Source organism: Strongylocentrotus purpuratus, unplaced genomic scaffold (assembly GCF_000002235.5).
Source record: "Strongylocentrotus purpuratus isolate Spur 01 unplaced genomic scaffold, Spur_5.0 spur5_scaffold_10, whole genome shotgun sequence".
NCBI classification, from domain to species: Eukaryota; Metazoa; Echinodermata; class Echinoidea; order Camarodonta; family Strongylocentrotidae; genus Strongylocentrotus; species Strongylocentrotus purpuratus.
Genome location: NW_022145595.1, coordinates 6,574,826 through 6,863,183, shown reverse-complemented (window position 1 = coordinate 6,863,183; position 288,358 = coordinate 6,574,826). Strand labels below are relative to the sequence as shown.

The window sequence follows — 288,358 nt, the reverse complement described above, 5'->3', positions numbered from 1 at the left end:
CTTTTTCTCTCATCTCTTTGGACTCCTGAAAAATTATTCCGAATTTAAGGGGGGTACATCGAGCATTTTTCCTGATTTAGGGGGGTCTCCAAGGTAGGAAAAGCTTGGGAAAAGCCCGCGATAGGGGGGTTCGGAATGTTGGGAGTCCTCAGATAGGGGGTGCTTTCAAAAAGAGGGAACAAGCATACGCGTACCCTAAATAACACTGAGTGGGGGGCGGGCGGGTCAAAAAGGCATTAAACGTATACAAGGGAACATCGTTGAAGAGTTAAATAACCTGTTTAAAACAATGTTTACGAATGGTGATTAGCAGACGACAGATATTGCCACCACCAGGACCACGTAATATAGGTCATTGTCCATGTGTTCATTGAATGTGAAGTAATCCAAATGTCCTTGATTACGTCAAATAAGTTGCCATATTTTTGTAATATTGATTTTTGCGTGAATATCTCTTGTTTGCCTTAGAATACTAATGGCAGAGAAGTGGATGTTGTAATAACTATCGCATTCTGGTGGATATACAAAATGTTAGTCTTACAGAACTTTTAAGTATGATTTTAATGAAAAGCATTTCAGAGTAAAGCACGTATTTGAAAGAGAAAAAACACACAGACTACTCGTAAATCAGGAGCTTTAAAAAAAAACACAGACAAAAGTTTAGATTGTTAAAAATACCTTAAATGGTTAGTAGCAAAATATTGTATAGGAAGTAAAATATGTGTTTTGTATTGATAACATATTGATAACATCGTGCTTAATTTTATTGCTTCTCATAACTTTATGTTGATGCTCGAATGGAAATTAGACATTTCAACTGAGGCACACACACACACACACAATCATTCTCTTTCCAAGTGTGAACTTGAATACCAATGTGGTTACCATGATAAAATCACACTTGAGTATAGGATGATTGCCAATATCACGCAGTTTGTGCATCCTATGAATATAAATGGGTTTTCCCACAGAGCGTATAAACATGCACCTTTTAATTCAAAGTTTTCAATTCAAAGTTTATTCAACACTCTTCATAAAAACATTTAAAACATACAAATACAGAATGGAGTTATAAAACAACAAGAAAGTGATAAAAAATACAATGGCAATTTATAAGAGCAATAATTACATTATTTGAACTTATTGGCGGTGTTCATTTCTGTTTTTGAAACTTATTTAGGCTTTCAGTGGTGTAAATATAATATTGGAGTTCCACTTTAATTGGTAGAATCCTGGATAAAAGAGCAAGACGTTTTATTTGCTTTCATTACTTTAATTTTCATCCCCTCTTTCTCCTCTGTTATTCCATTATTTCTTTCCATTTCTTTCATTCTCTTCCTCTTTCTCTGTCATCAATTAAAGGACTCTTCCAGTGTCAATCAACAATACCATGTGTATAAAACAAAATAGTGTACATGTTATTATAGGCTAGGCTTTTAGCGTATACATTTATTTTATTATATTCTAATTTTTCTTTTAGAAAAACAAGAGTAAAATAATGAAAAATGAACTTTGAGACATGAGTATAGGGTAATTTACAAAACTGTCTACAAAACAGTATAAAGATCATGTGTGTGTATCGAAATAGTCGCGCCATTTCACCCATAAGAATTGACTTTCTTTTTCGCCAAAAACATAAAGCAACTGCAATTTCCACCGCACTGCGGTTATCAGAACCTCCTCCTAAATGTTTTTTTTAACCGAATAATTTTTGTTGGTGAAAGAACGATAGAAAGAAGATGGTTGTCCCCAAACTAGGTCGCTTATGCGCACACGCAATTTCTGAGATGTAATCTTCTTACAAACATATCAACTGGTTTGTCATGTTTTTTAACATGTACTTTAGCAAGATATTGATCTACATTTGCCACTCTCCACCCATGGGTTAAATGGGTACCCGGTAGGATGCTACAGCCAATGTAGTATGCTTAGCAATTTGAGCCTAGTAGTAGTAGCTCTTGCTGAAATGCTCCCCAGGAAGTGGAGAAAGTGCATACATTGTGTGCGGGCAAGCCAATGACCGGGGGTAATAAATGTAAAGCGCTTAAAAATGTGGACTTGTCGATGTATTAAGCGCTATATAAGCGGAAATATTATTATAATTATAAAAGAAAATAATAATAATATTAACTGGATGACCAGGAAAGCGGAAAAGCTTAGTTACAATGGGGTCCTACTTACAAAGTCAGTATTATTTATTTCTATTAAAAATCATGTTATATAAACATAAGCAAAATAAACTTTAAAATACATTTTAAATAACGACACAAGAGAAATATCACTTGTATATAAATATCGCAGAAGTAAATCAATATTTGAGTTCAATTATCAAGTTATACATATATTATCATATCACTTGCATCTTTTGAATGCGTTTCAAGTGGAAGTGAAATATCACAAATAATATAGCAACAATTTCTGTCATACTAAAGTCTTTAATCTTGAATTTACACCTGTAGTATATCGCAAACGTGATTATTCTTTGATTTTGCAGTACCGATCATTTGTTAAAATATCAAAGAGAAAACAAGTACAGAATGAAAAAAGCATATGCATTTTAAAACTTGTTTATAACACAATTTCGATAGAGGGAAATTTTCATGTTATTGGATAATGACAACTGTATTTAGGCAATTAAAATCTATCGATAGAATCTTCCCGTTCGGTTATTTATCACATAATAAACATAAGAATATGAAACATAGGCCCCTGTTATAGATCTGATGCAGAGAGGTATACACACTACAAATAATGGTAATGTAGAGTGTGAGCTGGATTACAGTGATACTTTGATAAAATACAACTTCTTGTCACAAGCAAACGCGAGCATGTCTGGTGAGAGTGAAACCAAGTAACACCAATTACGACAAACCGTCATATTAAGTGCATTGAACTCAACTTTCTCCTTCAGGTTCAGACCATCAAGGTCATAGAGCCTGATCACCACGTTACCATTCTTACAATCAAAGCTCGCTACATAAACCCTGTCCTGCTCATCCAGGGCAGCAAACAGGTAGACACCGAATGGAGCTTGTAGAGACTTACCAGCATTACCATCCCTGTCATAGACCGTCACCACGCTTGGATTGGTGTTACATGAACTCGTGACGATCAAACCCGACCTGGTGGCAGACATCTGCATCGTCTCGTTGTGTGTTGTTGGAACAGTGTCTTTGAGAGTGGATCCAGTCGGGTCATAAATATAGACTTGCTTCTCATTGGTAGCGATAAGGATTTCATCTGATGGACTTCTGTTTAGTCCCAGAAAGCCACTGCTGTTCACGCGGATGGTTGATTTCGTGGAGCCATTGGGTGAATACATGTGTGCTTGGTTGTTACCCGGCCAAATGCATAACGACCTGTCTTGTTGAAATACAAGATCAAGACACTTCATTTTACTTAGTATGTTTGTACACTGGTACTTGTAACCAGCTGAATCAATTACATCTATACTATGTTTATCACCATATCCGATAGCCACACTGTAATCAGAGTACTGGGTCATTCCATACATCATTCCTCGTAGGTCTACACACTGAATGACCTGCAACTTGGGATCTGATTCTGAGATACGCCCGAGTTCAAGACGAGTACCATCTGCAGGCCTAAACCACTTCTCCTGTGCTTTCTTCGTAATGTCTGCTGCAGAAGTGTGATCAGTAGCCTCCTTCAGTATCGCATCCAGCTCCTCACAGAGCAAGGGATGAGCAGACAGACTATCTGTTTCAAGACGACCCAGTCTGTCATTAGCTACCAGTGTTATTGAACTACAAATACTATTGATCCTCTGTTGATCCTTGGTTTTTAAGACGTAGAGGTCGTCCTCGAAACTCCGCTTTACTGCATTGATTTGCTCGATGAGATTTCGATGATTTTCTTCAAGCTCTTTAGCCTTGATGCTGTAGGCTTGACTGATATCGTCCAGAACTTTCTGCACAGCAGTGTATACTTCATGGCGTTGTACTTCCACAAATTGAATGTTCTTCTCCAGTTCTGATTTCTTAGTGGCACATCGCTGGACAAGGTCATTCACCTTAACAAAAGAAATAACAGAGAAGTGAAAAAGAACATTTAGCTATGAAATGTAGCCACGTTTACTAACAGTGGCGGATCCCCCACCCCCCCCCCCCCCTTGAGAAAAAAATCATGTAAAAACATGTGATTTTTACCTTTTTGGGGGGTTGGCCCCTAGACTTTGACACTAGACTTACAATTTGAATTTTTAAATTATTCTTTTTAACATCAGTAAGTTAAAAAAAATGTATTTTACTGCTATTTAGGTGTCATCAATTGTCACTAAAGTACCGATTTTGAGTGAAATTAGTTGAGTTTTGTACAGTGGTGTTTGAAATGTTGAGAATCAAAAGCACAGCTTTTACTACACAGCCAGGAGAGTGATGCTCCTATGTGTGCCTCTGCCCCACCCCCCCCCCCCCCTTTCCGGCGCCTACGGTACCTTAAATGAAACCACGTTTACCTTAAGCCGTAACTCCTGCTCGAAGTCAGCCTGATTCTTGATTTTGTGATTTTGATGACCAACGATCACGCACTTGAAACAGACGTGGATCTTACAATCCTCACAAAACATCTCTTTGTTCTCTTGTTTGTGGGTGAAGCACTTCTTGGATAGATGACCAATGCCGACCTTCCCGTTGATGATATCCTGTATGGATACAATCTCATGGGCCTTAAACATCAAAGACAAACTCCGATGACAGGTTAGACACTGCTCACACAAATAACTGTTGCAGGTTTTGCAGAATGACACAGCCTCCCTTTGACTTATGCAAGCAGTGCATTTTGGACGCATCTCAAGGACAGCATTCATCCCTCTACATTCGACGTGGTAATCGTCTACGAGTCCGTTGACAGTCACATTGGGGAGGAAATCATCGACACGGTTCGCCGACAACTTGGTGATCTCTCTGCAGAGAGGACAGATCATGTGATCGCGATCCTGATGGGACAGGTCATAGTTCCTGAGACACTTCCGACAGAAGGTGTGTCCGCATGAAGTCAGGATGGTTGCCTCGTCGAAGATATCCAGACATAGCGGACACGTCAGGTTGTGTGAAGAGCTTGGAGCTTTATCTTCTGTAGCCTTCTCAGCCATTGTTACAAATATCAGCTTTCTGGCAAATTACAAACACGAGCTCATTGTTCGCATACATCCAGTGTCCAATAAAATAAAGTGTGATCAGCTAATGTACGAACTACGAAGTCGGTTCATGCAAGCTCAAACAATATGCAGTGACGTATATAATATAGATCTAGATCTATAGTAAATTGAACCAATATCATGAATCCCAGTTCTGATGTTGGTTGATAATATGCCTCGAAAGAGATGCGCCTATCTTTGATCAAAAGTTTTCATTCTCTATTCAAGTGTGTATAAAAAGGAGGCTGCAATGGTTAACTCACGCGCGCGCTAGATTGTCTGTTCATATAATGCAGTTTGTGCATCCTATGAATAAAAATGGGTTTTCCCCTTTTCCCACAGAGAGCGCGCGTAGCACCTTTGAACTGGCGGTATTAGTATTCATTATTTTTGTCTATAGAGGGCGGCTAATTTATGCTATTAGTGGTGGATATAATATATTGGAGATCCACTTTAGCAGAATCGTGGATGATAAAGCCAGACGTTTTATTTGCCATGCTACGTACACCAGTGGCGGTTCCAGGGGGGGGGGGGGGGGGGGGGGGGGGGGGGGGGCCGGGGGCCCGGCCCCCCTTTGAGAAAATCATGTAAAAACACGTGATTTTTTTACCTTTTTGGGGGGGTTGGCCCCAGGCGCTCGAGGGGGGGGGGGGGGTGTGCAAATTTTTAAATTTTTGAGGACCAAAAAAAAAATGTGCTCACCCCCACTGAACGACTTTTCGGCCTGCGCGATTTTCACATTTTCGGTCGGGAGCAACAAAAAAAAAAAGTTGGGCCCCCTCCCCTAAGAAATCCTGGATCCGCGCCTGACGTACACCCCCTTCAACTCTCTGCTTATTAGCTTTTTCGAACATAGCCAGAGCTAGAGACTGACAAAACTAGGCTCCGCTCAATTAAGGCTTTAGGAGTTGAGATAATGTGTCAAATTAGAATCTGCGGCCCCCCCCCCCCCCCCCACTCATGTTCCCAACATCTCCGGTAAAGGGGTACTTTTCACGCAACAAAAATTCCGGCTCGTAATACTTAAGAAAAACGGTACGGGAACGATAGCCTTCTAGGAAACGCTCGTTTAAAGTAAACTGTTATATTAATTTTAATAATAATAGTATTAATAATAATAATAGTAATAATAATGATAATAGTAATAATAATGATAATGATAATAATGACAATAATAAAAACAACCATAATGAATTTGATGATGATAATTACAACAATGATAATACTAATAATAACTACCTATAAAGCATTTTATTGGAGTAGCGTGTCGTCATGATTTACGATTTACCTCTAAAGCAACCAAGATTCATCGGGAAAGCCCGCGCATATAGTATTACATCAAATTGTCCGTGGCGACGGAATATTTTACATTATTCCTTTTTATTTTTTTCAGAAATCTATATTCAAAATGTTGTTAGTTTGTTATTTTATACAAAAATATATACAATTAAAGTAAAAACAAGCATTTTACCCGCCCCCCCCCCCCCACTCAGTGTTATTTAGGGTACGCATATGCTTGTTCCCTCTTTTTGAAAGCACCCCCTATCTATATTTCCGAACCCCCTTTCGCGGGCTTTTCCTGCCTTGGAAACCCCCCTAAATCATGAAAAATGCTCAATGTACCCCCTGAATTCGAAACAATTTCTCAGGAGTCCAAAGAGATGAGAGAAAAAAGGAAAAACACCCCCTTTTTAAAGAAATCTCCGGGTGAAAAGCAAATACACCCCTTTTTTTACAATTCTCGGGCCGGACTTTGTCGCACGAAAAGTACCCCTTTACCGGACATTTTGGTAACACGTATGGGGTCTGTTTGTTCTCGGAGATGGGGGGGGGGGGGCCGGGGCGTTTTATTGTGATAGTAAACCATTTCTATCCCTATATGTACTTGTCGTCGTTCACTGCCACCGACTGTTCTTTATTCGTACGTCTTGGCGACAAACGCCCCCGTCAAACTCTTGGTGAATTCGTGGGGAACGATGGATTCATAGGGTAATTAAGTCACACGCACTCAAAGATGAGATATTCATAACGACAAGAATCTGTAACTTCTAGTCATAAATTATGGCACACTATATATGTTTATGAAATCTAACCAAGAAACAAGAGTTGATCATTTTGGTTCATTTATTTGACTACGGAAAAATATATATCAGTAGGCCTAAAGTATTGCATGAAATGATTGTTTATTTTATAATTATTCATTCATTTATTTAATAATTTTCTTTTGGGCAGGTGGGGGCTGGGGGCGGGGGTAGAGCTATTCCTCCCCCTATATAGTTAACATAGGAAACGTGCAATATGTGGGCCCTACATTTTTCTGGATTCTCTGATCCAAATCAATAATACTCGCCAGTATTCTCACAAAAAAATGTCAGTGAGTAATGATTTTAAGGGTCGTCCTCGGTTAAACTATTGATAATGTCTCTGTAAAGATAAGAGTAGCGCACCAGAAAAAGAAGATCAATATATCTCGCTCATTATCAAGGTCCCTTGTACTGTACAGAAGCCAAGGACCACACAGTTAATGATTCGCTAATAATGCAGGAACCCCACTACCCGAATATCGTCATGATTCGGGCAGCACGGCGCCTGATTATGACCTTTTTTATATGCTTTTGTATCGAAATGAAATTTAAACTACAATAAAGTGTTTTGTCTCCCTCGTTTACTTCATCCTCGCAAAATTGATAAATGAGGACGATTCCTGGCAACGAGATGACCGCGTATATAATTTTGCTCTTATATAGTGTATATTGATGACTAAATAACATTTTGCAATTTTTTTGCTGGCTTGCTTCGCTCGCTCGTATATTTGGGATATGAATGATATATTTTTGGGCAAGAGGCCTTTTTACAGGAAAAAGTGCCAGTACATCTTTGTGTACAAAGGATGGAAAAGAAATCCTCTTTGATGAATTCGGGATTTGGGTGATGCAAAACTTTTTAACTCCTAAAAGGGTGCCGTGACTAAAAAAAAGAGTTGAATAACGCAGTTCTAGTAGACTAAAGACTGGTGCCCCCCCCCCCCCCCCTCTAAATGACTAAGCCCATTCTACGCCACTGAATGACATCAATATGTAGTCTTCGAACGAAAATGGTAACTTTATTTTTGAAATTAAGTGCTCATTTTATTCTAATTCTAACATATTCAATGCCTGAATTCACCATGCACGATTACTTCATTAACCTTTTACATGATTTTTTCATTAATACCAGACATATTTCAATTTATATACACATGTATACAAATAATAGAAACACAACTAGAATGCATTAGATTATCACCTCAACAATATTGCACACTACAAACTATTGAAATAAATGCTTAATATTCAACATGTTATATTTCTCTGATGCTAAACCCGATTCTTTATACATGGTCGCGCAAAAAGAACCCTAGATCTGTAATTTTAACGACATCGTTGAATCGAATTGCTTTTACCCAAAATTTATGACTTTTGGTGCGATGTTAATCGGAAAAGAATTTTGAACCCACTAAAACAAAACCAAATGACATATTGTGTCAAAGCTGAAATTGCAGATCTCAGGTGTAGCATTTTGGGGGGCCACCGTGTATAGGATAAAAAAGTTGATTTCTTCTTTCAAAGATAATGTTTAGTGCTGGTCATGTGATGACGTTCCGAGAGAAATCGTCTAGAATCTATTAGAAAGTTGTCGCGTAGTCAAGTGGTTTAATCAATTGAATTGAAATGCAAAGGTCCTGGGTTCAAACCCCAGCATGGCACTGATGTCCTTGAGCAGGGCAATTATCTACTTATCTACATTGCCCGATCCTCACCACTCTGGTTTTAATTGGGTACCCGGTAGGATGCGAATGTCATTGTGATTGGATTTGCACTCCCTTAAAAAGGCGACTAGCTGGAATGCCCCCTAGGGAGAGGAGAATGTGTGCTTAATGTGCAGAAGAGCAGTTGAGTCCAGAGACCGGGGTAACAATAATATTGTAAGTGCTTTAGTCAATGAATGGGCGAGAAACCAGTATTATTATTTATGAAAGTAGATTGTATACGACAGTAATGTTTAGGCCAGGGTTTTGGATTCATCAAATTGATGAGAAATAAACATAATCCTGATCAAAATCACATACAGAGAAACACACTACACACAAAAATTGGTATAACAATGGACTATTCATTAATGTGTTAGAAGATAGAAACTTAATCCCACACGAAAGAAAAAATATATTTCAGAAAAATCTATTCCCTAAAGTCAATAAAAGAAATGCCAACTAAGATCTCAATACTTTAAATGGCCTTCACACAAATATAAATGTATAAATGTCTAAAATATATGATTTAAATAATAAAACAAAGAGTTCTTGCAAGTTTCATGCTTTGTAATTTCCAACTTTTTATTAGTGATCAAGTACATCAAACCTGCTTTAGTATCACCTGTATAGAAAGACAACCTGTCTACAAAGACCACTTTTTTTGTTCTCCTTGAATGTATGTGGTATCTCATTAAAGCCTGTCAGTAATAATGGAACTGTACATAAAGACCACCTGCCCATAACGACCACTTTTTGTGTTTCCCGCCTTAAGCAGTCTTTTTATACAGGTTTCGCTGTACACAAATTTTCATAAGATCTCTCCATTCTTCAAGTGAAGAACAGACATGGAACTCACAAGAATCCTTCTGTCTAGAACACAGGTATATATATGCATAACTAACTATAAGAAGAAGAAGAAGAAAAAGAAGGAAAAATAGAGGCCCAATAATCTTGCAAAGTACAATATTCTAAAATGATGTTGGAAATGTATTAATTAAAAATGTATATTTAACTTTTATTTAGCCAAGGGGGTTTGCTTGGTTTAAGATTTTACTAACACACAAACAATGCTCACTTTTCAAAAGCCATTGCCTGTACTACTTAAATCACATTTCTCATAGCACAAACTGTTTTCTACAAAAGTTGAAGGAAATAATCTCCCTTTCAAATGATACCAACACAAATCTTAAAATACACATAATTAATAGCCTTATCTTATAAGAAATAAACTGCTATTGAAACAAGCAAAAAGAAATGCACTTTACCGGAAAGACAAATTCAGTGAAAAGGGATGAACTTGTGCAACGTGTTATTACATGTTACTTTAATAAGGTTTTAAAGAGATCCTCTTTCTCTCTCCATATTTCAGAGCATTAAATAGATGAAATGACTGTATTGTCACACAACATCGACATACATTAACAATACCAGTATCCCTCTTCTCTTGATTAGAATACTGAAATGTTTTTGCACATTGCATTTGTATTGATGACAAACATACACAGAATAACAGAATATAACAAGCTTAACACAAACACTAAACTGCCTGAATATCTACCAAAAGAAAATCATAAAATTAAGTTCATCCATGATTCTTGTACAATGTAATTCAAAAGAAAGCACACACACGTCTAACTCCACTTCGATTGCATGTGGAACGAAAGTAACACAGAGATCCGGCAAATGAAGAGATCATGAAAGTGGCAAGACATTAATCTACATTTGCCAGTCCATACCCAGGAGTAAAATGGGGACCTTATAGTCGGTTTATAATAGCCTCTGGTATTTGTCCCCTTTCATTGTTTATTGGAATGCTAATAGGATCATTTACATTTCAAAATAGATGACTATTTGTAAATGCATTGATGAAAGATAGGGAAAATTAATTATATTCAAGGTACATGTAACTAGATAAAATTAAGTGGCATGAAAAGAGGCATCCATTACCAGGTGGCATACATGTAGCTAGTGATGTTGCTGAATTAGTATACAAATATACACTGCCTTGAGAGGTTCTGGTTAAAACTATGTGCAAGAGGTGACTCCAATAGTACTACTTGCTGAGGGGCACAGCCCCGAAGCAAATGGTACTTTTGGAGTCACCGAGGCCCATAGTTTAACCAGTACCTCGAATAGAAGGCATGGTATATTTGTTTTATATCCTGCATCAAAAATTTATTTTTAAAAAAATTATTTTAAAAAAAAATTGAATTTAGAACAAAAAAAAATGACAATTTTTATCTAAAAAGATTTAAAATATTTTATTTTCATTAAATTAAGATTTGAAGAAAAAAATTGATTCAATTAAAAAAAAAAAAAATCACTCATTTTTTTTTAAACTCCCGAATAGTAAACCAAAATAGTACTCTCATATAGTACTTTCTAAAAATAGGTCAAATATTTGGGTTATGTGATGAGCTCTCAACCAATCAAAAGCCAACAAATTTTTGATGCAGGATATAATAAAAGATATAATAAAAGATATAATATGTATGTGACATGTATTTGAATGAAAGTGTCGGTAATATTAACATAATCGAGGGAGTGAGCTTATTTACCAGTTCCATATTCTTAAAGGTAAAGACCGGTAGCAATAAAATTGCAATTCAGGGGTTTTGGGTGCACAATCTCCATTCAATATTGTTTAAATATTACCTTCAGAGGTTTAGATGGCAATACTTCAACCTAAATTTGCAAAAAAGCAGAAATATATGCCCAAATGTTCAATGTTGAAGTGCATTGATCGTAATATCTATCCAGGCCGGATCTATATAGTTTACCTTAGGCGGTTTCCCGGCAACATTTGTATCATCACGTCAAAACATATTCTTTCACATGATTGGTAATAAGAACTTCCATTTCATTTTTTGAGAGGAGGGCGTTTCCAAAACTGGTCTATACCTTTAAGATGTGATTCTAACTCTATGTGACAGAATTATGCAGTTTCCCTTCCAGATGTGTGTTTTCATACCAGCACACTTTGCTAAGATACACTCTTGCATCTACTGAAATCAAGTGCAGTACATCTACTTTATATAGCTAAAATGGAGGCATCCTCAGTGTCGGCTGACCGTAACGTTGAACGTCCTGATGTCCATTGGATTGAGTGTCACATTGAAGTCTGGGGCTGTCGCAGGGATGGGTTTGAAAGCTGGAAAGTTAAACAGACGCAAATATCAATACATGGGACCATTCAGATAGAATACATGCGTTTGGTAGTACAGTCAAACCTGCTTTAGTGACCACCCGTCTACAAAAACCACATTTTTTGTTTCCCTTGAAAATGGTTACTCATTGAAACATGTACAATAGGCACCTGTCTACAAAGACCACCTGCCTATGAAGACTACTGTTCTTGTCTCCCTTGGGTGGTCTTTATAGACAGGTTTCTCTGTACTCCCATGGTCCTCTTCATCTTTAACACTACCGGTCAACACTTTCACTATTTTCACCTTTATGCTTTTCACATGAATATCAGAATAATCTTTTTTTTTTCAAATTAAATTACACATTACTCATAAATCAGGATTCATTTATAAATCTATATGTACCATGCTTTCAGAAGAAGAAAAAAAATTGCATAATATGCACTAGTTTACGTACATTGTACATGTAAAGTTAACTAGTAAATACAATTTTCCACTAACTTTCCATCTAAACACACATGATTGTAATAATGATAATAAATTGTATTTATAAAGCGCTTAATACAATGTTTCTAAAGCGTTAAACAAAACAAGTTACAGCGTAAAGTAAACATACAACAATAATAGTACATACATGTAATTCTAATAATAAAAACTACAGATAATAAGCAACTTACTTTAAACAAAACTGCCCTATAAATAACTATTATACAAGAGATTCTTCAAGGTTTCCTTAAACGACTCTACGGATGGGGATTAGCAGATACTAATTGGTTAAATATTCTATAATTTAGGGGCTGCAACAGCAAAAGCATGATCAGCGTAACGGGTATTGATTCGGACACCAGTGGCTTATTGGAAATTAGCATGTGTAGTTGACCGTAATGAACGTGATGGAACAATACGTTTGAGAAGGTCGTTTAAATATGATGGAGGATACGGTACTCAAGTTTAATTTTGAATATTATCAAAAGAATCTTAAACTGAATGTGAATTAAAACAAGTAGCTAACGAAGAGATCTAAGAACAGGAGTTTGGGTGATGAATATGCTGAAGTGGAGAAATGGTGGATTTCGGTTAGCCAGAGTACAATTTGTTACAATAATCTAAATGATAGTCACGGTTGACTATGGTACTGTTAACGAACCTTGTGGGGTTGTGGTGGAACTGCCCTCAATTTTCCACTGAAGACGATCGACACTCTTCAAGACCTGGTTGGCTGATAGGGATAGCTCCTCGACATCAGATATTCCAAAGGGTTTGAACAGATCCTGCATCAAGAATGAATTCATAGAGCATGAGACAACTGGTCATATTCGTCCTGCTCCACAACACTGTGTTAGAGGAACTCGGCCTAGCAGACGGTTGTTACCATTAAAATGCCTGTAACTTCAAAAAGAGACGTGCTCTATAGACCAAAATACTAGATAGGCTAAAGATGAATGGTAATTGACCTGGTGTTAAAAGACCCTGGTTTATATACATTTACATGTATTAATGAATTTACATGAGCCAACTTACTGACTAGTTGAGAAAAGTTTAGAAATTGTGGTTATGGGCCGGTACTCAGGTGGTATGGGTTTGGAATAATTTTTGAAGGTCTATGGCGGAGGATAGGGATCAGGGGGTTCGGAGCAGATACAAGCAATCTATGTGCTAGGATATCCTCTTTTGTGTTACAGTGTATTTCTCTTGATTCAACAGCTCTATATGACTAGTAAGTATGGGGGTTTGTCCAGGAATTGAACCTGGGACCTTTCTTACCCCAAACCAGAATCATACATGTCAGAAATATGAGTATTTTACTCACTTTTTCAGCTGAGATACGTTAGTTAGCCAACTACAGTATTCAGTTGATGCTTTTGTCTACATATTTTATCCTACGTTTGAAACAGCTCCCTAGCACAATTTTTGTGCAGGCCTTGATTGGTAGGCATTAGGTTATCATATGCAGTCAACACAAGTTGAGCACCATTACAATAGTGCACATTTAATGCGATGTGTTCAATTGCGCATTATTTTGGATTGATCATGTGACGTCACAATGCTTGTCAGTCAGTGTTTTGCCTCAAAGCCATCTTGCTAAAGTAAAATGCATGGATGTAATCTGAGTACGAGTTCAGACATTTTACCTTACCATGACAAATGCTGGATAAAATGCTGGCTTAATCCCTGTACTGGATGGAATCTGTCCCCAGGACTCACCAGTCCGGATAATCCAGATATCATCTGTTTAGGGCCAGAAGGTAGTTAACTCAAATACTTCAACAAACATTTAACACCCTTCTGGCTCTGAACAGACGATGTGACCTATGACCTTATTCTTACCCTAAGAGAAACTGTGACAGGCTTGGAGAAAGCTTTGTCGTCTCCGACCTCAAACTGATGCTCTAGCCTTAGGAGGAGGATGTTTGGTTTGAGCTGCTCTAGCGTCAGAAGGTGAACATTGGCTGGAAGAGCTTGACTGATGAAAGACGACTGCAGATAAATCAAGAATAAATGATCAACATTTTTTTTTAAAGATAAACAATTGTTAGCAGTTAATTCTTTAAAGCCCAACTGTCCTACTTGTAGCTACTTGCTCCCTCTATATAGAAAACAATGCCTAATCCTTTTTTTCTTATGTTAATTGAGAGCTGAGTTGATGAGATAGCCAGCTGTCATTGACCACGCTGTGTGGTCTAATCCCTCCTGGCCAAACTAGTACAGCTGGCCTTTAATAGGTTAATTACTGAAAGGTTCAGATATAAAAAAATAATGTATAGATATCTCTTTCCCCCCAAAAATAGGCAAATTTGTACTTTGCAGTCAAGAAAAACTCAGTCCATGCTTTTTTTCTTTTTTAATAGAGATATGGCTTTTGATATAAAAATGTAGAAATAAAAAAATTTGATCTGAATATTAATCACAATTATAATGAGGAAATGAGTATTTGAAGAAGAAAATGGCACGCCTATTCATTGTGATGATAGAGGGAAATAGATAGGAGGAATTGCAAAGAATAGAAGAAGAAAATAATGGGAAAAAAGGACAGCAAGTAATAAAGATGGATTGAGAGAAGAGTGAGATAAGAGTGAGAGAAAGGAGGAGACTTACAGATACTGGAGACTGGTTTCCCATTGCCGTGGAGACATAGAAATATGGCTTCATGTAGATTTCCTCCCCAAGTATACGCTGGATGTAGGCAGCTTTCTTGGGCGTCGCCAAGGAAACGGTATGGGTTCCTCGGACCATGAGCCCGTCACCAAACTGGCCAGTCTCGTTCAGAGGTTCACCGACGCCCCGATTGTCATCCTTAAGAATCCTACGATGAATCTGAAATGAAAGACAGTATGGGATATTTAAAAAGTTATGATTCATTAAAACAAAATTCTGGTCAAGCAACAACAAAAAAAGCACTGTAAAACAGAGATATTCACTCCGTGCAAACTCTAAATTGGCCCATACATGTGTACACTTTTTGACAAGTGAATAATGCTTCCAAAGCAAAATAAAATTGAGTTGATGACCAGTTAAAAAAATGCATGAAGAGAAAAAATAAATAATAATAACAATATTATACATGTATTGTACTGGTTGTTGCTGGAAAAAATAATACTTTACAGAAATAATAATGAATGATAAATATTCAGCACTATGGAATACCCAGTTAATAAAAGATTTGACATTTCTTCATAATTTTTCCATCGTCGTTGGATGATTTTCGCCAGGACAAACCAATACTTATATGCTAGATGATCAAAATACTTAAATGCTAGATAATCAACCTTTTCTGATTGATTCCACAACGTTTCTTTCACAATACAATTGCATGACCATGCAGAACTCAACTTTATCTTTAACATTTTAATGATGAAAACTGACTCTGTTAAACATTTTTCACTCACCATAATTTCAACCGAGCCATTGCTGAGACTGCTTCCCCCCTGTGATCTGTCCGTCATGACTGTAAACTGAGACATGGTATCCTAGAAAAAAAACATTAAAACAAAATCAATAAAAAAAAACTGATTTAACCTTTTCAACAGTAATGGATTTATATTTAGGGCTGGATTGATCACACATTATTCTTCAAATTAGCAACAATTATATTTTTCCTTTTATTGCTACATTGCTCAAATAATATTTGATATTTCTGATAAAAAATATATATGGGCGAGAATGTTGTTGAAAATTAAAAAAAATTACCAGTTTTGATATATAGAAAAACAATGACTTTGAATCTCTCAACATGTTGCCATTTTAAGGATTATAAAACTTATTTTCCTTTTCAAAATTCCTAGCGCCAAACGCAGTATAGTCATGAAACAAAAATGGATGCTGTGTGTGCAGAAATTTGTGCCCTTTCTACCCATGCATGTGGCATATTTTTTAGGGATCTGAATCAACGTATTGAGCCAATTAACCACAAATTGGAGAATGATCGTCGCAAAAGGGTTAAAGATGATAGAGAAGGTCGAGTTCTAGTTGGTAAAGATGAAAAATAATTTGTGCTCTCTTATTATTTCTATGTTATTATGGAATAAATATCATAGAAGGAATGTACCCTGACAAGGGTTGCTTTTTAAATGCCCTCACATTTGAAATATGACGAGAAAAAAATTTGAATTATTTCATAGATCTACTATGAGTTTAGGAAGCATGAAATTTGTTGCTCGTTAAAGGGGCTGTATCATGATGAGACTACTTGTCTTTCCAGTGGCCTGACTCGGGGCCAATCAGGTATATTCGACTACGGAGGACGCGAACGCAGTATTCATGTTTGTGTTACATACACAAAACCGAAGCATGAGGAGAATTTTGGTCTGTTTCGCGCCCTTTCGCGAATGCTAGCGTGCGCTGACCCAATTAATCAAGTCCATTCGTTTACGTGCAGTTGTCCAAAAGGAGTGGTAGATGGCGTTGACCAGTATATACATGCTACAGCCCCTTTAAAATCTTGCTTATATCACGAACAATGAAAAGGGAAGATTAAAATGTTAAAAATAAGAGACACAAACAGCCAAATACTTGTATTGACAAAGATCTCCATTAGAAAAAACATTTGTCTAAATATACTCTCACAATTTAAAACTTAGGAGGTAGCAGATCATTTGGTACTTACATTGATGATGATCCGACTGTTAATTGGATAGTAGTTGCCTGCAACTGGTTCGCTGTTGACATATGGATAGTCTTCCCGTTGATACAGACTTTACACACACACACAAAGAAAAGAATTGGATGAAAATTAAATAACATGAATACCACATTTTGAAGTAGCTACACACATACTGGCACAATACAATGTTTAATGATTTAATTTCAATGTACATGTTATTCCTACACTAGATAGTACGTTTGGGCATTCAAAAACATACTGAGAAATAAAGCTATTTCAAACACATTTTACCTCGAACTTATACACCTAATGTGTATACAGTTTGGGTCTGTTTGATGATTAATGGTTTGGTTTTGTTTGTTTAACATGACTGATAAGAAAGCATGTGCGTGCAAGTACTTAAGCAACTATGGGACCAAGGGCTTTAAGTCCTCTCCAAGGGACTTGGTAATGAAGATTAATGCCTTATCAAAGGGCACTCGCCTATCAACTTTATTTTGAACCCAGGACCTCCCAGTTACAAGGCCATGGCTCTACCACTAAGGCCTGCTCAATTGTCGTCTGAATAAAGGGTAGGTGTTATCTAAAGACTTTCTAAGTGTAACATTTTTTACAAACCAGTCACATAGTAACCTCAAAGTGATTCAAATGATGATAGTACTGATGAAAGTAATGAAAGTAATGATGATGATGATTGCTCGATGCCTATGGTATGAACTCCCTGCATTTCTAAGAAATAGCATTTCACTTGACTTCTTCCAAAAACATCTGAAAACATAATTCTACCATTCTTCTTATTTTGTTGATTGACTAATGGGACAGCGCTAAGTAAATCCAATGATTATTATTATTATCATGATAAACATAAAAGCTGGTGAACTTACACTCTTTTCATCATCTGTCTACCATTGGAGTCCGTGTAGAACGTCTGACCCGACTGTATATTGGTGTCAAATCGTGTTATGATCTCCTTGCCCAAACCATCACTAAGATGAAGAAAAGGAGGAGGTGGAGAATGAAAAATGGTAGAAATGGAAAGTAAAATGGAAAAGAAAGAAAAGGAAAAACAAGAGAGAGAGAGAGAGAGAGAGAGGGGGGGGGGGACAGAGAAAAAGAGAGAAAGAGGGAGAGAGAGAGGGGGAAGAGGGAGAGAAAGAGAGAGTGTGAGAGAGAGAAAGAAATACAAAGTGAAAGAGAGAGAGAGAGAAAGAGAAAATGACAAATTTCAAAATAAATATTACGTATTTTGCGTTCTGGACATGTCCTTCTTGTGCCACTTCGTTTGCGCTAAACTAAAAAACTAGACATACAAATCATACTAGAAATATTCTCAATGTCATCATCATTGACAACTTAATTTATATCCTGCACTTATATTGCATCAGACATCTAGTCACCTCCATAGACAATGGATGATATGATAATGATGTTGAGTGTTTCTTGTATTGTGCCAGTGCCTGCATCTGCTGGGCAGATCTCTATGTTTCACGAATTCAAAGTTCTTGGTGAGGATTTCAAATAATTTAGTTTAAATGATTTTTTGTTGGCATTATTATTCTCGAGATGATGTCGTAGTTGGGATTTATTACTCTATTAACCCACTGGCAACAGGAACCCGGTTGTCCCCGTGCAAGTCTACATGAATAATAAAAAGTCAGTAGTAAGTGGGTTTAGTTAACATCTACTTCATCTAGGTCGAAGTGGCCAATGTAGATGTCTAGATCTAGGTCATTAGTGCTATGACAGGGATTTGAACCCGGTACCTCATTATCAATAGATCGGTCACTTAACCACGAGACCAAAACACCTCTACTTACCCAATAGGGATAGGGCCAACCGTCCATGTGAACTCTGCTGCACTTTGACCTTTGTATAGTCTGACCACCTGGCTCAACCAAGGTGTGAACTGCTGTTGAACCTCTTGTACTACATCACCCTGAGAAAAAAAAAGGAGGATACAAATTATTTTTTTGTGTTCATCTTGCCTTGTTTTCATTCATTTCTAGGATGTGTTAAGTAATTTCTTCAACCAATAGGCCATTTTCGTTATTGTAACGTAACCAAATGTATGTGTATGCCTTTGTGAAGCACCTCATACAAATCATTTTGTTTACCTGTTACAAATAAATTTATCTCAATAAATCCAGATTTACTATTATTATTATCATTATTATTATCACCTTTATACTATTATCTAATAGTGGAAGCCAGGCGAAAAAGAGGCAGACCTGCTATATCCTGGTTGAAAGACATCCACACATGGACAGGGAAAAAGCTGTCAGAGGCACCAAGAGCGACAGCAGACAAGAGAAGGATGGCATAAACTTGTGATGGTCACAGCAGCGCAGCTAGCGCTACCCGACTGAAAGAAGAAGACTGTTATTACCTTGACCACTTTAACCAGCACCGACGTCCCATCAAACAGAGGATATGGGACCGATTTGTTAGGTCGGAAGATGTAGGCCCCCGAGCCTTGTATCGAGACGTTGTTCCCTGTGCTGGATTCGTACCAGTAGAAAGACTGGGTCATAATGTTGCTGATGTTCGACCCCAAGTTGGTCATTGATTTCAAGAGGCCGGTGATTCCATCAAAGCTCAGACTCAGGATCTAGAAAATAGATAATTCAGGTAATATTTATTTTTTTAAAGAATTTATCATTATAATTTTTTTCAATCATTTGAATTATAAAAAATAATGATGTGACAAAAAAATGTTGGTGTTTGATGTCAATTTGGTTTTTGATTTCAAGAGCCTGTCTTTCCAGCAAAGCTCAGGATCATGAACTAAATGAATAAAGATTGAAGCATTTCTCATTGTTCATTTGCTGAGAATGCTAATGTTAGACCCTAAGGTGGTCATTGATCTCAAAACACCAGTGTTTCCATCAAACCTGAGACTCAGAAACTAAATGGTATAAAATTGTAACAATTGTCATTGTTACTTCAAACTTCCTGAAACTCTCATCGGACATCAAATGATCAGTGTCAAGAATTAGAAAATTATTGTTGAAAAGAAAAAAATCTCGCACTTTGAATAGATTCATTAAATTTGTTTGAAGTATTTGTAAAAAATGTTAAACTTTAAATGGCCAGTGTTCCCATCTAATTCTTTATCATAAACTACAAATACGATCGACAAAAAAGTTACAAATTCTTTTCAATAATGTAAATTCCTACAAAAATGTTTTGATCATTTCCTTAATTTCTCTATATTTAATCAAAGTAATTTTATCTACCCCATTGAAATGTAGATCTTTTTGTCAAAATCTAATTACGGTAGGGTTTATAATCAAAGTATTGTATGGCTCAGTCATCAGGTGGTCATGACTAAGGCGTACAAAAAAAAGATGTTGTATCTTGAAATCTACGGTCGGCTTTTAAAACAAGTTTTTTTAACCGTTTTTTAGGAAAAAAATGTATTAAAGTATATTAAATATCAGCCCAAAAAGGGAGTAAAGTCTCGACAGACCGACCCATGTTTTGGCACCTAAAGGGTAATACATCTTTTGTTAGGCCTCATAGCCACGCTATCCTTGAAACAGGGTGTCACTCACCTCATTGGATATTATCACATCTCCATCTACCCTATTGATAGTTGTGGCTGGACGGCTGTGACGAATCGCCCCGAGACGGGATATCATATCTGGGAGGGAATAGATGGTAATGGATTGTCATGACAAAAATAATGTTTTGTTTTCTGAAAGCCATGTTATGAACAAATTTCAATTTAATAACACAGAGTTAATGCCCTTCTGGCTCTAAAAACTACTATCAGTAATGCATTTACAATATAGCTGTATCTATTATTTCATATTGAGTCCAAACATACTCCTAAGTTATTGGAAATATTTTTGAGACCTAGAATTCCATGTTTAGTTCCCCCTTCCGCATGTCATCATCATCATTTATTAACTCATATCCTGCCATAAGGCCGGATGCACGCTACCGTTATAGTGCTTTGTACACGCTATCGATTGGCTGCTTAATTCATGCGATCGAGCCTCAGCTTAGCTGCTTTATGCATGCATGCTTGCATTCGTAATAGCATTCATTGTTCATGATCATTGTACTGTGCCGAGTGCTTCTCAAGCGCTATTATTCGCACCATCAGATTATCTCAAAATACACTTGGCACAGGGGGGATTTGTGGCTTGGCACAATGGGGATTAGCCCTGTGGCACTGGGCTGTATTCATTATGGCAGGAAAAGAGTAAAAGTCAGAAGAAAATGCAATAGCAATTAATTACAAACAAACACAACCAAATACCAAATCCTCTTACTCATTGAAGGTGCAGTGACTTGGTATGTGGTGTATCCCATTGGCGGTATGGTTGCCATGAAGATGAGTTCCTTAGTAGCGCTCCCTCTATCCCTCCTCACGCTCTTAGTGCTTGCCGTCACATCTTGAATCTAAACAATAATCAAAACGAAGAATATGAGAAACATCCCTTCACTAAATATGCCTTATTTCCCTCCTCACGCTCTTGCTTGCCGTCACATCTTGAATCTAAACAATAATCAAAACGAAAAATATGAGAAACATCCCTTCACCAAATATTCCTTATTTCCCTCCTCACGCTCTAAGTGCTTGCTGTCACATCTTGAATCTAAACAATAATCAAAACGAAGAATATGAGAAACATCCCTTCACTAAATATGCCTTATTTCCCTCCTCACGCTCTTGCTTGCCGTCACATCTTGAATCTAAACAATAATCAAAGCAAAAAATATGAAAAACATCCCTTCACTATTAATATTCCTTATTTCCCTCCTCACGCTCTTAGTGGCTGGTGTCACATCTTGAATCTAAACAATAATCAAAACAAAAAATATGAAAAACATCCCTTCACTGAATAGTCCTTTTATCCCTTCTCACGCTCTTAGTGCTTGCCGTCACATCTAGAATCTTAACAATAATCAAAACAAAAAATATGAGAAACATCCCTTCACTAAATATTCCTTATTCCCGGGTTTACAACTGGCATTTTCTGGGCCAGTGAATACAGATCAGTGTTCCCGCAGGAATTTGAGAATCGAATTCCACAACTTTCCTTGACTGTTCATGACCGAGTTTCCATGACCAGATAAGTACCTTTTTGGTATGGGTTGCGGCATCCAAGCAGTGTACGGATACCACGCAGTGACAAACATTATCTCATCTTTGTGATGGTCTTAGCCTCCCTTCACAATATCCATGACTTTCTATCACTTTGGGAGATTTTAAGAATCGTTTTTAATGACTTTCCAGAAGAATCTTTTTTACCATGACTTTTCCGCTTTTTTCCATAAACCATGGAAACCCTGAATTATTCATTACTTCTCTCCATAGTTTAAGCTCAAATCAGAACAAGACCTTGAATCTTGAATCTTGAACAAGAAATCGTTGTGTGATTACCTGACTGGAGACCGTTGTTCCATTAGGGCCCATGACGGTGTAAGTAGCCTGGTTGACTGGAAGTCTGATCGGTGACGTCACAGAGCGTGCGATAGGGTTGTACACCACTACCGTGAACTAATGCCAAAGTCATTGGGAAAATATAAAAAACATAATATTTATGACTTGGGTACTATTCACAGAGATAAATCTCATGATAATGTTCAACAAAATGGGAATTCCATATTAAAGAAATGCAATGAATCTAGTGGGTAAAATACATTTATCTCGCCAGAAAAATTCCGCAGAAGCTGTATTCTGAACTCATATAATTTTCAAACTAATTGGGAAAAACCAAATCTGGTCCGTAATGGGGTTTTGGATTAACTACATGTAGTTTCTCTTTAAAGGTACTATGTCCCATTTGCAGGCCCAAAAAATGAAAAGGTTAAATTCCAACAGCATTTGATAGTAAATGCTAATTGAGAACTTCTCTAAAAAAAGGGGGCTTGAAAACGTTTTCAAGTGGGAAAATAACGACCATTAGTTGTTGAATCGACTTAAGAGCTATAGAGCCAGTAAGTAATAGTCTGATTTTCAGACCATTGTACCGAATGGTCGTACATTTTATGCTGCGCAAAGATTTAATCAGTTAAATTTTGGCAATTTTTCCAAGAAGTGCGTTATTGATGTAGACAAATGCTCATGTACCCTTTACAGCTCATTTTATGTATGTTATTACCAAAGAAGAAAAAAGCCAGTCAGTCACTCAATAGTGTCTGACAGTGAAGTCTAGCAAGTTAACGGGTTTCCTTGCATAATTTGAATATAAGAACACTGCTAACGTTTAAATTTCACAGATAGGACATACATGACATATTCATAATTCCTGCAAAGTTCTACAGAATTTGATGTTGGCTGCAAAAGGAACATAGTATCTTTAAAAGGACATTCTTACCAAATCCATTTCCTTGTGTATCACCTAAAAAACTGATAATGATGCACATTATGTTCAGTTGGAATATAAATTTCAATTCATGTGTCAATATAATTAGCAACTATAAATATAAGGATAATAATAACAAATCCTGTTCCTTCATGTTGATGTTGTTAGTTTAGTTTTTAAGGTTCTTGTTACAAGATTTATAATATTTATGTCTAAAGAACTGAAAACTAATAATGATCCACATTATGTTCAGTTTGTATATAAATTTCATTTATTGTATATAAATTTCATTTCATGTGTCAATATAATTAGCAACTATAAAAGTATGGATAATAATAACAAATCCTATTCCTTCATGTTGCTGTTTTTAGTTTAGTTTTTAAGGTTCTTGTCACAAGATTTATAATATTTATGTCTAAAGAACTGAAAACTAATAATGATCCAGAGCTGCCAACATTTGATTTGGGTAATCAGGGAGATTTCTGAGAGAGCAGCATCGAACGACTTCATTGTTGGCGGGAACCAAGAATGGCCTTTTAGTGCCCCTGGTGGGGGGGGGGGGGCAGGGGGCAGGCCCCCAAAAGCTCTTGGTTTTAAGCCTCTTTGAAACCCTTTTAGAACACATTTTTTCAATGATTTCTCAAAATGGAAGGCTTTGATATGGCACATTTTATTTGCATACAATTGATAACATATGAACTTCACATCATATTTCAGACTATGAACTCCTGTTACCTCTATTGTGAAATGGGGGATGTACTTGTGGAAGGCAAGGACTGGGGTGTGCTTGAGGGTTTTCCTTGAAGTGACTGGTAGGTTGCTTGCTTGAGTTTGCTAAGGAGGTCCTTGCTATACTCCCTTTGGTAGCATGGGACATCTGTGTTGGCAATTTTCTCTGTTAGGAGTGCTTGAAGTGTTTTCAAATTCATTGATCCCCTGAAATCAGTTTTGTTCTTCCTAACAATGCTAAAAACTCTTTCACATGAAGCATTGGAATGTGGTATCACAAGCAAAGATTTCATCACTTTGCTCAGAAGTGTGTATTTCTTTGAGCCATTGCCATCCTCCATCTTTGAAATTGCAGACCATTTCTTGTCTATTCTCAAGTTTTTGTTCAGGATCTCTGGTTCCCCTGAAAAGTCTTCAACCTGGTATTGTAGTATTCGCCTTTCGTAGATTTCCCAACACAAGGCCATTCCAAGTGGTAGTCATCTTTATATTTCTGATAATATTTCGACTTCGACATTGTCCTGGATGATATTTTAATACTCAAACAGAGAGCAAAATACAGCCTTGTTTTGGACAAAGTTGACTTACGCCTTCGGAAGATGCAAGTTATATCGATGCGTTCCCAACGGCAAAGGAGATCAGAAAAAAAAAGTCGGCTTCAAAATCCACTCTGCAGTAACACTGCCATGTTGGTATCAAATGATAATCCACTTAAAAATCACATCGCAAAAGTCCCCAAATCAATCCAAAAACTGATGTTGAAATGTGCAGTTTTTTGGGCCGATCGCAGCAGACAAAGTCTGCTTGTTGTATCAGTGCAACTTCTGGCTGCTCTGACGCGACCGATCGGAAACCGGCACCAACGTACCGGGACGCTACGGGGGCCGGCGAGGAAGCCGCCCGGCAGAGCAAGCAGGCGAATTGCTATCACACAAACACCACTCACATTATCACATGTTCCCAATGGTTTGTTAGATTAGCCCGCCAGTCGTTCGGCGTAACTCTCATTTATTACGCTGTTAAATAAAGTACGATATCACGGTAAATTTATATTCGACGACTGGATAACAGGAAAATTCATATTACAGAATTGCCGTGTGTTTGTATACGTACGTACGAACTCAACATGCTAGTCTTGTGAAACAGTCGTTTATGAAAATAATACAACTTAAAATCTGGAAATCCGGGAGATTTTTGCATGGGGTCGGGAAAACGGGATATTGGGTCAAAATCCGGGAGTCTCCCGCAGGATCCGGGAGACTTGGCAGCTCTGATGATCCACATTATGTTCAGTTTGTATATAAATTTCATTTCATGTGTCAATATAATAAGCAACTATAAAAATATGGATAATAATAACGAATCCTTGAAGACTTACGGAATTCTGGGTTTCGGAGGTTGGGCAGATGCTGATGTTGGCGTAGTTACAATGATCAGACGTAGTAGCATCCATCTTGAAACCAGTTTTCTGAGAAATATCGCTTGAGATGGCTTCGCTGATCAACGCCTGTACCAAGTAAAGAAAAATAACTGAATAATAATAATAATAATAATAATATATTTATAGAGCGCAGAAACTATCCAACATTAAGTATATGATGTACTGCGCAACAAGAGCTCCTGATATGCTTAGATTTACAGTTAATTAAAAATATGTGCTTTCAGTTTTGACTTAAAGATATTTACAGATGGTGATTTCCTGACTTCAAATGACAAGTTATTCCAGAGTTTTGGGGCTGCACAAGCAAATGCTCGATCACCTAGCGCTATTTTGTTTTGATAGATGGGATCTGCAGCAACAAATTATCTCAGGAACATCGGTTGACTTACATAGTAAATGTCAACAACTGTTTCAAGATTCAAGATGCAGGATTCAAGATATTTTATTTAACCATAACCATAAAAACATACAAACAATAATACAAAATACAGTATGGAATATGGAAAGGACCAAAATATGAAAGAATGCTTGTGAGGAATAGCCTCAAAAGTAGTGCTAAAATAAGCACTGATCCTTTTATTTAATTTATAAACATTTGGTTATGCTGAGGAAAGCACAGAACTTTTCCCTTATTTCACAAATGTTAACGCTTTGTTTAGTAAAATACATAGCCCTCGCATAATCGTATGCTTTCGTAAATACCTTATGTTTATTCAGATATCCTAATTTATATACCCATTACACAACTATTAATTGGGCCTTACATAATACATGCTTTGTTTTTTAGTAGATCCCCTACTTTATTTAGCTTTTTCAATGTATTTATCATACTTATGATTGTATCTTTTGTCATAAATATTGCCATGTACATTATGTTCCTATATTGTATGCTTAGTTATAATTATTACCATTAACATTATGTTCAATTATGTTATTTTCGATAAAGTGGAATTAAATAAACTTGAAACTTGAAAATAACCCTGTGATCATCATAAAAAAAATTGTGATCAACACTCCAACCATTCTCACCTGGCATTGAACCCGTCCCATGGAGAGCCTTTTGGCATAATCATCTGCAACATGCTGCTTCTCTGTACCACTGGAAATACAATAGAAATCAAATGCAAGATTTACACTTCTGTATATTAAGGGGGGGGGTGGATCTGTTTTTGGAGCTTAACCCATTACCTACATGTATGGGAACTGGATGGTCCCTGTATGAAGGCAATGGGAATTGGAGAATTCAGTAGTCAACGGTTTAACAAATGTAGAGTGAAGGAAACTGCTGCTTTTTAGAAAATGAAACCCATAGGCCCGAATCACAAAAGTAGGTTTAAGTTTAAACCATGGTTTAAATCCTCAATTACATAACCCATGGTTTGAAATTAGCGAAAATTAAGGGTACCTTGCCTTGCGCGCGTCTAATATTGGACCTCTGACTGTGTCGCACTTATTTTGCGCTAATTTTAGACCATGGGTTTTAAATTTAAACCTCCTTTTTTTTTATTTGGGCCATAGAAAATTAATAATCATGTTCCTGTATTACAATATATTCTGGATGCCTGCACAAACAAACTTTATTGAAAATGGGTGAGATATGATTGCTATAATGTAAACCTCACAAGTTCGTAATCATGTTAAAAACTCTTTTCATGTTCAAAATCAATGTATAAATACAATTCTATATAATTATTTATTATACTGGTAAGTTTTTCTTGTTTGTTCTACACCTTCTATCTGTATTTTCATGCTTTCAAAAAAACAAGTTTATTACACCGTCATTGTTTTTTAAACTATGGATCCTGTTACTATAAAATACAAATAAATCCATAAAGTGATTGCGGTGTTCTACTCACGTTACGGCATCATGATGCTGGGCAATAGCCATAGCCTCTCCTGGTTTAAGAGAATCGATCACAAAATCAAATTACAGCTATTCAGAATTTCAAAGAACAAACCCTATTAAAGCAGCAATATAATTCCTCACCAACCCCCTTCCTCTGATACCAGTTAGAATTGATCAGAGGGCCTAAAAATCACCTAGAATGAGGTATTTTGTACACAAAAGCCTAAAGTATGGTCTGAAAATAACTCACCAGGCCTGAATTCAGGCTATTGCCTGAAAACTGGCACCCCTCCCCTCCCCTCCCTCTCTCCATCCAGCAGAAAAAAGTCAAAGAGAAGGTTCAGTACTGGTAAAAGTGAAAGATACTTCTTGAGATTAACTCACTCTTTCCGTTCCCCTTTTGCAGAATCTCACAGTACTCATAGAAATGTCCTCACAAAAGGATTAACCTTCATTCAAATAGGACTAGAAATAAACTACATGTACACCATATTCTGATGCAAGATGTTTGTGCAGTCCCCAATACTACTCTCTGTGTGTAGTACTTTTAAGTGTTTGTGATTTTCGTCTAAATCTAGCCACTTTCTAAACTTTGGAGGATTCCACAGTGTAGTCTAACAGCACAAAAGCTGTTCCTATTTTATACTACATGACCAATCACTCAGAAGGACTTCTTGAAAGTTTCTTGCACAACAATATTGCGTGACCACCAAGCAATACAAGCATTAAGCCAAATTTTCAATAGACGAAAACTAAAAAATGATAGTCGTCACATTTGTATAGCGCCTATTACTACATTTCTAAACGCTTTACATTGTAATTGCTACCTACGTTTCTAAGCTCTTAACATTGAAACTGTTATCAACCCGGTCATTTGATTCAATTGCTAATCTTGGTTATTGGTGGTTACTTTACCAGACTCCTAAGAAAGCATAAATACTTGTAAGTAAGCAACCAGACGGCGACGGCTTTAGGTCCTCTCCGAGGGACCTGGTAATGAGGATTAATGCCTTACCACAGGGCACTAGCGCATCGACTTGGTTTCGAACCCGGGTCACTGGATTACGAGACCACTGCTCTACCAACTGAGACATGAATATTGATAGTGCACACGCTCTGCTCCCTGGGGATTAAAAATAAAGATCTTTGTTGTGTTTGTTTTCTTCTACTTACTCAGTCTTTCTGACGATGCTTTGGTAGTCTTGAGACACTCTAACTGCTTGCACACCTGAGTGGAAGAAAGATCAGAAACATAGACAAGTTTAGAAAAATAACAAAACAAAACTTCTTGAAGAAAAAAGAAATTGTTAAAATATGTTTTATAAGCAGTTTGTTTGTTTGTTTTACTTGACTGCTAAGAAAGCATGTGTCTACTTTTAAGTAAGCAACCAGGGGACCGACGTCTTTAAGTCTTCTCCAAGGGGCTTGCTAATGAGGATTAATGCCTGCCTTACCAAAGGGCACTAGCGCATCGACTTGGTTTCAAACCCGGGTATCTCCTTCAATCAACCAAAACTTTACAATAAATTAAAATTGCAATTAATTTTATATTACAGATAGGTACAATGCATGGTAAGATACGATTCATTGCAGCAAGAATTGAGATAGGATAGATTTTTGCGATTGAATGTTAGTCAAATTTGTGACAGGTATTCGAGAGGCCATGAAGACAATACACTTGAAAGATACATATACAAAAACTTGAATTGTTTGTGTCATGATGTCATGATGTTGTCATTGAAGTTCCATCCATATTTATATGGTATTGATAGAATCTGTATTTGAATAATATCAAATGGCCGAGAGTGGGATAGAAGGATATATTCCAAGAGCTAATTAGCAATTTTCATGAGTCAGAACAACGACTGAAATAATGTCAAAATGAGGGGATATAGCATTGTATCTCACAAAAGAAAAGTCTTTCAATATTATATGATCGCGCAAATATCCATTGTCTTAGCCTCTGCGTATTTAAATATGTATTCTCTTATTATGGGTACACGCACCCCAAACCATGAGATATGGAGAATTATTATAAGGCTTTCAAGTAGTACAATAAATCAGTGTACCGGTATTCAATATCTTTAGCACAGTACTCGGATGACAAGTGACCAATATTGTTTTCTTTTGCTCAGTCATCGGGTAACTTCAACTATCGATTTCGATATCACACACACAAAAAAAGCCATATTCATTGTGGTATTAAAGTCAAAATTTGTTATTTCGATAGTCAGCCTTATATAGATAATAATATTAATAGCTTTGTTTTTGTGTGAAACATTATTGGACTTGTCTCCGACTAGTTTAATATTGTCATAGCTCAAGCAACGTATTCTTGTAACACACTCAAAGCCATCCAATATTATATAAATACCGGTACTGCACGGTCATCCAGGTATTTTTTCACAAACCATGAGATACGGTTTTAAATTTGCACGGTCATCCAGGTACTTTTTCAAAAAGCATAAGACTCACTGATTGTGCTGGTTGGCTCAAAACCCTTCATACAAATAACATTTTCCATTCTTAGTACCTGGAGGATATTGTTCGACTCCCTCACGTATCCTTTGATCGACGGGCGGCTCACGAAATACCCGCTCCAAAAGTTATGCGGGGCATCACCATACGGCATGAAATCCTCTTTCTTAGTAGTCCAAGTCTTGTTTGCCGCATTCAGGTTGGAGACATAGCAGGACGGAGTGGAGTAGAGAAGGTGGATGCCTGACTCCTCCTCCTGATTGAGAAAGAAGAAAAAAAAGATTACGAAAGATTAAAATTTTGATAATGGATATTACTTATAAGTAACGTCAAATAACAGATAACGTAACGCAAGCCAAAAAACAATGTGCGCATGCGCGAACCAGAATTGCAATTTTGCACGTAACAATAGGCACCAACTGACGTAAGGGTTGCCCTATGTAACACAAATGGCTTTACAAAATGACCTGTTTCGCATCTTGGTCAGCTTCATGACTACCCTTTTAGCACTGGTATAGATTAATCTTGCACTGGAAACGGTTAAATAATCTTGAAGCCTTTGGTATATCTGGTATTCAGACACCTACCCCCTGGACATCCACCCCCCCCCCCCCCCCCCCCCCCCCCCCGGGATAACCACCCCCAATCAACTACCCCCTACGACGAACTACCCCCTAGGGCAACCACCCTCTAAGACGACTACCCCCTGGGACAACTACCCCCTAGGATAGTTGTCTAGGGGGTAGTTGTCCTAGGGTAACTTGTCTGGGGGTAGTTGTCTGGGGGGTAGTTGTCCTAGGGGGGAGTTGTCCTATGGGGTAGTTGTCTTGGGTTAGTTGTCCGGCTTCCGGGGGTAGTTGTCTAGGGGTGGTTAACCGGGGGTGGATGTCCAGGGGGAAGGTGTCCTAGAACCGGTATATCTATCCCATGATAACTATAATGTGGCACAGCTCACCTTCGCATTGACATATTTGATGAGCTTGTCAAGGTTCTTATACCAAGCGTTAGCATTCTCATACTGGAAGTCCGAGCCCATGGTCATGATGATGTTATCCGTCTGGAAGAACGCTGCCTGCAAGTACAAAATAAACATGATTATTTTAAAGATAAAGTTGAGTTCTGGTAAAAAAAAGGAAAATTAATTCTCACAGAATAAAACGAAACTTACACCGAATGATCAAGATTACAAATAAATGTCATTTGCCAAACAATTTTGGTAGAAAATGTGTACTGGCTGAGTAATGAGCATAGAAAGATAAGAAAATCAAGGTTAGTAGCACCATTTGTGTAGTTCCATATACATCTTTCTGTGTACAGTGCTTGTTACTTTACCAAGACTGGGCCAAATTTATTACATGTATGATTTTGATGACTCCAATACCTTGCAGTACACACCAATACTTACATGCTACATGATCAACTTTTTCTGATCCATTCCACACATTTTCTTTCACAATGCAATCGCATTACCAGAAATCAACTTTATCCTTAATTTCTGATCACCACCCTTAAATGGTCTCAACTGCAATGCACTCTATTATGACTTTATATTGTATACTGTAATTTAAAAAAAAATCTAACTCAGCTCCATGATACCTAGCCATCCTTCATCCTTAAAATATTCAAATTCTTTTAGTAGTTGCTGACATTGTTTAGACAGCATTCAGTTGCACAGCGCCCTCTAGAGGAACTTCATGATATGTTCAATGTTTGATTGTATACGTGTGTTCTCCTTTTATTTAGGGGGGGGGGGGAGCCAAGGGGAGACATAAACCATTTTCTCTTTGAATTTAATTGAATTGAATTTAATTGAATTGAATTGATTTTATTGTCAAGTTGTTGCTCACTGGTACAGGTGTATTTTACAAACAATGTACACAATTATACAAATTATAAAATATAATAACAACATAACATCCATAACGTTACATCCAACAATACGAGCGACGTCTAACATCCAGGCACCTCATAATTCAAATATAAATAGGGAACACGGAAATAGTCTGCATCAGATAAGCATGATAAGTACAATGTGATTTCTTACCTAGGAAATGGAGAGAAGAGATACAATAGTACAATGTCTACAATACTTGCCCTCGTTTTACCCTACTTTTGTAAATATGAATCAAATCCGGCACAAATGAACGTCTAAAGCGCTCCCGCCTAGTGCGGGGAACGCAGAGGCAAATTCCTGATCGGTTTACATTATAATTATGGAACAACGGATGTGTTGGGTCTTTCATAATACGTGTTTAATACCTTCAGCAATGTGCGATCAACATATATATTTTCTAAACTGGGCATTCTAAACCGATGATGCGCTGAGCAATTTTCCTTATTCTTTCAGTTTTCTTATTGCATCTTTCTATCTTTAGCTACCTTTTTATTTAAATCACATGCATTAGAAAAAGGTTTTTGGTTAATAGTTATTTAGCGTTCATGTGACTCACAGTACAAACCGTATTGTTGTTTTGCATTTCACTGTTTTCTTGATTTTGTCTTTGTCTTTGTCTTAATAATAATAATTATGATAGATGATGTAATGTCCACAGAGTTGGACGATGAATGAAAAGAATATTTAAATCTCTATTAAAAAAACAGAGAGTACAAAATAAATGTACAGAGAACAAGAACATTAGAAACTACAAGGTTAAACAAAAATAATTCTCAAAGAAAATATGAGAAAGAAAAAAAAGCAAACTCAAAAAGATTCATATGCTCACCTGGTCTTTTGCATACTTTGTGAATTTTGCTACACGCTCATCCACATTGTAGTCAAAGAGTGTTGGATCATCCTGCAATACAACAAAGTAATGTATGATTAACCCTTTCAGAGCAGGATCTATTAAATCGATCACATGTTGTTCTTCAAATTGGCAACAATAACGTTTTTTCTCTTTTGCTACATTGTTCTAATAAATCATATTATTAACCGTATCAGACATCTGAGCAGGGCAATTTTTAAATGTTATTGCCCTCAAGGTTTGATGGATAAGTCAACAAAATTACAATAAGTTAGTCCGCGCAGAAAAGTCAATGGGATTTTGTGTGTAATTTGGCGGGCAATATAGGTTATACAGTAAACCAATGCGCAAATATTTTAGCCCGCTCAGAACAGTCAATGGGATTTGTGTGTAATTTGGCGGGCAATATAGGTTATACAGTAAGTCAATGGACAAATATTTTAGCCCGCTCTGAAAGTCAATGGCAAAATGCGTGTTAAACTAGTGAGCAATAATATAGTGCCAGTTGTAATTTACATCGCGCATCAGCTATTGCAATTTACATCGCGCATCGTGTATAAGAAAATGCGCACTTTGCGCGAACTCCATTGTGACGTAACAATCACACCCTAGGCAAACTGTTTGCAGTGTATCGAAAATCTGTCAAACACTGGATGAACAGTGCTGGTTAGACAATGTTTTTGCAACTTCTAATGCTAGGAAACCCTGTGTAGCCTACATAATTTAAGAGTATAAGATAGTAAGAGTTTCTTGTTTGCTCTAGATGTCTGATGTGGTTAATAATAGTAATATTGACTGCCTAATTCAGGGCAATACGACTTGTCATATATCACCCTCACCTTCGGTTCGGGCGATATATGTCGTATTGCCCAGAAGGCAGTCAATATTACTTAAATATTTCTAAAAATGTCTGTTTATGAAGGAGTGTTATTAACAACGTTAAAAAAGTTGGAAAAAATGCCAGTTTTTATCCAAAAAAATGATTTTGAACCTCTCCACGTGTGGCCAATTTATAGATTTTAAAGCTTAATTTCCTTTTTTCAATTCCTGGCATCAAACGGAATATGGTCATTCAAGAATATTGCATGCAATTTTTTGCTGTTTCTACTCCTGTTTCCCTTCGCCATTCTTCCCTCTTTCTCTCCCTCTCTCTCCCTTCTTTAGATTCACTTCCTCTTTCTCTCCCTCAAGGCCTCAACCATCCCTTTTCCTTTTTTTGTTCTTTCATGCTTTCCTTTCTATTCTCTCCCTTCTCCTGTCTTTCTCTCTCTTTTTCTTCTTTTCCATCTCTCCATCTCCTTCACCTGTATTGGAGGATCATTGCATCCCCTGTCATAGCAGAAACCCGGCGGGGGACCATATCCATTATAGAGGGCGCCGAAGAAAAGATCAGCCGGGCTACCCAGGTTCTCGTTGGTATGCCAAACTTGTTCCATCGTCTTCGTGTTCAGGCGGTGCAGCTTATCATTGTAGCCTAGCCTTCCGAAGAAGAACCCATCGAATCCCATCTACCATGAATACAAACACAAAGATAAACAGCACAGGTTAAATGTCAAAGGTCACGACACACAAATCTACCTGTATGGGAGGGTCGTTGCAGGTCTGGTCGAAACAGAAGCCTGTCGGCGGACCATAGTGGGCATAGAGGGCGCCAAAGAAAAGATCGGACACGCTTCCGATGCTTGGGTTACTTTGCCAGATTTCCTCCATCCTCTTTGTGTTCAGACGGTGGAGTTTGTCATTGTAGCCAAGTCTCGCAAAAAAGAATCCATCAAAGCCCATCTGATGATGTTAATGGTTTTGGTGAAATGAAGCAAAGAAATGGAAAGCAAATAGGAAAGATGTACCCCCGATCTCTCACTTCTTTTTTGGCATTGTCTACTCTTTGTATTTTGACCGTGTTCTCCTATCTTTGTCATGTTAAATACTGTTTTGTCCCGTTCTTGTTTCTGTTGTCATCTCCTCTTTTCCCTTATTTTGTAGTTCCTTTTGTAGTTACAAATCTGTTAATTTGATTAATCATTATTCCTAAGTATGATTTGAGGGGTCCAGGATTGTACAAGCATTTCTTTGTAGTGGACCCCTCTGTTTTCAAACTGTATTCCTAAATATTTGTAAATGTTTAGTTGGAAACATAACTAAATTCAATTGAAAATTAAATTGAATCGAAGAGCGCCTTTTGCATGATTGCTTAAATGGAAACCATTGGAATAAGGTAGTACAATACCATTTTAACTGTGAGGTTTTAGAATCACCAAAATGAGAAAAAACTTGACTGCAAACAGGAAGGTGTATATAGAACTAGACACACTTGTTTAAAGAATTGATTTCTATATAAAATTATTCAATATCCTCGATTTAAAGAAGCGACAGATGATACAGAATAGCATTTGGATATGTGTGGGGAAATAAGCATGGATTGAGCTTGGCAAGCAGGACATGATGAGGGAAAGAGTGGCTATATTTTGATGGGAAAGTGATTCTTATAAGCATATGCATGAAAGCAGGAAAGTCGATGAAGCAAATAAAAGTAGTGGGAAGCAAATTTGTAAGCTGCCCTTATACTACATGTGTGTAAAGCGAATCAGGAAGCAAATCGGGAAGCACGTTGTAACTGCAAAGAAAAGATGCTCTACCTAATACTCTGTAAATTGGATTGAATTAGACTGAAAACAAATGCAACAAAATGGATTATAATGGCTCAAAATATTAATTTCTCTCAAAAACACCTGCAAAGGAATTAATATGTACATTCATACATTGTATATCCCCCAATGATACTTGTATATCAATCAAGCATGAGCATACAAAACTATTCATGAATTAAAGAGCTACCAGTAGAAGAAGAAAAAGTTCCTTGTAAAATTGCATCATTTATATTGAATAAAAAACAACGATTGTACCCCAATTGTCCTCAATCAGTAATAACTGTGTAAGCTACTGAAATCATGGCATGTGATTGGCTGAGAGCAAGTTTGTTAATATAGAAATTTAGCATTTGTTATTGATAACAAATTTTATGAAACATTTTTGATTTTTTTTTTTTTTTTGCCACCACCACTACCAGTCGTGTACCCTCTAAACATACAGGTACATGACGCCCCCTTGTCTATGCCAGAGTGACCTAGGTTGAGTTTATCAACTGAGAAGCATACGGCGTAACGTAACTCGCTGGGCTGGTAAGAAGGCATCATAGAAAGGACAGGGCCAGCGTGAGTTGGAACTGTGGGCCGATCGTGGTTTAATTTGAAATAATTTTTTTTTTTTTTTTTTTTTTTGTTGTTGTAGACTATGAATAATATTATATTAAAATGAAATTGGAAAAGGAAAGAATTTTTTTTTTTTTTTACCAAGACATTAAAAGAAAGAGATGCGATGAAATTGACAACAATAGTCAAATTTGACTAATAGCCATTATAATACTAAACGAACAACAAGAACTCCGTCGCCGAAAACGCATGCAATTTTACTTCGAGTTGCAGTTGAAGGGGCCGATTTAATAATCATAATAACAGTAAACAATGCTGTTTTAAAAACCAAAGATGGCAGAATAATCCATTTTCCTCCAAGTCCAAACAGAAATCTGGACATTTGGTCCCAGTTTCTGAGGGGTGAGTTTGACCGTTCTTGAGTTGGGAAACATTTTTACGACAACACCATGCCAGCGGCCGCCGCTCTCTCTGGCACGGGTAACCGTTGGCCAGGGAATTTTTTTTTTTTTTTTTTTTTTGCGGCCGAATATTCAAGTAAGAGAAATCGTACTCGAGTAGTTGTCAACCATGCGGGTACTCGAGCATTCGACTACTCGTCGCAGCCCTAGTATTTATACTTCCTAAGTCAAATTTCCCCCAAGTTGAATACATTTTTCGGACAAAACAATGCAAAACATGTCTTACTTCCTAAGTAAAAGTTTGCATTAGTTGAAGTATTTCTTGCAGTCCCAAAAAAAATGTACTCATGCAGAGCAAACTGCATGACCCATACTGCATCAGGAATACAATATTCATGTTTTGAGGCTCACCTGGGCAAAGAGGGAGGCCTGTTCCCTTGAGTGGCCGAAGGGGTCGATGTGCCACGCCACCCTCGGAATGCCACATTTTCCAAAGGTGTTGACGAGGAATCTTAGACCCATAGACATCTGATCTATGATGGCGTTGTAATGTGTGCAGGCTTCGTCATTCATACTCCACCCTCCATTGATGAACTCGAGCCGACCTGAGAATGAGAGGGGAGTAAAGGTCACATACAGTTTTGGTTGGACCTTCAAAGGTTTTCCTTAGGTTTCTTTGATTTGATTTGATGATAAATAGTAAGATACTAGCATTACTCAAGTGGAATATCAAACAACTAAGAGGTAGAAAATAACTTAGATACCATCCTTGGACGTAATTCTGATAACTGCAACCTGCACTACACACATGTAAAACCTATTTGTGCACTACATTACATCAGGGATCATTCCGTTTTACTTAGAGGAAAGGCCTACCATCATTGACAAACTGCTTGACCTGAAACTGCGTCTTCTCATCCTGTTGATGCCACCATCTCTCGAAAAATGCCGACTCGACATAGATGAATCGCCTCCCAGGGTCCTTTGCGAGTGCGGAGATGACCGAGTCCAGGATGTACTGCACTCCTGCATGCTGAATGCTGTTATTGGCTGTAGGGAAGATGTGACTGTTGTTACTGCTATCATCATCATCATCATCATCATCATCATCATCATTAATTTCATATGCAGTAGTGGTAATAGTTAAGCAGTAGTAGAAGTTATAGCAGTAGTAGTGGTAGTGGTAGTGGTACTTGTAGTAGTAGTAGAAGTAGTAGTAGTAGTAGTAGTTGTAGTAGTAGTAGTAGTAGTAGTAGTATTAGTAGTAGTAGTAGTAGTAGTAGTAGTAGTAGTAGTAGTAGTAGAAGAAGTAGTAGTAGTAGTAGTAGTAGTAGTAGTACACGTAGTAGTATTTTATTCATCATTTTTTTAAATTATAATCATTAACAATATGATTAGAATTATTGATCTTATTTTCTGCAAAGCTAAAATCAACAGTAAATACAAAACAACAATAGAGATTGAAGAAAAGTGACATGGTTTATACCAAAAAATATAAAGGTTAACAATTAAATAACTATAACTTGAAGACGGTGAAACTGAATACCGGTACAGTTAACTCTGCAGAAGATACGCCCACTCGCATCCTCATCAAATCTGTTGGGACCACAAACAAATAAAACGAAAATTGCAAAATTTGAATTAGGAAATACAACTAAGACATATTTTGCATAGTTTGGTTAAAAAAAACAGATTTGACTCAGGGAAATTTTGACTTGTGCGACTTCCAAGTTATACAAGGTTAACAATCTACAGTAGCAAAGTTTTTAGGGTTCCACAATGTAATCCCTTAAAAGGAATAAGAGCCCTGAAAAAGGCTGGTAAGCTCTGCTAAGAAGAGGTCTTGGTTCAAGATCTGCATGCTCGAACCGTCTTCAGTAGAATAAGACTGCTTTCTGAAGAGGGTCAGAGCTTGCGGATAATAATAATAATCTGGATTTTATAAAGCGCTTAATACCGAATACCGTCTCTAAGCGCTTTACGGATTCTATTACCCCGGTCATCGGATTCATTAACGCACAATATGCTCCATAACCATTCGCTGGGGAGTATTCCTACCATATGCTTACCAAGAGGGCATAGGCAATTACTAACACAAATGCTTTCGTCATCCTATAACGGGTCTGCATTTCTCTCTTGGGTATTGAGTGGCAAATGAAGTTTAATGCCTTGCCAAAGGAAATTAGTGCCGTGTCGGGATAAGTGCGTCAAATGCCAAAGAGCTCTTAGGAGAGCTTATCATCCATTTTCATGGCACCTTCACCGAATTACATGGTGGAATCCTTAAAATTTTATCTGCATAACAATACTTTGGTTCCTAAAACGGTTCCCCAGGTATGGCACAAGGCCAGAATTTTATTGGACGGAGGTAAACAATTTCTGCCAAGAATAGGTGTTAATGTAAATATAATTTGTGAAATAGTAGACCCACTTACCTCCATAGAAATATTCATCTACGGTCTTGAGCCATCCCACATCATCATGAGTGTGTGGGACTAGATGAACATTCACTCGGTTTGGCTTAGTTGGGTTGCATGACTGAAAATAAATGCAGATGGTTAACTCATTAGACATGAAATATAAAGCATTCTACCTTTACTTTAGAAACAAGACACAGTGGTTATGTTACCCTAACGGTCCTACAAGTAGGTTTAGGATTCAAGTTTAAAGGGAGTGTAGCATGAAGAGACTAAGAGTCTTTCCAGTGGCCTGACTCAAGGCCAATCGCGTATAATACCACTACGACAGACGCAACCACAGTATTTGTGTGCAACATAGGCGAAAATGAAGCGTGAGGAGAACTTGGTCTGTTTTGCAAACGCTAGCGAGCGCTGACCGTGAATCAAATCCATTTGTTTACGTGCTGTTGCCCAAAAGAAGTCGTAGATGGCGTTCACCAGTATTTGCCACGCTACACCCTCTTTAAGTTACCCTGTGCCACACAAATAATCACTTTGTGCCACATTTTACGCATAAAGGGATAATTATGTATACCAAAGGCTTCAAGATAAAGATTCTAGCCCTTTGATTGGTCAAAACTACAGGAACAAAAATTTGCTACTGACTGCTGGGCAGTATAGCAAAAAATATTGACTGCATGGGCATAGTTCTCCTTGCGTGTACAATTCAAGGACGCATTTGGACAGGCATTTGGACAGGCGTATTTTGTTTAAATATTTTTGTATAGAATAGACGCAGGAATGCGGTATATAAAACAAATATTGACTGCTTATTTGGGGGGTCACATTTAAAAGTGTAGCACTTTGATGATCTTGAGACTGCACTATACCCCTCAACTTTATCTCGGGTCACATTAAAGTTAAGAGATCACCGTGGGCAATAGTTTTAATCGTACCCCTCAAAGCAGTCAATATTTGTATACTAAATCACTTTCCAAAACAAGGAAGTTGAGACCGATTCTCAATCTATGTTTTGGCTTGATGTTATATAGGTTACATTTATATCTACTTTCAGTGGCGCCAGTCTTTAGTCTTTAATCTGGAGCGCCAGGAGTGTCAAGTCTGACAGACATGAGCACTATACAAGAACCCACTATTATTATTATTATTAGATCAGCATTTTCTTTCAACCTTTCTTTTAGTCCAGCACCCAAGCGAGGATTTGATTGTGGAGTGAAAAGAAGGGAAACCATAAACCCTTCAACTTCCTCCACCTGCATTAGGTACCACCATTAAAGGGACTTGGTAACATTGTTCAGATGAGAGAAAATGGTGCTAAGGTAGTGACTTCAATGCTAGATGTACAATTAAAGATAATCTGAAAGTCTGATTGAAAACCATTATTAATGATAAAAAAATTGGGGAAAACTGATCTGATCTATTCCTTACTTCTCACAACTAGACAATTTAATTACATTTTAGGCGAATGTAAATCGTCACAAAGCAATGAATTGGCTCTATATATCATTCCAGACAATAAGTGTTGAAATATGTTTAAAAGCCTGTCTTATGCCTTATTTTCATGGAAAACGGTTGAGAAAATTCAAATATGGTTGGGAGAATTTACTGTTAGAGGGTGTCTCACTATAAAACTATAAATATCTTTGTGGTTTGAGAATTTTGTCAGGATTTTGTTCATGTTAGAGGGTTAGTACGAATACAATGAGTTACATTTTATACAAAAATTATGCAGTTTTTTCATCAAACTTCAACAATGTATTATACAAGTCACTTTAACAACCTCTGAAGCATGAAGTTTGGCAATAATAATCTTGGAGAGATTGAAAAGTGAAAGTGCCATCTTTTAGATCTTTAACCAAATGGCAACAACAACAACCAAAGCTGTCAATCATACATAGGGACACTTATTTTCTGTTTAAAAAAATGACCTTCTCCGTTTCAGAAAATCTGGAATTCCGTGAAATTTCGTTTTGCCACTGATGACCACTCAAAAACATAGACGGGACTGGATAAACTTGATGCAAAATACTAGTGAAAATATACGAGAAATGATCAAATGTTTAGATTTACCAACTTCAAATTCGAACTTAGACAAGCAGACTAAAGTTAGCGAAATGTGTCGGAACACGACATATTCCTGACGGAACGATACAGATACAGATACAGGCTGAGTAGTACCGACGTCGGCGAAAACATTTCAGTCTTGGCTATCATGTCAGCGATTAATCGATTTTAGGCGCACATGCCAGCCCCTTTTTCGAACTGTACAACAGCGTGTGTACAATCTCGCCGCACTTAGCGCCCGCTGCAGTCGTTTGTGTGCCTAGTGTTACGTTTACGTAATACTAGGCGCCTAGCTGGCATAATAGCATTGATTCGCTGCTATTTGTACCATGTTTTGTGTCACCATCTCTATCGGTCCAGCAAAACAAAATGGCAGCGCCCTGTCTCCTAAGAATCTGATGAATATCGCTAAATATTCAGAGTTATTAACCATGATTTTAGGCCCAATATTTTTTCACTGCATAACAAATCACAAAATAGTGTAAGTTTTACAATTTTCTTCTTGAAAAATGAAAAGTTTTGAGGTGAAAGGGGTTTTCCGTGACTTTCCATTCGAATTTTTGTTTCCGTTTCAAATGGTCATTTCCGTGAATTCCGTCCGTTTTCAGTGATCGTGGAAAATCAGTGTCCCTACATAAAAAAAATCAGTTGGAGGAGTCTTTCATATATTAATCATACATGTAGTCATACCACTCCAGCAAAGCATTGAGTCAATGCTAATGCATATTGACCTCTACTGCTCACGACTTGACAGTAGACTCACGACTTGAATTTTTTAATTATGCTAAGAGGCAGCAATGGCTAACATGAATAGTCAATAGTCAATACACACAGATGCACACAATAAATATGATGTGGCTGATCGGCAAGTTTGACAGTAGACTCACAACTTGAATTTTTTAATTATCTTTCTAACATCGCGTCGGTTAGTTGAAAAAAATTGTATTTTACCGCTATTTACGTGTCACCAATTGTCACTTAAGTACCGATTTTTAGTGAAATCAGTTGAGTTTTGTACAGACTACAGTGGTGTTGGAAATGTTGAGAATCAATAGAACAGGTTTTAATACACAGCCAGGATAGTAACGCAGCTATGTGCAAGTCATACCGTGTGAAATTGAAGATGAAAATAAAAGGGAAAAAAATTAAAAATCAAATTTTCATCTCCACACTCATTCTCTCTCTGTCTCTCTCTCTCTCTCTCTCTCTCTTTCTCTCTCGCTATTATATCATCCTGATTAATTTTTCTCTTTCCTTCCCTTTAGATATACTATGAGAAATATGATCAGTCTGCTTGATAAATGTTTTAATTTCAAAGTATTTATTCGCAGAATATTAAAAGAAAAGACTCTTCATTTTACAAACATAGTTATTATCATGTGGGGCCACATAAAGCAATAATAATTTAAACCATGTCCATTTCTTCCCAATTAAACACATTGTATCTCACATAAATACAGTTAATAAATAACTTTACCTGATATCCACACTTTGCTAAAGATGAACCAACTGAAAGGGACAAAATAGCAGCTAAAAACACGGTTCCATAAGCCATGATCAGGATCAGGATTTCTGCGTGTATGCAGGCGTAGGCCTAGGGAAGAGTTCTCGTATAAGTCATGTGACATGCATGAGACAGTCATGTGATGAGGATGCGAGTGGGCGTGTCTATTGTTGAACTCGAATCCAACGAACTTTCACTGTCTTTTTCTCTTCTCTCTCCAAGAGGGGGCGCTCTTTGGGGAGGGGGGGGGGGGGGGCAGAGCCATTTATACACATAATATATGTGTATAGATTGCTCGGGGGGGGGGGGTAAGTACTACAAAGGAAAAGTGCCCCCTGTTACTTCCCCTTTTTTCTTTCTTATACCTAATAGCTGCTCGTTCCACCTCTGATAAGTGCTCCCTTTACCGCTGATAATGCCCCCCCCCCAATTCAAATCTTAATGGAGCCCCTTTTACTTTGAAAAGTACCCCTTTTCCTTTGTACAAATGTCCTTTTCCCTTCTGATAACTGCCCCTTTTCCATTCTGATAACTGACCCTTTTTCACCTCTGACAAATGCCCCTTTTATTGTAACACGTACCCTCTTTTCTTTTTTACTAAGTGACCCTTTTCCTTGTGATAAGTGCCCCGAATCTGTATTTCTTTAATTAAGGGTCCTTTCTCCATCTCAAAAATGCATCTTTCCGCTTTCGATACATACCCTTTAAAAATCTGATAGATGTCCATTTTCCTTAACAATAAGTGTCTCTTTTCTATTTTAAGTGCCCATTTTCATCTCAGTGCCAAATGTTTAGGTACGAGAAGTTTCCCTGTTTAATTCTGATATGTGCTCCTTTCGCCTCATATAAAATCGTCTTTTCAAATCTGACTTTGACAAGTGGTCGTTAAACTTTGACAAGTGTCCCTTTTCCTTTGTGATAAATGCCCCTTGCCTTTCTGATTAGGGCTCTCATCTCTGATGAGTGCCCCCTCTTTACCTTTGATTAATTCCCCTATTATTTAGAGACATGACCCCGTTTACTTTTAAGTGACCTTTTCCTTCTGATTTGTGCCCCTTTTCTATTTTAATAAGAGCCTCTTCCCCCTTTCACCTCTGATTAATGCCTCTTTTATTTTGACATATGACCCCGTTTCCCTTTTTTTTAATGAATACCCTTTTCCCGTCTGATTAGTGCCATTTCCTTTTTTTTTATAAGAACCCCTTTCCCTTTTCATGAATGCCCCTTTGACTTCTAATAAAAATTAATGTCCCTAATAAAATCTGATAGATGCCCCTTTTTACCACTGATAACTGCCTTTTTACTTTGACACAGTCCCCTTCTTTTTTTTAAATAAGTACCTGTTTTCCTTGTGATAAGTGCCTCTTTTTTTTCTTAAGAGCCCCTTTCCTTTCCCACAACTGCCCCTAATCATTTTTAGTAAGTGCCCCTTTAAATTTTGACACTTGAACATCGTTTCCTTTCTAATGAATACCTGTTTTCCTTTTGGTAAGTGCTTATTTTCATGTTTTATAAGAGCCCCTTCCCCTTTTCATTTGTGGTGAGTCCCCCTTTTCAAGTGCGAGAAGTGCCCCTTTTCACCTCTTATAAGTTCCCTTTTTTACTTTGACACTTGCCTATTTTCCTTTCTTACGAGCGTCCTTTTCTATTCTGATAAGTGTCCCCTTTTCATTTCTCCAAAAAGTGCCCATAATTTTATTTTTTTAATTTTTTAATCCCCCCCCCCCAAAAGAGATAAATATATAAATAAATCGCTCGCTACTCTCGCACCTATTTATAGTTGATATTATTATGTTACTTATTAAATGTATTTTTAGTCTTTCACAATTAGATTGTGCTTAAAACCCCATCAGGATTGCGTTTTTTCTCTTTAAAATATATAATTTTTCGCACTGCGACCTCACAAATCTTAAGATTTTGTTCGCTCGCAAATAAATATTCGGACCATCACACACAGGCGCGTACACAGGGGGGGGGGGGTGTTTTGGGGGTTAAACCCCCCCCCCCCCTTTGGTAATTTTTTGTGAGTAAACCCCCCCCCCCTAAATTTCTCTAAACCCCCCCCCCCCCTTTTGTTTTTTGTTTTTTTTTTGTTTTTTTTTTTGTTTTTTTACTCTTGAGTCCATGTGAATAATTTCTCAATGAAAGAGAGCAAGGTTATTCCAGGCTCAAGTGATAAGATCCCCAATTGTTCTTCTATACTGTAAAATTCAAATATCTTATTACATGACGTATAAAAATCGTAATTTTCAAAAGCTTTACAAGTCGCTTGCATATTTGAGGGTAGGAGTCATTCCCACGTCAAATCATTCAACGAGTAAAACTATTGGTAACATTCTTTGACCTGTTGATTATTTATAAAATTAGTTGAAAGTAAATCCAGCTTTCTCTCTTTAAAATCCACAACTGCTTTTATTGAAGGTGATAAAGGACATTCGTGAAATATGTCCTTTACAACATATTTATTCTTCCGGATGATATGACCTTTCACTGGTTAGTTTTCTGGTATAATGATTATAGAAAGACGGTGTAATAATAAGGGAGCGCCAATAGTGGAAATGAGGTCTACACAAGAACCCAATATTGTTATTATTTGGTTTGATTGATTTGATTTGATGTTTACTTATTTCATAGACATCAACATATTTACATTTAAAATAATCTTATAACTTTAGATATTATGATCAGAGGCGGCGCTCTGTGTGAGGGGAGGGAGGGTATAGTACCCCAAAGTGTCCCTTTTCCTTTGTAAAAACTGCCCCTTCCCCTTCTAACAAGGGCCCCTTTTCCTTTGTAATAAGCGTCTTTTTTCCATTCTAATAAGTGCCATATTTCATCTCTGGTAAGTGCCTCTTTTCAATCTGAGAGGTACACGTTTCATTTTGACAAGTACCTCTTTTTCTTTGCAAAAATTGCCCCCTTCCCCTTCTGATAATTGCTCCTTTTCTTCTTTGATGAGTGCGCCTGTTCACCTCTGATAAGTACCCCTTTTATTGCAGACACGTGCCCGTTTCCGTTCTAAAAAGTGCCCCTTTTCCTTTTCATAAATAATTACCGATAATTACCACTGTCAAAATTTGACAGGTGCCACTTTTCCTTTATAATAAGTGCCCCTTTTCCATCCTCATAAGTGCCCCTTTTCATCTCTGGTGAGTGCCCCTTCTCAGGTGCGAGTAATTCCCCTTTTCATTTCTGATTTGCCTTTTTTAAAACTTTAAATCGTACCCCTTTTCCTTTTTTACATGAGCCCCTTCCACTTTTCAAATGCCCTTTTTTACATATGATAAATGCCCCTTTTAATATCTGATAGGTGCCTTTTCCTTTCTCACAGGTGCCTTTTTTCATCTCTGAAGAGTGTCCCTTTTCAGGTGCAAGAAATGACCCCTTTTCACCTCTGACAATTGCCCTTTTCACTTTGACACATGCACCTTTTCTTTTCTAATAACTGTCCTTTTTCCTTCTGATAAGTGCCTACTTTTACTTTCTCCATAACATGTACCCCTAATTCAAAGCGACTTAGAGCCCCTTTTTTATAATTTTCCCTAGAGCTCCCTCGCGTTTATAGTTGTTATAATTATCTTACTTATAAAAGAACTGTTCAGTCTTTCTTCATTACATTGTGCTAGAAACTAATCAGGATTTGTTTTTGTCCTCTTTATAAGATGTAATTTTTCGCACTGCGACCTCACAAATCTGCTCGCTCGTTACATTCGCTCGAAAATTGATATTAAGACCATCACACCCAACTGCATAGTATGTTGCTTAAACAGTATCTTGTACCTCCCTGGCAGTGTAATTACGATCATGACGATGTAGGGGTATATACCAATGTCTAAAAACGGTGTATGTTCATTTTGAGGTTTCCCTTTGGAGGCGCCCCTTTTTCCAGAAAGTGCCCTTTGATTCCCCCCCCCTACTTTGGATGACGCTCTGTCGCTCCTGTGTATGATAATGACATAGTTTATACAGAAAAGAGGTCGTCTTAAGCATAAACTTAATGAAGGGACGTCCTTTCGAAAATGGAAGTAAGAATACATACAATACGACGCAATGCATGATAATTAGGTTAGGAAGAAAGAAAGATAGATAAAGACCATAGGAAGCGAAGGGACAGAGAGGAGCAGGATGGGAGAGAAAGTTGCATTCATGACAGTATCGGGAAGAGTATACATAAATATCATTCAAGTCAAGTTGTGCATGTATTTATAGTCACCTTTTGACAACTACTATTTATTAGCAATTAAGTTTCATTAATATTAATTCCTTCTTTTTTTCTAGGCTGAAATGTTTTCCTAATGTGTAACTTACACTGGATCGCACTAAAGCAAAGTAAATAAAAAATATGCAGAAAGCATAGTTATGCATGTGTTGAGGCGAAAATAATAAAATAAATATTACCATGAATTTTCGTCTTCATTTGCACCATAATACATAGGTGCGCTGTACTTGTACGCAGGTCATAACAATATTATAATTTCATAGTAGGTTCAATGCATTTTAATTGACACTGGGGGGGGGGGGATATCAAATTTTGAAATCCGTAATTCAAACTATTTTCAACGAATCAAGAATCAGTCTATGATTTTTCACTTTTTTGGGGCATGATAAGTACGTTTATTATAATTATGATGTCATTAAAGTAATTTAAATCAAGTGTTATCAACATTATTAGCCTCTTTAACTTTGAGTTTACCCTGCTTTATGAATAGAGCAAATATTGATGTTGAATATAATAATTGAACCAACACCTCCTCCCCTCACTCCCTCCACCCGACCCCCCCCCCCCCTCCCGAGATGCTGTATGTGAGTATGTGAGCAGTGACGGACTCATGACAAACATTCGACGCATCACGGAAAAAATATATAATAGCCCCGCCATCCATAAATTTTATTTCGATAGGAAAATGTCGGTAATCTTCTGCTTATACCTTATCAGTTATTATTGAATGCCGTTAATCGTTTTACATGGTGCCTCTTTACATAGGTTTTTATATCTGTGTTGAGCAAATTCCTTGTTTGATGTTCTCTTTTTTTTGTTGCTTCCATCTTACTATCGTAATTAATTATTAGACCGTTGTTAAATGACTCGTCCAAAGGGCAGTGTGCGTAAAGGTTATTGATGAGAAATTTGCGCGTGGGTGCGTTTGCACTAAGGGGAGTGGCATGATTACGTTTTACCGGTGTAAACGTTCGTCACCTCTAAGAAGGAAAAAAAAAACTTTTATGCTTCATGAAATCATTTGATTTCGCTAAGTTAGAGGATCAAAATATTTCTATACCTTTACCGGTGTAAACGTTTGTCACCTCTAAGAAGAAATAAAAACAAATGCTCATTATGTTTCATGAAATCATTTGATTTCGCTAAGTTAGAGGATCAAAATATTTCTATACCTTTACCGGTGTAAACGTTCGTCACCTCTAAGAAGAAAAACAAAATACTCATTATGTTTCATGAAATCACTTGATTTCGCTAAGTTAAAGGATGGAAATATGGCTGTACCTTTAGAAAAACACTTTTTCATACGGTAGAATTAGATAGAAGCAGAAGAAAGACAAGAGAAGAAAGAAAGAAAGAATTATAAGAGAAAATATCAAAAACGAGTGGATGAGCTGAGAATGTTGAATAAAGACTATAGCATTGAATTTTTTAAAGAGTTGCATTGATATTTGTATTATTTGGAAACTTCTTTTTCCTGGCATAAGCTTAATGACGATAGATACAATATGAAACAAACGTGAATTGTTTAGTTGTTATCTCTTTTCTTTTAATAACTGTTAAGAATCAAAATATAAAAACATTATAAAGCACACTTAACATTTGAAATGGTGTGAATAAAAGCAAATGGCCTATACAACAGAAAATGAGACATAGGGTCAAATAAAAAGAATAAGAGATGGTGAAAGAATAAATAATAATGATGTTTTTTAAAGATTAATGTCATACTTTATGTATGATTTTTGTGTGTAGTTTGTTGAAAAAGAAGAAAAAAAATCACTACAGATCGCACTCCATTGTTTGGGCTGCAACTAAAATAGTAACAATTGTTAACATATCATATAACCTTTATTGATACATATCATCTTCTGATTAGAATTGAAAAAGATGACAACGTTCATTATAAAAGAAGGAACTGCCCTGGAAGAAAAACACACCAAGTTATCATGAGCAAAACGAAGCGAAACTGGCCTAAATCCCTATCAGAAACAGGCGATGATAAGTAACTGTTTTCTGATATGTATCTGTTTGCTTCGAGATATGATTTCTCTCATGATTAGGGTAGTGTATTTGGCCCTTGGCCGTGAGTTGAGTGTTTATATAGTGCTGGATACATGATTGTTCGAGGCTCGAAAACGCCCACAAGAGAAACGCACTTTTAAACATGGTTTAAGCACAGTATTATAATATAAATTATTGTAGAGTCCATTTAGTTTAGGTGAAGTTGTATAGGCCTGTATTTCATTCAAAATCCAAGAAAATCAAAGCGAGATAAAATCGTAAAGGACTATCATGTACTTATCAGAAACATACAAACAAACATACAAACAAACAAAAGAAACAACCAAGGGTAACTTCAATACAATGTTAATAAATTTTCAAATGACTTGAACATTTTTTGCAAACATTTAAATATAAGAACTCGAGTTTGCTTTGATTTATAAAAGGATATGACTGTTTAAGCAATGTATTTGAAAGGGGTCGGTTGGGTTAATTACAGGTTCACAAAGGCATATGTTTTTGTTTTGTCTAGATGTCTTCACGTTTACGACTAAAAGGAGAATTGCTGTATTTTGTTTTTATTTGTAAGTTCGATTTTCATGTAATTGTCTGGACCCCAAGGAAGAACATATTTGTCACACTAACAAAGCTGAGTGTGCTATCCAGCCATTCACTATATTCTCGATTTTGTATGGACTTTTCTATTTTGTTGTTCTGTTTTTTTATATTGCGATTTAGAAAATAAATACTTTACCATACCCAAACAAAACAAGCAAATAAACAATAATAACTGTCTAAGGTTGAAAGAAGCGTAACCTATAATATGTTATGATTATCCCCCAACCCAAATTCTCTAAATTGCAGTGTTGTTGTTGTCATTATTATTAATATTATTGTTGTTGTTGTTGCATCATTATCAAAATTGTTGATGATATTGTTGTTGATATATTTTACCACAGAATTCTACTATTGTGAAAATATCCTGCATGAAGGAGTTAAGTGAACTAGATCACTGTGACCCTCGGGTTCATCCTCCCCGTATAACTGATTGGTGATGTGTAAGTAGACCAGTTCATTTTAAAGGCATCGTTTAACAAATTTTAAATCCGAGATGCATGGACCTAAGTGCTATCGGTGTCTGTGCTATGATGTAATATTGAAGCCCTAAACAAATTGCGCTTCAAAATGATCATGAAATGCCTCAAAAGAGTAAAAATCTTGAAGTGACCGATTATACTATACTCATTTTCATTTGAGATTTCGATTTCCAATCATAAATATCTTGATAATCAGAAAGGCGATTAGCTTGTAAAAGTCATGGTATTCCTGACTTACCTGAAGGTTTATAATTATGATTGCAGCATGAGCTAAATCCAGGATTTTGTTTAGAATATCAGGCAAAAATACCCAACCCCTTTAAGCCTTCGTGTCTTTTTCAACCGTGGAATGTAACCATACTGATGTAGGTTACAGATAAGGAAGAGTCTCATAGAATCTAGACAAGTCTTGGGCAAGCTAAAGACAAATATACAAATATTTTTGTATTCAAACTAAATAATGCACTTAACTGTACTCTGATGGTTGTAGGACGAGAAATACTCTCTGTTGAAATTTCAAAATCACTACGTTCATTTGACAACATTTTATCAGCGCTAAAAGTTTATTATGAAAAGGAAAAAAAAACATATATATATCAAACGAATCTCAAAGAAAAGGATCCATTACAGAATGGCTCCAATTTATTTAAAAAAATACATTTTGAGGGTGTTGCAAGTGTGACAACATGGAAATGATCACACAACTTCACTCTGTATTTGGTAATATCATATGATATTGAAATATCCTTTTTGTCTTTTTTGTATTTCTCTGCCCCATAGTTTTGGGCCGTGGTGATCATGGTCACTGTGTAGCCATTATACATGAATATGATTTGTTTGAATATATCGTCGCTGTTTTCACGAAGTGACGGTAGTGAAAAAAAATTGCATTCACTTTGCGTTACGATTTTCCTCACTACCGTCACTTCGTGAAAACAAGGACGATATATATATGTATATCAATAAAGAACCCGATGGAAGGTGAAAAAATGAAATAAATAAATGTTGTAATTTTATATCAATTACGGATGAATGGTCTCAAATGAATTTGTTGAATATTCTACAGGTTCTAGAGAGAACAATCACACATAGATCATGTTGATTAACCATTCCATTCTTTGATTATTTTTTTGGTTGAATTATTGGATGTAATATGTCATATATTTCAATATTTCTGACAAAAATTGGAATAAGTACAACATTTATGAGTTTCTGTGCTCTCGTACCGCCCCTCCCCCCCCCCCCCCAAAAAAAAAATACTAAACACTTTATATAGGTTCAAATTGATTGACACTTACACCAAACAAGACCTTTATAAACAAACAAAACACAAGAACTGCAAAATATCGCGTTCTATACAGCTAAGATCAATGATTAATCAGAGGTAATATGGCCAGGGTATTATCTCCGAGTATTACTGAGTAATATCAGCAAATCAACACCAGGTAAATCATTGATGATATCTAAGGGCAATTTATCATCAAACGAGTGTCTAGCTTAATCAGTTATCTCTCTGTTTTGTTATCAATGTCTACATTTTTATCTTTGAACAAAATATTGTTTTCATATTTTTAGTAGGTTATCGGGGCCATAGTACTAGCGTGTTTTTGTATTTTGCTGCATTTGTATAGGGCAGATTATGGGTGAAGCAAACATGCCTTTGAATCTATTTTTATATGTATTTGGTGATAATGTCACCAACCTATATCATTCGAAAGTCGAAACCGGATTAGAGCTTCCAATTTGATGAGAATGATAAAAGGGCTTTAACAATCTAAGCCGCCGTTGAGAAAATTTTGACGATCATTAGTTTTCAAATGAAATATTAATAATAATAATATTATTGGATTCTTATATAGCGCACGTATCGACCTTGCAAGGTCCTCAAGGCGCTCCAACATTACCCGGCTATGCTAGGCTGCCGATTTCGACGCTCACAGCATTTTAAGGAATTCCTTCCTACCGGTACCCATTTAACACCTGGGTGGAGAGTGGCAAATGTAGATCAATGTCTTGCCAAAGGATAACAATAATTGTATACATTTTGCATAAAGTATTGTTATGATAATATTTAGAAACTTATCCTTTCTCATTCTATATGCATTGTACAGGAGTGGAAACTTGTGTAATCCACTCCCAAAGGAGTAATTCAAGCTATTACGTTGGAGTGGATTCAGCTCTAAAGAGGAATGTATTCCTAATAATCCTAAGAGTGGATTTGAATACCTCTGCATTAACAAAAGAGTACGCATTTTTCTGCAATAGCAAAAATGTATAAAGTTTTGATAAATTAATTCTCCTGCCACACATGTTGGCTATCACACTGAATTTCAGAACACTACCAATTCAAAAAAGGAATTGATATTGTAGAAACCTTTAAGTTTGGCTCGCAGTGACAACAAACGCCGTTTACCGCCTAAAGATAGCTCAAAATATGAACAAATATATATAAATGAAAAATATATATATAAAAAAAACCCTCACAAACAAGAATAAACATTAAGTCAAGGCACGGTGGATAGAGCCCCAGTGGTCTAAGCGGTTAACCTCTGTGAAGTAAGTCAACATATTTAAATGGTTTAAAGTCAATTTATCGTTTAAAAAGCGGCTTCAGTTTAGACTTTGCTTCTTTAAATTGGTTTATCATAGCCCTGTTACAGTAGTAAGCTTGCTTTTAAAGTAACCGCTCAATATCAAACAGAGCCGATACTATACTTAAGCTATGTTTTATATTAAAAAGCAACACAACATAGTGGCATTTAAACACAAGGTGAATCACAAAGGCGGCAGCCTAACAATAGCTATGGTTTTATGAAGTTCCTTTAGACTATCTTGGTTGAAGTGTGCTACAAAACAACTGAATGGCTTATAAGCCTATACAATGCTTTGAGCAAGCTACACATTAACTACGTGCGAAACATGCACATTGATATTCGGTAACAAGCATCGTACATGTCATCTATTCAGACCTAGAAGGGCTTTATCTATGTGTATAAGTATATGAGTTATGCCCTTCTCTTCTGGCTTCAAAAAGCCGATGTATTCATCATTGTGTGGAACTATGTTGGACCGGGATGTTGGACAGGCTAGGCAAACAAGGTTATGAGTTATTAGTTTAGATTCGGTTGTTTCTTCCAAGGATTAATGTCTTTGGATAATTGATTGGGTCTTAAATACTTTAATTACAGAATGAAAGCAACCACATGTTTTGTTAAAGTGAACTATTCATTACAAGTTGCCGACCGCTATGTCTACTGTTTAAACTTTATACAAGATCAAAGATGAACACTTGTTTTTTGTGTGTAAGACTTCTTTTCATATCTTGTTAACTTGCTCGGCTTCATATAGTTTACATATTGCTCTCTGTAAAATCTTATTTTACTTTTATCAACATTTTTCATCAAGCTACTTTAAAACCGGAATCTGAACTTAGAGCAATAGAACGTGATAGTCATTAAAATTAAATTCAGGGGATGTGGATATTTTCCTCTTTGTTTGTGTTTATTTAATTTACAGTAACAAAAATGAGTAAACCAATACCAAAGAAAACAAGAACACTAAGTACAATAGTGAATACAATGACAAAATAAAAGAGACCAGCAACTAATGCCTGTGTATTACCGAAATAAATCGAGTTTCTGCAGAAGGCTCTCCTCATTAGCTGATGGTCTATACATAAATATGCATAAATTAATTACAATTATTCAATATCAAGAAGACACAAAAGACAAATGACAAGATCATAAATATAAAATAAGTATGTATTGTATATAAAACAATATATATATATATATATATATATATTATATGTATATGCCTTACAATGGGCAAAAAATGTGCCCTTAAATAGATACCTATTTCTGGCAAATCGAGTAAAAACATCGACTAAAAATCTACGAAGTTGTACCGTAATTCAGCGAAATTTACCGGATGTTAAGTTAGTCGTAGGTTCCTCTTTTTTCGTGAGCTTTCTTGCTCTTTAAAACAAAATGAAATACAATTTTTTTTTTTTTTTATAAATCTGCGAACATTTCATTGCGTACAAAAACATGTTAAAGTGAAGTAACCCTACTGGGGATCCCTGTCTGATTATATGCAAATGAATTGCAACTATTCCCTCTCATCTACAACTGAAAACAGTATAAATCACGTGTAATGATGTAATTTTATCCTAGATTGTCTTCCAAAACTTTTATACAGATAGTTAAATTACAATGATCACAAAACCAGTACATACAATCTACTAATGCATTTTTGCATGAACCAAAAACCAAAAGCGAATGAAAAGACTTTTAAGAAAAGGTTTGGAAAGGAGAAAAAATATTTGTGAACTCTTTCATTCATTTTAATATGTAAATGAGGAAAACTATCAAAGAAAATAAATGCCCTTGAAAGAATAGCTCTTCTAATGTCCTGGCATTCGAAATGTGACAAGAAATAGCTGAAGTGTTGATAACTTTCTACTCACAATGCTCGTTACTTTGAGCTAAACCTCGATTTCTCATCATTTTGATGATTCCAAAGCCTCAACCTTTTCCAATCACTTCGAAAGAATTTTGTTCACAATTCATAAATCTATCTTTAACGGTTCCTAATATAATACCTTTGGTAATATATTGGATTGATGTTCGTAGTAAAGTAGGCGAACAGTATACGTGTTCAAATAAAAGATTATGGGGTTAATTCCTACTAATTGCTGTTTATGAGGAGATTTTATGGTTAAAATTGGAATTTGACCCCATACTATACACGCGGCAAAGCTTACACATGTGCAATTTCGAAATAGAGTATAGCTAGGCCTATCGAGTCGCAATAAACTATACCAAATAAGTTGCATATACTTATGAGCTTATTATGGGCGTATTATGATATAAATACTGTGCAATATGATTCCGAAATAATGATTCCAACTTTAGTTGACTTTAGTTGGGGTTGTTCCATTTGAACATAATAATTCTTTTTTTAATGCTTGCGAGTTGGGTGTATACAGTTTTTTTTTGTCAATACTTTTATAGATGAAATGCATTCCAGAATCGTTCTATCTGTATTACAATGCAAAGAATGATTTCAGAATGACTCTGTCACATATACAGAGCTACATGTAGCCTATAGAAATAGAAAGCATGAAGGAGAGGGAGAGAGAGAGAGGGAGAGAGAGAGAGGGAGAGACAGAGACAGAAAGAGAAAGAGTAACCAAAATACTTACAGACAGACATGACTTTTGAATAAAATGTTATAACATGAAAGAAGGCTTGAGTCTGGGGACTGAATGAAGAGGAAAATACCCCAAAGTTGTAAACAAAATGAATTAAACAAAATAGTTTTAAAATCTGTTGCAAATAGAATTCGATATAATAATGTAACGATTGTGCATGCAGGGTTAAATCAGTCAAAATAGTCAGACATATCTTCCTTCTACATAGTATTCACGAGGCATCACTAGAAGAAGAAAAAAAGAGGAGGAAATTCGCGCCAAATGATAGAGTCCGATGAAATATATAACGTGGCTGGGAGATAATACAAAGAATGGAATAAACAGGGTTATCTTATCGCCAGTGCTTAAACATGGGTGGATCCGAAAAACAAAATAACATTTAAATATTAACAGAATCTAAAGATAGCGCGGCGTCTCCCTTTTTTTTTTCTTCCTCGTGCCACGCTAGGTGTACCTGGAGTGTAAAGTGAAAAACCTGGAGGTGATTCTAAAAAAAATTGCACAAACTTTTCAAGCTTTGAAATTAAAAGGTAATTAGGAAAGGCCAAGGAAAAGCCAACGTACTTTCTTTTTTGAATGATTATTCCTTAACGATTCTATGTTCATTATTTTGTTTGTGAAGGTCAAAAGCCGGATACAATTTGGCTTTTGTGAGATGTTGGTGCGTAATTGGACGAAACCGAGAGAGGGAAGAGAAGAAAAATGATGTTTGTCACTTACAGCCGTCTACAGGCACAACGGAATTAAAACGACATTATAACTACATAACTGAAATTAACAGGGAATTAACATTCTAATTTAATATCAAATTTACAAAAAACATTCTATTATATAGTATCAAGATGGGGGATGTTAAAGAAGTACAGAGATTGTTTAAGAGGAAGTAAATATAAATAACAGTTAACAAGGTGAATATGTATAGCACTGCTTGAAGTTTCTTTTTTATTAAGCTTTTGACAAAAACAAACGTTTTCTCTCCCCCCCCCCCATCATATCCCAATTTAGAATGCAGTGTTAATTTTGTAGACAATCAACTGATCTACCAACGGAACTGCATTAGGAAAATGAAAAATCGTTATTAATTTATATAGTTCCCATCAACGAAGTCGTACATTAATTTATAAATGCATCCCTGGAACATCATCACCACCATGACAATCAACAACACTGTACCACAACAACTATATCCTCCCCTTTACACCACTGACCCCACCCCTTAGCCGTTTTTCTTTAATAAAAAATATATAATTAGTCATACTCATTGGACTGTACTGAAATAATCCCTACGTCACATACAAAAATCATTAACTAGAAACATTAGGAACATTTCCATCGTGTATTAAAGAGAAACAAATTCCCTTAAGAAACAACATGTTTTAAGATGTCGGCGTCAAATATTAGACCACCACCTCTTAACTAGTTGTCGAGTAACTTATATCATGTTTGCGTTGAAGCAATGAACAACGTGGCGGCGAGGGATCAAAGTACGCTAACGAGGATTTGTTTCTTTGCTCACATCGGCTCGTGATGCGCTTTGCAATGGGTGTTTGTGACGCTCTGGTAGGCAGAGGGGTGTGGTGGAGGGGTATTTATGAACCAGCCACCACCGTCAAGGAGTCATTGGTAGAAGGCGCATCACCGAGTGCGGACGTGCATAGAGAGCCTGCTGATCGCGGCGCCTCATTTGGGATTGGAGTTCTGATGCTGGTGTTGGTGGTGGTGGCTTCGGCAGTACTTGGTAGTGGTGGTAATACGAGATGCAAACTACTCATCCCTGCGTCTTGCGATTCGAATTTTGATAGGGTTTCCCAAATCTCTTCAATCGTCTCTCGGATCTGAGAACACGAACATCGCACTCCAGTGACCATTGTTACAGCACATCTCCTGCAAGTTTCGAATGTAAGTTTTTGTTTTCCTTTTAACTAATTCATATATTTAATTGGCATGACACCAAAAGTCTTATAATAATTTCATTTAACACTTCGTTCATTCATTCATATTCATGGATGTTTGACCAAAACGGGAATTAAATCGAGATCGAAAAAGTACTACTTAATATCTACTCCGGTTATGCATAGTCCAAGCCTGCATGACTTCAAAAAAAAATATGAGTTAACTTCAATACGACTCCACATTTTACTTTTCATTTGAGATCAATTACATGCATCGACATTACGATAGCCTATGCTTAAGGAAATTGGACTGCTAAAGTTATACTTGTTTACGCCTTTTCTTATAAATGAATGTAGATAATTAACGTAGCCTATGTAGAGAAGTATTTTTTCTACAGTGCTTGATATATTCATCTATTCATCTATTGGTATTAGTGAGTATAATATACAAATGCATTCTCAATTGCGATTCAATAAGATGTTCTAATTTTTGCTTCTAAAACGTATTGATAGGCATGATAGGGATGTAATATAGTAGATCTTTGGTGTGCTATAATGTAATCTTCTTTCTATGCGGTTATAATACTCTGCACTTGTGATACAGACTTTAGATCCTGTATCTTAAACTATAATCAATAACCATATTTTGTGACACATTTATGTTTCGGCGACGCTTATGAGGGCCATTCATCTACTCGTAAAGCGATTCTCAGTTTCGAAACAAGCTTTGATACAAACAACTCCAAATCGTTCATCATAATTATCCAACACTTTCTTCTCGTGTGTTAGTGTCTTTGTAAGAATCTTTTTTCTTTCTTTCTTGGCTTAGTTTTAATGTCCATCACCTTTCAGAATGCACCATTAATGCTCTCATAGAATTTCAACCTTCTTCTCCTCCACCTCATCGTCTCCCTTTGATCTTCTTCTTTTACTCATTTCCCTTTTTTTCAATTTTCTTGTCGTCCATCCCTTGCTTCTATCCTTCTATTCCTTATCTACTCTTCTTTCTCCCTCTTCTTCGTCTCCTTCTCCTCCACCACCTTATTCTTATTTCGTTTCCCCTTCTTCTCCTTCTTCTTTTCCTTCCTCTTGTATGCGTCTTTCAATTTCCTTTCTTCTCTATCACAATTATCCTCCACAGCTTCCTGTTTGTTCATTTGTTCTCCATTTCTTCCTCCATTGAGTATCCTCCCATTTCAGTTCTTCTGTCAATCCCGACAAAAGCTCTAATCCATGCCACGTGGGCATCATTCTATTTTCCCCTTCTCATCCACTACTTCTTATCTCTCTTACATAGCGTGGTCTATCGAATATTAACTCATTGGGAATATTGAAACGAACAGATAAATTGGCGCGAAGTTGAAGAGATAAGAAAATTTACAATGCCTTGATTAGATTATTCTGTGCGAAGTCCATCGATTGTGTTTGGCCCTTTAAGGTGGTTGTGTATGCTTAAGTGATATGGAATCAGTCAAGTGTCGATTAAAGTTAGAAGAATTCCTAAAGAGCACGAGACTTTTTTTCTGTCTTCATATGATTTAAACGAGCCTCTCAATCGTTGAGATAACGTGATAAGAAACACGCAAATAATGTTGCGACTGCTGAGCACAATGACACGCCAAAATCTTAATTCTTGAGAACATGTATGCTACGATTTACCAAGTGGATGAACAAAGACACTTTTTAAATTCTAATTTAAATTTCCAACAGACTCATGTCATTTAATTATTATGAATTAAGTTATCTATTTTCATATGCAAGGTATTTGATGTAAAACTTATAATAATCTGGCTTTTTTTTTTTAGATGGTGGTAATTTCATTAAAATATTTTACTAATTTCCACACAGAAATGCATATGAACTGCATATCTTTTAAAACTATTTTTCTTTTCTAGGAAAAAAGAGAATAGCGTATAGGATTTGGGTCTGTAGCAATTTAAGAGAAAAGAACAATGATTCACACAACATGTTTCCTTTCGCATATTAATCTTACTTTAATATTCCTTGTTCAAGATTGTGTCATCAACTATGACTACCTAACTATAGCGCATCTTGTAAACGGCGTTACATAATAGCCCATCAATAAACTCTATTTGCTCTTGGTTCATTGTCCAACTTGTATTGCACGGTTTTTACAATGAGATTTAAACGCGTTACAAACTAGGGGTCTACACTCGACAAATGGCACGATCATAAAACAAAATTGTATTGACTTAAACACCAGAGGAAAAAAAGGTTACAGTTACTCATCTTAATAAGACTGAAGTGGGTACCTCAAGCTTTAATGACCCTAGGTAAATGTTTGGCGGAATTTTTTATAGCGTTCAGAGTTCGGGACCTTGTGCCCTCCGTCACTAATAATCTTGTATGCATTGACCTGGTGATTCATTTGATTTGGAGGGGTTCAAGAACCACCCCTTCTCTATTTTGGCAAAACCATAATAACCTCTTTCTGCCAGTCTGTCTCGGAGATGTTAAAACAAAATATACAATGGATTGGAACGCGATTGAAGTGATATCAAAACATCCAAACATCCGACCAAACAATTAGTCATTTGGCGATCGCCATCAAACATGACCAATTTGTTTTTCTATTGTTAAGTTTTGCCGCGTGCAGCGAATCTTAGGTCAACGCGTAGGTGTTCCAGCAAAAGTCCGGCTTAGTCATGTTAGTTTTTCGATTATAATCTCATCATTATTTTGTAAAGAACTTTAGTTAAAAATCAATGCTAAATTGAAGAAAAGAAGTCAAATTGTCGAAAATTTACTCGACCATTGGTATCTTTAAAATATGTTTGCCTATATCCTCGTTGTTTCATTGTTTATTCTTTTTTTCTTCAGTTTTTTCTTTCAGTTAATCAAGATAATTAACATTATTATTGCTTATCTATTCCTTTGCCTTATGCTTGTTCTCTTTTCCCCTTTCTACTTTTCTCACTCACTCTTCTTATTCTTCTCCATTTTCCTCCTTTGATTTCTTTCTTCCGTTTTTTCTTCTTTCATTGTCTTCGAAAAAGACAACCACTATCATTTGTTTAAACACACACTCCATTTTGCATTATATAATTTCGGCATTTATTATCTGAACACATTTATGGAACACATTTTCAGTTTCTACCTCATAAGAGATTCCTTATAATTTGATGCAACGATTTAGAATTAATGGAGATGTTAAAGATTAATAGTTAAGATAATTATAGCCTCACTAGCTTTTCCAACAGTCCTACCAAATTAGATCCATAGCGCTGTTGTTAGTTAAAATGGACGAATGTCCCAAAATAGGAATTTAGAGTAAAATCCAATGACGCAAGGCAAATATTTGCTTCCATCTCGTGTATCTCCACCCTTTTTGAAAATGATAAGCCCCCTTTAGGGAACAAATATAAGACTTATGAGTAATGGACAGATATTAACTGCTCGATATGAAATTCATAGTCTCTATTAGTTAATTTCAAACCAGTACGGGTTTCGTGAAATTGTGTAATACGTAACTTATTGAGATATTTTCCCATCTCCGCCTGACACGCTAGGTATGCTTTAACTACTATTAAAAACATTGGCCAGATTATATCCTATATGCTTTTCATGCCTTCCCGTATATGGCGAGGTAGTTAATATTATATCTGCCCTTGTCCATATCAAAGATGGTGCTAAGCTTCGTTCATTCATTCTACTGTTACAATATTCTTTAGAAATGTTAGGCCACTTATATATTCAATGATGAATTTCTCTATAAGTAATATATTTTCTCTCCATTTGCCACAAATATTATAAATTGACGATGAATATTGCCCCCTCTCTCTTTCTTTTTCTCTCACTAACTCAACCTCTCTTTCTTTATTTATTTTATTTTCACTACCAGATTTGACAGCTGCAATGTGTTGATGGAGCACTATACTATAATCCTCAAATGACTACATGGTCCGAAGATAGAAGAGAAGTAATTGACGTAAGAACTGGTGGCAAATTACATCAGAGCTGATGCAGACGACATAATTGAAATCGATACAGATATCGATAAAGCAATTTTTCGCCACGAGGTAGCATATTCTCCACTTTTTACCCCGTATTAACAATGTGGCTGATGAGGAATCTTATGAACCATCAGCCTCGCTGTCAATACGAGGTAAGGAGTGACAACCAACCAATCAACGACCAGGACTCAATTTGCTCAGCCAATCAGCTACCAAAGATGAAATTTGGTCTCCATGGTGACCAGTGACATCGTAGTAGCGCTGTAAAAGTTAGTTGACGTCACCGTAGGCACCTAACTTCTTACAATTTAAAGAGCAGTTCACTGATATTTGATCAGCTTTAAAAAATATTACGAAACCAAAATAAATCAGTCAGTTAGTATAAAGCTTTATCTTAAACATACAATTATGTATCATAGAATGAAAAATTGATGTGCTTCTGTAAACGATTTACTGAAATAATTGTACCGTCTCTACTCACTTATAGATCAAAATACCTTCAGTTAATGAATTTGAAATACTTACATGTTGAAAATCTATGAAACAAATAAATTGGCTAAAATTATATTACTTCTCAGTGCAGTGTATATTGTAAACATTTTCTTTTGGTACGGCGAGAATAAAGTGAATCAGCTGTATGTCAATATGAAGAAGCAGGCAAAATATTATACAGTGTGTGTGGGCGTGTGCGTGTGTGTGTGTGTGGGTGTGTGTGTGTGTGTGTGTGTGTGAGAGAGAGAGAGAGAGAGAGAGAGAGAGATGGAGAGAGAGAGAACAAGGAGGAGGAGGAGAGAATAACAACACAATGAGATAGAGAGAAAGGGCATGATAGAGACAGCAAATGAGAGATAGATAGGCATATAGAGAGAGACAGAGAGACAGAGAGAGAGAGACAGAGAGAATGTTGGAGAGAAGGAGAAAGTTGTAGGTGGAGGATATACATGTAGAGAAAGAAAATCTGGAGAGAGGTAGAGGAGAGTGAGAGAGAGAGGGGGAGGCAGATGGAAGGAGAATGTTAAGATGAGGGGGGGGGGGTCAATAGAAGAATATGAAATATGATGAGCAACCACAAAGGTTGGGGAAAAAAAGGAAATTTGGAAGAAAAATAACCAAAAGATAATTTTTTGGGGATCACAATGAATATGTGGCGGGATGAGTAATACATTGCTAACAATGGGGGGGGGGGGGGGGGGGGAGGGGGTTAATATTACCTACAAGTGCATTATCATGGTTGCATTCGCAAAGTTAATTAGAACAGTATAGAACATGTAAATTATTGGAATGCTTGGTGATCATGCGGAAGATGTAATAAGATAACAAATTAATAAGAAATAGAGAGAGAGAGAGAGAGAGAGAGAGATTTCTGAAAGGAAAAAAAACACACCACAACTCGCAACCCACCCCGTGATAAAAGCATATTCAAGATCCAGCTGTGAAACAAGTACTTCATTCTTTAAAAAATGGGAAATCATTACTTATTCATATTTGACTAAAAATATTGAAAAGCTCAATGAATTCATTATTTTGGAATTCTAAAATGTACCCCCTCTTACATCCTATTCCCCTCGTGCCTGTTTCAAGACAAAATTAGATGGCGCTGTTTCACTCTAATGATTTAAGGGGACATCTGATGAATATTCATGTTTCACGATGATTGTTTAGGCCCTTTTCGTAATGTAATCAAATATAATACACAAATCTAAAGAAAAATTGATTCACATGTTATAAATAATTTTATTTCAATAGTCAGAATGTGAATTGTACACATTATCTATTGCTTGTAGGTAAGTCAAACATTATGGCTTGTCCTACCTAACTAACAAAAAAAAAAACAACAACAACAACAAATCTTTTCCGTCGGGATGGGTGTCAGACAGCCCCTAACAGTTGGGGGGGGGGGGTCAAATATCCCCTTAAGCCCCATGAACGTTATTGAGTCAAGAGAATATGGCTGTACATTAAAAAAATATAAAAAACTGCCGAAATCGCACGCTCATTATTTAAAAAATGAAATGTTTCTGAATTACGGTCATTTCTGCTAAAGTTTATTATACATTATTATATTAATAAGTGAAATAAAATAAGAGGGGAATGAATATGGAATAGCTGGAAATCGAGAACTTGTGTTTAGAACGTCAAGAACAGTATATAACAAATAATAGAAAGAACAAGCATATTTGAAAAAGTAGATTTTAGTAAGAAAACCGAGAGTTGAGAGACAGAGGAGGATCCAAAGGGGCACATGGGGATGTCCAACCACCACCACCACCAGCAACAACAAAAACGACTACAACAAAATAATTTGTTTCAGGTGCCTGCCTCTAGGTCTCCGTTCCGGTCGAACCCTCTCAAAGTTCTCTACGAGCGCGAACAATGAAATAAATCCCAAAAGAAAATAATAGAGCTGTACAAAATATATTGATCGAAACGAAGGGGCTTGTACGTGCATATCTCGTCATTGATCAAACACCTTTTCGCAGTCATGCTGACAAATGCATGAAACATTAGCAGACGAAAAGAGCTCACTCACGTCATAGGGTCTTTTTCTGTTTCACCATTCATTATTACATCATAGCATTATATCGCTATTATCACCGCTCCGTGGGACGTTATGTTCACAATTTCGTCAAGTGTTCAACTGTATAGCTTACAGAAGTGCTATGACTTTGTTGAAATGCAACGTCATTGTGTGTTTTGCATTTGTATTTGCAGACTGGGTATCTCATGAACAATCGCACGTATTTTGCAGATCTAAAGTTCGGTTTCGTTTCCTGTGTTTTAACGTGCTTATCGTATATAGTTCAATTTGCAGCCGCTGAATTTGGAATACGCATACAAGATATATTGATGAGAAGAGGTAAGTGTAATGTGCATGTTTGTATGTGGTTAAAGTTATCGAATTACACCCAATCGCTAATCTCAATTGAATCAACATGATATAGATCTATATAATTATGATAATCATATTTACATTTAATATTTCTGGTTAGACTCACTGGACTACGACCGACCCTACTACCCCGCTAGGGCTATCCCTCTTGGAGTTCGGACCACTATCTTTTGAATTACCACTCGGACAATTAATAGTGAAGACCTTCACACATAATATTCCTGGATAGTGTGTGTGTGTGTGGGGGGGGGGGGGCTGTCATTGGACCATGTGGACGGGATAATTGTCCTTTGGGTGAATGGTCTGTCGGATAACAGCCCTATAACGGGCCTATAACGTAGTTGTAATAATAATTGTTGTTGTTTTTTGTTGATTTTCGTGACAATCAGTCGATTTTTTACTTAGAAGTTGCCATAAAAGGGTACTATCATTATTTTGAACATCATTTTGAATATAATAACAAAATTAATATCGTTATGTTTCATTTAAAAAAACAAGGAATCTGGATTGTGAGGAAGGGAAGGAGACAGTGTCACTTATCTATATATCACATGGTATTTTCGAATAAACCAGGTGCATTTTTGTCCAGGTCATCATGGAGTGGATCGTACAATCCGATACAAGCTTATGGCTCATGACAGGTGCCATCGCATTGGTGGTCATGTGGTTTGTGAAGGGTTTAATGTCTCGACCCAAGAACCTTCCACCAGGGCCAGTGGGGCTGCCATTCCTGGGAGTAGCGTGGGAAATGATGAGGTAAGTCTTCACTTCAACTCCTATACCTCATCCTTTATTTGCTATGCCTAGGCTATCAGTCATATGAATGACTATCCAGTTATCTGCCTACATGTAGTATGTATCTTCCTATCTACCTCATTATCAGTCAATGTCTATGGATATACAATTTATCTGAATGGATTTCTATCTGTCTATCTATCTACCTACCCATCTTACGCGTATACGACTCTCTACGTGGACTTTCAACAATCATATATTATCAACTTATTTATGATATTCATATATTCAGGTGTCTAGAAATCAACATATTAAATCATTGTATTTGTTTCCAGCTAAGATATACCAATCTATTTCTATTTATTTCATTAACCAATCATTCTACCAATCATCTATTTTTCAACGCCAAAACAGGGCTAAACCCGACCCCCTCGCTCTGTACTCGTCCTGGGCGGACCAGTATGGCGACGTCGTGTCCTTCAAGGTAGGCCCCATGACCTTTGTGCTCCTGAACTCTTACGAGGTCATTGTGGAAGCCTTCAGCCACCCCGACCTCAACAACCGACCCAAGAGCCAGATGGTAGAAGAGGCTCTCGGACTTGCTAATAATGGTATTTACTCAACACATTTCTTTGATGTTTGGAAGAGACAACAATTTTCTGGTAATCAAAGGAAACCTCACCCCAAATAATAACTATAGGTAAATTGAAAAATGAGATGTATTCCTGCCCCTTGATGTGCAATATTACTTATGAAAATGTACAAGAGATATTAAATGACGAAATTCCTGGCACGATGTGATGCCTTTTAGCATGACACGGGCGCAGCCATTTTCTTGAAAATGTGACGTACCAGGCGATGTTGTACCAGGCGCGTAGCAAGGGGGGCGGTGGGGGCGGTCGCCCCCCCCCCGCCCCCCCCCCAAAAAAAAAGAAGAGAGAAGTGAACGAAAAGGGTAAGAGTACGTAGGAAGAAAAAGGAGCAGACAAAGAAACTTTTTTGAAAACTCAGATAATGATTAATAGTCGGGAACGGTACAACGAATCGTCTTCTTTCTCTTATAATTTAATAAAACGTCAAATCTTCCGCGCTTCGCGTGGGCTGGTGGAAACTGAGTTCAGACAAGGATTAAGAGTTGAGAACGGTACAACGAATCGTCTTCATTCTCCATATATAATAAACGACCGTTCACAAAGTACGTCACGTTATCAAGAAAATGGCGATGCCCATGCCGTGCTGAGAAATTGTACATTATTCTTGCTCTATGCCTTTCTCATACACTTTGGTGGGGAATCGTGTAGATTAATGGGCAAGAATATAATAAATTTCTCAGAATAAGTAATGTTATTGCTAGGGGTGAGGTTTCCTTTAAGGTTATTAAAAAGAAAGAAAGAATTAAAAAAAAATAAGGGAAGAAAATTTAGAAATAGACAAAAGATACATGAATAAAAAATGCTTCTCCTATATTTTCTAATTTTCATTCTTCATCCTTCGTTTATTTTGTCCTCCGATCCAAGCTAACTTTCCATTATTAAAACAATGTTAAGACCAGGGGAAAAAACAGCAATCAAATCAAACTATATAATGGTGAGATATTCTTAAAAAGCAATCTACGTCCTATATTTGTGGAACAGGTGGCCAAAAGGCCGGGACTCAAACACCATTTTGTTTTTCTATTACCAAATCAAATTCCCTTTAGGGGTCATACTTGCCAACGGAAAGGTATGGGAGGAGCAGCGAAAGTTCGCCCATTCTGTCTTCCGCAGTCTCGGAGTTGGCAAGAAGAGCTATGAGGACACCGTGGCAACCGAGATGGACCAACTCAGGGCAGCCATAGAGGAGAAGGAGGGGTCTTCGTTTGATCCAAACCTCCTCTTCGGACAAGCCGTTGCAAACATCGTCTGTTCCGTTGCCTTCGGAACGCAATATAAATACTCTGATGTCGAATTCAGACAGGTAAGTTGTTTTTTGTTGGATAATATCGGGCTTTTTTTTTTCTTCATTTTTTAATTTTTAATTCAATGATATATTTATTAGAAAGTACGTCTCGCAGCCTAGGCTTAATTGTTTTGTTTTTCACAAATAAAAACAAAATGCATATAACAATACAAAGGGAAAACAATGATACACGATTTTGCATGGCAATGTGATCCCTAATTAACATGATTAAATATAATCCAATTGTATATATTTTTCTGTCGGAAGGAGAAGAAAGAAGAAAAAGCAAACGTAGAAGTAATTTTGTCCCGTACGTTACAAAACGCATCTCAGATTTTGGTACCTAATGCTAAGTTCACACCGACGCCGAATTGATGGCGCATTAAATCGGCGAGCAAAGCGGCGGCAAAGCGTAACAAAGCTTAATTAAAGCGTAAAGACCGTAATAGAGCGTGAGAAAGCTTTGAGCAATTCGGGACATTCGGCAAGAGCGCCAACAAATTTTAAACTGTTTAAAAATTTGAGGCGATCTGTCACGAATTGCGTAAAGCGGGGAGAGCGTATTAAAGCTTATCAAAGCGTCACAAAGCTTATCAAAGTTTTGCTCAAAGCGTAGGAAAGCTTAACAGAGTTTAAATTTTTGGCGCTCTTGCCGAACGTCCCGAATTGCTCAAAGCTTTCTCACGCTCTATTACGGTCTTTACCCTTTAATTAAGCTTTGTTACGCTTTGCCGCCGCTTTGCTCGCCGATTTAATGCGCCATCAATTCGGCGTCGGTGTGAACTTAGCATAACATCTCAGGAGATCGTGAGATTTTTTGAAAAAATGACGCCGAATTGATCGCCGATTTAAAGCGCGACATTCGGCGTCGGTGTGAACTAGGCATAATAGCCACATGCATTGGACTTGTCCTGCTACCGTTCATGCAGTCTGATTAGAAGTAGCCAACCTGCCTCACCCCTGCCTAGATAACGGGGATAATTTCAAAGGGATTTGTAGTGCAGGGTTATTATCCTGATGGATAGTTTTCCTGTTAAGTAGTCGCCATAGTTTGTAATTGTCTGGTCAGTAGTCGTCCTGATACGATTTCTTTGTCATTGTGCATTTTCATACTCGGGTTCAGATTTTGAATCTTATATGAATGGACAACATCAATCTATTGATGATGCTTTATTTATACTTCGCTTCAGATTTTGAATCTCATGAATGACAACATGGAGTTATCGAGCGGCGGAGGGGCACTTCTATTCCTCCCACTGCCCGGGATATCTAAGATTCCTTTTGGGGCGCCGAAAAAGATGGTCAAGAACATGAAGGAGGTTAACAAGTTTCTCCTGAATCAGATTGAAAGCCACGAGAAATGTCTGGACCTGGACCATCCCAGGGACTTCATCGACCTCTATCTCAAGAAGATGGCCGAAACAAAGGTAAGTGCAAACCAGCTCACTGTTTTGTTCCATCAGGTACAATGTATTCCCGTCTTCAGGTTACAAGAACCTTCTTGAATAATCAAGATAATGACGTGGATCCTAATCAAATGATTGGTTGAGAGCGTACACGTGACCAGGCATTTTTTTGCCTAACACGTAGTTTTGATAATGACCGGTCATTATCAAATGCTAATGACCGGTCATTAGTAAACTCATGTCAAAAAACATAATCTTATAAAACAATTAATACACATCATTAATGCCCTCACTGCTGTGTATTATTTGTATACTAATTCCAAAAGGGTCGGGTGACACATTTGTGAAATACACCCCTCTTATCACCAAAGTGTTGGGTCCAGTTTACCCGGCACTTTCTGTTTAAAAAAAAACCTACTGCATATTATCTACGAAAACTCGCGTCTCGCGACCAGGGGCGTAGACAACGGGGGGGGGGGGGGGATGAGGGGGATGCATCCCCCCCACCTCACAAGGTGGGGGGATGGCATGTACAATCATCCCCCCCAGGTTTTGGGGAATGATATTTGCTTACTTAATAAGTCATAATGATGATAATAATAGTAATAATAATAATGATAACAATTATAATATTAATAATAATAATAATTATGATGATGATAATAATAATCCTCATCATTATTGTAATTGTGTTTATTGTTATTAGCCGCATTCACACGGTAAAAGCCAATTCAGACGGTAAAAAAAAGAAAATCTTACAAGTATTTTGTGGTTATCTTGTGGTTTGGAAACCACAAGATAACCACAAGATTAAACAGGCGCTGATCTACGGGGGTGGGTTTAGGGGGTTTAAAACCCCCCCCCCCCCTTGGGCGCCCCCCCCCCCCCAAAAAAAAAGGAAACAAAAAGAAAAAAAAAAAAAAAAGAAAAAAGAACGCACGCTGGAGAGAAACCCTTTCAAGTGCAAATATTGTGAGAAGATATTCAACTCATCTGGTAACTTAACCAAACACATGATAACTCTGGATATAACTGTGTATTTAACTGTTACTTGATTTAAAAAGACGTTATCATGCACTGCTTTGTATGGTCTCCATTGTGTTAATAGATGCCAGGAAAACATCACTTACGGGGTTCAAATAAACACCCCAAAAAAAATCGGCTCGCCGCTTCGCGGCTCGTGGACGATGCTCTGCATCGTCATTATTTTGGTCAACCCCCCCCCTTAGCAAAAAGCTAGATCCGCCCCTGAGTCATCCCCCCAGGTGTACGAACCTGTCTACGCCACTGCTCGCGACCCGACACTTTTTTTATACGAGCTAAGTAAGTGTGCAACACAAATGGCAGGTGAAAGAGTTGCATGGCGTGCTCTCGTGAAGACCACAGCAGCGCTTTACAGCGCCACTTGAAGTTGATGATGATGAAGTAAGGTAATCTGTCAAACATTTACGTAACTTTCCTTCCAGGTTTTGGAGACATCCTCCTACTCGAAGATTAACCTGAACTCGGCTATAGGTGATCTCCTCTTCGCGGGAACTGAAACGACCACCACCACTCTCAAGTGGTGCATCCTCTACATGATGGCGCATCCCGAGATGCAGTCACGTGTTCAGAGAGAGCTTGATCACGTGGTAGGCAGAGAGAGACTTCCGAGGCTGGACGATCGGAACGACCTTCCCTACACGAATGCAGTCCTGATAGAGGTTAGTTTAACACTTTTGGACACGGTTAAAAAGTATGCCAAAATTGATAAAGGATGTCTCTACAACCCGTAAAGCAACTTGTATAGAGTAATGAGTCGAGGAACTATGCAATGATGGATTGTGATCATATTCCAAGTAGTTACTGGGATAGACTCAGAATAACTAGTGAGGTTATGCGTTTTACTGTATAATTTTTGTATTTTTATTACAACAAACATGAATTCAGCACATGCTAGATAACGAGAGTTACCAAATACTTTGAATATCTTTGCCCGCGTTAGCTTTTCGGTTCAATCGGCCGACTCTTCCTAGAGCGGCACTACATTCACAAACCGACCGGACCTCAAGGCAAATGACTGAACAGTTTGGCCTTCTTGGATAAAACTACCTCTTATCCTTCATAGTCGCCTCAAAATTCGCCTTTATCAATCCCAATGAAAAGGCATTTGATAGCGTTGTTTTCTTCCCCGATCAGGTTCAGCGTAAGGGAGCCGTAGCAGCATTGGGTGTGCCCCACGTAGCGGCTGAAGACACCTCGTTCAGAGGCCACACTATACCAAAGGGCGCCACCATTTTGTCCAACATCTGGAAGGTGCTGAACAGCGAGGAGCTCTGGAAAGATTCTGATGCCTTTAAACCTGACAGGTTTCTGACCGAAGACGGCAAGCTGATTAAGAGGGAAGAACTTATATTTTTCAGTGTCGGTAAGTCCTGAGTTATGCAAGGTTGATATCGGCTCACCTAGTTTGTACTCTGAGTCATCTATACAGAAAGTTTGGCAAATGTGATTTTGGTGGGCAGCATCACTAATTAGACCCGTAAACTGTCGCTTTTCTAACAAAACAAACTAAGTTTCCTCACTGAAAAGTATCTTGCCACAATCTGTGTACCTACTCTCCCTGTACGTTTTAGGTAATCGTCTAGCGCCCTCTTTTCTGGGGCTGATACTTGGTGGTTATTCAACGGGGGAAAATTAGTTTCGTTCATCTATATGCATCTTCAGAAAGGTTAAAGGGATACAAAGCACATCGGCACGGCATGACTGCACCAATGCTACACCTCTGGTCGGTGAACAAAACAAAATTGGATTAACAACTAAAGATTTACAGTAATTTATTCTTATCATGTTTGTTTTGTTTTTCAATTTACAACAAAAATGTTTTTCTGTCTGTAGGTCGTCGAGTGTGTTTAGGAGAGCAGCTAGCTCGGATGGAAACTTTCCTCGGGTTTACGAGTCTCCTTCATAGATTCACCTTCAAGAAACCAGACAACTCACCACCATTGTCGTTTGAGGGCGTCTTAGGTATCACGAGAAATACCATGCCTTACTTGACATGCGCACTGAGTAGGGACTAACAATGTCGTGATTTTTATTTTTAAAAATACTACTGACAAAGAAAAAACAAACGACCAAACAAAATAAAACACGACTTTATGATTGTTCATATACTGGCTTATTATTTTACTATCCTCGTGTGACACTTTCACCAATATTGTTTTTAAATTATTCTATTTTATTCAAGTAAGACGATCGCAAAGAATTTCATATTGGATCAGCTCAAGGCAACTTCAAAACTATATTTCAAGTTCAAGTTCAAGTTCAAGCTTAAGTTCATGTGTATTATCTCCATTAGGCATGTAATACAATTTAACAGAATTTTTAACATGTGATATAAAGTACATAACATGAACAATTTTAAGGAACAAGGTTTGGCGTTCAACAATAAGGGATAGAGCAATTACATCGATCTGGCGCTGCTCAGTGGCTGCCGGGCTCACGATCAATTGGGCAAAAAGAATTTCCGTTTCGGTTTAATAAAATTTGGAGTGGGCTTTAAAAGATTACTCTTATTATTATTATAAAATTATATTATGCATATTCTAGTGAGATAGAAAGACGAGGAGACCTATATAAACCATGCTCGGAGTACGTAACATTGTCATTATAATGTTTACTCAACTCAAATCTGACGCACAAGGCTATTGAAAATTGGCTCTGGTTGATTTCTCGAAAGTCATTGCGATCGTGTAAAGTGAAGAAATCGAGAATTGTGCTTATAAATATCAAGTAGCGCGACCTGGGAAGAAAATGAGGATGACAAGTTCACGAGTGTCAAACAACTCTTGTAGGAGGATACAGTTAGTCTGCGTGTAAAAACCCTGGTCAGTCGTACTAGGTAACAGAGCGTCTGAACGGGAAGACTATCCAGACTGTTCAATCTTCTGCACTGATAGGCTCTGTGCTATAGCTGCTCCTGACAAATTCAGAGACTGACAGAGTTGGACTCATCACAAGACTCCATGTAATTGTGTTTAAGTGTCTAATTAGAGTCTGTGCCTGCAGACTAGGCAGGGGTCGTGGTAATGACCTCTGTGATCCCACACGCGTCAGGTGGTATACAGCGATGATTCATTGTTAAAAAATGTGTGAGGATAAAATGGTAACGGGTCTGCAGCTCGGTGAGGAACATAGCGGTGTGGCAGCGGTTCTGGTCCGACGTCCTGTGGACAAAAACGCAAGCAATAAACGACCCTCATGCTTTTTTTCTTCTAAAGTAGTATTAGGTCTAGTAGTGGTGATTATTTTACCTGACTGCTAACAAAGCATAAATGCTTGTTATTGTAAGCAACCAGAGGACCGACGGCTTTAGGTCCTCTCCAAGAGACCTGGTAATGAGGATTGTAAGCTTGTAATGTTCTACTTAGGTCAATACAAATCAAATAAGCCGTTTATCATAACACAATGGCGAAGATACAGAATAAAGAGAAGACCCTGGAAATAACATAGTTTAAATAAAGATCTAGGGAATGCATCCAGTGTTTACAGTTTTGAAAACGGTATGGACAAGTACTGAGATGGTGTTCAGTAGTAAATCCTGTGTACTCATTGTGGCCTAATACGGATCGCTCACCGGACACAAGAAAACCGGTCTTCTCTTTGTCCATCTTTATCTCCTTGAGGTTCTATCTGATTCCTTCAGAGTTTTTTCTTGTTCTTATTCTTGTTCTGTATAGTCAGATGGCTTAAGATACAAGTTCCTGGAGTATACGGGCTTGATTGACAAAATTTGTCGACAAGAAGGGGGGGGGGAAAGATAATTTAAAATACAGTAATATAAATGTTGTCATTCTATACAGGTAGTGGCGAAAGCAAGTTGTAATTAAATTTATGAGATAATAGTCCTTTGAAAACGTTTCTTTTTGTAAGCTTGTAAGTTTGCTCTTGAAAGTGTGGTGCATGTGTGTTTGTGTATTTCCGTCTTTCTTTCCGTCTCTGTTATTTAAATTTCTCTCTGTCTTTATCTGTATGTCTCTCCAGCCTTCCACTATATCAATGACTATGCGATGACGACACAATGCTGATTCATAACAATCCTTGGATGCCTCGATCATTTCTCTGAAAGTCAGTCCATTTTCCGCGGCCCCCCCCCCCCACACACACACACGCCCCTTTTACTTATCGTATAGTTTCAGTCCAATTAGAGCTTGTTATTTTAGATTTTCCGATATGATTTTTATTACTTTGACTCCAATGAAGATAAGTACTTCTTTTCACATAATCGGAGACATGAAGAAAAGAAGAAAAAAAAACATCCCTATCATCGCATCCAACTTTTACCCTTAACCCCTCCCCTTATTTTCGCTGCACCACTGACTAACAATACCAGTCATTGAAGGCCGGTATAGGAAATGAGTCATAGAGGAGCATCCTTTTGTCTACCGCCGATATAACCTTATTCTGACCTACTTTCTTTCTCTCTCTCTCTCTCTCTCTCTCTCTCTCTCTCTCTTCTATCGTTATATAAACCTCAAAAGATGACATGAAGAGATACTAAACCAACATCACTCGGCATTCACTAGTTTTTAAAGGGAAAGTCTACCCTGATATCAAGATGGTTTTAATAAAAGAAAACAGAAAGAAAGAGCGAAATTAGTGACAGTTTGAGCAATAACTGATTAAAATAGGAAGGTAACCGGTTATAAATGTTGTGAAGGAAACAGTGTGGAATCGATCAGAACAAGTTGATCATGTTGCATTGATGTGTACTGCAAGGTTCTGGAATCATCCAAATGATAAGAAATTTGGCCCAGTCTTGGTAAAAGTAACAAGCACTGTACACAAAAAGATGTATATCGGACTACACAAACATGTGGCATAAACAAATGAGCTGTCACGTGTTGTATTTAGAATATGAAGGCATTTAAGGAGCCCTGCGTTTCAGGGAACATTTTTTCCTCTGATGTACAAATTATTTTACACCTCATCAGAACTTAAATATACGTTTTTGTTAGTACAGGGCAAGATACGACACAGAGTTGCCAATTTGTGTTTGATTTATCACACTTTCAAAAACTCATAACTTTCTTATTTTTAATCGTTTTCTTCTTCAAACTTACACAGACTGACCTGTTTCTCTCATTCTCTACCTCTATGAAAACCAACTTTATATCAGGATAGCCTTCCCTTTTAATGATTATACAATCAATTCATCGTAAAACATATCGGAATGTGATCTTACTGTAATTGTTTTGTAATTGTTTTGTTCTTTAAACATTTTGTGTTTGAATACGTATTTTGAATGTGCTATGTATTGAGAGAGACAACATAATATTTTAAGTTGCAACCATCACCTTCTACATTATGACACTGTATCTATCCATCACCTTCCATTTGTAAGGTTTTACCTTCATAATGACTCACCACAACAAAAATCCATGGTTTTAATGATTATAGTGATACGAGAAAAACCGGTAAAAGATAGAGAGAGATTTTGACCAGGATGACCGCTAAACAGAAGTCAAGGTATCATTTTGCAAAGTTCAGAGCGTTTACACGCAATGGATTTGTATACACAGGGGGGTTTTTTTCACAAAGATCTTAAATCTACCTAACCTCTAAGTTGGACTTAAACATTACAGAGAGCAATTTGTAGCCTAAAATAAAACATATTCAAAAGCAAAAATTTAATTATTTTAGACTTTCATAAATTCCACATCAAGAACATGAAATATCCGTGATAATATAAATATGAATGATTTTAATCAACATTTTTATGCCTTTTAAAATAACTTTTACGAATTTTTTTCAAAGATGATAACGGCATTCCATAATTGTTAAGTGCAGCTTAGAGTTAAGTTCGACTTAGGACCTTTGTGAAACACCCCCCAGGACTTTCACCCTAGCTACATGTAAAATGAAAATTAAAGGTAGGAGGAAGCGAAATGATCGAAGAAAATACATGTACAATCAAAATGATTTCCCTGATCAAAACTATTTAAATTCATTTAGCGAAGAAGAACATTTGTGTAAAAATTATGAAACATTACGGGTAAAGGGTATTTTCTTCCGCAACATACAAATCAAATTACATTTCAGTAATACAACATATACAAAATATAACAAATATGAACGTATATATAATATGATGTTAATAAATGTTTACAATAAAACAACATGTAACTGATAACACACTACTAAGAAGTATACATGTAGGGGAGGAGGGAATAGTAAGATAATAACTAGAGAGAGGAAAAAAGAATTATCCCCAAAAATAACCTCACATTAAGACAAGAGAGAAACTTCATGAGTCAGAAAAGGGACATTGAATTGACTTTTTATGGTCACACTAATCTTGCTGATGCAACTAAAAAAGTATACATTTTAATGTTTTTTAAAAGTGAGACGTTATTTCCGTATTCAATACTTAGCTCAACTTAAACTTAACAACTTAAAATAGTAATTGTTAAAACTAAGCAATGGCTGAAAGAAAAGTCGTAATCACTGAAATAAACATTAATGTAAAGTTCATGCTGCTGTAACTCTTTAGTACCCTGATTTCTCATGATGAGTCATTAAGCAAGAGTTTGCTTGATTTAGAACACTAGTCACGCTATAATATCTTCCTTGTTTCTAGATTTCATGAGAGGGCACGATCTTCATGTTAACTACGTCACTTAAAGGTATCGTTTAACAATGTTAAATCTGAGATGCAAGGCCCTACGTGTTATCAGTGACTGTGATTATGGTGTAAAAGTGAAGCCCTAACAAAATTGCGCTTCAAAATGATTATGAAGTGCCTCAAAAAAGTACAACATCTTTAAGTGACCGGTTTTACCATACTCATTTTCCCCAATAGACTAGTGTTATACAAAATCGTTAGGAATACAGTTTTTGACATTTCGATTTCCAATCATAAATATCTTAATAATCAGACAGGCGATCGGCTTGTAAAAGTCATGGGGTTCCTGACTGACCTAAAGGTTTATCATTATGATTACAGCATGAGCTAAATCAAGGATTTTGTTTTAGAATCTGAGACAAAGATACCCAATCCCTTTAACAAATGTTGAATTGCTTCTGTTCATCGACCACAATCCATCACATCCTTCCAAATGCTATTGCACATTCTGAAAATAGCTGGTAATGATGATCACAATAAAAGGAAATATACCAACAGTTTATACCATTGTATACAGATAACAATGAGGGAATGGGTTTTAATAATGGGTTGTACACTAAGGGAAACCATGCTTGAAAAATTAAAAGAGGGTGATAAGAGAGATCATTTGATATTTTGGTTTGGTTTTATGGTTTTGTTTTACCTGACAGCTACAAAAGCATGCATATGCTGCTGGATGAACAACCATGGAGAAAAAAATGGAGAATGAAACAGAGAGATAGAGAGACGGAGAGGGGAGGGATGGGGAGATGGAGCTGGAGGGGAGGGACATAGACACACATAGAGAGACAAAGAGACGGAGAGAGCGACAGAGAAAGAGAGAGAAAGTGATGTGAACAAAAAAGAGTGGGAGAGAGAGAGAGAAATAGTTGGAAAAGAGAGAGAGAGAGAGGGGGAGAGAAAGAAAGAGAGAGAGGAGACAGAAAAAGGAAGGGCAAAGGAAATATAAATGGAGAGAGAGAATGTGTATTGGGGGGGGGGGGGGATGTACCGTTACCAACAAGGTGTAGTTTCATCTAAACTCTCCCATTCAATCAAGATCGATATATAAAAGTCACTTTTGAAAAACAGATCCTGATTGGTTGAAATTAGGAGATCATTCGTAACTTTCGACCAATCGCGACACTCGAGGCCCATAAAAGGCGATGAATCCATTAAACGAACACATTAATGTTTCGAATCTCGTCACGTGTACCATCAATATTATGACATGCATGAAGCAAATCTGCCATAATCAAATGTTATTTACGTTGGGCTCTTGAATTGCAGTAATGATTAATAAAGTTATTATAAGACCTCGGTGAAGACCGTTGAAGTGTTTTTCTACTTCTAAAAAAGGCGCACCAGTACGTGACACCGTTTTTTGTTGTTCTTGTTGTTTTATAAGAGTATGAATATTTTCGAGTTTCAGTCTTTCATATTCAACTCTTGTCAAGTGCCTTGTACATTACTAGAAACCAGGGAGATGGGAGGGAACCATGCTTGAAAATGATAAAAGAGGAGATCATTTGATATTTTAGTTTGGTTTGATGGTTTTGTTTTACCTGACAGCTAGAAAAGCATATGCTTCTGGATGAACAACCATGTGACCGATGGCTTTAATTAGTCCTCTCCGAGTGTCTTGGTAATGAGGATTACTGTCTTACCAAAGGGCACTAGCACATCGACTTGGTTTCGAACCCAGGACCTCCCGGTTGCAAGTCACGTGTCTATTAAAGGGATAGTTGAGTTCTGTTGCAGAGGGCGCTACACAAAATAATTTTTGTGTGAGATAATGAAAAACTGAGTGTCAAATTTGAAAGAACATAATATTTAAATGACAAAATCATCTTTGTTTGATCATAATCGGTTCAGAGACGGCTGAAATATAACAATTTCTAATAATTGTGTACCACCACAAATATTAGTTATTTTGAAAAATTTGAAAAAAGCGTTGGAAAAAACGAAATAACACCTTTGTACGTTGTTTTTCAGCAAAATTGAATGCCGATGTTGTTGTTTTTTTGTTGCATTTTCTTGTTGCTTATATTACGCACAACCAACCGGCCCATGTATTGTTATTTTTAATTAATAATTAATTAACGGTCACCGTGTTTTTTTTTTAAGTGGCGCTAAATTGGAATGCTCGTATTGGCTAAATTTCACACATTTTGGGGTCTAAAATTACCTTCATAGCAATTTTAGGTTCTAAAAGGGCACTAGAAAATAAGAATAAGAGCAATAACCATGCACTTTGAAGGCATTTGCGGTCTGAAAACAGAACTACCCCTTTAATATCAACATACATAGCACCACAGTCATCAGACTTCTTCCGGAATAAATAGCTGAGTCATTCATAATTATGTTAAATCACTTCACTTTAACACCGTAAAAGGAATCAAGTATGTAAGTTTTAAAAAAAAAGTTATTAATAATGTTCTCACGAACTCGGTTATAGTATTACAAAGATGAAACCGACATATGTAATCTATCTCAAGAATCACTCTCAATTTCTAATAAAGCACTGATAAACGCTTACATGTTGTTTTTAAGTACCTTTGCATAACCTGATATTTATACCTTTTTTTTTACACGCAATACCTAATAAGGCATTGGTAAACGCTTACGGGTTGTTTATAAGTACCTTTGCATATTAACCTGATTTTTTATTTTTTTTTCAATGATATTTTGTATCATTGAAATTTCTATAATACTTCAATTGTCTCTTATTTTTCCTTTCTTTTTTGGTTATCTCTAAATATACCATCTTGGTTTCGAATTTCATGCTTATTAGTATATTGTTTCCAAAAGATTAATTTCCTTGTAATCATATTTTTGAAAAGCATTTATTATTTTGTCTACTTCATCCGTTTCGAAAGAGACGGTAGATAATGGAAATGAGTATTTCCTCTAATCTATATCTAAATGAACACACGCAATTCCTAATAAGGCATTGATAAACGCTTACGGGTTGCCCATAATTACATCTGCATCACCTGATTGAGACATTTTACTTTTTGTTTCCAATGATATTTGTATCATAGACATTTCTGTGATTTTTCATTTACCTCTTATTTTCCCCCTTTTTTCCATCTCTAAATATACCATCTTGGTTTCGGTCTTCCTGTTTATAAGTTTATTGTTTTCAAAATATTTATTTCCTTGTGATCATATTTTTAGAAAAGCAATTAATATTTTGTCTACTTCACTCAACCTCCGTTTCATAAGAGACAGTAGATAATGAAAACGAGTATTCAATAAGTAATTCCACTTGACTTTTTGCGATTCCACTTAGGAAGACAATTCATCATAATTCTGAAAATACCAGTTAAACCATTTTTAATATGACATCGACATGGTTATTATTTTACCTGACTGCTAAGAAAGCATACATGCTTGTTAGTAAGCAACCAGACGGCCGACGGCTTTAGGTCCTCACCGAGGGACCTGGTGATAAGGATTAATGCCTTACCAAAGGGCACTAGCGCACCGACTTTGTTTTGAACCCGGGTCACCAGATTACGAGACCACTGCTCCATCGACTGAGCTATTGCGCCTCATATATGTTTTGAAATAAAATCAACTTAATAAAAACAAAGCATCACAAACCGCTGTTTGCTTAATTTAATTCCTAAAAGGAATCCGTGAGCAAAAATTAAAAAGGTTGAAAAACGCTGCATTATAATTTATAATTATGTAAAGTGAAGAAATAATTATTACTTTATGTATATGATTATGTTCTATTTTGAAAACGCAGAAATAAAAACAAACAAACAAACAAATATCTATAAAGTAAAAGTGCTTTGCATTTTAATTGGCTATTAAGGAACACTATACGATTTATTCCACAATTACCCGTATTTTTGGCTGCATAGAAACTGCTGATCTCAAAAGGAAATAATTTTCTGCTACTTTTAATGTCTCTTGAAAATATAGATACTAGTGTATTTTCTCGTGATTCAATAGTAGTGCGTCTATTAAAATACAAAGTGAATTAAATAAGTCACCTTAAAATATGTATAATTATCATTGGTTTTCAAGTAACCAATTCGTTTTGTATTGATATATATATATGTATATATATATCCCTCACTCTGTGCCCTTCTCTCTCGCTCTCTCTCTCTCTTTCCCCCCCCTCTCTCTCTGTCTTTCCCTCCCCCTCTCTCCCTCTTTGTCACATTATTTAAAATGAGAGAATTCATAGTTGTTTACATCTTCTCTACCCCATGGCATCCAGGGAGGGTACTATATTCCAGTTTTCGGGCACACAAAGATTCGTTTTTTTTTTCAACAGTGGAATGCTAGAAGTCCAATATATATAGTTCGTTGAAGCCCGATTGTGCTTTATGTACTTTTACGATAAGTAACGATACTAAATCAAGGCAATAAGTGTAGGCCCATTTTGTTTAGAACTTGCCCATAGGTTTTTTTTTCTTCAAAACAAATATTTAGATTTGTGTGCGATTAAAGGAAAATTAAAATAGTAGAAAAAAGTTCAACTTTTCACTTTACAATCATAATCCACAGTCCTTTTTTCGCTGAGCAGCTCCCCACCCCCCTCCCCCCATCCGCACCCCTCCCTCTTATCCGCGGGGAATCAAATAAGACGGTAATATTTGATCCGCTGTCAAGCGCCGAGACTCGTCGAAGCTCAAACCCATTGCAATATGACCTTGGTTCGAAGTTAATACCAGGTCATAATTTTGTCATCATAATCCAGAATCATCCTGAGATTTGGTTGTCTGGCAATAGTTCAGCCATGCGTACTTGCGCGCACACTCTATCAGTCACTCTGAGGTTGGCGTGACTTACTCCCTACTTTCGTCACTATTTGCAAATGATTTATAATTACATCCAACATTTGCTGACAACATTATGTTTTCACAGCCTGCGTGCCTCAGGGAGCAGTCACCGAAATCCGTGCGAAGTACATCCAGGTAGGATAACTATACAGGTGTACATTGTGCTTGCGTCTGTTCGGGTACACGGGGCATTGCAACGGAGGGCTTATTTGAGAGCGCACACACAACGGTATAAACTTTCATCCAGTGGTATTCATTTACATTGGTGCTTTGGCGCGCATAGGACCCGTCGTCTGCGGCATACATTTTGGAATACTTCACGATCGTGAGAAAAATTCATCACCGTCTGACTCGGTGGATCTACGAACCCGGTGTAGAAAAACACGAGACTTGAGCCGTGTTTTGACTAGCTTTGACACGAGAACCATGGATATTAACAGGTTCGTGCTGTGTTGTATAGTAGTGGCCTGTAGCAGTCTGTGTCAGCTGACTTATGGAGGTGTTCTACCGGGGGAGCTCCAGGGTGATGGTGGTGTGGATGTGGGGCATCTAGATGGTGTTCCTGGAGCTGGTAGGATGATTTTGGGGAGGTATGCCAGAGCACCAGGCCCAGGAATTCAGACGTCGAAATGCAGCGGAGGACTGGACTTGTATTTTGTCTTGGACAAGTAAGTTTTAAACTTCGGACTTCTGGTATCTTATTTCTCTGTAATCTTCTGAAAATGATTTTATTTAGTTACAAACCAAACATTATTTTGTATTGAATTTTCCCTTATTCATTTCTATTGCTATTTAACTTTATATAATTCCTGTATATTTTGTAGACATGTTTCCATTTTGTGTGTGTTCTGTGTTTTCTATATTCTGTATCTTATATGTGTTTTTATGGATTTGAATTGAAACTTGAAACTTGAAGATCTAAATGTTTACCAGGGAAAACTACAAGAGTAATCGGTTTAGGAAGAGACCCTATAACGTCCCTTTAGATAGGCTCTACGATTACGGATGAAAGGAAATAGTCAAGTCAATCTAGCAATATTTAGGAGGCAACATAACCCACCACTATACTTGCAAAATAATTTATTCCACTGCAATGCATTTCAGTAAGCTCCCCTAAACAACATATTAAAAGTCTTAAGAAATCAAAGTATGGGAAATTCTGAAAAAGTACACAACATCGCTAAAAAATTGCATCCAGGTACCCGACTAACATGATTCAGGTATTGAAACCAATGTGATCGGTTACTGAACACGATGAACACATTTTTAGATTGATGATATAAACAGCAATTGCATAACGTGCGTATTATGCAAATTAGTGCGCGATATAATGGACAATTAAGGAGATATTAAATTTCCCCATGAAATGGTACTTGGAGAATAAAAACTAGGTAATTTGACTATTACGTGTTTAGACTGATATGATCGGGGTAATTATAGATGATGTACATATTTCCAGATTATTATCATACATTTGATTTGCATATTATGTAAATTAGACTCCACCTAAGGGAAATTTAGGGAATAAGTCATATTTTCCTGATAAAAGTGTATGTAGGTAACCAAATCAAAATTAATTAAAAGTTAACACTAATGTTTCTAGGGTCCCATAACGTGATGCTCACATTCTGAAACTAATATCCTGAATTTGATTAGCATGATATGCTAATCAATGGTAATCAGTGACCCCTATAAGGAAATTGTTAAATTTGTCAATGTATTCAAAGGCGCCTTTAATTGCCGTTCCATACATAAAGAAGTATCCAGATATCTGCTTGAAATGGTTTTAGTATTAATAAAACCATTATTTTCGTTCAAGGTCGTTGTAATGCACAAATTGAAAATATTATACCATTGGTGGAATTTCCTTGATTTGCATAATATGCAAATTTCTATCTCCGATAATAACAGATAATCAATATTGAAACCGCAAAATTAGTATTGATTTGATTTGATTTAATTTGATTTATTGCTTTCTGCATTTTGCATACAATGATAATTAGTAACAACATGAACATTTTGTATTTCCTTTGAATTCTAGTATTTTCATAAATGATTGTTTTTATTAACGAGCTAATAAAGTCACATACTCTACAAAAGACATTGATAATTTCAATCGGATTATATTATTTATCACATTTTCACTTCCCATGAAAACTTGTATTTTCTTTAACTCTAATATTTTCATAAATGATTGTTTCATATCAAGGAGAACATGAAGTCACATACTCTACAAAAGACATTAATAATGTCAATCGGATTATATCATATTATACAACATTTTCACTTTCCATTAAACTTACATTTTCTTTGAGCTCTAATATTTCCATATATAATTCTGTTAATCAAAGAGAAATGAAGAGAAATTGATAATGTCAATCGGATTATATTATTTACAACAGTTTCACTTACCATGAAAACTTGTATTTCTTTGAGCTCTAGTATTTCCATATATGATTCTGTTAATCAAAGAGAAATAAGAAAATGTAATAATGTCAATCGGATTATATTATTATCATATTTTACTTACCATGAAACTTTCACTTTCTTGAGGTCTAGTATTTCCATAAAAGTAGTGATTTTTTTATCAACGAGTAAATAAAGTCGAGGTAATGAGGTAATAATGTCAATCAGATTAGATTATTTACATCATTGTAACTTACCAAGAAATTTTCACTTTCTTTGAGCTCTAGTATTTCCAGAAAAGATTCTGTTAAACAAAGAGAAATGAAGAGAATTTTATAATGTCAATCGGATTACATTAACAGTTTTACTTACCATGAACTTGCATTTCCTTTAAGCTCTAGTATTTCCAGAAATGATTGTATATCAAAGAGTAAATAAATTCATCATTCAAAAGAAATTGATAATGTCAATCGGATTATATTATTACAACAGTTTCACATACTATGAAAACTTGTATTTTCTTTGAGCTCAGTATTTCCATAAATGATTGTTTTTATCAAAGATGAAATGAATTCGCATACTCTGCAAAAGGCATCAATAATGTCAATCGTATTATATTATTTATAACATTATTCACTGACCATAAAAATTTGCATTTCCTTTCGTTGTTGGAGCTGATAAGCATTATGTAAATTAAATCAGAATAATAATCTCAAAATGTTACTTTGCTTTAATAGAAACCTATATAATCTAATTAAATTTGGCTACCTAGCGGAGAGTATGACTTATTCCCAGAATTTTCCTTTATAGGTAGAGGCTAATTTGCATAATATTTAAATTGAATGTATAATATGGAAATATATAATGTAGCTATGACTATCACGGACCTTGTTATTGTGATGGCAATGATTTCGATAATTATCATGATAGCGATAGTAGTTTTGATAAAGAGTTTAATAGAGGCTTATATCATTTTATATGATTATGATTCTGATAAAGTATCATTAAAATGCAGGAACTATAAAGTGATGACTGATGAGTTTTGAAGTAGAGATTAGAGATTAGAACAGTTGGCAAAGGAATCAGTTTTTGGACTAAAGTGTTTATTCTAGTGGTCTCCCCTTGAAAGTCCCTACCACAAACCTGCAGAAATTTACATTTTCTTCCAGTAAATTCCAAAAAGGAGAAGATCAGTGAAAACCTGGCATCCCTTTAAGGGCTCATCTTGTCGCAACATTACACCGAATTAAATCAAGCGTGCCCGTTTCCGTCTTGAAATGACGTTACTTTAATAAATCATATTTGGCATTAATGAGATATCCATGCCGAACCCAGACGACATAATATCGTATCGCTCATCTACCTGATTGATATTCATGATTTCGCGCGCTAATGATTAGCATAAAATTTCACAACACACACATTTTTGACACGGCATCTCCGTATTTAGATAAAGTATCCGAAATAGCGTTTCCATTTGCGGTTTGAATGAATGAATCTGGTAATGAATCACAATCCCTTCGGGGTTTTTGAAGCTTCACAATTGACTGACGGATGCTATTAAAGGTATATTTAGAGAGCTGTAAAGTTCAACTACAATTTTGCCTCTTACATTCGAGCAGTTTATAAATCCATTGACTTATCTTCTATTTTGTAGGCATTTTGTATAAGGAGTCTTCAAGGTCCAACCATACTTATGCTCCTATCACTGTTTTTATTTTAGCTGTCAACAATTGAGTGTCAAATACAGTTCATGAGATATCGGAAGTTTCGAAATCCATTGGCTTATCGACCATTATATAGGCTCATTAGACAAGTCAGAATTCTCTTTGAAAAGGGAGACAAATTTATAGAAATCTTGTTGGTCAAAGCTTTGAGGTGCTCTTTTCAAGGTGACTTACGCTACCTGGTTCTTAATCCATGGACCCAACGGATGCTTAATCTGATGTAGGCCTATATGTGGTAATGCAGATTAGTAATAGGGCCTCTTAGCGGTCCAGTTCGAGGTACATGTAATTTAGAATCTTCGGACTTCTTTGGCATGATTGGAATATATTGCAATGAAATATAGCCCGTTATAGTTTTAACTGAAAAAATCTGCTCTTATCAAGTAGCACAAGGAGCCCATAAATACAGCCGGCTTACAATTTGAGGTACTTTATCTATTTTGTCGGACATTTGGTCCTCGTAAAGCCTTCAAGTTCAATTAAGTTTCATGCATAATCTTGATAAATAGAGCCCGTGGTTTCAACTTGAACTTCTGCTCTTTTATTCAAGTAGCCCAAGAAGTACCTGATGGGCTTATAATTTTAGGCACTGCATTTCAACGAGTACATGATACTTCTGAATCTTAATTTAAATTACTATTTGATTTACTTACTTACTTCTTACAAATCAATCGACTTACTACCACTGGTCCGATTTTGCCAGCTCTATATATTTTACCTAACATGAGCTGTCGTCAGTATTACAGTAATTTTATTAGTTGATTATAATAATGTTTTTATATTCAAGCAGTCCACAATATTTCTGAAGCTTCACAATCAGTTTGTTTTATTAAAGACTGCCAGTTCCTGCATTTAATTAGGATTAGCAAACTTCACTTTAATGAGCTGTCATCATTATAGCAGTATTGGGGTAGTTTGTAAGGTTAAGGAGGATATTGGTAAGGTCAAATTGTGTTCGTGATATATTACAGTGTATAGGGAAGTGGTAAAGAAGATTATGTAAACGGACCTTTCCGGAGAAGAGTGATAAATCCACAATCTACAATCACGGAGGGTTGTTGAACAGATAGGAAACACGGCAATGCCAGCGGCGAAGGTGAATGTTCAAACATGGCATGCTTTGCACCTGTATGATAAGAGTGACGGTCTTCTCTTTTTATGAGTCATATTAAAAGTACTACGTCCCATTTGCAGGTCAAAAAAATGAAAAGGTATATTCCAACGGCATTTGAAAGACGATACTAATTTAGAACTTCTCTCAAAACGAAAGGGTTTGAAAATGACTTTTTGTGGGAAAAATAACGACCATTAGTTGTCAATGTTATTAAAGAGGCCTTTTCTTTTTGAAGTAAAGATCGACGCTCAAAATAGTGGAATCCATTCTCAAAGGCGTAATTCAGACCACTATACTTTGGAGTTTATTCCACGAAATTTTGGTGTGGATTCAACTCCAAAATAAAGTGATTTCATTATACGCCTCCTAAAGGAGTGGATTTACACTCAAGGCATTAGGCTCGAGTATATTTTATCATTATCCTTACCTTATGAAGGTTTCTTATTCAGTTATTTAAGTATAAAATATTCTCTCTTCTTCTGTCTCCCTTAGTATAGTCAAATTATGAATGATTTGTTACATAAAAATGACATTTGGTATAAGCAAACTGAAATGCTAGTTGAGGTCATTACAATTCTTTTAACTTGTTTGTATAATATTTATTTTATTTATGTTTCATTTCCAATAAGCTAAATTACTACTTATCAGACAGCTCCGAGCTCATTTACTTCCTAAAATGTACCACCTAAATGGTCGTAAATTGCAGGTTTTTGTCAGGATTATTGAAGAAGTTTAGCTATTTATACACCAAGGAACAAATTTTTAAAAATGCCATCACCTGTGAGATATACTTTTAAGGCTTTAACGGGGAATTCGAAACCCCAAGTAATATTCAAGTAGATGTTTCAGCCTATCTTTTGTGTTAATTCTTTTGTATCGATTTTTTTTAGAATGAGTCTTCCTTTTTGATATTACAGCATTGTCACTTAAAAGCAATATTACGCCTACCGGTTGCTTTCATTTCTATGGCAAATGCTGCTAAATGCAATTACATTTTAAATAACAATGCATAACTAGATTAGAAGTGTGTAATAAGAAAAGTACAGTTGATTTGAAAATTGGGCGATCAAGTAAATCAAATGTTTTTGATAACGAAGAATTATGTGGCCTCATCGAAAGCAAGAATACATGTAGGCCGATTTTCAACTTCTGCTCTTATCTCGAACTGATAAAGGCCAACACATAACTTAATTTGATTTTCAAATATAGTTGTTTTTTATTAAATTAATTTGATGACCGGGGATTGTGTGAAAGGGTCGCTAAATATGATATAGATTAAACTAATTTAAATGGAATAAACTACTAAATGAGAAGTGTTTTCTGTCATACCGGAATATTCTATATTCGGACAATTATTTTAATTGAATACAGTTTCAACGGATTAGTGATGTAATATCTTTCCGGTTTAGTTGAGGCCTTCATTTCTATCTTTCTCATTTCAATTCCTATACCTGTTATATCAATCACTAATTATCCAAGTATTAGATAAATTTGTAATGCTTTTATCCTACCATCATTATCAAAAGGGGGAATAATTATAGAAGTAGTGGTAGAAGTAGTAGTAGTAGTAGTAGTAGTAGTAGTAGTAGTAGTAGCAGTAGTAGAGTGATCGTCACTGTACTTTTCTTGCTGTTGCTTCAATTAACCTACTTTTTGACTAACAAAGAAGTGTATTTTACAAGATATAATGTCGTGAGTTACTAAAACCCTCATTTTATTATCCTAATCTCTCTCACATAACAAAAAATCGAATGTCCTTTACACCCCGCCCCCAAAGGTCTCTCCAATACCATTTTCGTCATTAATGTACATGTGTGTAAAGAGACACTTATGGAGAAGAGAAAACTGCAGTATACAAGACAACCTGTCGTAGCACACAATCTCTATTGGGTTATTTTACAAGTCCCAACAGAAATATCAGCTCAAAAGACAATATGAATGGACTCCCACTGATACCAAAACACTGCAACCCAATTCACGAAATAAGTACACGTTCTCTGTATCATGTCTAGGAATCTGATTTTTTTTCCCCCCTTATGATTTCAACGTTCTAACCTATATGGGAAATATTTTTTAAGGAAAAAAAAAATTGGATCTGGTCTTGGTTACGGTTTTGGCTCCAACATAAGCAATGGACGACCCAATGTCATCCACCAGCTGTATCCATGGCAACCGAGATGTCTTGTTGTTTTCGCAGAGGTGAATGATGGGGGAAGAGGATATGATGTTTCACGGGAGACTTGTTTTTTTTATGTGGTTTCATGTGTAGTCCCACATTAAGAGATTGGAGTTTTGTCTAACAATATTAATCGGATCACACGATCTTGTTGTTGATTGGTTTTTTTTTTTGTTGTTATTCCTGTTTAATATTAAAAAAAATAAAAAGGAAAGAAGCCCTTCAGAATAGGGGGTATTATTTTCGTTTTCGGCCAAAGTCTTATTCGCCTGGACCGTGCATAGTCGTCTTTTGAGTATACAAGGGTCGGTACGTCCTTATATACATGAGGCAGAGCCACCCCCCCCCCCACCCCCTACACACTCAAACTCGGAAATGGTAGCTAATTATACGTAGCAACTTAATCTCTATATAGTTATCATCGATGAGCATTGAAAATTGATTTTGCTATTTCATGCCGGATACGCCACTGTACAGTTTTATTTCCCCAGACTGACCTGGAAAAGGCTGGAATAATCCTAAAATTTGCGCGCAGTGTGGTTCCCCATATTCGTAGTTTAGCAGCAGTCTGTCGCTGAGTCACGGAACATGAAAATCTAATTATTATGAACCCGGTACGTCACAGAGGCGATGCCGCATAGTAAGAACTAAGAGGGGCATTTCTATTCCCGTATAGTTATGACATTGATTTTGATATATTGCCACTTAAATTTCATAATACTATCAGACCTGTCTCTTACAGCCACCCAAGGGAAACACAAAATATGGCTACCGTAGACAGCTGCCAAGTACTTTGCACCTATACAGTGCGTCCCAGAAATAACGAAACCGAGAATTATAGATGTTTTATCATAACTTAATCACAATTATGATTAATAAATGACACATTTGCAAAGCTTAGATCCTCCTCGAAGGGGAGGCTAAATAAAAGCCTTATATAATAACACAAGTATATTCTTGGGAACAAAATGTCTCAGTTCAAACAAAATACCTACTTTATTTTGTATGCATTTGTTTAATGTCTGAATATGTTCTGCCCATGAAAGGTGACAATCAAATCCAATTCCTACAAATGATGCAACGGATACCTCTTTAATATCTGATCTTGATATTCTCACAAAATCTTTTTTGTCTAATCTACCTTTGGATTTCATAATTATAGCTAGTTTCTTTGGGTTAATTGTGACTTCATTTACATTACACCATTCCTGCACCTTCATTTAAAGATAAAGGTGAGTTCTGGTAATGAAAAAATGAATTATCACATAATCAAACGAAACTTACACTGATGTTCAAGATTACAAATAAATGTAATTTGCCAAACAATTTTGGTAGATAAATGTAAACTGGCTGAGTAATGAGCATATACAGATTAGGAAATCAAGGTTAGTAGCCCTGACACCATTTTGTGTAGTCCCATATACATTTTCTGTGTACAGTGCTTGTTACTTTACCAAGACTGGGCCAAATTTATTATGATTTTGATGACTCCAGAACATTGCAGTACACACCAATACTTGCATCTCACATGGTCAACTTTTTCTGATCCATTCCACATCTTTTCGTTCACAATGCAATCGGATGACCAGAACTCACCGTTATCTTTAATTATCACTTACAATTTCTAAATCCATTTCTTTTTGTCTAGTATCAAAAGTATGAAATAGATTCGAGTCATCAGCAAATAATCTGAAATTGAAATTTTTTGTGGAGTTAGGTAAGTCATTTATATATAGTAAAATTAATGTTGGTCCAAGAACGGAGCCTTGAGGGACACCACATGTTATATTTCCACAGGAAAAACGCTCTCGAGTTTTCGGGGTTATCCTGTTTCTAACGATAGGCTTTCTGTGTGAGTGACTTCATGGTTAAGCATAACATACTTTAATAAAAAGTAAATGTAAGCTCCAACTCCATCACCCCTTGTGCCACCTGTTCTACAATTTACCTCATGGACATAATCAGTCAAACTTAAAATACCTTTATTTGAAACACTTCACACTTCTGATAAGGCAATGAAATAAAATTTTGTCTTTAATGTATCTTAGACAGGTTTCACTGTATAGTTACACTTTCGTGTTTATATTATTTCATCTTTAGAAGCAGGATGTTTTATTTGTGCGGGAGTTCGGATTTCCCCTCCATTCATTTTCATTACCCATTTTCGAACCAAATTTTAGACAATTGTTATTTTCAGTTTCGTAGTAATATAGAAACGATACCGATGAGTAATAATGATAACGAAGTTACAATGCAAGTAATAGATATTATATAGTTTACCTTGGCAACATCATTGGTTTTAATGACTATGATTGTGCCACATTGTGTACGTGAAAGCAAATACAATATTCTTCGGAATAAAATAGATTTGATTTCGTTAAAGGTCATACAAAGTTTGGGGAAATTTGAAAATGACCGGATAGCGATTCTTTAAAATGTTGATATATTTGGATGCCCCTGAGGATGTATTAGAAGCACTAAAAAAATTGGCCCCTAAAACACTTCTGCTTTCGAGAAAAAAAATTGAATATAAAGTTTGATAAATTTTAAATAGCTTTTACGGCCATCCAATGGTAGCTGCGACCATGAAAATCTGAGAATATGCATTTGTGATATATAATTTCCAAACGGGAATAGCAAATCGGTCGATTTTAGTCAAGAAACATTGTTTTCAAGCTAAATTAATATCTTGACCTTGAGAGGAAGCTATGCAACAAAAAGATTCTATTATTTACAATTTCATAACTTTAGACCCAATTTTAACCGCGACAGTGATCACTGAATATTGTTGGATCGCATCTTCCAATATGTTCTTTTGAACCACATTCATGACCCCATACCAAAACTTTGTATTACCTTTAAGGGCAATCCAACCCTTGTAATAAGTTTATTTGTATGAATTTAAAGCAGACAAATAACAGAAACATAATGGAAAAAGTTTGAAAGTTATTAAAGTTATGAATGTTTGAAATATGAGATCACTAAGTCTAGTATGCGAATCTCAAATTGGTAGTTTGGTCAGTGGATTGTGACGTAGGCCGTGGAAAACTCTCCCATTTGCCGTGTACAAAAATGTCACTAAAATGACTTCCGTTTTTTCTCGTAAGTACCTTCTTCCTTGGGGCAATACTCAACATAAATTATAGATAACATATAAGTATAGGACCTTTAAAAAGAATAAACCCTCCTGAGCCATGGATTTTTGAAAATTTTAAATTTAGTCATTATATGTTGGAAAAGATGGGAAAAGTAGTAGTCCGGCATGACATCACATTAACATTACCGCTTCAGCCAATTTGAAGTGCCCATACGTATAGTGATTACAACTTTCTTAGTCAGATTTCATTAAAACATGCATCAGTTTGATTATCTGATTGTTCTGCTTTCTTTTAGAGTGGTTGTCTAATTATTTGGGTGGGATTTCCCTTTAAAATGTGAGCAGTGGAATCTCCCTTCAATGCAGTTATATTTTTAGATACATCATTTCAAGTCTACCGTTTTTGACAACTTTAATTAAAATCTTGTGTTTTATTTTCATTATTTTTTGCTATTTTTTGTTCAAGTATTCTAATACTACATCCCTTATTATACCTTAGTTCCAATTCATATCTTTGTATTTGTCTTCATTTGATCATATTTTGTGAGCCACTTCTCATCTTCTATTCAACTTCCTGTTCTTGCATGCCCATTAATTTCATGATTTTTTTCATTTTCCGTCACTAATGGATGAATGATTTTGCAGATAACAATTTCTAAAGAAAGAGAATTTGCCAAAAGCATAATTGCCAGGTGCGTCTATGTTATTTAATTTTGTAACAAAATAGGGAAATCCCAAAGTCATTTCGTGCCCTCATTTCTCTCACGAGCTACCTAAACATTTAGTGGCGATGCCTTTCCACTTCTGTCCATATTCTTTTGTGGGAATGAGTTGGTAATGTTGACATAACTTCGATCCGCTTCGGGGCCTCCTCGTGATGAAATTTCGACAAAATAATTGTGACAGAAGGGGAGGAAATAGATGTTCCCCTAACATAATACAGTGGGACAATATGAATCACTCATGTGTTTTTAATGGAACAAGTGTCTTGCGGTAAACATGAGGGGGTTCTGTTTTCATAGTCATGATTTTGCAACTCTCTTGGGCCTTTCATTTCGGTGTATTTAAAGAGAAGGTTGATTTCTGGGAACAGGTGAAAAATAATTTGTGAGCGTTATCATTCCATTCAGCACATGTGGAAGAACATCAGATAAGACATGTCCCCTAAAAAGCATGGCTCTTTAAATGCCTTCATATTCTGTCATAATAGTCATGTAACATCGTAAAACTCCGGGGTAGGATTTTTACGCCACGTGTTCGAGTAGTCCCACGTACCTCTTTCTGTGTACAGTGTTTGTAACTTTACCAAGACTTGGCCTAATTTCTTATCATTTTGATGATTCCAGAACCTTGCAATACACACAAATTCTTATCAGGGGCGGATCTAGCTTTTTGCTAAGGGGGGGGGGTTTGACCAAAATAATGACGATGCGGAGCATCGTCCACGAGCCGCGAAGCGGCGAGCCGATTTTTTGGGGGTGTTTATTTGAACCCCGTAAGTGATGTTTTCCTGGCATCTATTAACACAATGGAGACCATAAAAAGCAGTGCATGATAACGTCTTTTTAAATCAAGTAACAGTTAAATACACAGTTATATCCAGAGTTATCATGTGTTTGGTTAAGTTACCAGATGAGTTGAATATCTTCTCACAATATTTGCACTTTAAAGGGTTTCTATCCAGCGTGCGTTCTTTTTTCTTTTCTTTTTTTTTTTTTTTTTTTTTTTTTTTTTTTTTTTTGGGGGGGGGGCGCCCAAGGGGGGGGGGGGGTTTAAACCCCCTAAACCCCCCCCCCCCCCCCCGTAGATCCGCGCCTGCTTATGTGCTAGATGATCAACCTTTTCTGGTCGATTCCACACCGTTTCTTTCACAATGCAATCGCATAACCAGATCTCACCTTCATCTTTAATGCGTCATTGAAACCCCCTTTTATCAACGGAATAGAAATAATAACACCAGTATTATGGTTTTGATTCTTGCTCGAAATAAATCGATGGAGTTTTATGAGTACATGATCTTTTATTTCGGAGAGTTGAACCCAAATAGGCTTGTCCCTCTTGTCCTTTTGTCCTTTTGTTGTTGTTCATTCTCAATAGTAAGTCGTACAAGGAGGCTAGGGGGGGGGGGCGTTTGGGGTTAATTTGAAATATAACAAAATACGGATTAGTTATCTTTATGTTAATGATCCATATGTGAAACAGTTATTTCGAATCTAAAAACATTTCCTAATTATCCTAATATATATTATTGCAAAAATTTGGCAACTATAAAAAAAAAAAAACATGTTTAAAAAATGCTACAGGAATCAAGATAATATAATTTTTGTTAAACCTCAAAGTGAGAGGGAGGGGAGTTAGCAAGAAAAGAAAAATGATCATGTCTTCACTCGAAACAGGTTCACAAAGGTGACGTCGTATAGCATGTAGCACTAAAATACAAATTAGGCCACCAATAGGAGAGAGAAGGGGGGGGGGGGGTCATATCATTTTGTTCACGTTGTCTTCCCCTCCCCTCCCCGCCGTTTGAGTATGGTTGGCTATCGCCTTCAAAACGCGTGCCAAGACCGTACGCGTGCCTGTCAGAGCGTACGCGTGGTTCTGACAGACCGTACGCGTGGGTCCATCATAACGTACGCGTGGTTCTGACAGAACGTACGCATGGTCATTTACCATTATACTATGGAAAGCCGTTGGTGACTTTATTCACGTGCCCCAGACGTATGGAACGCGGCACACGTCTGCTAAATTGACCAATCACCGCCTGTTATTTAGCAGGCGCGTGCAAGGTGCGATAGCACACGCCTGTTACTTTGCCAGACGGATGCGCAGAACGCTCGTAAATTGATTTTTAAGGCAACCAATCAAGTCCGCTGTTACAAAGCTGCTCAGCTCGATCAGTACGGACGGGGCCTGTTCGCTATTACAAAACTGCTCAGGTCAGTACATATTGGATGGGGGACACACCCACGGCCAGGCACGGAGCTAGGGGGAGGGCCGAAGGGGTCTCCCCCTCCCCCGCCAAAAAGAGAGAGAGCTAGAGAGAGAAGGAACAGAAGGAAGGGGAAAGAGGAGAAAAGAGGGGGAAAAAGAGATCGGCGGGGGGGGGGGGGCGACTGAGGGCCTTGCCTCCGAGGCTGTTGTTTCCCCCTCCCCCCCCCCCCTCCCCCCCCCCCCCCATCCCCCCAAATATAGAGAAGGAAGGAAAGGGAAATTAAAAAAAGGAGAAGAGGAGTCAAAGGGAAGGGGGAAAAGGAATAAGAAAAGTAATGAAGGAGGATATCAGTTACGATTTTCTCGCCAACAATTTGTTGATCCTCAGGGGGGGGGGGGGGGGACAAAAAAAAAGAGAGTAGGAAGGGAAAAGGAAAGAGGAGAGCTAAAGGGAACAAAAAAGGGAAAGAAGAAAAGAAACGGGTGAAAAGAAAGGGAGGGGGGTCAGATGCAATTAATCCAGCCAACAACATGTGGTACGTGTAGGGGTGAAAGGCCTTTGCCTCCCCCAGCAAACTTTAAAAAGAGAGAAGGAAGGAAGGGGAAGGGAGAGAGATGAGAAAGGAAAGAAAAAAAAAGAGTAAGAAGAAAGGTAGGGGAGATCAGTTGCGATTTTTCCCGCAATCAAGGTGTGGATCGGGGGCGAAAGGCCCTTGTCTCCCCCTCCCCCCGCAGCAAAAGATAGAGAGAGAGAGAGAGAAAGAAAGAAGGGAGGGAGGGAATGGGAAAGAGGAGAGAAAGGGGAAGAAAATAATGAGAAAGAGGAAAAGAAAAGGGGGAAAAGATATGGTTTTGCGCACATCTCGCCTCCCCCAAACGTGACCATGCGCCAGATACGCCACTATACACCACTGGCGTACTAATTCGAAAGGGGCAGCCTCCCCCTTAAGTGGTTCATTTCTAATTCGATTTCAGGGATTTACAAATGTTGTAAAATGACATTATTTTTTAGTAAATTATACTGTTTTATGAGTTTGTTGGAAAATGACGAATTCCGAAAGTTACAGTCAGGCGAGAAATATGCTTATTTTGAGGTCTGCACGTCAAGGCTCGCGGAACATAAATTGGTGCGGAGTCTAGGGGCGGAGCCCCGGACGATCAGGGGCAATGGGCATTCATTACGTTCAGATAAGAATATTTTGATACCTTATTAATGACAAGGGTAGGTCACTAATTGGCGTGGGGTCCAGGGGCTGAGCGCCAGGAAACTCAGGGGATATCGGGGCATTCATTACGTTCAGATGAGCATATTTTGATACCCCGGAAACTCAGGGATTTTTAGGCATTTATAACGGTCAGATAAGCATTCAGGGGCACGCCTTAGGGCCCTCTGGTGGGGTCAAGAGGGTGAAGCCTCCGAAATTTCATTTAATTACGGTCAGTTGATCATATTTTGAGACTTCATTATTTGGTGACACTGGCAGGTCACAATTTATTTTCTTACTTTCTCCCTACTTCTCTTGAATATACTTTTTCAAAATAGTGGGGGGACCAATGCCCCCGAGCCCCGCTTTGCCGCGAGCCTTGACATGTAGACCTCTAAATAAACATACTTCTCGCCTGACTGTAACTTTGGGAATTCGTCATTTTCCAACAAACTCATAAAATAGTGTAATTTACTAAACATTATGTCATTTCACAACATTTGTAAATCACTGAAATCGAATTAGAAATAAACCTCGTTTTATTCTTATTTGGGGGAATACGCCAGTAGTGTCCAGTGGCGTATATGGCGCTTGGTCTCGCTTGGGGGGGGGGGGGGGAGCGCAAAAGCATATCTTTTCCCCCTTTTCTTTTCTTATTCCTCTTTATTTTATTTCACTTTCTTTCCTCTTTCCCTTCCCCGACCTTCCTTCTCTCTCTCTCTCTCTCTCTCTCTCTTTTTTTGCTGAGGGGGGAAGAGGAGGCAAGGGCCTTTCGGCCCCGCGATCAACACGTCGTTGGCTGGATTAATTGCAAGTGATCTCCCCTCCTTTTCACCCTTTTCTTTTCTTCTTCCTCTTTTTTTCTCTCCTCTCCTCTGATCCTTTCCCTCATCCTCTCTTTTTTTTTTGGGCGAAGGGGGGCTGGAGGGGAATGCAAGTCCTTTCCCCCCTCCCCGATCCCCTTCTTTTACCTCTTTTTTATCTTCTTTTTCTTCTTTCTTTCCTTTCTCTCCTCTTTCCCTTATTTTCCTTCATCTCTCTCTCTTTTTTTGTCGGGGGGGGGGGTGGGGCAAGGCCCCTCGCCCCTCCCACGTCTGGTAGCACACACTTTAGCAGTCATGCAGTCATGTAAAACAAACACTTGCAAACTATTATTTTGTTTTAATCTGAGAATGTATACTATTATCTAGATCTGTTAAGAATAAATCATTGTCAAAATCATTTCATAAACTGGGGTAAATAGACCACCTTTATGACCAACATCGTATTATTATAATTTGATTGCAGGGACCTCAGGGAGAACAGCATAAATACTGATGAGGCTACCCTGGGTAAACAAGACAGTATTATTATTATTATTATTATTATTATTATTATTATTATTATTATTGTTATTATTATTATTATTATAATATTATTATTATTATTATTATTATTATTATTACACATATCTTAAACATTCAAATATTAAAAACAAACAAAGAACAGAAGTATAAAGAAGAAAAAACATAATACAAAATGTACAAATGAAGATACTACCATCCACAATAACTGATGATGGGGGGTGCCCCCCCCCCCCATCATCAGTTATTGTTTCCAATCAGCGTTAAACAAAAACGTAGAGTTATGTAAATATATTTAAGCGTACGTAATATATAAACACTATCAATTATTTCAAATATTATAGAACTCAAACAGTAAATCATATTGGGATTGCATTACCCCTTTGTACGCTACATGAACCGAAAACCTTCAAGGCCCGAGAGTGTTCAAGCCCCCCCCCCCCCCCCCCCCCCCCCCCCCCCCCCCCCCCCCCCCCCCCCCCCCCTCTCCGAGCAGTAACTAGGCTTGTAGTCCGGTCAGCTCCGTTTGGTATCCTGAGGTTTTGAGAATTTCGATGTCATGGACAAATGAAAATCTTGAATTTTCATTGGCTAAAATTGTATAGTTTCTGGGTGCCTGGAGATGGGAGGTCCATAACTTCTAATAAAAGCTACGTTCACATATGCCTTCCGGTCACAAAATCGTATCTTATTTAGCTAAAAATCTTGAAAATCTAACTTCCTTACTTATTTGGAAAATATATCGTGCAATATTGTATATTTACGAAAAGATTGAATGTGGTATAACCTAAAGGCTAAATCCACTTCAAAATAATTCGCTTTCAATAGATGCAGAAAAACAAGAGGAAGCAGAGCAACAACAAAAAGAGTAAAATCGGATAACTAATAAGGAAGTCATGATTTTTTTTAAATATGAAAAACTATGGAACAATGGAAATCACTACACAAATTGCCAATTCGGTTATCAGTTTGTGACGCCATTGCCTCACTATTTATCAATTGCTTTATATATTTTTATCCCATTAATTTCCCTCTTTATCCCAAAAACTTGATTTCCCCATGCATTTGCCAAGGTTGTATGATTTGTATCGTATTGCGGGCATGAAATTTCACAAGATCTTTTATAAACTTTGAAGAATTGAAACTATTATCAGAATATTGTATATTCATAATTATTGACTTTTATATAAATAAATTTGCAGAATTCACATTTTTCATGATTTAACTGAAAACAATTACTCTATATTAGATTATTAGTGCATCCACACAAAAACATATTATTATCAATATGACTTTGTTGCTGGTGTTAGGAGATGAGATTCTCAGGGGGAAAGTGAGAAATATATATTACCAAAAGAAAGAAAACAATAAGAGGATAGCGAGGCAATGACGTCAGGCGCGGATCCAGGGGGGCCGAATGGTCCTTGCCCCCCCCCCCCCGCAAAAAAAGAGAGAGAGAGAGAGAGAAGGAAAAGAAGGGAAAGAGGAGAGAAAGGGAAAGACAAAAAAAGAGAAAGAAGAAAGGTAGGGGAGATCAATTTTTCCCGCCAACAAGGTGTAACGGGGGGGGGGGGCACTGGTGTACTGATAGGGGGCGGGGGCGGCTTGGGGGAAATACAATTCAAACGTGGTTCATTTCTAATTCCATAACGGTGGTTTACAAATAATGCTAAAATGACATAATTTTTCCGAGATTTGTCCTCACTTTTTAATAAATTACCTATATTTTTGTATGCGTTTGTTGGAAAATGACAAATTCCTAAATTTACAGCCAGGCAAGTAATATGCTTCTTGAGGTGCCTACATGTCAAGGCGCGCGGAACGGCGGGGATCGAGAGCCTCGAGCCCCCCCCCCCTTCCCCTCCTACACACACTTAACAAAAAAGTATGTTAAAGAGAAATAGAAAGAAAGAGAGCAAGAAAGAAAGAATGGTTAACTGCCAGTGGCACAAAATAATGAGGTATCAAAATATGCTCATCTGACCGTGATTAAATGCCTATAAAACCCCTAAGCTTTCGGGGGCTCTGCCCCATGGATTCCACCTAGGGCCCTAAGGTGGGCCCTTAGATGCTCATCTGACGGTGATTTATTGCCTTAAACCCCTGAGCTTCCGGGGCCGGGGTGGGGCAGTTGGGGCGGTCCTCCCTTAAACGCTGGCCCTACCCCCCAAAAAAAAAAAAAAATAAGAGAGAGGAGAGAAAAGGAAGAGGACGTAGGAAGAAAAAGGAGCAGACAAAGAAGATTTTTGAAGGATTAAAATAAGAGTCGAGAACGGTACAACGAATCGTCTTCTTTCTATAATGATTTAATGAAACGTAAAAGCTTCCACGCTTCGCGCAGGAGGGGGGGGGGGACTGAATTTAGACGAGGATTAAGAGACGAGAACGGTACAACGAATCGTCTTCTTTCTCTAATAATTTATTGAAACGTCAAAGCTTCCGCGCTCCGTGGAGGAGGGAGTAGGAAGCTCGCCCATCCCTGTACCCACCCCCTATTACGTCACTGCTGGTCACCATTACGTACCAATATTTGGCTCGCATGATTTCAAATTTGGCCCCCCCCCCCTAAGAAATCCTGGATCCGCGCCTGAATGACGTCACAGACTCATGAGTGAGTTGCCAGTTTGTCTTGTGATTTTCAAAGTTTTTCATGTCATTAAAAATTCAAAACTTTCTTATTAGTTATCCGATTTTGCAAACGTTTAGTTTGATTGGTTTGTTATTAATTTTGAAGTGGACTTGCCCTTTAAGTCCATACAACCCCCTCTCTGTCGATTCCTTCCTTTGCTGTGGGTTAGGGACATGATACATCAGCTCCTAGATGGCAACGCTGTTACACTCCACCGCCCCCTCCCCCGTGAAAACACACACAGGCTACGCCATCTATGAACTACTTGAACGAAAATTTTCGGTAATAGACCAGTTCACGGTTAGCACATTACTGCAATGACCCCGAATATCCACAGATCTTCAAAACATGAAGAGGTCCCATTTTGTACATTTTGAAATAATCACTCCTACAGCGATGGAGGTGCTACATAAATAGCCTTTGTTTCACCTTTTCAAAGAATACTTCCACCTGTGTATCATGGAGTGCATAATTGAATAATGATTACATAACTTTCATGAGCACGTTTCCAGTATTTCGTCTCCGTGTATTTCACAATTTGTTCTGCAATGACCTTTATCTGCTCATGCGCAGACTGCAACCGTGAACTGGCTTATATGTACTTGCACTACGTGGTCAGACTGATGGGGGGGGGGGGGTTGGCCCGGGATGATGGTTCGCGTTTAAGGGTCGCTATTCATAACATGGGTTGAGGGTCGCTTCATAAACAATTAAATGAAAATTAAATTAGAAATAAACAAAATGATAATAAGAAAGCGAAATAATGGATAGGGAACACCCCACGGCTGTGGCGTAGGCGCAGGGGGGGGGGGTGGGGTCGCCACATGGCCCCGAATATTTGTAGAAAACATTTATTGAAAACGTACGTTTCTGAACAAATAAAGAAAAAAGGCGTGCCCCAATAATGTACGCGACCCATCATCCAGCCCCTGCCCCCCCCCAAAAAAAAAAAATCATTACGACCACGCTGCACCATTTGGTTCACCCTCCCCGCAGTATTCCCTTGGTACGAGTAAACAGCGGGGGCTAGGGTACGTCGCCGCCCCCATAAATTAAAAAAAAAGAAAAGAAAATGCAATAAATTATCAATAATTCATTGCATTTGGCCCCGACCCCTAACATAACAAAATTCTCTACGTGGGCATGCCTTGAACTATAATGCATGGTCCTACAGAGTTCCTATTTAACTAACATCTTCATTATTATAAGAACAGTTTCATTATCAGATCGAATAAACACTTACATACAGATAATGTTATATATGTTTTGTTCTTATACACATCATATTCATACCTAATATGGTAATCAGGGGCGTCGCTAGACCTTTTTCAGTGGGGGGGGGGGGGGGGGGTGTAGAGGCAAACGATTACCGACAAAACTAGCCACCAATTACCGACAAAATTAAATTTCCAATATCTACAAATTTAACCCTATAAACCCGGGGCCGAAGGCTAAATTGTTTTTCCTATGGACTATCTATAGTACTTGCGTATGCGCAAATGGTCATTTTCCACGACGACACAAATATACGAATTATTTCGTCAACTTAGTCAGCATTCATAGCTATATATTTTAATGCAGGCGCGGAGCTAGGATCTTATGTTAGGGAGGGGTGGTAGTGAGCAAGCGAATCACTTAAAGAGCGCGGGGGTGTGGGTGATAGGCCTCCCCCGCGAAGCGCGGAAGCTTAGACGTTTCCTTCAAAGAAGACGATTTATTGTACCGTTCTCGACTGTTAATCCTTGTCTGAATTCAGTTTCTCCCCCTCCCGCGCAAAGCGCGGGAGCTTTGACATTTCATTAAATGATGAGAAAAAGCAGACGATTCGGTGTACTGTTCTCGACTCTTAATCCTTATCTGAATTCAGTTCTCCCCCTCCCGCGCGAAGCTCTGAAGATTTGGCGTTTCATTAAATTATTAGAGAAAGTAGACGATTCATTGTACCGTTTTCGACTCTTAATAAGCCCTAATTGTCTGAATTCAGTTTCCTCCTGCGCGAAGCGCGGAAGCTTTATTTATTTATTTATTCAGTTTTATTTAAAAACAGGGTAGTCTTTTCAGTGCCAGAGGCCTGCTTTACAAAAGAGCCCTGTACATACAAAGATTTACAAAAAAATAGAATACATTGTAAAAAAAAACAAAGACATTATATAAACAAGATACCATAAGAGAGCTAAAACAACTTAAAAACTAGATCAAAATTAACATAAGGCCTGAACTATTAAACATTAAGATATTATTGATACAATACAAAATACAAATACAAATACACATGCCATAAATAAATAACAGACATAAAATCAAAAGGGTATACTACTACAGACTACACAACTACAAACAAACAAAACAAACAAAACTAACTGTAATAAGTCATAATATAACATTAGGTACCAGTGCATGCATTAAAGTGGAGGGAGTGATTTAATTTGTTTTTTGAACATTTGGAGTGAAGTTGCCGTGCGAATATGAGTTGGTAGATTGTTATAGATGCTTGGAGCGATGAAAGAAAAAGATCGTTTTTTAAATTCAGTCTTGGGTTTTGGGATAAATAAGGGATTCAAGGTAGAATGACGAGTAACATAGTAAACTGGACGTTTACAAGCAAAAGGTTCTAAATAATAAGGGGCTAGATTATTGAGTATTTTGTAGACGAAAATGCAGTAGTGGTAATTGATTCTATTTTCAACACTTTGCCATTGAAGAGTGCTTAAAAGGATGTCTTTTGGGGTTAGATGTCTGCATTAAGGACTAATCTTGCATACCTGTTCTGCGTCCTCTGTAATTTGAGTAAATCTTTCTTTTTGCACTTGCCCCAAACAACTGAACAGATCTATATGTGGAAGAATGAGGGAGTAATAAAGATGTTTCAGTAGGCTTTGGTTTAAATAACTCTTAATCCTTCTAGTGCATGCAATAGCCCGATTAATCTTATTAGTCACATTCAATATGTGTGGTGTCCAACTTTGACGTTTCATTAAGTTATGAGAAAAAGCAGACGATTCGGTGTACTGTTCTCGACTCTTAATCCTTATCTGAATTCAGTTCTCCCCCTCCCGCGCAAAGCGCGGAAGTTTTGACGTTTCATTAAATTATTAGAGAAAGTAGACGATTCATTGTACCGTTTTCGACTCTTAATAAGCCCTAATTGTCTGAATTCAGTTCCCCCCTTTAGCGCTCTTACCTCCCCTCTTTCTCCTCTCTTTCATCCCCCGTTTCTTTTCTTTCCCTTTTACTCTTTTTTCTTCTTTTTTTCCTTTTCTTTCTTTTCTTTTCTTTCCTCTCCTCCCTCTTTTCTTTTTTCTCTTCCTTTCTTCTCTTTTCTTTCCTTTCTTTCCTTTCTTTTCCTTTCTTTCTTTTCTTTCCTTTCTTTTTTTCTTTTCTTTCCCTTTCCCTCTCTTTTTTCCCGACGGCAGCGCAATTTTCCCGACAATATCCTGACGCACCCTACACCCCCCCCCATCCTTTGGAGACGCCCTGATGGTGATTCGTTATACCCTAACTCTAAATTAGACCTTTATTGTACCTAGGCAATCTCATCTAAACGCGCTAATCTATTATCCTCTCAGATTTAGAAATAATAATACTAACATAGAAATATGTTGTATTCCTCCAGCACACAACACATACATAATCTCAGGTGTAAATATCGTTTTTAGGAAAACGAGCTTATCAATCAATACTGCAATCTGCAATCTGCATGTGATTCACCTATAATTATTGCACTATTATTATGCTTCGACTACCCATATGACATATAACATAGAAATATAAAGGAATAATCATAAACTATATACAAGACAAGAAATATAGACTAAAGAATATTGATTGTCTCTAAGAAATGTGATAACTTCCACTTATGCAATATACAGCAATACATGTTGTATTATAAGCCAATCAACATCCAAACATCAACCCTTAAATACAATTAGGCCTATGGAATAATTATGAGCAGGTTTATTCGATTGAAAACTACCAAATAATAATGGTCAGACAATCCCTTGTGCCAAGCAAATGCAAACTCTTCACAGTGTTTCCAACTTCTAATCTGAGCTCTTAAGCAAACATGCCTCTTATCACTAATCCCCCTGTCCTAGCCCAATGGAGAGTACGTGTTGCTCAACAACACAACATGAACGAGAATATTGGGGAAGAAAGGAAGAGAAAGAGAGAGTGTGTGTGTTCCCCTACCACGAGTGAGGTTGACCTCTGTACAGAGTGACCCAAGAGAGATAAGGGAGAGATGGAAGAGGGGGAGAGATCTACTCTGTTGTTCCAACACTATGTATCTACACTGGATCATACACTTTATCACAATGGCACTGTTGCATATATATCACCTAATTTGCAATTAGAGTAGGTTCTGAATGATAGATTGTAAATCTGGAATCTACCATTCATGATATTAGACTTACCTTTTCTTTATCAACCCTAAACTAGCTTTATAGTATTTACAAACTCCAATACTAGGTGGAGGATAAACGTTCATATAGCAGTTCGGTACCTCGTTTATAATTTGACATACTATTCTTTGCATCAGAAAGTTCCAACCTCAATGGAAGTACTCTTACAATGTATATTTCTTTTCTGACATAGAAATCAAAGTCAATACTTTTAAGAACGGTAAGAGTACCACGTGCGTCGATCACCACGTGCCCGGTACATTTTTGCTTGTCTGCGCTACATGCACTCACCGTACACACACACACACACACACATTAAACTCCATATTAAACAAGGTATCTGATTGGTCGATTAATTCCAGACGCATGCGCAGTAAACAGCATCCGTCTGGAAAAAGGCACACGTGTGCTAATAAAGTAACAGGCGTGTGCTATCGCACCTTGCACGCGCCTGTTAAATAACAGGCGGTGATTGGTCACTTTAGCAGACGTGTGCCGCGTTCCATACGTCTGGGGCACGTGAATAAAGTCACCAACGGCTTTCCATATTATACTTCTATGTAATTCTTAACGTACGCATGGTATTGTCATAACGTACGCGTGGTATTGTCATAACGTACGCGTGGTATTGTCATAACGTACGCGTGGGTCCCGACAAAATGTGTAACTCCAAGACGGAACCACGCGTACGTTATGACAGAACCACGCGTACGTTATGACAATACCACGCGTACGTTATGACAATACCACGCGTACGTTATGACAATACCACGCGTACGTTATGACAGAACCACGCGTACGTAATCAGCTGTGTGTATTTACTGTATACTAGACAGTCGTATAACCAATGAGAAAGCTTGTTGTATTGTGTGGATAAAGCTGAATTTCCGCCGTTCTTTTATTTGCCGGTCGAGCATGCTTTCCCGTTTACAAAGGCGGGGGCAAAGGGACGTTAATGGGATAAAAGGGAGGGGATAAAATGGTATAAAAGGAGGGGTCGGGGGCGTTCATGGGATATAAAGGAGTGTACATTACGGGGTTTTATTAATTATGAACATGGGGCAGGATCGTTTGAGGGTGGTTATAGGTTAGTGTAGGGGTGGGGGCTGTTGGGGGTGAGGGGGTTCAGGGGAAATAAAGGAGTATACATTATACCTATTTCGTTTTAAGGTTTTTAAAAATAATTGTAAAACGGCAGAGAGGAGGGGGAGGGGGCCGAGGAGGGGCCGGGGAGGGGGAAGGGCGTTAATGGGTTTTAAGGAGTTTTATTAATCATGGACAGTGGGTAGGATTGTTCGAGGGTGCATGATGAAAAGGGGTTGGGCTTAGTGATGTGGCCTGGATGGTTAGGGGCTAGTATAGGGAGGTGGGGGTTGTTCGAGCGCCCGCGGGGGGGGGGGGGGTTCAGGGGAAATAAAGGAGTACATATCATACCTCCTTCGTCTTAAGGGTTTTAAAATTAATTGTAAAATGGCAGAAAGGATTGTTTGAGGGTGATGAGAAGAGGGAGGGCATGTAGCCTGGATGATCAGAGGCTACCGGTGGGCGGGGGGGGGGGGCTGAGAGGGGCGTTAATGGGATATAAATGAGTGTATATTACCTACTTCGTTTAAAGGGATTTTCTTAATTTGTAATCGAGGGCAGGATTGTTTGAGGTTGATAAGAGGGAGTTGGGCAGATTCGTGTAGCGTTTATGGTTAGGGGCTAGTGTAGGGGGTGGGCGGTGGGGGGGGGGGGGGGGACGTGGAAATAAAGAAGTTTATATTACCTTAGTCTTTCCAAGGGGTTTTACTAATTTTGAAAAGTGGTTAGGATTGTTTTAGGATGATGGGAAGGGGGAGGGCATAGTCATGTAGCCGCGATGATTTGGGGCTAGGGGGGGGGGGGGGGTAGGCGGGGTGGGGGTGTTTATGGGATATAAGGGAGTGTGATACTGGGATACTAGGAGGGTTTCGGGGAGGGGCGTTAATCGGATATAAAATAGTGGGAGGGGCCAAGGAGGGGGAAGGGTGCCGGAGAGGGGCGTTAATTGGCTATAAAAAGGGTATATTACCTTCGTCTTTCTTAGGGGTTTTTATTAATCAGTGGATAGGATCAGTTTAGGGTGATGGGAAAGGAGAGGGCATAGTCATGTAGCCTCGATGGCTTGGGGCTAGCGGGGGATGGCGGGACGGGGATGACGTTTATTGGAAATAAGGGAGTGGCATACTGGGTTACTATAGGAGGGGTGCCGGGGAGGGGCGGTAATCGGATATCAAGGAGTGGGAGGGGGCCGGGGAGGGGAGGGGGGGGGGGGAGATTGCCGGAGAGGGGCTTTAATTGGTAATAATAAAGGAGTGTATATTACCTTCGTCTTTCTCAGGGTTTTTATTAATATTGAATAGTGGATAAATTATGATCAATTTAGGGTGATGGGAAGGGGGAGGGCATAGTCTTGTAGCCGCGATGGCTTGGGGCTAGCGGGGAGGGGGGCTAATGGGATGTAAAGGAGTGGGAGGGGGCCGAGAAGGGGCCGGGGAGGGGGAAGGGCGTTAATGGGTTTTAAAGGAGTGTATATTACTTACTTTGTTTAAAGTAGTTTATTAATTATGGACAGTGGGTAGGATTGTTTGAGGGTGCATGATGAAAAGGAGTTGGGCTTAGTGATGTGGCCTGGAAGGTTAGGGGCTAGTATAGGGAGGTGGGGGTTGTTCGAGCGCGCGGGGGGGGGGGGGGGGGTTCAGGGGAAATAAAGGAGTATATATTATAATTGTAAAATGACAGAAAGGATTGTTTAAGGGTGATGAGAAGAGGGCATGGCCATGAAGCCTGGATGATCAGAGGCTACGGGGGGGGGGGGGCTGAGAGGGGCGTTAATTGAAAAAAATTGCATTCACTTTGCGTTACGATTTTCCTCACTACCGTCACTTCGTGAAAACAAGGACGATATTACCTACTTCGTTTAAAGGGATTTTCTTAATTTTGAATCGAGGGCAGGATTGTTTGAGGTTGATAAGAGGGAGTTGGGCAGATTCGTGTAGCGTTTATGGTTAGGGGGGGGGGTGGGTAGGGGTAGGGTGGTGGGGGGATGTGGAAATAAATAAGTATTATCTTACCTTAGTCTTTCCAAGGGGTTTTACTAATTTTGAAAAGTGTTTAGGATTGTTTTGGGATGATGGGAAGGGGGAGGCATAGTCATGTAGCCGCGATGGTTTGGGGCTAGCGGGGGAGGGGGCGGGCGGAGAGGGCGTTTATGGGATATAAGGGAGTAGGATAATGGGATACTAGGAGGGGTGCCGGGAGGGGCGTTAATAGGATATAAAGGAGCGTATAATACGTACTTTAAAGAGGTTTTATTAATTATGAACAGCGGATAGGATTGTTTGAGGGTGGTGGAAAGGAGTTGGGCTTAGTGATGTGGCCTGGTTGGTTAGAGGCTAGTGTAGGGAGGTGGGGGTTGTTTGATGGGGGGGGGGGTTCAGGGGAGATAAGGAGCATATATATTATAGCTACCTCGTTTTAAGGGGTTTTGCAGATTATGAACAGTGAATATAAGATTGTTTGAGAGTGATGAGAAGGAGGGCGGGCATAATCATTAAGCCTGGATGGTTTGGGGCTAGCCGGGGGGGGGGGGGAGGCGCTTTAATGGGATATAAGGGAGTGGGACAAAATTGGATAATAGGAGTGGTTGCAGGGTATTAATGGGATATAAAGGAGCGGGATATAAAACAAAGGCGCTTCCGGGGGGCAGGGGGGCATAGTGCCCCCACACTTTTTCAACTACCTCAAAAGTGCCCCTTGAACTTTGTAAGAAGTGCCTCTTTTACTTTGACAAGTGCCCTTATTAATTTGTTAAAGTGCCCCCTCCCCTTCCCACCTTTGATATTTAGCTTGACACGTACCCCTTTTCCTTCGACAAGTTTCCATTTTCCTTTGCACTAAGTGTCCACTTTCCATTCTCATAAGTACCCTTTTTAATCTCTAGTAAGTGCCCCTTTTAAGGTACGAGAAGCGCCCATTTTCACTTTTGATAAGCGCCCCCTTCACCTCTGATAATTGCCCTATTAAAATATAAGAGGTGCCCATATTACTTTGACAAGTGCCCCTTTTCCTTTGTAAGAAGTGCCCCTTCCCCCTTTTAATAACTATCCCTTTTTAACTCGGATAAGCGCACCTTATATTTTCGCATGTGCTCCCTTTCCTTTCTAATAAGTACCCATTTTCCTTATGATAAGTGCCCCCATTTAAAAAGGAGCCCCTTCCCCTTCTCATAAATGCCTCTTTTCACCTATGGAAATAGTCTCTTTTCATTCTCATACTCGTGCTCTTTTCATCTCTAATAACAGCCCCTTTTATTTTGACACGTGCCCCTCGTCCTTCCTAATAAATATTCTTTTTTCCTTCTCATTAGTGCCCCTTCCACTTTTCATAAAAGCCCCCTTTCACCTCCAATAATTGCCCCAATTAACATCTGATCGGTGCCTCATTTCTTTCAACAAATGCACATTTCCCTTTTTAGGGGTGCCCCTTTTTCATTCTCATAAGTGCCTCGTTTCATGTAAGGTCAGGGCTCCTTTTCAGATGCGATAATTAGTGCCCCTTTTCACCTCTGATAATTACCCTTTAACAATGATACGTGCCCCTTTTCCTTTCTTAAAAAGAACCTATCCCTTTTCATAAATGTCCCTTTTCACATCTGATAAATGCCCTTATCAAAACCTTATGGTTGCCTCTTTTCCTTCGACATTATTATTTCCCATTCTTAAAAGTGCCTTTTTATCCCTGGTGAGTGCCTCTTTTTAAGGTGTAGGAAGTGCCCCATTTTCACGTCTGATAATCAACCTTTGTAGTTTGACACGTGCTCCTTTCCCTTTCTAATAAGTGTCTTAATCCTTTTCGATAAGACTAGTGTCCCCTTTTCCTCTCATCATTAAACATGCCCCTAATTTCAAGCGATTAAGAGCAATATCCTCGAATTTATATATTTTATAATTATGTTACTTATCAAAGGTCTTTTCAGTCTTCTGTTATGAGAATGTGCTTATAACCCCATCAGGATTGGGTTTTTCTTCTTTATAAGATGTAATTTTTCGCACTGCGACCTCACAACTTTTAATTTTTCCTCGCTCGCAAATGAATTTTCAGGCCATCACACGCAACTGCAAGGCATAGTGCTTAAGCAATATCTTAATATATCTTAAGGTAACGATGTTTAAATAGAAACAAATATTAAAATCATCCCTGACAATGTAATTACATTATAGGGCTATATACCAATGTCTAAAAAATTGTATATTTTCGCTTTGAGATTTTCCTTTGTAGGTGCCCCTTTTTTCTCCAGAGAGTGCCCTTTTTTGTTGGTGCCCCCCCCCACTTTGGAAGTCGCTCCGCCGCCTCTGGATATAAAGGAGGGGGAGGGGGTCGTAGAGGGGGATTCGGGGAGGGACGCTAATGTTTTGTTATATTTACATTTTTCTAGGGGGATAAAGATTGGGAATACTAAATATGTGAATAAAACTATACACTTTCATAAACATTTCGGGTTTTGGTTCGTTCAGCCGTCTTCAAAGAAAAAAAAATGGAATGATAGAAGGCGCACAAATTCAATCTATATTATTGGTAGGTTTTCTTTTAAATTCAAGTTTTGACACTTCTTACTTTCCAATTTTTACTTTACTGACGATTCTCGTTTATCAGATACTGATAACGAAAACGATGATGATCGGGTATTATTGAAATGTTACTCATATTGATAGCCTTGGAGATAACAAAGAATGAATGTAAGGACGCTTGAAGAGGGTAATCATGGAGTAGCTGAAATTATCTGAAGCACCATGGCGATCTATAGAAATCAATTTTTGCAACATACAACGGATGTTCGATAAGTTCCGACACGCGCCTTTAGGGATGAAGTTAATTTGAAGAGAGGAAACCCAAAAGTCATTTGGCGGACGGTATCTGAATTTCAACGAGAAAATCACATTTCTAGAAAGTTGAGCCATTTCATATGACTCCTCAATCAGGAAAAATGAGCAAGGAATGACAAAATTCTGAATGACAAAGTTCTGTTTGTTTAAAATAGTGCTTGCATTTCCATAATTTTATCAAACGAATTCGTTTTCACTGGCTGCCTGCAGTAGCAACAAGCAGAATTGAAAAAGACTTAACTCCATTTCGTTGACAATGAGCCATAGACGAAAGACTTCAGAGAGATTAAGTGATAATTGATACAAGGTGCTAGCATAGACTTGTTTGCGTTTATTCACACTTTTCCAGAGAGTCCAAATCATGCACATAGAAAACGAGTGAAAGTTAATCTAAACATCATACAGCAGTAATGAGGATGGGGGAGAGAGACATTTGCTCGGATTTGTCTCATCAAGTTGACCACAAACTGGCTTCATCGGGCAGGTAGTTCCATTATTAACTATGACACATTGAGGGGAGAGGTACTTTACATGTACTCTAGGGACACACATTATTTTTGTTGTGCACTAGACATATTTCTTTGATTTACTTATTGAATGAAACTATAAAAACAAAATGAAATTCGCGTTCTGGCAATTGGAGTACAAAGACTAATAACAGGTGAATGAAATGATTCAACACTGCAAACACTTGGGAAGGAAGCCTCCATAAATTTAAAGAGATTTAGTTGATAAACGAATCCGCATATGGACGTTTAGTGGCGCAGAAAGCAGTAGATTCTTTAAAAACAACACGAACTCATTTAGCAGAATGTCGGTACGTAAATGAAATTTGGCGCGGTTGGAAAATGCACCTTTCCACCCTGCGACCAGGGGCGTCGCTAAAGGAGGGGGGAGGGGTGGGGGGAAGTGCGACACCCCACCTTTCAGGATATTGTCGGTAAAATTGCGCTGCTGTCGGGACAACATGAGAAAAGGGGGAGGGAAAAAATGAGAGGGAAAGGGAAAGAAAAGATAAAAAGAGAAGGAAAAGAAAGAAGAGGAAGGAAAGAGAAGAGAAGAGAGAAAGAGAAAAAAAGAAAAAGAGGAAGGAGAGGAAAGAAAGAGAAACAAGAAAAGAAAGGAAAGGGGAAAAGGAAAAAAAGAAGAAAAGAAAAAAGAGAAAAAGGAAACAAAGGAAACGGGGGGGGGGGGTGAAAGAGAGGAGATAGAGAGATGGGGTAAGAGCCTGAAAGAAGACGAGTGGGAGTAAGACAGAGAGAGGAGGATGTTCGATGGAGTCGCCACGTCGAGTGAGCAAGACAAATATGCATAGATAATTATGTTGCTGTGTCGGGTCCGCTGTGTAGGTATTCTTGCTCGATCCCCGTGTACTATATATCAATGCAGAAGTTTGAAGTCGGTGAGGTGTATTATTATGGTCAGCTGGCAATTTTTTTCCCCAACGGACTGTGAAATTTTATCGGACAAAGAAATATTATTTTTTTGAAATTCAGACAATGATTAAGAGTCGGTACAACGAATCATCTTCTTTCTCTAATAATTTAATGAAACTTGAAAGCTTTCGCACCGGAGGGGGGGGGGGGTAAACCGAATTTAGACAAGGATTAGGAGTTGAAAACAGTACAAGGAATCTTCTTCTTTCTGTAATGATTTAATGAAACGTCAAAGCTTCTGCGCTTCGCGCGAGAGGGGGAAACTGAATTCAGACAAGGATTAAGAGTCGACAACAATACAAACGAATCGTCTGCTTTCTCTAATAATTTAATTGGCTAGTTTTGTCGGTAATCGTAGGCCTCTACACCCCCCCCCCCTCCCCCAACAACGAAAAAGTGCACTTATGAGAAGGAAAATGGCACTAATTATGTGATAAGGCGCACGTGTCAAAAAAGGGCACTTGTCAGAGATGGAAAGGGGCGTTTATTAAAGAATTAAAGGGGGCACCTCTAATATTTGAATAAGGGCATGCACTCATCGGAGATGTAAAGGGGCACTTATAAGAAAAAAAAACAAATCTCACGCACAAATTATACAAAAGCGGTAAGTAATTCCCAGGTTGGTTTAAGAAAGTCCTGACATACTTTTGAACGTTGTTACTTGTACGCCCAATTGTAAAGCGATCGTCGGCACTTTGTTTCAGTCATATAGACCTAAAACACGAATTAGGGCTAGTTATGACCAGAAAACGACCCAAATCTCGGAGAATGGCTAGCTGAACCTATTGTAAAGCGATCATCGGCACTTTGTTTCAGTCATATAGACCTAAAACACGAATTAGGGCTAGTTATGACCAGAAAACGACCCAAATCTCGGAGAATGGCTAACTGAACCTGAGGGCCCTGGGTCCACTTCGAACTCGTGTTTCTGGCCAGGCTTCTGGGCCGTCGCCCCCCTGTATCTGCACCTGGATAGAGCTATTATTAGTATGTTGTAGGCTATTTCGGGGTTTGAATGACTTTTTTTTCTCTCTATGACATAATTATATGACTAATATGCCGGGTTAATATGCCGGGCTAATATGCCGTTAAAATTGAAATTGGTTTCTTTATGTATTTCCTGCAATGAATAGGGGATGTATGGAAATTCAGGATTTCTTAGGGGGTGGCGCCCAAATTTAAAATTATGCGAGCCAAATATTGGTACGTAATGGTGACACCGGCATTGGCGAAATAAGCAAAAAAGTTTGGGGGGGGGGTAGACAAAGAAAAATCACCCCACTCTTTCATGCAGGCCCCGCTGAACGTTTCTCTAAGTAGGTGAGGTGGTATTTACGATCAGGTAGAGCGTGGCGTAAATTTGCGTGGGGTCTAGGGGCGAAGCCCCGGCGGGGGTCAAGGGGTGGAGCCCCCAGAAACTCAGGGGGTATAGGCATTTAGATACGGTCAGATGAGCATATTTTGATACCTTATTTGTGACACTGCCAGCTGGACACAAATTGGTGTGGGGTCCAGGGGACGGAGCCCCCAGAAGCTCACGGGTTTTATACATTAAATTACCGTCAGTTGAGCATATTTTGATATCTTATTTGTGACACCGTCAGGTCACGAATTGGCGTGGGGTCAAGGGGGCGGAGCCTCTAGAAGCTCAGGGGTTCTAAGCATTTTATAACGGTCAGACACGCATGCAGGGGCCGCCTTAGTGCCCATGACAGGGTCGAGAGGTGGAGCCCCGGAAGCTTAGGGGTGTTATGCATGTAATTACGGTCAGATGAGCATATTTTGATACCTTATTTGCGACACTGGCAGGTCACTAATTGGTGTGGTGCCAGGGGGCGGAGCCCACAAGAGCTAAGGGGTTTTAGGCATTTAATTACCGTCAAATGAGCATCCATGTGCCCGCCTTAGGGCCCTAGGTGGAATCCAGGGGACAGAGCCCCCGGAAGCTTAGGGGTTTTATGCATTTAATCACGGTCAGATGAGCAAATGTTTTCATCCCATTTTTTTGTGACAAAGGCAGGTCACTATTCTTTCTTTCTTTCTTTAGGAATTCGCCATTTTCCACAAACGCATACAAAAGTATAATAAAGATTAAGGAAAATTTCCGGGAAATAATGTTATTTCAGCAACATTTGTAAATCACCGGGAGCGAATTAGAATAAACCACGTTTAATTAATATTTGGGAGGCATCTGTCCCCCCCCCCTCCCTCCAATAAGCCCACCCCCGATCTACACCTAGTTGGCGGGGGAAATCGCAACTGACCTCCCCCTACCTTTCTTCTTTCTCTCTTTTTTTTTTCAGTTTCAAGTTTTATTTCTGCATTTTCCATAAAAAATAACAAAAATAACAATGAATACATTTTAGCAATATAATGATAAGTAATATAAGTAGTAATTCACAAACAAATAAATATAAATAATCAATAGTACAATTAATCGTATTTGAAAAGAAAGAAAAGGGGGAGAATGCAGAAGACCGATATCGTAAGCAGAGCTTGAAATGGTACCGGCCTTACAAAAGGAGGAGAGGAGACAGGAAGAAAGAGCGGGTGAAGAGAGTGCTGTGCAAAATGAAGAGTGCACTGCGCGAGCTCCTCAATCTATCAAATAATTTCCTTTTTATATACAAATAAACAATGAATATTTATATTAAAACAAAGTACATGTAGTATATTATGACCAGATATATTTTGTTTCCCTTTTTCTCCAAATTTCCTTTCCATTCCCTTCCTTCCCTCTGTTTTAGGCTTGATGGGGAGGCAAGGGCCTTTCGTCCCCCCCCCCCCCGATCCACACGTTGTTGGCGGGATTAATCGCAACCGTTCTCCCTCCTTTTCACCCTTTTCTTTTCTTCTTCCTCTTTTTAGTGCTCCCTTTTAGCTCTCCTCTTTCCTTTTCCCTTCCCCCCTTTTTTGGGCGGGGTTGGGAGGGGGGGGGAGCAAGGGCCTTTTGGCCCCCGAACTACAACTTGTTGACGGGAAAATTGATAACTGTATATCCCGCTTCTTTTCTTTCTTCTTCCGATTTTTTTTCTTTTTTCTTTCCATTTTTTTTTTGATGGGAGGAGGGGGGGGGGGGAGGGTAACAGCTGGGAGGCAAGGCCCTTTCGCCCCCCGATCTCCTTCTTCCCCCTTTTCTTTTCTTCTTCCTCTTCTTTCTTTCAATTTCCCTTCTTTTCCTTCTCTCTCTCTCTCTCTTTTTTTTGCGTGGGGGGGGGGGGGGGGTAGGGTGGGGGTAAAGAGCACTAAGTTGTTGTTTTTTCATGAGAAAAAAAGGGGGAAGCACTTAATTTGTTGTTTTTGAAGGTAAAATTGTGGTTACCATCTCACCCCCCTTTTTTGACCAGGGGTGGGGAACCGTCTTTTTTTAACACTTTTTTTTTTGCCAGGGGGCCGCACCTGCCCTTCACTAAGCCCACAACCATCGCGGCTACATGACAATACCCAACTCTCATTACCCTCTATTCATAATCAACGAAACCCTCAAAAAAGTAGCTAATATACAGTGCTTGTATCCCTTTACCCCCCCCCCCCCCCCTTCCCCTCTCCACCAAACCAAACCATCACGTCTACATCACTATGCCCGCCCCCTTCTCATCTACCTCAAACAACCCTACCCACTGTTCATAATTAATAAAACCCCTTAAAACGAAGTAGGTATTAATATACACTCCTTTATATCTGATTAATGCTCCTCCCCGGCACCCCCTACCCCTGCCCCTCCACCTCCTTTATATCCCAGTATTTCTTAATATCAACGCCTTTATATCGATCCCATAACGCCCCTCCCCGGCACCCGGCCTCTCATTATCTCATTATATATCCCACTCTTTTATATCCCATTAACGCCCCCTCCCCGGCGCCACCCCCCCCCCCCCCCCCCCGCTCGCCCCTGACCAACCAGGCTACCTTCTCATCACCCTTAAACAATCCTGCCCACTGGCAATAATTAATGTTAAAAAAATCTTGAAACGAAGTCGGTATAATTAGAAACCCCTTCGTAATCAACGCCCCTCTCCGCCCCCCCCCCCCTCACGCTAGCCCCTGACTAACCAGGGTACATGCCCACCCCTTCTCATCACCTTCAAACAATAATTCCTACCCACTGTTCATAATTGATAAAAACCCTTTAAACGAGGTAGTTATTATAAACCCCTTCATATCACATTAATCAGCGCCCCTCCCACCACCCCCCCCCCCCTTCGCCCATCCCGATAACCCCTAACCATCCGGTCAAAATGCTTAGCCATTATCCTCTCATATTTGAAGAAATATAATATAAATCTGAGAGGATAATAGACATGTTGTATCCTTCAAGCACACAGCATAATTATACGTATTCTCCGGCGTTATTTCGTTTTCGGAAAACGAGCTTATCAATATCAATCAATACTACCATCGATCTGCATGATTCACCTATTAATGCACCACTATTATGCTTAGACTACCCATGACATGTAAAAAGATAAGAATAATCATGAACTATATACAAGACCAGAAATATAGAATAAAGAATATTGATCTTGAAATACAAATACAATTATGGGATAATTATGAGCAGGTTTATTCTATTGAAACTAGTAAATAATGATGTTCAGACAATCCCTTATGCCTGGCAAATGCAAACTCTTCAGTGTTTCCAACTTCCAATCTGAGCTCTTAAGCAAACATGATACCACTAATCCCCCTGTCCTAGAGTGTAACAGCTCAACAACACAGAATGAACGAGAATACTGGGGGAAGGAAGGGAGAGAGAGAAAGAGAGTGAGATAGGGAGAGAGAGTGTGTGTGTGTGTGTGTTCCCCTACCAAAAGGGAGGGTTGACCTCTGAGTAACCCAATAGAGATAAGGGAGAGATGGGAGAGCTAGGGGAGAGATCTACTACACATAGCATACAGTGCATGTATTATACGCTGTTGTTTCAACGCTATGTATCTGCACTGGACCATAGGCCTACACATTAACACAACGGCACTGTTGCATAGTATATATATTCACCTAATTTGCAATTAAGAGTAAGTTGTGAAAGATAGATTGTAAATCAGGTAACTAACTATACCATATTATATTTCCCTTTTCCCTCCCTCTTCTCATCACCCTCAAACACAGGGAACACTCGGGCCTGTGCCACGAATATAACGAGAAATTTGATTGGCCATTCCAATATCTGTGTTTAAAGTTACACAACCACGCGTACGTTATGACAGAACCACGCGTACGTTTCGATTCAACCACGCGTACGCTATGACAGAACCACGCGTACGCTATGACAGAACCACGCGTACGTTATGACGGAACCACGCGTACGTTATGACTATATTATGCACACTTAATAACAATACCACGCGTGCGTAATGACAGAACCACGCGTACGTTATGACAATACCACGCGTACGTTATGACAATACCACGCGTACGTTATGACAATACCATGCGTACGTTAAGAATTACATAGAAGTATAATGGTAAATGACCATGCGTACGTTCTGTCAGAACCACGCGTACGTTATGATGGACCCACGCGTACGGTCTGTCAGACCCACGCGTACGCTCTGACATGCACGCGTACGGTCTTGGCACACGTTATGAAGGCGATAGCCAACCATATTTGAGAGGCACTTTCATTCGTACCCTCCCTGGGGCTTATGGAAAGCCGTTGGTGACTTTATTCACGTGCCCCAGACGTATGGAACGCGGCACACGTCTGCTAAATTGACCAATCACCGCCTGTTATTTAGCAGGCGCGTGCAAGGTGCGATAGCACACGCCTGTTACTTTGCCAGACGGATGCGCAGAACGCTCGTAAATTGAATTTTAAGACAACCAATCAAGTCCGCTGTTACAAAGCTGCTCAGCTCAGTACGTACTGTTCGCTATTACAAAACTGCTCAGGTCAGTACATATTGGATGGGGGAAATACCCACGGCCAGGCACGGATCCAGGGGGGCCGAAGGGGTCTCCCCCCCCCCTCTCCCCCGCCAAAAAAGAGAGAGAGCTAGAGAAAGAAGGAACAGAAGTGAAGGGGAAAGAGGAGAGAAAGGAAAGAAAGAAGAGGAAAGAAAAGAGGGGGGGAAGAGATCAGCGGGGGGGGGGGGGCGACTGAGGGCCTTGCCTCCGAGGCTGTTGCCCCCCTCCCCTCTCCCCCCAAAAAGAGAGAAGGAAGGAAAGGGAAATAAAAAAGAGAAGAGGAGTCAAAGGAAAGGGGGGGGGGGAAGGAATAAGAAAAGTAATGAAGGAGGATTATCAGTTACGATTTTCTCGCCAACAATTTGTTTATCCTTAGGGGGGGGGGGGACAAAAAAAGAGAGTAGGAAGGGAAAAGGACAGAGGAGAGCTAAAGGGAACAAAAAAAGGAAAAAAGAAAAGAAACAGGTGAAAAGAAAGGGAGGGGGGTCAGATGCAATTAATCCAGCCAACAACATGTGGTTCGGGTAGGGGGTGAAAGGCCTTTGCCTCCCCCCAGCAAACTTTAAAAAGAGAGAAGGAAGGGAAGGGGAAGGGAAAGAGATGAGAAAGGGAAAGAAAAAAAAAGAGGAAGAAGAAAGGTAGGGGAGATCAGTTGCGATTTTTCCCGCCATCAAGGTGTGGATCGGGGGCGAAAGGCCCTTGTCTCCCCCTCCCCCCTCAGCAAGAAAGAGAGAGAGAGAGAGAGAGAGAAAGAACGAAGGGAAGGAGGGAATGGGAAAGAGGAGAGAAAGGGAAAGAAAATAAAGAGTAAGAGGAAAAGAAAAGGGGGAAAAGATAATTATGGTTTCGCGCTCATCTCGCCTCCCCCAAACGAGACCAAGCGCCAGATACGCCACTAGACACCACTGGCGTACTAATTCGAAGGGGGCAGACTCCACCTAAAGTGGTTCATTTTTAATTCGATTTCAGTGATTTACAAATGTCGTAAAATGACATGATTTTTTAGTAAATTATACTAGTGTTTTATGAGTTTGTTGGAAAATGACGAATTCCGAAAGTTACAGTCAGGCGAGAAATATGCTTATTTTGAGGTCTGCAAGTCAAGGCTCGCGGAACATAAATTGGTGTGGAGTCTAGGGGCGGAGCCCCCGGAAGTTCAGGGGCAATGGGCATTCATTACGTTCAGATGAGCATATTTTGATACCTTATTAATGACACGGGTAGGACACTAATTGGCGTGGGGTCCAGGGGCTGAGCCCCCGAGGAAACTCAGGGGCTATCGGGGCATTCATTACGTTCAGATGAGCATATTTTGATACCCCGGAAACTCAGGGATTTTTAGACATTTTATAACTGTCAGATAAGCATTCAGGGGCACGCCTTAGGGCCCTAGGTGGGGTCAAGAGGGTGAAGCCTCCGAAATTTCATTTAATTACGGTCAGTTGATCATATTTTAAGACTTCATTATTTTGTGACACTGGCAGGTCACAATTTATTTTTCTTACTTCTCCCCACTTCTCTTGAATAAACTTTTTCAAAATAGATGGGGGACCCATGCCCCCGAGCCCCGCTGTGCCGCGAGCCTTTACATGTAGACCTCTAAATAAGCATACTTCTCGCCTGACAGTAACTTTGGGAATTCGTCATTTTCCAACAAACAGTAACTAGCAGTAACTAGGCTTGTAGTCCGGTCAGCTCCGTTTGGTATCCTGAGGTTTTGAGAATTCCAGTGTCATGGACAAACGAAAATCTTGAAAATTGTCATTGGCTTAAATTGTATAGTTTCTGGGTGCCTGGAGATGGTAGGTCCATAAGTTCTAATAAAAGCTTCGTTCACATATGCCTTCCGGTCACAAAACCTTATTATCTTATTTAGCTCAAAATCTTGGAAATCTAACTTCCTTACTTATTTGGAAAATAAATCGTGCAATATTGTATATTTACGAAAAGCTTGAATGTGGTATAACCTAAAGGGTAAATCCACTTCAAAATAATTCGCTTTCAATAGATGTAGAAAAACAAGAGGAGCAGAGCAGAAAAAATGAGTAAAATCGGATAACTAATAAGGAAGTTATGATTTTTTTTTTTAATATGAAAAACTATGGAACAATGGAAAGCACTACACAAATTGCCAATTTGGTTATCAGTTTGTGACGCCATTGCCTCACTATTTATCAATTGCTTTATATATTTTTATCCCATTAATTTCCCTCTTTTGACTTGATTTCCCCATGCCTTTGCCCAGGTTATATGATTTGTATCGTTTTGCGGGCATGACATTTCACAAGATTTTTTATAAACTTTGAAAAATTGAAACTATTTTCAGAATATTGTATATTCATAATTATTGACTTTCATATAAATAATTTTTCAGAATTCACATTTTTCATGATTTAACTGAAAACAATTACTCTACATTAGATTATTAGTGCATCCACACAAAAACATATTATTGTCAATATGACTTGGATGCTGGTGTTAGGAGATGAGATTCTCAGGGGGAAAGTGAGAAATGTATATTACCAATAGAAAGAAAACAATAAGAGGATAACGAGGCAATGACGTCAGGAGCGGATCCAGGGGGGTCGAGCGGTCCTTGCCCCCCCCCCCCCCCCCCGCAGAGAGAGAGAGAGAGAGAAGGAAAAGAAGGGAAAGAGGAGAGAAAGGGAAAGAAAGAAGAGGAAGAAGAAAAGAAAAGGGGGAGGAAGAGATCGGGGTTGAAAGGGCCTTGCCTCCCAGGCTGTTCCCCCTCCCCCCCCCCAAAAAAAAGAGAGAGATAGAGAGAAGGAAGGAAAAGGGAAAGAGGAGAGCTAAAAGGGAACAAAAAAGAGGAAGAAGAAAATAAAAGGGTGAAAAGAAGGGAAGTTGCTGTTAATCCCGCCAACAGCGTGCGGAGCGGAATGGGGGCCGAAAGACCCTCGCCCCCCCCCCCCCCCGGTCAACCTATAAGAGAGAAAAGGAAGGGAAGGGAAAGGTAAAGAGGAGAGAAAGTGAAAGAGAAAAAAAGAGAAAGAAGAAAGGTAGGGGAGATCAGTTGCGATTTTTTCCCGCCAACAAGGTGGAACGGAGGGGGGGGGGGGCTCTGGTGTACTGATAGGGAGGCGGGGGCGGCTTGGGGGAAATAAAATTCAAACGTGGTTTATTTCTAATTCCATAACGGTGGTTTACAAATAATGTTAAAATGACATAATTTTTCCGAGATTTGTCCTCATTTTTTAGTAAATTACCTATATTTTTGTATGCGTATGTTGGAAAATGACAAATTCCTAAATTTACAGCCAGGCAAGAAATATGCTTCTTGAGGTGCCTACATGTCAGGGCGCGCGGAACGGCGGGGATCGGGAGCCTCGAACCCCCCCCCCCCCCCACACACACACACACACACACAATTAACAAAAAAGTATATTAAAGAGAAATAGAAAGAAAGAGAGCAAGAAAGAAATAATGGTTAACTGCCAGTGGCACAAAATAATGAGGTATCAAAATATGCTCATCTGACCGTGATTAAATGCCTATAAAACCCCTAAGCTTTCGGGGGCTTTGCCCCCTGGATTCCACCTAGGGCCCTAAGGCGGGCCCTTAGATGCTCATCTGACGGTGATTCATTGCCTTAAACCCCTTAGCTTCCGGGGCCGGGGTGGGGCAGTGGGGGCGGTCCTCCCTTAAACGCTGGCCCCAAAAAACAAAAACAAAATAAGAGAGAGGAGAGCAAAGGAAGAGGACATAGGAAGAAAAAGGAGCAGACAAAGAAGATTTTCGAAGGATTAAAATCAGATTCGAGAACGGTACACCGAATCGTCTTCTTTCTATAATGATTTAAAGGTACTATGTCCCTTTTGCAGCCAACCTCAAATTCTGTAGAACTTTGCAGGAATTATGAATATGTCATGTATGTCCTATCTGTGAAATTTAATGTTAGCAGTGTCCTCATATTTAAATTATGCAAGGAAACCTGATTACTTGCTGGACTTCACTGTCAGACACTATTGAGTGACTGACTGGCTTTTTTCCTCTTTGGTAATAACATACATGAAAAGAGTTGTGAAGGGTACATGAGCATTTGTCTACATCAATAACCCACTTCTTTAGATGGCCAAGATTAAACTGATTGAATGTTTGCGCAGCATAAAACGTATGACCATTCGGTACAATTGTCTGAAAATCAAGACTATTACTTTTGGGCTCTATAGCCCTAAAGTCGATTTGACAACTAATAGTCGTTATTTTCCCACTTAAAGACATTTTCAAGCCCCACCTTATTTAGGGAAGTTCTAAATTAGTATTATCTTTCAAATGCAATTGGAATTTAACTTTTTCATTTTTTTGGCCTGCAAATGGGACATAGTACCTTTAATAAAATGTAAAAGCTTCCGCGCTTCGCGCAGGAGGAGGGGGGGGGGGCTGAATTTAGACGAGGATTAAGAGACGGTACAACGAATCGTCTTCTATCTCTAATAATTTATTGAAACGTAAAAGCTTCCGCGCTTCATGGAGGAGGGAGGGGGAAGCTCGCCCGTCCTTGTACCCACCCCCCATTACGTCACTGCTGGTCACCATTACGTACCAATATTTGGGTCGCATGATTTCAAATTTGGGCCCCCCCCCCTAAGAAATCCTGGATCCGCGCCTGAATGACGTCACAGACTCATGAGTGAGTTGCCAATTTGTCTTGTGATTTTAAAAGTTTTTCGTGTCATTAAAAATCCAAACCTTTGAGGTTGAGGGTCGCTTTTCATAAACAATTAAATTAAAATTAAATTAGAAATAAACAAAATGATAATAAGAAAGCGAAATAATGAATAGGGAACGTCCCACGGCTGTGGCGTAGGCGCAGGGGGGGGGGGGGGGGGAAGGGGTCGCCATATGGCCTCGATTATTTGTAGAAAACATTTATTGAAAACGTACAATTCTGAACAAATAAAGAAAAAAGTCGTGCCCCAATAAAGTACGCGACCCATCATCCTGCCCCTGCCCCCCCCCCAAAAAAAAAATCATTACGACCACGCTACGCCATTCGGTCTACCCTCCCCGCAGTATTCCCTTGGTACGGTACGAGTAAACAGCGGGGGCTAGGGTACGTCGCCGCCCCCAGAAATAAAAAAAAACGCAAAGAAAATGCATTAAATTATCAATAATTCATTGCATTTGGCCCCGACCCCTAACATAACAAAATTCTCTATGTGGGCATGCCTTGAACCATAATGCATGGTCCTACAGAGTTCCTATTAACTAACATCTACATTATTATAAGAGCAGTTTCATTATCAAATCGAATAAACACTTACATACAGATAATGTTATATATGTTTTGTTCTTATACACATCATATTTATACCTAATATGGTGATCAGGGGCGTCGTTAGACCTTTTTCAGTGGGGGGGGGGGGGGTGTAGAGGCCAACGATTACCGACAAAACTAGCCACCAATTACCGACAAAATTAAATTTCCAATATCTACAAATTTAACCCTATAAACCCGGGGCCGAAGGCTAAATTGTTTTTCCTATGGACTATCTATTGTACTTGCATATGCGCAAATGGTCATTTTCCACGACGACACAAATATACGAATTATTTCGTCAACTTAGTCAGCATTCATAGCTATCGCGGAGCTAGGATCTTATTTTAGGGAGGGGCGGAAGCTTAGACGTTTCCTTAAATTATTAGGAAAAGAAGACGATTTATTGTACCGCTCTCGACTGTTAATCCTTGTCTGAATTCAGTTTCTTCCCCTACCGCGCAAAGCGCGGAAGCTTTGACGTTTCATTAAATGATGAGAAAAAGCAGACGATTCGGTGTACTGTTCTCGACTCTTAATCCTTATCTGAATTCAGTTCTCCCCCTCCCGCGCGAAGTTCTGAAGATTTGACGTTTCATTTAATTATTAGAGAAAGAAGACGATTCGTTGTACCGTTTTCGACTCTTATTAAGCCCTATTCATCTGAATTCAGTTTTCCCCTCTCGCGCGAAGCGCGAAAGCTTTGACGATTCCTTAAATTATTAGACGATTCGTTGTACCGTTTTCGACTCTTATTAAGCCCTATTCATCTAAATGAAGTTTTCCCCTTCCGCGCGAAGGGCGGAATTTTTCGGCGTTTCATCACAGTATAGAGAAAGGAAGACGATTCGTCGTACCGTTGTTGACTCTTAAACCTTGTTTGAATTCAGTTTCCCCGAAAATTTCAAACCTCTGATTTCTTTAGCTGATATTATAGGAAAGTGAAAATACAAGTATAGTAGTACATATCTCACCGACTTCAAACTTCTGCATTGATATAGTACACGAGGATCGAGCAAAAATACCGACACAGCTGACCTGACACAGCAACATATTTACCCGTGTCTTTCTTACTCCCTCGACAAGACGACTCCACCCAACAACCCCCTTCTCTTTTACTCCCACTCCTCCTCTCTCAGGCTCTTACCTCCCCTCTTTCTCCTCTCTTTCATCCCCCGTTTGTTTTCTTTCCCTTTTACTCTTTTTTCTTCTTTTTTTCCTTTTCTTTCTTTTCTTTTCTTTCCTCCCCAATAAACAAAACACCAAAAAGTAACCTCTTTTGGGAGTGTATTTTAAGTGATTTTTAAGTATAGTGCCTTTTGAACTAGATGTAAACGTTATCGACACGTGCCTTCATTTAAACAAAAAAGGTACTCTTGTTCACGTTTTCATCTAACCGAAAAACCACCAGTTTATCACGCGACTGGAGTAACGTGATTCCACTTACCTCTGTAAATCAAGTGTTTATGACCAAATAACCACTTGACCAAGCAACGAGTTTTTTGTCAGTTAACCGATGGTGGCAATAAATACGTAATTATTTGGTCTTGTAAGCACCTTTATTGATTGGTTTCACAGGTTATCCAAGGTTGATGGTAATAATCACGTTACTTACACCGGCTAATCGTCTTATTGTTCTGTCCGTGAATCTCTGGTTATATTCAACTAGTAATTCTGAGGTGTCTTACACACCTCTTTAAAAGGTTTCAAAGTTACCATAAATTTCTTGGTTATGATCACGTGGCTCAAGCTGATTACTAATCTAAGCTGTGAAAACGTGATATGTAGGTGTGAAAATTAGTAATTATTAAGTGTCTTAAAACACCTATTTAAATGGTAGTCAAAGTTGCCAACAGTTCCGCGGTGATGATCTCGTGACTCAAACGGAATATTACTCTAAGCTGTGAATCCGTGATATTTAGGTGTGAAAAATTAGTAATTATTATGTGTCTTAAAACACCTATTTAAATGGTAGTCAAAGTTGCCAGCAGTTCCGCGGTGATGATCTCGTGACTCAAACGGAATATTACTCTAAGCAGGGCATACGTGACTTTTAGGTGTGAAAAATTAGTCATGATTAGGTGTCTTAAAACACCTATTTAAATCGTAGTCAAATTGCCAGCAGATCCGCGGTGATGATCGCGTGACTCAAACGGATTATTAAAATAAGCTGGGTATTCCGTGTTTTCCATGTGTGAAAATGAGTTATTCTTGGGTGTCTTGATGGTTTCACAATTACCATTTAAGTTCCGTGGTGATAATCCCGTGACTGTTGGCATATTTCTATTTTCACCAGTTGATAACTGACTGTTGGCATATTTTCATTGCACCAGTTGATAACTGGAGTGTGCATATTTCCAGTTGCACCAGTTGATGACTGAGCGTTGGCATATTTCGAGTTGACCCAGCTGACACCAATTCATTTGCATATTGAATATGGGGTGCGTGCAGATCTATGTTTTTTAAACAATTTATCTGAATTTACAGCATATTTCTTAATTACTGATGATTTAGTTATATGTAATTCATTTCGAAAATACTACAAAAATAAATTACCAGTTATTAGGACATTTCGCTACTTCGTATAAATAGTTAAACATGAATAAGGGAAACATTAACTGTGAACTAAAATAATTTCAATAAAGTACAAGTATACGAAATTTTTTCGATTAATTCAATTATGTAAGTCTACTTATTACCAATGCCTTACATTGGAAATACAGACGTACCAGTATTGAAGTGTTGTTGCTGTTCAATTGGTTGGAAGTTTTACCAAATGGTTCTAATGGCTCAGCTAGACCAGTTGAATTATAAATGGCCTGGATCAACTGGATCATTTAGCCCATTTCAATTTCCAGGGTTACCAGTTGGCATTAAATGGTTCATCAACTGGACCAGTTGCAACTAGCTTTCTCTTCTGGGATGTTTGCACCCCCCACCCAACCCCCTCTAATCCCAAACTGCTTCCGGCGCGCCTGGACGTAATTATGGAAGATCCAAGACACGATGTTCAGAAACGGGATGAGAACGTCATTATTTTGGTTCATTTATTGTGTAACATTTGCGTAATTATTGGGTTGAACGCGGGTTACAGTAACATACTTCCTCTTCGACGTAAATTTCACGTGAATGAAGAACATGATTCATCTCAAGTCAGCCTCGTAATATTCACGTGAATTTCACGCAGATATTTTGACTAAAACTATCACTAACGCTTCACGTGTTTCTGTGACGCGATAATTTCGTGTATGAAGATGTAATTTCATAACCAAACAAACACGGGAGTATTAGGTTTACAAACCATGGTCTCCAAGGTAGAGATAATCACGTTATTATAATGGTGATATTGCAGTGACAATTGCGTGATTTAGTGTACGTGTGTTTCAAGTTACCTAATGCAATAAACGTATTAACACATTTACGTAAATGTCCGGTGTTTGAAGAACGTAACTCTCCTCAAGTCGATACCTTGATATTGACGTGATTTTCACGTGATTTTGTTTATTGGGTCTCCTCCCTCTTTTTCTCTTTTCTCTTTCTTTCTTCTCTTTTCTTTCCTTTATTTTTCTTTCTTTCCTTTCTTTTCCTTTCTTTCTTTTCACTGATGGTGATTCGTTATACCCTAACTTTAAATTAGACCTTCATTGTACCTAGGCAATCTCATCTAAACGTGCTAATCTATTATCCTCTCAGATTTAGAAATAATAATACTAACATAGAAATATGTTGTATTCCTCCAGCACACAACACATACATAATCTCAGGTGTAAATATCGTTTTAGGAAAACGAACTTATCAATCAATACTGCAATCTGCATGTGATTCACCTATAATTATTGCACTATTATTATGCTTCGACTACCCATATGACATATAACATAGAAATATAAAGGAATAATCATAAACTTTATACAAGACAAGAAATATAGACTAAAGAATATTAAATTGATTGTCTCTAAGAAATGTGATAACTTCCACTTATGCAATATACAGCAATACATGTTGTATTATAAGCCAATCAACATCCAAACATCAACCCTTAAATATAATTAGGCCTATGGGATAAATATGAGCAGGTTTATTCGATTGAAAACTACCAAATAATAATGGTCAGACAATCCCTTGTGCCAAGCAAATGCAAACTCTTCACAGTGTTTCCAACTTCTAATCTGATAAGCAAACATGCCTCCTATCACTAATCCCCCTGTCCTAGCCCAATGGAGAGTGTTGCTCAACAACACAACATTAATGAGAATACTGGGGGAGAAAGGGAGAGAAAGAGAGAGTGTGTGGGTTCCCCTACCACGAGTGAGGTTGACCTCTGTACAGAGTGACCCAAGAGAGATAAAGGAGAGATGGAAGAGGGGGAGAGATCTTGTTCCAACACTATGTATCTACACTGGATCATACACATTATCACAATGGCACTGTTGCATAGTATATCACCTAATTTGCAATTAAAGTAGGTTCTGAATGATAGACTGTAAATCTGGAAACTACCATTCATGATATTAGACTTACCTTTTCTTTATCAACCCTAGACTAGCTTTATAGTATTTAGAAACTCCAATACTAGGTGGAGGATAAACGTTAATCATATAGCAGTTCGTTACCTCGTTTATAATTTGACATACTATTCTTTGCATCAGAAGGTTCCAACCTCATTGGAAGTACTCTTACAATTTATACTTCTTTTCTGACATAGAAATCAAAGTCAATACTTTTAAGAACGGTAAGAGTACCACGTGCGTCGATCACCACGTGCAAGGCACATTTTTGCTTGTCTGCGCTGCATGCACTCACCGTACACACACATTAAACTCCATATTAAACAAGATATCTGATTGGTCAATCAATTCCAGACGCATGCGCAGTAAACAGCACCCGTCTGGAAAAAGGCACACGTGTGCTAATAAAGTAACAGGCGTGTGCTATCGCACCTTGCACGCGCCTGCTAAATAACAGGCGGTGATTGGTCAATTTAGCAGACGTGTGCCGCGTTCCATACGTCTGGGGCACGTGAATAAAGTCACCAACGGCTTTCCATAGGGGCTAGGCCACGGTGTTCATGGATGGTACCCGAACCGTATGTATAAGAATAGACCTTGCCTGACTCGCCTCGCGTCATTTCCAACGTGTGGCTCATACTGACTAACATTCAATACTGTGATTTTCTCTTGTGCACCCTTGGTACAGACATCGAGAGGGGCACCGGTATCAAGGGTGGGGACACTTATCTTACTCTACTGAGACTCATGAAAGCTTCGAGGGGAACACCGACATTAAAGGAAGGGGGCACTTGTTTTACTCTAATGACGCATGAAGCTTTTAATTAATTCATTGGAAATAAGCTAATCATTACGAGCTTTTATGGGTCATCTTGTCAAGGTATACGAGAGAGAGAGAGAGAGAGAGAGAGAGAGAGAGAGAGAGAGGGGGGGGAGGGGAAGGGGGGAGGAGCTCTATCGCTCGTATATTTCATGATGTAAATTTACTCGACGAGTAAAATCAATCAATGCCTGAATGAAATGCAAATTATCAAGGACATTAATTATGGAGAGAATGTAGGACAGGCCTTCTCAACTGGCGGCGCGCGCGCCACTTGTGGCGCTTGCGGTTAGTCGGAGTGGCGCGCGACTGTTGCAACAACAAAACAAAAAACAGAAAAAAAGAGAATATATTTTAGAATTAAATACTCAGCTAAATCAAGAAGTTGCAGTCGAATTCGAGCCCTAAATGCCTGTTTTATTAACAAAAAGGAAGAAAGGGGGAATTTATCGTTTTTTACCATTTTATACGAATCTAAAAGGTCTGAACAACAATTAGCTTACGATGAGATATTTCAACATTGCCAATATCTGGAAACCTCTCGTTTTTGTTTGTTTAATTTCACTTTATTTTGACATTTCCCGTGTTTATTGGACACAAAAAAAACTACATATAAATATACCTCCAGTGTAATTGTACTCAGGAATTTTACTATATACATTTTACTATATTACTATTTTTACTATATATATATATATATATATATATATATATATATATATAATCATACAAATGTGTATTCACAAAATAACATTGAGGAAGGAAAGAAATAAATAATATTAAAATTAACGTTGCTTAATGACTGAAGATTCAAAGATGGACTTGTATTGAAGCACTGTGGGCGGGTGGGAGCACTGTGGTATATTGGTGAAGGCTCTTAACTCTCAAACGAGAGGTCCTGGGTTCGACGCTCGCCCTGGCATTACACCCTTGAACAAAATCGTTTTACCACTATTGGTCCCTTTCGGCCCAGGTGTATTGAATGGGTACCAAGGCAATGTCGGGATGACTTAAAGTGCAGTGTCCTCTGTGAGAGAAGCATTAATACTGATGAGGTTACCTTGGGTAAATAAGATCATAATATTATTATGTTTATGGTTTATGTCAAAAATCAAAGAAATTTGATGTATGAATGACAGGATAGCTAAATACGGCTGTAGTTCATGATAAAGGGACTTGATGCTGACCTATAGGCCGCTAAGGATATGTTACTTTGGGGTTTCGAACTCGAGACCTTCCGTTTCCCAAACTGGTGCCTGTGGTCATCCTCAATTACATATATAGGGGAAGATTAATGAAGGAAGCGATAAAGAGTCAATATCCGATTGAAACTGAATCACCGGTCGATTACTTCAAAGTAATTGAATACATTAGAATTTTAAAGTATTTTGGTGGTCATGGTTGCGAAGGTTTAGTTCTGGGAAAGATGAAACATGATTGATGAGCCTTTTTATTCTTTAAAGGTATAGAACAGTTCTGGTCATGCGTTTGCATTGTGAAAGAAACGTTGTGGAATCGATCAGAAAAGGTTGATCATCTAGCATATAAGTATTGGTGTGTACTGCAAGGTTCCGGAATCATCAAAATGATAAGAAATTTGGCCTTGTCTTGGTTAAGTTATACAAGCACTGTACACAGAAAGATGTACGGCCTATATGGGACTACCCTATATCTATCCAGTCCGGATAGATATAATAATTTACCAAATATATCAATTAGTAGGTGGTTTCCCGGCAAAATTTGTATCATCACGTATTAGTCAAAACATCTTCTTTCACATGATGGGTATAAGAGAAACAGAGGAAAGTGTCAGTATTTCTGTCTACCTTTTGAAACTTTAGAGTTGTGATCATGCTTAAGGGGAAATACCACCAAATCAATACGTTTTATCTAGCTAAACAACGCGGCAAAATGTGTCCAATTCTACCTTTACGATATAGACAGACTGTCTCGCAAAGCGTAAAGCACGGGATGTCAGATGACTTGTCTTCAGTTGGTGCGATGAGCAAACTTCCTTCCCACAGCTCTTCCACAACTTCCGGTATCAAGAGGGGATTGATGAAGTGGGGGGGGGGGGGGGGGGGGTGTATCTTGTCTTTATGTATTTCACGTTCGAAGTGCTCAAATAGATATAGCTCATTAAACGATTCAACTCGTTGGCGGTATTGAGGGAAATGCATGGGACATTGGCCCCTTCGATGTGTGCCAAACACTCACCAAAACAAGTTCACACCCTCTTCCCGTTTTCTCTTGTGTTTGTATAGTTAGAGATTTAGTAGACATTAAATAATGTCTGAGAAAATATAAGAGCCTTTTTTTTTGTTTCTGTTGGAATATTTCTTTTGTGTATTATATATTTTTTCTTGGTTTGCTTGTTTTATTTAAAGTTTTCTATAGAGATTTCTGAGACTTGGACCCCTCCCCGCCCCCACTTAACGAATAATCTATGTTGCTGCCCCCGATTTAACCGCACCTAGAGACTGTTTGACTTGGGGGACAGTATTTCTTCGTATGTACAAGCCCAGTTATAATTTAGCCCAACTTAACGACAGCTTTAAATCGAAAATCGAAACGAAATTACTTAATTAATATCTAAACAAAAGCATGATAATGAGGTAGGGATAAACATTTACGACAAATTTCATGTAACTTTATGATATTATTTGTAATATTTATGATTGGTTTTGTTTATTCTCTCACAAGAAGTTATAGATATTGATTAGTTTCGCACGCAATGATCATGGATGACGAAGATAATAATTATGTCCTCAACACATAAGTTATGTATCCACTGCCATAAAATTTATCATTTCCTGGGAAGTTTGACCTACTTTCTTCTGAATCAGAACATCTGTGTCGAATTTTATATTTTGATGGGAATTAATTTTCGGGTAAAGCTGACTCGAAATAGCCTTCATGGTGATATTGTCAAAAAATACCACAGTAATTATGATCGATGGCGTAGCGTGGGCAAGCTATGGAGGGGGCAGCGCTGGTATCCTGGGTAGGGGGCACCTAATATATGAGGTGGATAAAATGCATGATAACTACACCATGGAGGGAGGGGAGGCTGTAGGAGAGAGTTTTTATCTCATTCATTTCAATTGTCTTTCCCTCTCCCTTTTTCTTTCAGTATAGCTGCTTTTCCTCCCCTTTCCTCCTGTGTTTAAAGGGGTGCGCGTGCTCTTTGGGCTGTGTGATTGGGAGGTTCATGCCTTCACATGTCTCCCGTAGCAACGCCATTGGTTATGTTGCGGTCAATGAAAATATTGATAATACAATATAACATTTAGCACTAATGATATTGTTAATTGTGCCTAAGCTAACTATCACACATGAATGTAATTATTTCAAAAGTTGAAGATAATTTTATCCCGACCATAATAAAAACAATCTACACCTGGGTGGAGAGTGGTAAATGTGGTGTAGTGTCTTGCCATATTTCGTGGTAAAGTTCGATGTTTTCAAGATATTAATAATCTTGAATGAGATTGATTAATACAAACAAGGTGGGTAGAATAGTACATGTGCTCTATCATTTCTAGACAAATGAAGACATTTTGAAACCACAGAAGTGTGACTGCCTTATCTCATGCCTTCACCACCGTACAATCCTTTCCTTCCTCATGGCTGGTTAAGTTTAAACCTCAGCCTGGGTGCAGGGCACAGACAACAATGTAATGAAAGTACATTGTTGAGTTAACACCTTAATTGCCAAAGTACCCGTATCACAAGTTCACAATGACTATAGCCGCCTGGACAGTTACCCAGGACAATTACCCCGGTAAACTATGCTGCTACCTCTTGAGTCTTGACAATAATCTTAACTCTTACTGACAACTACTAAGAAGTTAATTGAATGGGGCTGTAGTTGTCCGGAGAGTAGTAATTGTCCTAGGGGGGTATAGTTGTCCTGGAGAGGAAAAATTCGGGAGATAGTTGTCCGGAATGATATAATAGGTTAAAGGTATTACAAAGTTTTGGGAAATTTTGAAAAATGGGTGGATAGTGATTCTTAAATTGTTGATATATTTGGATGCCCCTGTGGATGTTTTAAAAGCACTAGAAATTTTAGTCCCTAAAACACTTTTGCTTTCGAGAAAAATTGAATATAAAGATTTACCGGTGCTCCCGGTAAATTTTGATAAATTTCAAATAGCTCCTACGGCCGTGCAATGGTAGCTGCGACCATGAAAATCTCAGAATATGTAGTTGTGGTATATAATTTCCGAACGGGAATAGCTATTCGGCCGATTTTAGTCAAGAAACATTGTTTTACAGCTTAATTAATATCTTGACCTTGAGAGGGAGCTATACAACATAAAGTGTTTATTATTTACAATTTCATAACTTTAGAGTCGATTTCGATCGCGACAACGATCGATGAATATTGTAGGATCGCAATATGTTCATTTGAATCGAATTCACGACCCCATACCAAAACTTTGTATTACCTTTAAGGGGGCATTTGTTCAAGGAGGTAATTTTCTGAAGGGAGTTTTCAAGTGTCCTTAGCTTAGGAGTATGATCGAGTAGATAGTTTGGAGTAGTCCTGATATTTAAAATACCACTTGTTCGGCTATCAGTGGGACACCGGTGTATTCCTTCCTTGGGTATAAGTTTATTTGTAAAGTAATTGAGATTAAGAAAGAAAAGATGCATCAGATGATGGGAATTGATATAAGTAACACTCAAAAAATCTACCATACTGGGCATGGTGGCTCAGTGGTTAGAGCGCCCGCCTCATGAACAGGAGGTCGCGGGTCGAACCCCGGCCGAGTTAAACCAAAGACTTATAACAATGGGACCTTCTGCCTTCTAGCTAGGCGCTCAGCATATTAGATTGCAGAAGAGTAGTAATAACATATTATGTTATGCAGGGCCCGCTGGAGGAGCAGTTTCATAACTGAAGTGGCTACCCTGGGTAAATAAAACGTTATTATTATTATTATTATTATGTATTATTTTAAGATATCCACAACATGGATGATAAACCAAGACTCCAACCGAGGAATAATAAAAATATCATAAAAGTGTGACCCTAAGATGACCCGACAGAATCTGCCTTATTTCCAACAAAAATACCGATTATAGACATAGACAATGATGGTATCTGGTAAGGCAAGGTTGCCTAATAGACATGTCTGGAATTAGGGGAGCGATATTTTTGGCGCCAATGGAAGTGCGATTAAGTCTGTTCTCATGGCAACAATTCAATCATAATCCACGAATAACAATTTATTCGGATATTGTGTATAAAGTTATTAGACAGAAAAAAGACTTATGTGTCGGATACAGTGCATTGCTTGGATAAAATCTATTATTATATTGATAGCTATTGACTTTTATGCCATATGTCATGTATTCAACGCCTCGCCTTCAATTTACTTCATTACATACCGTGCTTTGAAATTTTCCTCCCCATGATACATCTCTTCTATAGTTCTATATTCTATTACCATCACAAGCCATGTCGATCTGGGACCCGTTTCACAATGCTTTTTTTCAATGACAATTGACAAATATCAGTGACAAATCTACTGATAACCAATAAGAAGCAAGGATTTCAGTAGCTTATAACAACAACTGTCATTTGTCAAGTTGATGACAAGTTTTGTGAACCCCCCCCCCCCTTGTCTCCGTTCATCCAATGACAGAGTTATACATGTATGTCAGCTCCCCGGTTTTTTAGGAACCGACTCTCAAAATCATTGAAAGATTGTAAAGCTGAAGATAACTTTAAAAGAAATCTAATTACAAGTGCTTTCTCCAAATATGCTTTGTTCTGTTTTATTTTAAACACCTCCAGAATATTTTTGTCATTACATTATTAAAGGCTCGTTCAGAAATGACGCAAAACACCGTCCCAAAAACATATCCGCCTCTGTAATCCTAACAAGAAAACGCGTGTGCCTGCTCAAATTATTTACATTGAAAAAGGAGACATAATAACTGTTTTGCTTGTTCATTTTAATTCTTGTCGCTTATAATGACGCATGTTATTTTGAATTCAGAGCCAGGATACCGAAACATACCTCAACATGCTCAAAGCGGCAATTTCTGCTTGAATTTGTTTCATGGTCGCCAGAAGCGATATAACACATGTTTTTTAATTTCCTGCAACTTGTGTATGTAATCCGGCGACAATTTTCCATTCTGAAATCATCGCCAAGACAAAAATAGAGATTTTAAATATATATATATATATTGTGGTGATGACGGGTAATATCATGTTGTCCCGACTTCGTCCCTGATGATGCTACATTGGTGATAAGTTAGCCATGAAGTGTCATCTGCAATTCGACGATGTATCTGTGTGCCTTTTTTCTTAGTGTAAATGCATGGGTTATTGCCAGGTGATGAAGGAAACGTGTGTTCTTTAAAGTTTACACGAGTAGATGGCGTAGGACCGGTTTTACAAATTCATTTTCAAATTTTATTGATTATAATGCAAACACATAGGACCTTTCTCTTCGTCATGATAACACAAATCGAAATTATGGTGTAGCAAAGATAATTCGTGTAAATGACAGAATTACGATAATTGGCGATGACACAAATTAACGTACTTTCACATGTCTCTCGGGAATATAATACAGAGAGGATAACAAATTACTCTTCTCGTAGTTCTTTTTACAATCTTCAATTGCAGCGGGGATAAAAAAAAATAAAAAAATCGATGATTATTTGCACGTTGTGTATCAAAGGGATCCGGTAACTTTGTCTCAGATTCTGAAACAAAATCCTGGATTAAGCTCATGCTGCAATCATAATTATAAACATTTAGGTCAGTCAGGAACAACATGACTTTTACAAGCTGATCGCCTGTCTGATTATAAAGATATTTTCATAAAACTACAGTCTATTGGGGAAAACGAGTATGGTAAAACCGGTCACTCAAAGATTTTTATTTTTTTGAGGCACTTCTTGATCATTTTGAAGCGCAATTTTTTAGGGCTTCAATATTACACCGTAATTATGACAGACACTGAGAACACGTAGGGCCGTGTATCTAAGATTTAACATTGTTAAACGATGCCTTGAATAACAAAACTGATCCCGTGCGAGAATCTTTTGGGGACATCCGAAGATTTTGAAATACCATTTGACCAATTTAAGCTGAAATCAGTCAGCGGTATGTTTTTTTTTTTTAATAAATAAAAATGGAAATGGAAAAAAAACAACGAGGAAACACCCGAAATCTATTCTGTGCGATGATCTCATTTCTTGACTCTAAAGCATGGAGGTTACAATGACCTTAATCACGTGACCCTAATGACCTCTCTCACGAGTTGGACCCTGGACCGGAAACCCGCTGTGAGGTAAACCCGAAAGTTGGAAAAAATACAAAGTGGTAGCAATGGCGGATACACGAGTCCGTGACGCGAGGGGGGGGGGGGGGGGGGGGCACATTTTTAAAGAATCTCTGACAAGCACGCCCAAAAAATGTTATCATTTTTAAGGGGCATTTTGGGGGGAAGATCATCAAAGAATTGTTTAAAAACCCATGCAGGACATGGAACTTTCGCGTTTCGTAAAATAGAGAATTTCAAGGCAAGAAGTTTTCGCAAACTTTTCGCAATAATTTAGTTTTTAGTCAGGTGACATTTATTTCGCCGCATATCGATTTTCGCAAACCACTCTCGAAATTTGTGAACATTGCCATGCATGATCGCGAAAGTGTCTCTTTTTACAAACAGTGGTAAACCTACACACTATTTTGTTTCTCTTTTTTGATATCTTTCCACGAAAATTGAACAGGTATTTCATCTCCGAATTTGCAGTATCCGGATGCTTTTAATCAGACATTTTAAACGAACTAAAAACTAATCTGTTGCGAAAAGGAAAATCTCTTAACCCGCCTGGCCCCTTTGTGTCTTAAATAATCCCTACGTCTAAAATTCGCAACCAGAAATACAAACGTCTCAAAGTACTGCAGTTTTTGAAGATGTGTGATTCATAGTCACACATCTAAATATCATCAATATTTCGTCGCTTAATTCAACGGGATTACCTCTTAAACGAACTGTCATCATCCCATTACGACTGTGTCTGGCTTGTGTGTAATGCTTTCGCGAAGTAGGCTGTATGAATCACATCGGGAAACGGGGGGTTTCTACGGTTGCTGATTTAGCGATTGGCGATGTACGCCGATCCTAAAAATATCCTTGGATTAAATTTTGACGTCATCGTGATCTTTCGAGTGATGAATTTTGTCTGATGAAGGATTAAATGTATTTAAAGGATATTCAAAATCGCCCCCTATTTTTGTCGAGCCCCCTTCTTGTACCCCCTTTGGCTATATTTCACTTTCCTTTTTCTTTTTTGCTATTAACTCTTCAGTATAACGGCATATTTACAGGGGGACCAGTGCCCCCTTTCAAATGGCGCAAAGGAATGGGAAAAGAGAAAGAATGAGAGGGGGAGGGACGGGAAAAACAGATGAAAGGACCCCCCCCCCCCCTTCCGCAACCCTTCCCTATCAATCAGTGACACTCTTAATTCGCCTTTCTTTCAAAATCCACCCCATCCCTCCCGATGTTATTGTGCCTCATTGTTTAAGTGACTGCATGCTACGCCATCTCAGGTGAAATTCTTTATACTATCAGTTTATTCAAGTGTTTCATTTTTCATTTTTCAAGTTCATTTCTTTTTTTATTCCACAATTTTTTCTTCACATGCATAATAAAATTCCTTTCTAGTGCACTCTTTTATAATAAACTGAAAGAAGACACATAGCTTGGTCTAAATGATATAATCTAGTAAAGCATACAAGTCGATTACAACATAATGAGTTTGTTTATGCTTTTTATAGTTCGTCGTATGAAGTAAAGTGGAGGAATGTTGTTCTGAGTACACCCAGTAAATAAATAATCTACAGACAGGAAAGAATGAAGAATATAAGAAGGGAGAAAGAAGGAATTAATGAAAGAAAGGGGGAAAGAAAACGAAGGAATGGTTAGAAGAAATGTAGAACATTAGCAGACAAACAAACATCGTCACTTTTTTTCTCCAAAGTGTTTTCCAGTAGAGGTGTCGTGGTCGAGTGTGTACGTGGCCGGACTGTCGATCATAAGGTCCGCGGTTCGAGTCACGCCTCGGCACTAATGTCCTTTGGCGAGACATTGATCTGCATTTGCCACACTCCTGCCAGGTGAATTAAATGGGGACTGGTAGGAATTTATTCCTTGAAACGCAGATCGCGTGACAGCTGCTCTGCTAAAGCCAGGGTAATTATGCTGCATCGCTATAGTCGAGCGCTTAGAGACTTCTGATAAAGTGTTATATTAGCAATTATTATAATTTCTAATAAACTGTTTGTTTTCTTCATTTCTTTTATCTCAGATCAGGAAGTGTCTCACATATCCACTTCCAGCAGCAGACTGTCAACTTTACTGCATTGCTACTCAGCAGATTCACGAGGTAATGATGTCAAAATTAATTTGAACCTGGGGGGGGGGGGGGGGGGTGTTTCACAAAGATCCCAAGTAGAACTTAAAGATAAACTCCAGTACTGGTAAAAAAAAAAAAAAAAATTAATTCTCACAGAATCAAACGAAACTTAAACTGAATGTTCAAGATTACAAATAAATGACATGTGCCAAACAATTTTGGAAGAAAATGTATACTGGCTGAGTAATGAGCATAGAAAGACAAGGAAATCAAGGTAGTACCAGCCCCGACACCATGTGTGTTGTCCCATATATAGCTTTCTATGTGAGTGCTTGTTACTTTACCAAGATTCGGTCAAATTTATTATGATTTTGATGACTCCAGAACCTTGCAGTGCACACCAGTACTTACATGCTACATGATCAACTGTTTCTGATCCTTTCCACACCTTTTCTTTCACAATGCAATCGCATTACCGGTACTAAAGTTTATCTTTAACTCTCAGTTGGACTTTTAAAATATGGAGAGCCATTTGTAGCCTTGGATTGGAATATATTCAAAAGCAGACATTCAAGTATTTTAGACTTTTCATAAATTCCACATCAAGAACATGAAATCTCCTAGATACATTGTCGCTCATATAGTTGGAATATTTTTGTTTTACCCCAATTTATGGAATTATTTTGACAATGACTTAATCCTAATAGATCTAGATAATAGTATATATTCTCAGATTTTATTGAATAATAATTTGCCAGTGTTTGTTTTGCGTGACTTCCAAAGCATGTGTATGCTACTATGCTTATCAGCTAGGGGACCTACGCCCTTAAGTCATAAATAACAGTAATGAGGATTAATGCCCCACAAAAGGGCACTAATATAGCACATCGACACGGTTTTGATCATGGGGCCTCACAGTTACGAGGCCATTGCTTGGCCACTGAACCGTGACTGTACGCAGCAGGGGCTTGGGTAGGGGGCAGTTCCCACAAATAAAAGAAAAAAAAGAAAATGCAATACATTTTCAATAATTCATTGAATTTCCCCCGGTCCCCAACAGAAAAAAAAATCTTCTGTGGCATTATGCATTATCCGATTGTGCAATAATGTTGTTATCTATTTCTTTCCATTGCAGCTCCAAAGTACGTGCTTCTTTCATCACTTTTTCAACGTTTGCTGAAGTCGTCACAAGGCTTACAAGTGACAGGTTAGTAAAACCTCGTACAATCATACTGACAAGTGACAAGTCAGTGAAGGTCTTAGGTCGGGAGAAAGGCCTGGTAGAGGGTGCTATAACTCCCACATAAATTGTTAGAAATATCCCCATCCGAAGTAAAATCACTTTCTCTCTCTCTCTCCCTCTCTCGCTCTCTCTCCCCTCTCTCTCTCTCTCTCTCTCTCTCTCTCTCTCTCTCTCTTTCTGTCACTCTTTCAGTGATTTTGGAGACATTATTTATGACCAAGGTGTTTTAAAGTTTTATAATTGACGCCATCTACGTGCAGTTTTCTTTAAAAGTTTTATTATGTGCTTAATTCAAATATATTTTTTACACAATCCAAACATATTAATATTTGCATTTTCCTCCCTTTCGCTCTCTCACTCCTCCCTTTCTCTGCCTCCCCCTATTTCTCCCTACCCCTTTCTGTCTCTTCTCTCGCACTGATTATTGCTTTATCATCATGATCATGTGTTATTTGTTCTCTTTCTTTGTTATATATTTATTACCCAGTGCTGCTCTCACCAAGGGGATTCAACGCCTTCGTGCTGTGGTGCCGGATGGAAATACACATCTACATTATGGCATTGAGAAGGCCAAGACACAAATCATGTCATCAGGTACGTTACCATGGTTACAAGATGCGGATCGGTACCATCTTGTACATGTAACTCTTTCTATTCAAAGCAATTTTCTTCTCATGAAGCAGTTGGCAAACTGAGGTCATTAATGCTTTCGTGCATTTCAATACCGTGATTCAACGAGGAAAAGATGCAAACACGTTGAATTGATAAATCGCATCCAGCATAAAAAATACAGTGTATTGTGAAAAGAATAGAAAAGTTGTTGAATTTCCAGCATAAATAAGTGTATTGTGAAACGAATAGAAAAGTTGTCCAATTCGCAAATCATGAAATCTATGCTTCTCCCATCCGTCATTCAATACATTACATAAATAAATTCGTGAAAACAAAACTCATAACGATCTTGATCACATCTGATCAATCAATCAATCACTCACTCACTCACTCACTCACTCACTCACTCACTCAATTAATCAATCAATCAATCAATCAATCAGTCACTCACTCAATCAATCAAATAAACAGCTACCAACAAACTAAACAATTTACCATTCAAATTCATTTTATGAAACGAAAAAGTAGAACGATTGTGAAATCGGGAAATAATCAAAAGCTTTGTCATGATAAAATACAATAAGTTACATCGTACAAATACGTACAATTAAGTTAGGATGTCAAAAATGATCATTCAAATTATCGTAAAATAAATATGTGTCGAGCTGTAGAGCAAAATAATTTTTTTTTGAAGCGCTCGATTTGCTTCAAAACGCTTAGAGATTGAAAAGAAAGGCTTTTAAACCGATTAGTCATAACATTATTTTCGGGGTTTCAAAAGTCTGTTTTAACTCCGATTGCACACGAGGTTTCATATTGCTGTCGTTGTTGTGTTTTTGTGGGTTTTTTTGTTACTTGCCATGCATGTAACAGTGACGTACGAAATATGAAAGCAAAATAAACAAGTAAAACATGGAGTACCAGCGTATGTGCTGATTGCCTTTATACCCATGACAAGGCGAGGCCTATACGGCTTTTTTGTTTAAGTTGTTGTATTGTCCTTTGCCATCGACCCAAAAACCTTAAAACCTACGGTCGGCTTTTTATCTTTCTTTTTTTAATGTTTTTGAATAAATGAATTAAAAACAAAAATGTATTAAAGCATTACAAACCTAAAAAATATCAGCCCAAAGAGGAAAGAAAAGAATAAAAAATACCCGACCGACCCAGGTGCTGGCACCTAAAAGGCAAAACAACATTTATTGTTGTTGGCCTAAATAATAGCGCACTTTATTTATGACGCCTCATGGGAAACGGGCATGAGAGTTGTAAAACGTCATTGAAATTTGATTTCTATGTCAATGGAATGAAGAAATATTTGAAACGATTCTTCATTAATGTTTTTTAAAGCCCGTCTGCACTAGTTTGGCCAAGGGGGTTAGACCTCCCTGCAAGGTCACTGACAGGTGGTTATCTCATCAAATCTGTTGGGGACCAACAGGCGCCGATTAGGCGTTGTTTGCTATATAGAGGGCGCAAGTAGCTATAAGTAGTGCAGTGGGGCTTAAGAACTTAGAGGCAGGCTGTTTTACGATCGCTGCCACTGCTGTAACATATTTTTAATCGCACCATCTTTCGGTGAAAGGGATCGTTTAACAATGTTAAATCTGATATACACGGTCCTACATGTTACCAGTGTCTGTGATATGGTGTAATATTGAAGCCCTAAAAAAAAATCGCGCTTCAAAATGACCAAGAAGTGCCTCAAAAAAGTAAAAATCTTTGAGTGACCGGTTTTACCATAACTCGTTTTCCCCATTAAACTGTAGTGTTATGAAAACCGTTCAGCGAACGGTTCTCAAAATTTGTGATTCCAATCATTAATATCTTGATTATCAGACAGGCGATCGGTTTGTAAAAGTCATGGAGTTCCTGACTGACCTAAAGGTTTATAATTATTATTGCAGCATGGGCTAAATCAAGGATTATTTCTAAAGGATCTAAGACAAAGTTACCGGGTCCCTTTAAGGCGTACATGGTGCGATTTGCGGTTCCTGTACCCAAACATCAGGCAGCGCGTCATCGGTTGTTGATGCATTGTGGAACATGGATGTGCACACATCTGGACCGTTGCGAGCACCAGATGGCAGTATACATAAATCCGAAGTAGTGTCAGTAGAACCCCCTGTCTTAAAAGGATTGCTTATGATAAATAATTCCACGAGCTACCATGCAGATGTTGATGATGACGGTGCTTCAGCGAGAGCTTCGGGAGAGTTCTTGCACATTTCTTGGAGAGTCAGAATGTAGTCCTGAGCCAGCAGGAGCGTATCCACCTTACTACATTTCTGTCGGACAGGGTATCGTTGCAGTCGTCGACCACCGGCCCGTGGGGAGTTAACATCTAGGGCATCACGGGGAAGCACCCGACGAAGAAGTTCGAACGCATCTCTTAGCTGATGCATGCGGTCGCGCTCTCGCATGTTGACGCTCTCGCGTTTGACTTCGGTCGCGCGTCGCTTGCTGTACATGGTATTGCCATCGGGACCTTTGGGCGGTTTTCGACCCACTTTGCCGACAGTTCTGGTGGATTTAGCACACAGAGTCGTTGCTGTTCTTTCTGGTGCGCTTGAACATGATTGTGTGTTTTCTTGTTTGACTTTAGGCTGGATGTCATGTTCATGCGGTCTTTTGTTTTCATTGAACTGCTGTTGCTGCTGCTGTTGAAAGTACTGTCTTTGATCTCGCAGGTGATATCGATGTGGAGTTGGCCATTGAGAGTTTTCTCCAAGCGATTCGTACTGATGATTTATAGGAAAGGGTGTCTGAAGGTCAGAGGTCCACATGGGCTGTGGGAATGCTGACGTTATCATATCATCGACACTACCGCTATCAATCTCCCTGTCGGAGACGTGGTCGACAACCGAAGTCCCGCTGATGGAAGATGCGTCGAAGTTCACTTCGCTGCCACCAGAAGAAGCAGTATGGAAGCCGATGTATCGGTTGTGTGTGACGTCATCGAACTCCTGATTCAACGCAAGCAGGACCTCTTCCGCAAGGTCAAAACTTTCTTCTCGATCAAACGCCATATTGGACGACGGATTAGTTGATGAGAGGATCACGTGATGTAACTGATGTTCAAAATGCTGATTTCTGTGAAATAAAAGGGAGAACAATGTTAACACGTTATTATTTTGTTTTTTTTAAAGACCCTTTCTCCCAAATGTTCGGCTTGGTCACAATGTGTCTTCTCTGATGTTGATGGCAATTACGTGAAATGTTAAGAATGAAAATAAAGTGGGTTGGGAAGCACGTATCTGCCGGTATTGAAGCCCAGTCATAAAATTGAAAGCCAGTTTTATGTAATGCCCTAATGAATGGGAATATAACCTTTACGGAATAATCAGTAAAGTCAGCTTGCATAAAATCGAAAGAAAAAGAAAAGAAAAGAAGGGTAGTTTTAGGGCACGTATCTATCAAAAATGAAGCCCAGTCACAAAATTCGTCGCTGTTTTCACGAAGTGACGGTAGTGAAAAAAAATTGCATTCACTTTGCGTTACGATTTTCCTCACTACCGTTACTTCGTGAAAACAAGGACGAATTGAACTCCGGTTTTATGTTTTTAATTGATAAATTATTTCAAGTAAATGCTAGTCATTGATTTCGTCGGTAGAGACGGTAAGTTTGCAGCATGATATCGGAAAAAATGAATTTAAGGGCAGTTTCGGGGGGGGGGGGGCACGTATATCTACCGATAATGAAACTCAGTCACAAACTTGAACTCCGATCGATTTTATATTCCGAATTTAAATATCCTTTCAGTTCGAATATACAAATCGGTTATAAGGTTGCGTATAAAGTTCATGGTGAATAAAGCTCATTTAAAAAAAAAATGTCAGTCAAAATAAATAACTCTTATGCTGTGCCGGTGTCACAACTATGTGACAACCATCCTAGGTATTTTCAGAACACCTTGCTCCACCAAGAATTATGTTTATGATTGTCGAATTTGATTTAATTTGATTTATTTTCTTCTGCATTCCATATCAATATAAATAATTTTCGGTTACAAAACAAACATAAATTACTAAAAGGTACTTTATAACAATGATTCTTAAAGAATACTAAAAATATAACACCCAAAAACAAATATTATGAAATAAATGAACAAACTGTTTAAGCAGAATGGACACATAATTGAAAGCATGTTCAATATAAGGGTAAAGATGATGTTATTGTTGTTGTTGAAGATGATATTGATGATTTTATTTAAAGACATATATACAGGGATGATAAACTATGAAAACTATTATGACGAATTATATTACTGTTTTGGATGTGTGGAGATTTTTAAAAAAGTATGAATATATTTAGTTTTTGACGCCCCTGAAACTGGTAAAGCCGGGTTTAACATGCATATAGCTAAAAAAAAATTAAAGGTTGAAGTAACATACCTGTTTAAGGTTCGTTCATAGGAGAAAGAAGTTCAGCAAACCGATCGAATCCAATAATTATGTCCACGACTCCGAAAAACGTCGCAGATTTCCGAAATTCTAAATGGAAGTTCGAAACCACTCTTCTCGGCTAGGCTGATGTTGTGTACTTTGTAAAGATGGCTCCAATAGTGTCAAGTTCTGTAATGACAAAATGGATAATTCTATCACATAATTTGAAGAAGAAACAAAAAAAGATGAAGGTAGCTTACGACCCTAAGTTGTGAAGTGGGGAAACTCAATTCATTATGCATGCACACACTTGTTTATAAACAATGATAGATTAAAATAAGTATTTAAAGACACCGTGATACGTTTGACGAAAATAATGAAACGCTAATGCCCGGAGAAAATGAGTGTCCTACATGGCGACAATGCTAGACCATGAGAAATTGCAGTCTAAAATCCAAGTAATAAACATAAAACCTCAAGAAATCGGCTCAAAAAAAATCGAACAGGTAGTCCCAAGCGCTTACGTACTATATCGTCCTGAAGATGGTCTCCGCTGAAGTGAGAGTTTCTGAGTTAGGTTGGCGCCTTTTATGGGTGACGGCGAGGGGCGTTTGCCAGGCAAGGGTCGTTTGACCGGGGAACGCGATTGGTGCGTCTATAGCTACTAATATCTTTCTTCTCCTTCTTCCTCTTTATTTGCAGGTAGTGATACAGCTAGTGTGATTATAACGTCTAGCTTTTTACTTAAGTCCTATCCACCCCCCCCCCTCCCACCTCCATCATAGTACAAGATCAAAGGGGCTAGAACTAGATGACATCAGTTAGACTACCAGTAGGCCTGTTTTCATCAGCTCGAGATTACCAAATATCTCGATATTTTAACTATCCCGATCGCAAATTATCCAGTTAATTTCCATCTACATCAGCACGAAGTTGCAATTATCGGGATATTTGGTCGAGATAATCATCCCATGATATATTGGGCTAGTTTGCAAAATATCTCGCTATTTGTCTGGTGCGTCTTGACCAGGCCGAAGACTCGCACTATGCGCGAACGTTGAGCAAAGTATCTCGAGCTAATTTCTCGAGCTCGAGTTCAAGTTTCGAGGTCGAGTCTCGAGCTGATGAAGACGCGATTTGTATTAAACTTCGGGATTATTTCTCAAATCAGAAATAGCAGGCTATTTGGCAATCTCGAGCTGATGGGGACATATCTAGCGATGCTGTAGACATATCTAGCGATGCTGTCTTTGGGTGGTCAAACTGGACATCCTTTGTGAAAGTGAGACGATCGAGGCTTACGTAGAAAAGCGTTAGCTTCACAGAAATGTATCATCCGAACTGTTATATGATATTAGGAACAGTTCGATATCGAGAACAATAGGCCTGCTATACAATCATGTAAGGGCTTATATCGGGAAATGAAAAAGAGATAACCCTGCCTGTACCCAGGCCAATAAAATTTAACGTGTGTACGTAACATGGGTGATCCAGATTTCATAGTAGATCAGTTGTCTACTGTAGAAATCTCGTCCTGCATGTTTCCTCCTCATACACAAATACGTATATGCTTTGCACACGTACCAGCAATGAAATTTGTGGTTGATTGCTATTAAACTTTCCATTTTTTCTTTTCTTTTATTATGTCTTTAAAAAAGGAAAAAGGATTCTATTATTTTAGTGATTTCAGTGATCAATGAATATGCCTGCTTTTTTCAAAAATTATTTACATGTGCAATTTTACGAAAATCCCCCCAAATTGAAAAAAATATTTTAAAAATCCGCGCTCTTCCTCTCTTTCTCTTTCTCTTTCTCTCTCTCTCTCTCTCTCTCTCTCTCTCTCTCTTCTCTATTCTCTCTCTCTCTCTCTCTCTCTCTCTGCTTGTTTCTCTCTCCCCCTCTCTACCCTACAATCACTTTCTCTTTAATCATTTTCTCTCTTCTCTACCCATGTCTCTTTGTCCATCTTTTCTCTTTCCCTCTTCCCCCCTCTTATATTTCCCTCTCCACATCATCAGTACTATCTCCCCCTCTCCCCTCTCCCCTTCTCTCCCCTCTCCTTCTCTCTCTCCCTCTCTCTCTCTCTCTCTCTCTCTCTCCCTCTCTCTCTCTCTATCTCTCTCTCTTTAATCCTTTTCTCTCTCCCTCCTCTATCAATCTGTCTCTCTCTCTTCGTTCATCTTTTCTCTATCCCTCTCCCCTCTAATATTTCCCTCTCTTTCCTCATCACTAGTATTTTCCCCCATCTCTACCCACACCCCTCCCCCCCTCCTCTCTCTCTCTCTCTTTGATATTTTTCTCCTTCCTCTGTCCATCTTTCTTTCTCTCTCTCTCTCTCTTTATTCATCTTTTCTCTATCCCTCTCCCCCTCTAATATATCCTTCTCTTCCCTCATCACTAGTATTTTCACATCTCCCCCATCCCCCACCCCTTCTCTCTCCCTCTCTCTCTCTCTGTCTCTGTCTCTCTCTCTCTCTCCACCTCTCTCTCTCTCTCTCTCTCTCTCTCTCTCTCCATCTCTCTCTCTCTCTCTCTCTTTGTTCATCTTTTATCTATCCCTTTCCCCCTCTTATATTTCCTCCTCTTCCCTCATCACCAGTATTTCCCCCCCCCCCAGTTCTCCCACCCCCCCCCCCCCCCTCCCCACACCCCTCTCTTTCTCTCTCTTTCTCTCCATCTCTCTCTCTTCGTTCATCTTTTATCTTTCCCTTTCCCCCTCTAATATTTCCTCCTCTTCCCTCATCACCAGTATTTCCCCCAGTTCTCCCCATCTCCACCCTCCCACACCCCCCCTCTCTCTCTCTCCCCATACTCCACCCTTTCTCTCTCTCTCCCTCCCACACCCTCTCCATCTCTCTCTCTCTCTCTTTCTATCTCCCTCTTTCTCTAATTAAAAGAGGAATTATTAGAACAGTGAAAGCGAATGTTTTTTCCACTGAATTAGGTAAAGAGTTTGAAGGTGTTTGATACGTTTTTATGTTGTAAGGACGACGAAACTACCAGAAAATATCAGCGTCTGACACAATGTTATATGAATTACAAGACACTTAAACAAAAACAAAAGTGAATGGAAAGTATGAAGAAGAAAAAAAGCGATGGAAAAGAGGTTTTAGGAAAGAAAACGGAGGAGAAAGAGTGAAGAACAAACAACAAGGAAAGTTGTAATTTACAGTCTTTTGAATACTGTGGGAAAAAGAAAGAGACAAACGGAGCAGGAAACAAAATGTAGCTTACTCCCTAACTTTGTTACTGGTCGCGTGTTCGTCTGTTACGTAACAGAAATGAGGGTTATATAGATGTACAACTCGATGATGGAACAAAGCATGCTCCATATGCTCATCCATCTCAATTTCAAACAAACGGCCCCCGCCCTCAATTTTGTTTGTGATCACTAAGTCTTCTAAAGATAGTTACAAAACGGATATTGTGAATAAAAAAACATTACAAGAAAGGCTTCACAATATTACAATGAATATATAACTAATTATAACGACTACTTTATATCAGCATCGTGTATGGTACTTTTTGTTTTCATTTGTCAAGCACTTTTTGATTGAACATTTTCAAAGTAATTTCTTCCCATTTTAAGCCTTCTTATCATTATTTTTCCTTTTTTTCCCCTTCTTTTATGTTTTCCCCCTTCTCTATTTTCCCCCCTCCTCCTCCTTCTTCTTCCTTTTCTTCTCCTAAACATTATTTTTCTTTCTCCTCTTCGTCCTTCCTCGGCTTCCTCTTTATTTCAGTTCCTCCTTTTTCTTGTTTTAATTATTATCATTATCATCATTATTATCATTATTATTATCATTATTATTATTATTATCATTATTATTATCATTATTATTATTATTATCATTATTATTATCATTATTATAATTATTGCTAATATGATTATTATTATTATTATTATTATTATCATTATCTTTATTATTATCATTATTATAATTATCATTATTACCATTACTTCCCTTACATTCTCCTCATCTTCACTTTTTGTTCTTCTCCTCTTGTCCCCCCCCCCCCCCCTCTTCCTCCTCCTTCCCGTCTTCTCCTTCTGTATTGGTTGTTTACTAACATCCTTCTTCTCCTTCTTCCTCTTTCTTTGCAGGTGGTGATACAGCTAGTGTGATCATAACATTGACCGATGGAAAACTCAATGACGTTCCTGAATCTGTTGCAGAGGTATACTTAGGCTATGGGTTAGGTAGGGTTAGGGTTATACAATCCCTAAACATGGGTCCCATTTTCAACAAAAATATCCCTAAGTATGGGTCCGCTTTTTCAAAATTTCAAAATTTTTCGTGTGTTTGCATGGCAAACATCTATTCTCCATAGTTTAAAATGGCACACCCCCGTCCAAACCAAATCTGAATACCCCCCCCCCCCCCGGTTAGGGTAAGAGCGCTTGTACTAGCGCTAATATTAGTTGGATGATGTTCTAGTTGGATCGTAATGCCCCCCCCCCCCTCAAAAAATCCTTTATTAGGCATATATCATTTTGTCTTGTTTGCAGGCAAATATCGTTCGAAATTTAGGGGCGTCTGTACTTGCTGTGCGTGTTGGAGATAGCAATACCATAGACTTGATCAACGTCGCCGATAAACCTACATCGCAACACATCTTCCGAGGCGACACATTCAACGATCTCGACAGTATTATTGACCAGGTCAGATTTAATTTTTTTTTTCTTTTTTTTTTTTCTTAATTTCAATTCTTCCCAGCTCATTTCAAATTCAAATCAACATTCAATTTGGTCAGATTAAACACAAATCAACAGCTTACATAGATAAAACGATTGCAAGGACTTTCGAAAAATCTACTTTATGCTAATTTTATTGCCCTAGATTGTATTCATGCCTGTGGAAATCACGATCGGAAGGCACATTTTAATACATGACGCACAGCGCTACTAAAGTAAAAGTGCTAAAATCACCTCACAATTGCATGATTTGAGATATACATCTAACATTATATCTATCTTAGTGTACTGTTCCAAAGAATTTTGATAACTATCTCGTCACAGATGAATAGTTGTCAGGATTTTGTATGTATACGTCGGATGTGGCAATTAGTTATGTCATTAAAACATAAGTATGATAATAATGTTGTTTCTGATTTATCAATAGATTGTCAATACATCTTGTGTCGAAATCTTGTCTGCACATCCAACCGAAGTCTGTACAGGAGGTATGATGTGTTTTGAAATAATGAATGAACCCCTTTCAGTTTGTTCTACCATGGACCTATTACGGATGGACATTCATCGTTTTCTTAACGAATTCATTGTGATTGTATCCGTCTTACAGAGCACACCATCCAAACAAAACCCAAGAGAGGGAAACTGCTCCTTTGTCAATGACCGAAAATGCTTACACAGTCGTTATTGTTAAAACAGCTGAATGTTCTCATTAAGATGCACATAATCAGAAGGCGGCGACTATCATTGGATCAAAGACAGAATCACGTTGAATGTCCATCCGTAATAGGTCCATGGTTCTACCTGTACTTTCAGAGGGCAATCAACTATTACATCACTTTGAACATCGCACTGATACTAGTTCTGATACTGGCCATGAAACTAGCACTGATACTGGCCATGATACTAGTACTGATACTAGCACTGATACTAGCACTGATACTAGCACTGATACTCGTATTTACGTTTGTACTATAGTCATGGTTTCATCAACAGTTAAATTTTGCACTTCCCCTTTTTTTTCTTCAAATTTTTGAAATGTTTTGAAGCAGGGGGCGTATCCCTGATTCGATTTTTTTTTGGTTAAAGTAGGAGGTCACAAATTCCTAAACATCTCTAACAGGCAAAGGAGAAGAAATTTTTGTTACATCTAAACTTTTTTAAGCTCAAAAAATTGTTACAAGCATGAAACAAGAAAGGTGGTCATATTTTCAGGTGTCTTTTTGGGGGGCGAAAATCTGAAGGGTTATTATTAAGGTGTACTACATCATCATCGAGGCGCGGATCCACGGGAGGGGGGGGGGGGCTGACGGGCCTGGCCGCCCCCTGACCCCCCCCCCCCAAACAAGTATTTTTTAAAAATCTCACGAATTGGGCATAAAAGAGAGTGCTCTTACCCCCCCCCCCCCGGCCCCCGCTTATTTACCGGCTGGCTGAGACGCCGCTTAATATTCCCTCCAAAATTGGACCCCGAATAAAGAGTTAAAAAGTGGTCTTACCACCCCCCCTCCCCCTCCCCTGTAACTTCACCGGTTAATAAGATGCACTGTCGTCATGAAATGTGTTTGCTTAGTTATTTATTTATGTAGTTATGTCTTATTCATTTGTTCATCTAAGTTTTCTTATTTGTGTTAATTTATTGATTTATTGATGATTGATTCATTCATTCATGTATTTAATCATTTATTTAGACTTGTATTTGTTTATGTATTTGTTCATTTATTATCATTATTTGGGTTTTTTTCTACGCAGAAACCTTCAATGTTACGATAAGAGGGAATGGGTTTGCTAAAACAAACGATGTCTCCCAAGTACTCTGCAATTTTCGGCTGAATGATACGGATAACCAAGGTGAGAATATGTCATTGATTCCTTTTTTCCAATAAAGGCCGGATTTTCTGTTTTCCTTTAGCCAGAAATTCTGCCCTCATTTGAATATAGGTCGTGGAATGACGACAAATTTTGAAGCTTTACATATAACAATAATACTTATGATAATAATACTACTACTACATTTTACTTCTGATAATGATGATGATTATGATGAAGATGATAATGATGATGATGATGATGATGATGATGATAATAATAATCAACGTGATGATAATGATGATGATGATGATGATGATGATGATGATAATAATGAACGTGATAATGATGATGATGATGATGTTAATAATGATAATAATAATAATAATAATAATAATAATTAACTAGAATTTAATTCGTCACGAGGACGAATAAGGTGGTCTGCCTTCAAGTTATATAGACATGTAAACAATGATGACCATGATGATGATCATGATGATGATGATCTTGATAGTAATGGTGATGACGATGATGATGATGATCATGATCATCATGATGATGTTGATGATCATCATCAACAGACCATGATGACATCTGATTGAAAAAAATGAGGGGACACTTTTAGATAGCATATAGTCTCAGCTACAACATACTCCAAAATCAACAAAAACCAAGCGGAAATAACGGCGATATTGCTCGTAAAAGAGAGGAATGTAGAATCCAGATTTGAGAAAAAGCCATCTCCCATAGGGACTACACGCAAAAAGTAATGGATCAAGTGATAATAGGGGATAATAAAGTAAATATGGTTGTTTATTACATTATTTGCGATTGTACGTGTTTTAATATTCAAAGGAGATGGTACAGTGAAAGGTCAAAAAGAAAAAAAAGTGAAGAAAACAAATTGTTGGAGACACCCGGACTCGAACCAGGGACCTCGAGGTCGGAAGTCAAGTGCGTTACCGATATACCAAAACATTTCCCATAGCGATTACACGTAAACGGAAAATAAAATTCTCAAATCCCACTTTGCAAGTGAAATATGAGCATGATCCCGGCATCTGATCGAGAAATAAATGTCACATTTGTGATAGCTTATTGTCTCAGCTACAACATACTCGATGCTCAGCGAAAACAAAGCTAAGACGACGGAGATATTGCTCGTGAAAGACGGGAATGTAGAATCCAGTTTTCAGAAAAAGTCATGTCCCATAGAGAATACACGCAAAATGTAAACAATTGACATGCCTCCTTTAATCGCAAAAATACGCCATGATGCTTTCGTCAAAATGAAAATTTGTGGATACTGCATCTGTAGAGAATTGTCTCAGCTAAAACATATCAAAATTTGGATGAAAATTGATCAATATTTACAGAGATACAATCAATTTTCTAAAAATATGATGACGTCATAATATGCAAATTGAAATTTTGAGTTCGGAGGCCATTATGATGACGTCATGAGTTAATTGAGGGTCAAATGAGACATGAACTCATATTTCCGACTCATACTTTATCAAGATATGAAAACAAAATTGGGCTCATCTTGCATCCTAAAGAGCTACAATGGATTTTGTATAGGCATGTTTTTGCCCATATATGCTATGTATTACAAGAGCTCGCACGCACGGACATTTACCTTGAACGGAGGCCATCATGATGACGTCATGAGTTAATTGAGTGTTTGAACGGACTTTACCTTGAACGGACGCTCATTTCGTTATTATTGGTCATAAAGAGATAAACATGGTATCAAATTGTTCGAAATAAAATGGGCAATACTATGATAGACAAAAAAAAAGGAGATTCTAGGTTGCGTACGACCATTACGAACACAAACGTGCGCGCAAACGGAAAATGGAATTCTCAAATCCCACTTTGTAGGTGAAATATGAGCATGATCCCGGCATCTGATCGCAAAATAAAGGGCACACTTGTGATAGCTTGTTGTCTCAGCTACAACATACTCAAAGCTCAGCGTAAACGAAGATAAAACGACGGAGATATTGCTCGCGAAAGACGAGAATGTAGAATCCAGTTTTGAGAAAAAGTCATGTCCCATAGAGAATACACGCAAAATGTGAAAAATTGACATGCCTCCTTTAATCGCAAAAATACGCCATGATACCATTGTCAAAATGAAATATAATGTAGACTGCATTTGTAGAGAATATTCTCAGGTAGAACATATCAAAATTTGAAAGAAAATTAATCAATATTTACAGAGATACAATCAATTTTCTAAAAATCTGCTGACGTCATAATATGCAAATTGAAATTTTGAGTTCGGAGGCCATTATAATGACGTCATGAGTTAATTGAGGGTCAAATGAGACATGAAATCATATCTCAAACTCATAATCTATTTAAATATGAAAGAAATTGGGGGGTATCTATCCATTCTGAAGAGTTAAAATGAATTTTGTATAGGCATGTTTTTGCCCATGTATTGTGGATACAGATAGCGCAGGTCGGCGCGTGCGTCAACTTTGACAGCCGCTAATTGCGTTATTACTGGTCGGAAAAAGGTAAACAAGGTATCAAAATGCTTGGAAAAATGTAATAAATATGATAACAGAAAAAATTTGGCGATTCTATGTTGCAAAATGCCAGGACGCGCGAATACGCGCGTAAACGCGCGCGCATAATTACGCGCGCGCAAATTTTAAAAATGCTTAAAATGGCCTGAAACGTATGCAAAATTAATTTTAAACGAATCGGAGCATTATGAAATTTTGATGCGTGCGTACGTGCGCGTAGAGGTGCGCGCGCGGAATTTGTTAACATTTTTAGTTGACCTTTGACCTGAAGTTGATGTATACCAAATATGGTTTATTTTTGATGACTCGTTATCGAGATATGATAATGACCTGATTTTTACAAAATGGCGCCTGGATGACGTCACGATGACCCCATGAACTTGAAAAAGGTTTTAGGAACTTGATATTATAGGGCTTGATGACTGACAGAAATTTGAAGGAAATTGACCATGTCAATTCATAGTAAACGTGTGCACAAAAAAGTGTACGGAAGAAATAAAAATAAAGAAAGAAAGAAAGAAAGAAAATTCTAGCGAAATCAATAGGTGATCTGTCGTTGACAGACCACCTAATAATGATAATAATATATAAGATTTGTATTAGGCGCCAAATCCACTTGCACTTAAATGCCCAAAGCGCACTTCTGCAAAAAAAAAAGCGGGAGGACAAGAAAAGAGCTTCTACATGTACAAATGAATAGACCCTTGGAGTTCCATATGCAAATCTCAAACATATTTTGAATTATCGCTAATTAATTATTCATATCATGTTCCCCGATTAATTATCCATTATCAATTATTGGCTGTTTTTATCGCTTTGGGACAACTGAAGATTCAAATTTTAAAATTTGGTTTCAAAAGATCCACGTCACTCTCAGTGAAGTTTCTGTGCAAACGTAGACGAACACTGTAGGGTTAACAGCTACATGTATTTCATTCAATTATGAATGATAATGAGGTGCATTTGAAATTTTAAGTAAATTATGTTGAATATGCTTTCTGGATCTTCCCCGCTTAATCTTTAAGATATTATCTTTTGTTTCATATCTTTGTTCTTGTTGTAGAGGTTCGACCGTATTTAGTGACCGACAGTGAATTGGTATGCGCAGCTCCACAAATAGAACAAGATGGAGAGTAAGTAATGGAAGTGATGATGATGGTCATGATGACGATAATGATGTTGATGATGATGTCGGTGATGATAATGATCATGATGACGATAATGATTTTGATGATGATGTCCGTGATGATAATGATCATGATGACGATGATGATGTTGATGATGATGTCCGTGATGATAACGATCATGATGACGATAATGATGTTAATGATGATGTCGGTGATGATAATGATTATGAAGATTAGTATAGTGATGATGATGGTGACTATGGTGGTGATGAGGATGTTTAGGGTGATGTTGATTATGGTGATGATGATAGTAATGATGATGATGACGGTGATGATGATGATGATGATGATGATGATGTTTAAGTAATGAATAATTCATGCGTTTACATTACTTTGATGACTCTCTTTTTAATTATATTTTTTCTTAATTCGAATGTTTGAGCAACTTCTTTTATTATATTTTTATAATAGTCAAATGTTAAAAGACGCAATGGTCTGATATTCAAGTTAAAGATTATTTAGTTACCTTAATTGATTACCGTATTGTTTTGCATTAGGATGATTTCTCTTTATATAACGATGTTTTCCAAAATGGATATGTACCTGTATTAGTTTTTAGTGTAAACTGAATATAATTCAGTCTATACGGGCTGCCACCTTCAGTATTTGTAATACACCATTCAATCAATCGATCAAACAATCAATCAATCAATCAATTAAAGCTAGTGCATATAGTTTCTTGGCTATACAGAATTGTCCCATAATATCGAAAATAATATCAGAGATTTAAAGATCTACTTTTAATAGATCTTTTTTCGTAATTACCATTTTGTTGTAGCTTTGTGGTGCTTCAAGTGTCTGTGAACGGGAAGACTTTTATATCGAGTAATTTAACCATTACTGGTACATCTTGCACACCGGTAAGTCTATTATATTCTCCCTCCGTTTTGTCCAGTGTCAGTTTAAAAAATATATATTTGTATCTGAATGCGACCGCAAAGACTTCCTTAACAATATTAAGGTGTGTTCACATTATAGCGCGGTAAATCACCGCGGTGTTTTTTTTTTACATGTACTTGAATGGCAACTGCTACATTCATGATCAACCTTTTCCAATCACCTCCACAAAGTTTCTTTTACAAAGCAATGCCCAGAATTTTATATATATATATATATATATATATATACATTTTTTTTTTTAAATTTACTTATTTATTTATTTATTATTATTATTATTATTTTTTTTTTGGAGGGGGGGGGTGGGGTGTTTTTCTTGAAACCATTGTGGCTTGAGGAACAAGAACGCTTGATGTACTTCTGTATGTACTTTGCATCGCACCTTTGTTTGATAAGAAATAAATAATTTAATCCATTGATTTCGCATAAAATTATTTTGCCAGTGCGTCACTCTTTTCTAAGTTTATACAGTTACTTTTCCTGGGCCCAGTCTTAAAAAGAGATTAATCGCAAATTATTTGCGATTGGTATCAATCACAACTGAGATAGGGGACAGCAAACTTGCGATCTATTGGAGGACTTGTGATTGATTTGGATCAATCGCAACTCATTAAAAGACAGGGCCCAAAAATTAATGTGTAAATGGGAATTCCCATCAACACAAGCATTTGCTTTCCGGTTATCGCCTAGCTCTTTGTGCTTTTGAATGTATTTACTGTACCAGGCGCGTAGCCAGGGGGGCGGTGGGGGCGGTCGCCCAAAAAAAACGCCGGCCAAAAAAACAAAAAAAAACAAAAAAAAAGAGAGAAAGAGAGAAAAAAAAGTAAGAGGACGAAAGAAGAAAAAGGGAAAAGGAGTCGAGAACGGTACGACGAATCGTCTTCTTTCTCTAATAATTTAATGAAATGTCAAAGCTTCCGAGCTTCGCGCGAAAAAGAGGACTGAATTCAGAAAAGGATTAAGAGTCGGGAAAGGTACAACGAATCGTCTTCTTTTTCTAATAATACATCAAAGCTTCCGCGCTATGCGCAGGAGGGGCGGACTGAATTCAGACAAGGATTATGAGTCGAGAAAGGTACAACGGATCGTCTTCTTTCAAACCTGTCCCCTCCCTGCACCCATCCCCTCCCTGCACCCATCCCCTAGGGAGCGCGCTTCGTAATTATATTTAAACGTCTTAGCTACGCGCTTGTACTGTATCGTCTATTTGTTTATTGTTTATCATATTTTCAATGAGGAGGAAATAAATGAAGAGCTCGGTTCCAAAAAGGTACTACATCCATTTTTATCAAAATTGATTTGTTAGCATTAACGTACACATTTCACAAAGCTGAATTTCCAAAAAAAGTAATCAGTTCGGTTCCAAAAGGTGCTAATTCAAGTCATGCATTGTAACTTGCATACAGTATGGAAGATTTTCGGTTCCAAAACGTACTTCATCCACAAAAATTGAAAAATTCATGAAAATCATTTGTGCAGACTAAGATCTTTTTAAAGAGCGGTTATATACTTAACTTGAATCATACAATAGTATAATCAGCAAAAGTACCATTCAAAACTGACATTGCTATTAAACTATGATGATTAAAACATCGTGTTTTTCTCAGAACTTGGATTGGATTTATGGATTTAGTACTTTTTGGAACCGAGCTCTCTCTTCAAATGGGAATTTCAATTCAATTTCATTGTTTATATTTTATGCCACTTTCTCTCCCTTTTGTTCCGTTTCCCTTCTGGATTACTACGATGATTATTGGTTGCATCAATAGCCTGATGTAATTGCTATCGTCCTGGGCTTATTCCTAGCGCTCCTCGCTCTTGGTCTGTTCCTCCTGTGGTGGTTCTGGCAGCTCCTTTGCTGTGTGGTAAGTCATAACGTCTTCTTTACATGCCATGTCCTGAGACGTTGGCGACCATGGAATGCCACACAACGCTGTGCCCCATATTCTATGAAGTAATTCATTCTCCCCTAGATAAATTCCACTTTCAGAAATCCCACTCCTTAATTAAGCTACTCATCCACAGACTCCTCCTTCTATACCCCTACTCCTCCTCCCCTCGATTCTTCCAGTCAGTGCAAGATTTCCCAAACCATTCTCTCGAATATCATGACCCAAGAAGCTCAGTTGTCGACCTCTGATATCATTCAGAAGCTTTCGTTTTGTTCCTGCCATGGCAAATACCTCATTGTTATATTCTATTTCTGTCCATACAATTTTTAGCATCCTTCCCATGCAGAAACCAAACTTTACCATTTTCCAGTCGCTTTCTTAGGTCTGATGTTAGGGTTCAACGTCATTTGCTGTATTTAGTTTGTTTGTTTGTTTGTTTGTTCATTTTTTCTTTACTTTTTAATTGTATGTATACAATACGATACGATAAAGTCATTTCTATAGCGCTCTTACAAACTTATTGTTGTTTCACAGCGCTTTACATAAAAATCATCGATGAATTTGTTGATCATGGTCTAAGAGGAGAGTTTTGAGACATTTTCGGAAGACATCCAGCGGAGGTGAAAGTCAAATAAAACGTGTAAGCTAATTCCAGAGTCGAGGTGCACATGCATGGAAAGCATTGTCGCCAGCTTTGGTGTATGTTCTTTTTAGTAAAGCGATTGAAAAACAGAAGACGACATAGCACATTACTTTTTGAAGAAGAAATAAATGCACTCTAAATAGCCTCGTACTATACGTACTACGTCACCTTTTGAAATATTACAGTAAAGCCGGGCTCCCACTTAGCCGAGTTGTATTAGCGAGTTATGGCGAGTTGTGGTGATTGTCTCAAAGAGGCACTCGCAATAACTCGCGAACAATTCGGTATGGCTTAGCGTAACTCTTTAAAACATTCCACGACTCTCCTCGAAGTCGCAAGCAGTTCCAGAAATGTGAACATGTTCAAAAAAATTCCCCGATTCGTTGTAATTCGAGGTGAACTCGCCTCCACTCGTATTATACTCGTAGCAACTAGCCACTTTATGAAGAGTGCAGCGCGAGCTTGTTACGAGTAATGCGAGTATATTAGTGAGTTCACCTCGAGTAACAGCGAATTCACCTCGAGTAACAACGAATCAGTGAAAATTTTAAACATGTTCAAAATTTTCGTTGATTCGGTTTAGCTCGAGGTGAACTTGCTAAACATTCGTAATATACTCGCATTACTCGTAACAAGCTCGCGCTGCACTCTTCATAACTCGCCACCTTATGAAGAGTGCAGCGGGAGCTTGTTACGAGTAATGCGTGTATATTAGTTTATAAAAATAAAAAAATAAAATAATATATTGTGTATACTGAAAGAATTCCAAAACTGTGGACCTTCATAATTATATAAAGTTTTTGTTTAGCTAAGAGGGTCCGCAAGAGAGATAAAGGTAAAATCGTCCGAATGTCAGAAGATTGAGTAGATTTTGAGTCTTTGTCGAAAAATAGAACCACTGGAGACGGAATTTGGTTCATGTTATGCTAAATCACACAGTCACGTTTATATGTAATAAAAATACATACTCAATTTTAGATGATTTATTATTTCCACTAAACTTGGGTAAATCGCGATTGTCAAGTTATATTATTTGGTCTACGTCACCCGAGCATGTCTAGGAATCGGCATTTGATTTTGAAATACATAGATGTTTGTGAAAGCAGTTATGGTTTCTGTGGAAGTATGGTATTATATACTCAATACAATGAGGAGAGGGGGGGGGGGGGAGGAAAAAGGGGTTATTTTAAAGAGTGATGAGAAAGAATAGAGATGCGAAAGAATAGCGATCACCACTGGGTTTTCAGACACACTGTAGACGGGTATACATTTCTCTGAGTCAGTACCACCACCAGTGCAATCTTCAAGTTTATTAGGTTTTTTTTATGCAGCTCTTTTGGTGATAGCTATACATTATTATAGTGCTGCTTATCATGCCTTATAATGGGCCGTAATAATTTAACCTGAACATAGATATGAGCAAAGAACTGAACTCTCATACATGTGTCGCAATGGAAAGGGCTACTTGGCGAGTATATTGTTCTTCACTCTTCAATATATATAATATAATAAAATTATATATAATATAACACTTTGTTCCAGGAAAAGATACATCTGTTTATAACCATGCATAGCGTGCAAAACGAGACCTGTGTGTGCTATACACATATACAAAGTGTACCCTTGCTCGAGAGTGGAACGCCGCTCGCACTCCACGCATAAGTCATTTCGTTGAATGCACGCACGCACAATACAAAAGGCAAAACTCTCAACGTCTGATGACGTCACGATTAGTCATTGACTAATCATGAATATTCATGAATAGACACACTCGGGTTTCTTCGCCAGTGCCTGCGGTGTACATAATTCCAATAAATTTCATTTTTTAAGTCTTGTTTAATTAAAAAGTAGCTTAAGACTTAATTATTATATAGATAATATTATTGGCAATCATGTCCTGGCATTTAAAAGTGATTTATTGCCAAAAAACTATATTATATGATGTTTTAATGATGAGGGTTGCTGTTATTGTAACTGTATTTTTTATGACAATACAATTGTACAAATTGATTAAGTTTAGCTCTTTGAAGCATACTTACCTGGCGCAGGGGTCGCATTGATCAAGAAGGATGCACCCCCAGGGCGAGGCTTGCCATTGCACTCCGGCTTGCTGAATCTTGCGATTCCCCCAAACGTGGGGAACTCGGGCGTATAATTTATGGTAGCGGAGATCTGCGTTCGCGCTATCTCCTACAATCTCAAATGAAAAGAAAGAACACGCTTAAACCTTGTACACTAGTTAACTATTTCTTTTTTTAACTTCCACGTCTTCAAGCTGCTCGCAACCCATTTAGTTACTATTGGATTTTCTTTAGGATGGCAAGCAAATCCCAAATAAATTCAAGAAATACATATAAATAATATATGTACACATACACAATTTCAGTTTGCATTCATTTTTTATTGTTTAGATTATTAACCTCCTTTTAGAGTAAGACAAAGATATTAACTTTTGCGTTGTTATACAATATTATTAATACAACTGACAAGTTTGTTTTATTTTTTATTGGGGGGAGGGGGGCAGAGTTAAAATTTATCAATCTAATCAAACCAATCATAATACCCATCATTTTATACACTTCTAAACCGTTTAATCTTTTTTCTATACAACTATGTATTTCTCAAATGCCCATTGATTATCATTTTTCAGGTTGTGGTGAAGCCGAAGCCCCCTCCTCCTTCCCCACCCCCATCCCCCAACTCTAAGAAGTGGCCTACAGTGGACGCTTCGTACTATGGAGGTGGCGGCATAGGAGGTATTAAGGCAGTCAGAGTAAGTTTCTACTTAATTTCTACCTTTTCATCTTTAACCTGCTGCCCCCCCCCCCCCCCACCCGTTGAACAAAACTTAACATTGATGGTAATTTTACCGTCAATGGTAACTACCATGGAAACTAAGTTTGATTTTGATTGGATGTTGTGCCCTGTTACCATGTTATTTGCCATTGATGGCAAAATTACCATCAATGGTAAGTTTAATGCAACGGCGGGGCCCAAACTCAACAATATATTCTTTCTTTCCAATTTCTCCTTCTTCATCCTCTTTCGTTTTCTTCTGAAATGTATCCCTTACATTTCCATTCGTTCTTATTTTCATCTTTTCTTCTCATTCATCATCTTCATGATCTTTTACCGCTTTTTGTCATTTTATTTTCCTTTTCTATTTGCCTTTTCTTTCATCTTTCGTATAATTCATATTATAGGTTATCTTCATTTTCATCTTCTTCTTCATTTTCCTTCGACACTTTATACTGTCCTCTAAAATAAAATGAAACTCAAAACTCACTTCTTCTGTGAATAACATAATATTGTAAAGGACATGTGAACATGTAAGTGGAAATACATTATAATGTTTTTAATTACTATTATAATTATCATTATTATTATTATTATTATTATTTGTATTGTTGGTGTTGTTATTGTTATCATTATTATTGTTATTATTAGTAGTAGTGGTAGTGGTAGTGGTAGTGGTAGTAGTAGTAGGAGTAGTAGTAGTAGTAGTAGTAGTAGTAGTAGTAGTAGCAGTAGTAGTAGTAGTAGTAGTAGTAATAGTAATAGTAGCAGTAGTAGCAGTAGTATAGTTATCGCTATTATTAGTAGTAGTATTATTACACTGTATTATTCTTATTACATCATCACAGGTGAACTGGGGTGAGAATGGATGCACGGAGGCAGGGTCCCATCTTGAGAAAGCTAAAAATGCCAAGACCCTAGCGATTAACGAGGAATCAGATGGCCAACTCTTGGGATCAAACGGAATGAGCATGTCATGCCTTGAGGCACTCAAGGTAATTTACTTCTACAGTGAAACCTGTCCATAAAGACCACCCAGGGGAGACAAAAAAAGTGGTCTTTATTGGCAGGTGCATGGTCTTTATGTACAGGTTCCTTTAGTACATGTTTCAATGAGAAACCATTTTCAAGATAACAAAAACAGGCGATTCAGTCTGATTTACTCCTACGGTGAAACCTGTCCATAAAGACCACCCAAGGGAGACAAGAAAAGTGGTCTTTATTGGCAGGTGCATGGTCTTTATGTACAGGTTCCTTTAGTACATGTTTCAATGAGAAACCATTTACAAGGGAAACGGAAATTGTGGTCTCTGTAGACAGGTTATTTCTTGTCATGCGATCTTTTTCTAAAGTTACTCATTAAAACATAATCATGATAATAAAAAAATTATATAATTAATGCATTATCTATGCAAAATACTGACAATGTAATACCAACATAAAATAATCAGGAAGAAAGATTGCCACATTTAAGCTTGGGGGAGGGGTAATCCTTTATAAAACTTAATAATTCCTATATACAAAAATGATGTTTGGGATGGGAATGAATAAGAAGCTGACAGGTGATTGGTAAAAAAAACAATTACCGGTAAAGGGAAATACAACCTTACTAGCAAATTGCCTTAGGAGAATGCTGATAATTCAGAGAAAGAACAAGCTAGATAAAGATTGAATGAAAAATAACTAGACAAACAATAAGAAAGTTATGAATTTCTGAAAGTTGGAATTCCTACAATTTCAAGTAGGCTGAAATGGTAATGTCACTCTGATGTCGTGTTGGACAAATCTGGCTTGTGGCTTGTGCAGTAGAAGACACATGAACAATGTATAATGATTACAAAAATAATGACAGTGATATTGTAAGGTGCCAAATCCAATTGAAATAAATGCCTAGCCTAAAGCAAAAATGATTAGCGGAAGGCCACAAAGGAAGTACAGTTTTTGAAATTACATTCTTTTCACAGACTCCTCCCCCCCCCCCCAAAAAAAAAAATAATAATAATTGTAGATACATTTTAATTCTGTTCTTAATAAACATGCAATCTGCCTAAAAGCTTTAAGGGAAGCATTTTTGAAAGGGGGGGGGGGGGTTGTTAAAGTAAATATAATAATGATAATACAGTTGTTTTATTTTATAACAAAATTTCATGAAGCAGATACAATGTACCTGTACAAACATGTATACTGTACATAACAATGCCATGTACTCTGAAATCCCCTTCTATTTAAAATGAAGTCTATAATGTTATTCACAGCGAACATGAAACTGACAATAACCATTCAAAAAATTTATTTGCCTTGTCTTTGATTTTTAGAAATGTTTTGCTCCAGTGAAAGCATTCTATGACAGAATTGCCGTCTCGAGACCTGCACCTGGACAGAAGGTAAGTGCATTTTGTTTAAAGGGATTGGGTATCTTTGCCTCAGATTCTAAACAAAATCCTGGATTTATCTCGAGCTGCAATTATAATCTTAAACCTTTAGGTCAGTCAGGAATCCAATTACTTTTACAAACCGATCGCCTATCTGATTATCAAGATACTCATGATTGGAATCCAAAATTTACAGCCTATTGGAGAAAATGAGTATGGTAACCCAGTCACTCAAAGATTGTTATACCTTTTTGAGGCACTTCATGGTCATTTTGAATCACAATTTTGTTAGGGCTTTAATATTACACTAGATCACAGACACTGATAACACGCAGGACCATGCATCTCAGATTTGTAAAACTGGAAACATTGTCAAACAATGCCTTTAAAAAGGAAAGGAAAAGAAGAACATGATAAGGATAATGGGCCCTTTTTTATCCAACGTAGCCTCATATGATTACCTCCATTAAAAAAGGACTAGACAATTAGACTAGACAGTTAGTGGTGATACAAAGTGGGTTGTGTGATTATAAAATCCCAGATGCGGAGGGTCAATCTGCTTTTACATTTCTTCTGTTTCTTTGTCTTCATCTAAGGACTTTTAGTATCCAAGCAAAAACAATAAAATCTAGGAATTTTTAAAGATAAAATCATTATTGTTTGTATAAAAGTGTTAGTACAGGACAGATTTTTTATGCCTGACTCATTGAAATTGCTGGAAATGTTGGATAAAGAAGCATTGACAAATTACACATTGTAATTTGAATTCGAATTTGGGACCCCCCCCCCCCCCCCCCCCCCCCCCCCCTCTCGAAGGTGATCTGTCTGATAAGTTTTCTGGAGTTTATAATTCACCGAAACTACATGGTAGACACTGATGGAAATAAATCCATTGGGCCGAAATTTGCTTTAAAAGATTAGAAGTCTAATTCAAGAGAGGGAAAAAACATACTTGACCGGCCCAGTGGATGGTCTACACTCACTGTGCGTCAGATACATTAGTCTGACCTGATAAATAAATCAGATCTGCTGGATATACAAAGCCACATTCTGAGCCCTGTTTCACAAAACTTGTCATCAGTAACAAATGACAGTCTTTGTTATAAGCTACTGAAATCCTTGCTTCTGATTGGTTATCAGCAGATTTGTCAATGATTTTTGTCATTTGTCATTGAAAAAAGGCTTTGTGAAATGGGTCCCAGGTCTGAAGAAAAGTGAAGATGCATAAAGATAAATTATTCTAACAAATTCATGATATTTACATCGGATGCAAATTCCAGTTTCCGATGGAGTGTTTTAATATCTAAATCAATTGACCAGACATTTTGTATTTTTTCCTTCCTAGGGCTACTGCTGTTCAGTCCAGCGCTAAAGGCCATGATCATGAAACCTCAAGTCTGGAGACTCGTGAGACGCAATCGTCATGGATCAAACAACTTTGCAATACTTGGATACATTCACAATTTCATGCTGTACATATTCTTTAAATTTTGTGAAAATTACCAAATAGCCCTTTTTATCAGAAAAATCATTCCCAAGTAGGAGCTATGGATTGCATGTACCTTGATTCTAAACAAGCAACAACAAGACCGCCGGAACTTTATGTAATGTTCTGTTGGAAAACGAAATGCTATTACCGGTAATGACAAAAGTGTTGGTAACAATTAGCTGTCAATCAGTTTTAAAGTTTTTTGGAATACTCATTGCACAGTTTACCACTTCGCTAGTTAATTTTTAGAAGTAGTTTTGTGATCTTTTTAAAAATTCATTAAGTATTTATGTATCTGCTGAAAATTTCATTAGAATATAAAATATCATAATTATAGAAACTTAGTTCTAGACATGCTCGTCTAATATGCTCTTGATGCTTGTAAACATTCAATTTTTTGTCAAAAAGTGATTATTTTCTTGTACATATGAAGATTAATAGTGTAAATACTTTGTAAATGTTGGAATTACTTTGCCAAGTAGGTTTTATTGCTATCATACATGTTTAACATTCATTTATATTAATAGAGTTAAAATTTATATGAAGTTCTGTACGGACGTTCATTCATTGTCAATGAAAATGTCTTTAAAAAATAGTTTCACAAAATATAATTCATTAGCCTTGCTTTCAATGTAAAATTAGTCTTTTGGAACTCGCAACATTTACAGTTAAGCTAAGGATCAAGAAATTTACATTTTGACACCTGTAAATTGAATATGCCCAAATAATTTCATGGGGTTTTCAAGACATGTTGCTGTGAACAAATGTATAGTTTAACAAAAGCAGATTAAAGAATTATAAAACTTCCTTTAAGTAGATTTTGAGCTCATAATACGCATATTAATCTACGTGTATATTGTACGATGCAAATTTATATTTCTTTGGAATAGTTTATGATGTCCACCAGACGGTTCAAATATTAGCTAGTAAAATACTTACTGTATGCTTAAATTAAAAAGGTAAAAAAAAAAAATCGATTTGCATTGATGTAAAATAAATTTTAAAAAATGGTAATCTAAGATATATTTATTATGCTCATGTCACATGACCTGTACTAAATACATTTGAAATTGGTGAAGGTATACCATTTCCAATTAGACGCACTTTTCAAATGGTCTAGGTATAAGTTTTATATTACAGTTTAATTTCAATAAGGAAATTAAGAACACGCAGAAAAGGCATAAAGTTCCTGAAGGAAAAAAAAATGAAATAGTTTTTGTACGCATACATCAAGTTCCTTGGCACATATCACATAAATATTTTGTACACAAATCAAAACGTTTGCTACAGTCTTTTTTCAGTTTGAGAAGCAAATTTAGAAAAAAAGAAAGATTTAGGAGTGTCAGAGGGTTGAATGAGAGAGAGATGTTGTCGAGTGAAAAGGGGAAATAGAATGCAAGCGAGTGAGAAACACTTACAATATTGTAAAAAAACCATATTATGTTCATGAAAATGTATGATGCAGAAACCAATAAATCAAAATCAAATCAAAATCAAATAAAAAACACACAGATAAAGATAAAATGTCCTTTGACAAGCCATTAATCTACATTTGCAACTCTCCACCCAGGTGAGGTAAATAGGTACCTTGCATGAATTCATTCCTTGAAATGCTAGAGCACCGTAATTGCAGCCATGCTAAAGCCGCGTTTCAATATTGTGGAGTAAGTGCCGCGAGTGTGAAGTCTGACGGGCATGAGCAATATACACGAGACCACTATTCTGTGAAATAACTCCATGTACATGGATATTATTGTTCTTAAAGGGAAAGTCCACCCCCAAAATAAGTTTGTTTCGATAGAGGCAGAATAATAAGAAAATCAGGTGAGTGAAAGTTTGAGCAAATTCTGAATGAAAATAAGAAAGTTATGAATTATTGAAGTTGTGATCAACAAATACAAATTGGCAACTCTGTGACTTATTATACGAGCTCTCCTTCATTTGCTTTGTGCATAATATTCCATAAAATCATGTTCTTCGTTATTGATGACGGAATATATATTTGTTCCTTGCAGGGGGAGTATAGAAACATATTTGCAATCATTATATTTAGGGTGCATGTATGGTTGAAATTTTTCTTGAGGGAAAATGAAAATTTTAGATTTTTTTAGTACTGAGCAAATGGAAGTTGAGCTCGCATGATACGTCATAGAGTTGCCAATTTGTGTTTGATTGATCACAACTTCAATAATTCATAACTTTCTTATTTTCATTCAGAATTTGCTCAAACTTTCACTCACCTGATTTTCTTATTATTCTGCCTCTATCGAAACAAACTTATTTTTGGGGTGGACTTTCCCTTTAACCTTTTCTTTTTTTCATAAGGGATTAATTACTCACTACAAATTAAATGAAGCTCTCAAAGTCGACAACAACAAAATCACACAGAGCATTATCTTGGATTAGTAATAGTTTAATGAAAGCAGATAGACTTATGCATTGTTTGCAACTGATATAGGTTAGCCTGCCATGCACTACAAATGAGGTGAAATCCTCTTTATATTCTTTACTTCTGGACACACAACTTTTGAAGATTTGCACGATCGATAAAATTCATTAAAAAAAACCCTGAATTTTCATGAATAATTCATCAATAATGAAAGCATATAGCTGTTAATCAATATCTCTCAAGTTTAAATGCTGGTTAACATCCTCAATACAGTACAATTCAAACTGATTTATTACCATTTCGAAATAGGTCACAATATATTCCTCAGTTATCATGATACATTTCAATGTGCTATTAAAATGAATAATCAACCTGCTGGGTAGATTACATTAAAATGGCGTCCAAATTGGCTTTTTCTAATATTTTAAATCTCCTATTTATACATGACCATGTAAAAGTGGCATTTGGCACACCGCGAAAATACTGAAAAGCTTTTCCTCTGATTAAGTACGCATCTGACAATGTACTATAACATGGAAAATACATGTACATATGGGTAAAGTTCATGGTGTTCAAAATACATTGCAGGATGCATTCACAATTTTGGGGGGCATCAGTGGAATACGGTAATGATCATAACAAATTTTGAATGTTTCGCAAGATACTTCCAGAATCAAAGCTTAGTTTGTAAACTATTCTAGACAAATCATTGATAAGTGATGACACTCCCCCACATATTTTAAAAAAGGAAAAGAAAAACTAAATTCAGTTATCCTGAAATGATATTTGAGTGGAGGGTGGTGGTATAGGAATGATGTGTAGACACATTTCATAAAACTAGAAAAATAAAGGCACTTAGTCCAATTTTGAAAAAATAAAAGACTTGTTATACAACCATACAAACACCACTGAGAGAATATTCACAACCAATCATTCATTTGTTTCAAACGTGTAGTGAAATCGCCCTTTTGGTTTCTTGGAAATACTTGAAATCGCGTTTACAAATGACAGATTTTACAGCAACATATTCGCCTATTTTAACTTCCTTCCAATTATCTCATGAAAACTAGCATTTTTTACTTAAAGGGACAGTTGAGTTCTTGTTTAAGACAACAAATTATGCCTTCAAAGTGCATGGTTATTGATCTTATTCTTATTTATGACACTTGCAGTGCCCCTTTAGAAACTAAAATTGCTTACGAAGGTCATTTTAGACCCCAAAATGTGTGAAATTTAGAGTAAATCTGATCGTACCAATTCAGATATACTTTACAAAAAAAAATATGGTGACCGTTAATTTAATTTAATGATGATATTACAACCAACAACCAAAAGTTTTTCATTATCTCACAAAAAAAATTATTGTATGTAGCACCCTCTATACCAAAACTCAACTATCCCTTTAGACCTAATTGCAATACACATACATTACCTAAAAAGAATACACAAAAATACAAGAAATAATGAAGCTCTGTAGACAAAGAAATTGTTTTACAATTTTTTTTTTTCTTCCTTGCCTTTCGGGCTCTGTCGTATCATGGAAAGAATAATATTTACCTTGAAAGAATAATATTTACCAAATTTGTTATTGTAAACAAAAATGCCTACCAGAGCACAGACTCCTTGCTACATGTAATATTTTTATTCAAAGCCCTAAACTGACAGTTTAACATGACAGTTACAATGTAGAAGTAACTAATCCATTTCTGTAGCTCAAATTGATTGACCATGGAATAACTCCACTGGCAGGATGTCATTTTTGTTTTGAAAATTCTCTCAAAAATAAATTATGGATATTCACAGAAATTATTCATTATAATATATAATTGATCATATTAACAGACTTCTTGCATGTACTCGTGTGCTATGCTTTTTTGGCTCTTAAGTGACATTACAATTCATGCAGCTAGAATACATTCTTGCTCTTAGCAGATGCCGTTGAACTCAATATCACAATAGTCTTCATAATATTGCTCTTTCATTATTTACAAATATACATAATTCAACATAATTAAACATCATTAATCACGACAATGAAAGCTTACTGTATGTGTTCAATTTTTTTTCTCATGTTTTTTCATTTGTAAATGTTAACAGACATTTACTGAGCAGAATTTTCCATCACCGTCATTTGTATGAAACCTTAACGGTTTGATATATCCCATACGCTAGCTATATTTGCAGTTTACTCATTTAATTAAAAATTTTACTGGAAATCACATATACTAATGGCATCAAACATGGATATGCATATTTGGGACTAAATGTCGGAAATAATGACATGGTCCACTTGAATCGGCCATTCCTAGTTGTATTTCTCACGATTAGTCATTTCAAAATCAATCCCCTTCAAGATTAACTGCAAAGAATAGAATACGCTACATTAAAACATGATATTGGATATAGTAACAGAATGTTAAGACTTTAATTAACACCACAAAAACACTAAATCATATTTTTACTTTCTGATCTCTAAATAAATACATAAGTTCACACATATGAGGGTCTAAAGTAGGGTCTACGAAAACATAAACTGAATGAGCGCTCTAAGGGAATAACAACGTTGTTCTATCCAAACAGTGCTCTTTGGACATTAACAAATAGCATGGAATAAATAAATGCAGTGAAGGCCTTAATTTTAAAAATAAATAACCACAAATATACATTTTAATGCCTCTTCTTCATGTAGATTATATATGCTCACAAAAAACAGTCCCTACTATTATACCATCACACAAAATGTGGCTACCGATTCCTCTTTTTCCTTAAATATTGGCTATATACTTAGCTACAGACACCAACCCCTGTTGTAAATCCACCCCAACATTGCACCGACATTGAATTCTTATGTACACAAGGCATAATTTTGAAATGATGATTTTCAATGATTTTTAAATGCTTTTTTTAATGATGTATCGAACACTCGGAATAAACATGAGCTTCAGAATTTCACTGACATCCTGAATTGCGGCTAGATTAGACCTGTCATAGGCCTCTCGAAAGTTCCTTCAAATTCTTTCTCTTTATTTGGAAAGGAAGTCAAAAATTTCATAGGAGCCTTAGGAAATGCTGATTTATTCTTATCTAGACCTCTAAATGGCTCTTCAATTTTTAAACTTTTCTTTTTGCGATGATAACTTGACAAGAGCATTAGATGTAATGAATACAATTTCAGCCATTCATCTTTTATCATGATTTACACTACATACACGGAAGCTTCAATGTCAACAATTTGAATTTTCATTCTTTCTCCCGAAAGGCCCTATTCTTATCAAAACAGTGGTGCAGGTCAGAAGATTTTGTTTTTCTTCTTTTTCTTCTTCTTGTCTAATACAATCAAGGTGTATTCATTCTCACCTTGGTAAAGAAAATGCTCATAAAAAAAAAAATTGTGGTAGTCAATGATTCCTGAAAACTCCTTTCAGAATTCAGGGATTTTGGAAGTTTTGATGAATGAATCGTTTCATTGTGCTGGCTGGTAAAAGTCAAGGTTTGTCTCAACTGACTTGCTTCACTGTCACTCGCCCCATACCATACAGCTAATTATGATTTCAAAATTGGGGCTTCAAATAAAAAGAGTTGGGTGTCCCAAAACAGAGCCTCCATTTAATGGTTCGGAGAAGAAAAAACACAACCATAAAAGTGAAAACACCTGCAGCTAATCATGCAATATCTTGAAAGCCTTGAATATGATATCACTTGTTTGTTTCTGTTTTCTTTTTTTTCTCAAAAAAATGCAATTACAAGATCAATATCAAACAATAGAAAAATTGGTCGCAGCAATAGATGGAATGACAAATGAGAACAATTTTCGATTAAAAAAAGAAAATAGTGAAAACTGCAAATGCTCTAGAATGATAAGCAGGTATAGATGAAGTCTCCTTCACGGAGAGCAGAGTTGTCAGGTGATTGGTGCAGCGAGGAAAGTTACTCCACAGTGACGGACTTGGCCAGGTTCCTTGGGCAATCCACCTGCGCAGGGGGAAGGAATGGTTGAAACAGTGAAATTAGATTTCTTTTTAAGTGTAGATCTTGCTCAGAACAAGCAAGATATCGAAGGTTCAGTGACACAAAGACGTAACTCCATATTTTGCCAAAATGACTATTTGATATCAAAATGTTCAAAAAACAAGTGGGCTTTCCAGGAATCACAAAGACTTAACTCCATCCAACACCCCATTGAAGTCAATGGCTAGTGAAACATAGACTTAACTCCGAAGTGCTCAGTGACACATAAATCACCTTTTCTCAAAATGGAGTTACATCTTTGTGTCACTGACCCCTTGATATTTACACAAACTAGGCAAAAAAAAACGGGCTCATTCCTTGAGCATATGAAGAAACATCAATATAAAGAATTCCGGATTCCGAAAAAGAGACATTTTTGACCAACAGTTTTCAAGCTTATCATTTGATGATCATTATTTATGATTAAACGGGGAATTCAACCAACTGGAAATAAGACTAAATGGGTAATGGACCAAATGGGTAGTAGACTCATTGGAGATTAGACCAAATGGAAATAAGACCAAATGACTATTAGCCTAAATGGTCATTACACCACATGATGAGTAGACAAAATGATTATTAGACCATGTGGATGGTAGACGAACTGGTTGTAGACCAAACAACGATAAACCTCCCGAATCAAATTAATACCCCCAGCATCATCTTTGAAAGATACAAAACCATAATAAATAATAATAATAAAAACGTTACTTATAAAGCCCTTACCATCGAAGTCTCAAAGCGCTATAACACACAAAAAAGACTGATATACAATTAAATCTTTAACAAAACTAAAAATGCAAATAAACCTACAAATTACGATACATATGGAAGACACATCAAAGTGAACAGAGTTAATTAATCATCCATAGACACATCTCAAACATGAAACTCACGTCAAACCCACGGAGGACGGCTATATGGTAGGCCAGGAGCTGGAGGGGTATGACGCACAGGATACCGGTCAGGCAGTCCACGCAGCGAGGCAGCTCGATGGTACGAGAGGCGGTGCTCAGGGCGTCCTCGTCTCCCTTCTCACAGATGATAATCGGCTTGCTCTGAGTGATGAAGAAAGAAAAAAAATGTTTATCCCTGATATGTTGTCCTAGATCCCTAATGTGATGTGATGATCAGGGGGGTGTTTCAAAAAGATCCTAAGTTGAGCTTAACTCTAAGTTGGACTTAACAGTTATGGAAAGCCGTTAGCATCATTGAAAATATTTTGTAAAAGTTATTTCAAAAGGCATAAAATGTTGGTTCAAATCATTCATAGTTTCTATTATCATGGGAGATTTCATGTTCTTGATGTGGAATTTACGAAAAGTCTAAATTACTTCAATTTTTATTTTATTATAAGGCTACAAATGGCTCTCCATAATATTTAAGTCCAACTTAGAGTTAAGTTCGACTTAGAATCTTTGTGAAACAACCCCCAGGGCCCCCATCTTTAAAAGAGTTGATATCGATCGCAACTTATTTGAGATTGATATCAATCGCAACTATGTACATAAGAGATAGGAAGACTGCAAACTTGCGATTGATTTGGATCAATCGCATCTCTTTGTAATTAAAGACGGGGCCCAGACCAAAGTTCATATCCATCAATAATTTATGAATACTGCTACAAGAAGTAAACAGGAAGTTAAAATGTTTACAAACTTTAAACCTTCTTCAAAACTATGACTCGTACAACTTCCAAGTGAAGTCATGATGCACTGGTCACTTTATTTTTCACAACATCACTCCTTCAAAATAAAGGACATACTACCATCTAACTGAGTAAAAGTTATGACGTACTTATGGTCATTTGGTCAAGGATTCACGGATGACCGACTCCCACTAGAGGGCTTACCCATTATAAAAGGGGTTCACTTCTGGGCCCTGTTTCATAAAAATTGTTATCAATAACAAGTGCTAAATTTCTATGGCAAATTTGCTCTCAGCCAATCAGATGCCATGATTTCAGTAGCTTATAACAGTAGCTTGTAACTTGTCATTGATAACACGTTTTATGGAACAGGGCCCAGGACCCCAGGCAGGGTTACTTCAGACTTTGGAGTAGTTTAGAGAATACTTCATCGAGAGAGTATAGTTACCACCAGAATTGCTCTAGACTTCAATTTATCATTACTATTGTATTTTAACTTTATAAATACTATGCTCTGTATTTAATTGCAATCAACTTGTTTAACTCTCTATATGCATGAAAGTAAGTTGTACAATATAGATCCGATCCTCACACAACACTGATGTCTTCAATACATCTGCACAAAATGATGAAAGTGGTTTTCGTAAGCCATCATCAATTTTAAAATAAACTCATCATCACCACGCTCAATTCCAACAATAAAAAATTTATCCACATGCCAGAATGACTGGAAACCCAACTTTTTTCCACAGAACTAGATTTGGCTCTTTTGTTTCTTATTATATTGTTTACATTGAAAGCACTATGGTACTTCTTGGAGTATACATGTAGCTCTGTGCAAATTACCATAAAATTATGATTCCTGTTTACGATCATTACATCAAATATTGTTGGATTTTACACAACACACACCTGTATTTGTCATATCTACTGCGTTAGCGCATATTACATACTCCAAGATTTTCAAATTATAATTAGAAGTTGTATACATTCACTTTACCCAAAGTTTCTAACATGGAACTGAATTTTTAGCATGTTTAACGTTCTCACCTTTCTGGCAACGACTTGACGCAAGGCATTCTGACATTTCTGTAATGAAAAGAAAAAAAAAGGAATGTTCACAACAGATGGTATCATTTGGTCATGTTTACTTTGCCAATTTGATGTTATTTTAATGATTCCAAAACCCCCTAGTATTTATGATCAATCTTTCCCAATTATTGAAGACAGTTTCTTTTACAATGCAATCGCATGACAAGAAATAAACTTTATCTTATAAGTTAAAGAAAATAATAGTTAAGGATAAGAATTCTCACAGGATGAAAAGAATCACCCTGTATTTCTTTATTACTGTGAGTAGACACCATTGTTGTTAGCAACTCCATTTAGGCTCCCTATCCCACTTTCTTTTTTAAAGACCATATCCAAACTAAAAAATGAAATGGATGAATTGTATATCATCGAAAAGGTTGTAAGCCATACTGTAGATTACATTAATATCAATTATATGCTATTTTAGTGTCTGTCAGCAGAGTATCAGCTCTCCGAAAACTCAAAATATAAAGCTTTGAAAATCAGAAGTTGTCAACCTAAAAACCTTGCTATCGACTTGATGAAATCATCATATGTGGAATCGCATATTCATTAAGACGGCTGATCGCCTCAGCTATATACATGTAGGTGAACTGATCGGGTGAACATGTTATACTGCGTCAAATTTGACCCCTGTTAACCTAATTTGGAGGGGTGCGGAAAATGAGGTTTTAACTTCCTTTTGTGCAATAATGAAAAGGTAAATACTTTATTCCTTTATATTTGTATTCTACATTCATTCAAATTTCCATTTATATCAAGTTGTATTTTTATCGGATAAGGTCTTTAAAGAGGTTGAGTTCTGGGAAGAGGTGAAAAATAATTTGTGAGCATTATCATTGTTATTATGTAAGTGTGGAAAAACATCAGATCAAAAATGTTCCCTGAAAAGCATGGGTCTTCAAATGCCTAAATATTCTAAATAAGGCATGTAACAGCATAAGAATTGGGGCAGATTTTTGAAACCACATGTTCGTGTAGTCCCATATACATCTTTCTGTGTACAATGCTTGTAACTTTACCAAGACTGGACAAAATTTCTTATAATTTTGATGATTCTAGAACCTTGCAGTACCCACCAATACTTATATGCTAGATGATCAACTTGTTTTGATCGACTCCACACTGTTTCTTTCACAATGCAATCTCATGACCAGAACTCAACTTCATCTTTAAATTGTTATTTCTAATCGTACCACATATGTTCCATCTTTCATCATGACGAGGATGACGGGCATGTCTTCATCGACCAGAGCGAGGGGGCCGTGCTTGAGCTCTCCCGCCAGGATGCCCTCAGAGTGAAGGTAGCACAACTCTTTGATTTTCTGAGAAAAGACGGAGAGATTATAAGTAAATGCAGATTTTGTATAATGGGTAGAAATAATGATTATAGGCTTGGAAATACACCTTGAAAGTAAGGCAATTGGTCTATAACCAGTTTGTCTACTGCCCAATCAGTCTATTCCCATATGGTCTACACCCAGCCTGTCTACTATCCACATGGTCTAATAATCATTTTGTCTACTTATCATTTGGTCTAATCTCAAATTAGTCTACTACCATTTGGTCTATTGTTCATTTAGTCTAATTAACAGTTACTAGTCTAATTCCCAATTTGTCACAAGCTCATTTTGTCTACCATCCAATAGGTCTTATAATCATTCTTGATCAAATAATTACGGATAGCAGACAAAATAGGATTAGACAAACCGGAAATTAGACTGATTGGAAATTAGACCAAACGGCAATAAATCCACATCACCATCACTGATCATCACCATGACAACCATCATCATCCACAACATCCTCATCACCATTACTATTCTTACCAGGGCACCTTCCAAGCAGGTGGCAAAGTTGAAGCCCCTTCCCATGAGCAGGATGCTCCTCTTCTGCACAAGCTCCCCTGCGAGTTTCGCAATCTGATTGTCCATCTCCAACACTTGCTTGATTTTATCTAACGCACGGAAAGAAATGATAATGCTGTTGAAACAAGTTCTAAAGGACGAGAAATTGTGCTGATTATTTATCTCCAATACTTGTTTGATTTTATCTACCACACAGAAAGAAATGATTATGCTATCGAAAATAATATCGCTAGTGACACTCCTTGCCCAGCCAGCCCGCATCGAGCCAACCAATGTTGATTGGTTGAGCACCCATGTGCTTCGACCAATAGGCCTTGTCCGTCATGTTCTAATTATTTGACCGCCGGTCCACCCGGTCCACCCGTAGAGTATAAAAGATGCTTGCTTACAATCTATTTTATCATCTGACGAAGTGTAGCAGCGGCGCACGAAACATCGTGATCTTTTAGATACCTTGTTGACCATATTGCGAGACAAACGAATGTCACTAGCAATATTATTTTCGATACTATATCCGCAATGAGTTATATATTTAGCATTAAATGATAATTGCTGTTGAAACAAGTTCCAAAAGTTGAGAAATTGTGCTTCTTCCAACAAAAATAAAATGAGAGGAGTGGGAGAAGGATAGAGATGAGGTTGAGAGTTTTAACAAGGATGAGGGTAAGAAAACAGTAAAGAAAACCCCCACCCCCTCCCCCCCCCCCACTGCCTTCATTACAGATCTGACAATCACCTCTTTGACAAATTCTCTACCCCCACCCTTCCCTTCCCTTCCCCTCCCCTCCCCTACATACAACTACCAATTTCCAGTACTTGTCACCATCCAAACGAGCTTAAGTCCTGGGAGGCAGCAGTTTTTTTCCTGATAATGTAAATTGTGAAACACTTCACATTTCTGTATCCAAAAATACACAGCTCGAGAATACACAGAACCTTTGTTGTGCACCTTTGCCATTCATTTGTTGTAGCAGTTTTTGATATTTACGACTCTGGCTAAAGTTAACCCACAACCTTTGCATCTCAAATCTCGGTCAAGTGTTTAAACCACCCATCACAACACCTCTATCAGTCAATTTGGAGTTGGTCTAGCCTTGTGACTAGGGGTCTGTTCAAACGACACTTTTCCACCCTAGAAACACGTTTTTCAATGTTTTTTGTCGGTCGTAAAAATAAATGCGTTTCAAAACGCAAACATGAAACGCTGAAAAAGATGCTGCAGAATCACGGCCGCTAAAAATTGCTTGAATGCAACTGAGATCTCAATCATGATTCTATAGCATCCTATCATTTCCGGTTTGGCCGACAGTCGACCGTAAACAAATTTCGAAAAGCACGCGCCGATTGATGATAAACGCGCCGACGCGTTAATGAAAAATTGCTTGAACGCTCTCTCGCAGTGACCATGTTTTTTAACCGCTTTTTGATTGGTGATTCATTTTAGTGATTCTAGCTTTAAAAAAATCGCTTGATTGCACCCTAGGGGTTCAAAAGAGACAGGAAGGGTATAAACTTACTTGGTAGATCTTGAAGTTCCTGGATGATCTCGTGTCTCCTGGCTGTGAATGAGAGTCTGTCTTGGTTCATCATCAGAGCAAACATGACCAGGGAGACGAACTGACTGGTGTAGGCCTACAGGGAGGAACAAACAAATAAATGGTGAGAAACAGACAGGGACATATAGACAGACGAAGAAAGCGATGTCCGTCTTCTAGCTGTGAATGAGACTCTACCTTGGTTTATCGTCACCAAGGAAATGATCTGACTGGTATAAGCCTTCATGGGACAAATAAATAGAACAATGCAAACACATCTAATTACATTTTCACAACACCTCTTTCTCCTCTTCCTCAGCTTATCATTATCACCAGAACACCACCATTGTCATCACTACCATCAATCATCCTCATTCTCATCATCGTCATTATCATCATCATTATGGTCCTCTTTCTTCTCAGCGTCATTATCATCACCAGCAGCAGTAGCATTGTCACTATCATCATCTTCATCATCACCATTATGATCATCACCATTTGGATCATCACCATCCTTATCACCACCACCACCACCACCACCACCACCACCACCACCACCACCACCACCACCACCACCACCACCATCCTCATCGTCACCAGTATCTCTATCAACATCTATCAACATCAGCAGTTTCAGTGATATCTCCATCATACCTTTGTACTGGCGACTCCAATCTCCGGCCCAGCGTTGAGGTGAACACCACAGTGCGTCTCTCGCGAGATGCTGCTGCCGACAGTATTGGTTATTCCAACGGTGAGAGCGCCCCTTGACTTACAGTAGCGCAGAGCATTCAAGGTATCTGCTGTCTCACCTAAATAAAAAAATAAAAACAGATGAAAACAAATCAATGACAAATTCATACTTCATGCTCACTAAGAACTACTTTATATTACAATTTTTTTGCAGATATTAATATTTAAGCGGGACTGCACAACTTATAGCTATTTGCGCCCTCTATATTGCAAACAATGCCTAAGCGGTACCCATTGGTCCCCCATGATCCCCTTTTTCTAATGTTAATTTAGTGCTTATTTGAACAGATAACCACCTGTCAGTGACCATGCAGGGAGGTGTAATCCCTCCCGGCCAAACTAGTGCAGACAAGCTCAAAGAAAATTGGTCTCTGTGATAAACCTCTAGTGTAATAATAATAATAATAATGGTGGCTTCTTATATAGCGCACAGGTCTGTCACGTTGTGACGCTCCTGGCGCTGCCTCGATTATTACCCTGGCTTTAGCAAGGCAGCCACTGCAGCGCTCTAGCATTTCAAGGAATGTACCACAATGGGAAGAAAAAAAATTGTACAGAAAGCATATTCATTCCCACAATTTTCATATAGAAAATGCAATTATGATAAACCTCTTTTTTTCCACCTTTCTTTGTCCCTCCCTCCCTCCCTCCCTCCCTCCATCTATCTAGGCAGATGGTCTTTGGGTACAGGTTACTTTAGTCCATGTTTCAATAGGACCATTTTCAAGGGAGACAAAAAATGTGGTCTTTCTATACAGGTGGTCACTAAAGCAGGTTTCACTGTAATATCCCCGGTCTGACTCTCACCTGACTGACTGATGAAGAATGCCACATCGTCCCTGAAAACAGGAGTGTGACGGTCCAAAAAGTCACTCGACAGCTCAACCACCACAGGCAGTTCTGTTAGCTCCTCGATCAACTGGCGAGTCTGGAGAGAAAGAAAAATAAAAATCGTTAATAGTTGTGTGAAGTTTAGGTGTTGCAGAGGCGTCCTGGGGGGTGTTTCATAAAGCTGTTTGTAAGGTAATATGAAGTGCCAGATAGGATGCCCAAAGTTTTTCCTGATGTTTTAACAAAGTGTGACTATATTTCCAATAACCTCAATTAAATTATGACAAAAAATATACTTTGCATTAAAAATGTTTGTTAACTTATAGTAAGAATGTTAATCTACATCTGCACAGTTCAACTTTAGTTGATGCAGTTAAAAATGTTTGAGCATCCCATTTGGCTTTTCAAATTTAAATCATTCGTAAAGCCGCCATAGGTACAAGCTCGCTGACAACTCATTAAAACACGACCATCTAAATATCATTTTGGACTTCCCCTTTGATCTTCAGGGCAGTGTTTCACGAAACCATCATAAGTACAAGTTCGCTGACAACTCATTGAAACGTGTGTGTTAAATTTAATCCACATCACAATGGAATTTAGGTGAACTTGTATTTATGACGGTTTCGTGAAACGGCACCCTGTTTGCAGACTTACAGCGATTGCCGAGTGATAGCTCGTACCGCAGGCCAAGAAGAGAAGACGACGACATCTCAGAATCTCATGCATATGATCCTGAAGACCACCAAGGCACACTAAAACAAAGAAAGAAAGAAAGAAAAAAACACTGAAGGATGTATTCTCGAAAGCAGCCTAACGGCACACTAAAACAAAGAAAGAAAAAAAGAAAGAAACACTGAAGGATGTATTCTCGAAAGCAGCCTAACTTCAGGCGAGGTTTAAAGGCCCTTTCCAAGAAAATTCAACTTTATATCGATGGAAAGCTGAATGAACGTAGAATACATATATAATGGAATGAATAATATATTTAACTCTTCAGTATTGCACACAACATCATTGTGAATATGCATACTTTTTAGGTCAACAACTTCCAATTTTCAAAGCTTTAGATTTCAAGTTTGCGAGGTTCAGGAATCAATGACAAATTATGAATTATTTTGTTCATCAGGCTTGGTTATTTACTGGCATAAATGTTTAAAAAATAATGAGGAATACGATATTATAATAAACCCGGAAGGTAGAAAGAAATAAACACAAAGATATTGTAAAATTTGTATATTGTACATTTGTATATTTTGATTCATTTTGTACTGGCCATCCGTATTCCAGTCAGCCCGTGTTGTTTTGTGTGTGTTATAGGTAAGAACCCTGCCCTCTCTTGTTCCTTGTCTCCCTTCTTTCCCTGTCCCTTTCACTCCTTCTATGTTATGTCTATTTGGTTTATGTATTTGTGCGTTCCTTTATTATTAATATACTATTTTTGCAAATATAAGTTATAGGGCGCTGCAATCTACAAGCCCAGCTTTTCAGCAGTCTCCTCCATGACCAACCCGTTTTATATGCCTGTTGTACACTGTGGACCTAGTGCAATGATATTGTTTCATTGTTTTACTATGTACAATGCAATCCCATGTACTTTATTTATTTTGTTGGAAATGGAAATAAACGAAATGAAATGAATGAACTTACCAGATTTGGTTTCGAAGTTCACCCTGCCACGCATGGTATTGATGACAGACTCCGGCTGCTCAAAGATCTCCTTCAACATGAAATATTTGTAGTTCCCTATAGGAAAAAAAAAACAAATATTTGATTTTAGAACTATATGAGCGAAAGAATATATAACCTGTTTTACAGGACTTGGGGAGTGTTTCACAAAGACTAAGATCGACTTTAAGTTGGACTTAACTGTGGCAGGCTGTTCATGCCATCATTTTCTCTCACCATTTACTGCATTGGTTTCTCGATGGACATACAAATCATGGTTACAAATCTACAGACTTTACATTTTTTGGTGGTTCATTATTGAAGGAAAAAATATTATAAAAGATCATAATGGTGAGAGTAACCAGTGGCATGAATAGCATGCCATAATTAAGTCCAACTTAAAGTCCATCTTAATCTTTGTGAAACACTCCCTTGGTGTATGAAGGAGACAAGTTATCTCAGTCGGTAAAGCATTTGCCAAAGATTGTGGGTTTGAATCCAACTCGGTCAGATGACTGAAGCCTGCGTTGTGTGTTAACATGCCCCCTCCCCTTGTTTCATAGACGCAGGCTATCATATAGTGAAAAACACTCTGTCCCTTGGATAGGATGTTAAATGGAGGCCCCATCTAGAGGAGAGTCACCACCTTTGCACGTTAAAAACCCACTGCGCTATTCGTATAAGAGTAGGGGGGAACCCTGGTGTAGTGGTCCACCAGCACACCCCCAATCAGGGAGGAGAGACCGGAGGGTTACAGTGACTTAGCTCGTTTCTCTCCTCCCAGGAACAGGCGACGCCAAATACTTAACAATAATAATAATAATTAAAATTTTTATCTGACTGTAAAGACCATTTTTCTTCCCTTCAGCAATGCCTTTCATTGACCTCCTTGCATTAACCCATTAGCAACTAAACCGCCCAAAACCACCCCTCCTTTTACTCACTGAACCACCCGAAATGGCCTGTCCGTTTTCGTCTAAACGGCTATAGTATCCCTTGTAGGGTCTACCGTGATAATGATATACGTGCCTAATCCTTACAATGTCTAAAGTAGGATACTGCATAGAAAAATAGCGCATGTCGTATTGTTCAACACATCATCAATATGAGAGCAATATTGCAACATCTTTCAATGAGTAATATGCCATTTTTACAAATCTCTAGTTGCTAATGGGTTAAACAGGAGTCCTGTTATTGTGATTTGATGGGGATGTTTGGGCTGTATAAATGGGACTATTATTGTTATTATTTTTTACCTTTCATGATCTGTTGAATCTCCATCTTGAGTGTCTGGACCTCTCTCGACATTGTATCTCCCTGCTCCTTCTTCAGACGATGGATCGACAGAGCTGTTCCAGAAGAAATAAAAACAGAGAAATTAAACAAATATTAAAAGGTAAAGACCAGTTTTGGACCGTCCTCCTCTCGAAAAATGAAACTGGAAGCTCTTATTACCATTCAAGTGAAAGAATGTGTTTTGACTAAAATGTGATCAAACAAATTTTGCCGAGAAACCGCCTACTAATTGATATATTTGGTAAATTATTATATATATTTGGTCCTGATAGATATAACGCTTGTGTCGCGCACGTGTGTGTAGTCCCATATACATCTTTGTGTGTAAAGTGCTTGTAACTTTACCAAGACTGGGCCAAATTTCTTATCATTTTGATGATTCCAGAACCTTGCAGTACACACCAATACTTTTATGCTGGATGATCAACCTTTTCTAATCGATTCCACAACGTTTCTTTCACAATGCAATCGCATGACTATAACTGGTCTTTATCTTTAATAATGCGTCTTCCAAGATGCTTCCAGCTGTTGGTGACAGAGCATTCATAACTGCTGCTCCCAAACTGTGGAATAACCAACCAAGATTTCTTAACGTTTTGAGACTCACCTTTTCTGTAACTAACATAAGTATAACGCACATTTGAACATGTAGATGGAAAATGTACTACATACTCTAGGTACATTATCCTTATTTGCATTGCCTGTATTGCATACAAAACAATAAAGATTGAATCTCTCTGAGCACAAAAAATGAATGTAGGATAGTGTGCAAATAAGAGAGAGAGAGAGAGAGAGAGAGAGAGCAGGAGAGAGAGAGAAAAAAGGAGAGAGAGAAAAGGAGAGAGAGAGAGAGAGAAGGAGAGATAGAGAAGGAGAGATAGAGAAGAGAGACAAGGAGAGATAGAGAGGAGAGAAAAGGAGAGAGAGGAGAGAAAAGGAGAGAGAGGAGAGAAAAGGAGAGAGGAGAGAAAAGGAGAGAGAGGAGAGAAAAGGAGAGAGAGGAGAGAAAAGGAGAGAGAGGAGAGAAAAGGAGAGAGGAGAGAAAAGGAGAAATAGAGAGGAGAGAAAAGGAGAGAGAGGAGAGAAAAGGAGAGAGAGAGAGAGAAGGAGAGATAGAGAAGAGAGACAAGGAGAGATAGAGAGGAGAGAAAAGGAGAGAGAGGAGAGAAAAGGAGAGAGAGGAGAGAAAAGGAGAGAGGAGAGAAAAGGAGAGAGAGGAGAGAAAAGGAGAGAGAGGAGAGAAAAGGAGAAATAGAGAGGAGAGAAAAGGAGAGAGAGGAGAGAAAAGGAGAGAGAGGAGAGAAAAGGAGAAATAGAGAGGAGAGAAAAGGAGAGAGAGGGAGAAGGAGAAATAGAGAGAAGAGAAAAGGAGAGATGGAAAGAGAAAGGAGACAGAGAAAGAGAAAAGGAGAATGAGAAAGAGAAAAGGAGAGATAGATAGAATAGAAACAGTCAATAAGCATCAAACTCACATCCATCTTTGATAGCGGCCACATCATTATCCTCCAGGTAGATCACACGATTGGTATGCTCGATGATGGCGCTGGCATCGCTGGTGAAGAAGTACTCGGCTTCCTTAGCATCTCCGACAACCTCAAAGTCTGTGGTACTGCTGAAGCTTCTCTCAAGCTGGGGTCCTGGGGCACATGTAAAGAAACAGGGGTGATAGTGAGCACTAAAAAAAAAAACGCCCCCATGCCCCCCTTGAGTAAAAAAAAAAAAAAGAAGAGGAATGAGATCTAACAAAATTCCCCCCTTTTGAGTAAAAAAATAGGGGAAATAGGAAAAAATACAGAAAAATAGGGGAAAATAGGGAAAATACGGGGAAAATCTGGGAAATTGAGATAAAATCTAGGAAATTGAGATAAAATCGGGAAGGAAAAAAAAATTGTCTAATTTACTATTTTTTTTTTTTAAATCGGGGAGAAGAAACAAAATTGATAAAAAATCAGGTAATTATCGAGCCTGAAAGAAATTAGATTCGTTTTTTGTCATTCATAATGCTCACAGAGACATGAGGCATAATGTTGCTTCCACAGCTGCCAACCTTGTGCACCCCCCCCCCCCCAAAAGGAACCATGATGGTAAAAAAGGGAATTCATTCAAATGAAACTAACAAGCGCGACACACTTTAATTAGAAATACAATGTTGCACAGGGAGATTATTTGAGGGAGAAATAGTTTTAAAAGCAATGTCAAGCACCTTTTAGGGCGTTTGCATCAAGATAAACACTAAGCTAATATGCTGCCAAGATCTATCGGGGTACCTTGAGATAGGTTTTGGAGTTGGTGAAACAGGGGGTGTTTCACAAAGACTAAGACCGCCTTTAAGTTGGATTTAACTATGGCAGGCCATTCATGCCACTAGTTCCTCTAACCATTCCTGGCATTGGTTTCCCAAGGGACCTTTAGATCGTGGTCACTAATCTACAGAGTTTACATTTTTTGATATTTCATTATTGAAACAAAAAAAATTATCTGAGGATCATAATTGAGAGACCAATAGTGAGAGCAACCAGTGGCATGAATGGCCTGCCATAGTTAAATCCTACTTAAAGTCGATCTTAGTCTTTGTGAAACACTCCCCAGGACTCTACCAGGTATTGGACAGACCTAGACAAAACACAAATGATCATGTACCCTACTTGACAACACACTTTCAGCTTTATGGCACACATCACATCACGTAAACCTTTATTACGGTCATTTCCCTGAAAAAATTGCAGAGTTGCTAATCCCCAAGTAGTAATAAAAGGAGGTAGTCATTTCTTCACTGGTACCTGAACTATTTCATGGTACCTGCCCATAAATTGTCCGTTCATACAAAAAGGAGGTTGTCAGTTATTTGCTGGTACCTGAAAGATTTAATGGTACCTGCCCATAAATTGTCTGTTTGGAGGCAGAAGGGCTTTAAAGGTAAAGACCAGTTATGGTCATGCGATTGCATTGTGAAAGAAACGTTGTGGAATCGATCAGAAAAGGTTGATCATCTAGCATCTAGCATCTGCAAGGTTCTGGAATCATCAAAATGATAAGAAATTTGGCCCATTCTTCGTAAAGTTACAAGCACTATACACAGAAAGATGTATATGGGACTACCCTATATCTCTCACAGACCATGAGAGAAACAAATTTACCAAATATATGAATTAGTAGGCGGTTTCCCGGCAAATTTGTTATCATCATGTATTAGTCAAAACATATTCTTTCACATGATTGGTAATGATATTGGTATTGGTCATTTTTTGAAATTGGGGCGTTTCCAATACTGGTCTTTACCTTTAACTTGTATACTTTAACACAGAGTTAACGCCCTTATGGCTCGGAACAGATGAAATGCAGCAGTCATCTCCATTAGAAAATGTCACAAATGATTTACAGCCACAACTACACAGCCACAAACTTCTGGACTAGAATGATTTGGGATTTAAAGATGAAGTTGAGTTCTGGTCATGCGATTGCATTGTGAAAGAAACTGTGTGGAATCGCCCAGAAAAGGTTGATCATCTAGCATATAAGAATTTGTGTGCATTGCAAGGTTCTGGAATCATCAAAATGATAAGAAATTTGGCCAAGTCTTGGTAAAGTTACAAACACTGTACACAGAAAGATGTATATGGGACTACACAAACACATGGGGTTAAAATCCTACCCGGATTTGTACGATGTTACATGACATATTTAGAATATGAAGGCATTTGAAGAGCCATGCATTTCAGAGAACATGTCTTATCTGATGTTCTGCCACACTTGCATGAAAAGAATGATAACGCTAACAAATTATTTTTCACCTCTTCCCAGAACTCAACCTTCTCTTTAAATAGAGCCAAAACCTTCAAAATAAGTTACTTTTATTTCAAAGTTTAAAAGATTTGTATAAAATTGGTGAAAATTTGAACAAAAGCAGGAATATTAAAGGAAGTTAAAGCTTTTGAAAATAACTTATCACCAGAGGGCAATATTTAATTTAATGACATCATTTATGGCCAAAACTCCCCGGGAGGAGGTACTCGGAATTGGTTTTGTACAGGGGTGTGCCGCTCAAGCCTCGAAACCCATACCCATTTTTAAGGGTCATTTGGGGGAATTTTCTCGAAGCCATTTTTTGAAAATTCTGACCTAGAGTTGGCGCTGTGCAAAAAACAGTGTGTTGCGGCAGAGAGTCCATCAGTTCAGTATTGCTCTAAAATCTACACATTCTACATTCTGGCCTATTCTACAGATGGAGGATTCCTACGGCTACCTGAAGTGAATTGCTGTACATATTGTGATATGAATAGTGAACAAGCAAACACTTTCAGCTACGCTGGATACAGACATGTGACTGAAATTCCACAATATTTTTTTTTTTCTTTTCTTTTCTTTTTTTTTTTTTTTTTTTTTTTTCTGTCATAGATCAATTTTCTTCAGCAAAATTGCGAATAAAAAATGTACAGGAGCTAGCTTTCATACATTTACAATGAAAATCTAATGCCTTAAATGGGCAAGCTAACATCGTATTTTCGGAACAATGATAGGAATCTTCTAAAAATCTACCGGTAAACGTATCACTCTAATACTGAAGACCTGGCTAATCATCTCTATATATATATATATATATATATATATATATAATTGAGAACAAAGCAAAAGTTGATTTTCATAAATTTCGTACAAAGATAGGAATCTTCTAAAATCTAAACTTATCACTCTAATGCTGGCTAAGCATCTCTATATATTTACATTTGAGAACAAAGAAAAAGTTGAAATATAGCACATGTAAAGCCGAGGAAATAATCTCCAAGTTCGGAAGCGCTTAGTGATTCTAATAAGCGCTATATAAAAACTGAGTATTATCATTATTAATATTAAATGTGTATAAGGGAAATTGAAACTGATACAAATATTATAGAGGAGAAACAGAACAGACAGAGAGAATAGAGACGAAAACAAAGCTATGAAGAGTAAGGATGGGCAAAGAGGAGGGAGAGTGAGGACAAGAGAGGGAAGAGTGAGGAAGAGATAGAGGGGAGGAGAGAGAAGGGGAGAGAAAGAAAGAGAGAGAGAGAGAAAGAGAGAGAGAGAGAGAGAGAGAGGAAATAATACTATTCCACAATGCACAACCATAAGGTCAGTTTGGGAATAACTAAATATCTACCAGAATTAAACGAACATGTGATATTATAGCCACTACCACATGTAAAATGGAATATCATATCATATTTTGTTATTATCAAGTTAGTTGGCAAATCGGAATCCGAGTTATATTTTCCAGAACATAGAAATTTATGTAATAACATTTAAAAGCACTGATCCCAAAGTAAAGTTTTTAAAAAAATAATAAAAAAACAAACAAACACACAACACCCTCCATGATTAACTGATTTCTATGAAAACGTCCACTAATTTATTTGAAAAGTAGATGCTTTTCATACGCATGCGATGCCTCTTCATTCATCAAATGTATGAGGGAAGTTTCTCACGACTAAAGAAGTACCAAATTTATGAGACAGGAAAGAGAAAGCAAGACGATTCGTTTTGATGTTGTGAATATATGGAACAGCTCATGAACAATAATTTTGGGGGGAGGGGGGGGGGGGAGTCAAGTAGACTGTGTTTTATTGTATATACATTGGATATGGGTAGAATTACAAACGAATTGTCCTTACAAACGAGTTGTCCTTACAAACGAATTGTCCTTACAAAGAGGATTAGTTGTTGACTTACTATAACAGTAATTTTTGTAAAATTATTAATCAGAATACATGTAGTTGTGTAATAGTGCAGTATCTGAGAGAGGGAGTGTCGACACAGGATGAGCAACAAAAGTTACAGGGGCCCGTTTCATAAAACTTGTTACCTATAACAACTGCTAAATTTCTATGACAAGTTTGCTCTCAGCCAATCAGATGCCATGATTTCAGTAGCTTATAACAGTAGCTTGTAACTTGTTATTGATAACAAGTTTGCTCTCAGCCAATCAGATGCCATGATTTCAGTAGCTTATAACAGTAGCTTGTAACTTGTTATTGATATCAAGTTTGCTCTCAGCCAATCAGATGCCATGATTTCAGTAGCTTATAACAGTAGCTTGTAACTTGTTATTGATATCAAGTTTGCTCTCAGCCAATCAGATGCCATGATTTCAGTAGCTTATAACAGTAGCTTGTAACTTGTTATTGATATCAAGTTTGCTCTCAGCCAATCAGATGCCATGATTTCAGTAGCTTATAACAGTAGCTTGTAACTTGTTATTGATATCAAGTTTGCTCTCAGCCATCAGATGCCATGATTTCAGTAGCTTATAACAGTAGCTTGTAACTTGTTATTAATATCAAGTTTGCTCTCAGCCAATCAGATGCCATGATTTCAGTAGCTTATAACAGTAGCTTGTAACTTGTTATTGATATCAAGTTTTATGAAACAGGGCCTAGTATTCCTAGAGCAGGAGAATGGGATGAAAAGTGAATGTATAAGGTTCGAAGATCAGTAGGAGGTTTTAGAGCATGAGTTCAAACTTTCTAGAAGCATGAGTCATGATTTACATGTATATCCCATCGACTTTCTACATGTAATTGGAAATTATTAAACAAAGAGGCTGTTCACACCGCAATGAGATAGCGCGGTCTATCGTAGCACCCCCTTTTTTCTAGCTATCTCTCGTGGACCACCCCCAAGAGGTGCTCCAGTGGCACGCCGTTTTGGCTCGCCGTGGCTCGCTGTTGGGCGGACCGAAACGACGTTGTACCTTCCACACCGCAGAGATAGCGCGCGCTAGACCGTGCTTTCTCTGCCGGTCTGAACAGCCTTTAAGACAGAAGCCAAGCTATATCTCCAATAATAATATGATAGAATTTTGAATAAAGGATTTTTTTAAAAATGAAATAAAGCAATAAATGCATACCAACCTTTCTCCACATTATCTACCGAAATAAAATTCAGAACGAAATGAAAGGACTATGAAATTTCAATTGAAAAAATGTATAAAAACCATCCACAAGATAGAAAAATGCATCTCATTATAAAATAATTGTATATTCTACAAGCTCATAAAACAAATAGTATAGTAGCATGAACAGATAACTGAAAGTTGCAGGTACATTAGAAAATGAAGAAAACAAAACAGACAAAAATAAAAAGAAATTTAAAGGTAATGCAAAGTTTTGGTATGGGGTCATGAATTTGGTTCAAATGAACATATTGGAAGCATAAGTGATCCTACATATTCAGTGATCATTGTCGATGGTGAAATCGAGTCTAAAGTGATGAAATTATAAATAATAAACTCTTTAAGTTGTATAGCTCCCTCTCAAGGTCAATAAATTGATTTAGCTATAAAACAATGTTTCTGGAGCCAAACTGACCGATTGGCTAATCCCGTTTGGAAATTATATATCAAAACTGCATATTCTGAAATTTTCATAGTCACAGCTATCATTGTATGGCCGTAGGCGCTATTTGAAATTTATCAAAATTTACCGGTGCTCCCGGTAAATTTTGATATTCAATTTATCTCGAAAGCAGAAGTGTTTTATGGGCTAATTTTTTTAGTGCTTATAATACATCCGCACGGGCATCCAAATATATCAAAATTGTAAGGAATCACTATCCAGCCAATTTTCAAAATTTACCAAAACTTTGTATTACCTTTAAGATTACAACAAGATGAGTGTGAAATTCCCATGTGCATTATTATTGTTATTATTTTAATTTCTTTTTTTTCCATTAACTCATTTCATTTTTTATTTATCATTTCCTTCTTTTTTTTCGCTTTTGATATTTTAGTAGGAAATCTTTATTCTCTGTCCCATTTGCAATATTTATCTAAGCACTCAATATCATTTCAACAATATTGACCAGTCATATGCATCATGTAATTATGGCATCAACAAATTAGGGAGATGTAAAGACGACAGTGAAGATACTGCAGGTGACTAGCTGGAATGCTCCCCAGGGAGTGGAGAATGTACCCTAAATGTCCAGAATAGTACTTTGCAACCAACCAGTGACCGGGACAATAATAATACTGTAAGCTCTGTTTGGTCAGTTAATGGTAAAGCGCTATATATAAGGAACAGGTAATGTTAAAATAATAGCATTCCACCCATTCAGCATGCATATAGTGTGATAAAGTTATTTACTTGGTTATGGAATACTAGAAAATTGGCAAATATTGAAAGCAATCATATATATGTCATACATTCAATTATCACTGCACACACCGTGGCACCACAAGTCATCAGACATTTTTCAATGGATATAATAGAAATACTTTTATTCAATTGATATGCAACACCAGGGGACAATTAAAAAAAAAGTAAAACCAAAGACTATCGCAAAACGAGGTAAACATGGGCAATTTTCACTACAAGGTCTTTTTATTGCAACAAATTTAGTGCTGTATCAGTTGTGATTCCACTAATTTGTGTCTGAATGGGTTATAACATTTGGAAAGTTTCTAGTTTTACGGTTACATAGGTATCCCCTGCTACACATGCTTGAGAGTGATAAACATCACCTTGCAAGCAAAACATGTACACTAAAAGAAAACACCCTAATCGATACAGGTTTTTCAGATGCTTCGTTTTCGGACAGTTTTCCACAAAATTTTGGTTCATAATCCAGAATTCAAGATCACCTATAATGCAGACCTGCCAACCTCTGGAGTTCGAAAAAACTGTATTCTTTAATCCCAAAAGTTGCATTTTACTGACAAAATTTGTATTCTTAAAAATAAACACAGACTGTTAGGCGGATCAATGCCTCTTACAGTTCCTACATACAGGAAAAAATGCATGATTCATCATGACTGGTGTGTTCGATGAACCAATGAACATCCACAAATTGCCGATGTGAGATGCTTTTAGGATACTTAATAGGACAGAATGGGCATTTTGCCATTGAAAATGGCACACACACACACACAAAAAATACCACCAAAAAAATATATTAAAAAAAAAAAAAAAAAAAAAAAATATATTGTTTTTTGTTTTTTTTGAAAATCGTATTTGCTTCTAAAAATCGTACTAAATACGACTAAATCGTACTGGTTGGCAGGTCTGATAATGGGCTTTAAGGGCAACACTTTTAGAGGGAATAAATTGAAGTAAAAAATGTTTCTCCATTCTTTTTATTTACTATTCACCCCAATATTACTATTCAACCCATTGTTACTATTCACCCATTCATAGTAAATAGATATACAATGCGCTGAAAGGCTCTACTGAGTTGAAATTATGGATCGAGGTGGCAGGAATAGCACTATTTCTGTCGCCGAGGAATCCATAATTTCACTAGTGGCTTAAAATAGTGCATGATATATTTGTTTTATATTTTTCAAACTAACCTTCATAAAAATAATAATAATAACAATTTTTCTATGACGCACTCACATGATGCCATGTTGACCAATCAGTGAACAGGATTTCTTACCTCTGCTGTCTTTGTAGAGAATAGGAACATAGTTGCTGGCCAGTTTGGTCTTGGTCTTGATTCCGATGAGGAGGGGACTTCCACGACGGGTCGCCACGCATTCACCGGGGAACCTCTTGCTCTTGAACGCAAGGGCAAAGGCACCTTCCTACGAGAGAGAAAGAGGGTGGGTGAGGCAGAGAGAGAGAGAGTGGGGCAGAGAGGGAGGGAGGGGGAAGAGAAATAAAGAGAGAGAGAGAGAGAGTGAGTGAGACAGAGAGGGAGAGAAAGGGGGGGGGGAGAAAACAGAGAGAGAAAGATTGCCTGTCTGACTATCAAGATATTTATGATTGGATATCAAAATCAAATTTTTTTATGTTTTCCAAACGGTTTTTATAACACTAGTCTATTGGGGAAAATGAGTATGGTAAAACCGGTCACTCAAAGATTTTTACTTTTTTGAAGCACTTCATGGTCATTTTGAAATGCAATTTTTTTGTTGGGGGGGTTCAATATTACACAATATCACAGATACTGAGAACACGTAGGGCCATGCATCTCAGATTTGTAAAACTGGAAACATTATTAAAATGCCTTTAATCAAAAGAGCAGATACCAAAATTCGACAAAAATGAACCTCCACTGACAGGTTATTTGAAATGGAATGGTATAAATTGTCTAACAAAACACACTGATGTTCGCATACCAGTTGTAGGATGACGGATTCTACGAGCTCTCTGAAGGTGATTTTGTCGTCTTCACGGTTGTCGTAGAGATACTTGATGAGCTTGGCGATGATCTCGGTGTCTGTATCAGACTCAAAGACCATGTTCTTGCTCTCGAGCAGCTTCTTGATGTCCTTGTAGTTTGTGATAATGCCATTGTGGACGACAACAAACTCTGAAATAAATAAATAAAGTAATTATGTAAGTTTATAATATATGGGAAGTAAATAGGCAAGTTAGTACATTGGCTTCCAATCAAGCAACGCATTGTGTTCAAGATCCAGACGGTTGTCTACAAGTGCATCCCAAAAAAAGCTCCAGTGTATCTCAACTCTCTATCTTACCCTACCAATCTGCTCGCCCTGCCCTTCGCTCTCGTACTGACAGCACCCTGCTACACGTTCCTCTAACATACACCAAAGCTGGGGACAATGCTTTCCATGCATGTGCTCTTAGACTCTGGAATGAGCTTTCACGTTATATTTGATTATCACCTTTGCTGGATGTCTTCCGAAAATGTCTCAAAACTCTCCTCTTCGACCATGATCAACAACATATTCTTTGAAAAACAGTTATGTATTAAAAGCGCTGTGAGTGTGAAACAACAGTTAGTTTGTAAGAACGCTATAGAAGTGACTTTATTGTATTGTATTGTAAGTACTACAAGGTAAGTAGTAGGTAATTAGTAACTAAGCAAGTAATTAAGGATTGTTGTACTTATTGAAGTCTAAAGATTATGCTGTCCTACAGGTAGTAATTGAACTGAATGATTTTATGTAGAATATGTGAAATGATGGATCGAATAGCATTATCGCAGGTGTCGTGGTCAAGTGGATAAGTCACCCGACTGCAGATCGCAAGGTACAGGGTTCGAGTCCCGCCGCAGTACTAATGTCCTTTGGCAAGACGTTAATCTACGTTTGCCACTCTCCACCCAGGTGTTAAAAGGTAGGATGCGAAAGTTAATGGGGTTGGATGAGCAAGTGGAGCTTGTAAAATGGTGACTGGCCGGAATGCTTCCCGGGGAGTGGAGAATGTGCATACATTGTGTGCGGGTAAGCCTGTATCCAATGACCGGGGTAATAATATGTACTGCCCCTACAAACAAAGTATTAGCCGCATTATAAATGTGAGCTATTATTATTGCTAATTTTTTTTTTTAATTCTGCATGAACTTTGGACACCCCGGCCATCATACAGGATGTGTGTATAGAGATTTCTCACCATTTTCCTCATCAGATCTCTGTGGATGGCTGTTGACTTCGTTGGGGACGCCGTGAGTGGCCCATCGGGTGTGGGCTATGCCGCAGTGGGTGTCGTACTCGAGGTCAAAGTCCAGGTCCTCTTGAACTACAAAGTGAGAGGATAAACAAGATTTAAATTCAGTAATTTTTTGCACATTTTGATAGGAAGGAAAAACAGAGAGAGAAAGAGAAAGAGAGAAAGAGAAAGAGAGAGACAGGGGAGGGGGAAGCTGTGTGTATTCACTGTTACATAAAGTAGGAGGTTTATCTGTTAGAATTAGTCTGCTGCAAGCAAGAAGGCCTTAAAGATAAAGTTGAGTTCTGGTCATGCAATTGCATTGTGAAAGAAATGGTGTGAATCGATCAGAAAAGGTTCATCATTTAGCATATAAGTATTGGTGTGTATTGCAAGGTTCTGGAATAATCAAAATGATAAGAAATTTGGCCTAGTCTTGGTAAAGTTACAAGCACTGTACACAGAAAGATGTATATGGGACTTCACTCACGTGCGTTTATCTATAAGGTCCAAATAGATATAATAATTTACCAAATATATCAATTAGTAGGCGGTTTCTCTGCAAAATTTGTATGATCACGTATTAGTCAAAACATATTCTTTCACATGATTGGTAATAAGAGCTTCCATTTCTTTTCTTTTCTTTTTTCTTTTTTTGAGAGGGGGGCGTTTCCAAAACTGGTCTTTACCTTTAAGAGGAATGTTCGTGTATTGTTAATGGCAGTTCTTGCAAGGAGCATGCGTGCATAGGCACACATGCACAAAAGACAGATAGCATTCTCATAGTCACATGTGCAATATAAGGGCCACAGAGATAAAAACAAGTACGCATATTGTCAGCTCGGAGGCAGAACAGCATTATTGACTCTCATCAATAACACAGAGTTATTAAACACCTTTTTTGTCTCTTATTAAACCCCTTGACTACAAAATTTTCTCTTTCCAATAGAGTTAACACATGGACTACGACCACATGGTTCCCTTAGGCAATCGGTTAAGAGCCAATATCCTGTGTTCCTGCACATAACTGCATGCAAATACACTTTGAGATGTACTCAGCATTCATATTTCATTTATAGTAACAACCAAAATGAAGATGATGTTCAAATTTATGTTCAAATTGCTGAAAATCATTTGATGGAAATATGCAGATGAAATCATTCCTCTGTCATGCTGCAATGGATCACTTGATTAATATGAGGCATACGTGTATTTTGTGCAAGTGCTGCTAATGTGGAACCCTGGGAACATGCACAACCAGTCATCATACAAACATGCACAATTCTGTCATATTCATTACAGTGACATACAGAACATGCATGTATATGTACCTCTTATACATTTATACATGTTAGGGCTATGAATCATAACACTGAATACTGGTAGTTGCACAATAAACCTGTATTTTGTGTAATAAATGACTGGAAAGTTACAATGTACATGACTGTGAAATGTCCCTAAACCACATGAATCACAATTATGAAATACACGTAACTGTTGTTATGAAATATTCAATCAATGATGGACATAAATATGGAGTATAAATTCCCTCTTCCATAAACCCTTATCCAAGTAACTGTAATGAAGACCCACTACCAATATAGGGTACAGTCATGTACAGGTAGATTAATTAGATACCACATTTTGTATAATGTACACCATTAAATATCCCTTCTCTCTCTCTCTCTGTCTGTCTCGCTCTCTCTCTGTCTCCCTGTCTCTTTCTCTCTATCCCTCTATCCCACATGGAGGGCATATGGGCTTTAATATTGAAAAGTGGCCACTTAGAAAGAATTACTGTTAATCTTAACCTCTTTTGAGAATACATGGTGTGGGCAAGGCTCAAAATACTTGGGGGCGATTCGCCTCCGTCATATTGCTCACAGGGGCGATTGCAAAATTAAAAATCGCCCCCGTGGAATTATAAAATAAAGATTATCTTTTCTGTTATAACTTTCACACAATATTGAGTTTCAACTTTCAAACCTTAAACCAATGAAAATGGAATCTCTGTGACTGTATTACCGATACAAACAACGGAAGCTCGCAGTGCAGTGCGACCTTCATCATCAGCTATACTGCGCCGGAAGTACCGGTGTGCAGACTGTGCACGCTGCTGCCCCATATCTGCTGGAGCTAGAAGCAATTGCGCAACGACCAAAACATTAAGAAGTTTTTTGTTGTGAAAAACATGAATCCTCTGAAATCTGGTGATCCCATAAGACGAGCAAATAATGAGCCTCGACCAGTAAATCGATATTGAGAAGAAGAGTACAACCAAAGGTGTTGTGGTAGGATATAGTAAAGACTAAAGAAAAGGGTAATAATGTTGCTCTGTATGATTAGGAGGATGGCAAGAAATGGAGAGAATGTCATCACTGGATGAAACCCCTATGTAACTTGTAAAAGTTGTAAAGAGGGAAAATGCCGAATTAGATTAATAGTTATGATGAAATAGCAAAGAATTTAGGAGTATTATGGGAACCAATTCAATGGAAATTTGTATTAAAAAAGAGCCCCCTTCAGTACTAAAAGAGCTCCTGTGAGAAGGCTCACAGGGGCTTTGTTTTTTGGAAGAGCCCCAGTGAACAAAAAATTAATTTGAGCCCTGGGTGTGGGTCAATATAATAAATAATAATAATATTGACTTGTACAAAAACGATGCTTATAAAGCGCTTACCATCGAAGTCTCTAAGCGCTATAACAAACGAAATACAATGATAAACAATTACATATTAAACAAAACAAAAAAGTGCAAATAAACCTACAAATTAAAATACATATGAAATATACAGAGTAAGTTAATCATCAAAAGCAGGCTCTGACGCTCATGGCGCTTTTAATACACATATCACCCTGCAAGGCTTAAATTAATCCAAGGCCACCAAGGCCATGGCCGTAGATGCCCTTTTGATTGGCCTCAATGCCCCTCTCATTGGCCTTGGAGATTTGTTGTGCCCTTTCCAATTCTTCCTATTTGTGCTGTACTATAGGAATGTGCCCTTCAGAAAAGTGGCCTTGCCCTAAAAATATTGAATTTTAAGGCCTGACCCTGGTTGTTGCCGAGCTGCCAAAGTAAATAGCTCTCAAGCATACCAGGTACCCATTTACACCTGGGTGGAGAGTGGCAAATGTAGATTATGGAGCCAGTGAAGTGATTTAATGCCCTCCTGCCTGACTCTCAACATGTAATATCATGTTCCTTTCCTACTGTATGTATTTCCAATCATATTTCTGATCTTCCTTTCTTTAATTTCAGGGGAAACTCTTACACTCATTTAACTTCTTTAAAGATCACCATCAAACAAAAAACAAAACAAAGTGAATTCCCAGTCTCCAAGAACACAATTCACAAACATGTAGAACAGACATTGATACACTCATGCATGTAATTTCACAAGAGGCATCAAAAAAACATTAATCACACTGCAAAACTGACTCCAGATCGACTCCATTTAATAGGAGTAAAGTAAAATTTTTGTAAAGGAATTTCAGCTTGCACCCAGAAGATAAAGATTGCATGCTCGATCTTGTAATAAAAGTCACATCACAGGAAATCTTGGAACCAGCGGGATATGAACCGGCGATCCACTTCTTGCCAAGCAGCGACTCTACCACCAGGCCATCCCGGGTCCATGGCACAGCTCTCCAGAGTCTGATCTACTAACATTCATCAGTCCGCCATCCGGACGTTAGGCGAGCTTACAAGATCGAGCACGCAATCTTTACTTTAAACTTGGTGCAAGCAGAAATTTCTTTACAAAATGAAATTACTCCAAGAAAGCCTAAGATTCTGGAGTCGGTCTCACGGGTGTGACTGGTGCTACTCATGCAAACAATACTCTTTGTACTACCTGTGACTATATTGTGTATTCCGTGTTAAGATAGTCGGGAATTAGGGTGAAAGGAGAGATACAAGTGAGTGAAAAGTGAGAGAAACAATGTATCAAGACAAATTGCAAATATTTCAGAAATAATATTTTTGTTTATCGAATATTTCACAATAAAAGCGTCAATCAAATGTTGAAATTAAATCAAATGAAATGTTCGATTTAATTGTAAAATATATAGAACTTTACTACTACTACTACTACTACTACTACTACCACTACCGCTACTACTACTACTACTACTACTACTACTACTACTACTACTACTACTACTACTGCTACTACTACTACTACTACTACTACTACTACTACTACTACTACCACTACTGCTACTACTACTACTACCGATACCACTACCACTACTACTACTACTACTACTACTACTACTACTACTACTACTACTACTACACTGCTGCTACTACTACTACTCCTACTACTTCTACATTCAGGTGTTGTATGTTACCATATGATCTAAGTACTAGGGACTAGGGGATAAAAAGTAAATTCTCTTGAGATGGTAGATCACCCCCCCCCCCCCCACAAATTTTTTTTTTTTTTTAAATTCCCACTCAACCATACCAAACCATATCAGACTACTTTTTATTGAACAGGTCATTTAATTTCAAGCTTGCTTGTGTTGAAATGTAAAGACAAAAAGACTAACAAGTGACAATACCCATAAGATGTGTAATGAAATAAGAGGGTGAATTTGTTTTGAAGTGGCTAAAGGCCATTTTGTGTCAAATCCTTCAAAATTGACCATTGCAAGAATACGGACTGCAGGTGCGAATGTGAACGTATGCCTGTGCACAATGATACATGTATATCAAATAAATGAAGAAATACAATTAAATGAAAAACACAAGATTGTATTTCTACGCAAAATAATAGGAAAATACTATGTTTCATGATACAGAAAACTTTCATTTAATAGTTGGGGTAGTCATAACATGTAGTTTAAGCTTCTACCAACCTTAAAATAAGTAGGCGAGCTTTTATCCACACTCTTGTGGACTTTCTCAAGCCAAGTGATTATTCATACAGTTTCTTGCTGTCTGCTGCCTTGAGATCACTGGAGCGAAGATAGGCCATTCATATATTATCACATATTTTCACTCCAAAGATCTCAGGGCAACAGGTCAAGGCAAAAGTCCAAAAGGAAAATAATAAGTCATAAAATAAAGGACACATTTCAAAGCAGAACAGCTAGAAATAGTCAATTTTTCTTCCAATAATTATTCTTATTTAAATAATATATACTGAGTATCATTTTAACGATAATTTCCTGTATCAAGATGTATGGACCCACTTTGTGAAGTGTGAATTGCAATTCTGTCATGTTGTGAATATGATCTCTAATTTTGATCATTCAACAGTTCAGATTTGTCTTTGTTTTTTCGCAATATTCTAAGCATAAACAGCACTTTAAGGTAACTGGAAAAATGCCAATAAACAAGTGAGATAGGAAAGGTTTAATTCACACTTTTGAAAGAAAAAGGAAAAGGAAAATAAGACCTTACGCTCACCATTGGCAATTCAAGAATTCTTCCCCCACCCCCTTCAATTTAAAGACTGTCAATAATACTGGGCCAGAAGGGATTAGACCACCCAGCCAGGTCATTGACAGGTGGCTATCTCATCAACTCAGCTCTCAACTAACATAAGCAAAAGAGGGGACCAACAGGCACCGATTGGGGAAGTTTTCTATATAGAGGGAGCAAGTAGCTAAAAGTAGGACAGTGGGGCTTTAACCCCTGACCCCAGCACCCGACTTACCGAAAATTTCATCTTCCAGAGCCTTCACCTTGCCTCGTTTCTTGATGATGCGGATGGGGCGGTCATTGGCACCATCAGGCTCCTTGTTCCCTCCATCAATTGCAAGTCCTATTGTTCAAAATAAACAATAAAGAGATGATTATAAAACAAAAATAAAATAAATACACTTTAATAACCTTGTGACCTTGACGGGACTGAGTGAAGTGTGTCGACTTGGGCAATCTTCGATTTGTGCATAAGTCGTAGAAATATGACTTACACATGTGCATAACTAGCATAACTGACCTGCAGTGAAAAAAATACACAGAGGCTCGGGGCGAAATAGTCCCCGAAATGCGCGAAATAGAAATTTTAGAATGTTATTTTGATGCAGGCAAGCTTGAAAAGTAGCCCCCGAAAAAGAAATATTAATTTTTTCCCTGCTGACCTGTACCCCTCAGACACCTTTCCAAGGCATAGCCCAGTGTAAAGCTGTGATCACAACCCCAAACAGCTTGTGCAACATCCCAAACTTATGTCCAATATCAGATCAAAATGCAATAATTAAACAAATTTTAAACGAAAGGAATTCCTTGTAAAAATCAAGGCAGTGCAAATATCAATTTTATGGATATTGCTAAGGAGAAATTCAGGTCATATCAAGCAAAATAGATCTCCGGTATCTCCCTCATATTTTTGTAGCTGCTGTTATCATTAATTTCAAGTGTTGGCTAGTCGACCAAGAGGTGGCACTCGTACCTTAGTACCTTTAGTACATGAAATCCCATCTATCTCTCTCTGTCTCCCGTGCGTATACAAGTTACTCAGTGCATGCGGTTATGCGGAAGCGATCTTTTCCAAATCTCTGATCCTTATTGATTGTACATGTACATTATGTACACTGTACCTCTTACATTTGTACCTTTTAGGGCTATGAATCATTAGTTATCGAATTAAACCATGAAATTTTATAAATTATCCAATATAAACCATCAACACTTCCAGCCTCATGTTATGTACTGGAAGTGGATGGCTTGATTAATAGGTCATTAAATAGCCGGTTTACTATCATGTTCAAATTCATGAATGTTTTTTTCTTGGGGATCTAGTGACGAGCTACTCCATAACTTGATACTAATGAATGAACTACAATACTTAGAATGAATTTAGCATACACTTCTTGTTGCTAAGTTGGGGAAGCCTAAGACAAGCTATAAGGTTGTCAAGAACAACCTTTATTTCAGGAGTATGCATGGAATTTGAATATGTTAGTAAACAGGTCTATTGTAGGCCTACTTACCCTATTAATCCTCATATGATACTATCTCACCCATAACAGAATAATAAACAAAATAATGAAATATAATTTGGAAAAATTACAAAAATAGAGAATATTTTGGTGTAATTTGCCAATAAGCTCAACATGGTTCAAAAAGGTATAGATCTGAATACTCACATACACTGTAGAGAAGTATGAAATATAGAATGTTACATGTAGAGAGATCTGATTATATATACACAGCTGCCAATAAATTAGTACAACCAACAACATCTGGCTTTGATATGCAGAAAAAGGGGCGATGGAAGAGAGAGAGAGGGGAGGGAAGAAAGAAAGAGAGAAAGGGAGTGTAGTGGTGAGAGGGAAAGAAGAAGAAAGAGAAAGAGAGAGAAAGAGAGAGAAAGAGAGAGAAAGAGAGAAAGAGAGAAAGAGAGAGAAAGAGAGGGAGAGAGATAGAGAGAGAAAGAAAGAGAAAGAGAGAGAAAGAGAGAGAAGAGAGAGAAAGAGAGAGAAAGAGAGAGAGAGAAAGAGAGAGGAGGAGGAGAATGGGGAAAGAGTATCAAGATGGAAAGCACTGGAACAGAAATATATAAGCATGTATTCAAATGAATAATTTACATTTATTTACATTACAAAACTGTACATGAACTGTTCACATACACATACACATGTAAATATTTATATGTACGTCTATATAACTTTCACCACAAAATCTGTAATTGCAAAATAAAGGCTGCACACTAATTGGCAAATGTTTTCAAGGTTGCATCAGCAAACTTGAGGGTGGTGCCAGGTGTTGACAATTTATCAATGTCTGACTGTCCGCACCTACAATTAATACTAATATTGACACTTTGGCAGCATATTATGTCAGTATGTTTGAGACTGTACAATTATTGGCTGCTGTGCTTGATGATGTATGTCGCTCTGAAATGATAAACACATTGACTGGCATATTTACCTGTTGTGAGGAAATGGACATGGAAAATTCACTTCAATGATTTAAATTATAACCCCCCCCCCCCTACCAAGGATTTTTCTGTTCACTCTTCATCCAAATTGAGTGAAATATTCATGCAGCATGCTACATTTTGTAGTGTATGACCGAAGCTCATGTGCAAGTTCAAAGTATGCATCGTCACCTTAATACCCTTATTGGAGAAAATTTTCCCTGGTATTTTGTCTTTGAATAGCACCAAGGGTGTGCATTTACTGGTATGCATCTCTGAAAGCCTTACCAGTATACACTGTAAACAAACATGTGACTGGTGATCATTCATTTACAATGTATCGACTCACTAATCCAAGATATCCTGCCCCAATAGGCCTGTCTCCACTAGCTCGAGATTGCCAAATATCCCGCTACTTGAACTATCCCGATTTTAAACTATCCAGCTATCCGAAGTTGCAATTAGCGGGATATTTGGTCAGGATTGTCATCCCAAGATATCTTGGATTAGTTTGCAAAATATCCTACTATTTGGCAAAATATCCAGCTATTTGTCCGGAGACCGAAGACTCGCACTATGCGCAAATGCTGAGCAAATATCTCGAACTAATTTCTCAAGGTCGATTTTCAAGTTTCGAGGTCGAATCTCGAGCTGATGAAGACGCGATTTGTAACTTCGGGATTATTTCCCAAATCAGAAATAGCAGGCTATTTGGCGATCTCAAGATGATGAAGACGCGGCCAATAAGCCACTTTAGAGATACAATCTGTTCATTGGCAAATAAAGGTCATTTGTAAAAAAATCTGTAAAACACATCAAGATGGCTGCCGGATACTTGTTCATGACAGTTATGTAATTGTTATTCATTTATCCACCGGGGGTACATTCTATGATACACAGGTTGATGTATTCTTTTCCAGAGGGCAAACAAAAGGTATTAACCTGTTGAATTCTGAATTCATTCATTGCCATAGGCTTAATACAGGGGCCACCCGGTTCCCATAGGCAATAGGTTAATGAAGCACCTCCATCACTTTCAAGTGATTGTTCTAAAATGCACAAAAAGGGACGTCTCCATGTTTATAGGGTCCGTGGATATTTTGGGGTCATTTGAAAAACTGCCATCTCCAAAGTGACCTACGCCAGGAGCAAAAACGATCTCACTAGGTGCTCCCAAAAAGTGCTCCAGAGACAATAGGTAAGTTCGTAAATAGCTTCGGAAGACATGACCCCAAAATATCCACAGATCTTTCAATGATGGATACGACCCACTCGTGCATTTCAGAATAATCACTGCCGAAGTGATGGAGGTGCTTCATGAATAACATTTGTTCGCGCTTGAGAAGAATACTTTCACCTCTGTGTATCAGATAAATGTACTTTTGGTGCATAAATGAACACTGATTCATGAGCATGATACCAGTATTTGTCTTGATGGGTTTTACAATTTGGGAACAAGTGACCTTTATCTGCCCATGCGTAGATGATATTTACGAACTGGCTTATGCTCTTGATTTAACTTCATCAAGATATAGATGTAGGATTGGTTTAGGGTTAGGATTGCAATTATGTTTTAGGTTAGGTTTAGGCTTAAAGTTAGGAACAGTTTTGGGCTGACGTTTAGAATGCAGTTACATGTAGTGTAGGATATTGAAAACAAAAGCAAATGTTGCCAGAGAATGTGTTGTACAAATGTTTGTACATTACCTGCAGAGTCGTAGCCCCTGTACTCCAACCGCTTCAAGCCATTGATCAGCAGCTCTAGGATTGCCTTTCGCTGTTTGGGCACCAGAAAGTTGATGTATGCAAATATACCTGTAAATAATTAGAAACAGTAAAACAAGGTCATCTTTCATGCACTGGAAAGCTACCCTTTAAAGCTCCTCTGCACTAGTTTGGCCAGGAGGGATTAGTTAGACCTCCCTGCATGGTCACAACCAGGTGGTTATCTCGTCAAATCAGCTCTCAATTAACACAAGAAAAAGGGGATCATGGGGGACAGATGGTAACCAATTAGGCATTGTTTGCTATATAGAGGGCGCAAGTAGCTATAAGTAGTGCAGTGGGGCTTTAAAACCACAAACTAGGACAAACATCGCCCTCTATTACCATTCAGGACCACTACCCCGCTTCACCCTACCAGACACCAGTACGACGTTAGACAGAAGAGAAGAGGGCCAACTCTTTTTGTACATGACGAACAGGAGAGTTGTCTGTGACCTCTTCACAATCCACAAACCAAATTGCCAATTTGAGATTTGCACTTATTTAGTGATCTCACCAAACATTCACAATTATCTTAGTAATATTGTTCTGATTATATTTCAAACTTACTCCATTCTATTCATCTAATATTTCTGCTTTCATACAAATGAACCTTATTACAAGGGTGGGATTGCCTTTAATTAGTAATTATTTAGTCATCACCATCATCTATCAATTTGCACCATCTACAATCGAATCTTGACAGAAATAAGTGCCTGGTATGGGGAATTCTTCGATCAAACTTACATTTGTCAATTTTTCCCATACACAGACGGTAACCCTTGCTGCACAGCGCACGCACAAGGGGGAGCTCGGAGGGAGCTGACTGTACAAGCCGATTTCCACTGGAAGCTGGTGAAAAGTTTGGCTTTTGACTTTGTTTATCTTTATCTTAAGTAACTTTACAGTTTGATTTAAAAGAAAAAAGATTGGAAAGAATATAGATATTTTCATATTTAATTTAAGAAATAACTTCAAAAATCAATGTAAATCAACTACAAGGACTTCATTTCAGCTAATCTGTCCGTTTTCTTGAAGTTACTGTGCACGGTGTGTTTGGTAATTACACATAAACTGCACTGCTTAACCTCCCTTCATTATCCCGTACAATGTACTTCAGTCTCTGTAAAGAGCCCAAGATGGTCAGTGAACCAGACATGGTCACAGCAGTAAAACACTCCAAAAAAGATAAGAAAATTGACACGAAGCAGGTAAGAAAGATAACGACTTATAAATCATGACCCTTATTTGAACAATTGTTGAGGATTTAGTTGATTTTTGGTATGTTAAAGTAGGGTATCTCTACACCATAGTCACGGGTTGAAATTATGGTCACAGTTCTGAACAAGCGCCGTTTTTTTACGCAGTCAGGCTTCCACTGCCAATTCGTGTATAGTAGTGTATATCATTCTTATACTAGTCCCGAACTCCAAGAGCTTCGACGCCGAAGCCAAAGGCATCGAAACTCCAGAGCCGGCATATACGTAAACGATTCAAACAGCAGGTTGAGTCACATTTTTTCAAAATGTAAAGAGGTAGTAAATACAATTTTGACCACAATGTTTTTTTACTCCTCTGGGCTGGAATCCGTCCAACCACTTGAAATTATAATTTGAAGAAGTCTTTGATAGGAAAGAGGGTGATTCTTCGTCCTAACCCGCTCGTTGATTCAACATGGCGAAGAGAAATACAAATGCGCGGTAGCGGCACAGAAAATATGAATATTCATGATATAGAGCACCATTCCCTCAAAATTCTGAATATGCACAAGGTTGATTAGACCGAATTTTTCGTCTCTTTCGTTCGTTAGCCTCAATAAGAGGGTGATTCTTCGCCTCAATAAGAGGCTAACAAACGAAAGAGATGGAAATTTGGTCTAGAGGTTGATATTCAGCAATTTCGAGTGTATGGCGCTCTATAGCATGAATATTTTTATTTGCTGCGCCGCTTCCACGCATGTACACTATCTCTTCGCCATGTTGAATCGACGATGCAACATGGATGAATCGTCAGGTTAGGACAAAAAATCAGTCTTTTTTCGAAGACTTCTTCAAATTATTGTGGTTGGGACGATGCACTGAGGAGTGAGGAGTCCAAAAACATTGTAAGTCAAAATTGTGGTGCTAATTCAGAATCATCTCCATGCTTTGACCTGTAACTCTGGCGTGGAGATACCCCACTCAAACATACCAAAATTAAATCAGCTAAATCTTCATCAAAATGTCAATTGTTCAGATAATTAATGGTCATGAATTTATAAAAGACGTTGTCGTTATGCTTCTGACCCGTTTCGTGTTAATTTTCTAATCTTTTTGAAGTAATTCCCCCCCCCCCCCCACATATATTACTGGTCAAAGTATGGATATGATTCTGAATTAGAGCCAAAGTTGTAATCACTACCTCTTCACACTTTAACAAATTCAATGAATCGTTTTCCTGTACGACTCGGCTCTGGAGCTCCGACGCGAAGCCTTCGGGGCGCGTCGGCGTCGGAGCTCCCTGGAGTTAGGGTCGAATGGTGGTCGCGCACAAACATTTCGGAAAATTACCGACATAACCTTTTGAGACAATTTTTACTAATAGTGATGCATCCATTACCAAGCGATGAATTAAAATACTGAAAAATCAACACTAATATATTCACAGCTTTGACTTACCGCACATCTTGGTTGATTATTTGGAGTCTTTTGGTGTCTTGATCGCGAACCCACCGTTGCCAATAGCACGACGGATTATTACAGGAAGGTGTGTCATGAAAGACTCCGAGCTACGGAAGATCCTATTGGTCGTAAGATTCTGATGCAGTAAATGTCAACCAATGAAATCACTTTACAGCAGCCGTAGAGGTACATGTGCACTTGTGCTGTTTGCAGAGACCTTTGTAAACATACTACTGGTCCAAACCCATTTTGGGTACGTGGCAGTTCTCATTGAAATGAGAAAGCTATGCATAGAAAAATTAGACAATTTCATCATTATCTGAAATTACATGGTCGGATTTCATCATTATATTTGTTGTTAAAATTTCTCGGATAATATTGGTAAGAAACTTGCACCGGTAGGTTATCTGTGTCCTAGTTTTACATCAATGAAAATAAATTAAAAAAATAAAACAACTCAAATTGTTTCACTTATTTCTTCTTCTATTGTTTATCCATGCCCACTTTTGACAGGGTATACTTAATTGGAGTTTTTGTTTAAACCATTAAGCTGTATTCTGTTTTAATGGAAATTAAAGACTGTATGCGTCTCATTTTATTTATCGAAATGTGTGTGTGTGGGCCCCCACACACACACACACACTCACAAAGATGTGCCCATGATGTGCTTGATGAAAATAATAGGCTTATAGCTCACCATCATATTTTGAGAAATATCCAAACAAGTTGTATGTGATTTGTTTGTTCGTTTCTTTTGTCTTTACGATCAGTCAGCATATGTTTTATAGACCTACGTACTGCCATTCATTGAACCTTGTGTTGATTTATTATTGATTTTAAAACTAAAAAGCATTAAAAAAATATAACACAATAATGAAATGTAACTTCATAGCACGAACAAGATAACTACGAAAAAAGTGACATAAATGACAACGACTTGTCCTTTTGGACACCGACGAAATTTTCATATAATGAAGCGTAAAAGGATTGACCATTGACAAATTGTGAACAATTATGTCAAATACATCTAATCAGCCGTTGTTGATCAAGTAGGCGAAATATTGAGGTACCCGCAAATGACATCGATATACCCGCATGTATCATGACAGGGGGCCCGTGGTCATACAAAGTGGCGTAGCCGGAAATCCAGGTACAGACAGAAATTGAGGGGCACCAGCATCGTGGGTAAGAGGAGGGGGGGGGGACATTCTTTCTTACACATGTACATTTTTAAGGCCATTGATTATAAAGGAAGAGGGTATGAAGAACTCGAGCATATAGAACCTTGATCTTCTTCACATTTGGCCTTTTCCCCTTTCTCTCTCTCTCTCTCTCTCTCTCTCTCTCTCTCTCTCTCTCTCTCAAGCACGTAGCCACGGGGGGGGGGGGGGGGGGGCACGTGCCCCCAACAAATTTCCAAGATCGGTTGAACTTTTTAGACCCCCTTTTTTTTTTTACCTCGATCGATTACATGTATGTGTCCCTCCAAACATCAAACTCTGGCTACGTGCCTGCTCTCTCTTCCCTCCTTTTCTTTTCGTTCTCATTTTTCTTCTTCTTTTCTTACGTTTAGTTCGCCATTCGATTGGCGGAAGGGGAAGGCAATGCAGCAAACCCCATCCCCCTATAACTATACGTCATTATACCTGAGCCAATATGTTTCCCGGGGATGCTGGCTCTTGATCAACAATAGTTAATGAAAATGAAAGTGCCGAGGTTCAAACAATTTTTGAGGGGGGAAAAAAAATCATTCGTTCAAAACCAATATAGTCCCCGATCGTTTTATTGAACCAAAAGATCTCAATCCTTTTTTCTTCCTTCTTTTGGTTCATTTTGTGAAACAAAAATTAAACAGCGCACATCACTCGAACGAAAGGGACGTGTTTCGTAGCCTGATTTTTACCTTTTTACTACAGAATTGAACCTCTGTTGTAAAATTCAAACACCTGCCATCATTTTGGACGATTGTCAGCTCATACTCGGAGAGCGACAGTGGTATTTTTGTAATGTTTTCATCTAGTATTCATGACGAAAATTACATTAACTGGATACACAGTACAGTGAACCTAAAGAGAATGATAATGGGTCTCTTCTTAAATTAGCCAGAATGAAAACAGATCGGCTACCCCCCCCCCCCCCCCCCATCCCATCCCGACCCTTTGTTGCCTATACAATTTTTGGTCTTGGTCTTGGTTTTGGTTTTGGTCTCGCGGACTTTTAACACTTGATCATACATTCTTAGGAAAGCCGTCAAGAGAACGAATATTTTGTTCGCATTTTTCTCTTTTGTGATCGGAAATAGAAATTATAATAGCGAAATAAAAAAATGTGCCTAACCTTAGAGATTCTAACATTTCCAGATGTACGGGGCTGATACCGAATTTCTTTGAAGTTTTGAAGTTTGAAGTTTAATTTATTCCACATTTTACATAGAAAAACAGTTTATATTCTTTTCTTTTTTTGTACAGGTGTATATTATTATAAGTCTTAGAGTAGATTTCACACAAGAAAATATATTAAAGAAAAAATTAAAGAATTCAAATCAAATATAATGTACGGAAAATAAGTACGACATTTCGAAATTTGTATATAACAGGCTATAGGTAGAACAATGTAAAATATGGGGAGCCTATAAATAAAAGGCATAGCTTGTATGTGAATAGGCTCCCGTACTGAGTAACACAATATAGTAGGTCTGGATTTAAAATGTATTATAGGAGGCGAAAACGGAGTAGTATTTTTATGAAATTCTAGAGACGTACAAGGAGAGTGAATTTGAGAAGAAACGAAATACACTGTTGCCGATAAAGTTGAAATAATTTTCCTTACCTCTTTTCGAGTAGCGATTTTGACTAATGGTTTAGATTTTCCCAGAAGTGTATTGATCAATCCAAAGAGTCATAGAGATTGATCAATACAGCTCAGAGAAGACAGAAACTGAATATATCAAGAATAAACCATATTGTCTCAATCATTACATTACAAGGGGTGGTAAAATAACTATTAGTCTATAAAGGCAACAGTGTATTTTTGAAATCCTTTAGACAGGGTATAGACCTGGGCCCCATCTTATAAAATTGCGATTGATCCAAATCAATCGCAAGTCCTCCAACCAATCGCAAGTTTGCAGTCTTCTATCTCTTATGTACATAGTTGCGATTGATATCAATCACAAATAAGTTGCGATTGATATCAGTCACAAATAAGTTGCGATTAATATCAACTCTTTTTAAGACGGGGCCCTGAATTAGGTTGATTATAAAGAACAGGCACATGTTGATGAGGAGGTTAAAGATTCTAATTAAATAACAATTCAATTGAAAATTCATTAAACAACTTTAGGGCTATAGGAAACTGATCGATTTCAAATCACAAATCATAGTAAAAGGGGGTATCATTACAAATGAAACTAATCAGGCTTCTAATAAATGAATGTAACAGAAACGTGAGATGAATCATCGATTAAACTTGGGTAGGCGAGGTGTCATCGAAAGATAATTATAATGTCGAAAAAAAAGCAGCATTTTTGTTTTCCACCACGAGAAAAGAGTTTATCAAAGAATGTTCGTTCTCTTGAATGGGAGTATAGAGTTATTCGCTGTTCTAGTGCACTTGGAATCAAATTGAGACGCCGTCGGTGCTTTTGTGTTGCTTTTCTTTTCATAAAGAAATATCAAGATATAGTTCACCATCTCTCTCTATTGATATGTCTCTGATCCAATATACGAGCGTTTATTATCTTTTCAATTTTTACATTGAATCCTTATGCAATTTATATCGAGGTAGGCATTTCTGAGCGCTTTAAAACGACAAACCATTGGATTTTCAATTGTAAGGAATTAGAATACTAAACATACATCAAAGAGGAGGACAATGTCACCGGTATCTTATTCCCATGCATGTCTATTGTTATCGTCGGTTGAAACACATAGAATGTAAGATGCATTATTGAATATAATCTTTTAGTTCAAAAAAGAATTTTCCTCACAATTGACCTTCATTGCATTCCCCTTTTGTTCAGCATGATCAACCAGACTTAAAGAGAAGAAAGTTGAATATTTATGAGCTAATTCTATTTAGCATATAATTTTTCAACTATTTTCGTATCTATAACATAAAAAAAGAAAACTGCCGCCTCTCTGATTTTTTTTCTTTTCGCCATTGTCATTTTTGGCCAATTTCAAAGATTATGTTAAGAAAGCTGGAGAAATATTGTTGCTTGCCCTGGCAACCCAATAATCACCTTGGCCGTTGCTGTTCAAGGGCAAATCTACGGGGGAGGGGGGGGGGGGGGGGGGGGGGGGGGGGGGGGGGGGGGGGGGGGTTAGGGGGGTTTACCCCCCCCCCCCCCCCCCCCCCTTGGGCTGCCAAGTGAAAATGTGATGTGCATAGAAAACACCATCATATTGTGTCCAAACCCATACAGTATTAGTAGATGCCAGGAAAACATCACTTACGGGGGTTCAAAATAGCAAAAGAAATCGCCTTGCCGCTACGCGACTCGTGGACGATGCTCCGCATGTTAGTAGATACCAGGAAAACATCACTTACGGTGGTTCAAAATAGCAACACAAAATATCGCCTCGCCGCTTCGTATTGAGTCACCCCCCCCCCCCCCCCCCCCCCTTGGCAAAAAGCTAGATCCGCCCCTGCTGTTATTGTGCTTTTTTGTGATTGGAAATTGAATCGTTCTGAATTTAGGAAACATATTAAATGCACGCCCGTCATTCGAGACCGTCGTCCTCGGCCTCATTTGGTGAATACAAGATCGGCAGAAATAACCGAATCGCCAGGCGACGATTCCCCTCGGGTTTTACGAGTCATGCCAATCCTACAGCCTTTTCACACACAGCTAAAATTCATCGTATCTAGAGATGATTACACTCTTATTTCCACGGAGTCAAATTTCACTCTAAATGGCGTCAGCTGGGAGTCAACTCTATTCCTAGTTAAAGTGACACGGATTCCGAATCAATTTGACTCGGATTGTGTGGCATCAGCTGAGAATTGACTCAATTCAGAGTCAAGATGACTCCTTTTCCGTGTCACTTTAACTAGGAATAGAGTTGACTCCCAGCTGACGCCATTCAGAGTGAAATTTGACTCCGTGGAAATAAGAGTGTAGTATAAACATGTTTAACTCAACAGTTTTAAACACCTTTAAAAGAAAATTTTCCCTGTGTGAACATCGTTTATACGATGTTCGGATAGATACGAAGTCGCGATTCATACGCCCCTCAAAGCAGGCAGCAGATACGAAGTTCGTATCTAGAGAGCTTGACATTTTGTGTGTGAACGGTTTAAACGTGTTTAAACTGGATGGAGCGTGCGCTTTGTTTGATATGACCTGAACTTCAATGCGCAATGGCACTACTGCGCATTTTAAGAGCAGTAGTTAATCACGAAACGATTAACGATCGAACCGAAATTTCTGTGTGTGAAGGATGTCGTATGTACAGCTGATTAGTTTAAAGCCCTTTGAACTAATCATGTTTATAGAATTTTAGCTGTGAAAAGGCTGCTAGACTCTCAACAGGTCTCCTCGTAAAAACGACCATTGCACCAATTTTTAACACAGGGCTGACCAGACGCCCCTTATTTTATGGAATCGTTCCTTATTTCAATCAATTTTCCCGCGCCCCTGATCGAAACCTCCAAGGGACGCCATTTTGTACGACCTCTATTTCATTGAAAACGGAATTTTTTAAACAAAAAGTAGACGGTACTATATTATAACAAACCTATATATGAAATAGTGCATGCACAACATTTTAAAGTCTCTACATTGTGTTCCTCGCTTCGCTCACTCGCTGCATTTCAGAAACTGGAAAGTTTATCATGGGCGAAAGACAATCATAGTTTATTTTATATATTAAGAATATATGAGCTGCGACGTCGGACTCCAATGGATAGGTTGTCTTCTGCATGTGCTCACCTAAACTTCGCTTGGTCATTTAAAAGCTGCTATTTGGGCAAGAGACGAAAAACCCAAGTATTATTCTGCCCGTAGGTATTTATGTGCCTCTCTATCATTATATAGGAAATGGAAAAATACAAAAAGCTGTGGTTTTAAAAAAAAAGAATATAGTACCGGTCTTTTTTTTTGTCTTTATCAAACGAAAGAAAAGTTTAATACGGAAATACAAGAAGCCATGAATGTAGAAAATAAAAAAACCTCAAGAAAGCAAACCATAATCGGACAGCCCCCCCCCCCCCCCAAAAAAAAAAAAATGATTATAACTAGTTACTATAATCTGCTCAACAAAGATGGAGAAAATGGAGATCTGCTAATTTTTGTTTATGATTCCTTAATCTTCTTCTTCTTCATCCTGTTATTCTTAATATCTACTGGGGGGGGGGTTCGTTTTTTTGTCAGTTAAAATCACCGTTAATTTTATTTGTAAGCAATAATTTATGCCATGCCTACTAAAATTATAATAGCCCCGCCTCCTACCACTTGAATACTGTTGAAGATGAGGTGGGAAAAAAATCACATGACAGCGACACACGCTCACACACGCCCACACCCGCACACACGCACACCAACACACGCCACTACTTTAGTTGTCTATGGCCCCTACGCAAATCACACATACGCCCGCGCGCACACACACACTCGCACACACACAATCTTATTTTGGCTGAGCAGTTATATAACGTAATGTTTCTTAGTATGTTCTCTACTGAGCACCAAGTTAGAACCTCATCATCGTCAGCTTTGTGCAAAATATATCATACAACCTTTATTCAGGAGGGTTTTGCGAAGGCACAAGGAGGCTGTTTAGAAGGACATAATTATGAATGTTATCTTTCTTTAAAACAATTGATGTTAAGTAACGGATGGTTAGCATTTAAGTGTCTACACTTTTTAAGTCGGTAAAACTGCTTAACATAATTTTTATTTGAAATTTTCCATATCTACATTTTAACTTCACTGATTTAGTGCTTCAAAAATATTTTAAAAACTTTTCACGAGATAATCAAAAATATTATTACAATGAGTGCCCTGGATACTGTCTCGCTTATTTTCCCACTGGCAATTTGTGGTTCAGCGGTAGTCTTGAATTTTCTTTCGATGTCTGCCATCTTGGGTTTCGCTGCGTTACGAAAACAGCAAAATATTTTCGCTTTTCATCTTTCTCTGTGCGATTTCATCGGAGCGATGGGTATTGTGATGACTTATGTGCCAAGACTTATCAAAGGGGTAAGTCTCAAACCGTCTCACTTTCAATCTCTTTCTCTTAAAGGTAATACAACGTTTTGGGAAATTTTGAAAATTGGCTGGATAGTGATTCTTTACAATATTGATATATTTGGATGCCCCTGTAGATTTAATATAAGCACTACAAAATTTAGCCCCTAAAACACTTCTGTTTTCGAGAAAAATTAAATATAAACATTTACCGGTGCTTCCGGTAATTTTTGATAAATTTCAAATAACGCCTACGTTGTTGTTCGTTTGGTATTATAATGGCTATTAGTCAATTTGACTATTGTTGCCAATTTCATCGCATCTCTTTCTTTTAATGTCTTGGTAAAACGGCCATACAATGGTAGCTGCGACCATGCAAATCTCAGAATATGTAGATGTGATATATAATTTCCAAACGGGAATAGCCAATTGGTCGATTTTAGTCAAGAAACATTGTTTTATTGCTAAATTAATATCTTGACCGTGAGAGGGAGCTATACAACATAAACCGTTTATTATATACAATTTCATCACTTTAGACTCCATTTCAACCGCGACAACCATCACAGAATATTGTAGGATCGCATAATGCTTCCAATATGTTCATCTGAACAAAATTCATGGCGATATACCAAAACTTTGTATTACCTTTAATTGACGTAACTTTGTCCTCTCTCTTCATGAACTTACGCCTTACTTTGATTAATATATTGCTGTTGTTTAAGAACACATATCAAACTTCCTTTATACCTTGGATATGGTTTATCAAAGTCCGGACCGCGGGGCATCTCGGGGTTTTTTTAATCTTAAAAGGGTCGGTGATAGAATCCACACGGCTCCCTATCGTTTTATACAAAATGTATGCGTAGCGTCAAAAAACAATTTCCATTGGATCAGATTTAGACGTAAAAGTTAGATACAAGCCTAATTTTCTCCAGTATACAAGTGCAATCAGGCGCGGATCCACATGGCGATTTTTCCGGCCTGCCCCCCCCCCCCCCCCCCCCTCAGCCCCAAAACATAGGATAATACATATATTTAACCTTTTTTTTAAACAAAAAACAAAAGCGGCCCCCCCCCAAAACAAAACAACAAAAAAAAAAATCGCAAACACCAAAACGAATTAGTGATTCTCCTTTCCATTACCCACCCCGCCCCCCCCCCCTGCTTATTCACCGGCTGGATAAATCACTGCTCAATATTTTCTTACGAAGTGAGACCCCCCCCCCCCCCCCCAAAAAAAAAAAAAAAATGGGTGCTCTTACCCCCCCCCCCCCCTCCGGCAGGGCTCAAGGGGCGGCGGAGCCCCCGGAAGCTCAGGGATTATGGGCATTTAATAACGGTCAGATGGGCATATTTTTATACCTTATTTGTGACACTGGCAGGTCACTTTTCTTTCTTTCTTTCTCTCTTTCTTTCTATTTCTGTTTGATATACATGTAGGCCTACTTTTTCAAAAAAAGTGAAGGAGAGTATGCTCGAGCCTCTCCCCCCCCCCCCCCGAGCCCTCCCGATCCGCGGGCCCTGACATATAGGCCTCTGAAAAAGCATATTTCTTACCTGACTATAAATTTGGGACTTTTTCATTTTTCAACAAACGCATAAAAAAAAGTATCATTTACAAAAAAGTGAGGAAAAATCCCGGAAAATCATGTCATTTCAGCATCATTTATAAATCACTGGTATCGAATAAGAAATAAACCACGTTTGTATTTGGGCAACTGGCCCCAAGCCCCCCCCCCCCCCCCCCCCAATCAGTACGCCAGTGGTGACCAGTGGCGTATCTGGCGCTCGGTCTCGTTGTTGGGTGGGGGGAGGGCGAGAGGGGCGCAAAAGCATATCCCACGCCTGTCGTATCGAAGCATAACACCCACATCTTGTTCAGAACGTGAGAAGGAGGGCTTTCACCAGGCTTTCACTCCCGCCGGAAGAAAGTTCTGAGATTTTTAAGTCCACACAGTGCATTATAATGGCTAAAAAGTCTAAATGCCGAGAAAGAAAATGTAAATTGACACCTATGGTGTCGAGGGACTCCTTCCTCATGTTTTGTTAGGTAATGAATAAGGTTAGTTTCTGTGGGTGTCATCATGGTCATGTACGCTAACTCCCTCGAAACCCGCCCTAAACACTATTTGTGAATCCTTATCAGCATACGTCGGCTCTTGCAGGAGCCGTACCATAAGACACTATGAACATGACTGACAAAGAAAGCGGACAAAATATGCAGTTCCTCAGGTAGACAAAGGAACATCCCTTCACTGCTATTATGTAAAAATGTGTAGAACAGGTGTCACATGCATATTCTCCTTTTTACATAATAGCAGTGGAGGGATGTTCCTTTGTTTACCTGAGGAACTGTATATTTTGTCCGCTTTCTTTGTCCGAAAGCGTGAGAGTTCATAGTGAGAGTTCTTTATTGCTCGGCGATCATATCAAATAGTTATGTATCTGAGATGGCCAGATACTGTAAATCAATAACCATTTTCAATAGGATCAGCCTAAATATTTTATGTATGAAAACACGTCATTGTCGTACGTGATATAATAAAGATGTCGGGCTCGGTATTAAGTTTTTAAAAGTAGACTTATTGACCTGTAACATTATTATGATAACAATAATAATGATTACAAGTTGTGTTTTATACCCTTCAGAACCAGAGTGAAAAGACCTTTTGTTTTAATACTATATCACTTTTACAAATGTATACGTAGCATGTTCTTTGGAACAAACATGCCAAGAAAGACAACTTGTAGTTGTGTACGATTAAAGTTGTATAGGCGGATACTCCACCCTCTCATACAAAATAGCGTGCACAGAGCAACAACATGAAAATGGAAAGACACCTCAGGTCTGGGCCTGAGACACCTACTTGCGTTTTGTGAAAGGCTCAAGCATCCGGGGCCAGCTAATAATACTTTTTTTTATTGAGTAAGTTTTGAAGAAGAACAAAAGGGAGTACTCACTCTCCTATCGTATTGGTTATTGGAGAATTTGGAATGTCATCAAATATGTTTTTTCCTTTTAACACAATACTAGTAATTGTTTTGCCACTCAGGCCTGACTAAATATATACTTTTTCGTAAGGCAACAAATAGGTTATTTTGTCATATAACTGATTAACATTTGAAGATTTCCTACACTAGTGCCTGGCCGTGCGTGTCCCATATTGGGTCAGGTTTAGAAAGGTTGTGATTGACATGATTATAAACAAAATTGTTCGGTTTGCACAGTATGACTGTCAAAAATCTGTAAAAGAGTATTCGAGTATTAGACAAGGCGTTTCACACAATAAATTGCACCTGAAATCGCATCATGTGCATTGTAAGTTCTAAACGCTTTCTTTCATACAAATACGCAAAAAAGTTCCACAAAATCGTGCATGCATACTATTTCTCAAGATGTAATAAAACAATATGAATAATTATAGTATTCTAATGATACACTTACATGCAAATGCATGATCGTTTTTTGCGTTACTTTCTGCCTGAAAAATAGTTTTCTATTGCATTTTGTTTTATTGCTGTTATGAGATTATATTCATATTATTGTTATCAAACAGGAATAAAATAAAAAAAAATTATGAATACATAGTTGTACAATGATGAAAGAAGAAGCGATACAAATCGAAACTGATCTTCCCTTCTCTTCCCCGTTTTCTTTTCTTCTTCCTCTTTATTTTCTTTCCCTTTCTCTCCTCTTTCCCTTTCCATTCCCTTCTTCCTTCTCTCTTTTTTCAGTTTGCTGGGGGGAGGCAAGGGCCTCTCTGGCCCCCGATCCACATGTTGTTGGCTGGATTAAAGATAAACTTGAGTTCTGGTAAAAAAAGAAAATGAATTCTCACAGAATCTAACGAAACTTACAGTAAATGTTCAAGATAACAAATAAATGTCATGTGCCAAACAATTTTGGAAGAAAATGTATACTGGCTGAGTAATGAGCATAGAAACATAAGGAAATCAGGGTAGTACTAGCCCGACACCATGTGTGTTGTCCCATATACATCTTTCTGTGTCAGTGAATTTTACTTTACCAAGACTCTGCCAAATTTATGATGATTTTGATGACACCAGAACCTTGCATTACACACCATTACTTACATGCTATATGATCAACTTTTCTGATCCATTCCACACCTTTTCTTTCACAATGCAATCGCATTACCAGAACTCAAGTTTATCTTTAATCACAACTGATCTCCCCTTCTTTTCACCCTTTTTCTTTTCTTCTTCCTCTTTTTGTTCCCTTTTAGCTCCCCTCTTTCCCTTTCCCTTCCTTCTCTCTCTCTCTCTCTCTCTCTCTTTGACAGGAGAGAGGAGAGAGGCAAGGGCCTTTTGGTCCCCCCGATCCACAACTTGTTGGCGGAAAAATCGCAACTGATATCCCCCTTTCTTTTCTTCTTCCTCTTTTTTTCCTTCACTTTATCTCCTCTTTTCCTTCTTTCTTTTCCTTTCCTTCTTCTCTCTTTTTTTTTTTGCTAGGGGGGGGGGGGGAGGCAACAGCCTAGGAGGCAAGGCCTTTCGGCCCCCCTTCCCCCTCGCCCTCGATCTCCTTCTTCCCTCTTTTCTTTTCTTCTTCCTCTTCTTTCTTTCCCTTTATATCCTCTTTCCCTTTCCCTTCCCCCCCTCTCTCTCTCTCTCTCTCTCTCTCTCTTTTTGGGGGAGGGGGGGGGGGCAAGGCTCCCTCGGCTCCCTCGGCCCCCTGGATCCGCGCCTGGTGAACTGTATCACTCTCTTTTCTCATATTTCTTTTCCAGCTGACTGGAAGTGCTTCATAACTTAACTATATCATTTACATTCAATCCCAGATGTTGGAAATCTCAAGTTCCACTTTGATATATTACATGTTTTAATTTATATATCTTGTTTTCAAATAGGTTTTTGTAAAATATATACTTCCCTTTTACTCATAGAAATTTGTTATCACAAAATTAAATCATGTCTTTTTTTTATTTCATCTGAAAATCCCTCGCATCCCTCCAACTTGGAATTAATTAATATGAAATTGTGGCAAAGATATCTTCAACAGTCCCAGGAGATAGTAAAGTGAAAATATGAATGTCACTCTTAAGTGTTTTGTATCATAATTAAAATACTGCTTCTATTTTATTTCATTATATTCTGAAACTTATCTTATCTAAATCTTCATATAACCATCTCATCTTCGTCATATTCCCCGACAATATTCAAGAAGGTCATATGAAATGGAAAGTTACCATTAATTTCCTCTTATCTATGCGTATTTTTTATCTCTAAGAAAAAGGTAATTATTTTTTCAAGGTTTTTCATCAACCTTTACCCACTTGGTAGATACAAGTGGGTAAAATTTGATATAAACCTTAAAAAACTGATGCCTTCGTTTTTAGAGACTAGAAACACAAGCGCGTAGCTAGCTTTTTATTTTAGGGGGCGGTAGTGAGCACGCGAAGCTTTGACGTTTCATTAAATTATAAGAGAAAGAAGACGATTCGTCGTACCGTTCTCGACTCTTAATCCTTGACTGAATTCAGTTCCCCCCCCCCCCCTCCCGTGCGAAGCGTGGAAGCTTTGACGTTACATTAAATTATTAGAGAAAGAAGACGATTCGTTGTACCGTTAGAACTCGACTCTTAATTCTTGCCTGAATTCAGTTTTCACCCTCCCGCGCGAAGCGCGGAAGCTTTGATGTTTCAGTAAATTATTAGAGAAAGAAGACGATTCGTTGTACCGTTCTCGACTCTTAATTCTTGCCTGAATTCAGTGATTCCCCTCCAGCGCGAAGCGCCGAAGCTTTGGCGTTTCATTAAATTATTAGAGAAAAAAAGACGATTCGTTGTACCGTTCTCGAATCTTAATCCATGTCCGAATTCAGTTTTCCCCCTCCCGCGCAAAGCGCGGAAGCTTTGACGTTTCATTAAATTATTAGAGAAAGATGATTCGTTGTACCTTTCTCGACTTTTAATCTTTGTCTGAATTTTCAAAAAAGAATTCTTTGTTTGCTCCTTTTTCTTCCTACGTCCTCTTACCTTTTTCTCTTTTCTCTCTCTCTCTCGTTTGGGGGCCGGCAGAAGAAACACGCCTGTATTGGAAGAAATTGAAGGGTAACGTAAACACGTACAACTGGATGTCAGATCTTCAGTTTAAATTAGAAGTTCTAAACACTAGTTTTTTGTCGGTTTCTTATTAGTTTAGACATCCGATCCAGTGGAAAATAAACAATTCGTCTTAAATCTGGAACCAGCCTCTCTCGAAGAGGCACTTTACAAAATAATTATTTATGGCAGGCTTATACAGTACATTATTTTCGAGGTCCACAATCATGACAATAATATATTTTCGGACCATTAAATTCTACACTATCTGAATTGCAGTAGACAATTTCTCAAATTGCTACCGCAGAATGTGTTCTTTCGGATGAGAACAATCAATAATAACTGTAAAGGGAACCATTGCTGTCAATCCGTGAGATTCCTCCTAAATTTGTGCACAATGAACGGTCCTACCTTTTATCACGCATATTGTTTTTATAATACAAAGACAGAAGGCGTGTCTGGTAATTGTTGGTTAGCGGAATAATTGACGATTATGATCGACAGAGTCTAGACCTAGGATCTACCTATTTTTTAGTAAAAACATGTTTAGTAAAAACAATAACATTGTGGTGTTACAATCATAAGGACGTGATATTACCTTCCTATTATTCTCAAATCCTTGTACAGCTGACGCCCACACCTTGGACTGAACTCCTCTTCGCAACTGCCTTGATAGTCTCCATTCTGACAACTCTTGCAATCGCTGTCGAACGATTCGTCGTCTTTCGCGTGGACCCCTTCGGAAATCGTGACATTATCACCCCGTGTCGATCGATTATGGTCTGTCTCTGTAGTTGGCTCCTTGTCTTCGTCCTCTATTACCTATTCGTCAAATTCGAAGAATACATCAAGACTATCCTTGCCAGGCTCACTCTGACAATCGTCCTCTGGTCAACCATGCTTGTAACTGCAACGTGTTATGGCTTCATTTATCAGAGGATATCGTCGACGTCGAGAAATGTGGCACAATCGGACAGGTTCCTCCAGCAACGGATCAAAGTTCATCAGAAGATCGTCCTCACGTTCGGCCTCGTGGTTGGCTCGACATGCTTGTGTTGGGTCCCGATGAGTGTCGTGGAGATCTTGGAAGGGCTGCAGCTGTATGGAGACAGAGGCTGGTTCGTTCACATGGACAGGGTCTCCTTTAATATCTTATGCCTGAGCCCGGTGCTCAATCCCATAATCATCTGGTCCCGACTGACAGAGTTTAGGAATCAGCTGCCGGTTTGCTTTGGGGGAGGTCTGGGAGGTACCGAGCAGGAGACGAAGACGCCAGTGACCCCCACCATAAGTTTGTCTTTAAGGATTAAGGATAAGGGCATCGCAACACCGCCCTGATGATTATGACGAAACGGCATCTTCAGTACAACCACTAGTCCAGAATCAGGGGGGTGTTTCACAAAGATTCTAAGTCGAACTTAACTCTAAGTTGGACTTAAATATTATGGAGAGCCATTTGTAGCCTTGTAATGAAATATATTAAAAAGCGAAAATTCAAGTATTTTAGACTTTTCATAAATTCCACATCAAGAACATGAAATTTCCCATGGTAATAGAAAATATGAATGATTTGAATCAATATTTTATGCCTTTTAAAATAACTTTTAGAAAATATTTTCAAGGATGCTAACGGCTTTCCATAATTTTTAAGTTCAACTTAGAGATAAGTTCAACTTAGGATCTTTGTGAAACACCCCCCTGGCCTTTTGAAATTTTGGTCTCCACCACACCATCGCAATATGCTACCTCCCCCTACTAGTTGTGTTGCCAGCCGAAGATGGCGTACTCATTTAAGGGCAAGTCCACTTCAATAGCTTTGATTCAAAGAAGCAGAAAAATCAGACAGACCAATAAAAAAAGGTTTGAGCAAAATCGGATAGCTATTAAGAAAGTTATGATTTGTTTTAATGACATTAAACAATATGACAATCATAAGACAAATTGACAACTCACTCATGAGTCTGTGACGTCATTGCCTCATTATCCACTAATGTTTCTTCTTCTTTATAAGGTTAATATAAATGTGTCATTTTCCCCTAATAATCTTATTCCTAACACCAGCGTCCAAGTTATATTGATAGTATAATATTTTTGCGTGGATGCACTAATATAAAGAGTAATTTTTTCAGTTAAATCATGAAAAATGTGAATTTTTATTAACTATTTATATAAAAATCAATGATTATGAATATACAATATTCAGAAAACAGTGTCGACTCTTTAAAGTTCATAAAAGATTTTGTGAAATGTCATGCACGCAATATGATAAAAAAAAAATCATCTAACCGGGGCAAAGGCATGGGGAAATCAAGTTTTGATTAAAAATATATAAAGGAATTGATGAATACTAATAACCAAATTCGTAATTTGTGTAGTGATTTCCATTGTTCCCGATACCTTTTCATACTTAAAAAAAAATCATAACTTCCTTATTTTTTATCCGATTTTACTCAATTTTTTTTTGCTCTGTTTCTCACGTTTTTCTGCATCCGATCAAAACACAATATTTTTGGAGTGGACTTAACCTCTAATGAGGACGCCCGGCGAAAACGTGCTTAAAGCCCCACTGTCCTACCTGTAGCTACTTGCTCCCTCTATATAGAAAACTTCCCCAATCGGTGCCTGTTGGTCCCTCATGATCCTCTATTTCTTATGTTATTTGAGAGCTGAGTTGATGAGAAAGCCACCTGTCAGCGACCTCGCTGTGTGGTCTTATCCCTCGTAGCCACACTAGTGTTGATAAGCTTTAAGATTGACAGGTGAGCGTATAATATGAGTTAATGTCCCTTTAAAGAATCGTTGATAACGCCATCTTCGGCGGCTTGAATAAATTGTAGGGAATATTATGAAGAACCGACCAGAGTCTGGACTATACACATTCAGTAGAAATTCATCACTTTTCATGTTTATAGCTAATTGCGCCCCCTATACGGCAAACGATGCCTAATCGGTGCTTGTTGGTCCCCAATGATCCCCCTTTTTTATTGAGAGCTGATTTGATGAGATAACCACCTGTCAGTGACCTTGCAGGGAGGTCTAATCCCCTGGCCAACTAGTGCAGACGGGCTTTAACGGCTGTATGACGCAATCAAAGTTACACGTACACCAGCTTTGTATTTTAAATTGAATATAGTTAACCTTTCTATATTATATTGTGAGATTAGATAAGAAAACTAATTCTAGGGTGTCATAAGTGGGGTAGGCCTAATTGTAGGGCAGTACGTGTTTATAATAAGATTCGACAATAAAGTTCGTTCACCATAATTGCAGTGAGGGGTAACTTTTAGATACTATGTAATAACAAAGTAAAAAATTACACTCTTATGTTTTGGGTTTAATTTTACAGTATAGGTCGCATATAAGTACTATTACGTCATTTATTTTAGGCATTCCACGTACCTCATTTACTTACTTTGTAAAGCATGAGTTATCATTTATTTAAAAATTGCTTTATTAGGTTTTATATATCTAAATATTCAGTTTTGTATTATGGTACCTTATATTATTTACTTTATGCATTATGTATCATGTTATAACAAGAGAAAAAAGAGTGTTTCTGATGTATATAATTTTCCTTCTGTTTTGCTATATAAACTGCATTGTACATTTATTTATATGATATATATATTATGTTTACAACCCGAATATTGATTTGTCACATTGCATTGTAAAATTATTTTTTTTATAAACAGAATATTTATGTACATCAATGAAGTTTAATAAATCCAATATATAAAGTGCTCCTGGGAAAATGATTGAAGATAATTCATTATAGGGTGATCTAACGTATGCTCTGGAATTTGGGTTCCGGTTTATATTATTCTAGAATAAATTTGCAACATTGTGTGTTTTACTTGTACAGCATTTGTCGTATAATGACATATTCTCATAGTGTAATTATCTACGGAGTTGCTCAGTCATTGATGTTGGTATTGATTGTAATTGGAAGTTATTTAAGGTATGTAGACTGCCCCCCCCCCCACTGAGCGACTTTTCGGCCTGCGCGATTTTCAAATTTTCGGGAAAAAAAAGATGTTGGGCCCCCTCCCCTAAGAAATCCTGGGTCCACGCCTGAGTAGGTTAGATAGATGGAAACAATTTTATTCCAGTGGAAGGGAGTATTCGGAAAGTTATGAGCAGGGAGGCAAAATGTATCAGCTAGCTGTTTGCAGTTGGTACGTCAGCTTAAGGGCTACAACAAAAATAAAACATTTAAAGCAACTTGAAAGAAATCTGAGCTGAGAATATTTGGGAAATCGGTAGGTTGACTTCGCCGTAAATCAAGTCAGAAATTAGAAAAAATGTAATGATTATGTCAAAGTGTGCTGACATTATTTCATTCAGTCAGCAAGAATTGAATCTATATCGTCCAAGGAAAAATTTTAAAAAACGGGGAAATTTAGAGCAGATGTTTTACTTGTTTGTAACGATGGTAGTCCTACATCCACCGGGATACTTAAAGAGAAGGTTGAGTTCTGGGAAGAGGTAACAAATAATTTGTGAGCGTTATTATTGTTATTATGCAAGGGTGTAAGAACATCAGATTAAACATGTTCCCTGAAAAGCATGGCTCTTCAAATGCCTTCATATTCTAAATATGACATGAAACATCGTAAAAATCCGGGTAGGATTTTTTCGCCACGGTTCGTGTAGTCCCATATACATCTTTCTGTGTACAGTGTTTGTAACTTTACCAAGACTTGGCCAAATCTCTTATCATTTTGATGATTCCAGAACCTTGCAATACACACAAATTCTTATATGCTAGATGATCAACCTTTTCTGGTCGATTCCACACCGTTTCTTTCACAATGCAATCGCATGACCAGAACTCAACTTCATCTTTAAACAGTATCTAAAGGCCAGACAGAAATACACTTATCTGTCACCGATGTATGACTTACTGTAGAGGTGCCGTATTCGAGTGGTTTAAATGTAAACACTTGACTGAAATTGCGAAGGTTGTGGGTTCGAGTCCCCGTGCAGCACTAGTGTCGTTGGACAAGACATTAAAGGGAATTGGTAACATTTTTAGATGAGAGAAAATGGTGATAAGGTAGTGACTTCAATGCTATAGATGTATACAATTAAAGATAATCTGAAAGTTTGAGTGAAAATAGACCATTAGTAATAATAAAAATTGGGGGAAATTCTCCAAACTATTACAATTTGATAAATTTTTAGGTGAATGAAAATCATCACAAAGCAATGAATCGACTTTTTATTACACTCCAGACATTTTTGTGTTGAAAGAATTTTAAAAGCCTGTCTTATGTTTCATTTTCATGGAAAAACTGTTGCGAAGATTACTGTAAGAGGGAGTCGCACAGTGACGCCTTCAAAGAAAACCATAAATATCTTTGTGGTTTGAGAATGTGTTCAGGATGTTGTGCATGTATTGTTAGAGGGTTAGTACAGTAGTAAGAATATAGTGAGAAACATTTCATCCAAAAATTACGCAATTTTTATTTTATCAACCTTCAACAATTTTACCAAGTCACTTTAACATTGATTTGATTTGCCACTCTCCATCCAGGTATAAAACGTTCACCGTGAAGTGGTAAAATCGGTAGCCTAGATATAATAATAATGGCTACTTGTATAGCTCACAGGTGCACCTGTCGGTGCTCATGGCGCTTAGAGAAAAGTACACATAACAGACATAAGAAAGAAAAAACAATAAACCGAAAAACTAAATTCGAAATTCTCCTAGACGTAGTAAATTAGAATATTGCAATAATTACAACGAAAGAAACAAATAAGTTTTCAGATAATTATAGAGCCGGGGTAACGTAATTAGAATGCCATGAGCTCATACGTAGTGAACATGTGCGCTGTAAAAAAAAAAGTCATTTTCATTTCATTTAAAATGATATGATTAAGTGAATAACAATAATATTTAGCTTTTATAAAGCGCTTAATATAAATGTGTCTAAACGCTTTACAAATATACTATTAAAGTTCTAACGAATTAAAATGTTTTTACACTCCATTGGTATTGCACGTGTGATGCATTATAACTGGTTTTTTAGCCATCATTGATTGTGATTGTATTGCTATATGATTCATGCCTGTTGATGTCACATTTATATCTTCTTATTCTTGTACTAATATATTTGTATTTTTGTCTGAATTTTGAAAGTGGAAACAAATAAATCACATCATTATCACCAATATCAGTGTCTATAGTATTAAATTTGGAACATTTCTGAATGCATTTGAGTATCCATATAAGCTTTTTATCCATGTGCGATTATTCAATATGCTTTGCTACTGTAAAGTATATATTTTCTTATGAGGCATGATATCGTACACGTATATAGTAAGGACCAAATATTGACTTTGCACTGTCGACCCGAATTGCAGTTTGTCTCAGTTGACAGACCACTGGTGGCGTGGGGGGGGGGGGGGGGGGGGGGGGGTCGTTGTTGAATTCAAAGTCTACAATATATCGTACAAACGAGCAAGCAGAAGACATACACAAAACAATTTTTTTTTTTAATGGCCATTACTCTCTCTCTCTAAGTGCCATATCGTTTGACTTTGGCGATCATGCTGTTCCACAACCCTCGGCTCCTAGCCTGCTGTATTAGTACCACTCCCAGTTCTTTCACTCCTCTCTCTTCCAACAATTTCTGCAGACTGTCCATCCAAAGTGTTCTCCTTCTTCCCAAAATTTTCTCTGTCAAAGCAAGATTCTCTAGGCCTTCATTTCGTGTAATGTGACCCATGAACTTCAACTGCCTAATCAACATTTCACGTATCATTTTCCTTTGCACTCCAGCTCGTGTAAGAACTTCCTCATTACTAACTTTGTCAGTCCAGGTGATTTTCATCATTCTTCTTAAAAAGGCCGTTACTAGGCTGATAAATTTCTTAATAAAATTGATAAAATTCGGGCTCCTCCCCTGGGAAAAAAACGTGTAAAAACACGTTAATTTTACCTTTTGGGGAGTTGCCCCCCCCCCCAGGCGCTCAAGGGGGGGGGGGGGGTGCAAAAAAAAGTGCTTGACTATAGAGTTCCGAAGTTGTGACATCATAAACAATTTAATTTTAATTTTGGCCATTACAAGAAGTGGGTTATTGATGTAGACAAAATAATGCTCATACTCTTTACAGCTCAGTTTATCTATGTTATTACCAAAGAAAAAAAAATGCTAGTCAGTCATTCAATAGTGTCTGACAGTGACGTCTAGAAGAAAACGGGTTTCCTTGCATAATTTGAATACTGGGACACTACTAACGTTTGAACTTCACAGATAGGACATCATGACATATTCATAATTCCTGCAAAGTTCTATAGAATTTGATGTTGGCTGCAAAAGGGACATAATAGCTTTAAGATTTATATAAAGCATGAAGAAGCTTCACAGACCTAATACATAGTGTTGACTTATTTTACCTATGAGAGAGCGAGTGCGAAGAAGACAGAGAGAGAGAGAGATAGAGAGGGGAGGGTCGAGAGAGGGGGTGTGAGAGAGAGAGAGAGAGAGAGAGAGAGAGAGTGAAAGAGAGAGGGAGAGAGAGTGAAAGAGAGAGGGAGAGAGAGAGTGAAAGAGAGAGGGAGAGAGAGAGTGAAAGAGAGAGAGAGAGAGGGGGGAAATCGAGATAGTAGCTTACAAAATAAAGAGACACAATTATTTCATTTTCAGCTTGATTTCTTTCTGGTTGTAATTTATATTAAACAAAATCATCATGAGGCCAAACCAAAGGACTCGTTATTATTAAAGATAAACTTGAGTTCTGGTTAAAAAAATGAAAATGAATTCTCACGGAATCAAACGAAACTTACACTGAATGTTCAATATTACAAATAAATGTCATTTGCCAAACAATTTTGGTAGAAAATGTATACTGGCTGAGTAATGAGCATAGAAAGATATAAGGAAATAAAGAAATAAATTTATTACAAATAAATGCCATTTGCCAAACAATTTTGGTAGAAAATGTATACTGGCTGAGTAATGAGCATAGAAAGATAAGGAAATAAAGGTAAGTAGGCCCGAAAAAATTTGTGTAACACACCTCGGGCACAAACGGGACACCTCACCTATGTTCAAAAGTTTGTAAGCATTTTGTTGATATAGGCTGACGTGTACTGACTTAATTGAATCCATTATCATGACCATGAGTGAAATGGCACTATAACTGTACTCCGATCTTAACTTCACTTTAAAAAAAAAACAGAAACAAAGGGAACATGAACGGGTGCAATTAAGTAAGCAGTAATTAGACGGCTTCATAATTATTTTGGTACTTTTTATTTATAAAATCTACTTAAAGGTAAAGACCAGTTATGGTCACGCGATTGCATTGTGAAAGAAACGTTGTGGAATCGATCAGAAAAGGTTGATCATCTAGCATCTAGCATCTGCAAGGTTCTGGAATCATCAAAATGATAAGAAATTTGGCCCATTCTTCGTAAAGTTACAAGCACTATACACAGAAAGATTTATATGGGACTACCCTATATCTCTCACAGACCATGAGAGAAACAAATTTACCAAATATATGAATTAGTAGGCAGTTTCCCGGCAAATTTTTTATCATCATGTATTAGTCAAAACATATTCTTTCACATGATTGGTAATGAGAGCTTCCATTTCATTTTTCGAAATTGGGGCGTTTCCAATACTGGTCTTTACCTTTAATACAAGAAGTGTTAACATTTCTTGGGATAAACGCCAAACTGTTTATGCAAGAGAAATAGGCAAATGTCGTACATGAAAAGAAAGAATGTGGTAGCAAGTTAAAAGTCGATAAACACTGACTAAATGCTGATAAAAAAAGACAATAAATGAACCGGTCACCAATGAAAGTAAAACGGCGTGAAACAGAATAACCAGAAAGAGAGAGAGAGAGAGAGAGAGAGAGAGAGAGAGAGAGAGAGAGAGAGAGAGAGAGAGAGAGAGAGAGAGAGAGAGAGAGAGAGTGTGTGTGTGTGTTTAGCAACATACCGTGGCATAACTTTGAAAGTAACAGTTACTGTAAAGGTGACATGTAATTTTGTCCCCCTCCCTCCTCCTTCCCCCATGACTTCGAAAACGAACATAGCAAATACTTCGTATGATCAAGGAATTATCACATTGTAATAACTCCTTGGTATGATTCTTTCTTTTACATGAAATGAAATGAAACATGTGGTGAATCGGATGTTGTCCAACAATTTTTACCTACAGATATGACAAAGTTTGTGCATGTCTAATCTTTCCAGATGTTTGTCCCTGAGCCGATCTGGATGTTCTAGAAATGATTGAAAAACCATATGATGGTCCAAAAATGGAGGAAGTATAAGGGGATTTTTATTTTAGATAGAGAAAAAAAAAAGAAGAGGGAGTGAGAGAAGAGAGAGAGAGAGAGAGAGAGAGGGGGAGAGAGAGAGGGGGGGGGGAGAGAGAGAGTAAGAGAGAGAAACAGACAGACAGAGAGAGAGAGACAGAGAGAGAGACAGTGAGAGAGAGAGAGACAGAGAGAGAGGGAGAGAGAGAGAGAGAGGGAGAGAGAGAGGGAGAGGAAGAGAGAGAGAGGGGGAGAGAGAGAGAGAGAGAGAGAGAAAAATCCAGTTTTGATTCTTCCGTCCGGTTGGGCTGTGATGGAGCGAAGCATTGAAAGGTCATGCATGATTCGCGCTGGTTTCCTTCCCGCTGAGTAGCCGTGAGATCTTCGGAAGATTCGCTTATAACGCAAGCAGAATAAAAGCAATAAATCTATTACAGAATTGATTTAGTCTACAAGAATAAACATTGTTTGGAAAACCCGATGGCATTATAAAGTCAATTAATAAGAAAAAAAACTTTCTATAAAGATTTGCGAAAATATTCTGGACCATTCATAACTAAAAGAAAAAAAAAGAGAAATATAAAAAAAAAACATTAAAATTCATTGATTAAAATCATCCGCTCTGTTAAAAAGGAATACTATCATAAAAGATTTGGCATCCTAAAATGCAACATGAAAAAACGTGGAAAGAAATTAATCATATTTAGGGGGAAAATTCTGATGTTTTTCTACCAACAAAAATGTACTATAGGAATGAATGTATTGAAAGCAATCAAATGAGAGCCATGTATTTCAATCAATATTTTGTTAACATTAGGTAAAAATGTTGCCAATGACATTCCTCAATTTCGCACTGATTTTATGAGCTTTTAAGATAATAACAATGTCAAACTATTGTTTATGAAACCTACTAATATAAATGAAGTATTAAAGCCCTGCTCCTCCTGAAAATCAACGTCTTCTTGTGGCTCTGACGACATAATATATTCAACATGTCTATTGATTATGGTCAATTTCCTAACGCACTCGAACCCTTCTTTTCAAAAATACTTTAGAAAAAAAGTCTTTGAATGTTTATATGATTTTCTGAATTATAATAATATATTGATTTTGCAACAATTTGGTTTTCGTAAAAAAAATTCTACATGCATGCCAATATCATATGTATGATAGTATTACACAAAAGAGATAAGGGTAATTTTACTGTTGGTATATTTTTAGATCTCTCAAAGGCATTTGACACCGTTGACCATGACATAATTCTTTAAAAAAAAGGAACATTATGGTGATGGTGATGGTGGTTATTTTACCTGACTGCTAAGAAAGCATAAATGCTTGTAAGACGGCCGACGTCAGAGGTCATGCTCTTGACTGGTTTCATAATTATTTATCAAATCGTATGCAGTATGTTGTGGTCAACGGTGTCAAATCAGATTTAAGTTGTGTATTATACGGAGTTCCGCAAGGGTCTGTTCTCGGCCCATTATTCATTTTTGTTATATATTAATGATTTTAAAAATTGTTCTTCAATTCTTAATTTCATACTTTTTGCGGATGACACCAGTATTACTCTTTCTAACCAAATAAACTGTCTTTAAATTTTGAAAAAAACAAAATATAAAAAGGCTGGTAATGATATTCCACAAGTCATTATGGATGGCATGATTATTACCCAAGTATCAAATATTAACTTATTAGGTATCAAAATAAGTTAATATTTGATACTTGGGTAATAATCATGCCAAGTATCAAATATTAACTTATTAGGTATCAAAATAAATGAATTATTTTCTTGGAAACCACATATTGATGATCTATGCAGTCGTTTATGTAGAACTACTGGTGTCCTCCGCACTTCACCTTTACTTTACTTTACTTTACCTATACATGACGATGTCATTATAATTATAACACATTGATTTTGCCTCATCTCACTTACTGCTGTATGATTCTTGGTCATCATAATAACATAACTTAAATAACTTAAAGGCTCACTGCACTACTTGTAGCTACTTGCCCCCTCTATATAGAAAACAATGCCTAATCGGTGACCATTGGTCCCCCATAATCCTCTTTTTCTTAAGTTATTTGAGAGCTGAGTTGATGAGATAACCACCTGTCCAGTTACCTTGCAGGGTGCTCTAATACCTCCTGTAAACTACTACTGATAAGCATTAATACATGTACAAGTCATAAGTTACGATTGAAATTTTTGTTTTAATGAAATCAGTTATATATAATATAAAACTAATTATAACACCATTCTTTAATTACTACACAGCCCCAAACAAAACCAATAGCATCTGTAACTCATTCATCCTTACTCGTTCACATGCACACTCACATGCATGTACACCACAATAACATACACTCACATGCAAGAACACACCACACCCACATCCCACCCCCCCCCCAAACACACACACAAACACCAAACACGCAGTAAGCTTAGTTACACGCTTATATTCATATTCAGTTCTAATTCTTCCCATTTTTGTAGCCGCAACGACAACCTGCCTACCTTGATTGCAAAAGTCCTTTTCCTCCTCTATAACATCCGTAATAACTTCCTTCTGCCTTGATTAAAAAATTGTATATTTCAACAATTGTTGTTTCGAATAATAGATGGTATTTAACAAAAATATGATATTCTTGCACGCTACCTTAATTCTAAAAGAACGACGAAGCTCGTAGATTACTCTCCACCTTTCCAAGAAATCGTTCTTCTCTTTAATTGGTAATTATGTCATTCATCCCATCAAACATTTCAAGAGGTGAGCGCTAATTTATTTGTATAATACGCTCATTCGCGCCTGTGAATTTAGACTACAGTATATGTGTTCTGTCAGTAAATACTCGCGACGCGTGGCGTACACAGTCATAGGCCTTGCCAAGCCACTTCAACTCAACATCAATTTGTGGCGAGTCCTGCATGACTGTTTGCTCATCCTCTACTCGCCTTGAAAATCAAAGACATCTCCAGCTAAGAGATTGTTTGTTTAAGTGATTTCGCGCTGGACGCTGAATCTTCAACTCCTGAATTCAAAAGAGCTGTGATCACCCATTTACATGTAAATTCTTTTTTTTCTGGCTTCATCTCTTCTTCTGTGTGTTCTTTCTCCGTTCTTGGACCCGGGCCGGGCCTGCAACAGTTTAGTAGGTTCCATGGTCGGAGTCTCAGAGATTAGCAATAGTTTGCACCAAGTCAAATGAAGCAAATTGAACCAGTTTAACCAGGGCATATCCCTGCTTGAACCTTGACGAGAACATCCTTGAACTGTCTTCGATACCGACCGAAATCATAATACTGTTCGACCGGATGGCCGAGAAATAAATTCCTGTGGGATTCCTTATTCAGGTCAGTATAAGTTACAGATGGTAGCTATATTTAGAGGTGTAGATCTATGTATTTTTATATAGGATTTTATAGTATTGACTATTGAAAGTGTGAAATTCGAATTCCTGTATCCTCTGAATCGCTGTATTCCACCCTTATACAATATGTATAACTCTACTAGTTCCAATAATAATATCACGGTTAACGTTCAATTAAGGTAATTAAGACAACATTATAGTCAGAAGACCTCGATTGATATTAATATAACTTGGAATTAACACTGATTAATATCAGGCTAGGAACTCCATGTTAATATTAAGTCTTGCTGTGTCACGTACATTCCATAGCCAAAGGAGTATGTTGATCAACAAATACTGTTGCCCATAACATTGGAATTTTAAAGAACCTCTTTTCAGGAGATGAATGTGACAATGTGGTTTATTTTTTAAGGATAAAACTGATATATTCTCAGAACTTTATTGATCAACCTCTACGACTCATTAGATTGATAAATAGAGTTGTGAAAAGAAAAACGTTATTATATCAATCAAGAATAGAATATATTGTCACAGTCCCTTTATAATAGGGGTAAAATATATTTATTTCAACTTCATAGGCAACAGTGTAGTTTCAAGTTTTTTCATTTTCCGTCACTTTGCATTTAATTACCCGACTGAAATAATACAACAAATAAACTGTTCAATCCGCTGTTTTCAAGGGTAGTGAAAAAGATAATGTAACGAATATAAGTTGCATTGCGCACAAATCTTCAACAATAAAGGAATTATGAGTGATGTTTGTTGGCGGCCCAATACTGTTTTTTGAGGTCAATGAACAAGGTGGACACATATACATTTTATGGTTAACGTTTACACAGAATGGAAATGAGCTTCCATCAACAAAAACGAAATCCATGTTTTTATCATAATTTGCCATCTAAGGTCCCAGTTGAATCAATTCATGTTATATAATTGATGTTTCTCTTGTCACCAAGCACGTAGCCACGGGGGGGGGGGGGGTGCTCGGTTGAACTTTATAGACCGTCACTGAAAGTGATTGATAAAATATTTCAAAATGGTATTGCATTTAGTCCAATTTGAATTTTTACTATATTGACGTTGGTATCATTGAAAAGCCTTATCGTTCTTTTGTACAACGATGCCCTATTTGTAATGAATATCCAGGAATGTGCAGTACACTTGAATAAAAACGAAATGGTTCAAAATGCATTTTTATTGTCAACAGGGAATCTTTCTTTTGTTTTGGTAGCGACCATTTTATTATAAATACTCATATCGCGTATAATTTGAAATGAAAGATGTTCGCGTATCCAAATGTATATAGTGACTCCAGGTGATCCTTCAAGCAGACTTTCCCCCAGCACATAACCGATGAAACTATCGAGGGATTCGTACATTCCTTTTTGATAACTTTGTTACAAGACCTCATGAAGAAGCCAAAAAGTGTATCCCTACTGTGAAAGGTTGAAACGGTGGTAAGCCACCGATAAGCTAGTGGAAAAATAAAAAGATAAGTGCAAAAGGAAAGCAACTCAATTTCCAAAGTGTTGTACGTCCCCAACTAAAATTCAGAAGGCATGTGCCCAGCGTGTCAATATGAATCTACTTCACTTGGTAACCTTATGTTTTAAAAAATACACCATCCTCATCATTATCATCATCATCATCACCATCACCATCATTACCATCATAACTATCATCATTACATCATCATCATCATTGTCATCATCATCATCACCATCACCATCATCACCATCATAACTATCATCATTACATCATCATCATCATCATCATCATCACCACCACCATCATCACCATCATAACTATCATCATTACATCATCATCATCATCATCATCATCATCATCACCATCATCACCATCATAACTATCATCATTAAATCATCTTCATCATCATCATCATCATCATCATCATCACCATCATAACTATCATCATCATCATCATCATCACCATCATCATCATCACCATCATAAATATCATCATCATCATCATCATCACCATCATCATCATCACCATCATAACTATCATCATTACATCATCTTCATCATCATCATCATCATCATCACCATCATAACTATCATCATTACATCATCTTCATCATCATCATCATCATCATCACCATCATAACTATCATCATCATCATCATCATCATCACCATCATCATCATCATCACCATCATAACTATCATCATCATCATCATCATCACCATCATCATCACCACCATCATAACTATCATCATCATCATCATCATCACCATCATCATCATCACCATCATAACTATCATCATCATCATCATCATCACCATCATCATCATCACCATCATAACTATCATCATCATCATCATCATCACCATCATCATCACCACCATCATAACTATCATCATCATCATCATCATCACCATCATCATCATCACCATCATAACTATCATCATCATCATCATCATCACCATCATCATCATCACCATCATAACTATCATCATCATCATCATCATCACCATCATCATCATCACCATCATAACTATCATCATCATCATCATCATCACCATCATCATCATCACCATCATAACTATCATCATCATCATCATCATCACCATCATCATCATCACCATCATAACTATCATCATCATCATCATCATCACCATCATCATCATCATCATCACCATCATCATCATCACCATCATAACTATCGTCATCATTATTATCATACATCCCTTTACTGTCTGTTTGTATATTACCATTTTGTGTTATGATCCTGCAAGTCAAATAAATATATAGATAATATAAATGAAGACAAAAATTAGATAAGTAAACAAATGAATGGATAAAATGGAGGCAGTGTTCCGAACGCATTTTCAGTGTAGTGAGGTGTTTGGAAATTATTTTCTCTCATTAGTGTATTATAAATTTTAGATTATTTGTTTAATCGAACATGTCTATTATTGTTTAGTACTCAGCAGAGATGCATAGTGAATAGGCGTTCGGGGCTCACGGTCACCGTTTCGACTCAGGCCCAGCATCTCTGTACAGTGGCAGATCCAGGGGGGGGGGGGGTACAGTTAAAAACACGTTAGTTAGTTGTTTTTTTAGATAGGCCCCCTCCCCTGGCGCTCAAGGGGGGAGGGGGTGCGATTTTTTCAAATTTTCGAGGGCCAAAAGAAAAAAATTAGTGCTCACTACCCCCCCCCCCCCCCAGCTGGCTGTTTTGCCGCTAAATATTCTCTCACGAATTGGGCCCCCTCTTTGGCCCTGTCCCCTGCCGCCGGCTGGATCCGCCCCTGTGTCTTTATATATATATATACTCATACAACCTTAGCAATAACTATTTTTAAACTTTATCATTTTTAGGACTTTTTTTCGTCATAAAGAGGTTCCTACGATACAAGAAATCAGAAAAAGTACATGCATATAGGCCTAGATGAATTGGCGGTTCCATGGATGATGGGTATCAAAATTCACGAGATTATTTTATTGATGGACCATGGTTTATAAACATTCCGATGAAGTCACCCCCCCCCCCCTTTCACTCTGCACTGGGCATGTCTATGGAGGCATACCGATGTCATTCTATATAGAACCTTGTACCTTGTAGCTTGTACCTTGTACCTTGTACCTTGTGTTCGTCTCTTCCGAAAGGTCCGCTAGGAACTATAACTGGAAGTATAACTTGACGTGACGAGAGTATAGATTTGTGTATTTCTGGGGTTATATGCTATTTGATTTAGTTTTGGGATTGCAGATTTGAAGACTGTGCTGGATTTAATGTCCACGTTTAGTTGAGGTAGGTCATTCCATAGTTTTACAGCTTCAGGGAAGAAGGATTCTGCAAATGGTGTTGATGAGCACTGAAAGGTAGTCAACTGTTTGTAATGTGTCCGCCTACTTCTTGATCCATTCCTCTGGAGATAATCTCCTAGTGGAATATCTAGTTCTGCATTAATCATCTTGTGGAGTGTAGTTACCCTTTGGATTAGGCGTCTCCTCTCTACGTTGTCCCATTTCAGTGTTGTCAGCATATTTTAATTACAAGAACACTTGTAATTAAAATGACATTTTCCTCTGTTTATTCAGCAGGAACTACACTCTATTTCTCGAAGAATATTGAACTGAGGAAACAACAAAATGACCCCTTACTACAAGAGGAGACTCATGGTAAGGATATTTAATGTGACTTGTCACTTAAGCTGTCAGTAGGCCAACTAAGACAAGCACGATCGCAGAGACCTTCGAGAAATCAGCTTATGTCAAGTCAACTGATTCTATACTAGGGAATTGACATGATTGTATTGCCTAGATACACCCCCCCCCCCTCCCACTCCGTGAACGGAGGGATACCATGCGTGTTCCAAAATGTCCGGTAAAGGGGTACTTTTCACGCACCAAAGTCCGGCTCGTAGTACACACCGGACTTTAGGGGGGTGTTTTTCAAAGGAGGGAACATGCATATGCGTACCCTAAATAACACTGAGTGGGGGGGGGGGGGGGGGAGGGGGCGGGGATACAATGATCGGATTCCGTATCATGTCATTCTCATGTTCATTTATTTCAAGATAATATAGTTGACGCACAAGGCTAACGAAATTGCCTAATAATACCGGTAGGCGAGGTTGATGTCAAATGCCCTATGTGTATCTTTGGTCCAGTCACTGAGCTGGCACTACAATCGTATAAGGAGGTGGGGAGGTGGGGGAGGTGGGGGGGGGGGCTATCGGTTTTTGTGAGGTGAATGATGAATGAAATAAAAATTAAGAAGTCCATCAAATAGGGGTATGGGCTGGGGACTAAGGGTCAGATCATCTTCTTTTCACCGTGTTATCTTTCTCCTTTATTTTTCTCTCCTCTCTTCTTTTTCTTCTTCATTTTTGTTTTATTGTCATTCATTGGGGGGGGGGGGGCGGGCACCTTGCAACTGTAGCTTTACAATTACCTACTATATTGTATTTTTAACTGTGAAAGATATAGTAATTTTTCCAGCACCACAGCAACATATTTTGATATTGATCTATTTCGTCCACAATATGGAAATATGCTTCCCACCAGCATTACAATAATAATACAAGAAACAGAGTACCTTACAGTCATGTTCTCGTAGAGTCAGGACTGAACTGAATCAGTTAATCGTATCGTTCGTGTTATTATTCATATTCCGTTATGAATAGGATACAAACAAAAACGGACTCTACTATTGAATCGCCTATTAAAATACGAAGGGAAACATATCCTCTCTTTTTTTTTAAATCAATCTTTTGGTGTTTTTTCTTCCAGATATTGCTCACTTTTACAGGGATGATAATGTACTTTTCATTTACTCTGATGTCTTTCTCGAGGGAGAGCAACGTAGCCCAGCCATTCCCTCGACCAAGCAAAAATACGGGCCATGATGACGGCGCTTCTAGAATTGATTCATTACATCATGAACGGGAACACCACGTCTTTCAATATGGGAACACCACCAAATTTAGCGCTAACACTAGTGATTCGTCTCGCGGCTCCCCTTTCATATTGAAGCAACCAGTGGCTGGTTGGAGGCAGCGACCTCGGAAACACCTTAAAACAGAAGCTAAAGATCACCACGTACCATTGTCAAAACGGAAAGCCGTAGCGGTTACGACTGCGAGAATATCTCAAGACATTTTAACAAATCTGTCACTCAGTTTTCAAGCTTCTCAACTCCGTTTCGAAAGGGATATGGCAAAGTATGGTCAGCAGGAGATTGGGCAGCCAGTACGGTACACGAGAGAGAACATTCCTGCAGATTTACGTGCCCTGGCACCAAGTGTAAGTAAATTTATTTTTTTTAAAGAAAAATTATAATAATAATAATAATACTCAGTTTATATATTGCGCTTATTACAACCACTAAGCGCTTCCAGATTTGGAGATTATTACCCCCGACTTTAGCTGTGCTGCCATCACGGCGCTCTAGCATTTCAAAGAATTAATTCTTGCCAGGTACCCACCTGGGTCGAGTGTGGCAAATGTAGATCAATCTCTTGCCAAAGGACATTAGTACCGCGGTGGGTCTCGAACCGCGTACCTTGTGATGGACAGTCCGGCGACTTAACCGTTCTCCCTGGGGGCCCTGCAATCATAATTGTATAAGTCAATAGATTCAAACTTCTTATCACCAATTATCTGTATCACAAATTACCTGCTTTGATTCTTCACGCATCAGGACGACTATTCCATGGAACATCGCCTCATATCGTCAACTCCCTGGACAACAACCCCAAGGACAGTTATCCTCGAAAAACTACCCCGCTCTGTCCCTTTAACAGCTACCCCTTCGGATAACTACCAATCCCGGACAACTACACATCCACGGACAACTACTCCCCTTCAAAATACTATTGAGAACTGTCGAGGGAATCTGCATAGGTGCAGTAATTGTCCGGATGTTTTCCCCGGTGGTGATGTCCGGTTGTAGTTGTAGTTGACCGGATGCAGTTTTCCGGTGTAGAAACCTTTATTGATGAGGTAGTTGTCATAGGAATTATTTTCTGGGGTTAGAATAGACAAGGATGGTTAAGTTGAGAGGAAGGAAGTTATCCAATAGCCGACTCGTCAATGATAACAGACTTCTTGGGCGATGTCTCACATCTTAGGGCGCGTTCATGCTTGATTTTGACGGCCAGAATCAGGCATCTGTTACGCGTTTAGTTTAAAACACGATTGCGTTCATGCTCACTTTTGTAGAATCACCGAAAAACGGCGATCACGATCGCCGATCGTAAACTCACAAAAAGATGCGTTTACACTTTTAAACGCGTTTAAATGGGGTCAACGCACTGACCTCTAGTGGGTCTACGTAGCATGCGCACACAGGTTTGCGAATCCAGCTGAAGGCCACCCAAGGAGAATTGCCGGGAGAAGTTAGCATGAACAGTGCACCGTGGAACTGCGATTACGATGAGCGTTTACGATGAGCGTTACAAATCGCTCATTCTGCCTTCAAAATCAAGCATGAACGCGCCCTAACATACATCTAACATGGTGGTGGTAGTTGTTATTTTACCTGACTGCTAAGAAAGCATAAATGCTTGTTAGTAAGCAACCAGACGGCCGGCGGCTTTAGGTCCTCTCCGAGGGACATGGTAATAAGGATTAATGCCTTACCAAAGGGCATTAGCGCATCGGATTACGAGACCACTGCTCTACCGACTGAGCTATCGCGCCTATGTCTCATCTCGAGTTGCTATTAATCTGAATCGAAAGTCCACAAAATTATTCGAACAGTAATGCATTGAATTCGATGTGAAAACTATGGAGTTGAGGTTAATACAAAACCAGGTCCCTGTTTCATAAAAAAAAGTGTTATCAATAACAAGTTACAATATCTGGTATACGTTACGGATATCGTGGTATTTGATTGGCTGAAAGCAACTTTGACATAGAAATTTGGCATTTGTTATTGATAAAGAGTTTCATGGCCGAAAGTAGATCAGACCTGTCTCAATTACTTTGATATAAAACCTTTGGTGAAGACGAATTAAAGCAAAATATCGCGTGTGTGAATGAAAAGTGTGAACATTCGATATAGATTTGAGTACTAAACTATTAACTTCCATAATAAGACAAATTTGTTTTTGTTTGAACAGCTGGTATTGGCTAACTTGTTTCATTATCTTAATGTTAGTTTAAAAATCGAAGACCATACAGCTCCTAATTCAGCAGCGATATTTGAGTGTACGAAATTTAATCTCCTATAACGTCATGAATTAGTCTGCATGCACAGACCTTAGTTTCTATTATTGACACTTAAAGAAAAGGTTGAGTTCTGAGAGGTGAAAAAATAATTTGTGAGCATTTTCATTGTGATTATATCTTCATATTCTAAATAATTATGACATGTAACGTTGCGCTAACAGCTTGAAAATGTGGGCCTCATTTTTATGCCATATGTTTGTGTAGTCCCATGTAGATGTACATCTTTCTGTGAACAGTGCTTATTACTTTACAAAGGCGATACAGTACATGATCATCTTTTTCTGATCAATTCCACACCGTTTCTTTCACAATGCAATCACATGACAGTGCTTTCGACACAATAGATCATTCATGTCTACTGAAAACTCTAAGAAGCCATTTTAGGGTTGATGGCAAGGTTATCGAATGGATTGAATCTTACTTGTCAGATAGAAAACAGAAAATTGAAATTGATAACGTTGTCTCTGATGTATTCAATGTGCCTTTTGGCGTTCCTCAAGGGTCGCGATTAGGCCCTCTGTTGTTTATCTTGTATACAAGCAGACTCCTTACAAATATCCATACGGAGTTTCCTAGTATTAGTTGTCACTGCTACGCAGACGACACCCAACTATACCTATCTTTCTGTCCTAACACACCGGCTGAAGATCATTGTATTTCTGAATTAGAATCATGTGTTGTTTATATTAAGATTTGGATGTTGCAAAACAAGTTGATGTTAAATGATAACAAATAGAATTTTTGGTCATTGGTACTCCACGCCAGGTTTCTAAATTTAGGTCGCGTAGTGTATCAGTTGGTGACTCCACCATAACCCCATCTGATACTGTTAGAAACTTAGGTGTGTCTTTTGATACCCACCTGAATATGGATTAACATATCACTAAAATATGCAAATCAGCCTATTTCAGGATTTATAATTTGAGACGCATTCGAAAATACTTTGATCAGGACAGCATGAAAACTGTCATGCATGCATGTGTTACTAGTAAACTAGATTACTGTAATAGTAAACTAGATTACTTTAATAGTTTATTGTATGGATTGCCAGACTCACAAATTTCCAAGTTGCAGCGGGTCCAAGATGCATGTGCACAACTAATTTGCAGCCTCCCAAAATTCTCTCGAATAACCCCACTTCTAAAGGAACTACACTGGTTGCCAATTCGCCAGAGAATTACATTAAAAATATTAATGATAGTCTACAAAGCTCGAAATGGTCAAACTCCTAGTTACATTACTGAATTGTTGCATATCAAGTCTCAAACTCATGGTCGTAACCTTCGTAGACACATTTATGTTGCAAATACCCCCATATAAAACCAAAGTAACCCTCGGGGACCGGTCATTTCTCTGTGCTGCCCCTAGATTATGGAATAAATTACCACTAGAAATAAGGAAAGCCCTATCACTAGATAATCAAAACTGAAAACTCACTTGTTCATAAAGTATGTTTAGCACAGCATTTACGAGCTCTTGCAGCGCAGTAGAATATATCCACATAGTTATTGCGCTTTACAAGTAAATATTATTATTATGACAAGAACTCAACTTTATCTCTAAACAGAATTCGAAAATACATAGTCATAGTCTTACAGTGCAGACTTTGTTTGTGCTAGCAAACTCTAGTCATTGATTTCGTTTATCTTTCGTTGACAGTTATTCAGCCAATTTCCGCGGAAATTCTTACCTGATTACAAGAGCCCGTGCTGGAAGTTTCATAACGAAACCACCACCGGCTCAGCTGTCTACCTTACTTCTTCATCGGGGGATTCCCCAAATGCGCCACCACCGATCTCTGGGGTAAGCTGATGACCCACCCAGCCCTTGTGAGAACCCTAAAGGAACCTCATTGGTGGACAAGGACTAACTTTGAAGGTAAACAACAAATGCCCAGGGTAATTGCCCTTCTGGCCCTCAACATCAAAAAATACCCCCTAGTTTCTTAAACTTGAACACTTCTGTTTAATATGTTTTTTGAATATTTTGGACTATAATTTATTTATCGTTTAATGTATATACAATGTTGTCATGTTCTGTTCAGTTTGTTAAGTTGGTGCCCTGCATTATTATTCCATGACCTGGGCATAACGTGCCTTAGGGTGCATTTAAGCTTAAATTTGAAGGCAGAATGAGCGATTTGTAACGATCATCGTAAATGCTCATCGTAATCGCAGTTCCACGGTGTACTGTTTATGCTCACTTTTAAGGCTCATCCGTGTGGCCTTAATTGGTCTTCCAGCTGGATTCGCAAACCTTCACTGTGCATGCTACGTAGACCTACTAGAGGTCAGTGCGTTGACCCCATTTAAACGCGTTTACAAATTGTAAACGCATCTTTTTGTGAGTTTACGATCGGCGATCGTGATCGCCGTTTTTCGGTGATTCTACAAAAGTGAGCATGGACGCATCCGTGTTTTAAACTAAACGCGTAACAGATGCCTGATTCTGGCCAGAAAAAGTTAAGCATAAACACGCCCTTAGATCCCTTCATTGGTTTTGATGTATGGTCATGTTTACAGCTCATTAGTCTTAAGACCCTCTTGTTGGTAATAGATTATCCGGACATCACATGCGTTCGCATTAAAGATTAGACTTTCCAGTTTCGATGTTGGGATTTATAATTACTTATACAGTCGTTATTTCGCAGGTTCATTATTCCTAGCATTCCCTATTCCTATTTATCAGACTGTTTGATAATAATGGAGGTATAAAGGGCAATCCAACCCTTGTGATGATTTTATTTGTAATAAAGGAGAAAATTACTCCACAGAGACATTACCACCAATTTCAGCCAATGTATGGAGCCCATACCTATATTGATTACAACTTCTAGAGATTCCTAACTTTCTATTTTTTTTGTCCGATTTCATTCAAATTTCACCAGTCTATTTCTCTGATTTTTCTGCTTTTCTCTAGTAAGAGTGTTTTTTTTTAAAAATCAAGATTGGATTTCCCTTTAATAAAGGGCTGCGTATTTCATGGGTTCATACATGTAATTCTAAAAATGTGATTCGTTTATAAGAAGATTTGTTTTTTCAAAGGTTTGATGTCCAGAAAATAGGGCCTCGTTCCGGAGGTTCGCTATCACGAATATAGGATTCCGTTATTACGAACGCACCTTCAAATTAAGCATAATGAACACATTCAATAGCGCACGTTCGAGATAACCATTCGGGACAATGGATGTCTAGTTACAACAAAATATAATTAGTCTGTCGTTTATTCGTGTATATCTCCAGTTTAACAGTAGGGACTTTTATATTCTGCACGACGAGAACGTGGACTGCCCTTTTAAGGCAATGTGACGTCACTGCCAGTGCCTTAAAGGACGTCACATTGCCTTAAAAGGGCAGTCCACGTTCTCGTCGTGCAGAATCTAAAAGTCCCTATTGTATTGGCCTACAATCATGACAAGCCTTTTTTGTGAGAGGAAGCCTCTTTTGGCATCGCATTATTTGAGGCTAAGCTGCATTTTAAACCTGTTTTTAATATACAGGTAGCATCGATTTTACAAGATATCCGTGCAGGCCAACGGTATGATTAAATTAAATATGCATTTAAAAATGCAATTAAGGTTAGCCTCATGCGTTGCCAAAGGAGGCCTGTTTTAACAGGAGCGTCTTGCCAGCCAACATTATTATACAACGACAAATAAGAGATGGGCAGGATAAAGCATTTTAAAGTGCTTTCTCAAAAACACACGTAATTGACTGAAGAAAGAATACCTCGCTCGAATTGATCAGCAAACGCTCTCAAAATCAAAGATTTCGAGCTGACGCAAAATGCAACGGAAATATCACAATTCACAAAGGAGGTTTGTCGACAAACCACCTTTGTGAATCCGGGCCTGAATGACCTGAGAAAGGGGAGGGGGAGGGGGGTGGGGGTAATAGGAGAAAGGGCCAGTTATCTGATGTTAATAAACAAAAGCACACCTGAATATATGAAAACGTGTATACTTTATGTGCCCCCACCGTCCAAATTCGAAATTGAAGATATTTTCCTTACGCTTTTCACATAATATATTACAGTGTATAGGTTTGTGGATCTGTTATGTGTGGTAGGTTGCCTCTTCTAATCATGATGATGATAATAATAATTATAATAGTAATCATAATAATCATAATACTAATAATATCAATGATTATAATGCTGATGATAATTATGATAAAAGTAGTAACATATATTTTTAAATATATGTTTAGCGCTATAAAAATGGAAGCACTATTTTTATTATTGATCATTGTCATTATTCATTATTATTATTATTATTATTATCACTATTATTGATGTTGTTAGGGGGTGGTTGTTTTATGCTCATTGTTGTTGCTGTTTTTGTTTGTTGTTATTATTATCATTATTAATTGTTATCGTTTTAGCTTGTGGCAATTTACTAATGGCTCTAAAATGCGAAGAACCTTGTCTATTTTATTTTACACACACTATTCCAAGTACAAGTAGTTCGCATATCACTACAGTACTTTGTATCATTATGTGTTTTCCTTTTTTTTTTTATTTCAGAGAAAAAAATTGAAACATACGTTCGTCGATATAATAACTTATCGAAGGAAATGACTTCTAAACATCAGAAAGATCTCATCACATGTAAGTATACCAAACATAAAGACTTCCATTTTTCCTTCGGATATAGCTATAAATATTCAGCAAATACTGGCACTAACCATCATGAATATTTGTCCTTTACAATAATATATAAATATTGCTTTTAAATTTCTTCAAATTGCTGTTTTAAATCAACTGTCTGGATGCACAACTTGCGGCCACGGTAGAATATAACATCAATCGGAAAATTCTGAAGTTATCGGTTCATGATATTGGCCTATTGTTATATTGAATGCCGGAGCATGCATCAGTTAAATAATATCCTCTATAGCAGTGAGCAGTATGAAACAGGCCGCCTCTGTCTTCATCATTGTGATTTTTACGGTGATTAACACAAAGAGAATATTGGAAAAGAGTCGATAAAACATAGATGATATTTCCCACAGTGCGGCACTAGAGCTTCTCTGCTCTCATCATATTTTTTCTTTACACCATTATGATATATGCGGTCATCAACACATTGAAATCATATGAACTGAAACGATAAAACGTCATATTTTTCACACAATACGTCATGATAATATTGTGTGCGGTTTACGTATAATGCGTAAGACATTTGCCACGACTGGGCGTGTAGATGATGGAACTTGGGGAGAATGGGTGGGGGAGGGGCGGGGGGGTGCCAACTTCATGGTTGACCGTGATCGTTTATAACAAAGTTAACCCCAAGGGCAAAGTGCGGTGTGAATTATTAAAGATAGAAAAACAGTGTGCCACGAGCAGTTGATTGAGGAGAGAATCGCCACAGATTGGCACATGGCACGGCCCTCGAAGGGATCACCGACACATCTTGGAGTAATAAATCGTAAAAGGGCTTCATTGGTTGTTCAGCTATGTTTAAAGAGAAAGTTTCGTTCTGATAAAGCTGAAAATACTATCCATGAGCTTTCTCAATCTTTCTAAGTCATTTAAGAAGAAGATCCTCGAAGCACTGTCCCCTGAAAAGGGATAAGCTCTTCAAATAGAACCAAAAAAGAAAGAAATACCCACCGTGTCATGATGAATACCCCCCCCCCCTCTCTCTCTCTCTCTCTCTCTCTCTCTAACCCTCTCTCTCTCTCTCTCCCTTTCTCTCTCTAGCTCTCTCTCTCTCTCTTTGCATACCGTCCACACCCATACACATGCAACTATATTCCTTCTCTATCATGTTTACAAAGACAGTGACTGGGAGGGGACAAATATGTCTCAAATGTCCCCTCTCCCCCCCCCCCCCCCCCCCCCCCCCCCCCCCCCCCCCCCCCCCCCCCCTCTCTCTCTCTCTCTCTCTCTTCTCTCTCTCTCTCTCTCTCTCTTTACATTCCGTCCACACCCATACACATGCAACTATATATTCCTTCTCTATCACGATTACAAAGACAATGGACAAATCTATGTTTCAAACGTTTCTCTCTCTCTCTCTCTCTCTCTCTCTCTCTCTCTATCTCTCTCTCTCCCTCCCCCTCTCTCTCTCTCTTTTTCTCCCCCCACTTGTGAATATGTAGTGGTGTAGGGGTTCAATTCACCGCACTCTCAATCCAAGGGTTTGGGTTCGAATCCCAGCCCTCCACTCTGTTTAAAATTGGATACCCCTCATTTTGTTCCTCTCCTGCTCTCGACCCAGATGTATTTTCTGGGGTAATAATAATTACAGGGCCTGCAGGAAGAGAAGTAAATAATTATTTATGTGGTTATACCTCAGGGTAAATATTATGAATAAAAATAACATGTATTATTAGGCATAATTTGAATAGTCTTATAAATTTGCTATTTAAAAAACAAAACATTTTCCATATTAAATAACCGTAGACATACACCAATGTTATGATTAAGAACGATTACTAGCGTCAACTGCCAAGAACATGACTGATGGTATTTAACAAAAAAATAAACATAGCACCCGATGACGTACGAATTTATTCAAAAGGGTTTCATTTTGATAACATGTGATGATATGGCAATGGGTTTGGCGTGTGACAAAGAGCGGCGATCCGACAAATATTGCTCCTGGCATTTGTAGGGCTAGAGTAAGGGATGCAATTGCGTTTAGGTTAGGTGAAGGCCTTAAGGGTTAGAATCAGGCGCGTACGCAGGGGTGGGGGAGGGGGGGGGAGTCGAACCCCCCTCAAATAAATAATTTTTTAAAAATAATTAAAAAAATTATAGTTATGGGTGATCAAAAAAAGTGACCTGACCCCCCCCCCCCCCCCCCCCCCAACGTAACGAAATATCAATCATCCAAATTTTCAAATTTTCGGGACAAAAAAGAAAAGAAAAAAAAAGTGTGCTCTTACCTCCCCCCCCCCCCCCCCCCCCCCCCCCCCCCCCCCTGGCTGATCGTCAACGAAACGGAGTTAAGTCTTTGTCAACTCTGTTCGTTACTACGGCAGGCAGCCAGTGAAAACGAACTCGTTTGATCAATTTATGGAAATGCAAGCATTACTTTAAACAAACAGAACTTTGTTATTCCTGGCTCATTTTTCCTAATTGAGGTGTCATAAAAGAAAGGGCAGAAATTGAACTTTCTAGAAATGTGATTTTCTTCATGAAATTCAGATACCGCCCGCCAAATGCCTTTTTGGTTTACTCTCTTCAAATTGCTTTTAATCACTCATGCGTGAGAAATCATATAAGTTGCATCAAATGAAAGAGGATAATCTAAGCTTTCCAAATATGTGACTTTTATTAATTATAATTGTAAATAAGTTATGATTAAACATCGATAATTCTCGGTTTCGTCTTTTCTGGGACGCACTATATTACTTTTTTTCTTCTTCAAGTTTACTATTGAATGATTTTATGATTTTATTGCCAGGTGACGCATCTGCACTGACGTTCCAGGATAACAAGGCAGTGATAGCTCGTATGCCGCCCAACCTCAGAGAGGAAATCAAGTACGTCACAGCTGATTTTATCAGGGCTGCCTTGCCCGATCTCAAAATCGTTGGCATTATACGCGATCCAACTTCGAGGCTCTACTCGGCTTACCTTTATTTCGCCGAGCACAAAAAGAGTCCCACATCGCCGGAGGATTTCCACGTCAAAGTGGTGAAGGCGATGGAGGACTTCTACAATTGTACAGATAATCATGATCTCCGTTTCTGTGCCTATCATGACGTGGTACCGGTAAGAATAATTATTGCCATGAAGTTGCCTGTCAAATTTCCTGAAATTTAATTGAATTTCCTTCTTTTCTTCTAAACTGCCTCGTGAGTGCCTTTTTGTGCCTTTTTTTTTTTCGTCATGAAATTCTTGGAGACTAGCGCCAAACGTCTTTTGTCTCAACAGAAAATCACTTCAAATTGCAAACGAGTGAAGCGAGTGAGCAATAATGTACACTGAATACAGAGGCAAATGACAAATGATATCAAAGAGTAAAGATTCGCCTTTTTAGTAATTATGTTCTTTAATTAAATTACTTTTGATTTACCTTATTTTATCTTCAGTTTTCCTTTAATTTGTCAATTTCCTTAAAAATGTCCTTGACACTTTCAATTTTTTTTAAATACTGAAAACAAGGAAATTTCCTTGAAAATGGAAGCTACATGTATGGTGTAAACATTGGGCAATGAAGGAGCCCTTTGCCCCTTCAACCCTCATTTTAACTCCTCATTCTCCTCCCAACGTTGTCTCCTCCTCATCATCGCCATTTTTAAGGTGACTATCGTCGTCATCGTCATTATCGTTTCCACCATCACCGTATGCTCCTCATAATTTTCATCATCATCACTGTCATCTTCATTACCATCACTACCACCAAATCCCCCTGTTTCCCTCTCCTCCTCCTCATCATCGTCTCTTCATCATCATTAACATCGTCATCATTGTCACCGCTACCACTTCTACCACTACCATCATCGTCGTTGCCTTTTCCCCATTTATTTATTTATCCTGTTCCCCCTTTACATCGCATGCCGTGTGGTTGTATTTTCAGCACATAAACATCGGGTGCTATTCCTTCTACATCCGAGAATATCTGGCACGGTTTCCCCGGAACCAGCTTTACTTCTTACGCACAGAAGACTGGTCAAAAGATCCTGCTCATTATATGAAAGAAATATTCTCATTTGTAGATATTGGTAAGTAAATACTGACTGTCATTATAATGAATTTTGAATTGACATTGGGCCTTAAAGATACTATGTCCCTTTTGCAGCCAACATCAAATTCTGTAGAACTTTGCAGGAATTATGAAAATGTCATGTATGTCCTATCTGTGAAATTTAAACGATAGCAGTGTCCTAATATTCGAATTATGCAAGGAAACCCGTTTACTTGATAGACTTCACTGTCAGACGCTATTGAGTGACTGACTGGCTTTTTCTTCTTTGGTAATAACATACATTAAATGAGCTATAACGAGTACATGAGCATTTGTCTACATCAATATTAAACCCACTTCTTGTAATGGCCAGAATTACTGATTGAATCTTTGCGCAGCATAAAACGTACGACCATTTGGTACAATAGTCTGAAAATCAGACTATTACTTACTGGCTCTATAGCTCTTAAGTCGATTTGACAACTAATAGTCGTTATTTTCCCACTTAAAGACATTTTCAAGCTCCCATTTTTTTAGGGAAGTTCTAAATTAGTATCATCTTTCAAATACCGTTGGAATTTATCCTTTTCATTTTTTTTTGGTCTGCAAATGGGACATAGTACCTTTAAAACTGTAAAACAATAACATTTTGGTGTTCATGATAGTTCACGAATTTTGCAAATGGACGAGAAGAAAAGTCACTTCAGCAATGCAAAAGATTCATGCTCCAAAAAATGAACTGTGTCTCTTGGAAATTTATTGACGGGAAAAGGGGTGTATAGCAAATTGATTAAACATACATTCCCAATTCCCATGTTTGTGTTTTGAGAATGACTATAATATACCAACACAATGTTATTTTTAAAGCAAAGCACTTCAGGTTTGGTTAAAAGTCACAATGTCAAGCGTAGTCAAAAATTCGTGCAATTTAGGTAGGCCTATAGAGTCACTTCAATCGGGATTACTAAGGTGGCACAGACCAGGTGTGCCCCCCCCCCCCCGCAAAAAAAGTGTTCATTTTTCATGTTGAATTCATGTATAAAGAATTATCCTATTTGTTTGGATTTTAATGAACAATTGAATTGAATTGAATTGAATTGAATTGAATTAAATTGAATAGTATAAACAAGATTTATTTGATGAGGGATAGGGGAGTTCAAGACCTCCCCCCCCCCCCCCAATACCCTAGTCCCCTCAGTAACCGTTATTAGATCATCGTGCATTTTATGCAATGCAGAGACAACAACATGAAGATATAGATGCTTTGTACTGTACGTGTAATTGTCACTAAAATATTTAACCCAAATACATGTAGCAACAAATTCCTAACGAAAGTTTAAAAAAAAAAAAAAAAAAAAAAATCTTCAAAAATGCAAAAATGCAAATAAATTTTCACTAGCCTATACCCATCACCCATCGACGTTTACCAACAACAGAGCATTGACTTATAATGTATTCCAACCATGATTTCTATAGGAGATACACGACTCACTGAGTATGAAAATTGCCAAGAAGTTGATTTCTAAAATGTAATATCGTCAAAAATAATAGCGGATAAAAATCAGTACACTGGAAGTAATAATAATAAATAATAATTACAGTGCTTATATAGCGCATAACACTTACTTTGTCAGAAGTCTCTAAGCGCTCTGCGACGACGTTTCGACAGTCCCTGAAAGCTTCTTCTGACTTCTTAGTCAGAGTGATTTTTTATTCGCTGTTATTTTTTTACGGTACGAAATGAATAATAATCTTCTTGAAAATTTGCGATCGTGGTATTACTAATAGGTTAATATCCCAGAAAATGATTTATTGCATTTGTCCATTGGTATAACCCTGGTCATATCCTCACTGTGGCGCACATAATATTTGAATGAGTTCAGTCTTTTGATTTATGTCTTTAGGTCGTGTATATGAATTCATTTACTTCTCTCTCTCTCTCTCCCCCCTCTCTCTCTCTCTCTCTCTCGCTCTCTTTCTCTTTGTCACTTTCTCTGTCTGTCTGTCTGTCTCTCCCTCTCCCTTTCACCTTCCCCCTCTCTCACATCTCTTGTTCTCTCTCTCTCTCTCTCTCCCTCCTATCCTCCCTCTCTCCCCTCACATCCTCACTCTCTCCCCTCACATCCTCCCTCTCTTCCCCTCCACCCTTCCTCCATCGCTCCCTCGCGATCTCTCCCTTTCTCTCTCCCCTTCTCTCTCTCTCACACTCTCTCTCTCTCTATCTCTCTCTCTTTCTCTCTCTCTCTCTCCCTCTCTCTCTCTCTATCTCTGTAGATCCAATGTCTGAAGAATACCGACATAAGGTTGCACAGGCGGGGAAGCTGAACCGAAGAAAAGCACGCGACAGGAAAGTCGGGCCGATGCTACCACAAACGAAGAAACTCTTGGACGATTTTTACAGACCTTGCAACAAAGATTTAGCCAAACTTCTAAATGACGACAAATACCTCTGGCAGATAGGCACGTAAAGTGTAGTGACGGATTTGTAAAGACTTGTCATGACATATGCTGCAGATATATAAATACTAATAATAATAGTTGCAATTTCCACTTTCCATTGAGAAGAAATTAGCGCTTTGAGATTTCAATCAGGTGTCGGTGTTAAAGTTAAAAATATATACAAGTACGATGCAGAGACAGTGTGAGTTCAACTAATGCATATGGTTTCAGAATAGATTCGCATGAAAATTGTTCCCCCGCCCCCCCCCCCCCCAAAAAAAGAAAAAAATACCCTGGAAAATTAACTTGGTATAGAAATAGAAGGGCGAGGGGACCCAATCCTTTTGCAGTGGCATGTCTAATTGCATAAGCGAAGAGAAATAGAGAATGAAGAAGAAAGGCAAGAGAACCCTGGCACGTCCTCCCACATTATTCCCTGGGTGCACACCCCCATCCCCCTCCCAAACAATCATTGTACCCATGCCTCATGTATATTTTACAGAATGCCCCCATATACAATAAGGGATAAAGCAACGTCGATCTGGCGCTGCTCAGTAGCTGCCGGGCTCACGATCAATTGGGCAAAAAGAATTTCCATTTTCGGTTTAACTTTATACAATTTGAAGTGGACTTTAAATGATTATTATTATCATTATTATTATATTTAATACATTTAGTGTCCATGCCAGGGGCGGTCCAGTTGATGGGGAGGGGGCGGTCAAGGGGTTCGCCGATCGAACCTCCCTGTAACTTTGTATTTTGTTTTTATCTGTTTGTCTACTTGTTTGTCTTGTGTTTTTTTTTCAGTTTTGTTTATCCGATTTGTTTGGTGGTGGGGAGAAATAGAGTGAGAGCAAGATTCATGACAATTTACAAAGAGACCAGGGGTGTTTCACAAAGACTAAGATCGACTTCAAGTTGCATGGACTTAATTACGGCAGACTGTTTTTTTCCAACAAAAAAAAAAGACGAGCAAAAAAAAAAAATTGTGACCAGAAAATTACCATTTCTCCCCCCTACTGCAGAGCACATGTTTGTTTGTGTGTGAGGGGGGGGGGGTCCAGTTTTTTTATGCAAAATTCGCCTCAGCCGGCCGGTGAATAAGGGAGGGGGGTGTGGGGGTGTTAAGAGCATCATACAAGCAAAATATACATATTGTTTTGTCGGGGGCCGCTTTTGTTTTTTGTTTTAAAAAGGCTAAATTTACGTTATTATCCTATTTTTTTTTACTGTTTTGGGGGGCTTGGGGGGGGGGGGCGGGCCGGAAAAATCGCTTCATGGATCCGCCCCTGGGTGAACAAATGAATAATGTTTTCATAATTCCGTGAACACGTATCCAACAGTCCTCGTTTTGTTAATATACAGTTTTGTACAAATACCCGGAAGGCCTTTTATAAGTATGCTGGTTTCCTATTTAGTGAGTGAAGATGGTTGTAGATGACAATGTGTGGAATTTTAAAAATCTAGATGATTGTGTGGAATTTTCTCATTATTTGCAGTTCATGAATTATATTTTGTCATGACCATGGGATGCTATATATGTTTCATTTTTAATAAAAAATAACTGATATGCTGTCAAATAGCAGCAAAAAATATATATACAAGGAGAATGGAAAATAAATAAGGAAGACAAGACTATGAATTCCATTATAAACTGCTCAATTTATGTACATATACTCTAATTAATTATGACGTTATATACAATCATTATGGAATATTGTACTCATGAGCTTACTTTTATTTATTCATGATATGTAATATTTCTATTGTAGCATTGTTATTTATATATTTATTTATCAGAATTAACAGTTTCTTTGACTTTGTGTACATCTATCTATTTGTATTTCTATTCTTATTTGAAATCCAACCTCAGGTTTTGGTTGCAATAAAGAAATAATGATGATGCAAGGGTAGGCATTGGCTGAAATTTAACGTATTATGAAGAGGTGAAACAGAAGAGAGAGAGAGAGAGAGAGAGAGAGAGAGAGAGAGAGAAAGGGAGAGAGAGAAGGGGGAGAGAGAGAGAGACAAATAGAGAGAGAAGGAGAGAGAGGGAAAGAGAGAGAAGGAAAAAGGGAGAGAGAGAGAGAGAGAAAGAAGGGGAGAGAGAGATAGAGAGAAGGAGAAAGTGAGAGAGAGAGAGAGAGAGAGAGAGACAAGGAGAGAGGAAGAGCGACAATGAGAAAGTGTGTGAGAGAGAGAGATAGTGAGAGAAAGAGACAGAAAGAGAGACAGACAGAGGGCGAGTAAGGAAACATAATAAAGAAATAAGACAGAAAGAAAGAAAAAGGAGTGAGAAAGAGAAAAAGTAAAGAAAAGAGAACTTGAAGAGAACAAACAAGTTTTTATAAAGGATTGCCACGTTTTCAAGCTAAACCTATGTGGCAATTCTCATTCGTTATTATTTCATATTGGTATTACCATGCAATTAGTTTACGTTGATGATGTATTCGATATTATACATGTTTGATATCATGATTATGTTGTAATTAGTTTTTATTTTTTGGGAAAAGGGCCATGAAGAGAAATCAATCAATCAAATCTAATTAAATATGAAACAACCACCTCGATCCTCATCCCGTATATATCACGATAAATGTGTAATTCCATGGAGAAAAGAAATCATGTCAACATACAATCAATGGTCTTGTCTTGCCAGGATAGCCTCATCAAAACCGAGAGCCCTGTAATCATATACATGTATTATCCCGGCTCATTTTCGGGTGTTTTTCAGGTGTTTTTCACTTTTTTCAAATTTTGAAATTTTGATATTTTTGTTAAAAGTGGGACCCATGGTTAGGGACTTGTTGTGTAAAAGTGACCCATTTATTAGAACGGCACACCCCCGTACAGGGCCCTGGGAACGATTTTGTCACCGGGGGGGGGGGGGGGGGTAAGAGGACATATATATTTTTGTTTTGGTCCCAAAAATTTTGCAACGACTCATATTGATATACATTAAATATATCATACCAGATTTTTTTTGCAGGGGGTGCTATGCCCCCCTGGAAAAATTCCAGGGGTGCTGCAGCACCCCCAGCACCCCCGCTTCCCAGGGCCATGCCCCCGTATGCCCTAATATATTAGTACCCCCCCCCCCGGGCCCCCCCCCCCCCAAATGTGGGATGCTAACTTTTAGCGTGCTCGGTATCGCATTGCATGCCTTTTACAGTTCCTTCCAAGCGCGTCATCAACACAGCTCAGAGACTCGGCTCAGACTGGAGGTCAACAACATTTATATCGTGAAGTCGTCCGTCACATGTGGAAAGGAAGCAAAACTCTATTGCTCTGGTAAGATATTTCCTAATTTTAGGTTATCTTTACCTCCGATTTGTAAATGTGGTGCATCATTAGGAGTAGAAGCGGGACAGCAAACGTTAAAGCCAACTACTTTGGTTCGTACGTAGTGTGTGGGGAGGGGTGATTTTGGACGAACTTTGTTTGTTTACCTACCCTCCAAAAGCAAAAGAAATAGAATATAGATTGTTGGAAAATAGAAATGAAGAGAAAAAACTTTCAATGGAAAGAGACACACTTTCAATTCATTTAGGGAAATGGGAAGCTTTGGAAAGTTTAGAATAAATGTTTTCAGTTTTTTTTTCTCAATATAATTATATACAACTTCCTGCATGACCGACCCTCCTCTCTTCTCTCTTTTTTTTTTTTTTTTTTTCCCCCTCTACTTTTGTTTGTTTGTTTGTTCTATGTTAGTGTGTGTTTTGTATACTGTTGTACATGTTATGTGTTTAAATGTTGTGTGGGGGTGGGGGGGGGGGGTAGTAGGTGTTTTGTAGCTTTTTCTCTTTTTTTATATATAGGTCTAGATCTATATAATTTTTTTGTCTCCAAAGGAAAATGAAGAGGTGTAACTTTTGTGTGTAAATGTAAAAGATCATTGGTAAATTTATAAAGACCTATGTTAAATTATTTTGTTATTTTGTATCCAATGTTATAAATGTACAATTTTTCTTTGAGAGAAATGAATAAAAACCTATGAAAAAAAAACCCCAAAAAACAAGCGCAAGCTTTATTATAATACATAGCCATGTTCGAGCCCGGCTCGCCCGGCTCGCCCGGCCGCGACTTTGCGTTTTACACCCTGGCCTGGACATTTTCCCGGTAAATAGCAATGAAACTGCTTGAATGAGTCTAGTCTACGCTCCTCGATCGGGCGCGCCAGTTCCAAATCGAATCGTACATGCACAGAGAAAGGGAGAGAGAGACGGAGGTCTTAGAAACAAATATGAATTCAAGAAGTGAGAAAGAGAGGGGGTCTTAGAAACAAATATCATGAATTGAGAGCTAGAGAGAGAGAGGTCTTAGAAACAAATATCAAGAAATGAGAAAGAGAGGGGGGGGGGGTCTTAGAAACAAATATGAAGAGAGAGAGAGAGGCCTTAGAAACAAATATGAAGAGGGGGTTAATGAGAGAGAGAGAAAGAAAGAGGGGTCTGAGAAATACATACGAGAGAGAGTGGGTCGAGAGAGAGAGGTCTTAGAAAACAAATATGAATAGAGATGGGGGGGGGCGGGGGAGAAATGGGTCTTAGAAAACAAATATGAAGAGAGATGAGGGGGGGGGGAGGTCTTAGAAAACAAATATGAAGGGAGAGGGGTCAAGAGAATTAGAGAAATTAGGTCTTAGAAACAAATGACATGAATTTAAAAAATGAAAGACGTGATCCCACAATAATAGAAAATGGTACGAGTGCAATATTTAAATCACAGTTTATGTATTACATTACCATTACACATATTATGACGTCCAATCCCACGACAAGTTCTACGATCACCATGTCAGACACAATGACATGGCAAGAAACCACCACCTTCAGTAAGTTAGAGAAACAAGGAAATGATGGCATGGCTTTGATCATAATTATAATGTGTCTAGCCACTTCCCCCTCTGTCTCTTTCTCCCTCTCTCTCTCTCCCCCAATCCATCCCTCTCTCTCTCTCTCTCTCTCTCTCTCTCTCTCTTCATCTCTCTCCCCTCCTCCTTCACCCCCCCCCCCCATCCATCCCTTTCTCTCTCTCTCTCTTCATCACTCTCTCAATCTTTATCTGATTCTGACTAAGAGAAACAATGCAATAACGTCATGCATTTGATGTTCATTATATTAGGTCTATCCACTACCACTCTCCTGACTCCCTTGACACCCTCTCTCCCTCCCTCCCGCCTCCTCCCCCTCCCTCTCTTTCATTCATATAGATAAAAATGACTGTAAAAAAATTGCGATGGTGAGCAGAGTTTCTTTAGACATTAATTATCAAAGCTTTATAATATAATAAAAATATTATGTCTTTGCATCTATTTTTAGTATCATTATTTTTCATTATTATTTTTCTTTTGCGTTATCATCGTCATCAATATCTTTTTTTCTTTCAATATTTCAGTTTCTCGGCTACCCAAATAATCTCTTTGTCGACTTTCTTAAAGTTTAGTCATTTACATATTGTTTTCATCTTTTAGCATGTTCTCTGGTGGAATATGCATACAGCAGGTCGTTCTACAAATCCAGCACTTGCAAGATGAATCAAGTTTATGCGATTTTAGCTTGTTCCCAATTCCATCTGGTCTTCATCGAGCCGCAAGAAGAAAAGGAGTGCCACTGAGGACTACTGGATCGGGTTGACCGGTCCAAGTCTCAGTGAGGCAAGGTGGCTAGATGGATCAAGTCTTGCCTATAGCAATGTTAAGTCTTCTTTGTTCAGTGACAATGGAAACTGTTTTTGAATTGTGTTAAGGCTTTAAAATAGTTAGTATGATGAGGAAAAACAAAACATGTTTAACTTTTTTTTTTTTTTTTTTTTTTTTGGGGGGGGGGGGGGGGTTAGGGGAGAGGTCATAGATAAAACACAGATAAAGGGTGTAGGGGTGTTTGAACATCTAAAGCACCCCCTGTTTCCCAGGGGGTGTTTGAACACCCAAAACATCCCCCTGGATACGCCAATGAATATCTGAGAATACGTGCGCCCTTTTCATCGCAAAAATGGGTATTGGCGCCTATTTTTTTGTTTGGGGGGGGGGGGGGAGGGGGAACTGCTTATTTGAAAAACGCTAAATCAATACCCAATGAAAATATTGGATAATCGCTATTTAAAGCTTACAATTTTTTGAAATGTCACTTTTAACACAATGCTGCTTGGTCGTGAATCGTGTGTAGATTAATGCAAACAAAGTATCTTACAAAAAAACATATAACCCCTACTCTATAGAAAGGATGAAATTATTTCTATACAGCCCATAGTTCGCTCACAATAACTGTTTGTTTTTTGGGCTTTGTGTTTACTGGAGCGAACTTCCCAACAGTTTCTACTACAAAACAATACAAAATTGTATTCATCATAATTATCAATATAATTAATATTATCAGTATTGTTATAATTATAATTATTATTATTATTATCAGTATTGTTATAATTATAATTATTATTATTATTATCAGTTGTAGTAGTAGTATTATTAGTAATATTATTATTGTAATTATTGTTATTTTTATTACTATTAAAGTTATGATAATAATAATACTGATAATAATAATTATGATTAAGATTATTATTATCAGTACTATAATTGTTATGATAATAATAGTAATACTAATAACTACGATTCTTGTTAGTATTAATCATTATTTGGAGGGGGTATTATAATTTTTATCATTATTGTTGTTAATCATATTTATTAATATTATTATTTTTTTGTCATTATTATCATTTATGCTATTGCTATTTTTTTCCTAACCAATAATAATATTTATAGTAAGTAAAGCTGATGTAAATAGGCAAACTTTATACAATGGGTGTCTCCACTATATTACAGGATGATTCATTTTCTTATTAAAGTCATTAAAATAAGTAAATAAATCACGGTTTGTTTGACGTGTATTAATATAGTTTCAATTACTATAATGACTATTGTGTTTGGGTGAGTAAGAAAAAGAGAGATGCACAGCACATAAGGTCGTGTGGAAAAGACGAATTGAGAGAAGTTTTAACAAAAGAGATGTATAATTCAGTGAGAGAACCCGAAAGGAAGAGATAAAGATTGGGAGAATGTGAGAAGATATTGATTTAAACTGAAAGAAATTTGTCGTGAAAGAGATGTATGGTAGAGTGATAGAATATTGAAAGGAAGACTGAGATAACGATTGTGAGAATATGAGAAGGTGAAAAAGGGAGAGAATGTTGAAATGAAAGGAAGTGCTATCATTTGTAAGAGAGAAGAAAGAAAAAAAAGAGTGAGAGGATGTAAAAAGATAATAAAGTGAGGGATTTTTGCACTTGGGTAGTCAAAAGCGGTAGTTGCCAGGCCGGGGCTGATAAGACAAAGGTGTAGTCATCCAGATACTTAAAACAAAAAAAAATCATCTTTTTTTACAAATCATCAGTAGACAATGGTTCTTTCAAATGTTTCCTTCCCGTCTGTTTAATAATCAGGAGCAGTTATTGAACTAAAATTATGTACATAATGTTTTCATAATAGGCTAGTTGCCTTCAATTTCATTCTTTTTCTCGTTTTAAAGCCCCACTGTCCTACTTGTAGCTACTTGCTTCCTCTATATAGAAAACTTCCCAAATCAGTGCCTGTTGGTCCCCCGTGATCCTCCTTTTCTTATGTCAGTTGAGAGCTGAGTTAATGAGATAGCCACCTGTCAGTGACCTCGCTGTGTTGTCTAATCCCTTCTGGCCCATATTGACGGACTTTAAAGCCCAAACTAATGATCGTATGTCGGAGTTTCAAGCCCTCTGTGGTAAATGCAGATCAGTAATGAACGACTGAGCTGAATTTATAAATTTAGCCGACATAATCAGGTGTGTTTGGAAGAGGAAGGTGAAATTAAATTTGCCGATGCAGAGGGGATGCTTGTGAGATCTTGAAAGAAGTTTGCATTCGAGTTGTCTCGTTTACTTCAGTGAAGTAAGTAAAATCGCAGAAGTTACCAAAGTTTACTCCTCATTCCTTTTCTGAAAATAAACATTCCAAGCAGTCCAGTGACAATTAACTTCACATTATTAAGCCCCGATGTTATACCAAGAGCAATCTACTTGAGGAAGAAAACACCCCTTCCCGTTCTTCCTCTTCCTGATCATTCGCTCCTTTGTATGTTTTGCGGGAGGTTTTGTTACATCGTCTCCGGAGCATTTATCATAGAACTTTTGCTCTGAGGTTTCTTTTATTTTACCTTTATCTTTGATCCCGTTACATCTACTACCCAAATCATTGTGCAATATATGGGTTGCAAATGAACTGTTGGATATCTTTAATGAATTAATTGATCTGTTTCTCATTTCATTCATATCGTTTTAGATGCTCTTCCTCCGTCTCTGCTGAATAATCATTTGTTGAGTCTAATTATAATGAAACAGACTAATAATTCATTTACATTCTCTTTTTTCATATTTTTCTTTTCTTGAATTGAAGCCACCATAACATAAATCAAAACTCAAAACACAACAACAACAACAATGATATGACAATTTAGACGAGAACTTACAAATCCACTCGGATTCATTCTGAAGAATGGCATCTTATTTCGATGAACATGGCTGTGAACCAACTGGGGAAACTGGTCCTGAATTAAATACTCTGCTACGATGGGCGAGGTGAGATTTAATGACAGTTTAACAGCTAGCATAATCATGTAAATGTACGGGAATTTCGAATATTAGAATATGCTGCGCGCAGCTCAGCTGCTCGACCAGAACCGTGAGGCATTGGTCTCCCCGGAGCTCTGGCTGCGTGATTAGTAGAAGGGTGGCTGGATTCTGTTTACCACGCGTACATTACATTAATAACAGTGATCATGGTCATGATGGTGATGGTATTTTTTAAATTGTTTTATCATTTATGTTACTAATATAGTACTAATGGCATGCCATGCTAATACTTATAACAATTCAAATCTGCCTCATTTTATTGGAAACTCTTTGAAATTGGACAAATCTTCAGGAGTGAAGGAGGCAGATGATGCATGACGATGAAGAACTTGCTAGGACCTAGACAGAAATAACAATCTGATTTGGGTCATTTCTTTAATAAAACTGACATTTGTTGACATTCCCCAATACATAATCGGAGGTCTAGTGGAGCCAGACGTAGTCTCAGTGGAACAACCGACGATTAGAGAGACTGAAGTTTTCGGTCTAGCTAGGGCCTAGATCGATCTAGACCTCGGTCTACTTAAAACTTGATGACAAATGTCATTGATAACATTAATATAATATGTTATTGTTGCCGTCGGCCATAGAGTCTACTTCCTAATAATTATGTAGAACTGGAATTTAGAACTAAGAAGTCTTAAAGTTGGATAGCCTAGCAACAGAGCTGAGCGAGTCTGCCATCATAACCATGCATGCCTCATTGCAGAATTTACATTCATTGAAGTTTGAACACCGTTGACTTTGGATACAGTGTGACACTGCATGTGTGATAATGATATTCTGTTATGGATGGATAATCTGAGGCCTGATTTGTGTCTGTGTTTCTCAAGCTTTTTAAAAAAAATTATTCTGTATCTTATAATGCACAGGATTCTAATAAATGATGTTAGGCAGTATGCTGAAAGAGAAGGGTAAGTTTCAACATCATCATCAACATTGTAGTCGTAGTATGAGAGTAGATCCTATTAATTATCCATGGTCGATTCTTCTTCATGAATACCACTCAATACCACAGAGATCTTGGTCGCAAATCCAACAATGGAGCAATTTGAGGAAAAGTACATTTCTTTTGAATAGATATTAATAGGTTCAACCGTTCAACTGGAGTAAAGAACAAATTATCATTAGAAGTTTTTAATTTCAGAAAATAAACAAATAACATAAACTCCAGGTACTCATTGATTATTTTAAGACAATATGTTTCATATTAAGTTCCCGAGATTATGACCATTTGCAATATAAAGAGATAACTGAAAAGAAGATGCTTAATAAACACAGGCCAAGGATTTAAACTGGCTACTGTACACCTCTGAGTTATGAATCAAGTAGACAGAATGCTAATTAATGATTGAAAATTATGGGTTAATAGTATCCCTTTTTTTTTAAGATGCATGTTTACATCAGCTTGAGCAATTTAAGAAAAACATTTATTTCTCTAGCATGTTTGTTATTCGTTTATTTGCTTTGTGTTATTTTAATTATTATTTTTCTCCTTTTAGTTTGGAACTCCCACCTGATATCAGAAAAGCTCCTCCTGCTTCAAAGGAATGTGTTGCTAATTTGAAGGAGACCAACGTTTTAGAAGACAGATCAGGTAAGCATTCCAGATATACCCAGACGTATGTGAGATGAAGGCTTTTCATGGGGTTATCGCCTAGATTCCTTTACATCTTTTAAGACCAAATTTATACAATTTTAAATATCAGGTACCTTGCAGCCTCCAAATTAGCGCACTGCAGGCAGCTGTAATAATAATAATAATAGTGGGATCTTTGTATAGCGCTTGTGTCAGTCAGATTTGACCCTCCTGGTGCTGTCGATTATTACCCTGGCTTTAGCACTGCTGCCATACAGCCCTCTAGCATTTCAAGGAATAAATTCCTACCAGGTACCCATTTACTTCACCTGGGTGGAGTGTGCCAAATGTAGATCAATGTCTTGCCAAAGACAGTAGTGCGGCGGTGGGACTCGAACCGCGGACCTTGTGATCGACAGTCCGGCGACGTATCCACTCGACCACAACACCTCTATGTATGGTACCTAATGCATGTGAATATAGAGACTACTACTCAATTGCCAATAATAAAAAAATAACTATAGAGATACATATGAAACCTTATTAGGGGCTTACTCTTGATATTTAAGATACTCTATTTTTATGCCAAGTTTCTCCCCATGGCCGAGATCCCCGGGGGGGGGGGGGGGGGGGGGGGGGGTGATTCCTCAGCTGAGAGAGAGCACCTTTTTAGGTTTGATATCTTGATTTATTAACTGCACTAATGTACTTTGGCAAGACATCAATCTACACTTACCACTCTCCACCCAGGTGTTAATTGGGGGTGACACGACATTTGCTCCTGCGACAATTGCTCCGGGCTTTATTTCGTCTAAGATGTAGGGTTAGGGTTAGGGTTTCAATAGGGTTTTATGTTAGGTTTAGGGTTAGGTTTAGGGTAGGGTATAGTGTTGAATCCAGGGTTGAAGTTAGCCATTCGATTAGTGTATGAAATTTACAGCGGAGCAATTGTCGCCGGAGCAAATGTCATGGAATCTAATTGGGTACTGGTAGAAGGAAATTCCTTGAATGCTGTGAACACCAAAAAATTGGTAGCCTAGAAGAGTGGGGGTAATATTGGAGCACCTTGCATGTTGGATATGTGGGGTACAATAAAGTATCCAATATATTTATTGTTATTACCAGAGAAGTGTCCTATATGCCTGCTGCCCTATCGAAGGGGAGATGTTACAAAGACTCTACCATGCACCCATGAATTTCACCAGACTTGTATCCTACCATGGCTAGGCAAGGTATGTATTAAAAAACCAAGCAATATTTTGGATTTAAAAAAAAAAAAAAAAATTATTTATTCATTTATTTTTTAATTTTACAAGGATTGCTATCCCTGTATATGACAAATCAAAATGAGACAGTATTCCATGTCCAATATCACACCTAATAGCCACATTTACGGCTAGGAGGATTTGTTATAAACTTCTCATTATTTGTCTCATTTACATCATAATTTCACCTCTGTTATTCTCTGTTAGTTTTGCTTCAACTCAGACACACATACCAGGGATAATTCAATTGTACCATGAAGGTGTCCTTCAAAGGTTTTTAACAATCTTTAGCTGGAATGCAAGAGAATACTTTTTTAATAAGTAGTAACCCAAAATAAGTTAAATTGATTTCAGAAAGAATAATTAGTAGAGGTAAGCCTTGTGGATGCATTGATCTGAAGAAGAAAAAAAGAAAGTTTTCATGAAAAATAAGCAATTTTAATCAATTTTTTTCTTTTACTTCATGATTTGGTTATTAATATAAAAAGTGTCGTTGAATGATGGAGTTTCTAGAACCCTTATTACTAGTATGTTTAGTAACAATCGCTTCAATATCAAGAGTGCTCAATTTTTGATCATTTATTTTCTTCCTTTAAAAAAAAAGACCAATTCCTGTCCCCTATGTAGACATGAGTTACCCACAGATGATGAAGATTATGAGGAATACAAAAAACACAAAGTAAGTAGTCACGATACCACAGTCCAAATACCTTGTTTATACGAGGGCAAATTGACCGTTTCTTGGCCGTGGAGATAGTGCAATATTGTGTTTGGTCTGTTATCGATCTGTTGACTAGAATATAATGATAACAAATTAAAAAATTTAGAACAGATTGGAAGAAATTTGTGTTAAAATTCTGTGTGAACTTACGTGTAGGTAAATAATAACTGTAGTCCCCCCCCCCCTGAAGGGTGCACAAAGTGCACATCCCTCTTTTTGTGTGAAGGCATAAAACAATCGAGTTGGAAAGAAAATACATGTACACCTTGCAATGTAGGGGATAGAGAGAGAGAGAGAGAGAGAGAGAGAGAGAGAGAGAGAGAGAGAAAGAAGGGGGAGAAATAGTGAGAGAGAGAGAGAGAGAGAGTATTCATGTACATTAATAGTCAGCAGAGCTAGGAAACATTCTAGGTTTGACTTTATCTAATTGTGTTACCGTTAAGACTACAAAGAGAGAGAGATACTCTATCATTTATTTTTGATAACTTTCAATTAACCTTCGGCTACATTTCTTACTTTTACGTAACAACAATGTTTATGTCCTTGTTTATGCTTGCCAAACACTTATGTTTTTCATCTGTCTTGTTCTTCCCGCAATTGTACAGGCACGGGCCAAGCAGAGACAGTTTGAAACGGAGAGCCTTCACAACTCTATGTACACATGATGGAGAAGAAAACATGAAGAGTTCCGTTCCAAAATATGCTACATCCACAAAACTAAGTTCTGAGAAAAACAAGGGTTTTTAATTAATATGCCTATTTTGCAATATCAGTTTGAAATGAAACTCATTCCCATGGTGTATTGGGATGACATTATAACTTTAAAAAAAAAATTAGATTCCACAGTTTTAATAGTGCAATAAATTGATTACTTTTAAAAATCTGTTGATGTAGCTAGCACGTCTTGTAACAGAACTCTGGGTCCCCCAAGCGTGCAGTGTACTGAGTGCCGCTCACCACCTTCTACTGTGTGGGAAACTGAATATCAGTGCGCGTTCATTCGTGCACGTCATGCTGCTCTGTGATTGGTCGGTTTCTAAAGCAGGCCACTCTATCGTGTTCGGGAACTGAACTGAAATGGATGTAGCATGTTTTGGAACCAAACTCAGTTTGTTGATGTCGGATCTTTTTATATTCTCATAGAAAACTAATGTTTTTTGTTTGTGTCTACTTATATAACGACTAAAAATAAGTATATTCATGCCAAAAATAAGAAGTCTATGTTGTTAAAAAGTTGATGCTGCATGTTTCGGAACTAAATTCTTAAAATACACTACACATGTGTATATTGTTTTATAAGTAACAGTACAGGTCGATTCCATAATAGAAAAAAAGACAAATTTGAATTAATTTTCCAGCAATAAATTATGCATGGAATTGCTGAAGTTGTGTTAGGGCAATCATAAACAACTGTCAAAAGTCCAAACTCTTTGATGCGGGCCCATCAAATAAGACTATAATATGTACTGGATCCATGTTTGTTTACGTGTTGTCAAAATGAATACTGGTATAAATGCCCTTCTTGTTCCAGGCCAAAGACTTTGTAAAGATTGTATTTTGATGATTAAAAAACCCATGCCCAGGAATATTATATTTACTCCTTTTCAAACTAAATTTTGGCTTTTTCTTCGTGAAATTCCCTGGGGAAAATCTCGGAATTGTATGTGCTCCATTGGCTGGGTAAACAGAGAAAAAATACTGGAGTACCTTTCACACCAACCTCAGTTCTCCCGAGGAAGTTGCCATTTGATTAGGAATCCCACGATTGATGTGTTCTTATAAGTAAGGTCTGATTCATGGCATGGAGTTTGGAAGCATGTACGTGGCTATACACCTATCATCAGGGGGGCGTTTCTAAAAACTTGTCATCAGTGACAGATGACAGTTTTTGTTATAAGCTAGTGAAATCCTTGCTTCTGATTGGTTATCAGCACATTTGTTACTGATTTTTGTCATTGAAAAAAAAGTTTTGTGAAACGCCCCCCAGGACGAGCGAGAGTTAGGCGTGTGTAATCTGTGAGATCGGGCGGGAGTGATATTTGACCTCCTACATATTTCACTGGGGGGGGGGGGGGGGGGGAGTTACCCACTGTCCAATCACGCCGGCCATTTCCCCGGTGAAATTCTCTCTACCAGGGAAGTTCTCCACCTTGGTATTAAAGTGGAGGAGATCCCTTATAAAATTCTCCGGGCTTCCCCAGGAAAACCAAGGACTTCACGGGTAAAGTTTCCCAGGGAACTGCTTGGTTTGAAAAGGGTATTCCATATTATATGTTTGAGATAAAAGTGTGATAGATCATGTATACCTTACCGACAAATGGAAATGAAATGTATAAACAGATGTATAAACACTTGCCACTGCATGCACATTTCTCTCTTTTTTGGTTGTTTTGCAATGCTCAACTAAATGTTAAGGTACATCAGGAAGCTGTAATTAATGGAGATCCCGTCCAAGAGGTCCCTTTGAAGTCATCCGTGGCACCGCGCGTCTTTTGTTCCCCCTACCGTAATCCCCTTAATCCCCCTCCGAAACCGTACAGCTCTCTTGTAGCACTAAGTCCTCCCTTTCCACATACAGCCCAGCCCAGCGAGCACGGCGGCTTTTGCTTTGCCGGCCCGTACTTGGGGTGAATAGTGGTGATAACTTGACAACTTCTAGCACTAAATCAATAAATGCGCAAACATATAACACAATATCATTTAGTTCATTAGAAAGATAAACCTTTGGACTACCTTCCTAGCTATGTAAAAATTTCGGAAATTTTCGGGAAATGTCAATAATTAGATGAGAAAATCATGATGATAAAAACCTTTCATTCGCTCTAACTCATGATTTCCTTGGTCGATTTCGCTGGTTGAAATGGCCATGTCTTCAGTACAGCTATCTGAGAACGGAAAAGTCATTTGATGACTTATAGAAAGTTGCATTGGTCATTATGTTGTGAATTCTGTATTTTATATGTTATAGCTAAATACATCTTCACTAAACATGACTTAATTTGTCGGTGCCACGCATGGCTTCAAAGCTCGATGCTTGCATATTTTTGCAAAAGAGTGAATAGAGAACTTAGGGAAGCAGATGGCGTTGCGTAACATTTCGTACTATTTGGAATGCCAGAGAGGGACTGTGCATTGATATGGACAGCTGTGGATGGAAATGATGGCTGGAGAGGGTTACATTTCTTTTTGTTAAGCCAGGTTAATCTTGAATATTTTATCCTCGGAAAATTCTTTTGAGACGGTATCTCCATTCATTACAGCTTCCTGGGTACATGTTACACTGTACATGTAGTTCCAAAGGCATCATTTGCATACCTGTAATATAGGTTATTTATATGAATGATGCTTTTGGCAGGATGTGCAATTTATTTGCAAGAGCAAATTTAGGTCAATTTACCATACTTACCACTATATTAAATACAGACCATGGTTTGGTAGGCCTTGAGTATTTTAATGACATGTTTGACTTTAGGCCCTTTCGTTTTTAATATATTTAAAATTACATGTAGGTCCATTATTTATGCTTCTTATTGAGATTGACGTGAGCAAAAGCTGCAAAACATTGTTGTATATTTTTACAATTCTAATGAATTCAAGTGAATGTGTTATGAAATAAATGCTATTTGTGAATCCATGTCTATCATATTGTTCTGATTATGAATATTTCTGTTACAACATTATTTGAATGTAAATCATATCTCCATGGTTACTGCAAAGTGCAAATGATATAAAATGGAATACAAGTCACATTGTAGTACCATGCTTCATTTGTGTTTACATTACATTTGCATGGGGTTGGGAGCTACAATTGATATATCATGTCAATGTCTTTTTCGAGGGACAATCTTGATAAATCATTCACGTTCATATATGCTTAGCAAGTTCATGTATTTGGTTTGTTCACATATATAGTCAAAACATATAGTTTAAAAACTCATTTGTTTTCTTTGTAATTGTCAATTTTTTAGAGTGTAATGCACTTGGAGAGTATATAACTATTATGTTTGTATTTTAAAATGTAAAGCGCCTTGAGCATGTTCATGTAAAGGCGCTAAATAAATACGAATATGTATGTATGTATGTAGTCAGTCAAACTAAACCTGTCTATATGTGGCCATTGTAGCAGGGGGTCACTAAAGGCTTGTTCAGATATGGGCCGGAAAAACCATCGCAATAAACCCGCAATGGTTTCTTCACTTGTAAAAAAGAAAGAAAAAAAAGAAGAACCAAGTTTTGCCGTATCGTATCATATCTGAACTAGCCTTTAGTGACCACCTGTCTATTATTGTGGTCATCAATTTTGTCTCCCATGAGAAAGAAATGAGTGTGGCCACCTGTCTACAATGTCAACTTTCCCTTGGGTGGCCTCAATAGACAGGTTTAGTTCGACTGTATGTGAACAAACCAAATATATGAACTTGACTGACCGACTACTATGACACAGTAGATTATTAGACTGTACACAATAAATACAGAATTGTATTTCAAACTCTTTTATTCCCGTCGTTTTAATACTGTCTAAAAAATGACAATACTCGCTTATAAATCTACTACACACATGTAAGTTATATCTTTCATACCACCGTTTTCTTTTTACATGTAGTGCTATTATGTACAACATTTATGGTCAATAAAAAACAGTAATATATCAATTCTATCAAATTTTGATTTTATTTGCATTTTTACAAATTAAAGGCAGTGATAGTAAACTGCTCAGTGTGACAGTCATGGGAAGTTTGTGTTTATTAGAAGTTGATTAAACCAAGCAAACTATATACCCTAAGTCAAAACAAAATGTAACTATATCTTCATGTATGACAAAGTGAATATGATTGAAAGAAAATCAGTGTTTATTGCCTGAATTTGAGACAAATTAGAATGGAGTCAATTCTATTCTACATCATGTAATGAATGCTCACTGTAATAGTGCAAACCTTTTGTATGATTGTCTAGGTACTGAAATATGAGAGCAGGCCAGGCCAGGGCAGGGCAGGGCATGAGAGCTGAAAAACAAGAGAACACGAATAGCGAAAGTTTGAAATAATATGAGATCACTATAGCTATGTGAATCTCAAATTGGCAAGTTTGTCATTGGATTGTGAACTCTCCCATTTACTGTGTACAAAAATGTCATTAATTTCTATTTTCTCCAATTTTAGAAAAGAAAAGACCCACCTGAACCATATATTTTGACAAAAATGACATTTTAGTCAGTATGTGTGTTGGAACAATTGGGAATTTAGTTGTCCAGCACTGTATCAGTGACATTATCTGTTCATCGATTTGCAGTTCCCATACATATTTTCTGTCCAATTTCGATCAAACTGTCACCCGCTCTGATTTTTCTGCTTTCTTTTAGAGTTGTTTGCTATTAAGATTGGATTACCCTTCAAGCTTTCCACTTTGTACAGGAAAACTTGCAGCTTCCTATCCCGTGACACATGTTTCGACAGACTCCACTCAACATGTATGGTGATAAATAATCATATTCGCTCCATAAACACACCTTGGTATAACACATGCTTCATTCTATAGCAACATGCCATTGCACACTGCCATTTCTTACTGTATCCATCCACTACCAAAATAACTAAGACCCTGTTTAAGAACACCAGTGGGAAAGATGCTTCCTCATTGAAGACATACATCGCTACCCAAACAATTCTCCACACCTCACAAACATATTTTCTGTCTCCTGAATCTTCCGACAACTGGGCCATTTAATATTTATCATCAATTGTAAGAGTGGCATATTTGTAAATGTTTGCAAATGGCAAATCAAATGGAACAATTTCACAAGCTTATAACAATTAATGGAACTTAAAGCCCCTCTGCATAGTCACTGACAGGTGGTTATCTCATCAAATCAGCTCTCAATTAACATAACAAGGGGACCAATTGTCACCGATTAGGCATTGTTTGCTATATAGAGCGCGCAAGTAGCTATAAGTAGTGCATTGGGGCTTTAACTACATTTTATTTCTTGACTGACCTAGACCAGGGGGGTGTTTCACAAAGATTTTAAGTCGAACCTAACTCTAAGTTGGACTTAACTATTATGGAGAGCCATTTGTAGCCTTATAATGAACTTTATTCAAAAGCAAAAATTAAAGTATTTTAGACTTTTCATAAATTCTACATCAAGAACATGAAATCTCCCATGATAATACAAAATATGAATGATTTGAATCAACATTTTATGCCTTTTAAAATCACTTTTACAAAATATTTTCAAGGATGCTAACGGCTTTCCATAATTGTTAAGTCCAACTTAGAGATAAGTTCAACTTAAGATCTTTGTGAAACACCCCCCAGGAGGCCTAGTGAACTTCCCGGTCCATATATATATATAACCTTAGTAAGCCTGTTGTAAAATATGTACTAAAGCTTATGTAATAATTAGTTGACAGATGGCTTAGTAATGTTTTATAAATATAGGCCAAGAACTGTCAAGGCTTGTAATGGCATATACCGCAGTAAACCACGGCTGTTCACTGCATATTTTTAAAAGCATACAGTAGATGATGTTTACCATTGAGAATATGAGAAAGAACAAACACATAAATCTAGTTATGTCAAGAATGACAAAATCAAAGAAAACAAATTAAAACCAAAGCTCTATATGATCGTAGCTTCTACATTTGAATTAGGATTGAACATTAATTTTGAATACGCATATTTTGCTGAATACAGTACTACTACATCAGTGGCTTATAACTTATAACTCTCTCCAGTTTTTGTTTCGGATGTTAAATCAGGTACTTGAAGTAAACCCCTTAAAGAAAATTCTGCAATTCAAGTTATAGCGTCGATATCTCCCTTGTTGGTATATGGTCATACCTGATAGTGATATCATTGAAAAGCCTGTTTAAAGTTGAGTTGGGGGGGGGGGGGGTTCACAAAACTTGTCATCAGTGACAAATGAAAGTTTTGTTATAAGCTAGTGAAATCATTGCTTCTGATTGGCTATCAGCAGGTTTGTCACTGATTTTTTTGTGAAACGGGTCATGTGATTGCATTGTGAAAAAACGGGACTACACAAGAATGTGGCGTAAAAATCGGGCCTCATTTTGAAGCTGTTACTTGTCATATTTAGAAAATGAAAGCATTTGAAGAGCCATGCTTTTCAGGGAAGTGATAACAAATCATTTTTCACCTCTCCCATGATCTCTTCCTTCTCTTTAAGTGTTTCTTCCCCTTAAAGGTGCTATGTCCCATTTGCAGGCCGAAAAAAATGAAAAAGTTAAATTCCAACTGCATTTGAAAGATAATACTTATTTAGAACTTCCCTAAAAAAGGTGGGGCTTGAAAATGTCTTCAAGTGGGAAAATAATGACTATGAGTTGTCAAATTGACTTTAGGGCTATAGAGCCCAAAAGTAATAGTCTTGATTTTCACACAATTGTACCGAATGTTCATACGTTTTATGTTGCGCAAAGATTCAATCAGTTTAATCTTGGCGATCACAAGAAGTGGGTTATTGATGTAGAAAAATGCTCATGTACCCTTTACAACTCTTTTCATGTATGTTATTACCAAAGAAGAAAAAAAGCCAGTCATACAGTCACTCAATAGTGTCTGACAGTGAAGTCTAGCAAGTAAACGGGTTTCCTTGCATAATTTGAATATGAGGACACTGCTAACGTTTAAATTTCACAGATAGGACATACATGACATATTCATAATTCCTGCAAAGTTCTACAGAATTAGAGGTTGGCTGCAAAAGGGACATAGTACCTTTAACAATGCTGCCCCAACCGTAACGATTATGTAATCATTGAATGTGCAGTACTAAGTCAACAGTGAAATATTGCAAAATGCATCGTTATTCCTTCAAAACTCAATCTATCCTCCTGTCCAAACAAATTCGCTATGGACAATAACAATGCATTTTGACTCGGCCCAACTTCCAGGTGTACTGCACAGTCTGTGATTACATGATCGTTACAAATGGGGCATTATTGTAAAGGGGAATACAAAGGCTTTCCAATGATACCAGCGTCAAATATGACCATATTGTAACAAGAGAGATATCAACGCTCAAACTTGAATTGCAGAACTTTTTTTTGAGGAGTTCAGAATCCAGCTTTGCTTCTACTGGCTGAATTTGTGGTCTTTATTTCTTTTAAAATAAAAAATCATTTGAGAATTTGTAAGAAGGCAGGTATTGTCTTAAAAAACGAGCTATGTTTGGGAAGCGGCTAAATGACTTGACAGGAATGCAAATACAGTGTATCCTCTTCATAGGATTGCACTGCATACACTCTCACACTTGAAATATGTCTTGAGAAATGGCTGAAAAGTTAGAACCCAATTTTCACTCCAAATGTATGTGCAGTCCCATATGTCCATTTCTGTGTGCAGTGGTTGTTATGTTCAGCGAGACGACTCCAAGACCCGACAGCATACACTTATTTCTATGCACTTATTGCACTACATCATCAGCCTTTTCCAATTACTTCAGGAGAGTTCCGTTCACCATGTAATTGCATTACAAGTATTTAACTTTATATTAAAAGTGTTTGGGTCAAAATGAAAAAGAAGACTGAACAGATATTGGATACCATACACTAAACCCACTCTAACTTTGATACCATACACTAAACCCACTCTAAATTTGTACACCTACAAGAATCATGCAAAGAATGGGAGAGAAAAAAAAGACACAAACTGTTACATTTGTTATGTTCGGTTGCAGTATGATGGAATCTTTAAATACAAAAGGCATCGTGGCTTAGTTAAGGTGTCACAGGTAGATCTATATGTGTGTATACAGTTTCACCAGACGGCGCTTCAAAAGGCGACCCATCTCTTCCATTCGTTTCCGGAACACACTGCGCTTTGGACGCTGATTGACCATACTGGCTAGTCTCCCGGTCAGTCGAGGGCACAGTCGGAGTTAAGTCGTCTAACGAAACAGTTTTCTCTTTAGCCGGCGAGTGATCCTCTTCTGACAGATCAGGCAAGTCATCACCATTGTGAAGGTGATTGTGAAGGTCACCATTCTCAAGTTCATTGTGAAGGTCACCACTCCCAAGGTCATTGTGAAGGTCGCCATTCTCAAGTTCATTGTGAAGATCATTAATGTCCATGTCTTTGTTGAGACCTTCCAAACCGTGCTCAATTTCATTGTCGTCATCGGAAAGGAACACCTCGGCACCATGGAATACATAGCGCATTGGTGGGATGAAGAGGAAGGACGATTCTGTGAAAAATAAAAAAGATTTAAACAACTTCAACAAAGACATATATTTCATTTGAATAAAGAAAATGTATGGAAGTAAAAAGCAAGGAAGGTGGACAGAATTTGTTTCTCTTTCCAATTAGAGTCGACTGTCAAGTTTCTGTGGAATGTTCTTTGATATGATTCAACAGGGAGTACTTCCTTGTTAGTCTTTTTTTAAATAAATTAAATGGAGAGCAAAGTAAAAACCAAAAATCAAAGAGAAGAAGTATTTCTCATTACAAGAAATTAGAATGTTGTGAATTTAAACTGGCATATAGGTAATAAATGTCACACATTTACAATTCATTCTTATTCTGCAAGGATGTTGGTCTTTACCTTTCAGTTGAGTTGAAATGGTTGCCCGAGGTGTTTTGGCTGCCGCAGACGTGGATGGACTTGGCTTGGCTTCAGAGTCCGGGGCAGGACTAGCTTGCTCCCTATGTTCTAAAACACTTCCACTTGACGAGCTAACATTACCAACTTCAGAATTTAAATCATCTTGTGAATTTGTTCTGTCTGTTTCGTTCACACACAATCCCAGATCTTCAGCTTCCGCTTTCACATCAGTACTTGGTTCTTTACAGTCACTTGCAACATGGGTTTGAGTGCTTTCGGATTCACCGGAAGCTACTGAGTCGTTGCCCGCCATGACATCCAAGGAGCTAGCACCCGTGGACGAGTTCCCTATCGAGTCCAACGTTCTTTGAAAGAGCATGTACTGTTCAGCAGCACTGTTTCTTTGAGCAGTCTGATCCTGTGCTGTATGGGATTGCGACGATTCAGAGGGAATCGTTTTGGAAGTTTGGGGTTCACTCGACGCTAAGGCATTTTCAACTTCATCAACACTCTGCAACCTGTCACTATTTGACGATGGGGAACAGTTTGTCTCACTTCGGGAACAAGGCAAAGCATCTACATGAATCTTGCCTTCGTTTGTTAAGCCATTTATATGATGTTCTAATGAAGTTTGATTCTCGGGAGCCTGGAGTCTTTCGTCACAACTCTGTTTTACATGTCCTTCTGGCGAGATTGGAGAATCTTGGCTGTTCGAACGAGCTAATCTGTCATCGCCTTCTCCAGCTTTAGATCCCTCATTCTTATCATCACCACTAGACACTTGACCTTCCTCCTTCAAAGAACTCAAAGAGTGCTGTGTATCCTCTTTCGATTTGACATTTACTGGATTTGACACGGATTCCTCCTGATCTATCCTACCTGCAGGATCAGGTTTCTGATCCACAGTTGTTTCTCCCTCATCCAGCACTGGATCAGGTTTCTGATCCACGGTTGTTTCTCCCTCATCCAGCACTGGATCAGGTTTCTGATCCACCGTTGTTTCTCCCTCATCCAGCACTGGATCAGGTTTCTGATCCACCGTTGTTTCTCCCTCATCCAGCACTGGATTGGATCTCTGATCCACTGTTGTTTCTCCCTCATCCAGCACTGGATCAGGTCTCTGATCCACGGTTGTTTCTCCCTCATCCAGCACTGGATCAGGTCTCTGATCCACGGTTGTTCCTCCCTCCTCCAGCACTGCCTTCCGGGCTTGCCGAGACTCTTTAGGCTTGAATCCGTTGGGAATGTGGGTGGTCTCTGTCAATCTCTGCTGCGACTGGCACACATGGTCCCAGCCATCCCCTAGCCGGTGGAGGATCTCATTGATGATGACATCACAGTCGCCTAGCAACTCAATGTCAAAGTTCAAGTGGGGAAGGGGTTCTCTGTTAATCAGAATCTGAGGCACTTTTTTTGGAAGCAGACCTGCAAGAATAATCGGGTGCAAGAAACAAAGATGACTACAAGTCTACAAATATTACATGATAAAAGGAAATTCAGTAAAGTACAAAAAGAAATTCAATAAAAGTACTGTAAAACAAGAAACAAGTGCTACACAACTTGTTTGCTATTAAACAACAGCAATTTTCATCGCAAGAAACTTTAGCGATTATAACATTTTTTGGATAAATCATTTGTGATTCAAGTTTTCCATGGCATGACACTCTTTGTGAACCTGGACTACTCAACCAAATTTTTTAACATTTCATGCACGCGAACAGTTTCGGTTCTACATCATCGTAATTTTCAATATCAGATGAAAAGCTCATTTTTGTTCAATGCCTTTTACAGGTTAGGACTAACTTTCAGAAAGTGGATTTCATTTGGAAGTGGACATCCAATTGTGTCTATGTTTATTCTTGCTAGAATAAAGTCATAAATTTGAGATTGCTAAAGATCTTCATCTTTTTTTCTCTCAACAGAATGGTGACAATCATCCGTAATTTCATTCAAATCTTTAATACCCGAAGAAAGAACTAAATTATATGTATGTATCATGCTACTGACTGTACTCTCAGAACTCGGCTTAAAGCCCCTCTAAGGTGTTGGGAGCCAAAAATTTGATGGCAAAATATCACTTAAATTGTATCAAATCTATCTGCAAAGTATCATAAACTCACTTGGGATAGTAGCTACAGGCCTGACTTTAAGAGAGGACCCCATAACGATGAGTAGATCAGCTGTCTCTTTGTCGTCGTTTAGCTTGTCATAGAAGTGGTTTGGAAGGCCCTCACCAAAGAAGACGATATCTGGCTTCAGGACGGCCATGTCTGGTGTATCAGGGCCACACTGCGGGCAGATAGGAATCATCTAGGATGACAGGGGAATAGGAGTGGTAAAAGTTAGTCTCAATAAAAAGGACTAAATCTGGTTTAAGGACGGCCATCTCTGGTGTATCGGGGCCACACTGGGGGCAGACAGGAACAATCTAGGATGACAGGGGAATAGGAGTGTTAAAAGTTAGTCTCAATACATAGGACTATATCTGGTTTAAGGACGGCCATCTCTGGTGTATCACGGCTGCTCCGTGGGCAAAATTGTAACCACCTGAAGTGAAAAGGAAATTGGAATGGTTAGAGTGACCATCGCCACTAAAGAAAACTATGTTTGCTTTCAGGATGGCCTACTCTCACATAAAGAAAAAAAAAAAAAAAAGGATGGCCTACTCTGGTGTATAGAACTGCACTGAGGGCAGACTGGTTCAACCTGGAGGGTGTTTCACAAAGCCTTTTTGCAATAACAAATGACAAATATCAGTGACAAATCTGCTGATAACTAATCAGAAGCAAGGATTTCAGTAGCTTATAACAATCAATGTCATTTGTCACTGATGACAAGTTTTGTGAAATGGGGCCCTAAAGTGAAGTGGAAATAAGAATTGTTACAGTGATCCTTATGGTCAAATCAAACTACATGTATATCTGACTCAGTTCAGTCTGTCACAACCAGCAACCAGTCAGTAGCCAGTCATGCAACCTATCAGGATTTTCTCCCACTGGAAAAATCACAACACCATGTACTCTTGATCTTCGGTTTGTATAACATCTTAGGACATTTCTAAACACAGTTACTACTGAACTGAATATTCACATGGCTAAATACAGGCACAACCCGTTACCCGTAAGCGTGAGTATTATCTTAATGATAAACGTGAGTTCTGGTAAAAAAAAAAGAAAATGATTTATCACAGAATCAAATGAAACTTATACTGAATGTTCAAGATTACAAATAAATGTCATTTGCCAAACAATTTGGGTAGAAAATGTATGCTGGCTGAGTAATGAGCAAAGAAAGATAAGGAAATCAAGGTAGGTAACCCCCGACACCATTTGTGTAGTCCCATATACATCTTTCTGTGTATAATGCATGTTACTTTACCAAGACTGGGCCAAATTTAATATGATTTTGATGACTCCAGAACCTTGCAGTACACACCAATACTTACATGCTTACATGATCAACTTTTTCTGATCCATTCCACACCTTTTCTTTCACAATGCAATCGCATGACCAGAACTCGACTTTATCTTTAACCTTCAAAATAAAGTGGTAGTATGGTAATTTAAGGAGTTCCATGTCTTACCTGGTTGAATACATCGTCTCTGATCGCATCCGAGTCCACACTTAGTCCACATCGAGTGCATGTTGCAGTGGCAAAGGAACCTATACAACAAAAAATAATAATAATGTGATTCTCAAGTAATAATAATAATATTCCGCTTTTATATAGCGCCTAATACATCGATACAATGGTGTGTCGAAGCGCTTTACAGATATATTATTACTTCGGCCATCGGATTCAGGCTTACCCACACACAACGTATGCACCTTCTCCACTCCCTGGGGAGCATTCAGGCCAGTCGCCATTTTAACAAGCGCACACTTGCTTTAATCCAACCACACTAACTTTCGCATCCTACCGGGTACCCATTTAACACCTGGGTGGAGAGTGGCAAATGTAGATAAACGTCTTGCCAAAGGACATTAGTGCTGCGGCGGGACTAGCACCCCGTACCTTCGCATCTCCAGTCGGGCTACTTATCCACTACCTCCACTAGAGGTGTCGTGGTGTAGCAGGTACATCAGCAGACTGTGGATCACATGGTTGGCGAGTCAAGATCTGCTGCGTTACTAATGTCCTTTGGCAAGACATTAATCTATATTTGGTGTTACTTCAGATATTGTGAAAACGAGGTTAATAACCCAGAATTTCATGGAATTTACCTTTACGACCATTGACCTACTGACCCCAAGATTGAATAAGTGCATCTCACTATGCTGTTGCATATTATCACCAAGTTTGAACTTTATACCTTCAAGGATCCATTCCCCTTTAAAGTGACTCAGTAACATTGCCTCAGATTGTGAAACAAAATCCTGGATTTAGCTCATGCTGCAATCATAATTATAAACCTTCAGGTCAATCAGGAATCTCATGACTTATACAAGCTGATGGCTTGTTTGATTATCAAGATATTTATGATTGGAAATCGAAATTTTATTTTTCCGTTTTCCTAACAGTTTTCATAACACTACAGTCTATTGGGGAAAATGAGTACTGTATGGTAAAACCGGTCACTGAAAGATTTTTAATTTTTGGGTGGGCACTTTATGTTCATTTTGAAGCGCAATTTTTGTAGGGGTTCAATATTACACCATATCACAGACACCGATAACACGTAGGGCCATGGATCTCAGAATTAACATTGTTAAACGATGCCTTTAAAGCTCTACTACACTAGTTTGGCGGATTAGACCTCCCTGCATGGTCACTGACAGGTGGTTACCTCATCAAATCAGCTCTCAATTAATATTTTTTTAAAGGGGATCATGGGGGACGATTGGTCACCGTTTAGGCATTGTTTGCTATACAGAGGGCGCAAGTAGCTATAAGTATTGCAGTGGGGCTTTAAGGATAACGGCGCTGGACTTACCATGGCACTGTATAACTCCTTTGATCCCTGCGGCTTGCTCTAGGGTATCAATATTCTGAGTGTAGTTCCTCAGCAGCTTCTGATGCTCCTCCAGCTGGGAGATGAACTTGTGACTGGTGGAGGGCTTGAACTGGCCTGGGAACAGCTCCTGCAATTCAATTCAATTCAATTCTTTTTATTCATCCAAAATCTCAAGAATACATGGAAATTTGTTTTGGTCAGACATTGCACAAATACATAATATATATGAGAAACTATATCGTTGTGTTTATAATCATAGACGAACCATCAAATTAAAGATAGACAAGAAATTATCTTATATTCTAGTATTACACAATGAATGGATTATCACATTATCAAAACAAGAGATCCCTTGTCTACATTTAAAGACAACATATTCTTGAGCAGTCTTTGTACTGTAAACTTTTGTGACCCAAACTTCGCAAATTATACCCTTTAGCCATTGCACTTCCAAGAATTTTTCCAAACTGGCAAATTTACCTTACGGATGCCTTTCGCGGCATTAACTTTCCCAAATCTGGATAGTGAGTGACATTTGCGAAAGTAATAGATTCTACTGCATAAGGGTTCCCAGCATTCCATTAAAAACAAAATTCCCTGATGTTTCCTTGAGTTTTCCCAGATAGCGATTCAAATGTCCAGGATCTTAAAGGAGGCATTGCACAAACTTAAAAGCCTCCTTAGCCAATCATCCAAGGGATATGCCGTTTGTACACAGGACAAAATATAAGGTACTGGAGGTGGAGGTGTTGTGGTATAGTGGTTCATTCACTTGACTCTAAATCTAAGAGTTGAGGGTTCAAATCCCAGCCCGGCACTAACATTTTTTGGCAAGACATTAAGCCCTTCGCCACTCTCCACCAAGGTTTTAAATGGGTAGGATGCGAAAGACATTGAAGTTGGCACCTCGCTGGAATGCTCCCCAAGGAGCGGAGAATGTGCATACATTGTGTGCAGGCAAGCCTGAATTCAATGACCAGGGTAGTAACATATCTGTAAAATGCTTAGAGATAACATCAATGTATGAAGCACTATATAAACAATGCTATTATCATTATACTGACAACCGGTACTCGTTTTGGACCACTGAAACTCCCTGACTTAGTGTCCAGGGGTTCCCTGATTTTCCTGGTAACCTGAGAGCCATACATCAACAAGACTTAAATTATACTGTGAAGTAATCATTGCCCCATACCTTTGCAAACTTGTAGAACGGTCTTGGGTCTTTGCGGAAGTAGCTGATCTCAAACATGGCTTGCGGGTCTGGCAGGTCTGGAAAGTCTACCGCCAGGCGGGCATACACTCCGTCTCTGGAGCGAAAGTCTGGGATTCCACAGGACACAGATACCTGAACTCATAAATAACGAAAAAAGTAGTCACATATACTGTACAAAATGAGAGTCTTGTTTTCCATTAAGAGCCCTAATAAAGCCACAGAGAATTGTTCGCGCACTGGCGGGTCTGCTAGAGCCTTGCGAGTGGGCCTCGCGCTGTCAATCCATTATTCAAAATCAAAATGGCTGCATACGCCAACCTGTCTACAACGGCCATAGACGGCTATAGACAGGTTTGACTGTAATTGGTTAAAGTCATGAACTAAGTAGCCAGGGTCATTCCATGTCAAATCACCCAAAAAATCTGAAAATCTTAACCCGACCATTTTTGATTTTGATGAAACTTAGTGTACTTGTTGAGTGTGATCTCACAGCACCAAATCCCAAATTTTAGGTCAATTGGGTGAGGGGCTTGGGAGATACTGCCCACCAAATTTTGAGATTTTTTCAAAAATGGGGGAGGCGGGTCTACCTTTGAACCCTTGTATCTCGGGACCTAATGGGTCAATCTTTACAAAATTTGTATTGTTGGAAAGGGTATTCAATAAGGATTCCAAATCTGCCGCCATTTTGAAAATTCGTACATGTTGGGGTACTTTGACCTCTTGACCTAAGATTTGACCTTGAAATTGACCTTGTGGATCACGTGACCTTGACAATATTTTTCATGAAATGTAATCTCTGACATGTTCACTAAAACATATAAAAGTTCCAGAGATATAATATTTTTGGTTTAGGAGCAATAAGGATTGAAAGTATCCATACTTACAGATATTCACAATAAACCCTATTATAATGTATACAATACATGCAATATGCACAGTACAACATACATCTTCCACATGCTTTTTTGTTCTAGTCATATCCATTCTAAATGTCAGCAGTACTTAAATAGAAATAAAATGACAAGTTCATATAGGCCTAAAGGGTTAACAGGATGTATGGCTTTAGGCCTCTGAGTCTGTTCTAGGATAATTACCCCCTGGAAAATTAACCCCCAGGAAATGTCCCCCCCCCCCGAGGACAATTACCCCCCAGAAAATAACTTCCTAGGACAATTTGTCCCCCCCCCCCAGGACAATTAACCCCCGGAGAATTACCCCATCCCCCCCCCCCCTGGAAAATTACTCAAGGATAATTACCTCCCCCCAAAAAAATCTGCTTTGATTAAAACCAACTTATTATCAGGATAAACTTCCCCTTCAACTAATAGAGGGGGGGTAGTTGTCCTAGGGGGTAATTGTCCGGGGGGTAATTGTCCGAGGGTGTAATTGTCCGGGGGTAATTGTCCTCGGAGGGGGGGAGACAGATTGTCCTAAGAGGTAATTTTCTGGGGGGTAATTGTCCTCGGGGGGGGGGAACATTTCCAGGGGGGTAATTATCCTAGAACTGACTCAGAGGCCTAAAGCCATACATCCTGTTAACCCTTTAGGCCTATATGAACTTGTCATTTTATTTCTATTTAAGTACTGCTGACATTTAGAATGGATATGACTAGAACAAAAAAGCATGTGGAAGATATTGTATGTTGTACTGTGCATATTGCATGTATTGTATACATTATAATAGGGTTTATTGTGAATATCTGTATGGATACTTTCAATCCTTATTGCTCCTAAACCAAAAAATATTATATCTCTGGAACTTTTATATGTTTTAGTGAACATGTCAGAGATTACATTTCATGAAAAATGTTGTCAAGGTCACGTGATCCACAAGGTCAATTTCAAGGTCAAATCTTAGGTCAAGAGGTCAAAGTACCCCAACATGTACGAATTTTCAAAATGGCGGCAGATTTGGAATCCTTATTGAATACCCTTTCCAACATATACAAATTTTGTGAAGATTGACCCATTAGGTCCCGAGATACAAGGGTTCAAAGGTAGGCCCGCCACCCCCATTTTTGAAAAAATCTCAAAATTTGGTGGGCAGTATCTCCCAAACCCCTCACCCGATTGACCTAAAATTTGGGATTTGGTGCTGTGAGATCACACTCAACAAGTACACTAAGTTTCATCAAAATCAAAAATGGTCGGGTTAAAACCATTGGGTGATTTGACATGGAATGACCCGCCAATAAGAATCAGCTGATAATGCAAGATGAATATGCATTGTAAACAGCCTCTGTAAATTGTCACAAAAGCACTCACATATATATCTGTGTCACAATTTTCCACTGAAATTTGTAGATGCATATAACTATCAGCTTTTACAATACATGATAAAATAGCTATATGCAGGTAATGAGTTTGATCTCGTTACGATTCTGTAAAAGACAAATAAGAAAACTCACTCCTGCTCCAGTCAAGACCAGAATGTTTTTGCAGGTTTTCAGTAGTTGGATCGCATCGTCGAAGGTGTTGTACTGCTCCAGTTTCTGCCTTGGAGGCGGCTCATCGATAGATCGCAGATACTCTGCGATGATGGACCACATCTCAAACTCATCCATCTCCTCCGAATGGTCATTCCCGATGGGATGATGCGCATCAAAATGGACTTTGGGTTGGTACCGGACATCATCTGCTTCTGCAACCAACCCATGGGACCTGGTTGGGGGAGAGTATCACAAACAAGATAGGAATGATTGTAACGGAGAACCCCTTTTTAAACATAAGACTGACTTTTAACATTGGACTTTAATAACAATTTCCAAACATCATCTGCTTCTGCAACCAACCCAACCTGGTTGGTTGGGGAGAGTGTCACAAACAGATAGGAATGAATGCAACAGAGAACCCCTTTTTAAACATAAGACTGACTTTTGACATAGGACATTAAAGCCCCACTGCACTACTTATAGCTACTTGTGCCCTCTATAGCAAACAATGGCTTATCAGTGACCGTTGGTCCCCCACGGACCCCTTTTTCTAATGTTAATTAAGAGCTGATTTGATGAGATAACCACCTGTCAGTAACCATGTAGGGATGTCTAATCCCTCCTGGCCAAACTAGAGCAGATATGCTTTAATAACAATTTTCAACGACAAGTACAGCTAGATATATGTGCGGTGTTACACGAATCCCTCTAGTTCCCTGATAATCCATTGACAATGCATGTGCTAAATATACCAAACATATCAATGAGATGTCAGTAAACTTTTACTTATGACAGTTTTGTGAAACGATGCCTAGATCTCTTAACTCATGGATTGTTATCTTCCTGTTCCAACTTCACCGTCATGCTGCCATCACATGTTTCAGCTTGTGAATTAAAGAAAATATACCTTTTTCTTGTCCAGAATTTCAGGTGTTGTCTCTATTTATGTTCAATATTATAATAGTATACAAATGAATTCTGAAAGAGAAGAGGGATAGAAAGAGAAAGATACTGAATGCCAGAGAGATAAGATTGGGAAGAAAGAGAGAGACAGAGCGATGGCAGGATAGACTCAGTACATGTAGAAGGAACAAGAATCAGCTCGTGAGAGGCAGGCCTAAAAATAAAAGAGATAGATGGAAAGAAGTACCAACAGAAAAAGACAGAGAGAAACGAACAGGGCTGATTTTGTTTAACAATACCTGCAAGACTGTCAGGCCGGATATCGCCCAGTCCCATGTCAAAGCTGTCTGTTATACTGCCCTCACTAGAAGAATCTCCACCAGGCTGATGTCCGCTGCTGCTTGAGCTAGAGGAGTCACTTGAAGAGGCCTGGGAACCCCAGCTTGGTGCGGGCCCATCAGAGACTTCTTGCTCAACATGCCCCTCCTCTCCTGGAAGAATCAAATCAATTTAAATTTCTGATTATTTTTAATCCATGTTTCAAACACACACACACACACACAGATTTGGCTTAAACTGGCAGAGCAAAGACACATACCGCCAAACCAACAAGGATGCATTTACAAAACAATACAAAGAGTAATTACTGTGGATTGTGGACACTTCAGACAAAATCCAACTCCATACATGTACATGTAACTCTCAAGACAAGACAATAATGATAATTTTTGAATTTCCCTTTTTTGAACTGGTTTGTGGCATAGCTATACTGAGTCAGAGTTATTACTGATTCATACAATTTGAAGAGCCCATACGTATAAGGTAATGACAACATCTTTAAAATATTCAACACTTTTTTGGAACGTTTTCATTTAAACTTTCACCAGTCTACTTCTCTGATTTTTCTGCTTTCCTCTGCTCTAAGAGAGTAGTTCACTTTCAAACTCAGGGTAAAAGTGCACTTTAAAGGGGGTATATTATTTAACAAGCGCTAGCGATCTGCACATGAGACTATCCGACACTGTGACGAAACATGTGTCTATGTGGTACCAAATATTCTGATAGACTAAGGGCCTAATACAGAGTTTTGGTATGGGGTGAAGAATTTGGTTCAAATGAATATATTGGAAGATATGCGATTTTACAATATTCAATGATCGTTGTCGCAGTTTTAAATCAAGTCCACAGTGATGAAATTTTAAATATAAACTCTTTATATTGTATAGCTCTCTGGTTCTGGTTCTGGATTTTACTCCGACAAAGCGGGATCCCGCATCGCGTCAGAGGGCTGACCTTGGGGTTGACCTGGTGGAATTATTTCTGATTGGTGTTTGTGAAAAAATCGCAGAGCCTTTTCTTAAAAATGTCTATGTTTGGGACGTCCAGGATGTCATGAGGCAGGTCGTTCCAATATTTAACAGTCCATGGGAAGAAGCTATTTGAGTAAATTGTTGTTAAATTGTTCTCTCTCAGAACTGATATTACTTTATCAAAACAATTTTTCTTGACTATAATCGACCGATTTGCTAATGCTATTCCCGTTCGGAAATTATGTATCAAAAATGCATATTCTGAGATTTCCAATGGAATGACCTTAGGAGCTATTTGAAACATTTGAGAGCACCGATCATTTTTTATTTATTCAATTTCTCGAAAGCAGAAATGTTTTACTTTTATTTTAGGGGCTAAATTTTCTAGTGCTTAATTCATCCACAGGGCCATCCAAATATATCAAAATGTTAAAGAATTACTAGATCTAGGTTCAATATCCAACCAATTTTCAAAATTTCCAAAAAATGTCCATTTAATATTTATTGGAAAAATGTTCAGTCTCGACTCTTGAATGAAATTGCCAGTCCAGTGTAGGGTAGAGTGCCCAGTATTCGGTCACTTAAGGGGAAATCACTAATATTTTGAAATTCTTACCTCTTTTATTTGGCAATATACCCATCAAAAGAAAAGAAATTTATTCCTCTAACAGGATTTTATAGTCACTTAAAATATAGAATAATGATAAGCAAAATACTTCCGAAAGCAGACGGAGCATTTTTCTGCCCAGAATTCGGTCGCGCCGATTAGAATTCGGTCACGCGATTTGTGCGTGGTATCTCTGTTGCCAAAGAGCGAAGCGTATTTGCGCACTATTTTCACACAATTGCGCGATAAAGCACTGAATGTCAATGCGTTGACCGAATACTGGCCGAGTGATACCGCATGGCAAGGGTATCGTATAAATACCTCTCGCACATCGGCAAATGCGTCATTTGCAAATTCACTGCGATGGAGTGAACACGGAAGTGATTCTCTTCACACACATACTAAATTCATTGCGACAGCACACGCAGTTGTTTCGCAATAGACTTCTACATATGGCTATGCATGTTAGCGCATGTGCTAAGAGAACGCAGAAGTGCAGAAAGTCTTGCGACACTGACCAATTTTGAGCTAAGTTGGAGATCTTTCCGGGGCCCTAAATCTGATTTAATTTTTGAGAGTTAAGAAAAGTTGTTCAGCTGCCTGATCTGTGCAAGTTTCGTGGCTCTTAAATTATTTTTTTAAATTGTTACAGCTGTTGAAACGGCTGTCTGACCGAATACTGGGAATTGACCGAATACTGGGCGCGCTACCCTAGATCTAATTTATAATATTAATCAAAAAAATATTATAAAACTTAACAAGTTAGGGTAGATCTAGATCTAGATCTACTTCTAAGAAAAGGGGGAAAAGCAAAACTGGAGGCTAGATGCACCATTGTCAATTCAATGGACGGTCTAAATATTCTGGAACCCCCATCAATCGGACTGAGGCCCAAGCCCCCGCGCCCCCACCACAGCACAGCAGTTGAGATCGGACCGACGTCAGCTGTAGCGCAGCTCCGCTCAGCTTAGGCTAGTGTACTACTCTCCGCCACGGTACAATCGAACGGTCTCCCAACACGGCCTCGGTATGGTAGCTCACAGACACACACACCATACACAGACGTAGGCACATACCGTACGAACGGAAGCGATTGCCCACACACAGGGCGCGGGCTCAACATACACAACAGGACTTCAATACCGCCATTATTCTTCCACTTTCGTAAGAAAAATATGAATAGTAAATACATGAAAATGTACATTAGAATCCTCACCATTCAAATCTTTCAGAGAATCGGAATTTTCGACACACTGTCGTTTGGAAAACAGATCATCGATGGCCTCTTCCTGTTTGCGTTTTTCAGCCATGTTGGGTTTTTAATGCAATTAGAAGGTGCATGATGGGAAGGATAGGGCTTCATTGAATTAGTCTAATATTCAGACATAACAGTACTATACTCTGGAGCACACATTTCTGGAGGCACTTATATACAGTAGGCCCAGGGGCGTCGCTAAAGGTGGGGTGTGTGGGGGTGCGACCCCCCCCCCACCTATCAGGATATTGTCGGTAAAATTGCGCTGCTGTCGGGAAAAATGAGAAAAGCCGGGGGAGGGGGAAAGGGAAAGAAAAGAAAAAAGAAAAGGAAAAGAAGAAAGAAAGGAAAGAGAAGAAAGAAAGAAATAGAAAAAGAAAAAGAGGGAGGAGAGGAAAGAAAGGAAAAGAAAGAAAAGAAAGAAAAGGAAAAAGGAAAAAAAAGAGAACGGAAACAAAAGAAACTGGCGATGAAAGAGGGGAGAGAGAGAGGGGGCGGGGGGTAAGAGCCCGGAGAGGAGAGGGGTGGGAATAAGAGAGGGAGGGGATGTTGGGTGGAGTCGCCACGTCGAGGGAGCAAGAAAGATACGCCTAGATAATTATGTTGCTGTGTCGGGTCCGCTGTGTCGATATTCTTGCTCGACCAAGGGTGTCGATTTGTATCCTCGGTTGGGGGGGGGGGATGATAGGTGCCAAAATATTTTCGGCAATGGATCAAAGCAACCAAGAGGTAGAGGCGTGTGGCAGGTTGCACCCCCTCCCTTCCAAGTTTTTAACTTTTTCAAGTCACCCTCAATAAAGATAACATTCTAGAGAATATAGGACCCATGTGTGTCCCACATGCTTGCTACCTGGGTTATTATCCTCTCAAGCATATAGGCAGGATTTTATTTTAGGGGCCGGTAGTGAGCACCTACTAGGGGGTGGGTGGAGGGAGGGGGAGTTTCTGACGTTTCATTAAATTATTAAAGAAAGAAGACGATTCGTTGTACCATTCTCGACTCTTAATCCTTGTCTGAATTCAGTTCCTCCCCACCCCCCCCCCCCTTCCCGCGCGAAGCGCGGAAGCTTTGACGTTTCATTAAATTATGAGAGAAAGAAGACGATTCGTTGTACCATTCTCGACTCTTATACCTTGCTGAATTCAGTCCCCTCCCCCCCCCCCTTTTCGCGCGAAGCGCGGAAGCTTTGATGTTTCATTAAATTATTAGAGAAAGGAAGACGATTCGTTGTACCGTTCTCGACTCTCAATCCTTTTTCTTCCTACGTCCTCTTCCTTTCTTCTTTCTTTCTCTTTTTTTTTGGGGGGGGGGAGTAGGGGACCACCCCACCACCCCCTGGATATGCGCCTGTATCCTCTCTGTCTCTCATTATCTCTCTCTCCCACACCTTCTTCTTTTTTGCACTTTTGCGCTTCGCGCTTAACATTTACTAAGCTCGTTGCTTTTAACGCTGCGGCTTTGCATTTGACGCATTGCATTTATGATGCTGTTGATTGAATAAATTGAATAAATTCATCAATTCCTGATGAAGCCGTATGAGCGAGAATTCAATTTATTCTTGTCTCATATACGGTCGTCTCATTTACTTCGTATCCTATTTATATATGTATGTATTATGAAAATGAGATAGCAAAATGTGTATATTGATGGTCATCTTGCGAGTAATAACCATTAACTACTCTCATCGGGCTCTCATCATTTTTTTTTTTTTTTGATGGTGAATTATTGGGGGGGGGGGGGATGATTGAACAGGCCATCCCCCCCACCTGAAATGTTGGGGGGGGGGATATATCCCCCCCATCCCCCCCCCCCGGGATCGACACCCATGTGCTCGATCCTCGTGTATATCAATGCAAAAGTTTTAAGTCGTGAGATGTATTATGTCGGTCGGCAAGGAATTTTTTTCCCAACGAACTGTGACTTTTTATCGGACAAATAAACATTTGTGAAAATTCAGACAACGAGTCAGAACAACGAATCTTCTACTTTCTCTAATAATATAATGAAACGTCAAAGCTTCCGCGCTTTGCGCGGGAGGGGGGCACTGAATTCAGACAAGGATTAAAGGCACACTGTCCTACTTGTAGCTACTTGCTCCTCTATATAGAAAACTTCCCCAATCGGTGCCTGTTGGTCCCCCATGATCCTCTTTTTCTTATGTTAAATGAGAGCTGAGTTAATGAGATAGCCACCTGTCACAGTGACCTCGCTGGCTCGCTGTGTGGTCTAATCCCTTCTGGCTGAAGTAGTAAAGCCTGCCTTTAAGAGTAGAGAACGGTACAACGAATCGTCTTCTTTCTCTAATAATTTAATGGAACGTCAAAGCTTCCGCGCTTTGCGGGGGAAGAAACTGAATTCAGACAAGGATAAAGAGTGGAGTACGGTACAACCATAGCGAGTCGTCTTCTTTCTCTAATAATTTTATGAAACGTCAGAGCGCCGCAGGGGGGAACCTCGAGAAGAAAAAAACATAATTGGCACCAGGCGCGTACGCAGGGGGGTGTTTGGGGGTTAAACCCTCCCCTTTGGTATTTTTATGTGTGTAAACCCCCCTAAAAAAAAACTAAAACCCCCCCCCCCCCTTTGGATTTTTTTTTTTTTTTTTTTTTTTTTTTTTTTTTTAATTATAAAAAAAAAAAAAAAATTACCCCCATGGCTGAACCTAAGAAAGGTGATCTTACCCCCCCCCAACGGAGCAAAATGTCAAATTTTCAAATTTGGAGACCCCCCCCCCAAAAAAAAAAGTGTCCTTCTAAAAAAAACTAAACCCCCCCCCCCCCCCCCCCCCCTTTGGATTTTTTTTTTTTTTTTTTTTTTTTTTTTTTAATTATAAAAAAAAAAAAAAAAAATTACCCCCATGGCTGACCTAAGAAAGATGATCTTACCCCCCCCCAACGGAGCAAAATGTCAAATTTTCAAATTTGGAGACCCCCCCCCCCCAAAAAAAAAAAAAAAGTGTCCTTGCCACTGATTGGCACTAATATATTTGTCGGTAATTATGACTAGTTTTGTCGATAATCGGTGGCCTCTACACCCCCCCCCCCCACTGAAAAAGGTCTAGCTACGCCCCTGACTAGGCCTACTTATTTTTTTTTTATCTTTCTCATTTCGTTTGCGAATTCATTTGCTTTTTACTTCTAGATACATCGACAATAATATGACGTCATGACCAAAACTCTAATGGCCCAATGATTAGCTCATGATTTCTATTTGTAGCAGGGGCGTAAATCCCGGGGGGGATGGGGGGGGGGGCTGCATCCCCCCCCCCCCCCTGGCTCGAAGGAGGGGGATGGCCTGTACAAACATTCCCCCTGAGATTTCAAAAAAGAGAGAAAAAAAAAAGGAAGAAGAAGAAGAAGGGAAAAAAATGTGATTGTTTCAATTTCAGCATAATGCATGAGAAATGAGTTTTTTTTTGTTATGTACGTATAACTGTATTGCCTGTTTTCACGAAGTGACGGTAGTGAAAAGAATTGCATTCACTTTGCGTTACGATTTTCCTCACTACCGTCACTTCGTGAAAACAAGGATGTCACGATCATTAAGAGTAGTTGCGCGACGTGCGCAAACAAGCACTTCATAAACTTCAGAATAATTTTTCGTTATTTTGCAAGGTATTATTATAGCCCGCGCGTTAAGTGCGCCAGCGCTTAAAAAGTGCAATCATGTAGAGTAGATGCCCGGCTCCCCCCCCCCCCCCCACAGTGTTATTTAGGGTACGCGTATGCTCGTTCCCTCCCTTTAAAGCACCCCCACCCTATCTCACTGGCTTGTCCTGCCTTGGAGACCCCCCCCCCAAATCCGGAACACTGCTAAATGTACCACCCCCCCCCCCCCCCCCCATTTCAGGTGAGCTCTAGTCGATCGAGGGGGACTGGGGGGCCAATGTTTTTCCTTTTCAAAATGAAATAATCCTGAATGAGCTTTCAAAGCTAGCAGGAATTTCAGGAATTTGATCCCGGGATTTGATCAATTTTTCTATGATATTCAAGATATTTTATAACCTCCTTTTTACATTTCTCAGGAGTCCAAAGAGAGAGAGAGAAAAAAAAAAACCTCTTTTTAAAGAAATTAAGAGTCGAGAACGGTACAACGTATCGTCTTCTTTCTCTAATGATTTAATGAAACGTAAAAGCTTCCGCGCTTCGCGCGGGGGGGGGGGGGGGGGGGGGAGGGACAAATAGAATTAAGATAAGGATTAAAAGTCGAGAACGGTACAACGAATCGTCTTCTTTCTCTAATGATTTAATAGTACCATTATACCAGTGGCGTAATGAGCAAAAACTTTTTTTGGGGGGGGGGGCTGACAAAAAAAATCCGCAGCACACCACTCTAACATGCAGGCTCCACTGAACGTTTCGCAAAGTGGGGTCTAGGGGCAAAGCCCCGGCGGGGGTCAAGGGCGGAGCCACCGAAGCTTAACGGGGTATGGGCTTCAGTGGCGGATCCAGGAATTTCTTACCGGGGGGGGGGGGAACAAAATGGCATGGGGTTAAATATATGTAAAACGATGAAGCGACAGAACGAGGCTTCAGCGGCGAGGGAGTGGAGCGACCAAACGGGAATGGGTCTGGGAGGGGGTTCTGGCCCCCTTCCAGAGTAAGAAGCATTTGCAATTTTAGAACCAAATTAGACGCATTTTCAGGCACTTTCTGGAGTAATATGAATTAAAATTGCTTTCTCCTACCCCTTCCAAGAGTTGGGATCTTTTGCAATTTAAGAACCACATTTGGCGCATTAATGTCCACCGGCACTTCCTGGAAAAAAAACGAGGACTTCTGAGTGGTTAGAAGGTAGAGAAAAGTGATCTGTCACGTCGCGAGACGTTGCAAAAATGTTCTCGAGTGTATAAACTGTGTCGTTATCAGGGCGTCGCTAGATCTTTGTCAGTGGGGGAGTGGGGAGGGTGTAGAGGCCACCGATTACCAACAAAACGAGCAACCAATTACCGACAAATATATTAAAGCCAATGTCCAAATGTTTATAAATTTAACCCTATAAACCAGGGGCCAGGAACTAAGTTATTTTTCAGTCTCCACCCTCCCGCGCGAAGCGCGGAAACTTTGACACTTCATTAAATTGTTAGAGAAAGAAGACGATCCGTTGTACCTTTCTCGACTCTTAATTCTTGTTTGGATCCAGTTCCCCCCCCCCCCCTCTCCCACGAAGCGCGGCAGTTTTGACGTTTCAATAAATTATTACTCTTAATCTTTGTCTGAATTCGTTTTCGCCCATCTCGCGCGAAGCGCGGAAGCTTTGACGTTTCAATAAATCATTACTCTTATTCCTTGGCCACCGATTACCGACAAAATGAGCAACCACTTACCGAAAAATATATTAATGCAAATGTCCAAATGTTTATAAATTTGACCCTATAACCAGGGGCCAGGAACTAAGTTATTTTTCAGACTCCCCCTCCCGCGCAAAGCGCG

General features: G+C 38.1%; 9 protein-coding genes, 2 long non-coding RNA genes and 1 other non-coding gene across 19 annotated transcripts; 8 read left to right on the top strand and 4 right to left on the bottom strand.

Annotated features, from left to right (window-relative positions):
- Positions 1–2,072: 2,072 nt before the first annotated feature.
- On the bottom strand, positions 2,073–5,360 carry LOC100891172 (tripartite motif-containing protein 45). The gene is made up of 2 exons (XM_011671167.2): positions 4,478–5,360; positions 2,073–4,033 (listed from the first exon to the last, which is right to left on the bottom strand). Exons 1-2 carry the CDS (start codon positions 5,111–5,113, stop codon positions 2,777–2,779), a joined length of 1,893 nt encoding a protein of 630 aa, XP_011669469.1. The 5' UTR covers positions 5,114–5,360; the 3' UTR covers positions 2,073–2,776.
- A 6,425-nt stretch (positions 5,361–11,785) lies between these two features.
- On the bottom strand, positions 11,786–42,526 carry LOC755983 (lysosomal alpha-mannosidase). 2 transcript variants are annotated; one of them, XM_030979323.1, is made up of 24 exons: positions 42,325–42,526; positions 38,799–38,901; positions 37,240–37,413; positions 36,775–36,968; positions 34,332–34,535; positions 32,733–32,804; positions 30,965–31,081; positions 30,065–30,265; positions 28,705–28,759; positions 27,542–27,581; positions 26,715–26,784; positions 25,623–25,751; positions 22,591–22,707; positions 21,476–21,605; positions 20,750–20,838; positions 19,582–19,803; positions 19,013–19,131; positions 18,080–18,181; positions 17,199–17,286; positions 15,982–16,062; positions 15,191–15,409; positions 14,423–14,572; positions 13,242–13,365; positions 11,786–12,099 (listed from the first exon to the last, which is right to left on the bottom strand). In XM_030979323.1, exons 1-24 carry the CDS (start codon positions 42,400–42,402, stop codon positions 12,005–12,007), a joined length of 2,973 nt encoding a protein of 990 aa, XP_030835183.1. In that variant the 5' UTR covers positions 42,403–42,526; the 3' UTR covers positions 11,786–12,004. The 2 variants fall into 2 exon arrangements, with proteins under 2 accessions (XP_030835183.1, XP_030835182.1); XM_030979322.1 differs by lacking the exon at positions 34,332–34,535 and adding an exon at positions 34,058–34,261 and having other exon boundaries at positions 42,325–42,523.
- Positions 42,527–56,501: 13,975 nt separating this feature from the next.
- Positions 56,502–61,323, top strand: LOC115921637. The gene is made up of 2 exons (XR_004063013.1): positions 56,502–56,779; positions 60,635–61,323. It is a non-coding gene; the product is annotated as an uncharacterized LOC115921637 (long non-coding RNA).
- A 1,857-nt stretch (positions 61,324–63,180) lies between these two features.
- Positions 63,181–70,853, top strand: LOC575697 (cytochrome P450 2J6). Of its 3 annotated transcripts, none has more exons than XM_011676221.2 (8): positions 63,181–63,603; positions 64,226–64,392; positions 64,786–64,982; positions 66,071–66,327; positions 67,500–67,736; positions 69,182–69,418; positions 69,894–70,122; positions 70,593–70,853. In XM_011676221.2, exons 2-8 carry the CDS (start codon positions 64,232–64,234, stop codon positions 70,772–70,774), a joined length of 1,500 nt encoding a protein of 499 aa, XP_011674523.1. In that variant the 5' UTR covers positions 63,181–63,603; positions 64,226–64,231; the 3' UTR covers positions 70,775–70,853. The 3 variants fall into 3 exon arrangements, with proteins under 3 accessions (XP_011674523.1, XP_781176.3, XP_030835181.1); XM_776083.5 differs by having other exon boundaries at positions 64,210–64,392; XM_030979321.1 differs by having other exon boundaries at positions 64,135–64,392.
- A 9,732-nt stretch (positions 70,854–80,585) lies between these two features.
- LOC115921828 (anthrax toxin receptor 1-like) lies at positions 80,586–163,967 on the top strand. The gene is made up of 15 exons (XM_030980065.1): positions 80,586–80,827; positions 136,388–136,465; positions 137,571–137,642; positions 138,166–138,272; positions 146,782–146,855; positions 147,187–147,339; positions 147,800–147,860; positions 149,122–149,220; positions 152,782–152,851; positions 153,684–153,765; positions 155,572–155,667; positions 158,988–159,110; positions 159,982–160,128; positions 161,449–161,517; positions 162,851–163,967. Exons 1-15 carry the CDS (start codon positions 80,586–80,588, stop codon positions 162,875–162,877), a joined length of 1,500 nt encoding a protein of 499 aa, XP_030835925.1. The 3' UTR covers positions 162,878–163,967.
- LOC115917775 lies at positions 158,369–158,530 on the top strand. Its single transcript, XR_004063273.1, has one exon. It is a non-coding gene; the product is annotated as a U1 spliceosomal RNA (small nuclear RNA).
- A 1,424-nt stretch (positions 163,968–165,391) lies between the features above and the next one.
- On the bottom strand, positions 165,392–203,886 carry LOC585886 (glutamine--fructose-6-phosphate aminotransferase [isomerizing] 2). Of its 3 annotated transcripts, XM_030979318.1 has the most exons (20): positions 203,753–203,886; positions 201,039–201,146; positions 197,124–197,231; positions 195,312–195,317; positions 191,422–191,547; positions 190,179–190,372; positions 189,494–189,641; positions 186,970–186,984; positions 181,555–181,719; positions 180,043–180,135; positions 178,769–178,864; positions 177,776–177,873; positions 177,095–177,215; positions 176,189–176,346; positions 175,517–175,631; positions 173,961–174,088; positions 173,328–173,456; positions 172,090–172,128; positions 170,288–170,449; positions 165,392–169,355 (listed from the first exon to the last, which is right to left on the bottom strand). In XM_030979318.1, the coding sequence occupies exons 1-20, from the start codon at positions 203,757–203,759 to the stop codon at positions 169,311–169,313; spliced, it is 2,061 nt and encodes a 686-aa protein (XP_030835178.1). In that variant the 5' UTR covers positions 203,760–203,886; the 3' UTR covers positions 165,392–169,310. The 3 variants fall into 3 exon arrangements, with proteins under 3 accessions (XP_030835178.1, XP_030835179.1, XP_030835180.1); XM_030979319.1 differs by lacking the exon at positions 195,312–195,317 and having other exon boundaries at positions 169,000–169,355; XM_030979320.1 differs by lacking the exon at positions 186,970–186,984 and having other exon boundaries at positions 169,000–169,355; positions 203,753–203,884.
- A 6,764-nt stretch (positions 203,887–210,650) lies between these two features.
- LOC115921636 lies at positions 210,651–218,492 on the top strand. The gene is made up of 2 exons (XM_030979317.1): positions 210,651–210,959; positions 217,643–218,492. The coding sequence occupies exons 1-2, from the start codon at positions 210,753–210,755 to the stop codon at positions 218,351–218,353; spliced, it is 918 nt and encodes a 305-aa protein (XP_030835177.1). The 5' UTR covers positions 210,651–210,752; the 3' UTR covers positions 218,354–218,492.
- A 10,746-nt stretch (positions 218,493–229,238) lies between these two features.
- LOC105437224 lies at positions 229,239–239,108 on the top strand. Of its 2 annotated transcripts, none has more exons than XR_004063011.1 (4): positions 229,239–229,652; positions 233,741–233,818; positions 234,932–235,444; positions 239,033–239,108. It is a non-coding gene; the product is annotated as an uncharacterized LOC105437224 (long non-coding RNA). The 2 variants fall into 2 exon arrangements; XR_004063012.1 differs by having other exon boundaries at positions 233,738–233,818.
- A 6-nt stretch (positions 239,109–239,114) lies between these two features.
- Positions 239,115–246,168, top strand: LOC115921635 (carbohydrate sulfotransferase 15-like). The gene is made up of 4 exons (XM_030979315.1): positions 239,115–239,251; positions 241,898–241,981; positions 244,791–245,101; positions 245,910–246,168. Exons 1-4 carry the CDS (start codon positions 239,185–239,187, stop codon positions 246,060–246,062), a joined length of 615 nt encoding a protein of 204 aa, XP_030835175.1. The 5' UTR covers positions 239,115–239,184; the 3' UTR covers positions 246,063–246,168.
- Positions 246,169–256,865: 10,697 nt separating this feature from the next.
- LOC115918454 (E3 ubiquitin-protein ligase RNF181-like) lies at positions 256,866–262,756 on the top strand. 2 transcript variants are annotated; one of them, XM_030979313.1, is made up of 6 exons: positions 256,872–257,063; positions 257,990–258,031; positions 258,620–258,714; positions 259,822–259,928; positions 260,566–260,640; positions 261,288–262,756. In XM_030979313.1, the coding sequence occupies exons 1-6, from the start codon at positions 256,981–256,983 to the stop codon at positions 261,345–261,347; spliced, it is 462 nt and encodes a 153-aa protein (XP_030835173.1). In that variant the 5' UTR covers positions 256,872–256,980; the 3' UTR covers positions 261,348–262,756. The 2 variants fall into 2 exon arrangements, with proteins under 2 accessions (XP_030835174.1, XP_030835173.1); XM_030979314.1 differs by lacking the exon at positions 260,566–260,640 and having other exon boundaries at positions 256,866–257,063.
- Positions 262,757–268,814: 6,058 nt separating this feature from the next.
- Positions 268,815–279,078, bottom strand: LOC591711 (NAD-dependent protein deacetylase sirtuin-1). The gene is given in 8 exon segments (XM_030979312.1): positions 268,815–269,887; positions 270,245–271,669; positions 272,365–272,554; positions 273,828–273,907; positions 275,179–275,326; positions 276,395–276,547; positions 278,827–278,988; positions 278,991–279,078. Coding segments are annotated over 8 exon segments (2,709 nt in total). The 5' UTR covers positions 279,075–279,078; the 3' UTR covers positions 268,815–269,420.
- Between the last annotated feature and the right edge of the window lie 9,280 nt (positions 279,079–288,358).

What these genes read in the sequence shown, in the direction of transcription:
- LOC100891172 (XM_011671167.2), bottom strand. Translation starts at nt 5,113, where the DNA reads ATGGCTGAGAAGGCTACAGAAGATAAAGCTCCAAGCTCTTCACACAAC. An exon ending in AGCAGGAGTTACGGCTTAAG is followed by an intron (nt 4,034 to 4,477) that starts GTAAACGTGGTT and finishes TCTTTTGTTAAG; the next exon opens with GTGAATGACCTTGTCCAGCG.
- LOC755983 (XM_030979323.1), bottom strand. Translation starts at nt 42,402, where the DNA reads ATGGCTTATGGAACCGTGTTTTTAGCTGCTATTTTGTCCCTTTCAGTT. An exon ending in TAGCAAAGTGTGGATATCAG is followed by an intron (nt 38,902 to 42,324) that starts GTAAAGTTATTT and finishes ATTTATTTTCAG; the next exon opens with TCATGCAACCCAACTAAGCC. An exon ending in GAACAACGGTCTCCAGTCAG is followed by an intron (nt 21,606 to 22,590) that starts GTAATCACACAA and finishes ATTATTGTTTAG; the next exon opens with ATTCAAGATGTGACGGCAAG.
- LOC575697 (XM_011676221.2), top strand. Translation starts at nt 64,232, where the DNA reads ATGGAGTGGATCGTACAATCCGATACAAGCTTATGGCTCATGACAGGT. An exon ending in TCTCGGACTTGCTAATAATG is followed by an intron (nt 64,983 to 66,070) that starts GTATTTACTCAA and finishes AATTCCCTTTAG; the next exon opens with GGGTCATACTTGCCAACGGA. An exon ending in AGAAGATGGCCGAAACAAAG is followed by an intron (nt 67,737 to 69,181) that starts GTAAGTGCAAAC and finishes CTTTCCTTCCAG; the next exon opens with GTTTTGGAGACATCCTCCTA.
- LOC115921828 (XM_030980065.1), top strand. Translation starts at nt 80,586, where the DNA reads ATGGATATTAACAGGTTCGTGCTGTGTTGTATAGTAGTGGCCTGTAGC. An exon ending in ACAAGGCTTACAAGTGACAG is followed by an intron (nt 137,643 to 138,165) that starts GTTAGTAAAACC and finishes TTTATTACCCAG; the next exon opens with TGCTGCTCTCACCAAGGGGA. An exon ending in GACACAAATCATGTCATCAG is followed by an intron (nt 138,273 to 146,781) that starts GTACGTTACCAT and finishes CTTTCTTTGCAG; the next exon opens with GTGGTGATACAGCTAGTGTG.
- LOC585886 (XM_030979318.1), bottom strand. An exon ending in AATCCGTCATCCTACAACTG is followed by an intron (nt 189,642 to 190,178) that starts GTATGCGAACAT and finishes TCTCTCTCGTAG; the next exon opens with GAAGGTGCCTTTGCCCTTGC. An exon ending in TGAAAGATGGAACATATGTG is followed by an intron (nt 172,129 to 173,327) that starts GTACGATTAGAA and finishes TTTTCATTACAG; the next exon opens with AAATGTCAGAATGCCTTGCG.
- LOC115921636 (XM_030979317.1), top strand. Translation starts at nt 210,753, where the DNA reads ATGAGTGCCCTGGATACTGTCTCGCTTATTTTCCCACTGGCAATTTGT. An exon ending in TGCCAAGACTTATCAAAGGG is followed by an intron (nt 210,960 to 217,642) that starts GTAAGTCTCAAA and finishes ATCCTTGTACAG; the next exon opens with CTGACGCCCACACCTTGGAC.
- LOC115921635 (XM_030979315.1), top strand. Translation starts at nt 239,185, where the DNA reads ATGACCCACCCAGCCCTTGTGAGAACCCTAAAGGAACCTCATTGGTGG. An exon ending in TCAGAAAGATCTCATCACAT is followed by an intron (nt 241,982 to 244,790) that starts GTAAGTATACCA and finishes TTTTATTGCCAG; the next exon opens with GTGACGCATCTGCACTGACG. An exon ending in CCTATCATGACGTGGTACCG is followed by an intron (nt 245,102 to 245,909) that starts GTAAGAATAATT and finishes TTGTATTTTCAG; the next exon opens with CACATAAACATCGGGTGCTA.
- LOC115918454 (XM_030979313.1), top strand. Translation starts at nt 256,981, where the DNA reads ATGGCATCTTATTTCGATGAACATGGCTGTGAACCAACTGGGGAAACT. An exon ending in ACTCTGCTACGATGGGCGAG is followed by an intron (nt 257,064 to 257,989) that starts GTGAGATTTAAT and finishes TATAATGCACAG; the next exon opens with GATTCTAATAAATGATGTTA. An exon ending in CAGTATGCTGAAAGAGAAGG is followed by an intron (nt 258,032 to 258,619) that starts GTAAGTTTCAAC and finishes TTCTCCTTTTAG; the next exon opens with TTTGGAACTCCCACCTGATA.